The following is a 278,210-nucleotide window of genomic DNA, read 5'->3' on the forward strand; positions in this document are numbered from 1 at the left end:
GTACCTGGAGTCACATTTCCAGTTTCCAGGGTAATCCCCACATCCAGACCTTACACATTGTGTCACTTGTCCACAGTCTCCGAGGCAAACCCCTCCCAGACCCTACACCTGCAGTCACATGTCCACAGTCTCCATGGTGACCTCACATCACCTACCCTGTACCTGGGGTCATGGTGACCCTCCTTCCACACCCTTTACCTGGGCTCACATGTTCGTAGTCACTAGGATGACCCCCTTTCCAAACACTGTACCTGGGGTCACACATACACAGTCTCCAAGGTGACCCCCTCTCCAAGACCCTGTCTATTTATTTTCTATTTGCTAAACTCTCACCCCTTAACAGTCCTTAATGGTGGGGGCTTAGCCACTAAGTCATGTCCAACTCTTGTGACCCCATGGACTGTAGCCAGTGAGGTTCCTCTATCCATGGGATTCTCTAGGCAAGAATACTGGAGTGGCTTGCCATTTCCTTCTCCAGGAAATCTTCTCATCCCAGGAATCAAACACGGGCCTCCTGCATTGCAGGTAGATTCTTTACCAACCAAGCTATGGGGGAAGATTTTGAGCTATGAGGGAATGCCCAGACCCTGTGCCTGGGGTCACACTTCGACAATATTCAGGGTGTCCCTCCTGCCCATAACTTGCACCTGGTGACATATGTCCAGTCAACAGGGTGATCCCTCTCCCAAATCCTGCACTTGGGGTCACATATCCACAGTCTAGGGTGACACTCTCCCAGAAACTGTATCTGGGGTCACATGTCCATTTTCCAAGGTGACCCCCTTCCAAGACTCTGCACCTGGGGTCACGTGTCCACAGTCTCCACAGTGACCTAGTTTCCAAACAATGTACCTGGGATCCTATGTCCACAATCTCCAGGGTGACTCTGGACCAGGGTCACATGTCTACAGTCTAAAGTGTGACCCCACCTCCTATACCCTATATGTGGAGTCACACATCCACAATCTCCAAGGTGACACCCTCCCAGACCATGCACCTGGAATCACACATCCAGTCTTCAGGGTTAGCCCTCTCCCCAGACCCTACCATTTGGGTCAAACGTCCACATTACCCATGCTGACACCACTTCCCAGACGCTGTACCTGGGGTCACATGTCCACAGTCTCCAGGGTGACCCTGCCTCCAAATCCCAATACCTGGGGTCACACATCCACAGTGTTCATTTTGACCTCCTCCAAGACCCTGCACCAAGGGTAAGATATCCACAGTCTACAGAGGCCTCTCTTCCAGACCCTACACGTGGGATCAAGTGTCCACAGTCCATAGGGTGACCCCATCACTCAGACCCTGTACCTGCTGTCACATGTCCACAGTCCCCAGGTTGAAAGCACCCCCCAGAACCTACACCTGAAGTCCAAGGTGCACCATCTCCAGGATGACAAACATCCCAGACACTGAAACTAGGTCACACATGCACAGTCTCGAGGGTGACCACAGGCCACATCCAAGCACCTGGTGTACATGTTCACAGTCTCCATGCTGACACCCCTCTTCAGATACTATACCAGGTGTCACATGGCCACAGTCTCCCTGGTGAACACCTTTGCAGACCCTGTACATGGGATCACATGTCCACTTTCTGCAGGGTGAATGTCCTCCAAGACCCTGAACCTGGCGTCACATATCCACAGTTTCCAAAGTGAACCCACCTCAAGACCCTGCACCTGGGGTCGCATGTCCAGTCTTAAGGGTGACCTCACCTCCAAGACCCTTGTCCTGGGTTCACACATCCACAGGCTCCATGTTGAGTGCTTTGAAGTACCTGCACCTGGGGTCACATGTCAAAATTCTTGTTGACACCGCTCACACCCTACACTTGGGTTCATATGTCCACAGTATCCAGGGTGACTACACCTTACCAGGTTCACAAGTCCATATTCATCTGGGTGACACCCTCCCAGAGCCTGTATGTGTGGTCACACATCCACAGTCTCCTTGGTGTGACCCCTCCCCAGACCTGGGACCCTGGGTCACATGTCCACTGGCCCCAGGGTAACCCCACTTCCCAGACCCTGTACCTGGGGTTGCATGTCTAGAGTCTAAAGGGTGACCCACCTCCCAGACCCTGCACCTGGGTTCACACATAAACAGTCTCCAGGATGAGACCACCTCCAGACTACGTACCTGGTGTCACATGACCACAGTGCCCAGTGTGACATCTCCCAGAGCCTGCACCTAAGGTCCCATGTCCACAAGATCCAGGGTTACCCCCCTCCCACACCCTGGACCAGGGACACATTTCTACAATCTGAAGTGTGACTCCACCTCCCAGAAACTGCACATGGGGTCACACATAAACAGTCTCCAGGGTAACCTCCTCTTGATCCTGTACCTGCGGTCAAATTTCTGTAGTATCCAGGGTGAATCCCTCCCAGACCACATACATGGGATCACATGTCCACAGTCTCTAGTATGAGCCAACATCCAGACTCTGTACCTGAGGTCTCATGACCACAATGTCCTGTGACACCACCTCCCAGTCCCTTCACTTAGGGTAACATGTCCAGAGTCTCCAGGGTAACACCCTCCCAGACCATTCACCTGACGTAACATGTCCACAATCCCCAGAGTGACCCCACATCCCAGATCCTGCATCTGGGATCACACATCCACAGTATGCAGGGAGAGCACCCCCCAGACCCTGCATTTTGGGTCACACATTCATAGTCCTCAGGATGACCCCACCACCTAGACCCAGTAACCAGAAACACTTGCACACAATCTGCACGGTAACCCCACCCCCCAGACCCTGTCCCTGGAATTTCACGCCCATAGTCTCCACGATGAACCCCTCTCAGATCATGTACCTGGGATCACACACCCACAGTTTCCAGGGTGACCCCCTTTCTCCCCTGCATCGAGGGTTATATGACCACAGTCTCCACGTTCACACCCCACATCAGATCCTTTACCTGGTGTCACATGGCCAAAGTTTCCCTGATGAACCCCTTCATAGACCCTATTCATAGGGTCACATGTTCATAGTCTCCAGGGTGAATACTCCCAGACCCTGTACTAGGGTTCACATGTCCACAGCCTCCACAGTGACCCCACCTCCAAGACACTTCACCTGGCTTTACACGTCCACAGGTTCCAGGGTCAGCCTCTATCCCAGACACTGCATTTTGGGTCACCTGTCCACTTTCTCCAGGGAGAAATCACCTAACAGAACCTTCACCTGGGGTCAAATGTCTAGTCTCCTTGGTGACACCTCGCCCAGACCCTGTACCTGGGGTCACATTTCCAGTTTCCAGGGTAACCACCTATGCCAGACCCTACACCTGGGGTCACATATCCACATTATCCATGGTGACCCCACATCACCAGAACTTTTACCTCTGGTCACATGTACATAGTCTCCATGGTGACCACCACTCCCAGACTTTGAACCTCTGGTCACATTTCCAGTCTCCAGGATGACACCCTCCCCCTGACCCATACCTGTGGATACAGTCCACAGACTTAAGGGTGACACTATCACATTAGTCCAAGCACCTGGGATGACACAGCCACAGTTTCCATTGTGAGCTCCCTTCCCAGAACATATGCTGGTGTTACATGTCTACAGTTTCCAGGGTGACACTGTCCCAGACACTTTATCTGAGATCACATGTCTTCAGTCCCCAGGGTGACCTCTCCCAGGCACTATATTTGGGGTCACATATCTAGTCTCTCCCGTATTGCATTCTCTCAGACCCAGTACCTGGTGACACATGTCCATATTCTCCGGGGTGCTGTCATTTCCCAGATCTTTTACCTGGGTCACATGTCCACAGTCTCAAATGTGAACCCCCACCCAGACCCTGTACCTGGGGTTAAATATTTGCTATCTCCAGAGGACACCCTTCATCCGGTACCTGAGGTCACAGTTACAAAATATCCAGGATGACAGCCCCGACAAGATTCTGAACCTGGTGTAACACGTGCATAGACTACAGTGGGACCGCCCTCCCAGAACCTGTTCAGTTCAGTTTAGTCGCTCAGTCGTGTCTGACTCTCTGTGACCCATGAATCGAAGCACGCCAGGCCTCCCTGTCCATCACCAACTCCCGGAGTTCACTGAAAACTCATGTCCATCGAATAAGTGATGCCATCCAGCCATCTCATCCTCTGTTGTCCCCTTCTCCTCCTGCCCCCAATCCCTTGCAGCATCAGAGTCTTTTCCAATGAGTCAACTCTTCGCATGGGGTGGCCAAAGTACTGGAGTTTCAGCTTTAGCATCATTCCTTCCAAAGAAATCCCAGGGACAATCTCCTTCAGAATGGACTGGTTGGATCTCCTTGCAGTCCAAGGGACTCTCAAGAGTCTTCTCCAACACCACAGTTCAAAAGGATCAATTCTTTGGCAATCAGCCTTCTTCACAGTCCAACACTCACATCCATACATGACCACAGGAAAAACCATAGCCTTGATTAGATGGACCTTTGTTGGCAAAGTAATGTCTCTGCTTTTGAATATGCTATCAAGGTTGGACATAACTTTCCTTCCAACGAGTAAGCATCTTTTAATTTCATGGCTACAGTCACCATCTGTAGTGATTTTGGAGACCCAAAAAATAAAGTCTGACACTGTTTCCACTCTTTCCCCATCTATTTCCCATGAATGATGGGACCAGATGCCATGATCTTCGTTTTCTGAAGCCAACTTTTTCACTCTCCACTTTCACTGTCATCAAGAAGCTTTTTAGTTCCTCTTCACTTTCTGCCATAAGGGTGGTGTCATCTGCATATCTGAGGCTGTTGATATTTCCCCCGGCAATCTTGATTATAGCTTGTGTTTCTTCCAGCCCAGAGTTTCTCATGATGTACTCTGCATATAAGTTAAATAAGCAGGGTGACAATATACAGCCTTGACGTACTCCTTTTCCTATTTGGAACCAGTCTGTTTTTCCATGTCCAGTTCTAACTGTTGCTTCCTGACCTGCATACAAGTTTCTCAAGAGGCAGGTCAGGTGGCCTGGTATTCCCATCTGTTTCAGAATTTTCCACAGTTTATTGTGATCCACACAGTCAAAGGCTTTTGCATAGTCAATAAAGCAGAAATAGATGTTTTTCTGGAACTCTCTTGCTTTTTCCATGATCCAGCAGATGTTGGCAATTTGATCTCTCGTTCCTCTGCCTTTTATAAAACCAGCTTGAACAACTGGAAGTTCACAGTTCACGTATTTCTGAAGCCTTGCTTGGAGAATTTTGAGCATTACTTTACTAGCCTGTGAGATGAGTGCAATTGTGCGGAAGTTTGAGCATTCTTTGGCATTACATTTCTTTGGGATGGGAATTAAACCTGACCTTTTCCAGTCCTGTGGCTACTGCTGAGTTTTCCAAATTTGCTGGCATATTAGGTGCAGCACTTTCACAGCATCATCTTTCAGGATTTGAAATAGGGCAACTGGAATTCCATCACCTCCACTAGCTTTGTTCGTAGTGATACTTTCTAAGGCCCACTTGACTTCACATTCCAGGATGTCTGGCTCTAGGTTAGTGATCACACCATCGTGATTATCTGGGTTGTGAAGATCTTTTTTGTATAGTTCTTCTGTGTATTCTTGCTACCTCTTCTTAATATCTTCTGCTTCTGTTAGGTCCATACAATTTCTGTCCTTTATCGAGCCCATCTTTGCATGAAATATTCCCTTGGTATCTCTAATTTTCTTGAAGAGATCTCTAGTCTTTCCTATTCTGGTGTTTTCCTCTATTTCTTTGCATTGTTCACTGAGGAAGGCTTTCTTATCTCTTCTTTCTATTCTTTGGAACTCTGCATTCAGATGCTTATATCTTTCCTTTTCTCCTTTGCTTTTCACTTCTCTTCTTTTCACAGATGTTTGTAAGGCCTCCTGAGGCAGCCATTTTGCTTTTTTGCATTTCTTTTCTATGGGGATGGTCTTGATCCCTGTGTCCTGTACAATATCACGAGCTTCCGTCCATAGTTCATCAGCCACTCTATCTATCAGATCTGGGCCCTTAAATCTATTTATCACTTCCACTGTATAATCATAATGGATTTGATTTAGGTCATACCTGAATGGTCTAGTGGTTTTCCCTACTTTCTTCAATTTAAGTCTGAATTTGGCAATAAGGGGTTCATGTTCTGAGCCACAGTCAGTTCCTGGTCTTGTTTCTGTTGACTGTATACAGCTTCTCCATCTTTGGCTGCAAAAAATATAATCAATCAGATTTCGGTGTTGACCCTCTGGTGATGTCCACATGTAGAATCTTCTCTTGTGTTGTTGGAAATGGGTGCTTACTATGACCAGTGCACTTTCTAACAAAACTCTATTAGTCTTTCCCTTTCTTCATTCCATATTCCAAAGCCAAATTTGCCTGTTACTTCAGGTGTTTCTTGACATCCTACTCAATATGCAAGCAAATTTGAAAAACTCAGCAGTGGCCACAGGACTGGAAAAGGTCAGTTTTCATTCCAATCCCAAAGAAAGGCAATGCCAAAGAATGCTCAAACTACCACACAAGAGCTCTCATCTCACATGCTAGTAAAGTAATGCTCAAAAATCTCCAAGCCAGGCTTCAGCAATACGTGAACTGTGAACTTCCTGATGTTCAAGCTGGTTAGAAAAGGCAGAGGAACCAGAGATCAAAATGACAACATCCGCTGGATCATGGAAAAAGCAATGCAGTTTCAGAGAAATATCTATTTCTGCTCTATTGACTATGCCAAAGCCTTTGACTGTGTGGATCATAATAAACTGTGGAAAATTCTGAAACAGATGGGAATACCAGACCACCTGACCTGACTCTTGAGAAATCTGTATGCAGGTCAGGAAGCAACAGTTAGAACTGGACATGGAAAAACAGACTGGTTCCAAATAGGAAAAAGAGTATGTCAAGGCTGTATATTGTCACCCTGCTTATTTAAATTATATGCAGAGTACATCACGAGAAACTCTGGGCTGGAAGAAACACAAGCTGGAATCAAGATTGCTGGGAGAAATATCAACAACCTCAGATATGCAGATGACACCACCCTTATGGCAGAAAGTGAAGAGGAACTAAAAAGCCTGTTGATGAAAGTGAAAGTGGAGAGTGAAACACTTGGCTTAAAGCTCAACATGCAGAAAACGAAGATCATGACATCTGGTCCCATCATTCATGGGAAATAGATGGGGAAACAGTCGAAGCAGTGTCAGACTTTATTTTTTGGGTCTCCAAAATCACTACAGATGGTGACTGTAGCCATGAAATTAAAAGACACTTACTCCTTGGAAGGAAAGTTATGACCAACCTAGATAGCATATTCAAAAGCAGAGACATTACTTTGCCAACAAAGGTCCATCTAATCAAGGCTATGGTTTTTCCTGTGGTCATGTATGGATGTGAGGGTTAGACTATGAAGAAGGCTGAGTGCTGAAGAATTGATGCTTTTGAACTGTGGTGTTGGAGAAGACTCTTGAGAGTCCCTTGGACTGCAAGGAGATCCAACCAGTCCATTCTGAAGGAGATTGTCCCTGGGATTTCTTTGGAAGGAATGATGCTAAAGCTGAAACTCCAGTACTTTGGCCACCTCATGCGAAGAGTTGACTCTTTGGAAAAGACTCTGATGCTGGGAGGTATTGGGGCAGGAGGAGAAGGGGATGACAGAGGATGAGATGGCTGGATGGCATCACTGACTCGATGGATGTATGTCTGAGTGAACTCCGGGAGTTGGTGATGGACAGGGAGGCCTGGTGTGCTGTGATTCATGGGATTGCAAAGATTCTGACATGACTGAGTGACTGAACTAACTAACTAAGATGCATTTGAAGAGTTGAGAGGCTTTAAAAATAAATGATTCAAGGCTAAAATGATTCCCATATTAACTCAAATTTACATGAATAAAAATAAAATTTTATCAACAAATATAACAAAAAGCTATGACAAGCTACTGAAGCCAAAGTACGATATATAAAATACAGCCTCTGGGAAACCTGGAATTGACTATCAAGATAATCCAGGTAACTGAAGCTTCATTTTGACATATTCATTTAAGGTTTGAGCATTGCATTTATCTGCTTCTTCATAATACTGTAATGTGATAACATAAAGATTAAAAATTATTACCTTAATAAAGAGTAAATTACTAGTACCTGTCTATGTTAACAATTTAGAACTAAATCGCTTAACATTTCATAAATGACACGATGTCCCTACTCAAAGTAAAGGATTTCTTTGGTCTAATTTTTATTTGCTGGATACAAGGTATGCTTTTAGGCTGGTTTAGAGACCATAGATTCACAGCCTGTGTATTTTTTATATTCCACTAGATTCAACATTTAGCCAGAATCAAGAATCACTTTGAACTTTCTTTCAGGAAGTCTGAGAATTATTTCTCCTTCTGGATACTCACTTCTTCTGCTTTCTCATTTTTGTACCAATACACTCTCTCTTTTAAATGATTCCATTCCTTGATTAACTCCTTGTTTCTTTTCTCCAGCATCAGACCTTGTTTCTCATATTGTCCTGAAGTTTTCTCACAATCTGCTGAAACTGTTCTTGGATGCTAATGACCGTCTTCTCTTTACTGTCGGCTCCCAGTTGCTGTCGGAGCAACATGTTTTCACTCTGGAGTTGAGATAATCTCTCCTCTAAGGATTCCTGCTTTCCAAGGTGAATACCTATGTATTCACTTTGCCTTGTTCATTCTGATATATTTGTTCAATTTCCTGCTTTTGACACTCTGATTGGCTTAGATCTCTGTGGACACGTTCTAACATCAAAGTCTTTTCTCTAAGATCATCTCTCGTGTGATGCAGCTTGACTTTCAGCTTATTGAAGATACTTTCCACTGTAGATAGTTGCTGGGAAAGTGTCTCCTTGTTATCTTTTAGATTAACCACATCATACTTCATTTTGCCCCACAAGCATAACCACTAGTCTCTTGCTGTCTGGAAGGTAAGTTCCAGATCTCTTTTTGATGTTTGACCTTGATCATGATCATGTAAGGCAGCAGCCAGTCTAGAATGGTAGGATTTCACTTCCGTTTCCAATCTCTGTTTACTTTCTTTTTTGTTTTCCAGCTTAGAGTTTAGCATCGTATTCTCAGCTGTCAGAGCATTAAGCTGGCCTGTATAGTGGGATATAGTCTTTGTTAACATTTCCTCATTCAGTTTTATTGCCTTTTGAATTTTTTATCATCATTCTTTATCATTCATCATCATTCTTTACTTTGAGAATTTCAATGTCCTCAAAAGAGTTCTCTTCCTTTTCCCGGTGCTGATTTTTCAGTGCATCTATCTCGTCTTAGCATGGAAATTTCCTCCTGCAGCATGTGCTTTTTGTGCAACAGGTCTTTTGTTTCTTCACAACTATCATAAACCTAAGTGAAACAAAGGATATTTTTAGCTAGTACTCAGTAAAGTGACATTCCATGATTTCTTCGGAAATGAAAGTCTAACTTGTATGTTTATACAATGAAAAGACTGCACCAAGTGTGTCTCCAACAGGAACAAATAAGGTTCAATTCAATCCTCAGACTTTATACAAGCAGAAACTCCCAAAGGTTCAAAAATTTAATGGAAGACAATGAATTCATGAAGTAAAAAAAAAAAAAAAATCCCAAGAGATTTTCAAAAAGCTCAAAACTGGAAAGGCTTCTCTCTGAACTACAACAAACCCAAAAGGCTTAAAATAAAAGATTCATAGATCTGTCTACACTTAAAATTTGCATCTGATGTGGAATATTTATATAATGGAAAACTAGTAAGCCATAAAAAAGAATGAAATAATGCTATTTGAAGCAACAGGGACGGACCTAGACATTATCACCCTAAGTGATGTAAGTCAGACAAAGACAAGTATTATATCATACTGCTTATACGTTGAATCTAAAGTGAACTTATTCACACAACAGAAAGAGACTCATAGACACAGAAAACAAACTTACAGTGACCACAGGGGAAAGCAGGGTAGGGGAAGGGATAAATTAGGATGTTGGGATTAACATATACACACTAGTAGATATAAAATAACCAACAGAGATATACTGTACAACATAAGGAACTACACTTAATATTCTGCAATAAGAATCTGAAACAGAATATGTGTGTACATGTAAGCATGTGTGTGAGTGAGTGTGTATGTGTATTAGTCACTCAGTCATGTCCAACTCTTTGGGACCCCATAGACTATAGCCTGCCAGGCTCCTCTGTTCATGGAATTTCCCAGGCAAGAATACTGGAATGGGTAGCCATTTCCTTCTCCAGGCTGCTGCTGCTACTGCTGCTAAGTTGCCTCAGTCGTGTCCAACTCTGTGTGACCCCATAGACTGCAGCCCACCAGGCTCCCCCGTCCCTGGGATTCTCCAGGCAAGAACATTGGAGTGGGTTGCCATTTCCTTCTCCAATGCATGAAAGTGAAGTCACTCGGTCGTGTCTGACTCTTAGCGACCCCACAGACTGCAGCCTACCAGGTTCCTCTGCCCATGCGATTTTCCAGGCAAGAGTACTGGAGTGGGGTGCCATTGCCTTCTCCATCTTCTCCAGGGGATCTTCCCAACCCAAGGACTGAACCCAGGTCTCCTGCATTTCAGGCAGATTCTTTACAGTCTGAAACAGCAGGGAAGCCCCATTTATATAATATATACACACATATACATATATATCTGAGTAACTGTGCTGTATACCTGAAACTAACAGAATATTGTTAATCAACTATAATTCAATAAACAGCACCACTTACTAGGTTTATAAATGCTGCATTTGATATCTCCTATACATCTACTTCACAGTAAGAGCCTTAACTCTGTATAAATAGACTAAATTTTGTACAGAAGTTTTTCCTTGAAAATATGCTACCTTCTAACATTTTAATAGGCAATTACAAGAATTACACCTATTGACAACTGTACTAGGCACTTCTACAAACATTAATTAACTCATGAGCTGTAATGATTCTGGAAAGGAAAAAGTTAAAAATATGAGTAAGCTGCAGCCTTTTCTCCAGGTCTTTGGACTCTACTAGTCTTCTTACATCAAACCACATGTTTCTAGTACAAACATATCAATACAAAATAAGCTTCCTATTTAATTCATGGTACATACACTAATGGTAAATAAGCTAAAATTTAGAAAGCTTTTAGAAAACTATGAGATTATTTGCTGCTGCAATAACTTTCATTATCTCTCCATGTTTAAAATAGTAAGATGGGAAAATACAATGAAAAGCACTTAATAACTATCACTAAATATATATTATGCCATATCTATCACTGTTTTCAAAAGTTCCTTGTACTGAAATAGGACACTCACAGAGCAGAGGGCTCATTTTCTCACAAGTAGAAGAATCAAATCCAAAATGTGGTCTCTGAACTGCCTATAGTTTCCTCCTTACCATTAGGGGAAGTGATAAACTAATCTAATGATCAATCGAGGAAGTGAAATCATTACCAAAACCCAGAATATCTTTAATTGGTAGCAAGAGTTTCCCCTGACCCCTTGGTGCGGGGCAGGCGCTTTTGTAAGTTTATTCTAAAGAAACAAGTTTTTAAAGTGTTCAAAAGTGTTTTTACAACTGATGCCACAGTTTTTACAAAATAAAAAACAGTAAATGATGTGAAAAGGTTGTTGACAGGGTATTGGTTAAAGAAATGACAGTGGAGCCAAGAATGGACTCTGATTCAGAAACTGAAGGTGACGACGTGCATGGAGTGACCGACACATTCACTCCAAAGCAGAGGGACTTGGTCGGGTAGTGCAGTCGATGGTGGACCATATATGGTCTTCCTTGCCTAAACCACAATCAGGGTGCCGGCTCCTCTGAGATAGTCAGAAAAGATTTGAGATTGATTCCTATGGAAAATATTAAAGGCCTCTCCTTCGATGAGGCCATCGTATGTCACTACCAGATTGCTCTAGACAAATGGATTTGAATTACAAATACTACTTTCCCTAGCTCTTCCCGAGAGCTTTTTGTTGTGGGAGATCTGCTGCTAGGACCTCGGGGATGGGACGCAGTCCAAGTTTGAGAGGGACATCGGGTGTGGAAGCAAATTCCTCTGCTGTGAGATGCCACTTGAGAACTCTGCAGAAGGAAGAACAACCAACTTCAAGAGTGTCTGGTTTCTGCCAAATGCTGGAAAAAAATTCCTGCACCTCTCAAGGATGCCAGTTAACACCTGTCCTTGAGGACTCCGCTGTGAGGGAGAACCATCTGGGAACGCTGGAGCCAGCTCTGAGCTGTTCATGAGGCAGGTGGACTGGAGGGCTGACGGACACAGAGGGAGGGGGGGGTCCACGACCCTCAGCCACCTGCCAGATTGAAGGCCAGAGGCAAGTTGATGTAAAATTAGGCACGATCTTCCCTCCCAGTGCCCCTTCTCTTCTAGACCTATTCACTCATGAATGGTCCATCAAGGCTGAAGGATTGGTTGCCTGAGGTGGGCTGAGAGCTTAACCTCCAGTTTCTACACCATTCTCAACCCTGTGGTTTCTCAGGATCTATTGTGTGAGCTACTGACGTGACCTCTTCCTCCCTCTGCTCGAAAAAGTGCACCCAGCATGTCAGGATCATACAATTCTTATTTCTGGCCTTGTTACTTTGGGAACGTTGAATTTCTTTTCTTTTGTTTTTAACAATTAACCTAAAATTTCCTATAACACTAAACAAAATGACACTAATCAGGTAGAGTAATCTTTGGTGAAAATTTCAAATTTCTAACACGATTTTATCAATATTATTTATAATATCCCCCTTTTTAAAAAATACCATTATTTAATTAAATAAATGGTATTTTTTAAAAAGGGGGATATTATAAATAATATTGATAAAATCGTGTTAGAAATTTGAAATTTTCACCAAAGATTACTCTACCTGATTCAGATCATTTCTCTCAGTCTTCACTTTCACTTCTACTGCTTGGAAAGTGAGTTCTAGGTGCTGTTTCACTTCAACTTCTTTACTATATTGGTCTTCTTTTCTTCTTAAATGCTCCCTCATTTTTTCATAAAACATCTCAGCATTTCTTCTATTCTCTTCTTCTTGCTTTAAGATGAATCTGCAAAATTTAAAACTCTTCTTAGAAAATCATGATATTATTCACGGCTGCAATAACTTTTGTTCCCTCTTCACAATTTTTAAAATAGTAAACATGGGGGGAATACAATGAAAAACACTTAATAATGGTCACTGTTTTCAGACAGAGGTTTAAGAATAAAACTGCATAAATTCTGTCCTCATTTTCTCTTGAGAAAAATGGCTACTTCATAAATCTGTGGATGGGAATGTAAAGTAATATAAACTTTCCTAAGAATAGTTTAGAAATATAGATCACAGACCATTTTTAAGTTCTCATGTGGTGGATTCATTTTGATATTTGGCAAAACTAATACAGTTATGTAAAGTTTAAAAATAAAATAAAATTTAAAAAAAAGCATAACCACAAAAATAAAAGTTCTCATATTTTGACCAAATTATATGATATTATTAAAGAAAATGTATTTAAAATAATTAGAAAGGTAGAAATGAATTTATAGAAAAGGTGTTCCTTGCAGTATTAAATAGAATGCAGAAAAGTGAAAAACAACTGAAAGTCAATTTGGTAAATATTTAATGGGGTTTCCATTATGGTGGACTTCTGTATGCTCATGAAAATGATGATTGGGAAAAATATACACTAAGTTATTGGAAGCATTCACTGTTAAGAAAATGCTATATTATTTCCAAGAATTTCACACTCCACAATACTACTAAAACTTTCTCCTCTGTAAAATCCTAGAGAATGTTAGTCCTTATAACATGTCTACGTCTCTGCAGTATTAAAGGAAACAATAATTCAAATATTTCTTTAAAAGTGAGGTGTACAGTACCTCAAGCTGCTGAGCTCTCATTCCCACTCCACTTTCTGATGCTCTAACTGTGATTTCACTTCTTTGGTTTCTGACAGCTCTTTTTGTAGCCCACAAATCTTACTTTTCATTCTGTAAAATTCTCCTCTAAGTAGTTCACAGTGGCTTCTTTGAAAATCTACTAATCTTTCATTCAAAAGAAATGTATCCTGAATTTTCAACAAGCCAACAGAACCTGCATGATGAAGAAAACAAAGATAGAAACTAACAAACAAGAATTTATGTGAGTAATTTTTGAGTATAAAGGACTGTGCAATTCACGTTCACTCATCCATGCATTGAACAAGCATTAAGGGTCTATAATATGGAAAATATTCTAAAGCTCTGCAAATAAAAAAGATGCCCCTGGGTTTTGTTTAGCTTGAAGTCTAGTAGAAGACAAAGACAAATAAAATAATTATGAGCTCAGATAGATACTCTAAGAAAAGAGAGTTCTATGATCACATAACAGAACATGACATAGACTGGGTCCAGGAAAGATTTCCCTGGGGAAGAGATGTCACACTGAGAAATGAAGGATGAGCAGGAAGTAGTACTTACTTACTTAGAGTAGGAAGAACAACCCTGTGGACAGTCTCCAGCTCCCATTATGTTTTTAACCAGGACAGAGTGAACAGCTACTGATTTACCTTCCTGAGTGGAGCGAGCAAAAACAACGCCGACAAAATATATTAAACAATGATTTTCATGACAAAAGACTTCAGGGAATGAAAGACAATGATCCTGGAAACACATGAGGTTAGCCTAAGGAATGCCCCAGCTCACTGCCTTGAGAGAATTTCCAGGCCCCAACACAGGGAGAAGGAATGGAAGCTGAGTTAGCCAGACTCCCTGACAGGAGGCGATGAAGCTGACAGTCTGGTGAACCAAAGTGGGCAGAGATCACAGATTAGAACTGCAGAGAGGAGAGAGTGGAAGAGAGAGAAAAAGTACCCTGGAGATCTGAGGAGGAGCCCCTCAGGTATTCAGCAGAGGAATGAACAGAGCCCATCTGGGAGAAACCACCTGAGATCAGGGAGAAACCATCTGAAAAGACTATAGGAACTTGTGACTGGTGCTCACTCAGTCCCAGGAATTCTATCTATTCTCATGAGCTAGGCTGTAAAATTCCTAAGGCAGGAAATAATCAATCCTAGCCCCAGAGCCCCTCTGGATGCACGTATCAAATCATGAGAATCAAGAGCCACAGAAGGATCTCTGGAAAACTCTCAATATTTGGAAACTAAATCGCACAGATCTAAATAACCCTTGGATCAAAAAGGTAATGAAAAGAGAAAGTACAAAGTATTTTGAACTGAAGGAAAATGAAAACGTTAAGACTAGAAGACATTTTAGGGAACTAACAAGCTGATTCTAGAATTCATGTAGAAAGAAGGGTGAAAACTAAAACCAAATGGAACCACACAATTGTGACCTTTAATCATGCAGCAAAGAGAGGCAACAGTTGGGCTTGAAGCAAGGGGGTAGCATGATGAGACCTGAATGTTTAAAAATAGGCAATAATTACAGTTGCTGTGCAGACCAAGGTTCTGCCAGGTGGAGTGGCACAGAAAGAAGTCCTGAGATTATTTCAGTTAGTCTAGGAGGAAAATGATGCTGACCTGACCATGGGTGAAGGCATAGGAAAGAAGAAGAGTCAACAGAAGGTACAGTGAGTGAGATTATCATAGGCCTGTGGCTCAGAGTATACACTCACTTTCATGTCCTTTTAATGCAAATCAAACTTCTGAGATGCACAGCACTGTAACATATCCCTGGCTCTAGAGCAGTACTGACAAGGTGTGCATATATCACTACTCTATACACAGACAGGCTTTCCATTAACATTTATACTGCGGTCCTACCTTTACACCCCACATTGAGAGGTTTTATTTGCAATGTGGAATTCATCGAGTAAAGCAAGTCACCATCCTCAGAAAGTCTTGGACGACTGAGTTAAGTAATCCAGTTCATTCACGTAATTAATTTGTTCTTTGACTTACACAGAGGTGGCTGGTAGGCTGCAGTCCATGAGGTCGCTAAGAGTTGGACACGACTGAGCAACTTCACTTTGACTTTTCACTTTCATGCATTGGAGAAGGAAATGGCAGCACACTCTAGTGTTCTTGCCTGGAGAAACCCAGGGGAGTCTGGTGGGCTGCCGTTCATGGGGTCGCACAGAGTCAGACACGACTGAAGTGACGTAGCAGCTTAGCAGACCTGCACGTAAACAATACTGTTTCACAATGTCCTTAAAATCTGTATAAATACACCAAGTGTACAGAGGTGATAAATCTCCGTATCAAAACAAAAACAGACATTTCTTAAAAGAAGAGATTTTTATCAAAAGGATAACTTTATCAACAGTGTTTCTAAATGATGTGTTCAAAGTAAACTTCTTTACAACAAAGGAAGACTTTCTATTTTACCACTATTCCTTTGACAAAGTATTTTCGACAAGGATAATATTTTTAAGAGTTCTTCTTCTTTTTTTTTTTTTTTTTTTTTTTACTATACCTTCTTCTTTTCATACAGTGTTTTCCTTGCAGGCCTAAAAGAACAAATGATTCTTTTCAGGCTAATATTAAATATTAAAAAATACAAACAATACCTCAACTTTTCTTTTTTATATAACTCTTTGCATTGGCAAGTAATTGTCTATAAAGGATGCGGAAATAAATAAGAGCAGCATTAAAGGACACAGAAAATATGTCAGTAATATTAATAAAGTATTAAAGTTAGATCCAAGGAAAAGGAAAAACATAAAGTTACTTGCGTTGTGTGATAGGAAACAGTATACCAGTGTTTTTGGACCTGTTCTTTTCCATAAGAACTAACTTTTATGGCAATATGACCTATCTGGGAGGTATTCCTTCAGTCCTTCTAAGAAAGAAATCCATTTGAATAACCAAGATATTAGCTTTTTGAGGACGTCCTATGCATTGGCCATACATTATTAGAAGCACCTTACATGTCCTAAAAGCATTTTCATCCCCACAGTCATTCTGAGATATAGGTATAGGAAGAAATGGAGCACACAAAGGCTGAGGAACTTGCCCAAGCCCACTCAGCATGTCACCAACAGACCCAGAATTCAAAGCCAGGAAGTTTGGCTTCAACACTGCTCTTCCAAAATATGCTGATAAAGTAATATTGAAAAGTCTTTCTAAGTAATATGATAGAAAATGAATCTATAGTATTATTTCAGGTATAGCTATAGCTATAAATAATAATTTCTGAATCTTAAAACATATTTCTCAAAAATTAAAAAGACTTCAGAGGTAGGCAAGCCTGCAAATCTACTGTCAATAAAGTTTTGTTTTCTGTAAAGAAATTCATCAATAGGCATTCATTCACCCATTCTGCTGTTTCTTCATGTATCTGACATACATGTATTGAGCACACATTATGTGTTAATGACACGCTTAGTAAAGGAAGCACGGGTTTTGTCATTTAGATCTTTATCATGCAAAAGGAATAATTTGTGAAAGATTGTTAATAATGTTTTTCTATTGAATATAAACAAAATATTTCCCTTTTCCCTGGCATCTATAAACAACTATGAAGTTAATATGATGTGATGTTTCAGAGCACCTTACAAAATCATAGCTACTCATCATGCTACTGTCAACTAGAATCATCAAGGAATGACCATATCCTATTCAGTATAGCCTAAGTGTTTATAAATTCACAATTATGTAATTTTTGAAAATCTATATATGTTAGAATTAACTTAAGCAATCATCTGCATATTCCATTACATAGAAATATTACACTTCAGAACCAATGAACAAGCTTTTACCATAAAACTACACATGAACAGAAGTAGTATGTACAATTAGTTCACTGTAATAGTTTAAAGATAATGTCATACAATCAATAAGCTTTCTAGTATTGGAAATGCAAACAAGACTAAACTAAATAAACACGCCCTCTGCTGGCTCATTTCCAATAGCATGCTGCTGCTACTGCTAAGTCACTTCAGTCGTGTCCGACTCTGTGCGACCCCATAGACAGCAGCCCACCAGGCTCCCCCTTCCCTGGGATTCTCCAGGCAAGAACACTGGAGTGGGTTGCCATTTCCTTCTCCAATGCATGAAAGTGAAAAGTGAAAGTAAAGTCACTCAGTAGTGTCCGACTCCTAGTGACCCCATGGACTGCAGCCTACCAGGCTCCTCCGTCCATGGGATTTGCCAGGCAAGAGTACTGGAGTGGGTTGCCATTGCCTTCTCCCTCCAATAGCATACATACTCTAAAAGTTCCCTTCTTAGCATAAAACAAGTAACACCTGTGAACTCCACATTCCTCTTCAGTTACCATCCAGTTCTTCATTGCCTGTCCCAATAACATTGCCTACTGAATGTTTACGTGTATTCATTACAGTCCAGCTTCCAGGGGGACTATTTACTGAAATGACTTCCTGGCCAAAGGCACTGGCCCTCACCTTAACCTTTCAGCAGCGTTCGTCCACTAGAGTTGAGCAATCTCTTGTCTAGGCCTGAGCACTGTATAATGCTGCTCTATTTCCAGAAGAAGTATTCAGTGCTAATATTTCTTCCCCTACAAACAAGGAATCTGGAGAATGTACCTATCATCAACCTGATCCACTTACCTTAAAATGCTGTCATCATTCACGTGCAGCAGACCACCAGTCATGTCTTTTCAAATATTGGTGCCATCACACGTTCTTCCAGTGTCCATTTGTCATTGTTCTTTTTCTTTACTTCTTTCCTGTGCAAACCAGGATCTCTACTTTAAAAACTCCACAAAAAAGCCAATGTTTTATAATAATTCAACTGATAAGGAATAAAAAACAATCAATTATTATAAGATTCCAACTCTTACCCATCTTAAGTCATTGATTAATTCACAAGACAGTTATAGAGTACCAACCATATGCAAGAAAACAAATTCTTCCTTCAAACACAGATATGATTATGATACAATATGATATATAAAACTTGACATATGAAAGTGATAAGTGAAATAAGGAAGGATTTGCAGAAGAAGTGAAGAGAGGAGGTCATAAGAAACAGAAAAGGGAGAAAATCATTCTACTTGGAGATTCGAATGTGAGCACAAACATCAGGCACAGGGCATCTGGGTTCTTTCCGAGGAACCTGGAAGGAAGAGCACAAAATACATGGAAGAAAATAGAGAGATGCATCTGGAAAGACACTGAGAAGAACCTCAAGGGCTACACTGAAAACCTGGAGTCCACTGGCTAAGCGCCTTGACTCTTAGACATGGGAGTCATAAGTAGATTTACACTATATTTTTTTTGTTTTGCTTCTAAATATAATAATGGTGAATTTAGGGACTTCCCTGGTGGTCCAGTGCTTAGGCATCCACCTACCAATAAAGGGGGAAGGTGTTTCATTCCTGGTCAGGGAAGATCCTGCATGCCATGGTGCAACTAAACCGTGCTACACAGCTACTGAAGCCAGCACCCTAGAGCCCATGCTCAGCAATAAGAGAAGCCACCACACTGAGAAGCCCAAGCACTGCAGCAGCAAAGACCCAGAGCAGCCAAAAATAAATGAAAAAGAGAATTCACAGAAAAAAGCCACACTTAATTTAGGTGGTATTTTAAATGACATGAGGCACATATACCATGAAAGAAGAAACCAAGGAGATATTTGGTCAGGGGAGGAGAGCTCACTTTTAAACCACCCACATGATGTGGTGCCTCATCGGTTCTTCCACCACCAGCAGCAATTTGGCCTCCCTCCATGGACATACTCAAAGTGCTAGGAGAGAAAAACCTGTCAGCCAAGAGTACTCTTTCTAGAAAAGTTGTCTTTCAGAAATGAAAGAGAAATAAAAACTGTCCCAGACAAAACAAACCTGATGGAGTTCATCACCACTAGTCCCGCCTCATGAGAAATGCTGAAAGAAGTCCTCAAACTGAAATGAAAGGATGTTCATTAGTGACAAAACAAATTTAAATATACAACACACTGATTAAGGAAAATATGCAGTCAAATCCAGAATACTCTAATATGTAACATGGTGGTATGTTAACAAAGGAACTCTAGGAATAAGGCTAAAGGACAAGAGTATTAAAAACAACTATATCTCTAGTAAAACATAAAATCTGTACATCACAAACATTAGCTCAAGTTAGAAATTATTTTATAGGAACATAACAAGGGACGTGCTGTTAAATATTGATATAGGATTACTTATCAGAACCCTCATTCTGCATAGCAGGAAACTACTGGTTGCTGTTTCCTCCACTCTTTCTCTGCTGAAACAATCTACTCTCATCAGCAGCATCACATATGTTCTCTGATATTTCCACTTCACTACTTCTGTGTTTCTTTTCTTCTTCAACCTTTAATGGAAGTTGGACACTAAGAATAATTGCTATGTGTTGATATTAAAGACTTTTGTTTTCAATTTTATTATTTGACTCAGTGCTCACCCTGAATTTAAGTGATAAGAATATTTTGGTGTTTATTTTAATTTTATCACTTACAAGTCACTGAAATTTTTATAAAATCTGCTCCTTTCTGTTTGAGGAAAAGACAAAATTCCCCAAAATTTCAAAAATGGCTTTCTTAATAAGATGCAATTATTCATATTCAGTCTTCCCCATCTGGCTGGCAGAGATAGTGAAATAAAAAGACAAAGACACAAAATTTGTCCTCTTTGGTCTTTACTACCTGGATTTTCCATTAAACAGCCAGATGTAGAGGATGTGACACCTTCACACCTCAGAAAGGAAACAATTTTCTCTCTGCACTAAAGCTATTCTTTCCCCTCTGCCTTTTACAAATTTTTTTTTTCACTTGGATCTGGGAGATAGCAAAAAAAGTGACGATGTTCACTAAATTAAATGAACCAGAGTTTACCAAAACACAAGGAGCAGAATGAAACTGAGGATTTGTTAGTTAGTGTGGAATTCTGGAATATAAATAATGCTTCCCAATTCAACATTCAATAACCATCAAACCTTACAGCTAGAGGGTACAGAAATAATTACCTAGTATTGCCCCACTATTTACCAAAAAAGCAATAAAATTAAAAAAAAATGTTCAAGGTTTTGTTTAAGGCCCTAAACTGACACTCCTTAGCATTTTATGGCACCAAAAGAGATGATACAATTCTGGAACGTTGAATGTTTTATATTACCAAATGAATTCATCAGATTAATCAGATAAGTTAAAAGCATGACTTTGGCACAGTAACTCAATGCCTTAGTTGGTTGTAGGGCTCATCTCCTTTTTCTTTTTTTTAAACAAGAGAATACATAGAGTTTTGTTGTTGTTGTTGTTTCTTTTTGTTTGTTTTGTCTTTTTGTCTGTTGATCAAACTCAGTCAAAGCACCTCCTACACAAAACAGCAAACAAACAGTTTTAAAAACCTATTACTGAAGAAAGAAAAATCTCACAGCATCTCAGAACTCAGTCTTCTCCTTTGTAGATAAACACTTTTTTTTTTCTTTTTTGCTCAGGGTTTATACTACCTATGGGCTTCCCTGGTGGCTCAAATATTAAAGAATCCAACTGCAATGGGGGAGACCTGAGTTCGATCCCTGGGTTAGGAAGATCCTCTGGAGAAGGGAACAGCTAGCTGTTCTGGTATTCTTTCTGGCCTGGGGAATTCCATGGGCAGAGGAGCCTGGCAGGCTATAGTCCAAGGGTTCAAAAAGAGTTAGACATGACTGAGCAACTATCACACACACACACACACACACTATCTATGTAACAAAATCACACATGTCAAAACTTTCTACATTTTAGTAAACAACATAATGGAAAGGTCTGTCTCAAAAGAAACATCTGAGAGTGCTGATTAAAGCATATGTGGGAGCACATGTATTTGTTATTAAAAAGATCCTGAAGTGGCCATGCTGGAAATCTAAGTGCCCAGCGATTGTGGAAAGCAGAGAAGATCACACATATTCAACCACAATGAAGAGATTAGAGGGAACACATGTTCGTGTCCCATCTATCAGTCAGTGCTTTCTTCCCATTCTATGGAAATATAACTTATATTTAACCCAACAGCTTTAAAGGAAAAAAAAAAGACACAAAACCTTAGCTGATTATTCTTCTTAAGCAATCTCCTTGGTGCTTATTCTAGCTCAGAAGACCACATGGTACATAGCTAAATGAGTTTCCCAGTCCATATGAACACTGACGGAGAAGAATTAGATATGAGAATTGATTGAAGGACAAAAGCCATGAAAATAGTTTCCTGAATTCCTGTTATTGAGATAATAATCGATTTCTACACAATTACTGTTGGGAAGCATAGTACAAAATAGCCGTATTAGGAGAAAGTCCTTAGGAAAATGGCGAAGGGCCAGAAGTACCCAGCTTTGTGTACTGTGGACAGAAAAACATCTCCTGCCTTTGGTTATGCTCGGCGCCAAGATTTAATAATAAATAGAGATGTTACTTGAGAAAACGGGTTGTGGGATAAGCACATGAGTCACTTAGAGTGCACTGTCCTTGAAATGTATTTACTGATTATGTGTTAACTCCGTATGTGCTCTGCTGGTGTATACTTTAAGCTCTTTGTTCCTGCTTCTATAAAAAGGCTTGACTGCAGAAATAAATTTGTCAGTCCTTGCAAAAGACTGTCTGAGTGTCATTCTTTCAGGTTCATCGCTTCCAAGTCCCAGGGAGAAAATCCCCAACAAGTGGCGCCACGAACAGGGACTTGAAAGGAAGGCTGAACAAAGCGACAAGCCCTGGCAGAAAGAGGTAAGCAGGATGGGACACATAGCAGTAAAATTCCTTTCATTTCTATAATGCATCATTTTTTGAAACAAAACGGTGTTAATGTTTCAAGAGATCAGTTGAATGACTGCTATATTTTACTGGAATAATTCATGGTTTCCAGAAGAGGGGACACTCAATCTAGACACATAGAAAAGGGTTAAAAATAATGTTTTGTGAGCATATCAGCAAGGGTTACATGGTCACTTATACAGGCTATCATAGAACAAATTAAGGGCATAATGTTGATTTGGAGGTAAAAACTATTCAACCTTTACATGAATATGAGCTTAAAGAACAAGATATACAAGGTGCTTTGAAATATAAGAATGTTATGCTCAATCAGACACAATCCTTAGAAAACCAACTTAGAGACATGTATATACAGGATGTGTCAAAACTGAAGCCACTTAGAACGGAGATCATTTCATTCAACGGACAGCCCAAATCTGAGGTTTTTCCTTCTGCTCCGCCTGTAACAGCAATTGCGAACTTTGCTCATACTAAGCGCTTCACTCCTCCTCGGGAGATGCCTGCTTGTGCTTTTGCTTTCCCAATACAATTTGATCAACCCGTCCAAGGTCAAAATTCTTGGGACGGTATAGATTTTGGCATGTTGTCTAATTTTAAGAAAGCACGTACTCTGTATGGACCTATTTCTCCTTACTGTATAGAATTTCTCAGAGGATGGGCTGACCATTGGATGCCATATGATTTTTTTCAAGTAGCAAAGATGGCTTTAAATCCTCAACAATCACTGCAATGGCAAATATGGATTAGTGATGAGGCCCAACAGCTGATGATTGACCAGCAATCTCATGGTAACCCTGCCAATTTAACTTATGATATACTGACTAGAACAAGGACTATGGCCGATGTAATGGCGCAATTAGCTAATATTACCCTTGAGATGTTGCATTTCATTAAAGAAACTGCCTGCAGGGCATGGGCAAAGGTTGATAGTGCTAACTCTGATGGTTCATTTGTTAAGATTATTCAAGGACATGAGGAGGAATATTCTCAATTTATAGGAAAATTAAAGGATGCAATTGAAAAATCTATTAAGGATGTGACTTAACAAAATATTATTTTAAAACAACTTGCTTTTGAAAACGCTAATGAGGAATGTCAATCCATGCTTAGACCAATTCGAGAGACTAACTCTCTTATGGAATATTTGAAAGCATGTAGGGATATTGGATATATGTCCCATAGAGCAAAATTGGTGGCATTGGAAACCTTTATGTTCAAAAAGCTGCTAATGCCAAATATTTTAACTGTGGGAAGCCCAACAATATGAAAAAACAATGCCACATACCAACACAGGCCAGAAAAAATAATACTACTTCTAATAAGAAGAAACCCCCAAGAATATGTCCAAGATGTAAAAACGGGTTCCACAGGCTGAATGAATGTCATTATAAATTTTATAAGGATGGAAACACCTTGAACCCCGGTGCACAACAAAAACAACAGGGAAACTAATAAAGGGGCCATCCTCTAGCCCCACTACAAAAGGAGCACCTAATGTTATGACGCTACAAGCAGCTACATCTAAGAGTGCTTGCATTAATATACCTAGTCCTTATGATATGGAACTAATAAAATTATACAACCCCCACAAAGTTCCCACTGGATATTATGGCCCGATTCCACCCAGGACAATGGGACTGATTTTGGGACGTAGTAGCTGCACAATGAGAAGTTTAATGGTATTGACCGGTGTTATGGACGAAGATTATGAAGGGGAAATACATGGTATGGTAAATGTTAAGAAAATGGGAAATGTATACTTACAAAAAGGGGAACGTTTTGCACAATTATTATTTTTACCACATGTCAAACCAATGAAGGCATCTGATAAAGTTCGGCAGGGATGCTTTGGCAGTACCAACCTTACTGCTGCACTATGCACCTTATTAAAGGAACATCAGAAACTCATGCTTACTTTATGCATACAGGGAAAGAATTTCACAGGCATGTTAGATATCGAAGCTAACATTTCAATCATTAGAGCTGCAGAATGGCCTCTTGATTGGGGTAAGGTTATGGCTCCTTCTAGACTATTAGGAGTGGGTGAAACTGATGCCACACAAACTTTTGTCAGTGCATCCTATTTACAAGTGCATGGCCCTAATCAAATTGTCATATATTACTAATATCCCAATCAATTTATGGGGACGGGATTTTCTTGAACAAATGAAAGCCACAATTTCTTTAAATTAACCTTTTAATTGGGGGCCATTGAGTTAACACCGCTGCCTCTCGATTGAGAATCTGATACCCCAGTATGGACACCTCAATGGCCCCTAACTAAAGGAAAATTGGCAACTCTTATGTAATTAGTTAATGAACAATTACAAAAAGCTCATATAGAACCTTCATTTTCCCCGTGGAATTCCCCTGTTTTTGTAATAAAAAAAGAAATCAGGAAAATGGCGAATGTTGATAGATTTAAGAAATGTTAATAATACCATGTTACCTAGGGGGCCTTTACAACCTGGATTGCCCTCCCCTTCTATGGTACCAAAAGGATGGTCTGTAGTTATTATTGACTTACAAGACTGCCTTTTTACTATATCTCTGCACCCTAAAGATACAAAATGTTTTGCCTTTTCAGTTCCTTCTATAAATCACATGGCTCCTATTAAAAGATTTCAATGGAAGGTGCTACCTCAGGGAATGATGAACTCCCCTACCATTTGCCAATATCTCATATATGTTTTATTGCAACCCATTAGAAATAAGTATCCTACTGCGTTTATAATTCATTATATGGATGATATACTTCTCTCTATGGAATCTGAACTCTGTTTACAACAGTTATATAATGAAGTTACAACTACTCTTCAAAATCATGGCCTGCTTGTAACACCAGATAAAATTCAATGGAAAGCACCCTTTAATTATTTAGGACATGTTATGGAAGAATCTAAAATCAAACCTCAAAAAACTCAAATTTCTGTGCAATCTCTATGCACACTGAATGATTTTCAAAAATTGCTAGGAGATATTAATTGGCTGTGGCCATCTGTCGGCATCCCCATCTATGCCTTACAAAATCTATTTAAAATTTTAGAGGGATCCCCTGACCCTAATAGCCCTAGGCAGCTAATAAAAGAGGCCAAAGAAGAACTGGCCTTAATGGAAAAACACATTCAACAATCTTTTTCAACTCGGCTATATTATGATCAACCAGTTTCTTTATATGTATATTCCCCACTGAACATTCGCCCATTGCAATTATAGCTCAACATAGCCCAATAGAATGGGTATATTTACACACTAAACAGTCTAAAAAAATTGTATCATATATTGAGAAAATAGGGCACTTAATTGTGTCAGGAAGAAGCCATGTACAAATTTTGACTGGATTTCATCCATATGCAATACACGTCCCCTTGACAAAAAAAGAATTGCAAATTGCCTTACAATATAACCTGACCATGCAAATGGCATTAAATGATTTTCAAAATGTTATCTTATTTCATTTACCAAAAGGAAAATTATGGGACTTTCTACAATGTACTAAATTCATTATAACTAATATCATTGCATCCCAGCCTATTTCCAATGCACCCACCTATTTCATTGATGGCAACAAGAAAGGAATAACAGGGATTGTCGGCCCTGATATCAAAGAGAAATTACCCACTACCTATTCTTCAATACAAAAAGTTGAGTTATATGCTTTATATGCTCTTTTGTCATTTCAGTCATTATCCTTCAATGTATATACTGATTCCAAATACCTTGCTTCCCTTTTTCCTGATTTTGTTACCGCCTTTTTATACAACCTAGATGAAGAATTATATACTCTCTTTTCACAGACTCAAGCTTTAATTCGCTCATGTATGGAACCCTTCTTTATTGCACATATATGTGCTCATTCAGGTTTACCTGGCCCTCTGGTCGCAGGAAATGATGCTTTTGACAGGCTCATAGCTCCCATTTTTACATCTGCCAATGACGAACATGCTTATCTTCATACCAATGCTAACAGATTGCACTCTAAATACCATATTCCTCTCGCTGAAGCATGGCATATTATTAAAACCTGTGCTGTGTGCGCCCCTCTGCACTTATGAACTACGATTTCAGGAGTTAATCCCCAGGGGCAACAGCCTAATTCCCTTTGGCAATCTGATTTCACTCACTGCTCCTTAGGAAAGTTGTATTTACTTTTTGTCTCAGTTTATACATTTTCAGGCTTTATCTGGGCAATTCCTTTCTCTTCAGAATCCAGCAAACACGCCATTTCCGCACTCTTACTCACCTTCCCCATTATGGGGATTCCTTCTGTCTTGAAAACAGACAATGGACCTACATTCACCTCGCATTCATTTTGTTCATTTTTATCAGAATGGAACATAACACACATTACAGGAATACCCTATAATCCTCAGGGCCAAACCATTATTGAAAGAGCCTACCGCAACCTAAAAACTCATTTATTAAAACAGAAAGGGGGAATATGGAAGAGGAGATACACTTCTTATCCCATGAACCCTCAATTACTATTATCTTTAACTCTTTATTCCCTAAATTTTTTAAACTTAACAAAAAATAATTCTGATACTTGTGCAGATAGACATTTTGCAGAAGATAAAAACAGCAAATTAGAAATCAATACACCAATATGGTATAAGCAATTTAATCAATGGCTGCCAGGAATCTTACGACTCCTAGGCAAGGGTTATGGTCTTGTCATTGCAGATGGAGAGGAAATCTGGGTTCCCCTTCACCATGTCCATTACCGAGAGGGACCCCAAGACCAGACTCCCTCGGGAAATGACGAAGTTGATGCGAAGGTTCTCATCAATGACCCTGGAGGAGCCAATGAGGAAACACCATCATCTGAATCCTTACCCGACATGTGCTCAAGTGAAAAACATGACTCGTCAGGCTGAGCAGACACTGAAGAGCAAGAGGAACATCATAACTGCCCCTGGTTTAATAGATCAAGAATTGGAGGCTTTCATAAATCTAAGACAAGTTTCTAGACTGATAAGGACATATTGCTGAATTGGTATAATGGGGGCTTATCACCCCCATGACCCAGGATTATCATCCCTATTGTGGGGCCAAAGCAATGGCACATTTGGAAAATTCCAGCAGCTTTAGAGCACTTTGCTAATGTTTATGGGACTATGGGTGTGTTTCATCCTTCTAATTATACCTTCCTATATACTAGTACTGGCTATATTCAATAATGTGTTCACCTTCCGTACTTGTTTATTGTAGGGCATTTTGATATCGACTTATTGGCCAAGATTGTCAATTGTATTGCATGTGCCTTGTATACCTGCCTTAATCACACCATTTCATATCACAATGTTAGCATTGTGCTAGTTAAACAAAGATCTGAGTTATGGCTTCCTGTAAACTTAACTGAACCTTGGACTGATTCTGTATTTCTTTCTGTATTGTTGAAAACTGGGCTTAGGCGATCTAAGCGCATCATTGGGTAAATTATTGCAGGCATCTTAAGCCTTATCTCCATTGTGACTGTAGGAACTTTGTCTGGTACGGCTTTACATAATTCTATACAAAATCATGATTTTATCACTGCTTGGCACAAGGACTCTCATGATCTATGGACTCGACAAGCTCAAATAGATCAGCAATTACAAACATGAATTAATGAGTTATGAACTGTGGTTATCTACTTAGGAGATCAAATGCAGCAACTGACTTTCCAAACACGTATACATTGTCACTGGAATTTTACTTCTTTTTGTCTGACTAACATGCCCTATAATAGCACTGAATATCCTTGGGATAAAGTTAAGGCACATTTGCAGGATCTCACAGATAACTCAAGTTTAGACATCAATTTGTTGAAACAACAAGTTGCTAATTTTCAGGTTAGAGTACCTAGGGAATTGTATAGCACTCAATTCTATGATACTTTAACCAAAACCCTATTGTCTCTAGACCCTAGAGCTTGGCTTTCAGGAAGCAATATTTTTATATATTTATTAATCACCCCACTCTTTTTGTCATTGCTTATAGGATACAGAAGTCTCTACTCAAGACTCCGTGCCTCCCACAATGGAGTCCAACTAGCAGCTGCCGTGCTTAAATTAAAAACAAAAGGAGGATATGTTGGGAAGCGTAGTACAAAATAGCCGTATTCAGAGAAAGTCCTTGGGAAAATGGCAAAGGGCCAGAAGTACCCGGCTTTGTGTACTGCAGACAGAAAAACATCTCCTGTCTTTGGTTATGCTTGGCGCCAAGATTTAATAACAAATAGGGATGTTACTTGAGAAAATGGGTTGTGGGATAAGCACATGAGTCACTTAGAGTGCGCTGTCCTTGAAATGTTTTTACTGATTATGTGTTAACCCCGTATGCGCTTTTCTGGCCGTATACTTTAAGCTCTTTGTTCCTGCTTCTATAAAAAGGCTTGGCTGCAGAAATAAACTTGTCAGTCCTTGCAAGAGACTGTCCGAGTGTCATTTTTTCAGGTTTGTCGCTTCCAAGTCCCGAGGAGAAAATCCCCAACAATTACCTCTTTGGATGACACCGCTTTATTCATAAATGGAAAATCAAAATGGACCACATCATCAAGAAAGAGAAAAACCAAAGCAAGAGAAAATGAGAAACTCTTTTGGAAGTTAAATTTTCTTTTTCCAGAGCCAGCAACTCTACTTGAAACATGTCTATTTCATTCTTAAGCCTCTGCATATCCTTCTCTAATTCTTCATTTACATACATTTCAGATGCACTGTGACTATTAGGTGGAAAAGAATCCCCATTTTCGAATTCAGGTTCCATGCTTTTATTGTCACTAGCGCTACAATTATCTGCATGCAGTGGCTTCTGGAACCAGTCCTGTATTGCCTTATTTTTCAGGTCAGTATTTTAACAACAGCAAGGGGAACGTGAATTTTTATTTGATTTCTATGTTTCATCTTACCAGAGTAGACAAGCCACAGACTAGAATGACATGCCTGTCCCGTGTCTAATTTCCAATTAGTGGGATCTTGCCTCATATTTTGTGACATTTGCATATCAATCTCTTGGTCTCTCACTTCAAATATAACTACCAACTCCCCTACTTTTTTATTTTCTGTATCATTATAAAAACTCTCTTCAATTTTCATAAACACATGTTCAATGTCTAGTTGATAATTTTCAAAGTCTACTTTATTTTCAGGGAAACAAAGCTTTGAAGATGACCCACAAGTCTATCCAAGGGACCCAGAGTTTACAGACCACAGAAAAACATTTTTGAGACTGGATTCTTTTTGTTCAGGAAATGCTTGGAATACTAGAGAGACAGATACTCCAAATGAATCTTTTTCCTCACAATCAGGTATATTATTTGTGAGATTAGGAGATATTTCTTTTTGGTTTGCTCCTTATTTAGGGTTATCATGTAGTTGGTATTTTGGTATTCCTCACAAAATTTCACTGAACTTCTGCTTTAACTCATTTGTGATGGGTGTTAACTTATCTTTCCATTCTAATTTGCCTTGTTTGATACACATTTTTTCAAACAGTACTACACCAGATATTGAAATTTACAGTTTTACATACCTGTGCATGGTTATTCTCATCTTCATCAAGTTTTCCTTGTTCTTCCTCTGTTATCATTTCCAAGTCTAGTTCTCTTGACAGATCTGCATGTTTAGTTAAAATTACTTAGAATGTTTAGATAAAAGACATACTCCTCATTTAAAACAGAGATCTAAAACATTGTATGAAACAACAGATTAAATCAATCTTAATCTTCAGCTGAATATTTACTTCTTTAAGAACTACTTCCAATGACCTGAAAACTTCAACAAATCATTTGGGAAATACCAAATGTCACCAGGTTACAGGCACACAAACAGCTCAAAGATTCAGTCACAGATTGATCCAAACAGCAGTGAACAAAACAATCAGAAACCAAACAAAATACAGGACAGACATATAAAGTCACCATACATTCTCTTCTCTACTTCCTAACAGGACCTTTTAACAACATGCCAAGCATCAACTGCAACATTATTCATGGTTTACAAAATTCCTCTTCTTTTTTAGCTTTTATCAGTTCCTGTATCTGAAATGCTTCCCTATACTCTTCTGACAAATTACTTTCATCTTTTAAGACTCAACCTGCTTTGTGAAGTTGTCTTTGATTACTGCCATCTTTCCCCTGATAAAGAGGTACACCTTTCCTTGTAGCTCCCTTAGTACTTTAAAGATTTTTCTAGTGTACCTTTCTAGATTTTCCTAGTGATAGATATAGATCTGAACTGTAAATTATTTCTTTACATCCCTATCCTCTTGGCTCCTAGACTGCAGGGGACAAGCTCATAAAAGTCACCTTGGTATATATAGTGTTGTTGTTGTTTTTAATTTATTTTTTTAATTGAAAGATAACTACTTTACAGAATTTAGTTGTTTTCTGTCAAACCTCAACATGAATCAGCCATAGTACACATATATCGTCCCTTTTGAACCTCCTTCTCATCTCCCTCCCCATCCCACTCCTCTAGGTTGATACAGAGCCCCAGTGTCTCTTATTCAAAAATTATTTCTCAGGTTTCTGTTCAGTACTAGACATTGGAGTTTAACGAAAAATGTAGAAAAAGGTGTCAGGGATGGCTTTTCTAGAGATAATGACTGAGTGCAGACTTACACAGTTCAAGGGAACAGAGGGCAGGAAAGGGAGAGCATTTCAGGCTGTAGCAAGATGGGGAGAGGAGCACACACAACACAGGGTAGATATTTGTTCAAAGTGAAGGGATGGGACTGACAAAGGTCATGGCATCCAGTTCCATCACTTCGTGGCAAAGAGATGGGGAAACAATGAGAACAGAAACAGAATTTATTTTCTTGGGCTCCAAAATCAATGCAGATGGTGACTGCAGTCATGGAATTAAAGGACACCTGCTCCTTGGAAGAAAAGATATGACAAACAGTGTATTAAAAAGCAGAGATGTTACTTTGCTGACAAAGATCTGTCTAGTCAAAGCAAAGGCTTTTCCAGTAGTCATGTATGGATATGAGAGTTGGAACAAAAAGATTGAGCACCAAAGAACTGATGCTTTTCAACTGTGGTGTTTGGAAAGACTCATGACAGTCCCTTGGGCTGCAAGGAGATCCAACCAGTCAATCCTAAACAAAATCAGTTCTTAACATTCATTGGAAACACTGACGCTGGTGCTGAAGCTCCAGTACTTTGGCCACTGGATTTGAAGAGCTGACTCATTAGAAAAGACCCTGATGCTGGGAAAGGTTGAAGTCAGGAGGAGAAGGGAATGACAGAGGATTAGATGGTTCGATGGCATCACCGACTCCATGAACGTGAGTTGAGCAAGCACCAGGAGATGGTGAAGGACAGGGAAGCCTGGTGTGTTGCAGTCCACGGGGCCATGTAGAATCAGACACAACTGAGCGACTGAACAACAGCAACAGGAACAAGTGACGAGGGCGCCAGCAGCAGTTCAGAATTCTAGAGCAAAGGACTGAAAGGGCTAGAGATAGAGGGTCAGGCAGAAGTCAGATTATGAGAGCATCAACGGTGCTTTAAGAGGTCTAGACATTACTGTGACTCAGAGTGTCTCATGGTCACGTGTGCTTTTGAGATTGGTGACTCTGAAGACCACAGGAGGGAGGAATCTGAAGGGCATACAAATAACCAGAGGAAGGTGAATCTGAAGGTATTAATACTGGGAATAACAAGGTGATGCAGGCCTGAACTCAGGGAGTGTTTACAGAAATATTTAGGATATAAAACTTTCAGGGTACAGTATAGAATAAATCTTTAAGAAACCAATAAATGTACAAATCCAGGGATCCTGAAGGATAAAATAACTGCTAGCTCTTTTGTAAAATGTATTGACTGAGAAGAAAATGATCAACATGAACTGACTGAAGTGGCTTCTATATATTTTTCTATTTTGTAGTTTTCCTATCTCACATCATCCAGTGTTGAAGGGACTCATGTAGGCATTTTTTTTTGAATTTGTTTTTCCTGGACCTACCAAGTTCATGGAGAGACAAGAGCAAATGACTCAGTTGTATAGATTAAAAGAAAAAAAGACAAACACGTTGAGTTTAGAGCCTGTAGTCATGAGAGAGTCATTTCCTAGGTAGGTTGATAGGGAGTCTAGGGGTCCCCAAGGAGAGAGGGGTCTGGAATTCTCAAGGAGGAAGAAAGGACAAACTTTTTTTTTCTTTCTCCACATTCCTTAGGATTATATAACAATAATGTATCCTGCCTAAGGACAGTCTTTGGATTAAACCTTCTGTTATCTTAAAATGTAAATTATGGGAGTAGGTCTGATGAGTTCTTTACAACCTCCAGATATTCTTTGGATTCATTGGAGAGTATATAACTTCATTGTTAACACTAGCAAGCGGGTACTCTTTCTGCCCCCTTCTGATGCCTATGTCAGAAGCTTTCTCTATCTCCTTTATACTTTAATAACACTTTATTACACAAAAGCTCTGAGTGATCAAGCCTCATCTCTGGCCCCAGATTGAATTCTTCTCCTCCGGGGGCCAAGAATCCTGGTGTCTTCGTGTGATTCAACAACAACCTTTCATCTTGCGGGCTCGTCCGGGATCCTTCAGGTCAAGGTAAGAATGCTTGGAGCCTTAGTTCTTTGTTCTCTTAGCTAACACGTCTTCTGCTGTGCTTTACTAACTCTACAGGGTGCTTGTGTGAATGAATGGCATGCCCTGCGTGAAGCAAGGACCCTGCTCTGTGGTTCCACAGTGATCTCATACGGCTTATGGAAGAAACCTGTCGGGGCGTTATACCGACCTGCCAATGCCAAAAGGCACCCAATGTCTCCTTCGGGAACCGACCAGAAATGGGCAAAGCATGTGGACCGAACTCTCCTTTCTCGGTCAAACTTTTCCATCTCTTTGACCTTTTCATAACTCCTTGGGAATTAGAAGTACTAACCTAATCTATTGGATCATAGACTTTCAAGGGACTTGTGATGTACACTGTTATTGTGTACTGCGGCTTAGGTCCCAAACTTGGATTGGTAGCCAATAAAGCACCTAGTCTCACCAGGAATCGAAAGTTCAGAAGCTAGATGGAGCTCTAGCTCCCAGAACATCTCTGAGGTTAAAGGTTACTCAGATTGGGACTGTAATGGGTTTTTTTTCTTTGGTAACGCTGGCTCTTAGTGGATCAGAGGAGGCTATTATACTGGTGTGGTGATGCTTGGAAAGAACATCTCAGTTTTATGTTCGTGTCAGTCTTATTGTAGTCAGGAAATACTCAGGGTCATGCACAGGCACTCAGGTGACGAATGTTTCCCACAGCAGTCTTAGCTTGGGAGGCATTCCAGAAGGTTACTCTGATTCACCCCGGGTGACATCAGAGGAAAATAAGGTTAAAGGTGAAGAGCTGGATGTCAAGTAGGGATGCTATCAAGTCTACCCCTGGTACATCCTCACCCCATCTTGGTGGTATAACCAGGAGGGACGAGTACAGTGCCTGCATTGGTAAGAGACAGACTAATTCTTACCAGGAAGGAAAAGCTTTTGCTGTAACGTCTGTCTACACCCCCATCTAGAGCAGGGAGGGACGCCTCCAGTAGAAAAATGGCCTTGGTCACTTTTATTCTCTCTTACAGATGGGAGCTAACAATTCCAGCCTCACTCCTTTGAATTGTATCCTGAAAAACTGGGATAGATTTGATCCCCAGGGCTTAAAGAAGACACACCTGGTCTTCCTATGTGATACTGCATGGCCACAGTATCCATTGGAGGACGGAAAACAGTGGCCAGTTGGAGGGTCTCTTAAGTATAATACTGTTCTACAATTAGACCGGTTCTGTAAGGAACAAGGGAAATGCGTACAAGTAGCATATGTGTTGCCCTTTTTCTCTCTGCAAAATATGCCAGACTTATGTCCTAAGGTTATAGATTTGGGCATGAAACCTTCAGCTCCCTCCTGTCCTCTTACTTTGCCCCCATACCTGGGACTCCAAACTGGGATTCAAACTGCCCACATGGAGGTCCAAACAACTCCTGTCTCAGTACGACCTCAGACTACTCTGGTTTCAGTAGAAACTCAGACCACCAAAGTAAGAGATGAGATGGAGGACAGGAGACAAAGATAAGAGGAAAAACAGGTTTCTCCAATCTATCCCTGGGATCATATGCACAGAGCAGCCAAAGAGACTGAGGAACAGCCACACAAGCTGTTGCCTCTTTATGAAACACCCACCGGGAAAAATAATCAGTCTGTGAGAGTTAATAAGTCTTTCTCTTATCAAGAAATACAAAAAATCAAGGAGAATCTGGGAGACTATCTAGAGGACCCAGAAAAATATATTAGAGCTTTTAAAGGTGTTACTCTGCTTTATGACCTCACTTGGAAGGATGTGATATATATCTTGGGACAAACGCTGACTCTCGAATCAAAGACTCGTGTTTTGCAAAAAGCGGTTGCTTATGGAGATGAATGGCTTGGTAATGAATCAGTAGGGAAGAGGGAGAACTAGATAGCGGCCCTCCCCACTGGGAATCAGGCAGTCCCAACTATAGAACCAGACTGGGACTACAACACAGCTAAAGGAAGATGGGATCAGAGTCATTTTGTTAGATGTATTCTTGAAGGACTTAGGCATGTGTGTTCTAAGCCTTTAAACTATGGCAAATTGGCAGACATAGAACAGGAGGAGAAGGAAGCTCCTGGTAAATCCCTAGATAGACTGAGAGAAGGCCTTCGCAGATTCACTGAGATTGATCCCTAAAGTGAAGAAGGAAAAGTGATCTTAAAGGATAGATTTCTCACTCAGTCGGCTCCAGATATCCGCCGTAAGCTATTAAAATGGGCGTATGGACCAAATCAGTCTTTAGATACTCTGTTACAACTGGCTCAGACAGTCTATTATGGTAGGGAATATGAGGAAAAGAAAGAAAGGCAAAAAAGACAAACGAAAAGGTGGAAGCCTTCGCCATGGCTATGAAAAAACATTATTAAACAGCCTGAGAAAAATGCCCAGAGGGGCCCAGGTGAAAAGGGATGGGCTTGCTATTACTGTGGAAAGGAGGGGCACCTAAAGTGGGATTGCCCTCAGGCATCTAACCCGCCCCCAGCTCCATGTCTGGTCTGCAAAGGACCACACTGGAAGAGAGACTGCCCCCAGAGACGTAGGTCTCTGGGGTTGGACTCTCAAGACAATCAGGACTGAAGGTGCCCGGGGGTCCCTACACAAGCTCCCATCCTAATTACACCTGAGGAACCCCGGGTATTAATAATTGTGGGGGGTGGGGGCAATCAGTCAATTTCCTTTTAGATACTGGGGCAACTTATTCTGTGCTTACTGAAGCCCCTGGCCCACTTTCTTCTCACTCCCCTTCCGTAATGGGACTGTCTGGACGAGCCAAAAGGTATTATTTCGGTTATTCTTTATCTTGCAACTGGGATTCTGTGCTGTTTTCACAGGAGTTTCTGATTGTGCCAGAATCTCCCTCACCCCTTTTGGGGAGGGATATACTGAGCAAGGTCCATGCCTCTGTTTTCATGAATATGGAGCCCTCCCTTTCTCTCCCTTTAGTTGAACAAAATGTAAATCCTAGAGTATGGGCTGATGGAAAATCTGTGGGTTGAGCACAAAATGCTATTCCTGTAGCTAAACTCAAAGGCCCACACGTATTTCCACATAAGAAGCAGCATCCACTGAAACCTGAAGTTAAGGAAGGGTTAAAACCCATCATTGAAACTTTAAAGGAGCAGGGACTATTAATTCCCTGTAACAGTCCTTGCAACACTCCTATTTTGGGTATAAAGAAATCAAATGGTAAATGGAGACTAGTTCAAGATTTACAAATAGCTGTAGTTCCTTTACACCCCGTGGTGCCTAATCTTTATACTCTATTGTCTGAAATTCCTGAACGGGCCAAATATTTCTCAGTAATTGATTTAAAGGATGCCTTCTATTCAGTGCCTTTGGAGGAGGAAAGTCAATTTCTATTTGCCTTTGAAGACCCTATGCAGCCAGCTTCTCAGTTAACCTGGACAGTTTTGCCCCAGGGATTTTGTGACAGTCCTCACTTATTCGGACAAAGTTTGTCACGGGATCTACAAAACTTTAATAGCTCTGAAGCAGTGGTGTTACAATATGTAGATGCTATTTTGCTCTGTGCTGAGACAGAAGAAGCTTGTTCGTGAGCCTCAGAAGATTTCTTAAACTTTCTGGCAGACTGTGGTTACAAGGCATCAAGAGAAAAGGCTCAGCTTTGTCAACAATCGGTTAGCTATCTGGGCCTAATCATATCAGAAGGGACTAGGGCCATAGGTCCTGAGAGAATTAAACCTATACTAAATCACCCCCTACCTATGACTTTAAGACAATTGAGAGGATTTTGGGGAATCACAGGTTACTGTCGCATTTGGATTCCGGGTTACAGGGAACTTGCCCAGCCTTTATATAAACTTATAGCTGAAACTCAGCAGGCCCAAACCGACAAACTGGTTTGGTCTCCAGAAACTCAAAAGGCTTTTAAGGTTCTTCAGACTGCTCTCCTGCAAGCTCCAGCTCTGAGCTTGCCCACAAGGTCAGAATTTAATTTGTTTGTCACTGAAAGAAAAGGTGTGGCATTGGGAGTTATGACACAACCCCGAGGGCCTCACCAGCAACCTATTCCTTATCTAAGCAGAGAATTAGATGTAGTTTCACGTGGGTGGCCACACTGCCTAAGAGTAATTGGGGCAGTGGCTTTATTAGCACCCGAAGCTTTAAAAATAATTAATGGTGAAACCTTACTGTACTGACTTGTCATGATGTGAGTGGAATCTTAAATTCTAAGGTTAATATTTGGATGACAGACAGTAGGCTTCTTAAGTATCAGTCATTGTTGTTAGAAGGACCAGTAACTAAGCTTAAAGTTTGTGGACATTTAAATCTGCCACTTTCCTTCCTGAGAAGGAAAATGAAACACCTGATCACGATTGTTCTCAATTCCTAACTAAACTATGCAGCTCGGGAGGATCTAAAGGATACCCCATTAGAAAATCCTGACATGGAAATATTTACAGATGGCAGTTCTTTTGTTCGGGATGGAAAGCATAAAGCAGGTTACGACATGGTGACTGCTGAACAGGTTTTAGAAGCAAAATCTCTCCCCCAGGGAACGAGTACTCAGTTAGCAGAGTTTGTGGCTCTGACCCGAGCTCTAGAGTTAAGCAAAGGGCAGTGGATGGGCCTGATAATCTATGTGAGTCTAATGCTGACTCCAAAAATCCTGAGTCTGCAGTTTGATCCTCAAGACAATGTCTTCCTGTTCTGGGCTCACTTCTATGCTGCATTCCACAATCGGTCTAACTGCTAGGTCTGCAGAGCGCTCCCCTCTTCATCAGTGGAAGGCTTCCCGTGGTGAACATCCCCACTTCAAGGAAAAGACTTTCTCCAAGTCTGTGAATACCTTTGACAACAATCACATGCAATGCCTCTTCTTCATCTGATGACATTTACCAACCCTAAAATGGACTGGTGAAACACTTTGCACTTTAACTATGGACATAATGTGACTTTTAATTTTGATTCTGATTGTTTTGTTCTTGCTGTTTGCTCCCTGCATCTGTAATTGTATAACTGGATTTTTTTCTAGCCGCATGAAATCTTTTAAGTTACAAATGGTTGCTCAAACTCCTGCTACTGCTGTAGCTTCCTCCAGCTACTACTTGGGGCCCCTGGATCAGATATCCTCAATATGAGGATTAGGAGAATATTTTGCCTCACCAATTTAGGGACAACACCCCTTGTCAGCTCGGAAGTAGTTATGGAATGAGAACGACGCCCCTTTTCCCTAGGCAACATAATTATCCTAAAAGAAAAGGGGGGAATGAGAGAGTCACTTCCTAGGCAGGTTGATAGGGAGTCTAGGGGTCCCCAAGGAGATAGGGGTCTGGAATTCTCAAGGAGGAAGAAAGGACAAACTTTTTTTCTTTCTCCACATTCCTTAGGATTATATAACAATAATGCATCCTGCCTAAGGACAGTCTTTGGATTAAACCTTCTGTTATCTTAAAATGTAAATTATGGGAGTAGATCTGATGATATCCTTACAACCTCCAGATATTCTTTGGATTCATTGGAGAGTATATAACTTCATTGTTAACACTAGCAAGCGGGTACTCTTTCTGCCCCCTTCTGATGCCTATGTCAGAAGCTTTCTCTATCTCCTTTATACTTTAATAAAACTTTATTACACAAAAGCTCTGAGCGATCAAGCCTCGTCTCTGGCCCTGGATTGAATTCTTCTCCTCCGGGGGCCAAGAATCCCGGTGTCTTTGTGTGATTCAACAACAACCTTTCAGTCACTATTCTAGGAGATAACTGAGAATATTCTGTAAATGCAAGGTGAGGATAGAAAAGAATAACTTACCATAGTCCTGACCATATGACTGATTAAGGGTGCTAAATTAATTAGTATTTATGGACAACACTTTCTTAGACGTGGTTACTCAATAGACTGGGCATCCTAACAGAATCAGAATTGACTTTCTATATACTGCTTTTAAGTGATACACCACTCCTTTATACCAACCTTTCTTGTGAACTCTTAATTCATTACAAATACTAAAACAAGTTGATATACTATGTGGACACAGCTGAGAAGGAGGTACTATGTAGCAAATTTCCCATGACTCCCATTCCCACTGGGAAAGCTAATTCTAAAAAATACGAAGCCACTGAAAACACAAAAAATATTTTAGTATTTGGTATCAGAGTTGCTTTTGCAGTTATACTGAATATAATCATGACTAATTCTTATGAATTGACAGCCATATAAAAACACTGGTATGAAGTCCCATTTTGAGAAGGCAGTCTGTAGATGGCTACCTAGTCTCCCAACTAGTCCTAGAGTTCTAAACATAATCCTGCTACCCACTCTCAGGTGTATGCTAAACACCAGCCTGAACGAACTTATGTTTTCCTAACTCTCTTTTTTATTTATTGTATTACTTTGGTCAGAGGGAGAATGCAAACACCTTGCTAAGAGGTATTGATTGGCTGTAGGCTGCATAAAAGGAGTCAGCACAAGGTAGATTTTGCCACAGAATCTAATTTGGAACCATGAGAAGGATGGCAAGGCCATGCCCAGGTGGCCCACAGCTGAGTGCTCTGGGCTTCTGTATTACCTTCTTTGCTTCCTCTGTTTCCTGGCAGCTCCGACTTGCATAGCTGACAGAGAGAGTAATTCCCTACCAGGAACACTGCTACAGTCTTCATCTTCATTTTATCTATTATGGTCTTCTGTCCAAATTCTGTGGATGCTGACTGATTTTTGGTCATTGAATGGGACACAAATGCACACTGACCATCAACTTTCAAATGCCTGGCTCTTTGACAAGTCTCATTATTGAGGCTCAAAGCAGCAGAAGCCCCATTTGAAAAATGTGAAAACAAAGTCTCCACTTATTAGAATGTGAGAATACAACTCTGACTAGCTTGTACAAAGTCTTTCTTCAGAGAATCAGTTCCATGCCCTCCTCTCCCCTGAAACTCACTAGTCCTTCACAGCTTTCAGTATCTCACAGGTCATCATCATTCATGAACAGATGTAAAGTAGTGTGTCTCATTTCTTCTCCTTTTTAATTGCCTAGTATTACTGATTTTGATTCACTCAACTTCTATCACATATTCTGTATTCCATAAGAACTTTACTAATAATTATTTTTTCAACATCAGTTTAGTTCAGTTCAGTCACTCAGTCGTGTCTGACTCTTTGCGACCTCATGAACTGCAGCATGCCAGGCCTCCCTGTACATCACCAACTCCTGGAGTCTACCCAAACTCATGTCCATTTTGTCAGAGATGCCATCCAACCATCTCATCCTCTGTCGTCCCCTTCTCCTCCTGCCCTCAATATTTCCCAATATCAGGGTCTTTTCAAATGAGTCAGGTCTTTGCATGAGGTGGCCAAAATATTGGAGTTTCAGCTTCAACATCAGTCCTTCCAATGAACACCCAGGTCTGATTTCTTTTAGGATGGACTGGCTGGATCTCATTGCAGTTCAAGGGACTCTCAAGAGTCTTCTCCAACACTACAGTTCAAAAGCATTAATTCTTCTGCTTTCAGCTTTCTTTATAGTCTAACTCTCACATCCATACATGACTATTTTTCAACATACAAATATATTATTAAGAAAATGTATATCTACCTTATTTTACACTTAATTATGCCTTATAATACTGTGTGCTCTAGAGACCATGGTTTTAAAAACACTTTTAATGAATTCTACTACTTTAATTAATGTTACAAACCTAGACAACATTAAAAAGCAAAGACATCACTTTGCTGACAAAGGTCCATACAGCCAAAGCCATGGTTTCTTCAGTAGTCATGTACAGATGTGAGAGTTGGACCATAAAGAAGGCTGAGCACCGAAGAATTGATGCTTTCAAAGAGTGGTGCTAGAGAAGACATCTGAGAGTCCCTTGGACAGCAAAGAGATCAAACCAGTCAATCCTAAGAGAAATCAATGCTGAATATTCACTGGAAGGACTGATGCTGAAACTAAAGCTCCAATACTTTGGGCAACTGATGTGAAGTGCTGAATCACTGGAAAAGACCCTGATGCTGGGAAAGATTGAGGGCAAGAGGAGAAGGAAATGGCAGAGGATGAGATGGTGGGATAGCATCACTGATGCAATGGATATGAACTCAGGCAAACTCCGAGAGATGGTGAGGCACAGGGAGGCCTAGTGTGCTGCAGCCCATGGGCTCACAAAGAGTTGGACCCGACTTAGCGACTGAACACCACCACCAATGACAACTTCTTTAATTACAATGAGATGGTCTTTCCTCAGATTATCAATATCTTCAGAACTGATTTTTTAAGCCCTGGATAGATATCATAAACTTATATGAGACCTGATAGTCTTGTGGGTGACCAATTGTTTCCACGTGAAAATAGGATAAGTCTAGGACAACACTAGATCCAAAGAGCACAGAGCACCATGAGGGAAGAGTTAACACAATACAGAAATATTTGCTTAACAAAAAGGAACTCTCAGGTCTAAATTTCTTCAGAGAAATCAAAGAAACAAGCAAGAAATGTAAAAGTGAAACTTTAAACCCCATGTCAACACAAGGGTCCCTTTATCATTTCACATCCAACCATGCCAATGGCTTAAAATGGTGGTTCTGTAGTGTGCCCTGAGAATCCCTGAAGTCCAGAGACCCACTGGGCCAGGGGATTCAAGAGGTCAAAACTCTTTTCACGACAACTCTAAATGTAATTGCATGCTCAATTATGTTCTGAGTTCACACAGGAGCTCTCCAGAGACAGGATATGTGATATAAGAATTCTAGTGACGAATGGAATTAGCCATTATGATTGTGTATGCCTGTATCTTTACCTTTTTTTGTTTTATTTTCTAGGAGTCTCTGGCTGAGGCGAGGGTTGGAGGTGGCCTGATGCACGGTCAGGATAACTGAGTGCAGCAGTGCATGCATGGGACCTGTTGAAGGAGGTGCCATTATCTTCATTACCTCCACCGTAGTTTGGCCTCAGGTCAAACAGCAGGGAGGGAACACAGCCCCACCCATCAACAGCAAATTGGATTAAAGATTTACAGAGCATGGCCCTGCCCATCAGAACAGGATCCAGTTTCCCTCTCAGTCAGTCTTTCCCATCAGGAAGTTTCCACAAGCCTCTTATCCTTATCCATCAGAGGGCAAGCAGACTGAAAACTTCAATCACAGAAAACAAACCAAACTGATCACAGGGACCACAGACTTGTCTAACTCAATGAAATTATGAGCGAGTCATGCCGTGATGGGCCATCTAAGAGAGTCGGGCTATGCTGGAACATTCTGACAAAACATGGCCCACTGGAGAAGGGAATGGCAAACCACTTCAGTATTCTTGCTTGAACAGAATGAATAGGCAAAAAGATAGGACACTGAAAGATGAACTCCCCATAAGCAGGTCAGTAGGTGTCCAATATGCTACTAGAGATCGGTGGAGAAATAAATCCAGAAAGAATGAAGAGATGGAGCCAAATCAAAAACAACACCTAGCTGTGGATGTGACTGGTGACGGGAGTCAAGTCTAAGGCTGTAAAGAGCAATACTGCATAGGAACCTGGAATGTTAGGTCCATGAATCAAGGGAAATTGGTAGTGGTCAAGCAGGAGAAGGCAAGAGTGAACATCGACATTTTAGGAATCAGTGAGCTAAAATGGACTGGTTTGTGGTTTAGGCCGTAAGTTGTGTCCGATGCTTCTGACCCCATGGGCTATTCATAGCTCGCCAGACTCCTCTGGCAATAAGATTTTCCAAGCAAGAATGCTGGGGTGGGTTGCCATTTCTTTCCTCAGGAGATCTTCCTGACCCAGACATTGAACTCGGGTCTCCTGCATGACAGGTAGATTCTTTACCAACTGAGCTACCAGAGAAGCCCCTAAATGGACTGGAATTGGTGAATTTAACTCAGATGAACATTATGTCCACTACTGTGGGCAAGAATGCCTTAGAGAAAATGGTGTGGCCATCACAGTCAACAAGAGTCCGAAATGCAGTACTTGGATGCAATCTCAAAAATGACAGAATGATCTCTGTTCATTTCCAAGGCAAACCATTCAATATCACAATAATGCAAGTCTATGCTCTGACCAGTAACACTGAACAAGCTGAACAGTTCTATGATGACCTACAAGACCTTCTAGAACTAACACCAAAAAAAGATGTTCTTTTCAATATAGGGGACTGGAATGTACAAGAAGGAATTCAGGAGATACCTGGAGTAACAGTTAAATTTGGCCTTGGAGTACAAAATGGAGCAGGACAAAGGCGAACAGAGTTTTGCCAAGAGAACGTACTGGTCATAGCAAACATCCTCTTCCAACAACACAAGAGAAGACTCTACACACGGACATCACCAGACAGTCAATGATGAAATCAGACTGATTCTATTCTTTGCAGCCAAAGATGGAGACTCTCTATACAGTCAGCAAAAACAAGACCGGGAGCTGACTGTGGCTCAGATCATGAACTCCTTATTGCCAAATTCAGACTTAAATTGAAGAAAGTAGGCAAAACCATTAGACCATCCAGGCATGACCTAAATCAAATCCCTTAGGGTTATACAGTAGACATGAAAAATAGATTCAAGGGATTAGTTTTGATAGACAGAGTGCCTGAAGAACTATGGATGGAGATTTGTGACATTGTACAGGAGGCATTGATCAAGAACATCCCAGAGAAAAAGAAATGCAAAAAGGCAAAATAGTTGTCTGACGAGGCCTTACAAATAGCTGAGAAAAGAAGAGAAGCTAAAGGCATGGGAGAACAGGAAAGATATACCCATTTGAATGCAGAGTTCCAAAGAAGAGCAAGGAGAGATAAGAAAGCCTTTCTCAGTGGTTGATGCAAAGAAATAGAGGACAATAATAGAATGGGAAAGACTAGAGATCTCAAGAGAGTAAGAGATACCAAGGGACCATTTCATGCAAAAATGGGCACAATAAAGGAGAGAAATAGTATGGACCTAACAGATGCAGAAGATATTAAGAACAGGTGGTAAGAATACACACATAAAAACTATATAGAAAAGATCTTAATGATCCAGATAAGCACGATGGTGTGATACTTTACTTAGAGCCAGATATCCTGGAATGCGAAGTCAAGGTCCTTAGGAAGCATCACTACGAACAAAGCTAGTGGAGGTGAAGGAATTGCAGTTGAGCTATTTCAAATCCTAACAGATGATGCTATGAAAGGGCTGCACTCAATATGCCAGCAAATCTGGAAATCTCAGCAGTGCCTACAGGACTGGAAATGATCAGTTTTCATTCCAATCCCAACAAAAGGCAATGCCAAAGAATGCTCAAACTACAGCACAATTGCACTCATCTCACACTCTAGCAAAGTAATACTCAAAATTCTCCAGGCCAGGTCTCAACAGAACATGAAATGTGAACTTCCAAACATTCAAGCTGGATTTAGAAAAGGCAGAGGAACCAGAGATCAAACTGACAACATCCACTGGATCATGAAAAAAGCAAGAGAGTTCCAGAAAAACATCTACTTCTGCTTTATTGACCACCCCAAAGCTTTTAACTGTGTGGATCACAACAAACTGGAAAATACTTAAAGAGATGGGAATACCAGACCACCTGACCTACCTCCTGAGAAATCTGTATGCAGGTCAAGAAGCAACACTTAGAACTGTACATGGAACAACAGACTGATTCCAAATAGGGAAAGGAGTATGTCGAGGCTGTATATTGTCACCCTGCTTATTTAACTTATATGCAGAGTACATCATGCAAAATTCCGGGCTGGATGAAGCACAAGCTGAAATCAAGATAGCCAGAAGAAATATCAATAACCACAGATATGCAGATGACACCACCTTTATAGCAGAAATTGAAGAAGAACTAAAGAGCCTTTGGATGAAAGTGAAAGAGGAGAGTGGAAAGGTTGGTTTGAAACTCAACATTCGAAAAACTCAGATCATGGCATCTGGTCCCATCCCTTCATGCAAATAGATGGTGAAAGAATGGAAACAGTGACAGACTTTATTTGGGGAGGCTCCAAAATCACTGCAGATGGTGATTGCACCCATGAAATTAAAAGATGTTTGCTGCTTGGAAGAAAAGCTATTACCATTCTTGACAGCATAATAAAAGCAGAGACATTACTTAGCCAACATCAGTCTGTCTCGTCCAAGCTATGGTTTTTCCAGTAGTCATGTATGGATGTGAGAGTTGGACTGTACAGAAAGCTGCACATCAAAGAATTGATAGTTTTGAATTGTAGTGTTGGAGAAGACTCTTGAGAGTCCCTTGGACTGCAAGGGATCTCCAACCACTCCATCCGAAGGGAACTCAGCCCTGAATATTAATTGAAAGGACTGATGCTGAAGCTGAAACTCCAATACTTTGGACACCTGATGTGAAGAACTGACTTACTGGAAAAGACCCTGATGCTGGCAAAGACTGAAGGCGGGAGAAGAAGGGGAAGACAGAGGATGAAATGATTGGATGACATCACCAACTCGATGAGCTTGAGTCTGAGTAAACTCCGGGAGTTCTGATGGACAGTGAAGCCTGGTGTGCTGCAGTCCATGGGGTCGCAAAGAGTCAGACACGACTGAGCAACTGAACTCAACTGAACTCCCATATAGTAAACATCAATAGACATCAACAAAAGTTCCTTGGAATTCTCAATAATTTTTAGAAGTATCAGATCAGATCAGTCGCTCAGTCATGCCCGACTCTTTGCAACCCCATGAATTGCAGCACTATAGGCCTCCCTGTCCATCACCAACTCCTGGAGTTCACTGAGACTCACGTCCATAGAGTCAGTGATGCCATCCAGCCATCTCATCCTCTGTCGTCCCCTTCTCCTCCTGCCCCCAACCCCTCCCAGCATCAGAGTCTTTTCCAATGAGTCAACTCTTCGCATGAGGTGGCCAAAGTACTGGGGTTTCGGCTTTAGCATCATTCCTTCCAAAGAAATCCCAGGGCTGATCTCCTTCAGAATGGACTGGTTGGATCTCCTTGCAGTTCAAGGGACTCTCAAGAGTCTTCTCCAACACCACACTTCAAAAGCATCAATTCTTTGGCGCTCAGCCTTCTTCACATTCCAACTTTCACATCCATACATGACCACAGGAAAAACCATAGCCTTGACTAGACGAACCTTTGTTGGCAAAGTAATGTCTCTGCTTTTGAATACGCTATCCAGGTTGGTCATAACTTTCCTTCCAAGGAGCAAGCTTTCCTAAAGCCAACAACTTTTAGAATCATTGTTTCAAAAGATTATGTCTATCCAATAGTCATTAAATTATGATTAATTCCCCTACTTCTAATAATCAAAGACACCACAAACTCACACAAACACATGCACATACAAACACAGACACACACAACCTGCTCATCAAAACATCTGATTGGCCTACATTCATCTGTGTAATGATACTATAATGAAACAATTATAAGCTGAAGTACAACTGACATATTAGCAAGTGAAGTTTTACTCTAGGGAAAGGTTAGAGTTCAAATAAGCATTTTTGGACATTGGAAAAAACTTAGAGTCTAAAATTTAATCTCGGAGAGTTCCTGAGAAGTATAGAGATTCCAAACTGAGAACTTCAGAGTGTCAAAGCATATACAGAAACATGCTGAGTTGAAGTTTACAATTTAAAATTTTCTTGTTCTTATCCTTGTAAATATCTTTTGTTTCAAGACACAAGTATCAACAATAACATTTGCTTTGTGTATGTCCAATTCTTCAATTAAATTTGCAAAGAAAATATTAGAAGTATGAAGACTGAGCATTTCATATAGTTCAGTGTCCCTCTTTCCAGACTTAACTGTGTACTGCAAAATTTACCTGAACTGGATGTTTGTAAACCCTTCATTCTGACTGTTTTATTAGCAACAGACTCTTTCATTCTGACTGCTGGCTGAATGGGGTTTGGAAACAAGTTGATTACTAAATAATGTACATAGCAGATGATCCACAGTTCAGAATTCAAGACAAAATCATAAACCTTTTTACCTTCACATTAGGATATTTCCCAGGAGAATCTAAAAGGAAAAAAGGACACAAAGTTAATTACATGTAAATATGAAAGCCAGCTGTACATTCATGCAGAGTTAGTACTGAGCAGAATCCTCACACTCAGCCTTGGCACTGAATACATTCAGTTTTAGTGTCTTGTTTTTAGGGGGATCTTAGGATGCTGGTAAGACAGACATAGGAATCCACCAAAGATAGTGAAAAGGAAATAATACATTTAATTGCCACAGAATTATTAGAAATTAAAAATCTTGCATGTTTCAAAATCAGTGTAGTATTTATTAAAAATATTTCTAGCATTTAGGGAATGAACCCTGTTAATCTGTTTGGCTTCAAAGTTTAGTTTGGTTTGGTACATCATGCTAATGCTTCAAAGGATTTCTATGAAACAACTTTCAAAGAATCAGCTATCTTAAAAAAAAAGTCAATGCCTCCTTTTTCAAATTAATCTAATTTGAATAACAAATACCAGCACAACATATATCTTTGATGCCTAAGAATTACTCAGAGGGGTTGTGGTTTCCCCCACTTCTAGCACTCCCTCCCACCTCCAGGATTCTCTGGAGCAATAATGATCTTATCTCTTTTCAGGGCAAATACACTGAAGTCATCTAGAAGGAGTTCTATCAAGTGTCCTCATGAACTCCAAACTCACCTCCCTAAGGCCTTCCTTTCCTCCCTTTGTCCTTTCACTAGATTCTCTCCTATCCAAAGGGTAGTAATCTCTGGATCTGTGGAATTAATTCTTCCTCCTTGACATCCTTTCTATGGATTATCCCTATTCTGTGGTCTTCTTTATAGACTGGGGCCTGGTGGACTGGAGTCAATGAAAAGAAAGCAAAAGAGAGAGACCAATATTCCCTGGGTTAGGTGGTAAACCAATAAAGCCCTAGAATAGGGCTTGTACTGCTCACTAAGGCACAGGGCGTCTTCTCAAGGTCTTGGAAGCCTGGGCAGGAAAGTGAGTTCGGCAGGCCTCCATGCTCCAAAGAACTAGCCAGAGATACAAAGAAGGACACAGGAGACCCAAGTCTCTAGTGGAACAAGGGTGCATTATTCATGTTTGTGTGAGTTTATATATTGTTATACAAGGAAGCTTTAGGCAAAAAAATAAAGTCAAGAAAAGAACAAAAGCCAGATGTAAAACAGCGGTTACCAAGGGAATAACAAGGAATAACAATCGCCACAAGGCCAGAAGACAATCCATATCTTGAGTAAGAGGGTTGTGACTAAACAGTTTTACTGTAGGGTAAAAGTTACTGAAGGAAATCCAAGTATGTGTTCCATTCCGTGACCTCAGTCCTGGGAACAGCGTGCTGCTCCACTTGTTCCTGTATACCAGGAACTGATAAGGAATAGAGGGTTCATGAAAAACAGAAAACAACATACAGGAGTCCTAATGTTAAACATTACCTGACACCTACCATTTCTTTCTCCTCTTTGCTTAGCAATGGGATCTTACACCTATAACTGCTACTTCAACTCTTTGCTTCCCTCTGGCTATAAACACGCTCAGAAAGAAACACAAAATAATGCTTTTCCTTGATCCTGTTATGTCCTGCACTATCCAATGCTCTTCTTCCAGATTTCTCTATATGCAAGGCTACACCCTTGCTACTCAGAGAGCTTATTAGAAACACAGAATCTCAGACCTCCTGCCAGCATGTGCACTTCACACATGGTCCCCAAGTGACTAATTAAAATTTGAGAAGCTCTGGTCTACATGAAGTCTGCTTCTACATGACTTCAACTTAATTCATTCTCCAGAAATCTCAAGCTCTGTTTCCTCACGTGAACACGTCCCCTCAAACTTAAATGGCATTAGAAGTTGGAAACCCTCCCGTGGACTCTCTATGAGGCTGTGGGTTCCTTGGTCTCCCCCATCACACCCTCTGTTCTCCCCTTCTTTCCAGCTCTCTTGTTTTGTCCCATGTGACACCATGCTGGAAAGCAGCACATTTTGTATGAAACCAATTTGCACACATTACAGCTGAGCATCTATGCCCACGCTCCCCCAGAGGATGACACACCACTCTGCACGCCCAGGGACCACAGTTCTGAATGTCTTCCTAATAACAAGTAAACAGGAAGAGGTGAGAACTTTGCTGTTCTTCTCTGACAAGTTTTGGTGCAAGAAGCTCACTTCCAATTCACTGTCCATGTCAAATACTCTCCCTTTATCTAAAGACCTTCATTACTTATTGCCCCCTTCCCCCACAGACATGTGCTTCCTTTTCTTCATTTCCTCCATGTACCCTCTGCCTCTCTCATCCTTAATTCCCTCTTGCCTCTTATTTCTTGACTTTATTTAGGTCATAGAGTATCTTGAAACAGAACTAATAATTTGTTTTTGGTCATGTGTCACATGGAATCTTAATTCCCTGAGCAGGGATCGAAACTTAACCACCTGCATTGGAGAGTCTTAACCGGACAAAGTCTTAAACATTGGACTGCAAAGTAAGTCTAGAACTAATAATTTAGCTCCTTAAACCAGATTCTCAATGTAATCTGTGGTAGACACCTGATAAGATACATAATTGCCCTCCTTTTCTCATCTTTTTTTCTCACTACCCATCTGATAGGTGATTTTCTTTGCCTATTAGAATGTATCAGCATTCCCATTTTCAATCAACGTTCTGTCAAATGATTTTTCTGTAAAATACAGTTCTTACTTTCTACTTGTCCAATTAATGTCTTTTTTCCTCTTTGACCCGCAGTTCCAGGTAAATGATCCACATACTTCTGTGGAAGGCTCTCAGAGATACTCTGCTAGAATGGATGATAACAATGAGTTGCATGAAGTTTTCCTAATCACTTTTGAAGAAATACCCTACTTTTAACCTGGTTAAGACAGGTTTTGCCAAGATCCCACAGTTGATATATGACAGAACCAGGATGGTGAATTCAAACACGGTGCTGCATCACCAAGCAGTGGCTGCCACATCTAAGAGATCAGGCCCTTCTTATCTCCTTCCATAACTGCCACCTTCAAACAGGGCATCGTTACTTTATGTTACTTCAAGTACAGCTGTCATAAAGGTACTCTGCACGTGCTAATTAAGATATGCAAAATGGTTTGCACTTACTAAAACATCACTAAAGCTAACTGCTGTTATTGTAGCCCCTCATATTTATTACTATTTCCCATGCTTTTTCTTCTCTTGAAATGTTCCTTGCAAATCAACTTGACAATCCAAATGTAGCAATACTTTCAAGCCTCAAGCACTATCTTGTCAACGTTGATTTGGTAAAAAACCACAGTAGAAATAAAAATCAAAACTACACTGAGATACCACCTCACACCAGGCAGAATGGCCATCATCCAAAAGTCTGTTACCTCTGCTGCTGCTTAGTCGCTTCAGTCATGTCTGACTCTGTGCCACCTTAGGACTGAAGCCTTCCAGGCTCCCTTGTCCATTGGATCCTCCAGGCAAGAATACTGGAGTGGGTTGTCATGCCCTCCTTTCCGACTCAGGGGTCAAACCCAGGTCTCCCACTGAAGACAGATTCTTTACTGCTCAGCCACAATGAGATACCACTTCACACCAGTCAGAATGGCCATCATAAAAAATGCTACAAACAATGAATGCCAGAGAGGGTGTGGGGGGAAAGGGAACATTCTTGCACTGCTGATGGCAAGATAAATTGATACAACCACTATGGAAGACGGTATGCAGGTTCCTTAAGAAACTAGGAATAAAACCACCATATGTCCCAGCAATCCCACTCCTAGGAGTATACCCTGAAGAAACCAAAATGGAAAGAGACACATGCACCCCAATGTTCATTGCAGTGCTGTTTATGATAGCTGGAACGTGGAAGTAACTTAAATGGCCATTGACAGATGAATGGATAAAGATGTGGTGGTACATATTTACAAACTAACATTACTCAGCTGTAAAGAGGAATGCATTTGAGTCAGTTCTATTGAGGTGGATGAACCTAGATCTTATTATACATAGTGAAGTAAGCCAGAAAGAGAAATATAAATATCTGATACTAACACATATGTATGGAGTCTAGAAAGATGGTACTGACAAATTTATTTGCAGGGCAGCAATGGAGAAACAGACAGAGAGAATAGACTTAGAGACACGGGTGAAGGGAAAGAGGGGAGAGGGTGAGATGGATGGAAAGAGTAACATGGAAACTAACAATTCCATATATAAAATAGATAGCCAATGGGAATTTGCCCCATCACTCAGGGAACTCAAAGAGTGGCTCTTCAACAATTCAGAAGGGTGGGATGGAGAGGGAGATTGGAGGGGGGTTTGGGAGGGAGAGAACATGGGTGTACCTAAGACTTATTCTTGTTGATGTCTGACAGCAAACAACAAAATTCTGGAAAGCAATTTCCTTCATTTAAGAATAAATGAATTTTTTACAACCCTATTTGAATATTCAGATGGTTTACTGCCTCTTTCCCTGTAAACAGCACACTAACGACTGTAACTTCTTATCTATGTCTTCTGGAATGGCAGGTAAAGATTAAAGGAATGACCTAGATATAAAAAAAGGAGTAAGACTATGATTATCCAAGTTGAAGGTTTAAAAGTTTTCAAATACATTTATGATGATCAACAAGGACTCAATATTCACATTGGGAAAGAAAAAACCAACTAAAAAAATCAGGTAACCACAATGACTAATTTTTCTATATGGAAGAATTTACACGTTAGTTTCACATAACACAGAATTGACATGGTAATTTCACATCTATGAACACTGAAATCAATAAAGTTTCTTAAAAATAATATGGGGGGGGGCGGTCCTAAGATGGCAGAGGAATAGGATAAGCAGACCACTTTCTCCCTCACAAGTTCATTGAAAGAACATTTGAACATTGAGCAAATTCTACAAAACAACTTCTGAATGCTGGCAGAGGACATCAGGCACCCAGAAAGGCAGCCCATTGTCTTCAAAAAGAGGTAGGACAAAATATAAAAGATAAAAAGAGAGACAAAAGAGGTAGGGACAGAGATCCATCCCAGAGACGGAGTCTTAAAAGGGGAGAAGTTTCCAAACATCAGGAAACACTCTCACCAGCGGGTCTGTGGGGAGTTTTGGAATCTCAGAGGGCAACATAACCAGGAGGAAAATTAAATACATAAATAAATAAAACCCACAAATCATGTGCCTAACTGGAACTCCCTGTGCTTGGATCCACCACCAGCAAGTGGGGGCTGAACAGGGAGGGACGGACTGCACTGCTTAGGGTAAGGACTGGGCCTGAATGCCCTGAGGGGGCAATCTGAAGGAACTAACATGAGATAGCAACCCAAACTGCGGGATAGCCAGAGAGAGACAGAGAGGGGGAAAAAAAAGAGAGAGAGAGAGAGAGAGAGAGAGAGAGAGAGAGAGAACTATCCTGCAAAGAGCCCTAACCTAAAGCACTGCCAGGCCCACTCAAAAAACAAAGGAATGAGCAAATACCAGAGGAGAGCTAGATGGCTGCGGATTGGCCCATCCCCCACTGGAGACAGGGAAGCAGGAGCATGGCAGCCAGAGCTGGAAAGAGGCAAACTCGGCCCCAGAGAGGCAGTCTCTAGCAAGCAGGCACCCAGTCGCTAACCAAAACCCCTTGGGATTCTGGATGGTTGACTTCTGCCAGGGGGGTCGCAGCCAGAGATCAGCTCCCCAGAAGAGACATAGGGCACACTGGAGAAGGGCACACCTACTGCCACCCAGGACACCGAGTGCCTGGGACCAGGGAGGTGATAAGACAAAGTCCCCACCTGGGAGACAGAGCTCGCCAAGCACCTGGTCGCCTGAGCTGCTCGGACCTGGGAAGGGCAAAAAACACCGGCCAAACAGAGTCTGCCCCTTTGTGGACTACCCAAGAAACTGAACCTGAGTGGCTTAGACCTCGGAAGTGCACACAACCCAGGGCCCGCCTCAGATAGTTCCCTGGCAGAGCAACCTAGAGCCTGAGAAGTGTAGATTGGGAAAGCACATGAGCCATGAGCAGAGGCAAACCCAGTGTGGCCGAGACACTGTAAGCACTCCCCACACATGCCAGTGATATTTGTTTGCAGTGTCCCTCTGTCCCCACAGCAGTACTGAACAAGTGAGCCTAAATAAGTGACCACCTTCGCCCCCTTGTGTCAGGACAGAAATTAGACACTGAAGAGAACAGCAAATGGAAGAAGCTAAAATAAACAGAGGGAACTGCTTTGGAAGTGACAGGTGCAACAGATTAAAACCCTGTAGTTAGCAGCGACTACATTGGAAGGGGCCTATAGATCTTGAGAAGTATAAGCTGGATCAAGGAACTATCTGAAACTGAACTGACCCCACACTGCCCACAACAGCTCCAGAGAAATTCCTAGATATATTTTTACTATTATCATTATTTAAATATAAATATATATATATAAATATATATATACACACACACACACACACACACACATTATTTTTAAGTTCTCTATTACTCTGTCACGGTCTTTGTAGACCAGGACCTGGGGACTGGAGTCAATGAGAAGAGGTACACAGGCGACCCAAGTCTCGAGTGAAACAAGGGTGCTTTGTTCGCAGAAAAGCATGTTTATATATCTTCATACAAGGCAGCTTTAGGCAGTAAAAAAAAAAAAAAAACTGAGCAAAAACAAAGCCAAGCAAATAACCATCTTCGAAGGGCCAGAAAGCATTGCATGTCTGCATAACTGAGAAGATCACATGTCAGTGAAGTCACTGGAGGGAGTCACTGAAGGGACCAAGCAGGTCACCCTTTCTCAGGATCTCAGTCCCAGGAAATGCATGCAGCTCTGCTCATTCCTGCAGCAACTGATGAGGAATAGAGAATCTTTGAGAAATGGCACACAAAAGAGAAGAATAACATATTGGATTCCTTAAAGCTGAACGTCCCCTGAAATTACTCCTTTAATTTTCATTTTTATAACCTACTATTACCTTGCAAAAAAAAAGACCCTATTTTAAAGCAAATTTCATGTATATATTTCATAATTTTTGTGACTTTGTTTTGTTTTTCTAATATCATATTTTTCAGAGTCTAACCACTACTCTAGATTTTTAATCTTTGCTTTTTGGTATTTGTTATTAATTTTGTACCTTTAAGAACCCAATCTTCAGTACCCATTTTTACTTGGGAGTGTGACTACTGGCTTGATTTTTCTCCCTCCTTTTTGACTCTGCTATGTCTCCACCAGGTCACCTCTATCTCCTCCCTCCCCCATATTTTCTCTACCCAACTCTGTGAATCTCTTTGTGTGTTCCAGACTGTGGAGAATACTTAGGGACCTGATTAGTGCCTGGATTTGTCTCTCTCCTTTTCATTCACCCTTTTTTCCTCCTGGTCACCTCTGTCTCTTTCCTCCCTCTTCTCTTCTCTTTGTAACTCCGTGAACCTCTCCAAGGGGTCCAGACTGTGGAGAGCACATAGGGAATTGATTATTGGCTAGCTTGCTCTCTCCCCCTTTTGATTCCCCCTCTCCTACTCCTGGTCACCAGATCTATCTCCCTTCTCCGTCTTCTCTTCTTCATGTAACTTTGTGAACCTCTCCAAGTGTTCCTCACAGTGGGGGAGCTTTTCATCATTAACCTAGATGTTTTATCATTTGTGCTGTATAGATGGAGAAGACTTGAGGCTACTGTAAGAATAAGACTGAAAACCAGAGGCAGGAGGCTTAAGTCCAAAACCTGAGAATACCAGAGAACTCCTGACTCCTGGGAACATTAATCAATAAGAGCTCATCCAAAGGCCTCCATACCTACACTAAAACCAAGCACCACCCAAGAGCCAACAAGTTCCAGAGCAAGACAAGCCACACAAATTCTCCAGCAATGCAGGAACATAGCCCTGAACTTCAATATACAGGCTGCCCAAAGTCACACCAAACCCATAGACATCCCAAAACTCACTGCTGGACTCTTCATTGCACTCCAGACAGAAGAAATCCAGCTCCACACACCAGAACACTAACACAAGATTCCCTAACCAGGAAATCTTGACAAGCCAACCATCCAACCCCACCCACAGCGAGAAACCTCCACAATATAGAGGAACCACAAACTGTCAGAATACTGAAGGGCCACCCCAAACACAGCAATCTAAACAAGATGAAAAAGCAGAGAAATACTCAGCAGGTAAAGGAACATGATAAATGTCCATGAAACCAAACAAAAGAGGAGGAGATAGGGAGTCTACCTGAAAAAGAATTCAGAATAATAATAGTAAAAATGATCCAAAATCTTGAAAACAAAATGGAGTTACAGATAAATAGCCTGGAGCCAAGGATTGAGAAAATGCAAGACATGTTTAACAAGGACCTAGAAGAAATAAAAAAGAGTCAATCAATAATGAATAATGCAATAAATGAGATCAAAAACATTCTGGAGGGAACCAACAGTTGAATAGTGGAGGAAGAAGATAGGATAAGTGAGGTAGAAGGTAGAATGGTAGAAATAAATGAAGCAGAGAGGAAAAAAGAAAAAAATAATTAAAAGAAATGAGGACAACCTTAGAGACCTCTGGGACAATGCTAAACACCCCAACATTCAAGTCAGAGGAACCCCAGAAGAAGAGGACAAAAAGAAAGGCCATGAGAAAATACTGAAGGTGACAATAGTTGAAAACTTCCCTAAAATGGGGAAGGAAATAGTCATCTAAGTCCAAGAAACCCACAGAGTCCCATACAGGATAAACCCAAGGTGAAACACCCCAAGACGCATATTAATCAAATTAATAAAGATCAAACACAAAGAACAAATATTAAAAGCAGCAAGGGAAAAACAACAAATAACACACAAGAGGATTCCCATAAGGATAACAGCTGATCTTTTGATAGAAACTCTTCAGGCCAGAAGGGAATGGCATGACATACTTAAAGTGATGAAAGAGAAAAACCTACAACCCAGATTAAGCTTTACAGATAAGCAAAAGCTGAGAGAATTCAGCACCACCAAACCAGCTCTTCAACAAATGCTAAAGGATCTTCTCTAGACAGGAAACACAGAAAGAGTGTATAAACTCGAACCCAAAACAACAAAGTAAATGGCAACGGGATCATACTTATCAATAATTAACTTAAATGTAAGGGGGTTGAGTGCCCCAACCAAAAGACAAAGACTGGCTGAATGGATACAAAAACTAGACCCCTATATATGTTGTCTACAAAAGACCACTTCAAAACAGGGGACACATACAGACTGAAAGTGAAGGGCTGGAAAAAGTTATTTGACACAAATGGAGACCAAAAGATAGCAGGAGTAGCAATACTCGTATCTGATCAAATAGAGTTTAAAATAAAGCCTGTGAAAAGAGACAAAGAAGGAAACTACATAATGACCAATGGATCAATCAAAGAAGAAGAAATAACAATTATAAATATATATGCACCAACATAGGAGCACCACAATATGTAAGGCAAATGCTAACAAGTATGAAAGCTGAAATTAACAATAACACAATAATAGTGGGAGACTTTAATACCCCACTTACACCTATGGATAGATCATCTAAACAGAAAATTAACAAGGAAACACAAACTTTAAATGATACAATGGACCAATTAGACCTAAATGATATCTATAGGACATTTCACCCCAAAACAATGAATTTCACCTTTTTCTTCTCAAGTGCACATGGAACCTTCTCCAGGATAGATCACATCCTGGGTCATAAATCTAGCCTTGGTAAATTCAAACAAATTGAAATAATTCCAAACCTCTTTTCTAACCACAATGCAGTAAGATTAGACGTCAATTACAGGAGAAAAACTATTAAAAATGCCAACATATTGAGGCTGAAGAACACGGTTCTGAATAACCAAAAAATCACAGAAGAAATCAAAAAAGAAATCAAAATATGCATAGAAACGAAGGAAAATGAAAACCAAACAACCCAAAATCTATGGGACACTGTAAAAGCAGTGTTAAGGGGAAGGCTCATAGCAATACAGGCTTACCTCAAGAAACAAGAAAAAAGTCAAATAAATAACCTAACTCTACACCTAAAGCAACTAGAAAAGGAAGAAATGAAGAACCCTGGGGTTAGTAGAAGGAAATAAATCTTAAAAGTTAGGGCAGAAAGAAATGCAAAAGAAACAAAAGAGACCATAATAAACAAAGCTAAAAGCTGGTTTTTTGAGAAGTAAAATTGGCAAACCACTAGCCAGACTCATCAAGAAACAAAGGGAGAAAAACCAGATCAACAAACTTAGAAATGAAAATGGAGAAATCACAACAGATAACACAGAAATACAAATGATTATAAGAGACTACTATCAGCAACTATATGCCAATAAAATGGACAACTTGGAAAAAATGGACAAATTCTTAGAAAAGTATAACTTTCCAAAACTGAACCAGGAAGGAATAGAAAATCTTAACAGACCCATCACAAGCATGGAAATTGAAACTGTAATCAGAAATCTTCCAGCAAACAAAAGCCCAGGTCCAGACGGCTTCACAGATGAATTCTACCAAAAATTTAGAGAAGAGCTAACACCTATCCTACTGAAACTCTTCCAGAAAATTGCAGAGGGAAGTAAACTTCCAAACTCATTCTAGGAGGCCACCATCACCCTAATACCAAAATCAGACAAAGATGCCACACACACACACACACACACACAAAAGAAAACTACAGGCCAATATCACTGATGAACATAGATGCAAGGATCCTTACCAAAATTCTAGCAAACATAATCCAACAACATATTAAAAAGATCATACATCATGACCAAGTGGGCTTTATCCCAGGGATGCAAGGATTTTTCAATATCCACAAATCAACCAATATAATACACCACATTAACAAATTGAAAGATAAAAACCATATGATTATCTCAACAGATGCAGAGAAAGCCTTTGACAAAATGCAACATCCATTTATGATAAAAACTCTCCAGAAAGCAGGAACAGAAGGAACATACCTCAACATAATAAAAACTATATATGACAAACTTACACCAAACATTATCCTCAGTGGTGAAAAATTGAAAGCATTTCCCCTCAAGTCAGGAACAAGAAAAGTGTGCCCACTCTCACCACTACTAATCAACATAGTTTTAGAAGTTTTGGCCACAGCAATCAGAGCAGAAAAAGAAATAAAAGGAATCCAAATTGGAAGAGAAGAAGAAAACTTTCACTGTTTGCAGATGACATAGAAAACCCTAGAGATTCCACCAGAAAATTACTAGAGCTAATCAATGAATATAGTAAAGTTGCAGGATATCAAATTAACACACAGAAATCCCTTGCATTCCTGTACACAAACAACGAGAAAACATAAAGAGAAATTAAGAAAACAATTCCATTCACCATTGCAACGAAAAGAATAAAATACTTAGAATATACCTACCTAAAGAAACAAAAGACATATAGATAGATAGATAGAAAATTATAAAACACTGGTGAAAGAAATCAAAGAGGACACAAATAGATGGAGAAATATACCATGTTCATGGATTGGAAGAATCAATAAAGTGAAAATGAGTATACGACCCAAAGCAATCTCTAGATTCAATGCAATCGCTATCAAGCTACTGACGGTATTTTTCACAGAACTAGAACAAATAATATTACAATTTGTATGGAAATACAAAAAATCTTCGAATAGCCAAAGCAATATTGTGAAAGAAGAATGGAACTGGAGGAATCAACCTGCCTGACTTCAGGCTATACTACAAAGCTACAGTCATCAAGGCAGTATGGTATGGGCACAAAGACAGAAATATAAATCAATTGAACAAAATAGAAATCCCAGAGATAAATCCATGAACCTATGGACACCTTATCAATGATAAAGGAGGCAAGAATATACAATGGACAAAAGACAGTCTCTTTAACAAGTGGTGCTGGGAAAACCAGTCAACCACTTGTAAAAGTATGAAACAAGAACACTTTCTAACACCATACACAAAAATAAACTCAAAATGGATTAAAGATCTAAATATAAGACCAGAAACTATAAAACTCCTAGAGGAAAACATATCTCTCCGACATAAATCACAGCAGGGTCCTCTATGACCCACCTCCCAGAGTAATGGAAATAAAAGCAAGAATAAACAAATGGGACCTAATTAAACTTAAAGGCTTTTTCACAACGAAGGAAACTATAAGGATGGTGAAGCGATAGCCTTGAGAATGGGAGAAAATAATATCAAATGAAGCAACTGACAAAGAATTAATCTCAAAAATATACAAGCAGCTCCTGCACCTCATTCCAGAAAAATAAACGACCCAATCAAAAAGTGGGCCAAAGAACTAAACAGACATTTCTCCAAAGAAAACATACAGATGGCTAACAAACACATGAAAAGATGCTCAACATCACTCATTATCAGGAAAATGCAAATCAAAACCACCATGAGGTACCATCTCACGTCGGTCAGAATGGATGTTATCCAAAAGTCTACAAACAATAAATGCTGGAGAGAGTGTGGAGAAAAGGGAACCCTCTTCCACTGTTGGTGGGAATGCAAACTAGTACAGCCACTATGGAGAACAGTGTGGAGATTCCTTAAAAAACTGGAAATAGAACTGACATACGACCCAGCAATCCCACTGCTGGGCATACACACTGAGAAAACCAGAAGTGAAAGAGACACGTGTACCCCAATGTTCATCGCAGCACTGTTTATAATAGCCAGGACATGGAAGCAACCTAGATGTCCATCAGCAGATGAATGGATAAGAAAGCCTGGTACATACCCCAAGACACATAGTAATCAAATTAACAAAGATCAAACACAAAGAACAAATATTAAAAGCAGCAAGGGAAAAACAACAAATAACACACAAGGGAATTCCCATAAGGATAACAGCTGATCTTTCAATAGAAACTCTTCAAGCCAGGAGGGAATGGCAAGACATACTTAAAATGATGAAAGAAAATAACCTACAGCCCAGATTATTGTACCCAGCAAGGATCTCACTCAAGTATGAAGGAGAAATCAAAAGCTTTTCAGACAAGCAAAAGCTGAGAGAATTCTGCACCACCAAACCAGCTCTCCAACAAATACTAAAGGATATTCTCTAGACAGGAAACACAAAAATTGTGTATAAATTTGAACCCAAAACAATAAAGTAAATGGCAACGGGGTCATACTTATCAGTAATTACCTTAAACGTAAATGGGTTGAATGCCCCAACCAAAAGACAAAGACTGGCTGAATGGATACAAAAACAAGACCCCTGCATATGTTGTCTACAAGAGACCCACCTCAAAACAGGGGACACATACAGACTGAAAGTGAAGGGCTGGAAAAAGATTTTCCATGCGAATAGGGACCAAAAGAAAGCAGGAGTAGCAATACTCATATCAGATAAAATAGACTTTAAAACAAAGACTGTGAAAAGAGACAAAGATGGTCACTACATAATGATCAAAGGATCAATCCAAGAAGAAGATATAACAATTATAAATATATATGCACCCAACACGGGAGCACCGCAGTATGTAAGACAAATGCTAACAAGTATGAAAGAAGAAATTAACAATAACACAATAATAGTGGGAGACTTTAATACCCCACTCACACCTATGGATAGATCAACTAAACAGAAAATTAACAAGGAAACACAAACTTTAAATGATACAATAGACCAGTTAGACCTAATTGATATCTATAGGACATTTCATCCCAAAACAATGAATTTCACCTTCTTCTCAAGTGCACATGGAACCTTCTCCAGGATAGATCACATCCTGGGCCATAAAGCTAGCCTTGGTAAATTCAAAAAAATAGAAATCATTCCAAGCATCTTTTCTGACCACAATGCAGTAAGATTAGATCTCAATTACAGGAGAAAAACTATTAAAAAATCCAACATATGGAGGCTGAACACGCTGCTGAATAACCAACAAATCACAGAAGAAATCAAAAAAGAAATCAAAATTTGCATAGAAACGAATGAAAATGAAAACACAACAACCCAAAACCTGTGGGACACGGTAAAAGCAGTCCTAAGGGGAAAGTTCATAGCAATACAGGCACACCTCAAGAAACAAGAAAAAAGTCAAATAAATAACCTAACTCTACACCTAAAGCAACTAGAAAAGGAAGAAATGAAGAACCCCAGGGTTAGTAGAAGGAAAGAAATCTTAAAAATTAGAGCAGAAATAAATGCAAAAGAAACAAAAGAGACCATAGCAAAAATCAACAAAACCAAAAGCTGGTTCTTTGAAAGGATAAATAAAATTGACAAACCATTAGCCAGACTCATCAAGAAACAAAGGGAGAAAAATCAAATCAATAAAATTAGAAATGAAAATGGAGAGATCACAACAGACAACACAGAAATACAAAGGATCATAAGAGACTACTATCAACAATTATATGCCAATAAAATGGACAACGTGGAAGAAATGGACAAATTCTTAGTAAAGTACAACTTTCCAAAACTCGATCAGGAAGAAATAGAAAATCTTAACAGACCCATCACAAGCACGGAAATTGAAACTGTAATAAAAAATCTTCCAGCAAACAAAAGCCCAGGTCCAGACGGCTTCACAGCTGAATTCTACCAAAAATTTAGAGAAGAGCTAACACCTATCCTGCTCAAACTCTTCCAGAAAATTGCAGAGGATGGTAAACTTCCAAACTCATTCTATGAGGCCACCATCACCCTAATACCAAAACCTGACAAAGATCCCACAAAAAAAGAAAACTACACGCCAATATCACTGATGAACATAGATGCAAAAATCCTTAACAAAATTCTAGCAATCAGAATCCAACAACACATTAAAAAGATCATACACCATGACCAAGTGGGCTTTATCCCAGGGATGCAAGGATTCTTCAATATCCGCAAATCAATCAATGTAATACACCACATTAACAAATTGAAAAATAAAAACCATATGATTATCTCAATAGATGCAGAGAAAGCCTTTGACAAAATTCAATATCCATTTATGATAAAAACTCTCCAGAAAGCAGGAATAGAAGGAACATACCTCAACATAATCAAAGCTATATATGACAAACCCACAGCAAACATTATCCTCAATGGTGAAAAATTGAAAGCATTTCCTCTAAAGTCAGGAACAAGACAAGGGTGCCCACTTTCACCATTACTATTCAACATAGTTTTGGAAGTTTTGGCCACAGCAATCAGAACAGAAAAAGAAATAAAAGGAATCCAAATTGGAAAAGAAGAAGTAAAGCTCTCACTGTTTGCAGATGACATGATCCTCTACATAGAAAACCCTAAAGACTCCACCAGAAAATTACTAGAACTAATCAATGACTATAGTAAAGTTGCAGGATATAAAATCAACACACAGAAATCCCTTGCATTCCTATACACTAATAATGAGAAAACAGAAAGAGAAATTAAGGAAACAATTCCATTCACCATTGCAATGGAAAGAATAAAATACTTAGGAATATATCTACCTAAAGAATCTAAAGACCTATATATAGAAAACTATAAAACACTGGTGAAAGAAATCAAAGAGGACACTAACAGATGGAGAAATATACCATGTTCATGGATTGGAAGAATCAATGTAGTGAAAATGAGTATACTACCCAAAGCAATCTATAGATTCAATGCAATCCCTATCAAGCTACCAACAGCATTCTTCACAGAGCTAGAACAAATAATTTCACAATTTGTATGGAAAAACAAAAAACCTCGAATAGCCAAAGCAATCTTGAGAAAGAAGAATGGAACTGGAGGAATCAACCTACCTGACTTCAGGCTCTACTACAAAGCCACAGTCATCAAGACAGTATGGTACTGGCACAAAGACAGAAATATAGATCAATGGAACAAAATAGAAAGCCCAGAGATAAATCCACGCACATATGGACACCTTATCTTCGACAAAGGAGGCAAGAATATACAATGGATTAAAGACAATCTCTTTAACAAGTGGTGCTGGGAACTCTGGTCAACCACTTGTAAAAGAATGAAACTAGAACACTTTCTAACACCATACACAAAAATAAACTCAAAATGGATTAAAGATCTAAACGTAAGACCAGAAACTATAAAACTCCTAGAGGAGAACATAGGCAAAACACTCTCTGACATACATCACAGCAGGATCCTCTATGACCCACCTCCCAGAATATTGGAAATAAAAGCAAAAATAAACAAATGGGACCTAATTAACCTTAAAAGCTTCTGCACATCAAAGGAAACTATTAGCAAGGTGAAAAGACAGCCTTCAGAATGGGAGAAGATAATAGCAAATGAAGCAACTGACAAACAACTAATCTCGAGAATATACAAGCAACTCCTACAGCTCAACTCCAGAAAAATAAATGACCCAATCAAAAAATGGGCCAAAGAACTAAATAGACATTTCTCCAAAGAAGACATACAGATGGCTAACAAACACATGAAAAGATGCTCAACATCACTCATTATCAGAGAAATGCAAATCAAAACCACTATGAGGTACCATTTCACACCAGTCAGAATGGCTGCAATCCAAAAGTCTACAAGTAATAAATGCTGGAGAGGGTGTGGAGAAAAGGGAACCCTCTTACACTGTTGGTGGGAATGCAAACTAGTACAGCCACTATGGAGAACAGTGTGGAGATTCCTTAAAAAACTGGAAATAGACATGCCTTATGATCCAGCAATCCCACTGCTGGGCATACACACTGAGAAAACCAGAAGGGAAAGAGACACGAGTACCCCAATGTTCATCGCAGCAGTTTATAATAGCCAGGACATGGAAGCAACCTAGATGTCCATCAGCAGATGAATGGATAAGAAAGCTGTGGTACATATACACAATGGAGTATTATTCAGCCATTCAAAAGAATACATTTGAATCAGTTCTAATGAGGTGGATGAAACTGGAGCCTATTATACAGAGTGAAGTAAGCCAGAAAGAAAAACACCAATACAGTATACTAACGCATATATATGGAATTTAGAAAGATGGTAACAATAACCCTGTGTACGAGACAGCAAAAGAGACACTGATGTATAGAACAGTCTTATGGACTCTGTGGGAGAGGGAGAGGGTGGGAAGATTTGGGAGAATGGCATTGAAACATGTAAAATATCATGTATGAAATGAGTTGCCAGTCCAGGTTCGATGCACGATACTGGATGCTTGGGGCTGGTGCACTGGGACGACCCAGAGGGATGGAATGGGGAGGGGGGAGGGAGGAGGGTTCGGGATGGGGAACACATGTATACCTGTGGTGGATTCATTTTGATATTTGGCAAATCTAATACAGTTATGTAAAGTTTAAAAATAAAATAAAATTTAAAAAAATAAAAAAATAAAAAATAAAAAAAAAAAAGAAAGCCTGGTACATACACACAATGGAATATTACACAGCCATTAAAAAGAATACATTTAAATCAGTGCCAATGAGGTGAATGAAACTGGAGCCTATTATACAGAGTGAAGTAAGCCGGAAAGAAAACCACCAATACAGTATACTAACGCATATATATGGAATTTAGAAAGATGGTAACAATAACCCTATATATGAGACAGCAAAAGAGACACAGATATAAAGAACAGTCTTTTGGACTCGATGAGAGAAGGCAAGGGTGGGATGACTTGAGAGAATAGCACTGAAACATGTATATTATCATATGTGAGACAGATCACCAGTCCAGGTTCGATGCATGAGACAGGGTGCTCAGGGCTGGTGCACTGGGATGACCCAGAGGGATGGGATGGGGAGGGAAGTGGGAGGGGAGTTCAGGATGGGGAACACATGTACATCCATGGCTGATTCATGTCAGTGTATGGGAAAACCACTACAATATTGTAAAGTAACTAGCCTCCAATAAAAATAATGTGGAATGTACATGTTGTTAGAGATATTTTTAAAAGAAAAATTATCTTCCACAGATAATTTTATAAACTCTGCTGGTAATTTTTCTTTCTTTATGATTTAATAATAACAAGTAGTCTATATAAGAAAAAAAGCATAAATCGTGATTTCATTCATTTAATGTATGTAATTACCCATTATTTGCTGACATTCAGAAAAAAGAAATCAGAATCTCTCCAGAGGAAAAAATATACTTCTACATTTCTTCTTTCAGACTATTGCAGCTGAAATTTTCTCATTTAATGAAGAGAGATTTAGAATCTCATTTATAAAATTATAAATTATAATTTTAGTAAAAAGAATAGATAAAATGCTTATGTATTTCCTCTTTATTTTCAGAAAGATCTAAAACATCCACCAAGGTTATAGCAAACAGTAAGATAAATTAAATAAGTGCATTAAGTATTTAGCATTGGACACGACTGGGCAACTGAACTGAAGTTAGAAACCATAAGAAACAGAAGGACCAGAAATTCTTAATTCACAATACATATCCAAAGGCCTAAAACACGGCTCATCTTGAATTGTCTCTAAACAAAAGTTTTGCTAGGATAAATAGAAGACATCGCTTCATTAATTTCAAAGTGAGAATTTTTTTTTTAAAGAGAAATCACTTCAAATGTAAATAAACTTCCAGAGGGAACTATATTAATATATATATATATATATATATATACACACACACACACACATACATACATACATACACATACACACACACACACAAATACACAAGTATAAACAAATCACATTGCTGTACACCTGAAACTTACACAGTATTTTAAACTGACTACACTTCAATTCAATGAAAAAACAAGAACCACCACCAACCTCGAAAACCACCACCAAAAAAAAAGTGAACACATTTTTTTAAGTTCTTCATAAAAATCAGCTATATGTCTTTCAAAAGAGTATGAGCATTGTTTTTTTACAACCTCACTTTATCTTCTTAAGTTGAATTTGAAATAATTTCTTGCATATTTATAATATAGAGTTCCTGGTCTGACTGACCCCACTATTTCTGTTGTGTTTGTATAATATCTGTCTCATCTTCATCCTCATTCCATCTTATATTCATCTTGTCCTTCTTAAAGGAATTCTTCCCCTTCATCCTCCTCCCCAACTTCATATTCATCTAGTTGTTTTTCCTCAGTGCTTTGTAATTCTTTTCTTTCATAATGGCATACTTCTTATGCCAATATTTATAAATCTGAATCATGCACATGTATGACTTTTATTATCACGCCATTTCATATTGTGACTTTGAGGGCTTCTATTTCTGCGGTGGGATCTTTTTTTTCACCATAAGGATCAGGGGACTGGTATGTGAACAAATACAGGGAAAGAAGAGTTACAAACAGAACAACTTACCTTTGTACGACCAAGGCCTGCTACAGACTTGAGAAGTTTTGAAACAGGCTCAGGCGATGGGAAGGCAGGATGATAGATGCCCTCAAACCAGGGTGATGGTTTGGGAAATGTTTCAACCACATCTTCAACATTACTATCAGAATTACTGTCCTGAGAGAAAGTTGTACTCTCTGGTCTCAAAATGCCACATTTTGCTTCTAGTACAGTGAAAACAGGAGAGAGTACATGAGAACATGTGTCATTTCAAATCAAGGAATAACACCAGGAGGACAGTCTTCAAATAACTTACTGTTTCTCTTGGATTGCTGAGAAGCCTTCATTAGCCTCATTAACTTTGATTTCAAGATATGCTGGAGAAGAAAATAAGAGCTTGAAGAATACAACAAGTATTAACCTGAATAAAAGAATTATAACATCCCCCATTCCTCTATGATCTAACATAAAGAGCACAGGCTCTGGAGTCATTCAGATGTGGATTCAAATCCCAGTTCTGTCACTGACCTGCTCATGGGGAAAGGATTATGACAGATAACATGAGAAGCCCCAGATGTTCCTCTCCTTACCCCTAATTGACTGCTATACAAATACTAGGACACCCACTAGATTACTTTCTCTACCAAAATGTTCTAGAGTAATAATTTATCCCCGGTAGCTTCAGTCATGTCCAACTCTGTGTGACCCCATAGACGGCAGCCCACCAGGCCCCGACATTCCTGGGATTCTCCAGGCAAGAACACTGGAGTGGGTTGCCATTTCCTTCTCCAATGCATGAAAGTGAATAGTGAAAGTGAAATTGCTCAGTCGTGTGCAACTCTTAGCGACTCCATGGACTGCAGCTTACCAGGCTCCTCCGTCCATGGAATTTTCCAGGCAAGAGTACTGGAGTGGGTTGCCATGCCTTCTCCGCCGGTAGTTTAGAGCACTATTGAAAAACTAAGACATTTAAATTAATTGCTATATTTTGAAATTTGCTTCCATGATTAATATATACATGGATTATCACTTGTGAAGGGAAATACGAAAGTTTAGGTTTTAACAGAACCTTATTTAGATGGGCTAGAACTGCAAACACGATAAGCCACTTCTGTTTGTCAAACAGCTAGAGACCAATGAAACAGGGAAAGAAATTCAGCTGCTTCCATGAAACAGGGAAAAAACAAGGTTAAACCCATAGGGCAATGATCATGAATGAAAGCCACACTCTAAATAGACAGCCATAAGCAAACATGTTCACAATAGAGACAGAGAGAGATGGACTGAAATAACAGACACTGAAGAAATGTGTTCTGCAAGGAAAAATTAGGTTAACAGTAAATATTAAAAAAAAATTTTTTTAAGGTAGAAGAGGAAGAAGAAAGGAAAAAGTGAGACATTCCTAGTCAAGAACAAACTTTACGGGAAAAAAAAAAGTATAATAAGGTATGTGGAGAAACACATATATTTAGAATTTATATACGATAGATCAGTAACATATCAGTATTCTTAAGGATATACTATGAGCAAAGCCTCCGTTTCATATGATTTTATTAATATATTTTTATGCATCTACACTGTTCTTCAAATTTTATGAAAATATCAACATCAGTTCAGCTCAGTTCAGTTGCTCAGTTGTGTGCAACTCTCTGTGATCCCATGGACTGCAAGCACACCAGGCTTCCCTGTTCATCACCAACTCCCAGAGGTTTTACAAACTCTTGTCCATTGAGTTGGGGATGCCATCCAACCATCTCATCCTCTGTCATCCCCTTCTCCTCCAGCCTTCAAACTTTCCCAGAACCGGTATTTTCCAATGAGTCAGTTCTTCGCATCAGATGACCAAACTATTGGAGTTTCAGCTTCAGCATCAGTCCTTTCAATGAATATTAAGGACTGATTTCCTTTAGAATGGACTAATTGGATCTCCTTGCAGTCCAAGGGACTCTGAAGAGTCTTCTCCAATACCACAGTTCAAAAGCAGCAATTATTTGGTGCTCAGCCTGCTTTATAGTCCAACTCTCACAACCATACATGACTACTATAAAAACCATAGCTTAGACTAGACAGAACTATGTTTGCAAAGTAATGCCCCTGCTTTTCAATCTGCTGTCTAGGTTGGGCATAGCTTTTCTTCCAAGGAGCAAGCGTCTTTTAATTTCATGGCTGCAGTCACCATCTGCAGTGATTTTGGAGCCCCCCAAAAAAGATGTCTGTCACTGTTTCCATTGTTTCCCTATCTATTTGCCATGAAGTGATGGGACCAGATGCCATGATCTTAGTTTTCTGAATGTTTTGTTGTAAGTCAACTTTTTCACTCTCCTCTTTCACTTTCATCAAGAGGTTCTTTAGTTCTTCTTCAATTTCTGCCATCATAGTGGTGTCATCTGCGTATCTGAGGTTATTGATATTTCTTCTAGCTATCTTGATTCCATCTTGTGCTTCATCCAGCCTGGCATTTTGCATGATGTACTCTGCATATAAGTTAAATAAGCAGGGTGACAATGTATATCCTTGATGCACTCCTTTCCTGATTTGGAACCAGTTTATTGTTCCATATCCAGTTCTAACTGTTGCCTCTTGTCCTGTATACAGATTTCTCCAGAGGCAGGTCAGATGGTCTGGTATTCCCATCTCTGGTTCCTCTGCCTTTTCTAAATCCAGCTTGAACATCTGAAGTTCATGGTTCACGTACTCTTGAAGCCTGGCTTAGAAAATTTTGAACATTACTTTGCTAGCATGTGATATGTGTGCCATTATGTGGTAGTTTGAACATTTTTGGCATTGCCTTTCTTTGGGATTGGGAGGAAAACTGACCTTTTCCAGTCCTGTGGCCACTGATGAGTTTTCCACATTTGCTAACATATTGAGTGCAGCACTTTCACAGCATCATCTTTGAGGATTTGAAATAGCTCAACTGCAATTCCGTCACCTCCACTAGCTTTGGTCATAGTGATGTTTCTTAAGGCCTACTTGACTTCGCATTCCAGGATGTTTGGCTCTAGGTGAGTGATCACACCATCCTGGTTATCTGGCTCATAAAGATCTTTTTTGTAAAGTTCTGTGTATTCTTGCCACCTCATCTTAATATCTTCTGCTTCTCTTAGGCCCATACCATTCCATCCTTTATGGTGTCCATCTTTGCATGAAATGTTCCCATGGTATCTCTAATTTTCTTCAAGAGATCTCTAGTCTTTCCCCTTCTATTGTTTCCTCTATTTCTTTGCAGTCATCACTGAGAAAGGCTTTCTTATCTCTCTTTGCTATTCTTTGGAACTCTGCATTCAAATGGGTATATCTTTCCATTTCTCCTTTGCCTTTTGCTTCTCTTCTTTCGTCAGGTATTTGGAAGGCCTCCTCACAACCATTTTGCCTTTTTGCTTTTCTTTTTCTTGGGCATGGTCTTGATAACTGCCTCTTGTACAATGTCACGAATCTCCATCCATAGTTCTTCAGGCACTCTGTTTATCAGAGTTTATCTAATCCCTTGAATCTATTTGTCACTTCCATGTCTAATCATAAGAGTAAATACTACATGAAACTAATTTCAGAGCAGGAAAACTAATTTCACAACAGAACACTTTACCTTGGTTTTAAAATCTAAGACTTCATCGTTTGAGTAGGTCCTAAATCAATGCCAGGTTTGTTGGGAAACCTTTAAAGCAAAAACATACAATAAAAATGAGTGACCTCATGTCCTTGAACAAAAGAAGAAAAAAAGAAAAAAAAAACAAGTGAAAGTTCGTCAATATATTAAATGAACTTTCTTGACATTAATAAAACTAATATAATTCTTTAAAGTTTAAAAATAAAATAAAATTTAAAAAAATGTGGCCTGTTTTAAAACAGCTTTTTTTTTTAATTTTTTTTTAAAGATTTCTTGATGTGGACCTGGAGAAGGAAATGGCAACCCACTCCACTATTCTTGCCTGGAAACTTCCATGGACTGAGGAGCTTGGTAGGCTACAGTCCATGGGGCCGCAAAGTCGGACACAACTGAGTGACTTCTCTCTCTATCTCTGATGTGGACCACTTTTAAAGTCTTTACTGAGTTAGTTCCAATGATGCTTCTATTTTATCTTTTGGCTGTCTGACCCTGGGTCATGTGAGATCTTAGCTTCTCTGACCGAGTATCGAACCCACACTGCCTACATTGGAAGATGTCTTACTAACCATCTTAACCACTGCACCCCCAGGTGCAGTTTTTCATTACCTATTTCTGAATCCATCTCTACCAACTTATGAAATATCTAGTTAACACTCATTCTTAGTTTCCATAACAGAGAGTGACAGCCAGTGTATCGGCAGAGCCTAAAAATAATTTTTCACTTAAAGTTCTAATTGCTGAACTGAAAATTCAATTGATGGATTGAAATAATTCTTGTTTGCCCAAACTGGAATAAACCTGATGACTTAAAACAAAGTGGAAGAATAGGCTTTTCCTTCTCCATTGTCTGTTCAAGGTTCAGAGACGAATCTGAGTCCATCCAAAATGGGAGTCTTGGTCCGTCAGCAGGGATACCACTTACTGAGATGGCACCATTTCTCTCCTTTACTCTAAGGGATTACAGGGAGTTTCCCCACAATGTTGAAAACTAAAATGTACACATGTCAAAGAACTAATTTATATCTTTAACTTATATGCTACATAGGTACTTCTCAGTCTCTGCTGAGGGCCATGGGAGTGGACGTGGGAGCCAGGAAGGCCAATTGTCAAATCACAGGTCAGCTCATTTTAACCAGGGTCAATTCATTAACCTCCTGAAACCACAGTTGCCTAATTAAAAGTAGAACACAGCTACTTTGCAAAGCTGCTGTGATGACTCTATGAGGTCACAAATGTTAAGCACGTCTAACCCAGAGTAGAACACTCAATAACCATTAGTTTCTCTTCTCCATGTTCCCTTAGTTAAACATATAATTTAAAACATCCATAAAATCCTACTTCCTTTGAAGAGTCCTCTTCAGAACTCTCATCCACTATTAAAGAAAAAAACAAGATACATTTTAAATCAACAGAAGAAAAATACAGAGTATTAAAACCTCAAGACTGAGGCTTTGTTTAAAAGTTTTCATTTCAAACCACACCTGGAGGCCACACTAGAGGAAGAGAACAGTGGTTGTACTATACTTGTAGGTTACTAATGCCTAAGAACCACTCCTTCCCTTTATAGTCATCAAATGCCAAACAAAACAACAAAGAAAAGAACTGCTGTTTACAATGACCATAGTCCTAACCAAACTCCAGGAAACTGACAGAAAATGATACTATACCATTAATACAATAAGTACTATAAGCTGACAATAGCACGCTTAAACAGCATAGTATTTCTGGATTTCTATTGCCTGGAGCACTGAATAGAGACTATAGATGTCTTGCTGGGACATGATTACTTCTCTGGCTCTTCAGTTCACAATGAAAACGCCCTATCACAGGGAAGCTTGGTCAAAGGCACTGAACCTCACAGCAAGGTAAAACATCAGAAATAAAATTCTTCTCTTCCTTGCCCTCTTTCCAAAGGCAAGAGAAGTATGAAAGATGTAGTGATTCCAGGTTTAGAAAGGATAATCTCTTGAAAGGCAGGTGGGGGAGGGCAAACGAGTAAAGGGGCTCAATTCAGTGGTGAGAATGGGGACTAGACTTGTAGCGGTGAGCGAGAGGTAGGGTACACAGATGCTAAACTTTTTTAAAAAGCTCCATATATGTATATATATGAAACTTTTTAAAAAACTTTAAAATATTTTTTAAAAAGTTCAGCTTATGTGTGTGTGTGTATATATATATATATATATATATATATATATATATATATATATATATATATATACTAACATGTTTAAAAAGAATCTGTTGAGACTATCTCCTTCCATTGCTCAGGAGTATCTGGACCACACAGATCAGGATGGCCCAAAGAGTGTTGTGTACTAGTGAGGGATATCATTATATCAGTCCTTCCCATTATATGGCAAATGTTTATAGAAATCATGCTTTTTCAGCTTGGAAGGCATACATCATCACATCCTAAGCTGATGAACAAGGGGAGTTAGGGAAGGATGGAGGGAACCACGGACTCTGGTGCTATTGGACAACATTTTCCAGGGTCGTCATGATCTGATGCTGGAGGGATGACTCACATGCAGTGACTCTACGGGGAGAGAAGCACTGCAAGCTTGAGCAAGGAGGGCAGGGGCAGTGATTTTTAAACGTTTTCACCCTGTGACATCAGAACAATGCTTAGTACATAAAAGACACTTGAAATGTATCTGTTTAGTGAACAAATGAACAAATAAATAAGCATGTTTTCTTTGAAAATTTTCTTTAGAAAAATACAGAAATTAACCAGAGAAAAACTCTATTCTGAGCATATTGAAGACCAAGACACTGTCATCTCTGTATCTCCTCTGACTAGTGTAATAAACCAAACTACAGCTCTTTGATAGATGTTTTTGTGGTTCAGTCACCAAATCGTGTCTGACTCTTGTGATCCCATGGACTACAGCTCACCAGGCCCTTCTGTCCATGGGATTTCCCAGGCAAGAATATGGGAGTGGGTTGCCATTTTCTTCTCCAGGGGATCTTCCCGACACAGGGATCAAGCCATATCTCCTGCATTGGCAGGTGGATTCTTTACTACTGAGTCACCTGGGAAGCCCCCTTTGATTAGATAGAGGCCTACTCAGTTAAAGGTATCCTTGGATACCCTGTACAATGTGCTGGATGCCACATCCAGTGGACCTAATGCTGTTTTTGTTAATGCAAAGTATTTTTGTGCTTTTATTAGAACCTGCAGAGTCCCAAGTTGTTCTATTTGAATATCTATTATGATAATCTTTTAACTGATGGCAAGAGAACATCTTGTTCTTATAAAACTATACTCTCATGACAATTGTCCAACACACAAAAGAAAATATCTGATCCTAATGAAGTCAACCTATCTCACTCTCTCTGGATCTGTAAGGAATGAAGTTGGTAATCTAGACCTGCTTGGTACAATAGGCAAAATAACTGTTTCTCAACCAGGTATTGCTTTTCTGCCTTCTGTACAATCGGTAGGTATCTTTCAGAAATAATCTCTCACTACAATGCTGCACACTGCCTCAGCTTTGCAGTTATTGTTTATCATTTCTTATCCTACCAGGAAGGGATTATTCAAGTTCCCAGTTTTAATGATGGTAACTATTTTAATGAGACTAATCACTACACAGTAAAAGTGAAAGTGAAAGTGAAGTTGCTCAGTCCTGTCTGACTCTTTGCTACCCCATGGACTGTAGCCTACCAGGCTCCTCTGTCCATGGGATTTTCCAGGCAATAGTACTGGAGTGGATTGCCATTTCCTTCTCCAGGGGATCTTCCCGACCCAGGGATCGAACCCGGGTCTCCTGCATTGTAGACAGATGCTTTACCATCTGAGCCATCACTCACTAAATGCAAACCATTTTTAAAAATGAAAGTTCACTTTCATAAGATATCCAATCTGCTGTACTATGACTATAGATGAAATATACATCATACTCACTTAATTTTTTTTTTCTGATTTACACAAAGATCTAATATAGGACTTTAGGGGCCATATTAAAGAGATAGATTTCTTTTCAGACAATACTGTCTTTGATGTTAAATCACATACAATTAACTTCTTAAAGAATTCTGAATACTAGAGTATAAAGAAATTAATTAAAAAATAAAATACACATGTAATTTACACTACTTTTTTCATAGTTCTTTCATTATTGAAACTTCCTCATTCCTACTTTATCTATGGTAGAATCACCGAGAGTAATTCGGTATCAGATGATGTACCTGGGTTGCTATTTTCAGGAGAAGTTTTAGATCTCTTTTCTTTATATTCAGAAATCAGTTGGCAAAAGCTATGTATTAAAAATGCGATAAATAATATTTTAACACTGATACAAAAAAACAACTGCCAAATTCTTAGATCAATTTAGACAACGTCAGAGATAATATCAAAACTTCAATTGTCATATACATTTCAAGTTTCTAAGTTCTACAACTTTTATTTAGCATGTAGTAAAGGAGAAAGTAAAGGTATAAATTCACCCTGCTTATTTAACTTGTATGCAGAGTACATTATGAGAAATACTGGGGTGGATGAAGCGCAAACTGGAATCAAGATTGCCGGGAGAAATATCAATAACCTTAGATATGCAGATGACACGACCCTTATGGCAGAAAGTGAAGAAGAACTAAAAAGCCTCTTGATGAAAGTGAAAGAAGAGAGTGAACAAGTTGGCTTAAAGCTCAACATTCAGAAAACTAAGATCATGGCATCCAGTCCCATCACTTCATGGCAAATAGATGGGGAAACAGTGACTGACTTTGTGTTTTTGGGCTCCAAAATCACTGCAGATGGTGATTGCAGCCAAGAAATTAAAAGACGCTTATTCCTTGGAAAGGAAGTTAGACCAACTTAGCATATTAAAAAGCAGAGACATTACTTTCTCAACATAGGTCCGTCTAGTCAAGGTTATGGTTTCTCCAGTAGTCATGTATGGATATGAGAGTTGGACTATACAGAAAGCTGAGCACAGAAGAATTGATGCTTCTGAACTGCAGTCTTGGAAAAGACTCTTGCGAGTCCCTTGGACTGCAAGGAGATTCAACCAGTCCATCCTAAAGGAAATCAGTTCTGGGTGTTCAATGGAAGAACTGATGTTGAAGGTGAAACTCCAATATTTTGGCCACCTGATGCAAAGAGAAGACTAATTTGAAAAGACCCTGATGCTGGGAAAGATTGAAGGCAGGAGGAGAAGGGGACAACAGAGGATGAGATGGTTGGATGGCATCACCGACACAGTGGACATGATTTTGGGTAAACCCTGGGAGTTGGTGGTGGACAGGGAGGCTTGGCGTGCTATGGTTCATGGGGTCCCAAAGAGTCGAACACGACTGAGCAACTGAACTGAACTGAAAGGAAAAAGAAAAGGAAGATGATATAGTCATGAACTCAGGGCAGTACAGCTCCAATAATTAACTAGATTTAACTTGGCATACAAAAAATCTCTCGAGCTTGTAAATCCTACCTCTATAACCAACTGCTCTTTGTTCCTGGAGGAGTTGTTTCTCTTCAGTTCAAAGTCTTCCTCTACACAACTGGGATATTACTACCTTATTTCAAAAGAGGATTAATAGGATGTAATGAGATAATATATGCCCAAAATGCTTGCAGAAACAGTCAAAGAGTGGAATAATTTCATCTCCAACTTTATTGCTGTAACTACTTTGGAATCCCAAGTAAATCCCAATGTGTGCTTTTTCATACGTTTATCATTCAAGTGTTGCATGAAACTTATTAATTCTGGTGATTAGCTGTTCTTTGTGGTTTGTAATTTAGGGAATCTCAGCTTTTAGATAATGTATACCTAAATTTATTTATAACACATGAATTCACTACATTAGAGAACATAATGATCCCCCATTATTGCAGCTAATTACACCAAGAGCAGAAAACTAATCACAATCAAGACCTGGCCTGGACCACTACTCTTCCTTATCTACCTACTCAAACTCTGAAGCAGCAGATCTTTCTGACAATGATGTTTAATCTCCATGTTCCTCTCCAATTCACTTGGAAGACATATCCCTACCCTTACAGTGGGTACTGGCGAGTTCTAGACAGGGCTTACCTCTCTGAATTCCAACATCTTACTTGAGATTTAGGGATTTCTGCTGAATGGGTTCCTTATGGGGCAGATTCTGAAAACATTTAAGGTGGAGGCAGACAGAAATCCATTGGAAGATTTTCATTATTACAGGAAAGAGATCCCATGAGGGGCCAAGCATAATTAGGGAATCTCAGGCAAGCTGGCACCCACTACTTTGGGAAGGATGACAGGGAACGTGTGACCTAAGAAAAGGTGCCCCTACAGGACAGAAAGCCGCCTTGAGGTTCAAGTCTAGATACAAAGGAGAAAGGGAAGTCTGCTCAATCCCTGCATGAGCACTTGACCCTATCTGACAGCCTAAAATGGTCCCCCCTGACATCTGATAGAAGAAAAGATAAATAAGAGCCTCAAGGGCACCTCATTGTGAAGATCTAGGCTTCCATGTGGGCTCCACATAAGGTGTCTGAGTGAGGGGGGAAGCTAGGTGGCCCAGCTGCCCGAACTGGGTGCTGCAGCTTTGTTTGCAGCAGTGACTGAGCGACAAGCATACATATGAGAACAAAGGAGCTCTCACTCTGAAGTTGACGTGTGCATCACCTTAAAGGCTGGGGAACCTGGGCCCAGAGGGGCAGCCTGGGAGCAAAGGTCAATCATGAGCCCACTGCAGGATGAGTTTTTTTTTTTTTTAATGATTTTATTAAAGGTCTTTATAGAGCCACATCCAGACTCCAGATCCAGCTGCCAAGCAGACCCTGTCAAGACCAGCTGTAGCAGCAGTGCTGCAGCAGTAGAATCAATGCAAGGGACAGAATGATGACAAGGAACTATTTTCTCTCCTCCAAATGACTTGTGGAAGAGGACTGTTTCGTTGATCTTAGGGAATCCTCCGGGTTCTTGGAAAATTCAAGTGGAAGTGTATAGAGAGGCAAGCCCTCAAGGGAAAACAGGATTTGCTGCTGAAATAAATATTGCAAGACCCAAAGAACTAGTTAGAAATATCACAACTGTGACACTGTTCATAAGCCATACCAAGAGGTCACACTTGGAATGAAATAGCTAATGTCAAGCTTTCTAAGGATCAAGGTCTACATGTCCTGAGATAAAGCACCCCGAGCCCACAGCCAAGAGTATCTAATTGGCCTTTGCTTGGCTTTCGGCTCTTGAGGGGGAACATCTCACTACCATTCTCCAAACTGCCTGCACCAAACTGGAACTCTCACTGGTCACGTAGCAAGTAACAGTTAAAATTATTTTTGGCTGCAGTTTAGTGAGAACTGGCATTTTAATGTGAACACTTACATATTAAAACCACTAATAACAGCATATTCTTCTGCAGTCCACCTAAAAACATCTTGAGAAAAGATGTCAGCACCTTGCTGAAGAAGAAGTCTGACGACATTTGTTGATTCATACTTGACAGCAAGCATGAGGGCTGTTCTAAAACAACAGAGAGATGACTTCAGCCTCAGGAAGTTGAGTTGACTTACTTAAACAGTTAATTTGATATGCTTTACCAAGTGAACACCTTGCCCTTTCATGAAGAACTGATCATTTACAGGCTCAAGTGTGCATCTTTGCAAATTACCTCCAAGGCTAAAATGAAGGGTCAGAAAAGAAGCCTCCTGTCCCACTGGGATGCCAGGTAGCAGCACTTACTATTTCAAAAGTCCCTGTTGGGGACTTCCCTGGTGGGCCAGTGGATAAGACTCCAGGCTCGCAATGCAGGGGGCCTAGGTTCCATCCCTGGTCAGCGAACTTGATCCTATATGCTGCAGCTAAGAGTTCCCACAACTAGGACCTTATGTAGCCAAATAAATAAATGTTTTTTAAAAATAATAATAAAATCTTGATGGACAAGAAATGATGCTGAGGTCACTTATCTGAGGCAGATGACTACTAAAGGGATAAATTCCCTATTTCCTCCTTAGTCTGATATATTTGGCTTCAAAGTCAGCTAGAGGTTGGGCTAAGGAAAGGCTACTTGCAAGTTTAAATCAAAAATATTGATAATAATGGGAATAAAAATAGTCATGGTGGCAGTTAATGATGTAGACAAGCATGTACTAGGCACTAAAAATGAAATACTATATATAAAATCTTTCTTACACACAGGCACCTTTGAAAGATGCATTACTATTTGCCTTTTGTATCAGGAAACTTATTTGCTGATGATAACCCTAATCGGTAGGAAACCTAGGAATTGAAACTAGCCTGAATCTAAAGCCCACCATTTTCATCTGTATCATTCACCTCTGACTTGTCTTGGTTAAAGGAACTGTTTATCCAATAAAAGCTATCTATCTTGCTTCTACCTGCATTAAAAATGCAAATATAAAAATGTACTAAAATGAGAAAGGATAAAAACTGATGAGCCCACAGGATCAGGTGACCGTGAGTAATAATCACCTTTTTGTGGCTGTTGTTATTTAGTCGCTATGTTGTATCTGACTCTTTTGTAACCTAGTAACATCAGCATTCTTCAATCAAAGTAATTTAAAACAAAGAGTTATCCAAAAGACAAAATCAAGTCTTTTAGGTTTACTATGCATCTTATAAAAATATATACATACAAAGTAGAGGTCAAAGAATTCTTTTAAAAGAATTAAGAAACTTGATAATGTCATGAGGTAAACTAAAAAGCAGAATCCATATTTCACAAAGCTAATAAAACTAATTTGAAATGCCTCAGCTATTACAAGATCAACCAACCAAACAAAAAGAGGTTGCACAGGACATCGGTCAATACTTTAAAGGAATATGATTCCTGCTGCTATATATTGTTCATGATTCTCAGTCAGAATAATTGATATTCTACCTAAGTAGATCACAAATGAATCCTCTTATTCATTTAATCTTGATATTATCATCCTAGAATAGCACTAAGGGTTTTAAAAAGAAAAAGAACAATGGTACCTTTTCATCTTATCAACCGCATGTATATTTGCTTCTTTCTTTACTAAAAACTCCACCATTTACCCTCTCCTTTCATGTATAGCAAGTAACAGTGGTGTCAGGTCATCCTGTAAAACAGGGAAAACCATTTCTAATGTACAGTTAACCTATTTCTAAACTGAAATTAAAATCGTGCAACCGATTTTCTGAACTTAAAAATAAAAGTCAGAAAGTAAATGAAAGAGAGCCCCCTCTTCATTGCCCTGTGCATCTTCTTTCTCTTTAATATGCTCCTCATCTGGGCCTTACCTGGTTGTCCAGTGGCTAAGTGTCAAGCTCCCAATGCAGGGGGTGGGGGTATCATTTAGCTACTGTATCAAATGCATATTTTAGGGACAATGCTGAGGCAGAAATATATAATACTATCTGTAGCATGCATAACCTATCCAAGGATGACCATGAGTAAACTCAAAAAGTTTACAGACAGTCCAGTGGGAATATTATTCTCTACATGAACATGCAAAGAGAGAAACTTTTGTTTTTCTTTTTCAAAAAGTCAACTGTGGAAACCCTGTTTTACTGCTTTCTCAGAAATGTCTCCTGGAATTTAATCTTACTCATTCTCTCTTCCTTGCTTGCTCTTTCCACTGCCCTTCCTTAAGTTAGACGTTCTGGCAGAGAGGTCAGCATTAGCTAGATGTTAACTGTATGCAGAATGAGCACCCTCCCCACCTTATCTTCAAAGACCCTTCTTGATGACTCTTATGTGATTAACTCCAGACCACCAGGAGGAAGCTTCCAAAATCCTAGAGTTCTGGTGTCTGTCTTGCTTTACTGCTCTTAGTTAAAGATTGCAACATAAAATTACCAATACATACATGCTCAACATTTTCTCGGAGAGTTGCTCTTCCACCAGCTCTCCTGCACTGTATCTTATAATCTTGTGTGTTTGTGAAAGTTATTCAGCGCGAAACTGCCACAACCACCTTAAAAATTCTAATTTGAAAAATTTAATTCCATTCTTAAGAGATTTTTTAAAACATGAAATCAATTATAGATTAATTATACTGTCTTTAAAAACCTTCAAATATTTATTAAAATAAACTATCAAAAATTGGAAACTCAAATGCTTATGGATGGAAAGCTGATGACCTAAGTAAGTGAAAAAGCAAGGTGAGACTGGTAACCCCGAAAACACCCGTCCCACACAGAAGGGGTGGCCTCTGCACTCAGACCAAACAGTAGGATGGGCTCAAGGGGGTCCAGATTTGGCCCTTGGAGAAGCCTGAACTTCCACATGAGCCTCCTAAATTTGAAATGTTGACTCAGTGTATGGAGGTAAACTAAACATATCCAAGGGCCATGTTTGGTTTATGGCCCACTTTTGGTTTTATGTTTGCTGTTTCCAAACAGGTGAGTATAAAGCAAATATTTGTATGTGAAACCTTTCCTTTCTTTAGTATCATATGTTTCACAAAAAAGTGGGTCCCAATATGTAATAAATATGGCTATTAAGACTCATCATTCAATTAAACATAAATTCTTTTAAAAAGACTCAAAATTCACAGTCAAGAATGTTTCCACTGCCTGTTGAAACTACAATCTATCTCTAGAATTCTTCTAGATTGTTAATAAAATGGATCATGAATTTCTAAACCTGCTGAAAATAAATGCTTACAATTCCCCTCTGTACTGTTACTAACTTCATGGGTTTTAAAGCTCTCATCTGCTTATGACAGGGATCAGCAATTTTAACAGACACCCTCCAAGTGTCTGTCCTGAAGCTGACACCAAAAAAGGCTCATGATTTACTATTACTGCAGTCAGGAAAACCCTGATGGTAACAAACATCTGTTGACCTAATGACCTGGATGATAAGTGAAGGTGCAAAATCCTTAAAGGGTCAGACTCTACAGACAAAGTGACTTCTTCATGAGCAAATTGCTAAAGACTCTTGGAGTGTCACTGAATGATGAGTGGTTGGAAGGAAAAGGAGTTATCGTTCAAGCCCATAGATATTGCCAAAGATACTCCATTTAGTATCTCAAGCACAGGGGCAGAGAAAAAGTCAGACTAATATTGTTGGAAAGGAGGGAGCTGATGGAAGTAGCTAGCATTTATCAAACTCCAATGCTTCAGGAGACTACTTTCTTTTGTGAAGGGTGCATTTAGAAATTAAATGTATTCACTCCATAGTTATTCATCAAGGATTGGTTCAGAATCTCAAGGGAATAGTTCTAAATACACACGTCCAAGAGTTCCTCAATTTACTCAGTCAAAATCTACAGCGAACAGACTAGGCTTATACATTTTTAAAATAAGTTTTCCCAAATAATTGTGGTTCACCAGCAGAATATAGCTGAGAATTAGTGCAGCAACCACTTCAGTCTCATCTCTTACTCACACGGCCAATTCCTTCTCTTACATGACGGTTTGAATAAAAAAGAAAAGTGTAAGAGGCATCAAAACTGCAATTTTTAAAATTTTCCTGGGTAAACAGTGGTGGAACAGGGAATAGTGAACCCAAAAGGCAACCTGATCTCATTATTTATAAACCCCTTACTTCCTTCCCATCAAGACATTCTAGATGGGAGAGCAGTCTAGAGTCTTATCTAAGTGGATGGTTCTGCCAGAATAGGATAATATCAGGTAGTTATTTGTTCTTCTCTCTTAATTCTCACTTAATCACCACCTGTTCACTGTCAGTCTGTTTTGATCAGAGTCTTCTTAAAACTGGCACCTAGGCAAGTTTACAATTCACTCACTCTTTTTCAAAATAACAACTATTATCCCTGAAAACTGAAAAGCATATAAGAAATATATAAACTGAAGGAAATAAAAAGCACAAACCAAAATCTCGGGACTTCCATGCTGGTCCCGTGGCTGGATCTCAGTGGTCCCAGGAAAGAGGGCCTGGGTTCAACCCCTGGTCAGGAAACTAGATCCTACATGCTGAAACGAAGCCCAGCTCAGCCAAATAAATATTAAAATAAATAAATCCTCTTCTTGGCATTTCCCAACTGCCAAAATTCCAGCTTGACTTGCACTTTTCACTAGCTTGCTCCTTTTCATTTCCTTTTACCCTCTTAAGACTTGCGCAATGAAAGAGAAACTGTGTTTATATAAACCATTTTTCATAAAATGGGAATTTGTGAACAGCACCAAGATTTCTAATATGTCATAAAATGCTTTTGTTATGTTTGAATTTTAAGACAAAGTCTACTGAGGCCAATTTTGCTTCACTCTGCTATTTTAGACTGATTCAAAAAAAAAAAAAAAAAAAAAAAAAAAACCTTAAGTGGGGGAAAATATTTGAAAAATGTTTTACCTTTAACAAGCGCAGTGTTATCATGAATACCAGCCATAAACGCATAAAGGAATGCTTTACTCTCTAATGCTTGGGAAATATCATAATTTAAATTGAAATCTTAGACAATTTAGTTCCTTCAAAATACTTTCACTCAGGGAAGGCTGGAACTTCCAAAGAAGGAAAATTGAGCCTACCTGTTAGAGTGGAGGGAGTTCCTGGTGGGGCTGCAGCTGCAGGACGTCATGTGTGTCCTGGAGAAAGCAGGAGGGGAACACATGTATACCTGTGGTGGATTCATTTTGATATTTGGCAAAACTAATACAGTTATGTAAAGTTTAAAAATAAAATAAAATTAAAAAAAATGTAAAGCAAAAAAAATAAAAAAAAGCAGGAGGGGCAGCTTCACCATCACCAGCTCCACACACACACAGCTGCAACCCCACTGAGCAGCTCCCTGGGGTTGACTGCGGGAGACCCCGAAGTGTACATTGCAAACCAAGCAGTCACCAGCACAAGTGAACGCCCTTGCTGGGAGTCAAACATGACCTGACCCTCTTGGCCAGATCTCAGAACCGGGGTCCTGGAGGGCTCAGGGCTCCAGGCCTGCTGCCTGCCAGGCCCACTTGTACTCACCCAGCTCCCCCTCATGGGCACTGGGTCTCCTTCCTCCTCCCACACACCCCCAGGGGCACCCATTCTTTGAACCCCTGGAAGCAGCCACCCTTCACATCACTTCACTTCCCCCAGGTCTTTATCATATGTGGGCTCTCAGTCTACCACCCACTCCAGGGCATGTTCTGATGGGAAATCTTCCTTCTGGGGTAGACGGCTGGCTGGGAGACAGAGCTTTGCCCTCTCTGTGGGCTCCAACATGTTTCCGCTGCAGTGGCTTTGGAGTTGTTTCCATGGTAACAGGGCTTGATGGACACTATTCAGTTTACCTACTTACATAGAAATAAAACACTTCTACTCTTTCCTGGAAAATCCCATGGACGGAGGAGACTGGTAGGCTGAAATCCATGGGGTTGCAGAGTCGGACACGACTGAGCGACTTCACTTTCACTTTCCACGTTCATGCATTGGAGAAGGAAATGGCAACCCACTCCAATGTTCTTGCCTGGAGAATCCCAGGGACAGGGGAGCCTGGTGGGCAGCCGTCTATGGGGTCACACAGAGTCGGATATGACTGAAGCGACTTAGCAGCAGCAGCAGCAGCAGTTTAAAAAAAAAATGCTTTGCATATTTTGTACATAAAGTTAGTTGAGATATACCTTGTTCCTGGCTTCTATATTGGCATCACAGGAAAGCAGCTTTGTTGCGAGTGATATATTGTGGCAAAAGACAGCGTAGTGGAAAGCGGTGTTCCCACAGACATCCATGACATTTGGGTTGGCACCATGCTCCAGCAGAAGAGTTGCACATTCCTCTTCTTGGCATTCTATGGCCTGTCAGTGTTGTGCCAAGAAACAGAGTGTAAATTCTAGGAATTCAAAGTAAACAGTCCACAAGTTTCACCGGTTTGCTATATCTAAATGAGGTGAATTCACTTTTAGTCTCAGTAGTTAAATCACATCCACCTTGTGTGGACACGATTTGCTGCCCCATACCTTCATCAGTGCTGTCCTGTTTTCATTGTCATAGAGGCTAAGCAGGCATTTTCTCTCCAGGTGCAGAGTTACCACTGCTGAATGGCCATTGACACAGGCCAAGTGGAGGGCAGTCCTATGAAAGCAAGAGGAGTTTTCAGGAAACTGTAGTGTTATTGTTTCAAAACAAATAATTTTCCTGTGATTGAAAACATTCAATAGCATGCTATTCCTACCACTCTAAAACAAATATTTCATTTCCTTCTGGATAAAGAACATTATATATTAGCATTAGCTCTAAACACTAATGAAAGAACAATTTACTTGAATAGAATGATCATGACCTTGAGATTCAGCTCAACTTGGGTTTGAATTTGACTTTCACTCTGTCACTTAGCTGTTGCTCAGCCTCTCTGTGCCTCAATTTCCTCATCAACAAAATGGAGAGAGAGAAGTAGTTCTCTCACAGGACAGCACTGCAATGCTTAAATGAGATTCATGCAAAGAGTTTAGAACTGTTCCTGGCACAGATAACAGCTCAGTAACTGTTAGGTAATATAATCATACATATTACTATTACTACTGTTTTACAAGGACAACATCTCAATGAAGTCAAAGGATATCATACCTCCTTTGCAGATACATTTTGAGGATTAGAGACAACACTGTGCTTCAATGATTCTAATATGTTCATTTTCTGACATTTTAACGTCTGACATTGGAATGAAATTTGTAATTCACAATGTCTGTACAACTATAATTGGTAGCATTTTTGTTTGCTCATTTCTCATTTTTCCTGTTGATCTAATTACCATAAAGTCTTTTTGTCTAAGGTTGCTTCTTTTTAATTAAAATACCAGATCAGATCAGATCAGTCACTTAGTCGTGTCTGACTCTTTGCGACCCCATGAATTGCAGCACACCAGGCCTCCCTGTCCATCACCAACTCCCGGAGTTCACTCAGACTCACATCCAAAGAATCAGTGATGCCATCCAGCCATCTCATCCTCTTTCATCCCCTTCTCCTCCTGCCCCCAATCCCTCCCAGCATCAGAGTCTTTTCCAATGAGTCAACTCTTCGCATGAGGTGGCCAAAGTACTGCAGTTTCAGCTTTAGCATCATTCCTTCCAAAGAAATCCCAGGGCTGATCTCCTTCAGAATGGACTGGTTGGATCTCCTTGCAGTCCAAGGGACTCTCAAGAGTCTTCTCCAACATCACACTTCAAAAGCATCAATTATTCGGCACTCAACCTTCTTCACAGTCCAACTCTCACATCCATACATGACCACTGGAAAAACCATAGCCTTGACTAGACGAACCTTTGTTGGCAAAGTAATGTCTCTGCTTTTGAATATGCTATCTAGGTTGGTCGTAACTTTCCTTCCAAGGAGTAAGCGTCTTTTAATTTCATGGCTGCAGTCACCATCTGTAGTGATTTTGGAGCCCAGAAAAATAAAGTCTGACACTGTTTCCACTGTTTCCCCATCTATTTCCCATGAAGTGATGGGACCGGATGCCATGATCTTCATTTTCTGAATGTTGAGCTTTAAGCCAGCTTTTTCACTCTCCACTTTTACTTTCATCAAGAGGCTTTTTAGTTCTTCTTTACTTTCTGCCATAAGGGTGATATCATCTGCATATCTGAGGTTATTGATATTTCTCCCAGCAATCTTGATTCCAGCTAAAATATAGATGATGCATATTACATATTATTATATATTACAGGTACACAACATAGTGATTCACAATTTTTATAGGGCATACTCCATTTAAAGTTATTATATGATATTTTCAATATTCCCCATGTTGTACAATACATCCCAGTAGCTGTCAGGATTTTAGTTCCGCCACCAGGTATCGAACCTTGGGCCCACAACAGTGAGTCTTAACCACTGGATGACTAAAGAACTCCCTAGATTCCCTTGACTTCTGAAAAGGCTGAAAGTTGTCTTAAAATATCAATCCTCAAAAAATAAAAAATAAAAAAATTGAAATTGTGCCAAAAAGACAAGCCCTGTCTGCTAAGCCGACTTGCCTATAGACAGCTTGATCTACAGAGAATTTTAAATTTTTTGTGTTGTTTAAATGTTAAATCAACATCCAGATTTATTTTCTTTGTGTGTGTGTGTGTGTGTGTGTGTGTGTGTGGAAATCCAGGAAGCTCCAGAATTCTTACTTTTGAAATCATTCTTAGAAAGGTCTTTGGGGTGGGAGGAAGGCTCACAAGGAAGGGGATATATGTATACTTACAACTCATTTATGATGTTATACAGCAGAAAAGAACACAACATTGTAAACAATTATTCTCCAATTAAAAAAAAATAGGTTAAGAAACAGTAGAAATAGAAAAAAAAGAAGGTCTCTGTTAGCAGATAAAAAAAGTATAAATAGGAATCTGAGTTTTATTCTGGTACTTTTCTCACTCTGCATATTTGAAATGTTTGATCCATACTCTATCTGAAACTTTTTGGTGAGATAAAAATTGAGTTATTTTTCTCTTTTACCAGGTTATTTCTCCACCATCTACACACAGTTTATCATTTCTAACAGAAAAGGTCATCATTTTCAAGTTCTAAAGTTTTACATACATTTGGGTGTTTGGGTATTCTGTTCCATTCATTTATCTATCTTTTCAGTTGTTAGTAAATGAACACTTTGTGGGCACTTATAGCACATTTTGATATCTAGAAGGGCAAATCTTCCTCTACTATACAAAACTTTTAATTTCATCACAACAATTAAAGACAGAATATGTAACCCAAAATCTTTAAAACCATGAAATGTTGATTTGCTTTAAATATAGAAAGACCATACATCCTAAGAAAATGTCTTCCTATTCAAGGACACAGCCAGCTTCCTACTTCAAAGCTGTCTTCTAAGGTCCTTCAGCAAAGAACACATATACCTAAGTGTACACTGATATAAAATGGACATTTAAATGTATCTGAAGAATTTTTAATCCAGAAGTTTATTTGGCATGGGAATTATTTTGCTCACTATGCAGTTTTCTGTAATATATAACCTTACGGTATAAAAAATGTATACATTAAAAATAAGATATTGACAACACCAGAAATCTGTCCACTGCCATGATCCACAATAGGCAATCCATGAAGAAGTGCTTTCATAAATCGCATGAGAAAAAATGTGAGAGCCAGAAGGTTGAGAAGATTTCTTGAAGGCTATATAACTTGAGAGCTTTTACTCATGAGTACATCATGCTAACCCATGCGAATAAAAAGTAGGAGGAAGAAAGGAAAAACAGATGCTATTCATATTTCATTTCACTTCTGTGATTACCGACATTCAGTTAAATGACTTTAAAACTATCAGTAAAGCTCTATAAGGGGAATTATAAATGGGTCCAAAACGAGCTAAGGCTTTTTGCTGCCTATAAAGTCTGTGGGGTGCTGGATTCCAGGAAGGTATCCAGGAGCCTTGGAGGGGAAACTCACAGGAGGGATCTCTGCCAGGCCCTTCCACTCTGCTTACCTGTTCATCTTGTCCATGTCGTTCAGGCCATTTTTTCCAAACAACAGAACATGCTGCACTTTGGCTACGTTGCCCACAATGGCAGCTTTGTGGATCTTTCTGAGGTCTTTGTCTCGGATGCGGTACCCGGGCTGGAAGTTGATTCCATGACCACTGTCTCTCACTGGGTTGATGGAGGAGCCAAAGGGCTACACACCCTTCTTACTCCCGAAGCCAAAAATCTTCTTCATTGCAGAGCCTACAGACACACACACCTTACCTCTCCCTTGGCTCTTCAGAGTCCCCTAAACCCAACATGAGCACTACAGTTAAGCCAGAGCCGTCCTGCCACAACCTCCCAGCTGGGAAGCTCAACGGTTTGGAATCTCTCATCCCAGAATGATCGTTGCTAAGCAACACCTCTAAACACATTGCCCATGCACACAGAGGCCTGGCATGCCAGCCCAGTGCTCATATGCAAGAACTGTAAGTTGATTTCCTGAAAGAAACAAACACTATCAATAAACCTTTACCTAAACTAAGAAGGAGAGAAACTGAAATATAGAAAAGGAAACTGAAATATAGAAATGAAAGTGACATTATAACTTTATGACTGTCAAAATAACTATAGTATCCAAAGCAATCTACAGATTCAGTGCAATTTCTATCAAATTACCAATGGCATTTTTCACACAACTAGAACAAAAAATTTTACAGTGTGTATGAAAACAAAAGACCCCAAATAGACAAAGCAATCTTGAGGAAGAAAAGCAAGAGCTGACAGAATCAGGTACCCTGACTGCAGACTACTCTGCAAGCTTCAGTTATCAAAACACAGTACTAGCACAAAAACAGAAATATATTGAATGATCAATGGAACAAGACAGAAAGTCCAGAAAGAAACCTACGTACCTGTGGTCAATTAATCTAGGATAAAGGAGGCAAGACTATACAAAGGAGAAAAGACAGCCCCTTCAATAAGTGGTGCTGAGAAAACTCAACAGCTACACATATAAGAAGGAAATCAGATCACTCCCTAACATCATACACAAAAATAAACTCAAAATGGATTAGGCACCTAAATATAAGACAGGTCCTGTAAAACTCAGAGGAGAATATAGGCAGAACACACTCTGACATAAATTACAGCAGGATCATTTTTCATCCACCTCCTACAGTAATGAAAATAAAGAGAGAAATAAGCAAATGGGATATAATTAAACGTAAAAGTTTTACACAGTGCAGGAAATCATAAACAAGAAAGACGACAACCCACAGAATGGGAGACAATATTTGCAAATGATGCAATTGACAAGGGATTAATCTCCAACATATTCAAACATCTCAAAGAGCTCAATATCAAAAAACAAACAACCTGATCAAAAAATGAGTATAAGATCTAAATATACATTTCTGTAAGGAACACCTACAGACAACCAAAAAGCACATGAGGGATGCTCAGAAAGGATGCTCTGCATCATTAATTATTATAGAAATGCAGAAATACTATAATAAAGTATCATTTCAAACCAATCAGAATAGCCACCATCAAAAAATATACAAACAATAAATGCTGGAGAGAGTGTAGAGAAAAGGAATCCTTCTACACTGCTTATGGAATGCAACTAGGTACACTCACTGTAGAAAACTCTATAAAGTTTGCTGTAAAAACTAAATATAGAGTTGCCATATGATTCAGCAATCTCAGTGCTTGGCATATATCTGGAGAAAACCATAATTCAAAAAGGTACATGCACCCCAATGTTCACTGCAGAACTATTTAAAATAGCCAAGACATTGAAGCAACCTATGTGTCCATCAACAGAAGAATGGATAAAGAAGATGCAGTATACACACACACACACACACAGCGAAAATGGAATATTACTCAGCCATAAAAAGAAATAATAATGGCATTTGCAACAACACAGATGGATCTCAAATTACAATACTAAATGAGGTAACTCAGACAGAGAAAAACAAGTATCACATCACTTACATGTGGAATTTAATAAAAATAAACTTATTTACATAACAGAAACCAACTCAAAAGATCTGAAAATCAAATTATGGTTATGAAAGGGAAAACATGAGGGGAAGGACAAATTAGAAGATTGGAGTTAACATATATACACTATTTTCTAGTAGTCATGTATGGATATGAGAGTTGTACAATAAAGAAGGCTGACTGCCAAAGAATTAATGCTTTTGAACTGTGGTGTTGGGAATAGACTCTCAAGAGTCCTTGGACTGCAAGGAGATTAAACGAGTCAATCCTAAAGGAAGTCAATACTGAATATTCATCGGAAGGACTGATGTTGAGGCTGAAGCTCCAATATTTCAGCCAATTGATGTGAAGAGCTGACTCATCAGAAAAGATCCTTTGGCTGGGAAAGATGGAAGGCAGGAGGGGAAAGGGGACAACAGAGGACGAGAGGGTTGGATAGCATCACCAACTCAATGGGCATGAATTTGAGCTAACCCCACAAGATAGTGGAGGACAGAGGAGGCTGGCGGGCTGCAGTCCATTAGTCGCAGAGTTGGACACGACTGAGTGACTAACACTTTCACTTTGAATATGGAAAACTTAACAGTGCTGGTTTTTAAATCATTTAAGTTAGCTGCAGAGAAAATACTTAGTATCAAAAGTACTTAGATACTACTGTTTAAAAGTAGTATTCAGTTCAGTTCAGTCGCTCAGTCGTGTCTGACTCTTTGCGACCTCATGAATTGCAGCACGCCAGGCCTCCTTGTTCATCACCAACTCCTGGAGTTCACTCAAACTCACATCCAAAGAATCAGTGATGCCATCCAGCCATCTCATCCTCTTTCGTCCCCCTCTCCTCCTGCCCCTAATCCCTCCCAGCATCAGAGTCTTTTCCAATGAGTCAACTCTTCGCATGAGGTGTCCAAAGTACTGGAGTTTCAGCTTTAGCATCATTCCTTCCAAAGAAATCCCAGGGTTGATCTCCTTCAGAATGGACTGGTTGGATCTCCTTGCAGTCCAAGGGACTCTCAAGAGTCTTCTCCAACACCACAGTTCAAAAGCATCAATTTTTCAGTGCTCAGCTTTCTTCACAGTCCAACTCTCACATCCATATATGACCACTGGAAAAACCATAGGCTTGACTAGACAAACTTTTGTTGGCAAAGTAATGTCTCTGCTTTTCAATATGCTATGCAAGGAGTAAGCGTCTTTTAATTTCATGGCTGCATTCACCATCTGCAGTGATTTTGGAGCCCCCCCCCCACAAAAAAAAATAAAGTCTCACAGTGTTTCCACTGTTTCCCCATCTATTTCCCGTGAAGTGATGGGACCAGATGCCATGATCTTTGTTTTCTGAATGTTGACGTTTTAGCCAACTTTTTCACTCTCCTCTTTCACCTTCATCAAGAGGCTTTTTAATTCCTCTTCACTTTGTGCCATAAGGGTGGTGTCATCTGCATATCTGAGGTTATTGATATTTCTCCTGGCAATCTTGATTCCAGCCTGTGCTTCTTCCAGCCCAGAATTTCTCATGATGTACTCTGCATATAAGTTAAATAAGCAGGGTGACAATATACAGCCTTGACGTACTCCTTTTCCTATTTGGAACCAGTCTGTTGTTCCATGTCCAGTTCTAACTATTGCTTCCTGACATGCATACAGACTTCTCAAGAGGCAGGTCAAGTGGTCTGATATTCCCATCACTTTCAGAATTTTCCACAGTCTATTGTGATCCACACAGTCAAAGGCTTTGGCATAGTCAATAAAGCAGAAATAGATGTTTTTCTGGAACTGTCTTGCTTTTTCAATGATCCAGCGGATGTTGGCAATTTGGTCTCTGTTTCCTCTGCCTTTTATAAAACCAGCTTGAACAACTGGAAGTTCATGGTTCACGTATTGCTGAAGCCTGGTTTGGAGAATTTTGAGCATTACTTTACTAGCCTGTGAGATGAGTGCAATTGTGCGGTAGTTTGAGCATTCTTTGGCATTGCCTTTCTTTGGGAATGGAATAAAAACTAATCTTTTCCAGTCCTCTAGCCACTGCTGAGTTTTCCAAATTTGCTGGAAAATTGAGTGCAGCACTTTCACAGCATCATCTTTCAGGGTTTGAAATAACTCAACTAGAATTCCATCACCTCCACTAGCTTTGTTCGTAGTGATGCTTTCTAAGGCCACTTGACTTCACATTCCAGGATGTCTGGCTCTAGATGAGTGATCACACCATCGTGATTATCTGGGTCATGAAGATCTTTTTTGTACAGTTCTTCTGTGTATTCTTGCCACCTCTTCTTAATATCTTCTGCTTCTGTTACGTCCATACCATTTCCGTCCTTTATCGAGCCCATCTTTGCATGAAATGTTCCCTTGGTATCTCTAATTTTCTTGAAGAGGTCTCTAGTCTTTCCCATTCTGTTGTTTTCCTCTATTTCTTTGCATTGATCACTGAGGAAGGCTTTCTTATCTTTTATTGCTATTCTTTGGAACTCTGCATTCAGATGCTTATATCTTTCCTTTTCTCCTTTGCTTTTCACTTCTCTTCTTTTCACAGCTATTTGTAAGGCCTCCCCAGACAGCCATTTTGCTTTTTTGCATTTCTTTTCCACGGGGATGGTCTTGGTCCCTGTCTCTTGTACAATGTCACAAACCTCCACCCATAGTTCATCAGGCACTCTATCTATCAGATCTAGCCCTTTAAATCTATTTCTCACTTCCACTGTATAATCATAAGGGATTTGATTTAGGTCATACCTCAGTGGTCTAGTGGTTTTCCCTACTTTCTTCAATTTCAGTCTGAACTTGGCAATAAGGAGTTCATAATCTGAGCTACAGTCAGCCCCTGGTCTTGTTTTTGTTGACTGTATAGAGCTTCTCCATCTTTGGCTGCAAAGAATATAATCAATCTGATTTCAGTGTTGACCATCTGTTGATGTCCATGTGTAGAGTCTTCTCTTGTGTTTTGGAAGAGGGTGTTTGCTATGACAAGTGCATTAATACTACTTAAATGTAGTATTTTTAAAATACCATATAAATTTTCATCATACACACAAAAATATTTCCCTTTAATAAGGATTTTCTTATCATGTTTAATGAGAAACAACTAAAATGTCATGAAAACAGTCCAGAAGGGAATTTTTACTATTTATCTTTCAGATCATATATTTTTTCTTCAAAATCTGTACATATCCTTGTGATGTTTACAAAAGCAGGTCCTGAGACAGATTTGACCCATCTGTAGCTCCTAGAGGAGACAATCCATAGGACTCAGATTCAAATTTAGCAGCAGCTGGAAAGAAAAAGGATTACATTCTTTATCTAAAATACTTGAGTTAACTCAGTATTAGAAAAAAACTGACATATTTCTAAGTGCTCTGAAAACTGAAACATATCTATAAATGACAGAAAACAAAATACAAGATTACAATTACATACTCACCCCATGGTCCCACATGTGGCTGAGTATCAGAGCTTCTGGCTTTCTCATTCTTCATTCATTTACTCAATAACCATCTGCTAAGGTGCTGTGACAAACACTGGAATTACAAGATGAAGGTGACCTAGTCACCCTGAGAAATGATAATGCCATAAACTGTAAAAATAGATGAACAGACAATTTCCATACGGTGTCATAAATACTAAGACAGATATACAAGATGGCACAAGGAACACTAAGAAGGGACAGCCGGCTTTGTGTCAATACTGCCAGCTTTTTGGTGGAGGTGCTATGGAAGTAGCTACCTGAAGGACAGGAAAAAGTACAAGAGTCAGAGGGGAGAAGAATGTACAAAGACCAGAGGTAAGGAAACGAATCTGTGGGATCCTACACAGTCTGGCTGGTTAGATGCACAGTTAAGGGGCAGAATAAGGTGGTAAAGAGATAAGGCCAACTACTTTGGAAGGACCCACATTGATGCAGGTGTTTGGAGCTTTTCCTGAGGGCAAGAGATAAACTACTGACAAAGTCAATGACACAGAAATTATAAAGTCACCCACCAAGTGACAGCTAAACAAACATAACGGTTTGAGTCTGGGTGTTCTAGCCTTAACCACTACTAGACATACATTTTGGCAACATACCTTCTCTTAGTTCTCTAGTTTTACTCCTTTCCAACTCCTGCTGCATCTGAAATAAGTCAAATATTATTTATCTTTAAGTTAAGCAAGAGATATTATCATAGGAATGTTATACAGCTTACTAAATCTGACATTTAAATAATACTTTTAGAGACTAGACCTAACTCGAAGATTACTTAAGTAGAAAAATAATCACATAAATAAAATGCATTCCTACTTATTCCACTTATAAATAACAGAGAACATATATATAGAACGTTAACTGATTAAAAGTACAATTAATATCAGTCTATCGAGTACACATAATTTCAAAGAATTAGAGAATGACCCATGATCCTAGGAATGACCCACATGATTACTATCTTCTCCCCCTAACAGCTCCTGCCCTAAATACATACTTCTGAGACCTTTATTTTGATTTCTAGGTGAGGATCCTGTTCAAATGGAGGAAGTAGTTTGAGTTGAATGTTATTAAGGAGACCACACCTGCAATTTTCTTTAAACTTTTCCATTTAACAAAAACACAGAAAGGTGAGAAAATTATACACAAGAAAACGATGTACCAGCAAGTTTTTATTCTAAAGGTGTTTAGTGAGAAGGATTAACACATAACTATTCGTTTCCAAACTATGTCCCATAGAAGGGGAAGGTCCCAAAGGGGTCACTGCAGGGTTGAGGAACTGAGAAGTCACAAGTGCAGGACCTCTGGCCACTCCTTTGGCTAAAAGGGTTTACACTTATCTCTGTTTTATATAATATGGCTCCACACAAATTTTTTTTTAAAGAAAGTTTGTTTTCTTTGAAAAAAACAAAACAAAACCTTTTTTTAAGGTATGAGAGTCATCATTTAGGCAAAGTTCTTACTTCTACAAAAGAAGTAAGAAAGCCAATGACTTTCTTACTGAGTCCAGAGTCCTATGCCAGCTACTTCCTCAGATTAAGAAAAAACACATAGATTTTTTAACTATAATGCAGAGAAAATGAATATGTAAAACCTTCTTAAATAGTTCAATAATGCTTGTGACATGACATGACATAGTAGCTTTTTAAGTAAATCATGTTTTAAAGGTAAGAGGGATGGTATGGGGAGGGAGGTGGGAGGGAGCTTCAGGATGGGGAACATGTGTACACCCGTGGTGGATGCATGTTGACGTATGGCAAAATCAATACAATATTGTAAAGTAAAAATAAATAAATAAAATAAATAAATAAATAAATATCTAAAAAAAGTATAAATTATTGTCAAACTCCTATATGTAGTAGTCATTTGATATAATTAATTTATAAACATATATTTAAGGAAAAAAACACACACGACAGGGAACTTGAAGGAGAAAAGTTTCAAGATGAGGACTTATAATCCTACCCTCCTTATGAGAGGTGAGGAGATTTACCTAATGTGAGTTTGGGAGAAGGAACTTCTCCCAAAGTGCTTGCTCGGTTCCAAATCACTACTTTTATTTTTTTATTATTTTTTTAAATTTTATTTTATTTTTAAACTTTACAATATTGTATTAGTTTTGCCAAACATCGAAATGAATCCGCCACAGGTATACCCGTGCTCCCCATCCTGAACCCTCCTCCCTCCTCCCTCCCCATACCCTCCCTCTGGGTCGTCCCAGTGCACCAGCCCCAAGCATCCAGTATCGTGCATCGAACCTGGACTGGCGACTCGTTTCATACATGATATTATACATGTTTCAAATCACTACTTTTAAAAGATGTATGTGCCCACAGCACCGTGAACTTGGCTGTGCAGTAAGCAGCCTATGTCTGAGACGGGGGTCAGGCATTTTCTTCCTCCTCTTAGGCCTGCATGGGGAAGTGTCTGACTTGGGATGAAGTGTTCTGAGGCCCGCTGTGACCACACAGCTAAAGCACATCCTCCAGTTTCACAGCTCTCAAGTACTAAGACCCATTGTAGATACAGTGTTGTCAAAGAAACCTTAATTGCTCTCCAACAATGGCAAAAAGCCAAATGAGAAAACAGTTTGAGGCTGTATTTAACAAGGGCTACTTTTCTGTGCATCACAAACATCAGGAAAACACCATCAACCATAAACCTGTATGCATTGACTGAAATGGATATTTTAATCATAATGATTAACAGTGAAAACTGGTTGCAATTTAAAACTCCCATCATTGCTATCTTAGATACCATTCATCCAGGTGATGTCAAGATAGAGATAAAGTGAGCTTCATTTATAATGTTTAAATGTTTGAATTAACTACAAATCTAGAAATATTCTACAAATGCTCAGCAAGATTGTCTTTTTTTAATTTTAAATAAAAATGCTATAGGTAAAATAGCAATTAAAGAAAATGACAAAAATGTCATTTTTGTAAGAAATGACAAAATTTATGTAAGAAAATGACAAAAAATGTTAAGCCAAAACTAGAAACTAATGTTTTAGTTTAGTATTTTAAGTTTATTTAATTCATAAAAAGGATTTACATAGGATTCCTTTAAACAAAAAGCATCCATATGTGGTTAGTGTTTAGATGCCAGTGATTCACTTATGCTTAGAGGCAGAAAAACTTCGTTGGGTACAGCAGAGCTTGGAAATGATTATGAAGCATTGCCAACTGAAATCAATTAGAAAGGAAGTGAAACATCTGAAAGAATACTTTTGGATACTAGGCAATAAGATTTCATTTCTAAAGTAGAATTTAAATGCAGCTTTTCAAGAAATTTAATAATTTAATAAGTATCTCTTAAAATCAAGAACTCTGGGACAAAAAATCATAAAATTTCTGTCTCCTTTATTAGTATAGCTAATTATGGCTTGCACTTAGTGCGCATTAAGTCAAATAAACAACTCAGAAGTTCACCAAATTAAAAACAAGGATCATTCATATCAAAAATCTGAAACCCAGCACAAAAAAGATAATAGAACTAACCTTGGTCAAGTAAGCCTCCATGCTGTTATTCGAAGGGCATGGAATTGAGGTAGAAAAGCCTACGTTTGCTCTTGGAGTAAGATTTCCCTTGAGCACTAAAGGATTATTGAAATTTCCAACACAAGGGGGCTCGAGCTAAGAATGCCCGAATGAGTAAATATTTGTTCTGCTATTTCTCCACCTCAAGTTTGGTGCTGATCACTGCCAGTCTCCCATGAGTCCTGGGGAAGATGGAATACACCAACTTAATGATTTGCATTTTTAAAGTTGCCATATAGTAAATGGAATTCCCAATAAACTGTTTGAACACTGAAAACACAGAGCAGACCTCCTGTAAACAATAATAGCTGTAACCTTGTTCTAAAGAAGTACACATGTGTCTAGGGCTCCTCAAGTAACAAGTCACAGTTGGGAGAGGAGAGAAAGGGCATCAGGGAGAAAGGGAGGTGGCCTCACAGTGACACCTGCTGCCCTCTGGGACACACCTTCCTCTAGGAAACAGTTCAGGGATGAAGAAACACCCGATCCCACAAAGCCACTTTCAAGTATTTGCTTTCACCACCCTTGTATACACGTTTCACTCATGACCTCGGAGAAATTAAGTTTTGGCTCTGAGGAATCATCCAGAGTCACAATCTAGAGGGGAGGACAAGAAAGTCAATGGGTTATTGAAAAGAGCTAAAACAGCCCCAGGAACAATTACAAGTGTCCCCTACTTTTCCAAAGTTCACTTTATGTCACTTCACTTCTAGGAATGGCCTAAGTCAGCATCTGTTTTTGATAATAAAAAAAAAAAATTTTGAAGAGACTTTTTGATTTCATATAAAAAGTTTCAGCATACGTTTTACAGTGAAAGGCATCACGCTCCCCAAGCAGGGAGACTGACCCCACTGAGCTCCTTCCCTGGAAGCCACACCCCACATCTCAGTGTCAAGTTACCACAACCCTGAACCCTATATGGGAGCACCTGTGCTTCACTTGTGCATATTCATTTTAGGCTTCAACTAGCAGAACGTGCCCTTGGGTACCTACTTCTTTGCTGTATGCTGCTTTGGCTTATGAAAGGCTTCCTAGGAATGCTCTGCTTTCAGACAGTGGGGAAAGCTGGACGAGGCACTGGAGGTGCCATCTGCCCTTTCCATCCTCCACACATCCTCCCTCAGTCAGATAACCATACTATTTCTAGCCACCCTGTGAATTATCCTGTCTTTCACTCCTGTGTTAATTGCCCCCAATTTCACAAGCATACCTTTATGCAGTGTGCTGCTGCTGCTAAGTCACCTCAGTCGTTTCCGACTCTGTGTGGTAAAACTTAAAAGGACACTGTATTAATAGTTTGTCTTAGGCCTCCCTCTAGCAGTGACCATCTAGTTAGCTTTCACTTCCTACTAATCTCATGAACTGCGCTCTATAAAAATTAGGCTTTAGAGACAAATTAACGAACTAAATTTACTTTCTGTGATTCTGTGTTTTGACTTGCTTGTCTAGTTTACCTTCCAGTGACTTTCTAACTTCTAGTTCTACTAGGTAGAGTTGCTTATATTTTTCCAACTCTGCTTTATGAGAATCTTTTTGCAAAGTTTTCACCTTGGAGAGTTCAGATTCCAAGTCTTTAATTATGAGTTCCATCTGACTTCTTATGGAAGCATTATTCTTCTCTTGTAACTGCTCTTAATTCTCCTGAGATGCTGCTTGCATCTAAGGCAAATTTTAAAAGATAACATTTTAAAAATAATCATTAGCCTAGAAAATAGTATTTGCTCCCTTTACTTTTGAGTCAATGATTCAGAAAGCAATTTTAAAGGTTAAGCACTGGGACAACCCAGAGGGATGGTATGGGGAGGGAGGAGGGAGGAGGGTTCAGGATGGGGAACACATGTATACCTGTGGTGGATTCATTTTGATATATGGCAAAACCAATACAATATTGTAAAGTTAAAAAATTAAATTAAAACAACAACAACAAAAGCAGAAGTTTAAAACAATTATTGTCAATGTGAAGTGAATTAAATGTGAATTATAAAATTAAAGTGGAATTATTGTAATAGTGGTACTTATATAATCTGATAATTCAAAGAACAAGAGGATCAACTTAAAATTTTATTGAACAAGACAACTTAAACACAATTCAAGAGGATGGGACCAGTTCTAAACCACAATATTTTCTTTTCCTTCTAGTAGTCTTGTTTTATACCAATTGGTCTTATAAATGAAAGGATTCTCTAGTGAGAATCATTCTGATAGGTCAATTTGGTGATAACTGTGATGGAAACAGAAATATTTAAAGGGAGAAACAAGTGCCCCCTTCCTTCCAGAAAACTACCAAACCAACTGCTCTAAAGGAAGTAGAGGAAACACAGAAGCTGTATAGATCCAAAACATAATTTACAATGAGGTGAATTCAAGAACATGACAGATGAACAAATTAACCTGCAAAAATAGGTTGACTTCCTTTAATTTCTCTATGAGATCCTGTCTCGCCCTTTCATCAATCTCCCGTTTATACTGCTCTACTTCACTGTGTTCTATCATATTCATTTCTATATGACTTCTGAGGTTCACTACTTCTTGCTCCAACTTCTTTTTATTCTTCTATAGTTTTTCACATTTCTTTTGCATTCCTTTCATAGATAATAACTCCTCTAGAAGAACTTGATTTTTTGCATCCAGGTGCAGACATTTTGAAGATGCAGTTTCCAGCTCTGCTGTAAGATCGTCAATCTGCAAGAATAAAACAATACTGTTTGGTAATGAGGCAAGTGGACTGAGCACAGCCTAACTCAAACCCAGGATCAAATAGATACGATGGTATCTGTATTGCAGAATGTAGGACCAGGGATTACTCAGAGAATCAAGAAAGAAGTTCAAACCACCAAGAGTCACAAAATATATTCTTCACTGTCATCATCTTTGTCACACAACATTTGCACTTGATTTTACACTCTTTTCTATTTTTTCTCCATAAAATCACTACAAGTCACCTCTTAGTAGAATGTCTCTTACTCCTTCCCCCCATCTTAATGTCCCATGTTTTAAAGAAGTTTGAGGGATACTGTATTGAGTTATCTAGGGCTGAGTTAATAAACGCTTCCCAAAAGAAGATTGTGAAAATAAGACTCTCATTAATAAGTCTTATAAATATGGATTCTAATCCCATGCATTTTTCTGAACTATGAATAGTTTTTGCTAATTTGAACTGCATTCCAAAGAAAAATAATTCAAAAGGTTAAAGAAATCCCATCTCCTAATAGCTTAGTGAGATGATCCATACATTTTTCTGAACAACAACAACAACAACAAAAATGCCTCATTTTTGTAACCATTTGTTACTTTTCACAGAACGGAACATACCAAACAAAACAACAAACAAAATTTGTGGGAATTTCAGTGACACTGAGTTGCAAAGAACTTTCCTTTAGACAGAATGATTACTCAGTAAGTCGAGGTGAGTGGATGTGGTGGTATTGAAACTGTCTACAAATTCTTTGACACATTTCTCTGAAATTCCCTCCCCTTAAATATGTGCTGCCCTCAGTAACTGATTTCTACTGGACGGAGTCTGGGGAAACTGACTTTTGCTCTGTGGGAAAGCCCACCCTTAGCATAAGTTACTATGCTGCGAAGACGCTCAGACCACATGCTGAACACCTTGACAGTACCCCCACTGACAGCCCCCAACTAATGCCCCATCCAAAAGCTATCTCCAACTGCCAGACATGTGCATGAACTAATCTTCAGATGACTCTGGTCCCCACCTTCACGATATCCCAGCTGATGCCGACTGGAAAAGAAACGTGCTGGCCTCACTCACTGAGCCTTGCCCCAACACAAATGTTTGAACAAAGTAAATGCTGTTTTGAGCCACTAGGCTTTGACATGGTTTATTATACAATTTGCTGGCAATAAATACCTGGCACAGATACTGATATTAAAAATGCATTAAAAAAGAACTAAAAGATGTGAGAATGCCTTTCAACCTGGAGGTAGGTGAGATCTGAATGGATGCAGGGAAAGAAATGAAAACCCAAAGGGCTTCATGACATTGTAAACTGAATCCTGATGGCCCTTAAAGAGGCTGCTGGTGACAGCTTCTAGGCAAGAGAAGAAAACAACACTGAAACACAGGGGAAAGGAGACTCTTGCTACGAACCAGCTGAAAGTAACATCAATGAGAGGGATAAGCTATCAAAAAAAGGGGGGGGCTATTAAATATAAAGGAACCAGGCTCAATTATATTTGGGTTCAATATCTGTTATCTCCTTTACAGCATCTCCACATGTCCAGTGGTCACACGATGCTAAAAGAAAGAAACAGCTTCTGGGCTAAGATCAAATCTGGGTGCTGTCAGGAAAACATGGTCTAAAGGTGAAGCCTGTAGACTGTAAAACCCTTCATTAAGACCATGGAAAGACTTAAGGTGGTGCCTCAAATTCCTTTAAATATCTTAAGGGCATAAGAATTTTAAAGGCATCATCCTACAAAGCTTCACAAGAAGCCCAAGGTGCAGAGCTTCTCTCAAAAAAAAGATTTGTGAGGGTAGCCTCTCCAATGATGTGAGCCCCAATCCAATTTTCAGGACAGTAGAAGCTTTAAAGAGAACCTTGGCAGTAAAAAAACAGTGCTTGGCCTAACAGAGACCAAGACATACAAATGAGAATAGCCCTTTGGGATTTTCTTAGAAGTTCAATAAAGAGGAAGCTGGCTTAAGAAACATGACTCAGCTACAGACAGAGGTCATTTCTTATGAAAAGGACAGCACACAGAGCTCTGAGGGTAGAACAAAGGAGAAGCACTCCTATGGGCAGGACCAAGTCCTCATCAAAGAGCTGGCAGCACCAAACTGGACCTCAGAGCTGCTATGGACTATGGTGCCTCCTGTTTCCCATTTCTGAACAGGAGAGTCTAGTCATTCAGCAGAATGGTGGGGGTGTGGGTGGCAGATAACTTGTCCCTTTAGTTCTCAAGTCTTAGTACTGAGAAGGTTGTGCTCACAGGGTCACACTCTAGAAACCACACCCAGAAGCCTCATCTGCATGTGCCACCTGTACCTGATGAAGATGGTAAGACCTGTACTTGAGCCTGGGCCTGACACTGTTAACAACTGAGACTTGTGAGGGAATGGGTAGGGAAAAGGGTATTTTTCATTGGAAGGAATATAAAAAAATTGTGGCCAGTGAGTAACTGTGCTAGTTTTTAAATGTACCCATTATTTTTAAAAACTTTATTCTGTAAAAAATGGTAGAATATAGGCCAAGAATAAGTGACTTGCTCCTGTTGAACAGAAGATGATGAAAATGATGCTGTGTGAACTGCAAAGTGAGGTTAGACAAGGCAGCAGAGCTTCTGACTGGCTCTCAACCTGGCAACCAGGCTCCATGTTGCAAGTAAGCCCAGGCTGCAAAGAGAGCCTAGGTGTTCAGGGTAGGTGTTTCACTTGTCTGCCTTCACCAAAGTCCAGCCAACCATAGATACCAACTATCAGACATGGGAATGAACACACCTTCACCCGATTCCAGCCCCCAGCCCTCGAGCTGCCCCACCTGAAGCTGAGGGGACAAGAAGCCAGCCATCCTGGCCACCTTTTCCTAAGTGTAGATTTTGAACGAAACCAATGTTGTGTATTGAAGCCACTCAACTTAAAGCTGATTAGGAAAAAACAGAAAAATTGATTTTTGAAAAAGAGAAAATAAAGAAACATAATTTGAATGCAGGTAGAAACTGGTCTCCTATAAACTGGAATATAATAAAAGGTGAGATTGTTAATGACAATGTTGATGAGAAGCATATAACTAGAAGGAAGACTTAAGAACTATTCAGGAAGAAGTTTTTTCAGGGTTCCCTTCAATTATAATTTCTTACAAATAGGCAGGTGTGACTCCTTAGAATTTCTGCTCAAGATTGAAAGCAATGAAGACTAGTAAGCAATGAGACATATGATTTGAACTTTAAGAAATAACTAGAAATAGTTTAATTACCAAAATCAGACTTCTGACCTCATCTCAATTTATTAAAATTCTAAAACAGATGGGTAGCTTTGAGTAGTTACTAATCTAGAACTCAATCTTCATTGTCCTCTCCTCACAGAGAGAAATAAAACACCACAAGATGCCACTTCATACTTGCTAGGATGGCTATACTCACAGAGACAGGTAATGACTAGTGTTGACAGGAATGTATAGAAATGGGAACGTTTTACATACTTCAGATAAAAATATAAAATGATGCAGCCATGCTGGAAAAGAGTACGGCAGGTCCTCAAAAGGTTAAACAGAGTTGCTGTGTAATACAGCAATTCTATTCATAACTGCTTTCCCAAAAGAAATGAAAACATATATTCACACCAAAACTTAGACATCAATGTTCACAGCAACATTACTGACATTAGCCACAAAGTAGAAACAACCCCAAAGGTCCATCAGATGATGAATGAATAAATCAAATATGGTACATCCATACAATAGAATATTAATGAGCAATAAAATCAAGGAAATACTGATACATGTTAGATGTACCTTGAAAATATTATGCTAAATGAAAGAAGGCAGTCACAAAGGATCCCATATTGTGTGATTCCACTGAAACAAAATGTCCAGAAAAGGGACATCTACACAGTCAGGGAGTGGAGTCATGGTTTCCTCAGGCTGGGAAGATCAGGAAAAGAAAACTGGCACAGGGTGATTTCTTTGGAGGGTGATGAAAATGTTCTAACGTGGTAATGCCTGTATAACTCTTTAAACACAATAAAGTTACTGAACGGTATGGTTTAAATGAATGAACTGCATGGTATGTTCATTAGATTTCAACAAACCTGTCACCCAAAACAACGGACGCTTTGGGGTCATTAATGCTGTGCTGCTTAGCTTCAGATCACCAGCCAGGGTTCAAGACAGAGAGAGAGTCAAGAGTGTGCCCTTTTTATCTCAAAATGATATAGGGAAAAGCTGTCTTTTTTACTGGTGTCCAACCTAAAAAATTAATAGACAAATCTGTGTTTCACTGCTGAAAGCATGGAATGATTTATATTTCCCCAAATTAAGTGATTTGGGGGTTCTAAAACTGATTTAAAATTACCTTATGTTTTAGCATATTAATTTGAATATCCATTTCAGTTTGACTGGTTTTTAAATCTCCATGGAAACTAAGCTCTCCGTTTTCATATTCATTTAACGTCCTTCTTGTCATTTTTAAGAGTTTCTTAAATCTGTAGAAATGTATAGAATGAGTAAATTCTTTAAGAGCAGATATCTAATAATTAAACAGATATATGTTCTATCAGATAAAACAAATTATAAATTATAATCCTTTCTCATTGTTCAAATTTAATATTCCTTAAAAGTATAATAACTAAATTCTAATCTTAGATAAATATTATGAAGAAAAATTTTATCACCTTTAAATACACTGTGTGATATATGTAATATATGAGTTCTTATAAATAAGTTAACGTCCATTTTTAGCATGCTAGTGTGAAATATTAATTTATTATTAAATGTTAGTTATAAACCAGAGATCAGTATTCAAGCTAAAGATGAAGAGATATTATATATGAATGTTTTTTGAAAAGACACAAGACACGTTTTTTTCCTGTTGACCACAGCCTCTACAAAAAGAAAAGGAAGTAGATACAAAAAGCCAACAAGATTCTTACTCAAAATTAAGAAAAAAAAAAAGAAAAGAAAAATCTTTGGAGCCTGAGTTAAGTGGCAAATAACCCAGGCTGAGAGTTTTAGAAGAAAGGAAATCAGAAGAGAGAGCGAGGGTACCAGTCTCTTCAAGACTGTTTTAAGAGGTGTAGAAATCTTGCCCAGCACATTGTTAACAAAATGCAAAGCAATGTAGAGAAAATTAAAAGAGAAAAATATTAATGAGAATCAGAGAAGAACCCTTTTTATAATCATCCCTTGGCATCCACAGAGGACTGGCTCAAAAATCCCACAACACTCTGTATATACAAAATCCACGGATGCTCAAGTTTCCCAAAGCACATTTTCCCTATACTTTCAGTCATCCCTAAATCACTTACATTATCTAATACAATGTAAACGCTTTGTAAATAGTTATAAATACAGTGTAAACACTATGGAAATAGTTGCCAACTTGAGACCAATCCAAGTTTTGCTTTTTGGGACTTTTTCAATTTTTTTTCCCTGAATACTTTTGATCTTGGGTTGGCTGAATCTGTAGATGATGAGGGTTAACTGCACTCAGCAAAAAAAACAACAACACAGAAGCAGTTTTTTATCTTACTGATCAAAACATGGTCACCAATTTTATTATTCTTTAAGTTACACATAGATTTTTGTATGTACATTTTATAACTAAAATTTTGGGGCAAAAAGAAAATATAAGACAAATCAAGATACTTTTTAATGTTGTCCAACAAAAACACAGCTAGGTTTTTAGATAATAAATTACTTGAATGATGAAGGGAAGGAACACAATTAAAAGAAGGCAGGATTACCAAAAAGAACAAAGATAGTTTGCAGAAGTAAAAATTCAGCATAGATAATGAGGAAGAGAGTGACATTACTATATGCAGAGGCATGGTTTTTACTGTTTTAGAAATCATTACAGATAAGTGTAACACTGCTGCACTCAAAAACATTTCAGATTGTGCTGACTTTCCACAGTAAACCTTGAAATAGGATAATGTGTTTAATTATGAAAATACACATAAAAAATGAATTTGTGTCTAAGGTTTTAAATAAAATAAAATTACACTTTAATTAATAGTTGAGATTATCAGAAATATTAAAATCTTACCCAGTAATCTCTTTCTCTAACTCACTGTTTTTCTTCTTTTCTTGGTCCAAGCTATTTTCTAGAGATTGTTTTAATTCAATGTATTTCTTTAATTGTTCCTTTTCATCCTCAGACTTAGAAAAAAACAAATTTAGAAAATTATTTCTAAACACCTAGAGAGACTTATTCTTTTTTAAAAATATTATTTCTCATGAGTTCACAAGTTAATATGAATTTATAGTAAACACAGTTTTTAAACCTGATTGATGCCAATAACAGATTTCAAAATTGATGACTTCTCCTGAAACAACTTAAATGATTTCATCATTTTTCTGGAATTTAAATTGCCAACATTTATTTGTTAAAAATAGAGACTTTTACACATAAAATACTAAATGTTAATGAAAGTTTTTATAAACACTGCCTATATTTACATTTTACTTCCTAGAGATGCTATAAAATAATTTTCATCAATAGTTCAAGATATTCCAGGTTTTGTTAAGTCACACCTTACTAAAATAATCTTTGAAAAATTCCCATGCAACCCCCATCTCTAAAAAAAAATATCCAACAAATGAAAAATACAGTCATTCAGAAAAATGGTTCTATGCAGACATAGTGTTCATTCTTAATGAAGAGAAAAAACTAAAATATTTAAAATGATTCATTCCCAAAAATCTCACAGAAAGATCTGGATTAAAAAAGGAACTCAAAATTCTCAATCAAATCATTACTCAAATTTCCGGACTCAAATAGATATTTGTGTAACAATGTTCAAAGCAGCAATATTAACAATAGTCAGAAGATGGAATTTCATTGACAGATGAATGAATAAACAAAATGTGGTCTATGTAAAATATTGCTTTTGGATTATCACAAATTTTTAAATTAAAATCTTACTATAAAAATCATGAATTTAAAAATACAATAATTTAATCAATGAGACTTTTCATATTGTCCAAAATATTCCTATATATTACTAGTAAAAAAAAATAAAATCCTTTCTCAGTATGACAGAAATTAAGAGACAAAGACACCAATGTCCCCATCTACTCAAGATAAGGCCTGATGCCCTGTACCGACTCCAAAGTAACACTGAGAATAAAGTCACAACACGAAGGGCCACTGACAACGCAGTTTCATTCTCCAGAAAAAGACACAGGTTCCAAATCTAACTAGACAAGAGGCCTGACACCTAATTCACAACTCAAGGAGCAAGCCGAGTTCAGTGCCTCAACACAAGACGAGGCCTGCCTCCCTTGTTCAAACTCTACAGAAACCTCGAGATGGATGTCAGAAATGGAGAACAACCCTGAAGTTCCCGCCTCAACTCGAGATGAGGCCCTCTTCATTCATGCAGTGATGCGAGACAAATTCCGAGGTGCCCCTCGCAACTCGAAAGCAGATCTGACTTCCCTGAGGAAACATGAGCAGGTCCCGCAAGTCCCCACACAACTAGAGAGGAACCCTAAGCTTCCCACCACAATTCCACAAAAACCACGAAATTCTCCCATCCACACGAGATGAGGCCTTTTTATGCTGCAGTGTTTCCCAAGAAATCTCACGTTCCCTCTTGGAACTGGAAAGGGAACTTGACACCCTTTCTGAAACCCCAGAAGCTTCCCAAGATATCTGTGCCCACTTGAGAGGAATGCTGAGTTTCCCACCACAACTCAAGAAGAGCCCTGTTTTCCCCTCCTCAACTCGAGATGACTGTCGATTATGCTGCTTCATCAGTAAAGGAATGTCAATGTTGCTGTCACCCCTCAAGAGGAGGCCAGTCTCACCTTGAAACTCGAGTGCATTCCCGGGAGTTGTGCCTTAATTCAAAAACGCCCAGATTTCCCCATCCACTACAGATAAGACTAATTCCCCTGCACTGACTCGACTGCAACCCCGAGTATTGACTCAAAACATGAACGGAGGTGTGACAGCACCGGGGTACCTCGAGAAAAAGCCCAAGATTCTTATGCGAACTCGACAGGAAGCCTGACAGCCCTTTTACACCTCGAGAGGGAAGAGGAGTTCCATGTCTCCACATGAAATGAGGCCTGACTCCCCTGTTGAAACTCCATAGGAACCCAGAGATCCATGTCAGAACTGGAGAGGAACACTTAGGTTCCAGCCTCAACTCGAGATGAGGCCCTGTGCCCTGCACCAACTGGAGAGGAATCCCGAGAGCCCCCTTGCAACTCAAATGGAGACTTGACTTTCCTGAGGCAACACGAGTGGGTCCCTGAGGTCCCTGTAGCAACTGAAGAGGAACACCACGTTTCCTGCCTCAACTCGAGAAAACCCAGGAGATTTTCCTCTCAACGCGAGATCAGGTCCCTTTCCACTGTAGCATCTCGAGGGAAATCCCACCTTCCCTCTTAAGACTCGAAACAGTACTTGAAACTCCTTAGGCAACTTGAAAAGTCTCCACTCAAGAGGAACACCAAGTTTCCCGCCACAACTCAAGAAGAGCCCCATTTTCCCCTCCTCATCTTGAGATGAAGGTCCATTCCCCTGCTTCATCTGCAAAGGAATCCCGAAATTCCGTCACACCACAGGAGGCCGGTCTCACCTTGAAACTCGAGAGGAACTCCAGGGTCCGGGACACCGTTCGAAAAGACCCTGATGTAACCATCCACTCAAGACAAGGCCTCATTCCCCTGCAACGACTCGAATGTCACCCCGAGTATCAACTCACAACATGAAAGGAGGACTGAGAGCCCCATGGCACCGCTGGAAATAGCACCAGATCCCTACCTCAACTCGACAGGAGGCCTGACACCCCTTTTCCACTTCGAGAGGGAAGCAGAGTTCCATGTCTCCACACGAGATGAGGCCTGACTCCCCTGTTGAAACTCCATAGGAACCCAAAGACCATGTTAGAACTGGAGAGGAACCTTGATGTTCCATCCTCAGCTTGAGATGAGGCCCTATGCTCCTGCACTGACTGGAGAGGAATCCTGAGAGGCACCTTGTAACAGGAATGGAGACTTGAATTTCCTGAGGCAACATGAGTGGGTCCCTGAGGTCCCCGTCGCAACTCAAGAGGAACTCCAATCTTCCTGATGCAACTTGAGAAAACCTAGGAGATTCTCCCATCAAGGCGAGATTAGGCCCCTTTCTGCTGCAGCGACTAGAGAGAAATTCCACCTTCCCTCTTGAGCCTTGAAAGGGCACTTGACACCGTTTAGGCAACTCAAGAAGTTCCAGACACACCTGTCTCCATTCGAGAGGAACAGCAAGTTTCCCGCCAAAACTCAAGAAGAGCCCCATTTTCCCCTCCTCATCTCGAGATGAGGGTCCATTCCCCTGCTTCGTCTGCAAAGGAATCCCGCATTCCCATCACACTTCAGGAGGAGGCTGGTCTCACCTTGAAACTCGATAGGAACTCTAGTGTCCAGGACACCATTTGAAAAGACACCGATGTCCCCATCCACTCGAAATAAGGCCTCATTCCCCTGCAACGACTCGAATGTCACCCGAGTATCAACTCACAACACGAAAGGAGGACTGAGAGCCCCGTAACACCTCTAGAAATAGTCCATGATCCCTACCTCAACTCAACAGGAGGCCTGACACCCCTTTTCCACCTCGAGAGGGAAGCGGAGTTCCATGCCCCAACACGAGATGACTTCTGACTTCCCAGGGGAATGTCCAGTGGAACCCCGAGATCCCTGTCAGAGTTGAAGAGGAAACCTGTGTTTCCCGCCTCAACTCGAGATGAGGCCCTAGTCCCCTGCACCAACTCGAGAGGAATTCTGACCTGCCCCTCGCAACTCGAAAAGAGACCTGAATTCTCTGAGGCAACAGTAGCGGGTCCCTAAGGTCCCAGTCACAACCCAAGAGGAACCCCAAGCTTCCCGCCCGAACTCGAGAAAAACCACGAGATTCTCCCCTCAACGCGAGATGAGGCCCTTTTCCAAAGCAGTGTCTCGAGAGAAATACCACGTTCCCTCTTGAAAGGCGAAAGGGTACTTGACGCCCTTGATGCAACTTAGGAAGTTCCCCAACATACCCGTCCACACTCGAGAGGAATACCGAGTTTCACGGCACACCTTAATCTGAGCCCCTTTTCCACTTCTCATCTCGAGATGAGGGTCGATTCCTCTGCTTTCTTGGGAAAGGAATCCCAATGTTCCCATCACACCTCAAGAGGAGGCTGGTCACACATTGAAACTCGAGAGAAACCCTGGTGGGTCATGCCAAAATCCCAAAGTCACCGATTTCCCCATCCACTCGAGATAAGGCCTGATGCCCCTGCACTGATTCGAATGTACCCCCAAGTATCAAGTCACAATACGAAGGGCCACTGACATCCCGGTTGCATCCTCCAGAAAAAAAATGCAGGTTCCAAAACCAACTCGACAAGAGGCCTGACACCTCATTCATAATTCAAGAGGCAAGCCAAGTTCAATGCCTCAACACAAGACAAGGTCTGCCTCCCCTGTTCAAACTCCACAGAAACCGTGAGATCTGTGTCAGAAATGGAGAGGAACCCTGAGGTTCCCACCTTAACTCGAGATGAGGCCCTATTCATCCCTACAGTGATGTGAGAGGAGTCCCGAAGTGCCCCTCGCAACTTGAAAGCAGACCTGACTTCCCTGATAAAACACGAGCAGGTCCCCCAGGTCCCCACGCAACTCAAGAGGAACTTTAAGCTTCCCACCACAACTCCAAAAAACCATGAAATTCTCCCCTCCACGTGAGATAAGGCCCTTTTACACTGCAGTGTTTCCCAAGAAATCCCACGTTGCCTCTTGGAACTTGAAAAGGAACTTGACACCATTTATGAAACCCCAGAAGCTTCCCAAGATACCCATCCCCACTTGAGAGGAACGCTGAGTTTCCAGCCACAACTCAAGAAGAGCCCCGTTTTCCACTCCTCAAATTGAGAGGAGTGTCAATTCCTCTGCTTTGGCAGTCAAGGAATCCCGATGTTGCCTTCAGCCCTCAAGAGGAGGCCAGTCTCACCTTGAAACTGAAGCACATCCCCAGCAGTCGTGCCTCAATTGGAAAAGGCCCTGATTTCCCCATCCACTCAAGCCTGACTCCCCTGCACTGACTCAATTGGAACAGAGAGTATCGACTCAAAACACGAAGAGAGGTGTGACAGCCCCGTGGCACCTTGAGAAAAAGCCCAAGATCCCTATGCCAATGGACAGGAAGCCTGACACCCCTTTTACACATCAAGAGGGAAGCAGAGTTCCATGTCTCCACATGAGACGAGGCCTAACTGCCCTATTGAAACTCCATAGGAACCCAGAGATCCATGTCAGAACTGGAGAGGAACCCTGAGGTTCCAGCCTCAAACTGAGATGAGGCCCTATGCTCCTGCACCGACTGGAGAGGAATCCTGAGAGGCCCCTCGCAACCCGAATGGAGACTTGACTTTCCTGAGGCAAGATGAGAGGGTCCCTGAGGTCCCCGTCACAACTAGAGAGGAACCCCAATCTTCCTGATGCAACTCGAGAAAACCACGAGAGTCTCCCCTCAATGCGAGATCAGGCCCTTTTCCAGAGCAGTGTCTCGAGAGAAATCCCACGTTCTCTCTTGAAATGAGAAAGGCTACTTGACACCCTTGAGGAAATTCAAGAAGTTCACCGACATAGCCATCCCCGGTTGAGAGGAACACGGAGTTTCCCGGCACACCTCAACCTGAGCCCCTTTTCCCCTCCTCATTTCGAGATGAGGGTAGATTCCCCTGCTTTCTCTAGAAAGGAATTGCAAAGTTCCCGTCACACCTCAGAGGAGGCTGGTCTCACATTAAAACTTGAGACAAACCCTCGTGGTTGTGACACAATTTCAAAGACACTGATTTCCCCATCCACTCAAGCTAAGGGCTGATGACCCTGTCCTGATTTGAATGTAACCTCGAGTATCAAGTCACAACACGAAGGACCACTGACACCCTGGTTGCATCCTCCATCAAAAGCCGCAGGTTCCAAATCCAACTCAACAAGAGGCCTGACACCTCATTCACAACTCAAGAGGCAAGCCAAGTTCAATGTCTGAAGATAAGAAGAGTCCTGCCTCCCCTGTTCAAACTCCACAGAAACCTCAAGATGGATGTCAGAAATGGAGAGGATCTCTGAGGTGCCCTCCTCAACTCGAGATGAGGCTCTATTCATCCCTACAGTGACGTGAGATGAATCCTGAGGTGCCCTTCGCAACTCGAAAGCAGATCTGACTTTCCTGAGGAAACATGAGCGGGTCCCCCAGGTCCCCATACAACTCGAGAGGAACCCTAAGCTTCCCAGCACAACTCCAAAAAAACCATGAAATTCTCCCCTCCACACAAGATGAGGCCCTTTTACACTGCAGCGTTTCCCAAGAAACCCCACGTTCCCTCTTGGAACTTGAAAGGGAACTTGAAACCTTTTATGAAACCCCAGAAGCTTCCTGAGATACCGTACCCACTTGAGAGGAAAGCTGAGTTTCCTGCCACAACTCAAGAAGAGCCCCGTTTTCCCCACATCAATTCGAGATGAGTGTCGATTCCTCTGCTTCGTTGGTAAAGGAATCCTGATGTGGCCATTGCAACTCAAGAGGGGGCCAGTCTAACCTTGAAACTCGAGCGCATCCCCGGGAGTTGTACCTCATTTCGAAAAGACCCTGATTTCCCCATCCACACCAGATAAGCCTGATTCCCCTGCACTGACTCGATGGGAACTGCGAGTATCGATTCAAAACACGAAGGGAGGTGTGAAAGCCCGTGGCACCTCGGGATTAAGCCCCAGATCCCTATGCCAACGTGACAGGAAGCCTGACACCCCTTTTGCACCTCGAGAGGGAGGCAGAGTTCCACGTCTCCACATTAGATAAGGCCTAACTCCCCTGTTGAAACTCCATAGGAACCCAGAGATCCATGTCAGAACTGGAGAGGAACCCTGAGGTTCCATCCTTAACTCGAGATGAGGCACTATGCCCCTGCACAGACTGGAGAGGAATCCCAAGAGGCCACTCGCAACTGGAATTGAGACTTCACTTTCCTGAGGCAACACGAGCGGGTCCCTGAGGTCCCCATTGTAACTTGAGAGGAACCCCAAGTTTCCCACTGCAACTCAAGAAAAACCAGGAGATTCACCCATCAAGGCGAGATGAGGTCCCTTTCCGCTGAAGCGTCTCAAGAGAAATCCCACCTTCCCTCTTGAGCCTTGAAAGGGCACTTGACGCCGTTTAGGCAACTCGAGAAGTTCCAGACATACACGTCTCCACTCGAGAGGAACACCAAGATTCCTGCCCGAGACCCTGATGTATAGAACAATCTTATGGACTCTGTGGGAGAGGGAGAGGGTGGGAAGATTTGGGAGAATGGCATTGAAACATGTATAATATCATGTATGAAACGAGTTGCCAGTCCAGGTTCGATGCATGATACTGGATGCTTGGGGCTAGTGCACTGGGATGACCCAGAGGGAGGATATGGGGAGGCAGGAGGGAGGAGGGTTCAGGATGGGGAACACATGTATACCTGTGGTGGATTCATTTTGATATTCGGCAAAACTAATACAATTTTGTAAAGTTTAAAAATAAAATAAAATTTAAAAAAAAAAAAACTCAAGAAGAGCCCCATTTTCCCCTCCTCATCTCTGGATGAGGGTTCATTCCCATGCTTCGTCTGCAAAGGAATCCCAACGTTCCCGTCCCAAATCAGGAGGAGGCCAGTCTCACCTTGAAACTCGAGAGGAATTCCAGGGGTCGGGCCACCATTTGAAAAGACCCCAATGTCCCCATCCACTCGAGATAAGGCCTCATTCCCCTGCAACGACTCGAATGTCACCCCAAGTATCAACTCACAACACGAAAGGAGGACTGAGAGCCCCGTGGCACCTCTAGAAATAGTCCATGATCCCTACCTCAACTCGACAGGAGTCATGACATCCCTTTTCCACATCGAGAGGGAAGCGGAGTTCCATGCCCCAACACGAGACGACTTCTGGCTCCCCAGTGGAATGTCCAGTGGAACCCTGAGATCTCTGTCAGAGCTGGAGAGGAACCCTGAGTTTCCCGCCTCAACTTGAGATGAGGCTCTAGTCCCCTGCACCAACTCGATAAGAATCCCAACCTGCCCCTCACAACTCGAAAAGAGACCTGAATTTTCTGAGGCAAAACCAGTGGGTCCCTGAAGTCCCCATCACAACTCGAGAGGAACCCCAAGCCTACCGCCCGAACTCGAGAAAAACCACGAGATTCTCCCCTCAATGCGAGATGAGGCCCTTTTCCAAAGCAGTGTCTCAAGAGAAATACCACGTTCCCTCCTGAAACATGAAAGGGTACTTGACACCCTTGATGCAACTTAGGAATTTCCCCAACATACCTAAACCCACTAGAGAGGAACACCGAGTTTCGCTGTACACCTCAATCTGAGCCCCTTTTCCACTTCTCATCTCGAGATGAGGGTTCATTCCTCTGCTTTCTCTGGAAAGGAATCCCAACATTCCCGTCACAACTCAAGAGGAGGCTGGTATCACATTGAAACTCGAGAGAAACCCTCATGGATCTTGCCACAATCCCAAAGACACCAATTTCCCCATCCACTCGAGATAAGGCCTGATGCCCTGCCACAAATCGAATGTACCCCCGAGTATCAAGTCACAACAAGGGCCACCGACACCCCGGTTGCATCCTCCAGAAAAAAAAATGCAGGTTCCAAATTCAACTCGACAAGAGGCCTGACACCTCATTGACAACTCAAGAGGAAAGCCGAGTTCAATGCCTCAACACAAGATGAGGCCTGCCTCCCCTGTTCAAACTCCACAGAAACCATGAGATCTGTGTCAGAAATGGAGAGGAAACCTGAGGTGCCTGCCTCAACTCGAGATGAGGCCCTATTCATCCCTACAGCAATGTGAGAGGAATCCCGAGGGTCCCTCGCAACAAGAAAGCAGATCTGACTTCCCCGATGAAACATGAGCAGGTCCCCAAGGTTCCCGCGCAACTCAAGAGGAACCTTAAGCTTCCACTATAACTCCACAACAACAATGAAATTCTCCCTTCCACGGGAGATAAGGCCCTTTTGCACTGCAGTGTTTCCCAAGAAATCCCATGTTGCCTCTTCGAACTCGAAAAGGAACTTGACACCCTTCATGAAACCCCAGAAGCTTCCCGAGATATCCGTCCCCACTCAAGAGGCATGCTGAGTTTCCGGCCACAACTCAAGAAGAGCCCCGTTTTCTACTCCTCAACTCGAGGTGAGTGTCGATTCCTCTGCTTTGGCAGTCAAGGAATCCCGATGTTGCCTTCAGCCCTCAAGAGGAGGCCAGTCTCACCTTGAAACTCAAGCGCATCCCCGGGAGTCGTGCCTCAATTCGAAAAGGCCCCGATTTCCCCATCCACTCCAGATAAGCCTGACTCCCGTTCACTGACTCAATTGGAACTGAGAGTATTGACTCAAAACATGAAGGGAGGTGTGACAGCCCCATGGCACCTCAAGAAAAAGCCCAACATCCCTATGCCAATGGACAGGAAGCCTGACACCCCTTTTACACCTCGAGAGGGAAGCAGAGTTCCATGTCTCCACACGAGACGAGGCCTGACTCCCCTGTTGAAACTCCATAGGAACCCAGAGATCCATGTCAGAACTGGAGAGGAACCCTGAGGTTCCAGCCCCAAATCAAGATAAGGCCCTATGCTCCTGCACCGACTGGAGAGGAATCCTGAGAGGCCCCTCGCAACTCTAACAGAGACTTGACTTTCCTGAGGCAAGACGAGCGGGTCCCTGAGGTCCCCGTCACAACTCGAGAGGAACCCCAATCTTCCTGACGCAATTCGAGAAAAACCACGAGATTCTCCCCTCAATGCGTGATGAGGCCCTTTTACAGAGCAGTGTCTCGAGAGAAATACTATGTTCCCTCTTGAAATGTGAAAGGGTACTTGACACCCTTGATGAAACTCAAGATGTTCACCAACATAGCCGTCCCCAGTCGAGAGGAACACGGAGTTTCCCGGCACACCTCAGTCTGAGCCCCTTTTCCCCTCCTCATTTCGAGATGAGGGTCGATTCCCTGCTTTCTCTGGAAAGGAATTGCAAAGTTCCCGTCGCACCCCAAGAGGAGGCTGGTCTCACATTGAAACGCTGAGGAAACCTCGTTGGTCATGCCACAATCCCAAAGACACTGATTTCCCCATCCACTTGAGCTAAGGCCTGATGACACTGCCCCAATTTGAATGTAACCCCGAGTACCAAGTCACAACATGAAGGACCACTGACACCCCGGTTGCATCCTCCATCAAAAGCCGCAGGTTCCAAATCCAACTCAACAAGAGGCCTGACACCTCATTCACAACTCAAGAGGCAAGCCGTGTTCAATGTCTGAAGACAAGAAGAGTCTTGCCTCCCCTGTTCAAACTCTACAGAAACCTCGAGAGGGATGTCAGAAATGGAGAGGATCCCTGAGATGCCCTCCTCAACTCGAGATGAGGCCCTATTCATCCCTGCAGTGACGCGAGATGAATCCCGAGGTGCTCCTCGCAACTTGAAAGCAGATCTGACTTCCCTGAGGAAACACGAGCGGGTAGACCAGGTCCCCACACAATTCAAGAGGAATCCTAAGCTTCCCAGCACAACTCCACAAGAGCCATGAAATCCTCCCCTCCACACGAGATGAGGCCCTTTTACACTGCAGCATTTCCCAACAAATCCCACGTTCCCTCTTGGAACTTGAAAGGAAATTTGACATCCTTCATGAAAGCCCAGAAGCTTCCCAAGATACCCATACCCACTCGAGAGGAATGCTGAGTTTCCCACCACAACTCAAGAAGAGCCCTGTTTTCCCTGCCTCAATTCGAGATGAGTGTCAATTCCTCTGCTTCATCGGTAAAGGAATCCCGATGTGCCCGTCGCCACTCAAGAGGGGGCCAGTCTCACCTTGAAACCCAAGCGCATCCCCGGGAGTCGTACCTCATTTTGAAAAGACCCCAATTTCCCCATCCACTACAGACAAGCCTCATTACCCTGCACTGACTCAACTGGAACCACGAGTATTGACTCCAAACACGAAGGGACGTGTGAAAGCCCTGTGGTACCTCAAGAAAAAGCCCCATATCCCTATGCCAACACGACAGGAAGCCTGACACCCCTTTTACACATCGAGAGAGAAGCGGAGTTCCATGTCTCCACACGAGACAAAGCCTGACTCCCCTGTTGAAACTCCATAGGAACCGAGAGATCCATGTCAGAACTGAAGAGGAACCCTGAGGTTCCATCCTCAACACGAGATGAGGCCCTATGCCCTTGCACCAACTGGAGAGGAATCCCGAGAGGCCTCTCGCAACTGGAATTGAGACTTCACTTTCCTGAGGCAACACGAGCGGGTCTGTCAGGTCCCTGTCACAACTTAAGAGAAACCCCAAGCTTCCTACCCGAACTCGAGAAAACCCAGGAGATTCTCCCATCAAGGCGAGATGAGGCCCCCTTTCCGCTGCAGCATCTTGAGAGAAATTCCACCTTCCCTCTTGAGGCTCAAAAGGGCACTTGACACCATTTAGGCAACTCAAGAAGTTCCCGACATACTCGTCTCCACTCGAGAGGAACACCGAGTCTCCCTCCACAACTCAAGAAGAGACCCTTTTTTACCCTCGTCATCTCAAGATGAGGGTCCATTCCCCTGCTTCGTCTGCAAAGGAATCCCGACATTTCCATCGCACATCAGGAGGAGGCTGGTCTCACATTGAAACTCGAGAGTAACCCTCGTGGATCTTGCTACAATCCCAAAGACACCGATTTCCACATCCACTCGAGATAAGGCCTGATTCGAATGGAAGCCCGAGTACTGAGTTCCAACACCAAGGGGCACTGACACCCCGGTTGCATCCTCCAGAAAAAGCCGCAGGTTACAAATCCAACTCAACAAAGGCTTGACACCTCATTCCTATCTCGAGAGTCAAGCCGAGTTCCATGTCTTAACACAAGATGAGGCCTGCCTCCCCTGTTCAAACTACACAGAAACACCGAGATCAATGTCATAATTGGAGAGGAACCCTGAGGTTCTCACCTCAACTCGAGATGAGGCCCTATTCATCCCTGCAGCAACACGAGAGGAATACCGAAGTGCCCCTTGCAACTCGAAAGCAGATCTGACTTCATTGAGGAAACACCAGCGGGTCCCCCAGGTCCCCACGCAACTCGAGAGGAACACTAAGCTTCCTGCCACAACTCCACAAAAACCACGAAATTCTCCCCTCCACACGAGATGAGGTCCTTTTATGCTGCAGCGTATCCCAGGAAAAGCCCCGTTCTCTCTTGGAACTTGAAAGGGAACTTGACACCCTTTATGAAATCCCAGAAGCTTCCCGAGATACCCGTGCCCACTAGACAGGAACACTGAATTTCTCACCAAAACCCAACAAGAGCCCCGTTTTCCCCTCCTCAACTTGAGATGAGGGTAGATTCCCCTGCTTCATCTGGAAAGGAATGCCAAAGTCCCCGTCGCACCTCAGGAGGAGGACGGTGTGAACTTGAAACTGGAGAGGAACCCAGGGGTCTTGCCACAAATCGAAAAACTCAGAGTTCCCCATCCACCCGATATAAGGCCTGATTCCCTTGCACCGATTCGCATGGAACCCTGAGAATCAACTCACAACATGAAGGGAGGACTGATACCCCAGGTGAAAATTCGAGAAAAGCCCCAGGTCCCCAATTCAACTCGACTGGAGGCCTGAAAACTCTTTTACAGCTCGAGAGGAAAGCAGAGTTCCATTCCTTAACACAAGTCAAGACCTGACTCCCTGTTTGAAACTGCAGACACACCACAAGATCCATGTCAGAATGGGAGAGGAACCCTGAGGATCCCGCCTCAACTGGAGATGAGGCCCTCTTCCATTGCACCAACCCCAGGGGAATCCCGAGAGGCATCTGACAAATAGACAGGATTCCTGACTGTTGGGAAGCATAGTGCAAAATAGCCGTAAAAGGAGAAAGTCCTTGGGAAAATGGCAAAGGGCCAGAAGTACATGGCTTTGCACTATGGACAGAAAGACATCTCCTGCCTTTGGTTATGCTCGGCGCCAAGAGTTAATAATAAATAGGGATGTTACTTGTGAGAGCGGGTTATGGGAGAAGCCCATGAGTCGTTTAGAGTGCGCTATCCTTGAAATGTTTCTACTGATTATGGGTTAACTCTGTATGCGCTCTGCTGGCCTCATACGTTAAGCTCTTTGTTCCTGCTTCTATAAAAAAGCTTGAATGCAGAAATAAACTTGTCAGTCCTTGCAAGAGACGGTCCAAGTGTCCTTCTTTCAGGTTCGTCGTTTCCAAGTCCCGGGGAGAAAAACCCCAACACTGACTTCCAATAGGCACCATGAGAAGTACCCTGAGGTCCACGTGGCAACTTTGGGGAACCCCCACTTCCGGCCGCAACTCAAAAAACACCTTGAGATTCCCCCTTCCATAAGAATTGAGGCTTGATTCCCCTGCTGTGACTCCAGCACACTCCCATGCTTGCCCTCACAACTTGAATGGAGACTTGACTTTCCTGAAGCCACACGAGCTGGTTTGAGGCCCCGGTCACAACTCGAGAGGAACCCAAAGTTTCCTGCCCCAACTCGAGAAACCCCAGGAGATTTTGCCCCTCAATGCAAGATGAGGCCCCTTTCTTCTACAACGTTTCGAGAGAAATCCTACCTTCCCTCTTGAGCCTCGAAAGTGTACTTGACACCTTTTAGGCAACTCAAGAAGTTCCCCGACATACCCGTCTCCACTCGAGAGGAACACCGAGTTTCCCATCACAACTCAAGAAGAGCCCTGGTTTCCCCTCCTCATCTCGAGATGAGGGTCCATTCTAATGCTTTGTCTGCAAAGGAATCCCGACGTTCCCGTCGCACCTCAAGAGGAGGCCAGTCTCACCTTGAAACTCGAGAGCAACTCCAGTGGTCGTGCTACCATTCAAAAAGACCCTGATGTCCCTGTCCACTCAAGATAAGACCACATTCCCCTGCAACTACTCGAATGTCACCCCGAGTATCAACTCACGACACGAAGGGAAGACTGAGAGACCCGTGGCACCTCTAGAAATAGACCCTGAACCCTACCTCAACACGACAGGAGGACTGACACCACTTTTCCACCTCGAGAGGGAAGCAGAGTTCCATGCCCCAACACGAGACAACGTCTGAAACCCGAGTGGAATCTCCATAGGGACCCCCAAATCCCTGTCAGAGCTGGAGAGGAATCCTAAGGTTCCCGCCTCAACTCGAGATGAGGCCCTATTCATCCCTGCAGTGATTGGACAGGAATCCCGAAGTGCCCCTCACAACTCGAAAGCAGATCTGACTTCACTGAGGAAACACGAGCGAGTGCTCCAGATCCCCACACAACGCGAGAGGAACCCTAAGCTTACCACCACAACTCCACAGAAACCATGAAATTCTCCCTTCAACGTGATATGAGGCCCTTTCCCACTGCAGCGTCTCAAGAGAAATCACACGTTCCCTCTTGAAACTCGAAATAGTACTCAACACCCTTTATGAAACTCAAGAAGTTCCATGACATTCCTGTCCCCACTTGAGAGGAACACCGAGTTTCCCGACAAACCTCAATATGAGCCCCTTTGCCCCTCCTCATCTCGAGATGAGGGATGATTCCCCGGCTATGTCTGGAAAGGAATCCCGACATTCCCGTCGCACCTCAAGAGGAGGCTGGTCTCACATTGAAACTCGACAGGAAACCTTGTAGGTCGTACCACAGTCCCAAAGACACCGATTTCCCCATCCACTAGAGATAAGGCCTTATTTGAATGGAACCCCAAGTACTGAGTCGCAACACCAAGGGGCACTGACACCCTGGGTGCATCCTCCAGAAAAAGCCCCAAGTCCCCAATTCAACTCGACTGGAGGCCTTAAACCTCTTTTACAGCTCTAGAGAAAAGCAGAGTTCCATGCCTCAACATAAGTCGAGACCTGACTCCATGTCTGAAACTGCAGACACACCGAGATCCACATGAAAACAGGAGAGGAATACTGAGGGTCCCACCTCAACCGGAGATGAGGCCCTCTTCCATTGCACTGACCCCAGAGGAATCCTAAGAGGCCCCTCACAACTTGAAAGGATTCCTGAATTCCCATAGGCACCAGGAGAAGTTCCCTGAGGTCACTGTCAAAACTTGAGGGACCCCAAACTTTACTGCCGCAACTCAAGAAAGATCTTGAGATTCACCCTTCTACACGAATTGAGGCCAGATTCCCCTGCCGTGACTCGAAAGCAATCCACGCTCCCCATCGCAACTGGAATGGACACTGGACTTCTCTGGGGCAACACGGGAGACTCCCTGAGTTCCCCATTGTAACTCGAGAGAAACCCCAAACTTCCCCCTGCAACTCGAGAAAAACCACGAGATTCCCCCATCATCGCGAGTTGAGGCCCTTCTTTTCCTGCAGGGCCTAGAGAGCAATCCCGAGTTCCCTCTCAAAACTTCATAGGAGGCTTGACTCCCTTTAGGACACTCAAGGGCTCCAGGAGATGCCCGTTGCAACTCGAGAGGACAGCAGAGTTCCTTCCTTCAACTCAAGACGATGCCTGACTCCCCAGGCAAACCTTGAACGCAACCCGGAGATCCCTGTCCCCACTGGAGAGGAACATGGAGTTTCTGGATACAATTCTATCTGAGGCCTACTTCCCATACAGTGAATTGCGAGGAATCCAGAAGTGCCCGTCACAACGCGAAATGAGACCTGACTTCACTGAGGCAATACGAGCAGGACCGTGGGGTCCACGTTGCAACCTGTGAGGAACCCCAAACTTCCTGTGAAACCTCGAGGAAAACCACGGGATTCCCCCTCAAAGTGAGATGAGGCCCTTTCCCACTGCAGCGTTTCGAGAGAAATCAAAAGTATCCTCTTGAAATTCGAATGGATACTTGACACCTTTATGCAAATCAAGAACTTTTCTGACATACGCACCACCACTTGAGTGGAATACCGAGTTCAGGGCACACTTCATTCTGAGCTCTTTTAACTCTCTTCATCTCGAGATGAGGGTTGATTCTCCTGTTTTGTGTGGAAAGCAATCCCGACGTTCATGTCGCAACTCAAGAGGAGGCCAGTCTCACATTGAAACTCGACAGGAAACCTCGTGGGTTGTGCCACAATCCCAAAGACACCAATTTCCCCATCCACTCGAGAGAAGGCCTGATTTGAATGGAACCCCGACTATTGAGTTGCAACACCAAGGGGCACGGACACCCGGTTGCATTCTCCAGAAAAAGCCACAAGTTCCAAATGCAACTCGACAAGAGGACTGACACCCCATTCACAACTCGAGAGGGAACCCGAGTTCCATGCCTCAACGACAAGACGAGGCCTGCCTCCCCTGTTCAAACTCCACAGAAACCCTGAGATCGATGTCAGAAATGGAGAGGAACCCTGAGGTTCACACCTCAACTCGAGATGAGGCCCTATTCATCTGTGCAGTGATGCAAGAGGAATCCCGAGATGCCCCTCGCAAATCGAAAGTAGATCTGACTTCCCTGAGGAAACATGAATGGGCACCCCAGGTCCCCACACAACTTGAGAGCAACTGTGAGCTTCCCACTAGAACTCCACAAAAACCACGGAATTCTCCCCTCCATGCGAGGTGAGGCCCTTTTATGCTGCAATGTTTCCTAAGAAATCCCACGTTCCCTCTTGGAAGTAGAAAGGGAACTTGACACCCTTTATGAAACCCCAGAAGCCTCCAGAGATACCCGTCCCCACTCCAGAGGAATGCTGAGTCTCCCGACAAAACCCAAGAAATGCCACTTTTTGCCCTCCTCAACTCGAAATGAGGGTCAAATCCCCTGCTTCATCTGGAAGGAAATGCTGACATCCCCGTCGCACCTGAAGAGGAGGTCGGTCTCAAATTGAAACTGGAGAGGAACCTGGGGGTCTTGCCACAATTTGAGAGACATGGAGTTCCCCATCCACTCGAGATAAGGCCTAATTCCCTTGCACCAATTTGAATGGAACCCCGAGAATCAACTCACAACATGAAGGGAGGACTGATACCCCAATTCTAAATTTGAGAAAAGTCCCAGATCCCCATTTCAACTCAACTGGAGGCCTGAAACCTCTTTTACACCTGAAGAGTAAAGCAGAGTTCCATGCCTCAACAAAGTTGAGACCTGACTTCCCATTTGAAACCAGACACACCCCGAGATCCATGTCAGAACAGGAGAGGAACCCTGATTTCCCAGCTGAACAGGAGATGAGGCCCTCTTCCATTGTACCAACACCAAAGGAATCCCTAAATGCCCCTCACAACATGAAAGGATTCCTGAATTCCAATAGGCACCAAGAGAAGTTCCCTGAGGTCACCTTGGCAACTCGAGGGACCCCAAAGTTTCCTGCCGCAACTCAAGAAAGACCTTGAGATTCCCCCTTCATCGCTAATTGAGGCCCTATTGCCCTGCCGTGACTCGAGAGCAATCCCGTGCTCCCCATCTCAAATCTAATGGAGACTGGACTTCCCTGGGGCTACACGGGATGCTCCCTGAGTTCTCCATTGTAACTCGAGAGAAACCCCAAACTTCCCACCGCAACTCGAGAAAAACAACGAGATTCCCCCATCATCGTGAGATGAAGCCCTTCTTTCTTGGAGGGCCTAGAGAGAAATCCCAAGTTCCCTCTGAAAACTCCATAGGAGTCTTGACTCCCTTAAGGCCACTTAAAGGGCTCCAGGAGATACCCATTGCAACTCGATAGGAGAGTAGAGTTCTTTGCTTCAACTCAAGACGAGGCCTGACTCCCCAGGGGAACCTTGAATGCAACCCAGAGATCCCTGTCCCCACTGGAGAGGAACATGGAGTTTCTGGACACAAGTCTATCTGAGGAATATTTACCCTGCAGTGACTTGGGAGGAATCCCGAGGTTCCCGTCACAACTCGAAATGAGACCTGACTTCCATGATGTAATATGAGCAGGATCCCGAGGTCCACGTCACAACCTTGGAGGAACCCCAAACTTCCCACCAAGCCTCAAGGAAAACCAAGGGATTCTCCCCTCAACGCGAGATGAGGCCACTGCAGTGTCTCAAGAGAAATCCCACATTCCCTCTTGAAACTCGAAACGGTACTCGACACCCTTTATGAAACTCAAGAAGTTCCCTGACGTTCCCATCGCCACTTCAAAGGAACACCGAATTTCCCGACACACCTCAGTCTGAGCCCCTTTGCCCCTCCTCATCTCGAGATGAGGGGCGATTCCCCTGCTATGTCTGGAAAGGAATCCCAATGTTCCCATTGCACCTCAAGAGGAGGCCGGTCTCACATTGAAACTTGACAGGAAACCACGTAGGTCATGCCACAATGCCAAAGACACCGATTTCCCCATCCACTCGAGATAAGGCCTTATTCGAATGGAACCCTGAGTACTGAGTCACAACACCAAGGGGCACTGACATCCTGATTGCATCCTCCATAAAAAGCCGCAGGTTACAAATCCAACTCGGCAAGAGGCTTGACACCCCATTCCCAACTCAAGAGGCAATCCGAATTCCATGCCTCAACACAAGACGAGGCCTGCCTCCCCTGTTCAAACTCCACAGAAACCCCGAGATCGATGTCAGAAATGGAGAGGAACCCTGAGGTTCCCGCCTCAACTCGAGATGAGGCCCTATTTATCCCTGCAGCAACAGGAGAGGAATCCCAAGGTGCCCCTCGCAACTCGAAAGCAGATCTGACTTCCCTGAGGAAACAAGAGCGGGTACCCCAGATCCCCATGCAACTTGAGAGGAAACCTAAGCTTCCCGCCATAGCTCCACAAAAAACATGAAATTATCCCCTCAACGTGATATGAGGTCCTTTTACATTGCAGTGTTTCCAAAGTAATCCCACGTTACCTCTTGGCACTCGAAAGGGAAATTGACATCCTTTATAAAACCGCAGAAGCTTCCCATAATACCTGTCCCCACTCCAGAGGAATGCTGAGTTTCCTGCCACAACCCAGGAAGAGCCCCGTTTTCTCCTCCTCAACTCCAGGTGAGGGTTGATTCCCCTGCTTCGTTTGAAAAGGAATGCCAATGTCCACGTTGCACCTCAAGTGGAGGTTGGTCTGAATGTGAAACTGGAGAGGACCTGGGAGTTTGCCATAATTCGACAGACACGGAGTTCCCCATACACTCGAGATACGACCTGATTCCTTTGCACCAATTTGAACGGAACCCCGAGAATCAACTCACAACACAAAGGGAGGACTTATACCCCGTTTCTAATTAGAGAAAAGCCCCAGGTCCCCAATTCAACTCGACTGGAGGCCTGAAAACTCTTTTACATCTCTAGAGGAAAGCAGAGTTCCATGCCTCAACATAAGTTGAGACCTAACTCCCTGTTTGAAACTGCAGACACACACTGAGATCCATGTCAGAACAGGAGAGGATCCCTGAGGTTCCCGCCTCAACTCGAGACGAGGCCCTCTTCCATTACACTGACCCCAGAGGAATCCTAAGAGTCCCCTCACAACTCGAAAGGATTCTTGACTTCCCATAGGCACCATGAGAAGTTCCCTGAAGTCACTCTCGCAACTCGAGGGACCCCAAAGTTTTCTGCCGCAACTCGAGAAAGACTTTGAGATTCACCCTTCTACACGAATTGAGGCCAGATTCCCCTGCTGTGACTCGAGAGCAATTCCGCGCTCCCCATCGCAACTCAAATGGAGACTGGACTTCTCTGGGGCAACACGGGAGGCTCCCTGAATTCCCCACTGTAACTCGAGAGAAACCCCAAACTTCCTGCCAAAACTCGCGAAAAACCACGAGATTCCTCAATCGTCGCAAGATGAGGCCCTTCTTTTCCTGCAGGGCCTAGAGAGCAATCCCGAGTTCCCTCTCAAAACTCCATAGGAGGCTCGACTCCCTTTAGGTCACTCAAGGGCTCCAGGAGATGCTCGTTGCAACTCGAGAGGAGAGCAGAGCTCCTTCCTTCAACTCGAGACGAGGCCTGACTCCCCAGGTGAACCTTGAATGCAACCCAGAGATCAGTTTGTGGACACAAGTCTATCTAAGGCCTATTTCCCCTGCAGTGACTTGAGAGGAATCCAGAGGTGCCCGTTACAACTCGAAATAAGACCTGACTTCCCAGAGGCTATACGAGCGGGACGCTGAGGTCCCTGTCACAACTCGAGAGGAACCCCAAACTTCCTGCCAAACCTCGAGGAAAACCACTGGATTCTCCCCTCAAAGTGAGATGAGGCCCTTTCCCACTGCAGCATCTCAAAAGATATCCCACGTACCCTCTTGAAATTTGAATCAGTACTCGACACCTTTATGCAATTCAAGAAGTTCCCCCAACATATGCATCCCCACTTGAGAGGAATACCGAGTTCCAGGGCACACTTCATTCTGAGCTCTTTTACCCTCCTCATCTCGAGATAAGGGTCGAGTCTCCTGCTTTGTCTGGAAAGCAATGCTGACATTCCCATCGCAACTCAAGAGGTGTCCGGTCTCACATTGAAACTCGACAGGAAACCTCGTGGGTCATGCCACAATCCCAAAGACACCGATTTCCCCATCCACTCGAGATAAGGCCGGATTCGAATGGAACCTCGAGTACTGAGTTGCAACACCAAGGGGCACTGACACCCTGGTTGCATCCTCCAGAAAAAGCCACAGGTTCCAAATGCAACTCGACAAGAGGCCTGACATCCCATTCACAACTCGAGAGGGAACCCGAATTCCATGCCTCAACACAAGACAAGGCCTGCCTCCCCTGTTTAAATTCCACAGAAACCCTGAGATCGATGTCAGAAATGGAGAGGAACCCTGAGGTTCGCGCCTCAACTCGAGATGAGGCCCTATTCATCTGTGCAGCGATGCAAGAGGAATCCTGAGGTGCCCCTCGCAAATTGAAAGTATATCTGTCTTCCCTGAGGAAGCACGAGCGGGTCCCCCATGTCCCCATACAACTTGAGAGCAACTGTGAGCTTCCCACTACAACTCCACAAAAACCATGGAATTCTCCCCTCCATGCGAGGTGAGGCCCTTTTATGCTGCAGTGTTTCCTAAGAAATCCCACGTTCCCTCTTGGAAGTAGAAAGGGAACTTGACACCCTTTATGAAACCCCAGAAGCCTCCAGAGATACCCATCCCCACTCCAGAGGAATGCTGAGTCTCCCGACAAAACCCAAGAAATGCCACTTTTTGCCCTCCTCAACTCGAAATGAGGGTCAAATCCCCTGCTTCATCTGGAAGGAAATGCCGACGTCCCCATCGCACCTGAAGAGGAGGTCGGTCTCAAATTGAAACTGGAGAGGAACCTGGGGGTCTTGCCACAATTTGAGAGACACGGAGTTCCCCATCCACTCGAGATAAGGCCTGATTCCCTTGCACCAATTTGAACAGAACCCTGAGAATCAACTCATAACACAAAGGGAGGACTGATACCCCAATTCTAAATTCGAGAAAAGCCCCAGATCCCCAATTCAACTCAACTGGAGGCCTGAAACCTCTTTTACACCTGGAGAGAAAAAACTGTTGAGACAGTTCTATGCCTCAACACAGTTGAGACCTGACTTCCCATTTGAAACTGCAGACACAACCTGAGATCCACGTCAGAACAGAAGAGGAAACATGAGGTTCTCGCCTGAACAGGAGATGAGGCCCTCTTCCATTTTACCGACACCAGAGGTATCAAGAGAGGCCCCTCCCAACACAAAAGGATTCCTGACTTCCCATAGGCACCATCAGAAGTTCACTGAGGTCACCGTCACAACTCGAGGGACCCCAAAATTTCCTGCCGCAACTCGATAAAGACCTCGAGATTCCCCCTTCATCATGAATTGAGGCCCGATTCCCCTGCAGTGACTTGAGAGCAATCCCGCGCCTCCCATTTCAAATCTAAAGGAGACTGGAATTCCCTGGGGCAACATGGGACGCTCCCTGAGTTCTCGGTTGTAACTCGAGCGAAACCCCAAACTTCCCACCGCAACTCAAGAAAAACAATGAGATTCCCTCATCATTGCGAGATGAAGCCCTTCTTTCTTGGAGGGCCTAAAGAGGAATCCCGAGTTCCCTCTGAAAACTCCATAGTAGTCTTGACTCCCTTAAGGCCACTTAAAGGGCTCCAGGAGATACCCATTGCAATTCGAGAGTAAAGTTCTTTGCTTTAACTCGAGACGAGGCCTGACTCCCCAGGGGAACCTTGAAGGCAACCTGGAGATCCCTTTCCCCACTGGAGAGGAACATGGAGTTTCTGGACACAAGTCTATCTGAGGAATATTTACCCTGCAGTGACTTGGGAGGAATCCCGAGGTTCCCGTCACAACTCAAAATGAGACCTGACTTCCATGAAGTAATATGAGCAGAATCTTGAGGCCCACGTCACAACTCGAGAGGGACCCCAAACTTCCCACCAAGCCTCGATGAAAACCACGGGATTCTCCCCTCAACGTGAGATGAGGCTCTTTCCCACTGCAGCATCTTGCGAGAAATCACACATTCCCTCTTGAAACTCTATACGGTACTCGACACCCTTTATGAAACTCAGAAGTTCCCCAACAATCCTGTCTCCACTTGAGAGTTACACTGAGTTTCCCAACACACCTCAATCTGAGCCCCTTTGCCCCTCCTCATCTCGAGATGAGGGGGGATTCCCCTTCTTTGTCTGGAAAGGAATCCCGACGTTCCCGTCGCACCTCAAGAGGAGACTGGTCTCACATTGAAACTCGACAGGAAACCTTGTGGGTCGTGCCACAATCCCAAAGACACTGATTTCCCCATCCACTCGAGATAAGGCCGGATACTAATGGAACACCGAGTACTGAGTCGCAACACCAAGGGGCACTGACACCTCGGTTGAATCCTCCATAAAAAGACGCAGGTTACAAATCCAACTCGACAAGAGGCTTGACATCCTATTCGCAACTCTAGAGGCAAGCTGAATTCCATGTCTCAATGCCGGGGTCCAGCCCCGGCTGATCCAGCGTATTCGAAGCGGGGACGGCGTCAGCGAGGGTCAGGATACAGTAGCTTCAATTAGATATTAACTAGAGATGTAAAGAGTAATAGAATGAGGATAGCTCAGTGAGGAAATTCAGTGGAGAAAAGAGCCTGAATAAACTTCCAAAGCAGGGAATTTACATCACCTACGAAGGCTGCAGGCGTCCTCCCGTTCTCCCAAAGGAGAGGAGACACTAAGGCCTCCCCGGTCAGATCTTAGAAGCCCAGGCAAAATTAGTAGGCTTGACGAGCTTCCCCGCCTCAGGGGAAAAATTCAGCTAGAAGGTGAAAGAAAGAACGACATCTCAACAAAAGACGAGGCCTACCTCCCCTGTTCAAACTCCACAGAAACCTGAAATCGATGCCAGAAATGGAGAGGAACCCTAAGGTTCCCGCCTCAACTCAAGATGAGGCCCTATTCATCCCTGCGGCGACGGGATGGGAATCCTGAAGTGCCCCTCGGGTTCGAAAGCAGATCTGACTTCCCTGAGGAAACACGAGCGGGTCCCCCAGATCCCCATGCAACTCGAGAGGAACCCTAAGCTTCCCGCCACAACTCCACAAAAACCACTAAATTCTCCCCTCAACACAATATGAGGCCCTTTTACAATGCAGCGTTTCCCAAGAAATCCCATGTTCCCTTTTGTAACTCGAAAGGAAACTTGACACCCTTTATGAAACCCCAGAAGCTTCCCAAGATAGCCGTCTCCACTCCAGAGGAATGCTGAGTTTCCTGCCAAAACCCAGAAAGAGCCCCGTTTTCCCCTCCTCAACTCGAGATGTGGGTCGATTCCCATGCTTAATCTGGAAAGGAATGCCTAAGTCCCCATAGCCCCTCAAAAGGAGGCCAGTCTCTACGTGAAACTGGAGAGGACCTGTGGGTTTGCCACAAATTGAGAGACATGGATTTGCCCATCCACTCCAGATGAGGCTGATTCCCTTGTACCGATTCGAATGGAACCCCGAGAATCAACTCACAAAACGAAGGTAGGACTTATACCCTGTTTCCTAATTTCAGAAAAGCCTCAGGTCCCCAATTGAATTCGACTGGAGGCCTGAAACCTCTTTTACAGATTGAGAGGAAAGCAGAGTTCCATGCTTCAACATAACTCGAGACCTGACTCCCTGTTTGAAACTGCAGACACACACCGAGATCCACGTCAGAAAAGGAGAGGAACCCTGAGGGTCCCACCTCAACTCGAGATGTGGCCCTCTTCAATTGCACTAACCCCAGAGGAATCCTAAGAGTCCCCTCACAACTCGAAAGGATTCCTGACTTCCCATAGGCACCATGAGAAGTTCCCTGAAGTCACTCTCGCAACTCGAGGGACCCCTAAGTTTCCTGCTGCAACACGAGAAAGACCTTGAGATTCCTGCTTTTCTGCAAATTGACGCCCGATTCCCCTGCCGTGACTCAAGAGCAATCCCCCGTTCCTCAACACAACTCGAATGGAGACTGGACTTCTCTTGGGCAACACAGGAGGGTCCCTGAGTTCCCCGTCATAACTCGTGAGAAACCCCAAATTCCCGCCGCAACTTGAGAAAAACCACGAGATTCCTCCGTCATCGCGAGATGAGGCCCTTCTTTCCTGCAGGGCCTAGAGAGCAATCCCGAGTTCCCTCTCAAAACTCCACAGGAGGCTTGACTCCATTTAGGCCACTCAAGGGCTCCAGGAGATGCCCATTGCAACTCGAGAGGAGAGCAGAGTTTGTTCCTTCAACTCAAGACGAGGCCTGATTCCCCAGGTGAACCTTGAATGCAACCCAGAAATCCCTGTCGCCACTGGAGAGGAACATGGAGTTTGTGGACACAAGTCTATCTGAGGTCTATTTCCCCTGCAGTGACTTGAGAGGAATCCAGAAGTGCTTGTCACAACTCAAAATGTGACCTGACTTCCCTGAGGCAATACGAGCGGACCCTGACATCCATGTCGCAACACAAGAGGAACCCCAAACTTCCTGCGAAACCTCGAGGAAAACCACTGGATTCTCCCCTCAAAGCGAGAGGAGGCCCTTTCCCACTGCAGCATCTCAAAAGATATCCCACGTACCCTCTTGAAATTCGAATCAGTACTCGACACCTTTATGCAATTCAAGAAGTTCCCCGACATACGCATCCCCACTTGAGAGGAATACCAAGTTCCTAGGCACACTTCATTCTGAGCTCTTTTGCCCCTCCTCATCTCAGGATGAGGGTCGATTCTCCTGCTTTGTCTGGAAAGGAATCCTGACATTCCGGTCACAAATTAAGAGGAGGCTTGTCTCACATTGAAATTCGACAGGAAACCCCGTGGGTCATGCCACAATCCCAAAGACACTGATTTCCCCATTCACTCGAGACAAGGCCTGATTCGAAAGGAACCCCAAGTACTGAGTCGCAACACCAAGGGGCACTAACACCCCAGTTGCATCCTCCAGAAAAAGCCACAGGTTCCAAATGCAACTTGACAAGAGGCCTGAAACCCCATTCACAACTCGAGAGGGAAGTCGAGCTCTATGCCTCAAGACAAGATGAGGCCTGCCTCCCCTGTTCAAACTACACAGAAACAGAGATCGATGTCAGAAATGAAGAGGAACCCTGAGGTTCACGCCTCAACTCGAGATGAGGCCCTATTCATCCCTTCAGCAACACAAGAGGAATCCCGAGGTGCCCCTCACAACTCGAAGGCAGATCTGACTTCCCTGAGGAAACACGAGTGGCTCCCCCAGGTCCCCATGCAACTTGAAAGCGACCCTAAGCTTCCCTCTACCTCTCCACAAAAACCATGGAATTCTCCCCTCCATGTGAGATGAAGCCCTTTTTCACTGCAGTGTTTCCCAAGAAATCCCAAGTTCCCTCTTGGAAGTAGAAAGGGAAGTTCACAACCTTTATGAAATCCCAGAAGCTTCCCGAGATACCCGTCCCCACTCCAGAAGAACGCTGAGTTTCACGCCACAACCCAAGAAGAGCCACTTTATACCCTCCTCAACTTCAAATGAGGGTCAATTCACCTGCTTCGTCTGGAAGGGAATGCCAACGTTCCCGTTGCACCTCAAGAGGAGGCCAGTCTCAAGTTGAAACTGGAGAGGAACCCGTGGGTCTTGCCCCAATTTGAGAGACACGGAGTTCCCCATCCACTCGAGATAAGGCCTGATTCCCTTGCACCGATTCGAATGGGACCCCAAGAATCAACTTACAACACAAAGGGAGGACTTATACCCCGGTTCAAAATTCGAGAAAAGCCCCAGGTCCCAATTCAACTCCACCGGAGGCCTGAAACCTCTTTTACAGCTGGAAAGAAAAGCAGAGTTTCATGCCTCAACACAGTTGAGACCTGACTTCCCATTTGAAACTGCAGACACACCCCGAGATCCACATCAGAACAGGAGAGGAACCCTGAGGTTCCCGCCTGAACAGGAGATGAGGCCCTCTTCCATTGTACTGACACCAGAGGAATCCTGAGAGGCCCCTCCCAACACGAAAGGATTCCTGACTTCCCATAGGCACCATGAGAAGTTCCCTGAGGTCACCGTGGCTACTCGAGGAACCCCACAGTTTCCTGCCACAACTCAAGAAAGACCTCGAGATTCTCCCTTCAACATGAATTGAGGCCCGATTCACCTGCCATGACTCGAGAGAAATCCCACGCTTCCCATCTCAAATCTAATGGAGACTGGACTTCCCTGGGGCAACACGGGAGGCTCAGTTGTTCCTGGTCGTATCTCTAGAGAAACCCCAAACTTCCCACTGCAACTCAAGAAAAACCATGAGATTCCCCCATCATCGCTAGATGAAGCTGTTCTTTCTTGGAGCACCTAGAAAGGAATCCCGAGTTCCCTCTGAAAACTCCATAGCAGTCTTGACTCCCTTAAGGCCACTTAAAGGAGTCCGGGAGATACCCGCTGCAACTCGAGAGTAAAGTTCTTTGCTTCAACTCGAGACAAGGCCTGACTCCCCAGGGGAACCTTGAACACAACCCGAAGATCCCTGTCCCCACTGGAGAGGTACACAGAGTTTCTGGACACAAGTCTATCTAAGGAATATTTACCCTGCAGTGACTTGGGAGGAATCCCAAGGTTCCTGTCTCAACTCGAAATGAGACCTGACTTCCCTGAGGCAATACGAGCAGGATGCTGAGGTCAAAGTCGCAACTCGAGAGGAACACCAAACTTCACGCCGAGCCTCTAGAAAAACCAAGGGATTCTCCCCTCAACGCGAGATAAGGCTCTTTCCCATTGCAGGGTCGCAAGAGAACTCCCACATTCCCTCTTGAAACTTGAAACGGTACTCGACACCCTTTATGAAACTCAAGAAGTTCCCCGACATACCCATCCCCACTTGAGAGGAACACCAAGTTTCCTGACACACCTCAATCTGAGCCCCCTTGCCCCTCCTCATCTCAAGATGAGGTTCAGTTCCCCTGCTTTGTCTGGAAAGGAATGCCGACCTTCCCATCGCACCTCAAGAGGAGGCTGGTCTCACATTGACACTTGAAAGGAAACCTCGTGGGTCGTGCCACAATCCCAAAGACACCGATTTCCCCATCCACTCGAGATAAGGCCTGATTAGAATGGAACCCTGAGTACTGAGTCGCAACACCAAGGGGCACTGACACCCCAGTTGCATCCTCCATAAAAAGCCACAGGTTACAAAATCAACACAAGAGGCTTGACACCCCATTCCTAACTCAAGAGGCAAGCCGAATTCCATGCCTCAACACAAGACGAGGCCTGCCTCTCCAGTTCAAACTCCACTGAAACCCCGAGATCGATGTCATAATTGGAGAGGAACCCTGAGGTTCTGGCCTCAACTCAAGATGAGGCACTATGCTCCTGCACCGACTGGAGAGGAATCCAGAGAGGCAACTCGAATGGAGACTTGACTTTCCTAAGGCAACACAAGGGGTTTGAGGTCACCTTCACAACTCGAGAGAAACCACAAGTTTTCTGCAAGGAATCGAGAAACCCCAGGAGATTCTCCCCTCAACGCAAGATGAGGCCCCTTTCCACTGCAGCATCTCAAGAGAAATCCCACCTTCCCTCTTGAGCCTCCAAAGGGTACTTGACACACTTTAGGCAACGCAAGAAGTTCCCCCAACAAACACGTCTCCACTCGAGAAGAACACTGAACTTCCCGCCACAACTCAAGAAGAGCCCCAGTTTCCCCTCCTCATCACGAGATGAGGGTCCATTCCCTTGCTTCGTCCACAAAGGAATCCCGACGTTCCCATCACACCTCAGGAGGAGGCCAGTCTCACCTTGAAACTCCAGAGGAACTCCAGGGGTCGTGCCACCATTTGAAAAGACCCTGATGTCTCCGTCCACTCGAGATAAGGCCTCATTCCCCTGCAACGATGTGAATTTCACACCGAGGATCAACTCACGACACAAAGGGAGGACTGAGAGCCCCGTGGCACCTTTAGAAATAGACCCTGATCCCTACCTCAACTCGACAGGTGGCCTGACACCCCTTTTCCAATTCGAGCAGGAAGAGGAGTTCCATGTCCCAACAAGAAAAGACATCTGACTCCCCAGTGGAATCTCCATAGGGACCTCGAGATCCCTGTCAGAGCTGGAGAGGAACCCTGATTTTACCGCCTCAACTCGAGATGAAGTGTAGTCGCCTGCACCAACTCCAGAGGAATCCCGAGAGGCCCCTCACAACTCAAAAGGATTCCTGACTTCCCAGAGACAACATGAGAGGCTCTCTCAGGTCCCCGTGGAAACTCGAGGGAACCCACACTTCCTGCCGCAGCTCGAGAAACAGCTTGGGAGTCCCTCTTCCATGTGAATTGAGGCCTGATTCCCCTGCCGTGACTCCAGAGCACACCCGTGCTCACCCTCGCAACTCGAAAGGAGACTTGACTTCCCTGAGGCAACACGAGAGGCTGCCCGAGTTCCCCGTGGTACCTGGAGAGGAATCCTAAGCCTCCCGCCGCAACTTGAGACAAACCACGAGATTCCCCCATCAACGCGAGATGAGGCCCTTTTCTCCTGCAGCACCTTGAGAGCAATCCCGAGTTCCCTCTCAAAACTCGAGAGGAGGCTTGACTCCCTTCATGCAACTCAAGGGGGCCCAGAGATTCCCATCAAAACTTGAGATGAAAACCGAGTTTCCAGCCACAACTCGAGAAGACCCCCGTGTGTCCCACCTGATCTGGAGATGAGGGCCCATTCCCTGCTTCAACTCAAGAGGAATCCCAACTTCCCCTCAAACCACAAGAGGAGGCCTGTGTCACCAATTGAATCTAGAGTGGAACCCCGTGGATCCTGCCACAAGGAAAAAGGATGCCGAGTTCCCACTCAGCTCCAGATAAGTCCTGATTCCCCTGCACTGGCTCCAATGAAACACCGAGTATCCTCTCATGACAGGATGGGAGGCCTTTCGGCCCTGCCTATCCTCTTGAAAAAGCCCAAATTCCCCGCCTGAACTCCATCAGAGGCCTGACACGCCTTGGACAACTCGAGAGGAATGCAGATTTCCATGCCTTGACACCAGACGAAGCCTGACTCCCTAGTTGCATCTTGATAAGAAGCCCGAGATCCCTGTCGTCACAGGAGAGGAACACTGAGTTTCCCGACTGAACTCTAGACACGGCCCTATTCACAGGCAGTGACTCGAGAGGAATCCTGACGTGCCCCTTGCAACTCGAAAAGAGACCTGACTTCACTGAGGCAACACAAGCAGGTCCCTGAGGTCCCCATCGCAACTCGAGAGGAACCCAAGTTTTTGGCCGCTACTCGAGAAAAATGAGATTATCCCCTCAAGGCGAGATGAGGCCCTTTTCCAGAGCAGTGTCTCGAGAAAAATCCCACTATCCCTCTTGAAACACGAAAGGGAACTTGACACCCTTGATGCAACTCAGGAAGGTCCCCAAGATACCCATCCCCACTCGAGAGGAACACCGAGTTTCACACCACAACTCAAGAAGAGCCCCGTTTTCCCCTTCCTCAACTCGAGATGAGGGTCGATTCCCCTGCTTCGTCCGGAAAGGAATCCCGATGTTGCCGTTGCCCCTCAAGAGGAGGCCAGTCTCACCTTGAAACTCGGGTGCATCCCCGGGAGTCATGCCTCAATTTGAAAAGACCCCGATTTCCCCAGCCACGCCAGGTAAGCCTGATTCCCCTGCACTGGCTCGACTGGAACCCCAAGGATTGACTCAAAACACGAAGGGAGGTGTGACACCCCATGGCACCTAGAGAAAAAGCCCCAGACCCCTAGGTCCACTCGACAGGTAGCCTGACATCTCTTAGAAACCTCGAGAGGGAAGCAGAGTTCCATGTCTCCACAGGAGACAAGGCCTGACTACCCTGTTGAGACTCTATAAGAACCCCGAGATCCATGTCAGAACTGGAGAGGAACCCTAAGGTTCCAGCATCAACTCAAGATGAAGCCGTACGCCTCTGCACCAACTAGAGAGGAATCCCGAGAGGCCCCTCACTAATCGAATGAAGACTTGACTTTGCTGAGGCAACATGAGAGGGTTTGAGGTCCCCGTTGCAACTTGAGAGGAACCCCAAATTTCCAGCTGCGACTGGAGAAACCCCAGAGGATTCTACAGTCAACGCGAGATTTTGCCCCTTTCCACTGCATCATCTCGAGAGAAATCCCACCTTCCTTCTTGAGCCTCGAAAGTGTACTTGACACCCTTTAGGCAACACAAGAAGTTCCCCGACATATCCGTCTCGACTCAAGAGGAACACCGAGCTTCCCACCACAATTCAAGAAGAGCCCCGGGTTCATATCCTCATCTCGAGATGAGGGTCCATTCCCCTGCTTCGTCTGCAAAGGAATCCCGAGGTTCCCGTCGCACCTCAGGAGGAGGCTGGACTGACACTGAAACTCGAGAGGAACTCCAGGGGTCGTGCCACCGTATGAAAAGACCCCGATGTCCCCGTCCACTCGCGATAAGGCCTCATTCCCTTACAACGATGCGAATGTCACCCCGAAGATCAACTCACGACACTAAGGGAGGACCAAGGGCCCTATGGCGCCTCTAGAAACAGCCCCTGATCCCTACCTCAACATGACAGGAGACCTGACACCCCTTTTCCACCTCGAGCGGGAAGCGAAGTTCCATGCCCCAGCACTAGACGATGTCTGCCTTCCCAGTGGAATCTCCATAGGGACCCAGAATTCCCTGTCAGAACTGGAGAGGAACCCTGAGTTTCCCGCCTCAACTCGAGATGAGGCCCTAGTCGCCTGCACCAATGTGAGAGGAATCTCCAGAGGCCAATCACAACTCGATAGGATTCCTGACTTCCCAGAGACAACATGAGAGGCTCCCTCAGGTCCCCATGGCAACTTGAGGAAACCCACACTTCCTGATGCAATTCGAGAAACACCTTGAGATTCCCCCTTCCATGCGAATTGAGGCCTGATTTCCCTGCCGTGACTCCAGATCACTCCCGAGCTTGCCCTTGCAACTTGAATGGAGACTTGACTTCCCTGAGGCAACACGAGAGGCTGCCTTAGTTCCCAGTGGTACCTGGAGAGGTTACCCAAGTCTCCCACCATAATTCGAGACAAAGCACGAGATTCCCCCATCAAAGGGAGATGAGGCCTTTTTTTCCTGCAGCGCCTCGAAAGCAATCCTAAGTTCCCTCTTAAAACTCGAGAGGAGGCTTGACTCCCTTCATGGAACTCAAGGGGGCCCAGGGATCCCCGTCACAACTCGAAATGAAAGCCAATTTTCCACCACAACTCGAGAAGAGCCCCGTGTGTCCCACCTCATCTGGAGATGAGGGCCCATTCCCTGCTTCAACTCAAGAGGAATCCCAGCTTCCCTTCGCACCACAAGAGGAGGCCTGTGTCATCAATTGAATCTCGAGTGTATCTGGTGAATCCTGTTGCAAGGAAAAAGGACACCGAGCTCCCACTCAGTTCCAGATAAGTTTTAATTCCCCTGCATCGGCTCCAGTGGAACACTGAGTATCCTCTCACGACAGAATGGGAGGCCTGTCGGCCCTGCCTATCCTCTTGAAAAAGCCCAAATTCCCCGCCTGAACTCGACCGGAGGCCTGACACCCCTTTGACAACTCGAGAGGAATGCAGAGTTCCATGCCTCAAAACCAGACTAGGCCTGACTCCCTAGTTGAACCTTGATAGGAAGCCCTAGATCCCTGTCGCCATGGGAGAAAAACACTGAGTTTCCCTACTGAACTCTACACACAGCCCTATTCGCGGGCAGCAACTCAAGAGGAATCCTGACATGCCACTCGCAACTATAAGAGAGACCTGACTTCGCTGAGGCAACACGAGCGGGTCCCTGAGGTTCCCGTTGCAACTCGAGAGAAACCCAAGTTTCGTGCAGCATCTCAAGGAAAACCACGAGATTCTCCTCTCAATGCAAGATAAGGCCCTTTTCAAGAGCAGTGTCTCAAGAGAAACCCCACGTTCCCTCCTGAAACGTGAAATGGTACTTGAAAACCCTTGATGTAACTCAGGAAGGTCCCAGAGATACTAGTCCCCACTTGAGAGGAACACCGAGTTTCACGTCACAACTCAAGAAAAGCCCCATTTCCCGCCTCCTCAACTCGAGATGCAGGTCGATGCCCCTGCTTCATCGGAAAAGGAATCCCGACATTGCCATTGCCTCACAAGAGGAGGCCGGTCTCATCTTGAAACTCGAGCGCATCCCTGGGAGTCGTTCCTCAATTCAAAAAGACCCCGATTTCCCCAGCCACTCCAGGTAAGCCTGATTCCCCTGCACTGACTCAACTGGAACCCCATGGACCAACTCAAAACACAAAGAGAGGTGTGACAGCCCCATGGCACCTTGAGAAAAAGCCCTAGACCCCTAGGTCCACTCGACAGGAAGCCTGACACCTTTCAAACCTTGAGAGGGAAGCAGAGTTCCATGTCTCCACATGAGACAAGGCCTGACTCCCCTGTTGAGACTCCTTAGGAACCCAGAGATTCATGTCAGAACTGGAGAGGAACCCTAAGGTTCTGGCATCAACTCGAGATGAGGCCGTATGCCCCTGCACAGACTAGAGAGGAATCCTGAGAGGCCCCTCGCAACTCAAATGGAGACTTGACTTTGCTGAGGCAACATGAGCGGGTTTGAGGTCCCGGTCGCAACTCGAGAGGAACCCCAAATTTTCTGCCGCGACTGGAGAAACCCCAGGAGATTCTCCGCTCAACCTGAGATGAGGCCCCTTTCCACTGCACCATCTCAAGAGAAATCCCACCTTCCCTCGTGAGCCTTGAAAGGGTACTTGGCACCCTTTAGTCAACTCAAGAAGTTCCCCGACAAACCCGTCTCCACTGGAGAGAAACACCGAGCTTCCTGCCACAACTCAAGAAGAGCCCCGGTTTCCCCTCCTCATCTCGAGATGAGGGTCCATTTCCCTGCTTCGTCTGCAAAGGAATCCTGACGTTGCCGTCGCACCTTAGGAGGACGCCGGTCTCACCTTGAAACTCGAGAGGAACTCCAGGGGTCGTGCCACCGATTGAAAATTCCCCGATGTCCTCGTCCACTCGAGATATGGCCTTATTCACCTGGAAAGATGCGAATGTCACCCCAAGTATCAACTCACGACATGAAGGGAGGACTGAGAGCCCCGTGGCACTTCTAGGATTAGCCCATAATCCCTACCTCAACTTGACAGGAGGCCTCATACCCCTTTTCCACTTCGAGCAGGAAGCAGAGTTCCATGCACCAACACGAGACAACATATGACACCTCAGTGGAATCTCCATAGGGACCCTGAGATCCTTGTCAGAACTGAAGAGGAACCCTGAGTTTCCCGCCTCATCTCGAGATGAGGCCCTAGTTGCCTGCACCAACTCGAGAGGAATCCCGAGAGGCCCCTCACAACTCGAAAGGATTCCTGACTTCCCAGAGACAACATGAGAGGCTCTCTCAGGTCCCCGTGGAAACTCGAGGGAACCCACACTTCCTGCCGAAACTCAGAAACACCTTTAGATTCCCACTTCCATGCAAATTGAGGCCTGATTCCCCTGCCGTGACTCCAGAGCACCCCCATGCTCGCCCTCGCAACTCGAATGGAGACTTGACTTCCCAGAGGCAACACTAGAGGCTGCCTGAGTTCCCCGTGGTACCTGGAGAGGAATCCCAAGCCTCCCGCCGCAACTCAAGACAAACCACGAGATTCCGCAGTTAATGCGAGATGAGGCCCTTTTCTCCTGCAGCACCTTGAGAGCAATCCCGAGTTCCCTCTCAAAACTCGAGAGGAGGCTTGACTCCCTTCATGCAACTCAAGGGGGCCCAGAGATCCTCGTCACAACTCGAGATGAAAGCCAAGCTTCCTGCCACAACTCGAGAAGAGCCCCGTGTGACCCACCTCATCTGGAGATGAGGGCCCATTCCCTACTTCAACTCAAGAGGAATCCCAGCTTCCTCTCGCACCACAAGAGGAGGTCTGCGTCACCAACTGAGTCTCGAGTGGAACCCCGCGGATCCTGCCACAAGGAAAAAGTGAAAGGACTCCCGATGTTGCCGTTGCCCCTCAAGAGGAGGCTGGTCTAACCTTGAAACTCGAGTGCATCCCCAGGAGACATACCTCAATTGGAAAAGACCCCGATTTCCCCAGCCACTCCAGATAAGCCTGATTCCCCTGCACTGTCTCGACTTGAACCCTGAGGACTGACTCAAAACACAAAGGGAGGTGTGACAGTCCCATGGCACCTCAAGAAAAAGCCCCAGATGCCTAGGCCACTCGACAGGAAGCCTGACACCTCTTTCAAATCTCTAGAGGGAAGCAGAGTTCCAAGTCTCCACACGAGATGAGGCCTGATCCCCTGTTGAAACTCCATTGGAACCCTGAGATCCATGTCAGAACTGGAGAGGAACCCTGAGGTTCCAGCCTCAACTCGAGATGAGGCCATATGCCCCTGCACCGACTGCAGAGGAATCCCGAGAGGCCCCTCGCAACTTGAATGGTGAGTTGACTTTCCTGAGGCAAAACGAGTGGGTTTGAGGTCCCTGTCGCAACTCGAGAGCAACCCAAAGTTTTCTGCCACGACTCAAGAAACCCCAGGAGATTCTCCGCTCAATGCGAGATGAGGCCCCTTTCTACTGCAGCGTCTAGAGGGAAATTCAACCTTCCCTTTTGAGCCTCGAAAGGGTACTTGACAACCTTTCGGCAACTCAAGAAGTTCCCCAACATGCCCGACTCCACTTGAGAGGAACACCAAGTTTCCCGCCACAACTCAAAGAGTCCCGGTTTCCCCTCCTCATTTCAAAATAAGGGTCCATTCCCCTGCTTCATTTGCAAAGGAATCCCGATATTGCCATCACACTTCAGGAGGAGGCTGGTCTCACCTTGAAACTGGAGAGGAACTCCAGGGGTCATGCCACCATTCGAAAAGACCCCAATGTCACCATCCACTCAAGATATGGCCTCATTCCCCTTCTACGACGCGAATGTCACCCCAAGTATCACCTCATGACACGAAGGGAGGACTGAGAGATCCGTGGTGCCTCTAGAAATAGCCCCTGATCCCTACCTCAACAAGACAGGAGGCCTGACACCCCTTTTCCTCCTCAAGCGGGAAGCGGAGTTCCATGCCCCAACATGAGACGACGTCTGCTTCCCCAGTGGAATCTCCATAGGACCCCGAGATCCCTGTAAGAGCTGAGGAGGAGCCCTTAGTATCACACCTCAACTCAAGATGAGGCCCTAGTCACCTGCACCAACTGGAGAGGAATCCCCAGAGGCCCCTTACGACGTGAAAGGATTCCTGACTTCCCAGAGACAACATGAGAGGCTCTCTCAGGTCCCCGTTGGACTTCGAGGGAACCCACACTTCCTGCCGCAACTCAAGAAACCCTTGAGATTCCCTCTTCCATGTGAATTGAAGCCTGATACCCTGCCTTGACTCCAGATCACTCCCGCGCTCACCCTCGCAACTCGAATGCCAACTTGACACCCTGAGAAAACACGAGAGGATGCCTGAGTTCCCCATGGTACCTGGAGAGGAATCTCAAGCCTCCTGCCGCAACTCGAGAGAAACAATGAGATTCCCCCGTCATCGCCAGATGAGGACCTTTTCCTGCAGGGCCTAAAGAGCAATCCTTAGTTCCCTCTCAAAGCTCCATAGGAGGCTTGACTCCCTTTAGGCCACTCAAAGGGCTCCAGGAGATACCGGTCGCAACTGGAGAGGAGAGCAGAGTGCTTTGCTTCAACTTGAGATGAGGCCTGACTCCCCAGGTGAACCTTGAACGCAACCCTGAGATCGCTGTCGCCACTGGAAAGGAACACGGAGTTTCTGGACACAAGTCTAGATGAGGCCTATTTCCCATGCAGTGACTTGCATGGAATCCCGTGGTGCCCATCACAACTTGAAATCAGAACTGACTTCCCTGAGGTAATATGAGCGGGTCCCTGAGGTCCACGTTGCAACTTGATAGGAGCCCCAAACTTCCTGCTAAGCCTCGAGGAAAACTATGGGATTCTCCCCTCAACACGAGATGAGGCCCTTTCCCACTGCAGCATCTCGAGAGAAATCCCATGTTCCCTCTTGAGCCTCGAAATGGTACTTAACACCCTTTATGCAACTCAAGAAGTTCCCCGACATATCCCACTCAAGAGGAACACTGATTATCTGGGCCCAACTCAATCTGAGCCCCTTTGCCCCTCCTCATCTCGAGATGAGGGTCGATTCCCCTGCTTCGTCTGGAAAGGAAGGCCAACGTCCCTGTCGCCCCTCAAGAGGAGGATGGTCTCAACTTGAAACTAGAGAGGAACATGGCAGTCTTGCCACAATTCAAAAGACACGGATTTCCCCATCCACTTGAGATAAGACCTGATTCCCTTGCACCGATTCGAATGGAACCCCGAGCATCAACTCACAACATGAAGGGAGGACTGATACCCTGGTTGCAAATTTGAGAAAAGCCCCAGGTCCCCAATTCAACTCGACTGGAGGCCTGAAACCTCTTTTACAGCTCGAGAGGAAAGCAGAGTTCTATGCCTCAACACAAGTCGAGACCTGACTCCCTGTTTGAAACTGCAGACACACCCCGAGATTCATGTCAAAACAGGAGAGGAACCCTGAGGTTTCCACCTCAACTCGAGATGAGGCCCTCTTCTATTGCACTCACCCCAGAGGAATCCCGAGAGGCCCCTCATAACGTGAAAGGATTCCTGACTTCCCATAGGCACCATGAGAAGCTCCCTGAGGTCACCGTCGCAACTCGAGGGATCCCAAAGTTTCCTCCCGCAAATTGGGAAAGACCTCAAGATTCCCCCTTCAATGCAAATTGAGGCCCGATTCCCCTGCCGTGACTCGAGAAGAATCCTGTGCTTCCCCTCGCAACTCGAAGGCAGACTGGACTTCCCTGGGGCAACACGAGAGGCTCCCTGATTTCCCCGTCATAACTCGATAGAAACCCCAAACTTCTTGCTGCAACTCAAGAAAAACCACGAGATTCCCCAGTCCTCACCAGATGAGGCCCTTCTTTTCCTGCAGGACCTAAAGAGCAATCCCGAGTTCCCTCTCAAAGCTCCATAGGAGGCTTGACTCCCTTTATGCCACTCAAAGGGCTCCAGGAGTACTGGTCGCAACTGGAGAGGAGAGCAGAGTGCTTAGCTTCAACTCAAGACAAGGCTTGACTCCCCAGGTGAACCTTGAATGCAACGCAGAGATCCCTGTCACCACTGGAGAGGAACACGGAGTTTCTGGACACAAGTCTAGATGAGGCCTATTTCCCCTGCAGTGACTTGCATGGAATCCCGTGGTGCCCATCACAACTCGAAATGAGACCTGACTTCCCTGAGGTAATACGAGCGGGACAACTTGATAGGAACCCCAAACTTCCCGCCAAGCCTTGAGGAAAACCAAGGGATTCTCCCCTAAACGCGAGATGAGGCCCTTTCCCACTGCAGCATCTCGAGAGAAGTCCCACATTCCCTCTTGAAACTCGAAATGGTACTCGACACCCTTTATGAAACTCAAGAAGTTCCCCAACATACCCATCCCCACTCAAAAGGAACACCGATTTTCCTGGCACACCTCAATCTGAGCCCCTTTGCCCCTCCTCATCTCGAGATGAGGGGTGATTTCTCTGCTTTGTCTAGAAAGGAATCCCGAAGTTCCCGTCGCACCTCAAGAGGAGGCCAGTCTCACATTGAAACTCGACAGGAACCCTCGTGGGTCGTGCCACAATGCCAAAGACACCGATTTCCCCATCCACTTGAGATAAGGCTTATGCCCCTGCACTGATTCCAGTGGAACCCCAAGTATCATGAATAAATATGAATAAACATTAAAACCATTTTCAGTGAAAAATATCCATATAGAAAAGGCCACACAGATCCCATATTCACCATGTCTGCTTTAAATCCATCAAGTTTGCCCAAATCACTGAAAATCTCAGTAATACTCTTAAAAAGAAAAAAAAAATGGATAGGAAGAAAAGATATATTCATACAATTGAACAATTGCTGAAATGTAAGTGGGGCTGTGGATTACATTATACTGTACAAACCATATGATTTCCTGATTTTGGAGATTATGTGCAGGTTTTGCTGGAGCATGCACCCATTTTGGATAAAACACATAGAGTATTTCAGATGATGTGGCAAATGCAAGCACTTTGTCCCATTGCTAGGTGTTTTCTGTACATTTTAAATTCCTAGAAAGTAAATTATGTCTTAAAACAAACAAGTCAATACCGTAAAAGAAAATCAGATTAGACAGGCATGAAACTTTCCTATAGAGGTCAAGACTTACCCAGACGAAGTTCAAGGGAAGCTGTGATTGATGCTCACTGCCCTTGAAGGAGTCCACATGGAATGAAGAAGTACTGTGGGAAGTCTATTAGTCACCACCATGCCTTGGGTCCTCTGGATGACCTGTTGCAGGAGACACAGATTTTACAAAGAAAAGTTTCCCCATAACTTCACAAACAGTTGTTAGACTACATTCAGTAAAGTTGAATAATTTCCAATCAATTTACAATCATATAAAATACTACAACATACAATCCCAGTCAATATACAAAAATCATTTGTGTTTCTATACACTAATAACAATCAGAAACAAAAATTAAGAAAATCCCACTTATTATTGCATCCAAAAGAATAAAACATCCAGCAACAAACTTAATCAAGGACATAAAAGACCAGTAGTCAGAAAGCTAGAAAGCACTAATAAAGAAACCAAAGAAAACACAAATAAACAGAAAACTATTCCACGCTCATGCACTGGAACAATGAGGAATGAAAATGTCCATTCCAACCAAAGCCATCAAGAAATACACTGACTGCAATCACAAAATAATATTCAATGGCCTTTTTCACAGAAATAGAAATATTCCTAATATTAGGCTGCTAATATTGAACAGGACTTTAAACGGCCAAGAAGACTCTGATAAAGAAGAACACAACTGGAGGTATCTTCCTCTCTAATTTCAAACTACATCACGGTCCTGTAGTAACTACCACAGTGAGGAACTGGCAGGAACACAGACACATGGAATCCAGGAAAGAATAGAGAGCCCAGGAATGAACCCACATGTACCTGGTCAGTTCATGAAAATCAAACCAGGAACAAGTGAAGAGGAAAGGACAGTCTTCTTAAGAAACACTGACAGGAAAACTGGCCACCTACTCGGAAGGACATCAGTGAAGGTCATCCTCTAGATCATCTAACAGAAATTAAACAGAAAACCCGCCATTTTGCATATGGAGCTCTTTCCCTCCCTGAGTCCTGAGACGGACCTCTGGTCAGTGCTCAGCTGGACATATGAAACGTTTACTTCATCGTCATTTTTCCCTCTTGCAGCGCCGCCCTGCTGGCGGGCACTGAGGCAACCCTGCTCCTCTCAGCTGGGACGCAGCCCTGTTACCCTGGAGCCCGAGCCCTGAGAGCCCTGAGGAGACAAAACTGCCGCCAGCTGGTCACCGACCCCAGTCTGAAGGCAAAGCGTCCTGCGCCCATGGGTCAGAGGGGGTTTTGGCGCCCCCTGCGGGCCACCAGAGAAGAGCGGGCAGCCCCACGCTCACAGACCTCAGAGGGCTCACCCAGAAGCAGCTCTGCTGTGAGCACTCAGACTGGAAACCCAAACTGAAACGGAGCAAAATAGCTCCATGACCCCCCTCAAAACATGGCTAAGGAACAATCAGAGCCTGTATCAAATGCAGCCATAAAAAGGAACACATTTGAGTCAGTTCTAATGAAGAGGATGAACCTAGAGCATATTAAACAAGCAAGTCAGTCAGAAAGAGAAAAACATGGAATCGAGAAGGATGGGTCTGATTAATCTGTTCACATAGCAGCAACGGATATGCAGACATAGAGAACAGACTTATGGACAAGGGTGGGGAACAAGAGGGAGAGGGTGAGATGAATGGAGAGAGCAGCGTGGATGCATGTACACCAAAATTTGTAAATAGACAACCAGTGGGGATTTGCTGTATGACTCAGGGAACTCAAACTGGGGCTCTACAATAACCTAGCTAGAGAGGTGGGGATGGATGGGATGTGGGAGGGAGATTCAAGAGTGAGGGGACACACGTACACCTATGGTTAATTCATGTGGATGTATGACAAATCAAGCCAATATTGTAAAGCAATGATCAATCAACTAAAAATAAATAACTGTCAAAAAAAAAAAGTGAAATGAACAGAAACACAAACTTTGCAACTAACACCGTAATTCAATTTAAAAAACTATACAATTTTAGAGAACAACAGAAGATCTACATGACCTTTGGTCTGGTGATGAGTTATAACACACAACAAAAAATCCAACTTACCAAATTAGGAATATAAATTATTTAAAACATTGACTTTTACAATTTTATACACTTACTCTGAGAAGGACCTTATTCAAGAGAACTAAAAGACAAACTGTTGAACCACTGACCACCCACCCTTGCCAGGCAACAGAGAAGAGAAAACACTTGCAGGAGTCATCTTACAACAGGAGGTCCTAGTAAGGAAAAAGGAACTAACAAGCTACCACCAACCAGGATTCTGGAGAGGTCAAAAAGAGATGGGAGACTGCAGCCCAGAGGTCCTACCAACTTCCCAGGACCCTCCTCGCTGGAATCCATCTCGGCTGAGTGATGTGTGTGCCCCCAGGAAGGACCCTGATTCAGAATGACTGGCAAGAGACAAACCAGAAACTAACCCAATGACCATAAACCCTGAGACGGTGAGCCACGTGGCAGAGCAGTTCTCTCCGTTTCCCTCACCCTCCTGCCTTCCGCCCCGACAGCCCTTCCCAATGAAGTCTCTCGCTTGGACGGCACTCCTCTCCTCAAACAATTTGTTTCCAAATGTCAGACAAGAATCCACTCTCGAGCCCTGGAAGGGATCCTCCTTACTTCATCACAACCACAATCCAGGAGAAAATATCATCCAAATGCTACCTTGTAGAGAAGGCAGTGGCACCCCCTCCAGTATTCTGGCCTCAGAAATCCCAGGGACAGAGACGCTTGGTGGGCTACAGTCCAACAGCAGGGCACTTCTAAGGGGAGGAAACAGTCCCAGGGAAGCTGAGGCTCTTGCCAAAGGCCTCAGAGCTTTGGATGGCACAGCCAGAACTGTGGCTGAGGACTCCCAGTGGCCAGGCCTCTTGATCCTGGCCTCTCTCACCAGGTACATGTGTGGAAAACTAGAATCAAAAATATGCCTGAGGGCTTCCCTGGTGACTCCGTGGTAAAGAATCCGTTTGCCAGTGCTGGAGATGCAGGTGTGATCCTTGCTATGGGAAGATCCCACATGCTATGGAGCCTGTGTGCCACAACTGCTGAGCCTGTGCTCTAGATCCTGGAAGACACAATGCCAAGCTCACATACTGCAACCACTGAAGCCTGTGAGCCTGTGCCCCACAACAAGAGGAGCCACTGCAGTGAGAAGCCTGCACACCACTAGTTATGGCCCACGCTCACCCGAACTAGGGAAAAGCCCACACACAAAGACCCAACACAGCCAAAAATAAATACAAGTGTTTCCCTTAAAAATGCATATCTGACAAAGAATCTCTACTCAAATTGTCCAAGAACACTAGAGCAAACAAGCCCATTCATAATTGGTAAAGATTGAAATAGACACCTGGCCACGGAGGGTATACTGATAGTAAACTATCCTATAGAAACATACTCAAGATACTGGTGGGATGCATGCACAGCCCCCTTTGTAAGACAGTATGACAGTTTTTTTCAGTAACCACATGGGACAAGCACTGAATTCTATACATGACAAGTGGTGGAAGCCAGGTATCTTACCATTGGAATGGGAAGTTATGGAGAAACAAAAGGAAAGGTTCCAAGATCCATGGAGACATAATCACAAATTACCTTTAACTGAATATGTTCAAAGGTAAGCTGGAATACATGTATATATTTCTGAATATTGTCAGCTGAGCATATTAACTCCTACATGTATGTTTTGCATATCATTCTCTAATGAAAGGAAACAGGAAATGTCGCTGGTGGTCTGGTGGTAAAGGATCTGCCTACCAATGCTGGGAACACGGGTTCAATCCCTGGTGCTAGAAGATTCCACATGCCCAGGGGCAACTAAGCCCCCATACAACTACTGAAGTACTTACATGCTCCAGAGCTCAAAGTTCTGCAACCAGAGAAACTGGTGCAAGGAGAATCCATGGCACGGCCACTAGAGGGCAGCGTCTGCTCACTACAACTAGACGTCTAGCAACGAAGACCCAGCATAGTCAAAAATAATTCAATGTTAAAAAAAAATAAAAGGACAGAAGTTCTTTGAATTAATGACTGAGATTAGGGGTGAGGCAGTACATATATGAGACAGGATAATCTTAAAGTATGAGAAAGTAAAGAAAGTAAAGACAACTATCAAGCTGTCCAAACTGATAAAAATGAATGATTACACAGTTTTATCTGTATACATTAGCAAATAATAATCTGAAAAGGAATTAAAAAAAAATTCCCTTTTAATAATGTCAACATTAATAAAATACTTTGCCATGGATGTAATGAGGATGACAAGACTGGCACACTGGAAATTATACACAATTGCTGAAAAAATATCCTGAATACATATACAGATATCCCATAGCAATGGAAAGACTTAAGATGGCAATACCATGGAATGCATCCTCAATCTGAAATGAAGATCCAATATGACTTGATCACTCAGAGCTTTTGTGTCATAAGGTTTTCTTAAAGTATAAAAGAGACAGAGAAAGCTGCTGATATAGACTTCAGATGGGCGCAGTAAGAATACCCCCTGCTGGTCTTTAGCCGATATTATATAGCCACTGCTAAGTCACTTGAGTCGTGTCCGACTCTGTGCGACCCCATAGACGGCAGCCCACTAGGCTTCCGGTCCCTGGGATTCTCCAGGCAAGAACACTGGACTGGGTTACCCTTTCCTTCTCCAATGCATGAAAGTGAAAAATGAAAGTGAAGTCGCTCAGTCATGTCTGACACTAGCGACCCCATGGACCAGCCTACCAGGCTCCTCTGTCCTTGGGATTTTCTAGGCAAAAGTACTGGAGTGGGGTGCCATTGCCTTCTCCAATACAGCCACTAGCAGTCTGCTAAGGAAAGAAAGGCAATGTCTCAGAGAATGGCACCACGCCCCTCACCCACAACATGCATTGAGATAACACTGGTAGCAGGTGAGTCATCCTGGGCCATAAAATGATTGACATGAATATTGAAGAAAGACAGATTTCCAGGCAAATATATCGTTTCATTAACATAGATTAGGAGAACAAGGTATGAGTAAGACATACTGGTTTGTCAAGTCAGTTCTGAGCCTTTAGGGGGAACCGACCTGAAGACAGAGTCTAGCAGAAATACGTAGTATATTAACATAGCTTAAGACAAGCATTTCCTTACGAAAAAATGCATTGCTTAGCTCAAGTTTTGAGAAAAGTTAAGTTCAGGTGGAGCCATGAATCGTCACGGCAACACAGAATTTTCAGAGAAACATCCTTTTAAATTTGTATGGAGAAGGGGAAAAAATGTAACACTAGTTTGTTTCCTCCCGCTGCTTAAGAGACATAGAAAAAAACATCTGACACTTGCAGCCTATTCCCTCTGTCTGGAGACCCCCAGCCTTCCTGCCTATTACCCTCTCAGGGCCTTTAGGAAGCAATACACAAGCTGAAAATAGCATACACGTGGAATGACAAGGGACTCCAAAGAGCCAGAACCATCATGTGAGTCTGCAGTTTTAAGGTCCTCTGGTATGCTGTGCTAAGTCTCTTTAGTCACATCTAACTGTCAGAGCCTGCCAGGCTCCTCTGTCCATGGGAATTTTCCAGGCAAGAATACTGGAGTGGGTTTCCCTGCCCTCCTTCAGGGAATCTTCCCAACCCAGGGATCGGATTCCTGCATTGGCAGGGAGGTTCTTTACCACTAGCACCACCTGGGGCAAAAGTGCCTAAACGGAGATCAGGGAAACCCAGTTAGGAGAAGGGACTCAGAGGAAAGGAAGTGAGGGAAGGAGACTCTTAGTCACACTCAGAGAAACCCGGTAGGTAGTTCTGCAGGTTGAAGAGGGGAGGAAGCAGGCTGGAGCTGTGTAAAAGATGAAAGAGGGAATTAAAGCAGGGGCCCCCAACCTCGAGGATCTAATGCCTGATGATCTGAGGTGGGTTTGATGAAATCATACTAGAAATAAGTGTTTGGTCACTCAGCGGTGTCCAACCCTTTGTAGCCCACCAGGCTCCTCAGTCCATTGAATTCTTCAGGCAAGAATACTGGAGTGGGATGTCATTTCCTTCAGGAGATCTTCCCGACCCAGGGACTGAACCCACGTCTCCTGCACTGCGGGCAGACTCTTTACCAACGGAGCCAACAGGGGGAAAAAAATAGAAAAAGAGTGCACAATAAATGGACTGCACTTGAAACATCCCAAAACCTTCCCCCACCCCTGTCTGTCAAAAAATTGTCTTCCAAAAAACCTCCCGAGGTCAAGGAAGGAACTTCAAGTGTACTTGACTGTCCCAGGTTGCTGGCTTAGGGAGATGCTGAAGCAGGGATGCCCCAAGAGGTAGAACCTCCCTTGCATGGGATCCTCAACAGACCTCCGATAGCCTTGGTAATGAAGGGAAAGATTTGTTTCATTTTTTTTTTAATATCCTTGTGGGATAAACTTAAAACTTAGAAATTCTCTTACAGTCTTCCTAATAAAATGTTTTATTTCTTTACTGATATGTGAAGTACCAACTGTGACAATCACTGTTCTAATATACCTCATAGTGTTGCTGACACTATTGGTATAATTATGTGAAACTGAACTTATTCAATAAAAATGATGAAGCATCTGCCCTGTGCCCAGCACTTTCCAAGGATTGGAGAGTACAATGAAAATACTCCATAAGATGCACAGCTGGTAGGCACATTCTTTAAAAAATACTTTTACATTTCCACCAATAATTTATTCTCAATGTCAACACTTGCCAATTAATGACCATACTGGGTGGGAAGCTCATTAAAAACTCAGGAGCCAGGGTTCCTGGAAGGATATCCCATTCTCTCTTGGACAGTCCTCCACCCTCTCTGGCTCTCAGTTTCCTCATCTGCAAAATCATGGACAACTGACTATAATTCATCCCTGGAACCCAAGTCTATTGAGGGGGAGGGGGAAATATTACTCCAAGGCCTGTATGAGAGACCAGATTGAAAGAAAATATGTCATTGCTGGGTTTTAGTCAGACAGATACAATGAAGGAAGGAGCCCCTGGCCCTGCAGGATTTGCCTAGGGGTCTAGTCTGGGAAATTCTTACACATCAGGAGATGGATCCAAGCTGGATTTCCACCAACAAGAACATCCATACAAAGGACAAGCCTGCATAGCTCTGTGCCCATCAGCCACAGGAAGAGACTGCCTCCAGACAGTCAGCAGTATTTATAAGTGACCTCCTAAGGCCTTCACCAAACTACAGGGGCACTTCTTGGTTTTCTGTTTCCCTCACTTTTCTGACTCTCTTCTTAAAAAAACACACATTTCTTCAAAGAATGCCACAGTGGAAGGAAAATAGGCCTTCAATTTTTAGACCTCAATTTGCAAAGAATTTGGAGCTTGTTTTTTTTTTTTTTTTTTTTAATTAAAGCACCACATAATTTAAAAATTTTACACATTCTAATTATTCAGTTCCCAAACCCCAAACTTATTGCGCAGGGTCCCCATGGAAAGGCCCCCTCTCAGAAGGACAGCCACAGATTCCACCATGAAAGGGCAGCAAGGTGCCCTCCTCCCTTCTTTTTCTGCCTGGGTGGCCACCAGATGTTTAAATCCATCCACCCTACTAAATATCTAGGGTGAAACTGGTGGACCCTTCCCTTTCCCATTCCAGCAGGTGGTCAAGGGCCCACTGGGCTGCAAAGTGGCAGAAGCAGGGCTGGGCCAGCCAGCCAGAGTAAGGGTTATGAAGTCCCCACAGGTGAAATCACCAGGAAGGATAAATCCCTTGGACTTCCAGCAGGCACTAGGCTGCTTTGGAAAACCCACACGGGTCTGAGCTTTATGCGAAGGGGTAAAGCAGTAAAGGCCTTGACCCCAAAGGCGAGGCCTTTCCGCGACCGCCAGGTTAGGGGGCTCCGAGACTGTGCCAATAGAGAGGGTGGAATAGGTAGTTCCCTGCTCCATGGAATCCCAGTTCCCTTACCTGTGGTCCGCACCCCTCCGCTCCGCTCACTGGATGCTGATCCCTGGGGACCCAGGAGTGCACAAAATGGGCCTTCCCAGCCACAATGGTGACCCCTGAAAGCACAACTGTGACCCCCTGCCCCAGACGGCTCCCAGTGCCCCCCCCACCCCACCCCAACACGTGCTCCCGGTGCACCCCGCCCCCACGCCCACTTCCAGGAGAGGCATGTGGGCCTCGCTACTGCCCCAGGTGAAACACAAGGACAAGCAAATCCACCCCACACAGACAATCCAAGATTTTTATCAGCTGATCTGTCTATGATTCAGGGATAAAACTATGACTACAGAAAGGAAAGATGACCTGACCTAGGACCGCCATGATATTCTATAGAACCAGACAAAATTGGTTACAAGGAAACCTTTTTTTCTTGGAAACCGTAAAGTTGGTTCTTTTGCATATTCAATTAAAAACAATTAGCTTGTTACAAAGGCCTGCCTAGGGCAACGCTTGAAGTTAATCCTTGCCACAGAATTCAACAACTTCCCTGCTGGCTCAGAAGGTAAAGTCTCTGCCTATAATGCGGGAGACCTGGGTCCAACCCCTGGGTCAGGAAGATCTCCTGGAGATGGGAATGGCAACCCACTCTAGTATTCTTGCCACCACCCGCCTCCCCCCACCCTCGCCCCCCACCCCAAAAAAGCGGCTCAAAGAAATTTTTTAAATCTCAGGTGGAAAACTAGAAGATCCCTTGTCTGTCTGTCTGGATTTATGTATGTCTCAGTGTGAGTCTTCCGTTTTTTGATAATATTGCTCAAGTTCTGAGTTCTTATTTAAATGGTCTCAAGAAAAGGAAGCTCTTACAAATCAAACAGTTGGAAATATAAGAAAACATTGACCTATATGAATTTCAGATTCACATAACTGGGAATAGTCAATATTAAATATCTAGTATTTTTTTTGCTACTCTACTATAGACATATCTAAGAGTCATTAACATTAAGCACAAAATTTTCATAGTGCCTAGGTTTAGTGTAAGTTAAAAATTGCTATATTGTTGTATCTGTCACAAGCTTGTCAACAAGAAAATACCTCTAAACAACAACAAAAAAACTAAAAAATGTAAATATGATATGAGCTTTTAGATAAAATATTAACAATAATTATACTCTAAAATTTATATTTTTATAAATATATTATTATTATATTCTAAATTTTTTTCTCAACATTGAAACTTTGGTATCTAACACAGCAGCTGCCTCATGGCAGTCACTCAAGAGTCACTTGCTAAAGACTGGACTCAACAATTCCACAAAATGAAGTGTGTACTGATATAATGTCATACATGTCCACACTCCATGTAATATCCATGGACTGGAAACAGTGTAACTACCTAACAACAGGGAACTTGATTAAATACACAGTAAGGCATTAATACAATGGAATACGACACAGCTGTTTAAACCATCGTACATGTCCAGATATAGAAACTTACATGTCTACTTACATGTACCCACTTGTGAACAAAGAAGGGCACAACCACGTGTGCACATTGCAGTGCCACTGGTACCAAAATTGTGTGTTAGTCACACAGTCGTGTCAACTCTTTGTGACCCCATGGACTGAAGCCCATCAGGCTCCTCTGTCCATGGGATTCTCCAGGCAGGAATATAGGAGTGGGCTGCCATGCCCTTAAAGAAGACAGTGAATCTTGACTGAACTGTTTGTTGGACGAGAATACTCATTGGAAGCTTACAAGAAACTATTAACAGTGGTTATTTGGAGGGTAGGTGGGAACTGGGTGGATGGGTGTCAGAGGTGAGAGAAAAAAAACTCTACTGACTACCATTTTACACTTTCAGATTTGGGAATCCACATGAACATGGTTTATAACTCAGTACATGAATTTTTAAGTGCTCTGTGGCCAGAACACAGTAAATTCTGTTGAATGAATTACAACACACATAAGAGCTTCCCCATCATTTGTTCCCCTCTCCACCACCTACCCTGTCACCATTGCTCCCACTGCCACTGCCCTGGGAAGATACAGGAAGCTTTTTAAAAGTTTCATCATCTTTAAGTTTTAAAACCATACTTTCTAACTATCCATTTATAGTCATAAACCCCTCCATCACTCTTTACAACTGACAAAGTGCTTTCAAACCTATGATCTAACTGGGTCCTTAGGACAACCTGAGACAGTTTATATGTTTTGAAAGTGAAAGTCACTCAGTGGTGTCCGACTCTTTGTGACACCATGGACTATAGAGTTCATGGAATTCTCCAGGCCAGGATACTGGAGAGGATAGCCTTTCCCTTCTCCAGGGGATTTGCCAACCCAAGGATCGAACCCAGGTCTCTTGCACTGCAGGGGGATTCTTTACTAGTTGAGCCACAAGGGAAGCCCAAGAATACTGGAGTGGGTAGCCTATCCCTTCTCCAGCAGATCTTCCTGACCCAGGAATCAAACTGGGGTCTCCTGCATTGCAGGCAGATTTTTTACCAACTGAGCTATCAGGGAAGGAGAAAACTGAAGTTTTGGGAAATTAAGGGTTCTGCCTGAGGTCATGCCTCTGAAAATGGCACAGCCAATCCTGATTGCCTGATGAGGATGGCACCTCCCTCGCCATCCTTCCCAACTCTAAAAAGGGGAAAAAGAAAGATGACAGGAGGTCTTCCACAGATTTTATGTCAGTCCCATGACACTTTAGGTCGGATTGATGTATGTGTGGGTCAGTCTGGGTCATGGTCCCGGGGGACAGGACTTGCTGAGAGAGGAAAACAGCCAACTTTTGTTTTGATTGTTACACTCACCCAGCAGGGAAGGAAAAAAGGAAAAGAAAATGTTCTTGGCTGGCGTGGAGAGAACCCTGCCAGAAAATGGGATGGATGCTCTAACTTGCCAAAGACATCCCCAGAGGCCGCATTAACAACATGATACTGAACCAGAGAGATGCTGAACAGTTAGGAGTGCTGCTGATTCCCTGGCAACTTTTGAAAGCAAGCATATGTTTCCACTGACTGAAGCAAGGGGCGGGTGGGTGGGGGGAGGGGGGAGTGGTGGGATGTCTAAGGATGGAATTAGAGAATGGGAGGATTTGACTGCTGAGGACGGAGTTGCAGGTTGTCCTGGGTATGTATCACAAAAAGTTTCCCTACATCAGCTTTTCCTCTGGTTCAATTTCTTAACCTCCAGATTGATCCTAGAGTCCTGGATTCATGTGATGCTGCAAGAGAATGAGAAGGAGGAGATGCACCCTTCACGACCATGATCTAAACACACTGTTCGAGATGACTGGGGACTTAGAGAAGAGCAGCAGCAACAGTGGAAATGATGAGAATTCATCAGTGTGCCCCCTAAATTCATCATCATCTAAGACACAGCATGTGATATAGGGAAATTGTGTTATGTGCACCGTCCAGAGCCATTCATAATGGTCTCAGAACAAATGAAGGATTCACATGTTCCCATTAACAAGAGTCTAACTGGAATAAAAAGGTGACCCAAACAAGCTCCTCTGACCCCATCTAAGATGGAAGACCCATCACCTTAGGAAAAACAGACTGTTTGTGTTGTAACATGATTTATTTACCCTGCATAGGAGAGAAAGCAGGATACTCATCTTCACACATAAAAGGCAGAGAGGACTTCCCTGGTGGCACAGTGGATAGGAATCCATCTGCCAGAGCAGGGACATTGTTTCAATCCCTCGTCCAGGAAGATTCCACAAGCTGCAGATCAACTAGGCCCGTGTGCCAAAACTAGTGAGCCCACAACCCACAACTACTGAAGCCCATGTGCTCAGAGCCTGTGCTCTGCGACGAGGGAAGCTACTGCAATAAGAAGCCTGTGCACTGCAACAAAGAGTAGCCCTTGCTTGCCATAACTAGAGAAAAGCCCTCATGGCATCAAAGATCCAGCACAACTGAACATAAGTTTTGTTTGTTTGTTTGTTTGCTTGCTTTTAAGGCAGATAATTTTAGTTTTAGTTTTTTTTTTTTTCAAGAAAGGAACAAGTAACTGTCCATAACTCTTCATCTAATTCTGACACCTTCAATTCACAACAATTTTAATCACTGCAGAGAAAGTAAAAATTTCTCAAGGAATATCATAAAATATAAATGCTAGCACCTTAGTTTTATTTTAAACCTAAATTCTCAAATGAACTAGCTAATTTAACTCAGCTCTGATGTGGTACCTTTCAAAGTGGGCAGAAGGAGCCAACATGTGATACATACAAAGTTTCTAAAGAGTTTGGGGCTCAGTTGTGAGGAATTTTTGGATCAATATCTGATCTCTTGACATCAATGTACTATTACCAAGGATTTAGGGCATGAAGCAAAAATCCAACAAAATGGAGAACCACAGGACCAAGACTAAAAAGATTTAATTTGAACATGCTATGGTCTGACCTAGGCTGGGGATCTCAGGCTTATACTTGGTGGGTCCAGTTCAATGTGGAATGGGCGCTGGCACAGATTAAGAGTCGGGTAGGAAAGAAAAAAAAAAAAAGAGTGTGGTAGAGGGAAAGAAAGGTGCTTAGATCCATGTGGGGAGTGAAATATATGACAAGCACTCAGAAAATTTTGGCAAATCTTGAAGAGGGGTCAGGGAGTTGAGAACTGTAAGTAGGGCAGGCCTAAGGAAGGAACCCTGGGTAATGTATGGAAAGGAAGAATCAACACTTTTCCTCAGTCAGATGTACTTGCCCACGATGAGAACAGTTTCTATGCAAAGAACATGAAGAAAGCCTCCAGGTGCCATGGAGGCCTGGGCAGGAGGTTTGGAAGAACAAGGCCACTCCCCTAGGCCCACCCACCAGACAAGAGAAAGACAGCACCCCCACCCAGGGCACCACAGATGGGGGAAAGAAGGAAACCACCTAATACATGCACATTGCTTCATTAACCCACATCAGAACTGTCTCCTGTGGTCTGTCACATGGTCCTATAAACACCTTGGTGGGAGACTGGGAGCGATGGGCCATGGCCTCCCTGCTCCCCTGGCTCAGTTGCAACAATGCCACTGCACAGAGAAAGCGATAGTCCTTGAAATATCCCCACAACTCAGGCATCTGCCTCAGACTGAAAGATGCCTTTTCTATCTTCATGCCCAGAGTGATTTGGATCCTTCTGTTCCATGGGAACTAGATCCTGCCACTAAGGGTTTGCATGCTGCAACTGAAGATCCTGCATGCTGCAAGGAAGACTGAAGATCCCACATGCCACAACCAAGACCCAGCAGGGCCAAGTGAAAACATACATAAGTATTTAAAATCAACAACAGAAGTAGTCATAACAGTTCAGTGTATTGAGTGCTTACTCTCAAACACCTCACTAAAGGCTTTTCCTATTGACATTCCCTACATAGTTAAATCATGTCACATCCACCCTAAGATACAGATGTTACAATGGCTTCCAATTTACAGAAGAGGAAACTGAGGCACAGCATGCCAACCTTCAGATCATCTTGTCCCCTCACTCTGGGGACAAGAAGGTTCCTCACTCTGAGGAACCTCATGCCACACAGTACAGCTTGAGGACTCCAGAGTTTATGAGCAGCACTTGTCAACTTCTGGGAGAGCTGTGGAGAGGGTGAAAAATACTTCTTGATCTGGACTTTGGAAGAGGACTCTTGACTCCCTTGCTCACAACATTCATATGAGTCATAGCTCTCTTGTTATTTTGCTGTAGCACAAGGTATAGCCATTTCTTACCCTAGTGTCTTCTTGGACCTCCCAGTCACTGGAGAAAGTTGCCAGCTGCTGTCCTTGTGAACAGTTTGAAAACTGGAAAAGGCTAGGAAACATCCTTCTGTTCTCTTGAGTGTCTGGAAAGATGGCATCTTGGAAATTGACTCCATGAGGCAAGAGGTTATAGTTCTCATCCATCCTAATGGAAAAAAAGGAGGCAAGAGCTGTAGACTGGACAGCCATGGGGTGTACCATCTTGAATCGAGAGTCAACAGAAGACTGTGACAATGTTGCCAGTTATACAACGTCTTTTTTATTTTTTAAGTAGAGTTTAATTACAATATTGTGCTAATTTCTGCTGTAAAGTGACTCAGTTATATATATACATACATTTTTTAAATATTTTTTCCATTATGGTTTATCCCAGGAGATTGGATATGGTTCCCTGTGCTAAGGTAGGACCTTGTTGTTTATTCCAAATGTAACATCTGCCATTTGCATCTGCCAATCCCAAACACCCAGTCCATCCATCTTCCTCCCTCCATTGCCCTTGGCAACCACAAGTTAATTCTCTGAATCCATGAGTCAGTTTCTGTTTTGTAAATAGGTTAATTCATGTCATATTTTACATTCCACATATAAGTGATATAATATGGTATTTATTATTCTCTTTGTGACTTACTCCGCTTAGTATAACTATCTCTATTTCTGTCCATGTTGCTGCAAATGGCATTCTTTCTTTCTTGTTATGGCTGAGTAATATTCATATATATGTACCACATTTTCTTTAATCATTCAACTATCAAGGGACATTTAGGCTGTTTCCATATCTTGGCTGTTGGGAATAGTGCTGCTATGAACATGGGGGTGCATGTATGTTCCTGAATTAGAGTTTTGTCCGGGGATATGCCCACGAGGGGGACTGCTGGGTCATATGGTGGACCTATGAATTTTCTGAGGATCCCCCATACTGTTTTCCATAGTGGCTACCCCAACTTACATTCCCACCAACAGTGTAGGAGGGTTCCCCTTTCATCACACTCTCTCCAACATTTGCTATTTGTTCTGTTTTTGATAATAGCCATTCTGCCTGATAGGAGATGGTACCTGGCTGCAGCTTTTATTTGCATTTGTCTAAGAATTAATGACACTGAGTATATTTTTATGTGTCTACTGGCCATCTGCATGTTTTCTTTGGAGAAATGTCTATTAAGGTTTTCTGCACATTTTTTGATTGTTTTTGTTGTTGTTGTTGTTGTTGTTGTTGAATTGTATGGTCTGTATATTTGAAATTAAGCCCTGGTCTATTGCATCATTTGCAAATATTTTCTCCCATTCTTTAGGTTGTATTTTTTTTTTCTTTTTATGGTTTTCTTTGCTGTGCAGAAACTTGTAAGTTTGATCCAGTCCCCTTTGTTCATATTTGGTTTTATTTCTATGACCTTGGGAGACTGACCTAAGGAAAAAAAAAGGTCCAATTTATATCAGAGAACATTTTGGTCATGTTCTCTTCTAGGAGTTTTATGGCATCATGTCTTATGTTTAAGTCTTTAAACCATTGTGAGATATTTTTGTGCAGTGTGACAGCATATTCTATCTTCACTGATTTACATGGAGCTTCCAATTACACATCTACATGGCTCACATTAGAGGAGTCACTCTCTCTGACTGTTTCTCTACCTCACACTGCATGTATCTATCCTTAAGTTTTTCAAAACATGTGAATTGGGGGATGGGTGCGGGTGAACATTTGTGTATCTCCCAAGCCGCCTTCCTTCTCCTAGTGGAGTGCTCCTTGTTTCCCAGGCAAAGGAAAGCCAATTGGAATGACCCAAGATTCAAGTCCTATCACTGCTACTTATCTCTTGTTTGACACACAACAGATTTCTTAAATTCTCTAAGCTTAAATGTACAATCTATAAAACAAGGATGAAAACAGCATCCTTCTTTGTTTAATGGTGGTGTAAAGAGTGCATTTTTTTAATTTGGAAAATAAAGTTTTCTTGTTGAATAGTTTTAGAGCTGGTTTCCCTAAATAAAGACATGTAAAAATCTAAGTTTCTCCATATCAAGAAGGTACTACCTCATTCCTTGCCAGTTTTATTTAGAAACTGTACTTCTCCAGTGTTTTTTTTTTTAATTCAACTTAATCTGGCTAAACCACCCAAGCAAACAAAAAGCACGCCATGTATTCTAAACTTAGATATTCTGGCATTAATATGGAAAACAGGTGTTACCACGAGCTTATGGACGCCCCTCTGTGGAACCTGTCTTCTTTCTTAGTGATGTGAAATCTCAAGAGCTCAAAGTTAGTCTGCAGACCAAGGTCATGGCCATTCCAAATACCCTTAATGCTATGCCACATACTGGGAAGATGGGACTTATTGTCCAATCACTATCTGTTAGATTCCATTTTGAGGTTCCTTCCAGTTCCTCTGTATCAGCCTCCTCCTCAAACTGGAGAGAACCAATGCATTAGGGTTCCACCTGCTGTTTTGTATTGCAAACTTCACTTGAGCCCATAACCTGAACCCTTATCTACATGCATTTCGTCGTGACCACATGACAAACTTTCATGGAACTTCACAAGATTCCAGGAGTCTCCCAACAGACAAGGCCTGGTCTAATTCACCTCTCTGTTCTTCACAGCCCTGTGAGCACCTTCCCAATCCCTTAATGCCCCCGCCCCCAGGCCCTTCCTCTATAAATTTTTGCTATTTGGAAGAGCCTGGCATTGAGGTCTGCTGGCAGCTGATATGAGCGAATCTGAGTGAAACAAGAGGACAGCTGGGCTGCATTCCACACCAGTCCCCTCTTGGCATTTAAGCAGGTGTGCAGGATTGAGTAACTACACATTTCTCATCTAACCTGCACAAGGTGTTCTGCATCAGTTACTAGGATTTAATCTCAACCAACCTTGTTTGGCACATTATGAAGGTGAGGCTCTTGAGGTTCTCGACAAGGTCAGTAACTTGCTCAAAATGACAGGAGAATGGAGCCAGAATTCCAACAACCATCTGATTCCAAAGATTGGTTTTGACCACTGTCCATCCAAACAACACCCACGGCATCCACTTTAAAATATAGCTTTCCTTCTCTATAAGGATTCCACCTCAATTAGGGTTCCACTTTCTTATTTCAAATTCCAGGAGATGCCATCGCCTGAACACTTATCCACAGGGATCTCATCTGCACCACAGACCAACTTGCATGGAACGCAACCAGAGAGGGCTCCTGTCCGATTGCCCTTCATACTCCTGAGAGCACTGTGACCAGGGCCTTCTTCCCCTATTACCCCCCACATAAACCTCTGCTATTGAAAATGGGCTCTTTGTTGCTGGAAACCACCTTGAGCTTTGGCCTGAAACAGTCTTCCCTGGTTAAGCACGGGAGCCATCCCTGTTTTTCCAACAGTGTTGGCCAGAGGCACCCAAGATCTCTGTAGACTCAACGTGAGGAACACCAAAGAGCAGAAAATGGGAAGGAGACCAGGGCATCACTTAACATCGCCCAGACAGGATTCTGGAGGAGTTCCTGAGCCTGCTGGGGATAAAGGTACCTCTGCTGGCCATGCCAAGTGGCCGAAGGGATGGTATGGGCAAGAGTTGGCAGGCTCACCTGAGGAAGAAGAAATAGGAGTAATCCTGGACCACAGTGTGGGAGTAACAGGAGAAGTAGCCCAGGCCGGTGAGGTTGAGTCTGGAGCCCCCAGGCACCTCGAGCATGCTGCCCCATGCCTGGTCGCACAGCATCTCGATCTCAGCAGAGTAGAAGAGCCCTGTGTCGCTGACCTCATACTACCAGGGCAGGTAGTTGTACAGGCCGTGTACTTCCTCGTGCAGCGCCAGCACCTTGGTGTGCACGATGATCTCGGCCAGCTCCGCTAGTCAGCCCTCGCTCAGGGGTCTCCACTAGGAGGGCAGCTGGCAGCCACCGGCGGTCTCCAGCCCGCCGGCCAGGCAGAGCGCGGGAAGCCGCAGCGAGCGCAGCATGCCGGCGGCGAGGGCGGGCGGCGGGAGCCGCAGGGTTGGCTCTGCGCCCCAGGCGCGCTACCCGCGGCGCATGGCCAGGGGAGGGGGGGAGCCCCGCGGCAGGAGCGAGAGCGTTGGGGAACCCGAAGTGCCAGGCCCCACCAGCGGGAGGCGAAGCCCTGGGACCTGGCTCCACGCACCTCGGCGGAAGCTCAGCGTGCTGTTCCCTCCTCCGCCTGGATCCTCCTGTGGGGCCTCGCTTGGGAGGCTTTTAAAAGGGCACAGAGAGAGCCGGCCACCGCCGCCTCCTGCCCCTCGTGGCTGGGGCGTGGGCGGCAGCGGGAGGGGCGGAGGCGGGAAGCCGTCCAGTGGCGCGGGGTGCTGGGGAGACAGCGCAGTCGGCGCTGGACCGGGAGCCCCCCGGCCGAACTCGGTGTTTGCGCCAGCGCAGAGGTCCGCGGCCGAAAAGTCAGTGTGGGGAGACGCGGCCCAGCCCTCTTCCGGAGCCCTGCGCACCGACCAGGTGGAAGCTTTGCAGGCACAAAGCGCGCTCCAGACATGGCCTTCTTAGAATGATTGCCGTCAATTGTCATGAGTACTCAGCGTACGTTTTTGTATTTTCTGAGTAGTTCATTTACACTCAAATGGCACAGAAATCTAACTTTACCGTCTCAGAGTTTACCTTGGAAATTCTGTGTGATCTAATAAACTTTTCCGAATCTCTCTCTCCCTTTCCATCTCTTACGTTTTAATGATGCTCTTAGGAAAGCCTTCAACATCTGAAAAGCCAAAGCCACATTGCTTGGATTTTCCTACAGCTACATGGTCTCATGATTAACCTCATTCCTACTTTCAGATTCTGAACACCCTACACCTGAGAAATAGATTCAGAAGTTCGAAAGAGCTTTTCACAAGTCAATGAGTGACTCTGAAGAGACCTAAACTCTACAGTTAAATCTTTATTTCTAAATTAGGCAGTTCCTTTTATCTCCCAATTGCCTTTATTATTCTTCATGTAGTAAGAAAAAAAGAGATTATTTATAAGTATAAATATTTTGTATAGTCAAAACATCATATATATGAAATAGCATGGATATAATATACATATCATCACACATATGTCACACATACTATATTTACAATAAGCTGATAAGCAAAACTGCTGTAAATTGGAAGGCTCTTTGTTCTGCAAGCATCTTATTAACCAGGCTTTCTGCAAGTTTAAGTCTTAGAACTCAGCCAAAGTCTTCTCTGACTGAAAGAAAAAGTTCTTAGGAAATTCGGAAAGTAAAGGTAAGGAGAAAATTGGGGTGGGGGGAGAGAGAAAATTCCAAGGCCTCACATCCCGTGACAACCAAATCTTCCTGAGATCCCCAAGTCTTCAGTTAGGACAATTAAATTCATGCATGCTTCTTGTGGCAGGGTAGAAATCCAGATGGCGTGAGGCAGGGACTCAGGAGGAAGAAGCCATAAGCAGCATGGTCTCAGGGAACCAGAAGACCCTGGGAAGGCTTTGGGCATGCCTTGAAGTGAAATGGCCAGGACTTCAGCCAGTGTGGCCCAGCTTCTGAGGGAATGAAGGCTAAAGATCTATGGGGTCACACCAATCCAGAATCCAACCAGTGACTCAATGGACAGATGTGTGCTTAATCGCTCAGTCATGTCCTACTCTTTGTGACCCCAGGGACTGTGGCCTCCCAGGTACCTCTGTTCATGGGATTCTCCAGGCAAGAGTACTGGAGTGGGTTGCCATGCCCTCCTCCAGGGGATCTTCCCAACCCAGAGATCAAACCCAGATCTCCCACATTGCAGGCAGATTCTTTACCATATGAGCCACCAGGGAAGCTGTGACTCAATGGGCCAGATTCTTAGTCCTACAAAATCATCTGTGTTGGAAGAGGAAAGAAGTAAGAGTAAGAGCTCCTCACGGACAATAACTATCCTCTACATAGCTGAAAGTCATCCTGAAGCCTTGATTAATTCTGTAAAAAACAGTTATATTGAGGGAAGCAAGTGGACAGTAGTCCTGATGGTATATGACTCCTCCTGACAACCCCACCACCACCACGGGAGATGGTAGAGTTAAATTTTTCCTACAAGGAGAAATGGCATTTGAGGATGGCATCAGACATGCTATGTTAGGACTGCCCATTTGTCTCTCCTTCAATATATGAGTTAAAATGTTTCATAACGTCTTAGTCTGTTCAGGGTGCCATGGCAAAATACCACAGCCTGATGGGGCTTAAATAACAGACATTTATTTCCCACAGTGGTGGAGGCTGTAAGTCCAAGATCAGGGTGTCAATGATTCCAGGCTAGTAAACGGCCACCTTTCCTCTGTGTCCCCACATGGCCTGTCTTTTTTGTACATGTAGAGAGACAGAAATGTCTGGCCCTTCTAAGGACACCAGGCCTCTCAGATTAGACCACACTCTTGTGACCTCATTTAACCTTAATCACTTCCCTAAAGGTGCCATCTCCAAATACAGTCTCATTGGGGGTTAAAACTTGGACATAAAAATTCAGGGCAGAGAGGAGGGGATGTGAACAAGGGACAGAATTCAATCCATAACAGTCATTTAGCAGGTGTTCTGCAGGTTTGTAGAGAAAGGGGATATAAAATGGTTTATATTTCTGGCATGCTAACTTAGAGCAAGCATTGCCAAATTATAATATTAACAATAACAACTGCTAACATTTATTCACTGCTTATTCAAAAGCAGAGACATTACTTTGCCAACAAATGTTTGTCTAGTCAAGGCTATGGTTTTTCCTGTGGTCATGTATGGATGTGAGAGTTGGACTGTGAAGAAGGCTGAGCACTGAAGAATTGATGCTTTGGAACTGTGGTGTTGGAGAAGACTCTTGAGAGTCCCTTGGACTGCAAGGAGATCCAACCAGTCCATTCTGAAGGAGATCAGCCCTGGGATTTCTTTGGAAGGAATGATGCTGAGGCTGAAACTCCAGTACTTTGGCCACCTCATGCGAAGAGTTGACTCATTGGAAAAGACTCTGATGCTGGGAGGGATTGGGGGCAGGAGGAGAAGGGGACGACAGAGGATGAGATGGCTGGATGGCATCACTGACTCGATGGACGTGAGTCTAAGTGAACTCCGGGAGTTGGTGATGGACAGGGAGGCCTGGCGTGCTGCGATTCATAGGGTCGCAAAGAGTCAGACACGACTGAGTGACTGATCTGATCTGATCTGATTCACTGCTTACTATGTGCCAAGCACTATTGTAACATATTGCCTATGTTATTGTAATGAATGCTCCAAACACTCAAAATGGACACTGTTACCATCCTCAGGTTAGAGACAGGGGACTTAGGTATGGAAAGGTTAATTGACTTACCCAGGATCACATAGCCAGAAAGGAACTGAGCCAGGATTCAAACACAAGCATCAGATTTCAGAGTTCATGTTCTTAACTACAGCATTAAAATATGGACAAAACAAGCAATGTTTTAAAGGCACAGGTGGGCCCTTTATCAAGAAACAAGTAGAGGGGACTTCCCTGGTGGTCTGTGGCTAAGACTCCATGCTCCAAATTCAGGGAACCCAGGTTCAATCCCTGATCCAGGAACTATATCCCACATGTGACAACTAAAACCCAGTGCAGCCAAATAAATAAATGAATATTTAAAAAGAAGCTGAGTTTATAAATAGTAATAACCTTTGAAGAATCACCAGTGATGGCTAAATGAGGGAGTAACCAGACTAACTAATTTTGTTTTCACCAGCAGCCCTGCTCTATTTTAAGTTAAGTTTATTTTAAATTAGTGCTGTAACTTATGCAGACAAGAGAATAAGGAAGTGTTTTTTTGTTGGTTTTTTTGTTGTTGTTTTTTAATTGTATCTAGTGCTTCAGAGGGCTGGAAAAAGTTTTTCTGTTTCTGCAGACCTGAAGAACCTGATTATTCTTTCCATTTAGATGAACAAATAAATAAAAATCAGTATACACAACTGATGTCTCTCTTGTTGTATAAACTGGACAGAATCAAAACTCTTCCAGTACTACCTAGAATGCATTTTCCGGATGCAGGGGCCTATGAGGGTTGTCCTTCTCCTGGATTCTTCACAGACACATCAGTCATGTTTTTGCTTCTTTAGAAGGTCTGCCAAAGTGCCTTCCTGATTGGGGTTGTTCACCTGGAGCCCTGGACATATGTGAGTATCCCCTGGTGAGCAGCTCCCCTTTGGGGACCAAGATCTTCAAGGAAACAGAGCTCAAGGAAGCCAGGATGGGAAGCAAAAATTCTACAACTGGGTTGTGGGTTCATTGGTGAAATAAGCTGCTTCCACCCCTTAATAACAAGACACATATGTTCTGGCTGTGGGAGGTAAGATAGCACCATTATGCTTCAAATATACACTATATCCTTCACAGCATGTACAACACCCTTTAAGATTGCACCCCACCCTTTCAGGATGTTGACTCCCATCTGACACACTTGAGTCTTCATTAGCTGTCACACTGTCTCAGTAAGCTTTCAAAATTTGCCCAGTTGTTTCTAGGTGATGCTGTCCTCGGTAAAACCAGTTAATTCCACAGCCAAGGGCACATTGCTGTATTCCCTTTGCCATCAAAGAAGAAATGCTATGAAAATCACTGATCAGAAGCAATGCTACAGGAAGTACCATGATGCTCGAAAATGGGTTCTGTGGACAGAGTTCCTGGAAGAAGCACTGTGGGGCAGGAAAGGCAGATCGACACCTAGAGTGTATCTACTCCAGTGAGGACAAGTCTCCGCTCCCTGCAAGATGGAAGAGGTTCAGTGTAGTCACTTTAGTCATTTCAGTCGCTTGGTTGTGACTGACTCTTTGCAACCTCATGGACTGCAGCACGCCAGGCTTCCCTGTTCATCACCAACTCCCAGAGCTTGCTCAAACTCATGTCCATTGAGTCAGTGATGACATCCAAACATCTCATCCTCTGTCATCCCCCTTTCCTCCTGCCTTCAATCCTTCCCAGCATCAGGGTCTTTGCAAATGAGTAAGTTCTTCACATCAGGTGGCCAAAGTATTGGAGCTTCAGGATCATTTCTTCCAATGAATATTCAGGACTGATTTCCTTTAGGATTTACTGGTTTGATCTCTTTGCAATCCAAGGGACTCTCAAGGGTCTTCTGCAACACCACAGTTCAAAAGCATCAATTCTTTGGTTCTTAGCCTTCTTTATGGTCCAACTCTCACACCCATGCATGAATACTGCAAAAACCAAAGCTGTGACTAGATGGGCCTTTGTCAGCCAAGTAATGTATCTGCTTTTTAATATGCTGTCAAGGTTGGTCATAGCTTTTCTTCCAAGGAGAAAGCATCTTTTAATTTCATGGCTGCAGTCACCATCTGCAGTGATTTTGGAGCCCCCAAAAATAAAATCTCTCACTGTTTCTATTGTTTCCCCATCTATTTGCCATGAAGTGATGGGACTGAATGCCACAATCTTCATTTTTTGAATGTTGAGTTTTAAGCCTTTTCAGCTTTTTTCACTCTCCTCTTTCACTTTCATCAAGAGGCTTTTTAGTTCCTCTTCACCTTCTACCATAAGGGTGGTCTTATCTGCATATCTGAGGTTATTGATATTTCCCCTGGCAATCTTGATTCCAGCTTGTGCTTCATCCAGCCCATCATTTTGCATGGTGTGCTCTGCATATAAGTTCAATAAGCAGGGTGACAGTATATAGCCTTGACATACTCCTTTCCCAATTGGGAACCAGTCCATTGTTCCATGTCCGATTCCAACTATTGCATCTTGTCTGCATACAGATTTCTCAGGAGACAGGTTAGGTGGTCTGCTATTCCCATCTCTTTAAAAATTTTCCACAGTATGTTGTGATCCACAAAGTCAAAGGCTTTAGTGGAATCAATGAAGCAGAAGTAGATTTTTTTTCTGGAATTTTCTTTCTCTTTCTATGATCCAACAGATGTTGGCAATTTGATCTCTGGTTCCTCTGCCTTTTCTAAATCCAGCTTGAACATCTGGACGTTCATGGTTCATGTACTGTTGAAGTGTGGCTTGGAGAATTTTGAGCATTACTTTGTTAACAAGTGAAATGAGTGCAATTGTGTGGTAGTTTGAGCATTCTTTGGCATTGCCTTTATTTGTGATTGGAATGAAAACAGACTTTTTCCAGTCCTGTGGCCACTGCTGAGTTTTCCAAATTTGCTGGTATATTGAATGCAGCACTTTCATAGCATCATCTTTTAGGATTTGAAGTAGCTCAACAGGAATTCCATCACCTCCACTAGCTTCATAGTGGATGCTTCCTAAGGCCCACTTGACTTCACATTCCAGGATGTCTGGCTCTAGTTGAGTGATTACACCATCGTGGTTATCTGGATCATGAAGATCTTTTTTGTATAGTTCTTCTGTGTAGTCTTGCCCCCTCTTAATATCTTCTGCTTCTGTTAGATTCATGCCATTTCTGCCCTTTGTTATGCCCATCTTTGCATGAAGTATTCTCTTGATATCTCTAATTTTCTTGAAGAGATCTCTAGGCTTTCCTTTTCTATTGTTTTCCTCTATTTCTTTGCATTGATCACTTAGGAAAGCTTTCTTATTTCTACTTGCTATTCTTTGGAACTCTGCATTCAGATGGATACATCTTTCCTTTTTCTCTTTTTCTGTTTGCTTCTCTTCTTTTCTTGGCTATTCGTAAGGCCTCCTCAGACAACTATTTTTCCTTTTTGTGTTTCTTTTTCTAAGGGATGGTTTTGATTGCTGCCTCCTGTACAGTCTTATGAACCTCCATTCATAGTTCTTCAGGCACTCTGTCTATCAGATCTAATCCTTTGGATCTGTTTGTCACTTCCACTGTATAATCATAAGGAATTTGAATTAGGTAATACCTGAATGGTCTAGTGGTTTCCCTACTTTCTTCAATTTAAGTTTGAAGTTTGCAATAAAGAGTTCATGATCTGAGCCACAGGCAGCTCCTGGGACCATAATAAGGCATTGGTATAGGTCCCAACTACTGACAGAGTAAGCCCTCAGCTTTGGGGTTAGTGAGGCTGACCTTAGTAAGATAAATTCAGAAACACAAAGTGAGCAAATACTAGTGGGAAAATGGTACCAACCGACTTGTTCAACACCAGGCAAACACCAAGTTTAACCACAAAACTTCAGTTTGTAAATAACATATCTGTAAAGTGCAATGAAGTGAAGCAAAATGAAAAAATACATGCCTATATCCTAGGTATATATAAATATAGGTATGTCCTTATATATATTATATATATATATATACATATATACATATCATATTGGTGATTATATATATATGTATGTATGTGTGTATATATATATATATATATATATATATATATATATATCTGTTTTTCTGACAATGCCTGACTATCACATTATCCAATCAAACCCCTTCACCTGTCATTTTAATACTGTACATGTGGAACAAGGCTGACCAGAGACATATGGAAAGGCTGAGCAGAGACCAACAACTTAAAAGACATTCTTCCCATTATATCATATTTCCCAGTTGTATGCTGCCTTTTTGGAGGTTCTCAATGCGCTATGTAAATATTAAATCATTCTTCCTTCTGTCCCCTTGGGAGGCAGGAAGCCAGCATTATTTCACAGACAAAGAAGCTAAGTCCCAAGGGTTAAATGCCTTGCCCTGGTCACATAACTACAGACAGTTAGGGGTGCTGGGAATAGGGCTTGGGGTTAGGAATCCCTGCCTGGGGTCCCTTGGCTCCCAAACAGCGCCTTCCTTAAAGATAATTCTGTGTTCAAACTCTGTGGGAATCTTGCTCTGTAACAGAGAAGTTATGGGACTGCTGACATGCCACATACATTGTCCTTCCCTTGCCTGTTCATACAGAGTACATTTTCAGAAGGCTGGTTTAGGACATGTAGGCACTGTCTATAATAGCTTCAATCCATCCAATCTGGGGACCAATATTTAGCCTAAACAAACATTCTGGTGCTGAATCCATGATAATTCTATCAGGAGAAGACAGAAACAAGAGGGATGGACTCTTGATAGACATCTCACTCTATAGTTTTCCATATCTGCATTTCAGAAAAAGAAGGAGCTAAGAGTGGAGTTGACAAGCACCTCGCTGGAATGCATCGCTCTGTTAGGTGTTAAACACTGTGCTCACATTTTTTCCTCACTCTGTCACAGTGAAGACTTGGCCAGACCCCTTTTCACAGTTGGCAAAACAGAAACAGGGGGACTAGTTGATTTTTCCAGAAGCTGAGCTGAGGGTCTAAGAATTCCTGTTGCAATTTTAAGTGTATCAAACTAAATCCCCACCATCCTCTTGTGTAAGTTTCTAGATGCCAAATGGAAGTGGTTATGTATAGATTGAGCATCTTGACACTGTTGTCAATCACATGTACATTTCAACAAATAACTTGCAACATTTCCCCTTCAACTGCCATGTGTCAGGCACTATTCTAGGCTCTGGGCATACAGAAGTGAATAAAACAGAGCACCCTCCTTTGGGGGATAATATCCACCAAAAGTCAAATTGGTGCCATCAACAGGTTGGGGAGAGAAAGGCTTGCCTTGGAAGACACAGCCTTTACCTGCAGAAGACTGGCTTGAGAACCTTGTTCAATGTCCTCTGAAACACCTTCTCTTAAATAGAGTCCATGGAACTGACCACGGTTAAGATTTAGCATGGTGGAGCTCAGATGAGTCTCTAAGGAACCAAGTTCCCCTTTATATTTCAGAGCATAACCAACCCTCAGACTGAGAACAAGGTGGGTTTCATTGATGTCAGTATCATACTGTTCCCTTTCACATCAGTGTCCTCGGAGGCAAATGGAAATAGGCCATAGTTGAGAAGTGGAGAGAGGGTATCTGTGTGATTATTCTAATGCTGCTCTGACTTTCCCTGAGATATTATCAATGAGTGGTTCTTTCCCACAGGAAGTGAAGTCTCCTGGGGAGGTAGTAGAAGCCATGGCAGGCTGAATGGGACACAGTTCTTAAAAGGGAACAGCCGTCATGCTAAAGAGAAGACCCACAGCTGGGTCCACTCTCTAGACTGAACTCACACACTGTGTATCCTGGACAAATTCTCACCTCTGAGCACTTGCCTGAGTCCTCAGCTCTTCAGCACCTGTCCTGAGAATGTATGAAGCTGACTGAATAGCACACATGGGAAATTTCATTAAGACCCAAGCATACATACCACTGTGTGTTTTCAATTTGCTGGTTCAGTGTTTTGGCCAGCTACATAGAAGAGTTAAAATCCTGTTGGAAAGCTTGCTGTGAAAAAGGCTCTTATTCCAGAGGAAGGATCTCACAGGATTTTTGGCTTGATGGGACACTGTGATGACTGTTGAGAAATGAAGAGAAAATTGGGAGCAGTTCAGGGATTCTTATGTTTACTGTGAAAGCATTGGAATAACAGGGTTAATAAATATAACTGAAACATAAATAATGCTAGATTGCAGCCCCTTTTCTGGCATCAGGAAAAAAGTCCAACAGGTTCATTTATAGCAAAATCCCAAAGGCATCACAGTTGGAATGTTTTTTTTTCCCCTGATTTTTTTTTAGTTGCCTTTGGCACGTATTAACCTTTCTTTCTGTGCTCTCATTGCAATGGCATAATGTGGTCAGTATTTCAGCAACTTCTACTTCTAAGATAAAGTACATTGCAGAAGAATATCTTTTTTTTCCCAAATTTTCCATTACTGACTTTTTTCCATTTAAAAATTCTATGACTTACTGCCAGTGCAACTTCTTTACACATTACAGCCTTTAAAAATAAGCTTTCTAAATTTTCATTAATAATATGAACACTACATGTAATGACAAGCAGTGAGCAGGCACTGAATAACTGTTAAATGAATGGACAAATATATATGTTCTGTATCTATAAATGTACAACCTCAGCTGAAAGTTTATCCAACACTGAAACAATTTACTCAGTTTAAATGTCATCTTTTCATGTAATAAATTTGTGTGTTCAAACTAAGAAAAAAAAATGTGGGCTTTGGGATTAGATTATAACTATAATATAATATAGCTATACATGTTCTACTCTTTATTTACAAAAAGGAGTGCTTTGTGGAAATACCTAAGCTTAACACTCAGCAATAGAAGCAGGTAACTCTTCTGGAATAACTCTTTTAAAGAATTCCACTTGATGTACAATACGTTCCTTTGGATCTCTCTCCTCTTCTCAATCTCAGCTTAATCTGACACGAATCTCTAGATCTTCACTCCAGAGCTTCTCATTCCACTTCAATCCTTTCCTGGAGTCAATTCCCTCCGATTTCTAGTAAAAAACTTTGGGAAAAATAGGCTTTTAAAAACTCTTATGGCTTTTTTTAGCAATAACTTCTGAACTTCAATTTGGAGGAGAGCTCATTCCTGTAACCAACTTCTATCACAGTTGCTAAATCAATGCCACCCAGAAGTGTGGCTTCCTTTGCTCAGTTCTCTTATCTCCTCTCCAAAGGGGAAATGTAAGAGGGAAATATAGAGGGATCTGCCCTCTGAATACAATACCTACCTCCTTTTACTACTTTCTGACCAACCAGCCTCCCATCACCTAATGGATGGATTCTCTCCAGTATGACAGACACTGTAGAGACAGGAGATTCTTTACTCCTTTTCTCCTGCTTTACTACTTCTTTACCCACTCCTTCCTCTATCTTCCCACAAGAGATGAAGATGTACTGATTTTATTGCCCAGCACCCTGGGCATGCCTCAGGACACATTTGGCAGGAGCAGGCTCATGGTGCCTTGGAGGATTACATGGATGGGGACAGCTTTCTTGTCAGCATCCTTCTGCACACTGTGCAGAATCTCTCTTCACAGAGCATTCATTTCTTTTCTCCACCTCTTCCACACTTTACAGTGGCATGCTAAGTGGGCCAGACTTCTCTCTAGTTCTCTCGCACTCCAAAGTTACATCTGAGTGGATTGCACCAATATTTAGGTTCAGGGTGAAAAACATAAGCTCCTCTTAGACGGTGAGCCTGAATCAAATACTTCAACTCAGCTTCGACCAGAACATTAAGTCCTGTCTGGTTCTAGGGCCTGTTCAGTTATAAATTGGGTGGTACCGGAGTGCCTCTCATTATATGAGAATTCAATGTCTGGGTTATTTAAAAGAAGCAAAACTTCTTAAAGAAAAAAATATTCATTAATAAACTGACTACTTATAAAATTAATGTCTTACTGAAGACCCATTCTTTCAAGACATTAGTATCCATCCTACCAACATTATAGCAGATAATAAATTCAAGGACAGTAAAAGTGAAAAGAAATTGTAAATATTGCAAAAGGTGCAGGATTTCATGAAGTTGATGAAAGCAATATCACAGAACTGCTTAAAATATATCAAGCCAATAATAAATGAGAATACACACAGTTTGTGAAGGTTGTGGTTTAATCACTAAGTCATGTCCGACTCTTGCAACCCCATGGACTGTAGTCTGCCAGGCTCCTCTGTCCATGAGATTCTCCAAGCAAGAATACTGGAGTGGGTTGCCATTTCCTTCTCCAGGATATCTTCCCAACCCAGGGATCGAACCCGGATCTCCTGCATTGTAGGCAGATTCTTTACCAACTGAGCTTACGAGAGAGGCCTTTATATACAACTTGACCAGTTAACAATTTAAGAAGAGAAAATAAAGATGTTGACAAAAATACAGAGCACATGGGTAAAAATTAACATTTTGAATATTTTTGCAGAAGTAGCCCTTTTCTGACTATATGGCAAAAGTTAAATGTGAAGTCAAAAATATTTTATCCTACTATTATACAAGTGCATCTAAAAACCATTAGTGACCTGTTTGGCTGATCTATTGCTGCATAAGAAACCACCCATATATTTAAAGACTTAATAACAATGTAACATTTCTCCCCATTCCTCTGGATGATCTGGTAGTTCTGCTTTACATGGTACCTTTAAGACTCTTAGAAGTTTTCTTGTTTAGCTGAGAGGATCACTGAGATACTCTAAATCTTGCTCATGTTTTAACAGAGACATTGACCCTGAGATCATGTTTTACTAACAGCATTCTGGATTTCATCTTCAAACCAAGGCCATTTTTCACTTTGAGAAATTTTACTTGGAGAGATGAAAGCAATTTTATTATCAAACCCACAAGGTCTAGTGCCTTTTCAGTTCTTCTAAATTTGCTTGAAATCTAAACATTCCCTTCTTTAGCTCAAGTAGCTCCTCCTGGACTTTACCACAGGTGTCTAAAAGGAGGCAGATGGCACGTTCAACATCCTGTCCAGGAAAATCCTTGGCCAGACCCCAAGTTCATGAGGCACCTCTTCTAGTTCCCATATTTCCACCAGCATAGTTCTAGTAACTGTTCTGTGGCTATAGAACTCAAGTTCTCTTTCCTGCAGCTTCCAGTAAGATAGCCTCCACTGTGTTTCAGCCTACACCAGTCTCTTTGTCATTCCTCCAAACTTCTCCACTCTTCCACCAGACACAAAATCAATGCCACCTGTGGTGGCAGGAGTCCACATGGCTCTGTTTTAGCTATTGACTGCTACATAACACATCACCCCAAATCTAATGGCTTCTCACAATTTCTTAGTCCTTCTTACAGCTCTGGGGGTTGACCACAAGGTTACTAGGCTTCAAGAATGTTGCTGGCTTTGAGTTGGATGTCTAGAAGATATAAAATAGACTCATACAGATGGATGAAAATCAGTACTGGCTGCAGGCTGGGAGCCCAGTTGGGAGTTGGCTTAAGGCCTCCATTCTTCTCCAAGTGAGCTTCTCCACATGGCTGCTTATGCTTCTTTACAGCATGGCAGATGGATTCCAAGAAAACAGAGCCCAGTGTGCAAGGACTTACCAGGCTTTCACTTGCATCACTCTTGCTAATGCTCCACTGATCAACGCTCATCACATGGCCAAGTCCAGAATCAGCGTGTGAGGGGATGCCTGGGGTACAAATTTAAAGCAAGCCAGAATACTGAAGGGGGTAGCCTTTCCCTCCTCCAGGGGATCTTCCCAACCCAGGGATTGAACCCAGGTCTCCCACATTGCAGGCAGATTATTTACCAGCTAAGCCACAAGGGAAGCCCACAGTGTATATGAACCCTCTACCATGGACTTTATCATTTAACCATTGCAGCACTGCAAGGTAAATGTTATTAGCCTCATTTATTGATAATGAACTAAAGCAATAGTTTAGAGAGGTTATACTAACTTGCTTAAGTTCTCAGTGTCATACTGCTAGTAAATGCTGGAGCCAACATTTAAACTTTCTATTTTATCTTCTCAATGAGTGATGGAAACCAAGGTTAATATTCCTCTTAGAGAGATACCATGATTCTGCAGTGGAATGCTGACCACATTTTTGACCAGGACCCCCCTGTTTCACAAGGGGACTTCCCTGGTGGCTCAGATGGTAAAACGTCTGTCTACAGTGTGGGAGACCTGGGTTCAATCCCTGGGTTGGGAAGATCCCCTGGAGAAGGAAATGGCAATCAACTCCAGTACTATTGCCTGGAAAATCCCATGGACAGAGGACCCCGGTCGGCTACAGTCCATGGGGTCACAAAGAGTCGGACACGACTGAGTGACTTCACTTTCACTTTCCCCTGCTTTACAAAGGCCAGGTCGACATAAGACATGGTGTCTCAGCATCAATAGTCAATGGAATAGCTCAGAACAGAATTGGGAACACATGTGACCCAGACATCCGAACAACCTCACTGGGATTTCTAATTTATTTGTCAACTTTTCTCTAATTCACAATTTCTAAAGCACTCGCAGATGACAGAGCAGTACCAAAACTTGAGGGATTTAGTGGATTATGCTACTTCAACCACCAAAAAAAAGGTGGGGGGGGGGTATTGGAGCCAACTTGTGGACTTCTGTTGGTTTCTTAGACTACTATATAACTGGTCTGAGCTGGAGTCCTAGGAGGACAAATTGATGCAAAAACACAAATACAGAAAATACAAGGACAGTAAAGTGTAAAGGGTACTATCTCTTTTTCTGACAATCAAATCTACCAAAACCAGGTTTCCGCCTCTTTATAAATGAGGTTACTTCAGACGTTCCTCGACTATAAATGCCACAATGACAGGAAGCATGGTGTCTCAGTCCCTGCGACATCGCTGCACCCTGAAAAGTGGTGGCCACACTGTCAGCTCTCAACAGACAGTGAATGGGTCATTGTGTGATCTAACCATGCATGGAACTTCCTGATAATTTAGAGTAACCTGTTCTAAACAAGGTTTGTAGTGTGTGAGCAAGGATGAGAGTGGAGGCTTGTAAGCCTCTCCCCTGAGCTCCTGCTGTGGGCTTTGACACCACTGCCCCCACTGGGGATCTACTTTTAAGTCTCAAACTTCTGGAAATTTTTGTGACATGAGGAAAGCTGCTTTGATACTGCCGGAGGAACTAGTTTCATTCTGTACATTTGAGTTACAAACAGAAAAGACAGAAGGAAATCTCTGTAACATGCAGCTCTGGGGTTCTTTCAGGATGCCCAAGTAGAGCGCACCATGGCTCTCTCTATTTCTGGGTGGCAATCTTACATGTAGGGACTTTACTAGGTGGAAGTGGCCTCTGCAAGCTTCAGTGCTTTTTGCTCCAGTTTTGTTTCAGCATGTCTTACATTAATTCTCTACTAGCTTCCTGAAAGTCAGATAAAGAAACTTGCACCTTTTGGCATAACACTATGATGGGATTTATAGCACAGCAGCTAGACAAGAGATATTAGGCACCAAAAAAAAAAAAAAGAGAGAGAGAGAAAGAAAGAAAACGAATACCACCAAAACTTAACGGATGGAGCAAAAGAAGTTCTCAGAGGAAAGTTTATAACAATAAATGTGTACATGAAGAAAAAAGAATGCTCTCAGATAAGCAACCTAATAAGGAACCAGAAAAATAAGAACATACCAAGCCCAAAATTAATATAAGGAAAAGAACAGAAAGAAAATAAATTAAATAGAAAATTTAAAAAAATAACATAAAATTAGTGAAACTAATAAGCTCTGTTGTTTTTAAAAATATATAAACAAATCTTTAGCTAGACTCATCTAGAAAAAGAAAGGACTAAAATAAAATTCTAAATGAAGGAGAAGACATTACAAATGATAAGATACAAGAACAAAGGATTGTTAGAGACTTTGATAAACATTTATATACCAAAAAGTCAGATAACCTAGCAGATACAGATAAATTCCTCTTTGTTCTCATATATCCTAAAGTTCCTCAAATACCTAAAACACTCTTTCTTATTGTAGGCTTCTTTGAGACACTATGTAAGGTTATTATTATGTGACTTAGGTATCTTTTACATTTCTTTCACATTAGAACATTTCCCCCTCCTTTCCCATGTCATTGAGTAGCTTGAAAAAACTGGGCTCAGAATTCTGAAGGACTTGCCACACTCTGAATAAGTTATGAAGCCACTTCTTAAGCTGTGAACCACCCCCTGGCCAGCTAGGATTTCCAGAGGTATATCATTTGATATTGTGGACAATCTGCATTGTCTCAGTTAATTAAACTGGTGCATGTATCATCTGTGCCCACACCACCCTACTCCTCCCCTGAATCCACTTAGAACCCCAAGCAATAGCTTTCTTCTCTAGGAGGTCCATAACAGTTTTCCAAGGAGAGCTGAAAAGGAGAGTAGTGTTTCCACAATCCAGAGAAACAGAAGCCTAGGGCTGTGTAGGTGCTCTGCTGGGAAAGAACACAAGTTGATTGTCTCAGGAAAACAAACAGCCAACAGTATCTGTGTTCTGGAAGAGGAAGCTCCTATCACAAACACATGTAGAGGACTTGTTGAGGCTCAGCAGCAGAGCTGCCACATCTCTTCTTGAAAGGCAGCAAGCAGCAGGCTGGGGTGCTCAGGTGGATTTCATATGAACCCAGGTTGCTCCTTTCCTTGTACTTACACGCAGCCTGCATCAGCAGGTTAGAAACAATAATATGGATGAAGCGTCCACAGCTCCAGCTCGGAGCACCTGGGAGCCAGCACCTTGCACTGGATGCTAAGGCTCCTGGACAGGGGGATTGATGAGTTGGCCAGGGGGCTCTTCTACACACCAGCCCAGCAGCACTGGCAGCTCGTCCTGGCCATATCTTGCATGGCTGCTTCAAGGTTCTGAACTTCAAGGCAAGAACTCATGCCTTCTGAGTTCCCACTCACCTGGGCTACTTTCAGGGTCCAGTTTCCTCCCAATAATCCAGGGGAGCCTGATAGGAACCCCTGGAGGAATCAGAAATGAAAAACTCTAAAATACTCCTTTTGATGAGCTAAGAGAGCAGCTCAAATGCAAACATGCACGTGCTTCAGTCTGGATGAACACACGCTGGCTGGCTGTCAGCTTTGAGCCAGGCTTGGTGCTCGGCACTTGGTCATAAGGAGAATATTCCAGACTACTCCAGACTGCAATATCCCATTCCTCCCAAATCTGTCAGTCTGGGCACGGTAGTGTTCTATCCATCCCTGATTTTTTTTTTCAAGTATTTTCAGAATGGATTCCAACTTAAATGTTTCTTCTATAGCTTATACTCCTCTTGATACTGCCTTACACTATAAATAGATATCAATCATACTAATTAATACCATTAGCATCTTTGAAGCCTTTTCAGGTGGCAGAGTGGTAAAGAGTCTGCCTGCCAATGCAGGAGATGCAGGAGAGCTTGGGATGATGCCCTAGAGGAGGTAATGGCAACCCACTATTCCAGTATTCTTGCCTGGAAATTCACATGGGCAGAGGAACCTGGTGGTCTACAGTCCATGGGGTTGCAGGGAGTTGGACAAAGCTTAGCAACAAGTATCTTTTGCACAGGACATTACAACACTTCACAAACACTGGCCATGAGTAGTAAATTCATCTGTAAATTGATTCCAAATTCACAGATGGATAGTAGTAGGTGGGTGTATAGATTCGAGAAACATCAGAAAAAATTCTGACTTACCATTAATAACTTGCATTAAGATCTCAGGCAAACCCCTCCACCTCCCTGAAGCCCTGTGTCCTTTCTGTATGCAGCACTGGCGGCTGAAAATAAAATGATCCTCGGTATTTGAAACTCTGGGCGAGGTGACTTTTATTCATCATAATAGTAGCAGAAGCATTATTGATATGTAGACACCAGGGGTCTGGATGCTGTTTCTCCTGTATAGCAAAGTTTCACAGAAATAGATTTTCCTGCCTCAAATGCCAGGGGAGGTCATTTACACTGGTCTCTTTCACCCTTCCCTGCTGTACAATCTATGCAAGTTGATCACTGACAGTGAGCCTGACTACTCAGCAAGTTGAGCTATGCTCCGAAGGAAACCGGATAAGGCAATGGCACCCCACCCCAGTACTCTTGCCTGGAAAATCCCATGGATAGAGGAGCCTGGTAGGCTGCAGTCCGTGGGGTCGCTAGGAGTCGGACACGACTGAACGACTTGACTTCCATTTTTCACGTTCATGTATTGGAGAGGGAAATGGCAAACCACTCCAGTATTCTTGCCTGGAGAATCGCAGGGATGGGGGAGCCTGGTGGGCTGCCATCCATGGGGTCGCAGAGTCAGACACGACTGAAGTGACTTAGCAGCAGCAGCAGAAGGAAACAGCTGGAGCCAATCCACAAGGACAGATAGAATAAGTCCAGGTTGCTGAACTCCTGCCCGTGTGCTCACTTGAAATTCCAGGTAGTCTTGGAGAGTAACCTTCGGCTGTTTATAATGCCACAGTCCTTTATTTAGTAATTTATGTCCTGTATGTGCTAAGTGAACTAAAATTATTCACTGTGTATCTGACTTACAAATCGACTCCTTTAAGTCCTAAGGAATCAATCACTCTGTTCAATTGTTGTTTAGTCCCTAAGTTGTGTCTGAATTTTTGTGACCCTAAATTCCAAATAACCTTACAAGGTTCTTAAGGGCTGTCTTAAATGAAATACCTCACATTGAAGAATAAAATATAAAGCTCCATAGTTGGAGTAATTTTTTTTTTAAACTGTATGTTTGAATGCACTTAAAAAAACAACAACAACAAAGGTATCCTCAAAAGTTTTCCCAAAAATGACAGAAAAGCATAGGTGAAGTCAACTTATCCAGAACTAACTATAAATCTGGGCACTTTGGTGTAAGTTGAAACAGGTTTAGTATTTCTCTTGTTTTCTAAAAGTCAGTGTCTTTAATTAAAAATAAAACTAAAGTTAGATGACTGGTGTTTTGACATCCAACCAAGTTTTATTTCCGATACAACTATCCAGACTAAAACACCACTCGTGGCAAAACTTGCCCATTTTTATGTGAATGTTTGTTTATACTCAGCTCTCTAAGCTCCACACCATCATGTCCTGTTCTAAGTTAAGTAATCTTGTCCAACGGTAAGTGGAAGTACACTTACATGTTCATTTCACCTTATTGTAAATCCTTTCAAAATGTCTGGCAGAGAACCTGGATGAAGTGTGAAGGCCCCAGACAGTACCCATCAGACAAGGAACACGTGCTAACACCCACCACACTATCCAGGGTTATATGATCAGTAAGGTTTCTGAATGGGCCATCCAAGACTCAAAAGATTCCAATTGGTTTTCTTTGACCTTAGACTTTCCCGTGATGTCATGCATAAGGCGAAGAGTCTGAAGACAGGTGACCTGCTTCCAAATACTAACCCCACCATTTCTTGCTGTGTCAACACAGGCAAACCATTTAAAACCTCTGAGCCCCAGTTTCTTCCTTCTACCTACCCACCTACCTATCCATCCATCCATCCATCCATCTTCTACCTTCATCTATCACAGCAGGTTGTGGTAAAGAGGAAAAGAGGAAGTATAAAGAAGGAGGCACTTTGAAAACTGCAAATGCACAAATTAACAGCAATCATTCAGATGATGATAGATGGACAAGGGCTTAGGGCCTAGGCCTAAACTTGGGCTTTCTATTGTCTGAGGGTTTCTGGGATTTGAGGCAAGAGTGAGTCAGGGAGCGTGGGCCAGAGGATGATGACTCCCTGGATAGTTCCATGAGGTGATCCTAGGGCCAAGTCAACATGATTGTCATTAAGTGTGAAAGAAATGAGTGTCGCATGTCAGAGGAGGAGAGTAGTGGTAATGTGGAATAATAAGTTGGGAGCTGAGGACCTGTTAGACCTGGATCCTGCACTAGAAGGAGGGCAGTAGGAGGAAGTGTGGAAAGAGCCTTAACCAGACTAAATGGAGCCATTTCTGGACCCCTGTTTTTTCATTCTCCTTATGTACTGTTGGATATAGAAACCTTTAATTTCCTGCTTGGTTACCCCTTAAAGTAATACTTTAAACTGTATGTCTTTTCAAATTATTCATTTGTGCATCTTTAAAAATGCATAATAACACTATCATTTGACAAAAAACAAAAACCACTATATGTCTCTTCACATTTGTTTAAGTTAACATCTCAACCATTTCTTCATCAATTTAAATCGTTGCAAAGCATATAATCTCTGGTGAATCAGAAATAGGAAATTTTAAAAATAAAACCCTAATATGACTTCTTCACTGTTTCCAGGACAATCTAATACCGCAGCAACTTGATATCTACCATAATTAATTTTAATATACACCTACAAGCTCATCTTTAGTATGCAAAAATTACTTCATTTACTCCTTAAAGTTGTATTTCCACTCTACTTTCTTCACATAATTTTATGTTAATGTGATACATTTTATGCCTAAAATCCTTTCATTTATCATCCATAATTACTTGCAGCAAAAATATGTATGTAACTTGAATTCAATTTTGTACATTTTAATTTGAAGGTAATGTTTAAATCCTGAGGCCAAATAGCTCTAGATATTAAAGAAATAATTCTAAACTGAATTATCACTATAGATACTATTAATATGTGATTTATAACACAGGATTTTATTAATATTAAACATAAAAAGTAAAATTTTATTGGAAAAAAAGTTTTCATCAGGCTTACTAAATTAATTGCATCTATTTCCTAAAATAGATGGTAATGCTCACCAACATTAATCACATTTTTCAATTATTGTTGTCACAGTTTTTGTACACACTATGAAACATTTTTCATGAAAACGAAAGGAACTTTATCATAGTAATGTCCGTTACCAAGCTCCCTCTGATAGGGTGATCTATCATCAAAATGATTTTTAATGATTTAACTTTTGACAGAGCTCAACTCGGTCTTCCCTCAAATTTCATGAAAGCAAAGTATTATAAATCATCTGAGTTGGAAAAAAATTTAATACTAAATCAACAGACTTTCACTTTCTCAAAAACACTATTTTGTCTGGCACTCAAAAGATTTGTGGGCCCTGGAGAAACTCATCATAGAAAGCAGAGGGAGAGAGGGCAGTTCTCACCTTTATGGAGAGGTCTTTGTAGAAAGCAAGACCCTCTGCCCACCTGGGACTGCTCACTGCTGCTCAGCTCCCTGCAGAGCAACCTTTGGAAAGGGTGCACAGGCAGGCTGTGGATCTTCAATATTTTTTTAATCCACGTATTGATGTAACCTTAGCCAGCATTCACATACCACCAAGCATGTGGGGGTCCAATTGTGAAGGCGACCCCTTTGGACTGTCTGGGAGCTGACTCCCACTGACCTGGGAGCTGAGTCTCAGCAGAGCTGGCAACCCTGGACAGTGGGAGATTCCCTGACCTCTCCAGCTGGCATTCTCCAAACAGGGTTGGGGCGAGGGCACAGGGGGGCATCTGTGCTGGTTGAAAATGTGAGTGATTCCCAGTGAAGACAGAATCCCAGTTGAAAAACATTTGGGAAAAGCTCCCTTTTATTTCCCCCTCTTAGAGATTTGCAATCAAACAAGAATACTAAAGGCTAAAGAAAGCTGTTTAACTTTCTTTAGCATAGATTTTTGGAAATCAGTTTGCTCCCCCACCCCAATCTTTTCTCCCAAAGGACACACAGTTATATAGAAAGTGAAAGTGAAGCCGCTCAGTCGTGTCTGATTCTTTGCTACCCCGTGGACTGTAGCATACTAGGCTCCTCTGAACATGGGATTCTCCAAGCAAGAATACTGGAGTGGGTTGCCATTTCCTTCTTCAGGGGAAATTCCTAACCCAGGGATCGAACCCAGGGATCAATCCCTGGTCTCCCACATTGGAGGCAGACACTTTAACCTCTGAGCCACCAGGGAAGCCTGGTCAGTTATATAGAAAGAGACTTTAAATCATCTGCTCTGATCCCCAGAGTGCCAGACTGAGTCTCCTTTGAGATTTATGTGGTCTGACCTGTTCATGACAGCTACAGGCCTCTCTAGTTTCCAGGGGACCTGAGATTGGTTGGTTTTCAAGGGCTATTAACCTGCCAGGGCAGTGTTACCCTCTGCCCCAGTCTTCCTACTGATGTTACCCATTTTTAGATGGACGTTCTAGTACAACAGGAAGGTTTCTGTGCTACTGATGTAGGGGCAGCACCCACTGCAGCCATGAACTTGAAGCCTTATGATCAGATCTCACATAACCACCAGTGGAGGGTCAGTTTGGTGCCTTCCTAGCTGTCTTTCTGCACCCCATGGTCCATGATGGTGTGTGCCAAGTCAAGAGTGGAGTATAATTAGATGCAAAATACAATTAAACTCAAACATATATGAGTGGAATGTGTATGTGAGAAAGAGACTGTGTCTCATCAAATGACTGTCTTTTTAACATCCAGAGCCATGTGGATTATAATCATCTGGTTTGAATTGTCCATCTTTTCATTGCCAAGCATGAAAAGTTCACTACATTACCATGATGAAGATGAGAATACACAGTTCAAGTACCCACTGGGGAGAAACGTCCCTGACGCTGTTCACTGCATGGGAAAAAGGGCTGGGTCACCTGACTTGGGTCACATTTTGGAACTTCACAGGCATTTGATCTAAGACACCACCACTGACAATACACAAGAGCAAGTCCCTGCTATCCTTTCCTCCAGGAAGACCCCAGGACTTCAAGTTAGAAATCGGTCAATATGCGATGCACCAGTGCTGAACATTTTGGTTAGCATGGAGATCCAATCAGACTTTCCACTCTGACAGCAACTCAGAACTCAAACAAATCCGTCATACCTGCTGGGAACAAGGTTGAAGAGTGGAGCATCTCTGTTCTTGGAACACAGGAACTGTGAAGCTTTCTGCTTGTATCTTCACTCTGCACACAATCTTAACTCTACACAGAACAAGACAGCTGATGAGAACCAGAAGCCAACCACATGGACGACTGGTCCAGTCTCAAATGGAACTGGATTGGCCCTTGGGAAGCCTCTGCTCTCACCTGTGAAGCTGCAAAATAACCAATGCATTTCTTTAAGCCTCTGCAAACCAAGAACAGAACTCAAAACAGCTGGAAGAAACGAGATAAGGCATCACAACTAGCTTTTGATCTTAAAACCACTGGAGATATCCTGGGAAATCATGCTCCCAAACTCCCTTTTATGGGAAGACAAGGGTCAAACGGTTTGCCTACAGATGAAGGGGAAGAGCTTTCAGCATTTCAGGTCATGGGTTCTAGATATTAAGGTTCAGAGAAACCTGCAGGGAAGTGCCAGGGAATAAACACCACACAGCAAGTCTGTGAGCAGGATACTCTACATGCTCAGTGAAACCTCCTGGACAAATTTGGCTTAAATATTTTCTTTTTAATGCTTTGTAGGAGGGCTGATAAGAAGAGCTGAGTGAGGAAAACAAAGTACCGAGATTAAAATTTCTTCTGTGTAATGAGATAGGCAAAATACAACCTCAAATAATAATATGTCTAAGTGTAAGTCTTAAGGAATACAGCTTTATTTATTAAACAAGATGTATGGGGTCGCACAGAGTTGGACACGACTGAAGTGACTTAGCAGCAGCAGCAGCAACATTTAATTACACTAATATTCCTCCTATGGCTTCAAATCGCCCTGATCCTCTTCTTAATATGCTCATTGTCTATGCCCTTCATGTGTCTTATGATCATAATTTTAACTCTTTAAAGCAGCTGGATGACATAAATATGGATCTGTGAAAAGCATACAATAAATATGTCATGTCAAGCTTTCCTACCATTTACCAACTTATTAATTTTTTTTAAAATATGGTACAATTGATGCAAGAACACTGAAAAACCAAGGAGATGGTGTTGCTAAATTAGGAACTTCTGGCTTCTCATCCTTTATAACTGAAGGTTGTTAACAAAATTATTCTTTTAATCCCTTTGCCACTCTGCCATCTTTACTCTAGGTTTATAACATGTTCATAACATCCTTGTTTAACAGCGGTTCTGGGAAGCGAATTCTGTTCATTCATCTCAAATACCCTGTTCATTGCCATCAATCAGGGCCCAGGCCATGTCCCAGCCCTCCTGACCTAGTCTTCTCTCCCGACCACATTAGCTCACTTCCATGCAACTTCCTCCTAAATTCCTGCCACACTCTCTTTGATATCACTGAAAATTCAAAACTTACCACCTGACATTGTCATTCATATATAAATATATTATATACATTATTTAAAATATGTAAAATATAATATGTAAGATATATGTAAAATATAATATAGAGAAATTATAAAGAGTCCTTGAAATAAAGAATTCCACTGAATTGGTTCCAGATGACTTGGTGTGTTTTTTCTTATCCTCTATTTGTATGACAGTCATTTGAAATTCAACTATTATTAGAACTGCAAGAAAGAGAGGACTAGGATCTTGCCTCCTGGAGCTCCCTTGTCAGTACTTTTATCCACTTTCCCTGGTCTCATGCCGCCTTGAGCTTTCCTTTCTCTCTTTCTCTCTCTTTCATGACCCACTTTTTTATTCTTTTTATAGGTTTTTCTACAATATTTTCTTTTTACCTTTTGTTTTTTGGAGTATGTTTCATCACTTCCATTCTTTACTGTTTAATCTTTTTCAGAAGCACAAGTGTACACACACACACACACACACACACACAAGTTCCCATACAAGCTCTGTGTTTAGGTGCTTCTTGACTGGGCTGTCTCTGTGTTTGACTCACATTTTCATATTCCACAATATTACCACATGCCAGGAGAGGCAACCATTTTCCTGTCTGCTTCTCCTTTTGACTTACATGACACTAAAATGAAGCAAAAGGAAGGGTCGCAGACAGACCACTGAATGCTTTAAGATGCTGGCCTTTTAGAATTACATCTCATGTTTTCCAAAGCATCAGAGCCCTGACCAGTCATTTGGCACCTTCTGCAGGACACAAAGAGCCACATGCTGGGAAAATCAGATCTGATTTAATGAATCTGATTGAATCTGATTTAATTCAAGGTGGCCACCACATACCTAGAACCACTCTGAATAAACCATTTCCTGCTGTCAAAATAACTGTACTAGCCAAAGCAATCTACAGATTTGATACAATTTGTATCAAATTACAAATGCTGTTTCTCATAGAACTAGAACAAAACATTTTACAGTGTGTATGGAAAAGCCAAAACAATCTTGAGAAAGAAGAGCAGGAGCTGACAGGATCAGGCTCCCTGGCTTCAGACTACACTACAAGCTACAGTAATCAAAACACTGGTACTGGCACAAAAAATGAAATATATTGCATAGATCAATGGGACAAGATAGGAAGTCCAGAGAGAAACCCACACACCTGTGGTCAATTAATCTAGGACAAAGGAGGCAAGATTGTACAATGGAGAAAAACAGCCTCCTCAATAAGCAGTGCTAAGAAAACTGGACCGCTACATGTATAAGAATGAAATCAGAACACTCCTTAACACCATCCACAAAAATAAACTCAAAATGGATTAAAGACCTAAACATAAGGACAGACAATATAAAACTCTTGGAGGAGAACACAGGCACAACACTCTGCCACAAATCACAGCAATGAATCCTTTTTGACCCACCCCTTAGAGTAATGAAACTAAAATCAAAAGTAAGCAAGTGGGACCTAATTAAACTTAAAAGCCTTTGCACAGCACAAGATATCATAAACAAGACAGAAGAAAGCCCACAGAATGGGGGACAATATTTGCAAATGAGGCAACTAACAGATTAATCTCCAAAACATTCAACCAACTCAAAGAGGTCAATATCAAAAAACAAACAACCCATTCAAAAAATGAGTACAAGATCTGAATAGACATTTCTCTAAAGAACACTTACAGATGGCCAAAAAGCACATGGAACGATGCTCAGAAAGGATGCTCAACATCCCTAATTATTAGAGAAGAGCAGAAATACTACAATGGGGTATCATTTCACACCAGTCAGAATAGCCAGCATAAAAAATCTACAAACAATAAATGCTGGAGAGGATGTGGAGAAAAGCGAGCCCTCCTACAGTGTTCATGGGAATGTAACTAGGTACACCCACTGTGGAGAACAGTATGGAGGTTTCTTGAAAAACTAAATATAGAGCTGTCATATGAGTCAGCAATCCCACTCCTGGTCAATTATCCAGAGGAAACCATAATTTAAAAAGATACATGCACCCCAATGTTCATGGGTGCAGCAATATTTACAATAGCCAATATATGGAAGCAACCTAAATATCCATCAACAGATGAATGGATAAAGATGTGGTACACATACACATACACACAATGGAGTATTCAGTTCAGTTCAGTTCAGTCTCTCAGTCGACTCCGACTCTTTGCGACCCCATGAATCACAGCACGCCAGGCTTCCCTGTCCATCCAACTCCCGAATTTCACTCAAACTCACGTCCATAGAGTCCGTGATGCCATCCAGCCATCTCATCCTCTGTCATCCCTTTTCCTCCTGCCCCCAATCCCTCCCAGCATCAGAGTCCTTTCCAATGAGTCAACTCTTCACATGAGGTGGCCAAAGTACTGGAGTTTCAGCTTTAGCATCCTTCCTTCCAAAGAAATCCCAGGGCTGATCTCCTTCAGAATGGACTGGTTGGATCTCCTTGCAGTCCAAGGGACTCTCAAGAGTCTTCTCCAACACCACAGTTCAAAAGCATCAATTCTTCAGCCCTCAGCCTTCTTCACAGTCCAACTCTCACATCCATACATGACCACTGGAAAAACCATGGCCTTGGCTAGACGAACCTCTGTTGGCAAAGTAATGTCTCTGCTTTTCAATATGCTATCTAGGTTGGTCATAACTTTCCTTCCAAGGAGTAAGTGTCTTTTCATTTCATGGCTGCAGTCACCATCTGCAGTGATTTTGGAGCCCAGAAAAATAAAGTCTGACACTGTTTCCCCATCTATTTCCCATGAAGTGATGGGACCAGATGCCATGATCTTCATTTTCTGAATGTTGAGCTTTAAGCCAACTTTTTCACTCTCCACTTTCACTTTCATCAAGGGGATTTTTAGTTCCTCTTAACTTTCTGCCATAAGGGTGGTGTCATCTGCATATCTGAGGTTATTGATATTTCTCCCAGCAATATTGATTCTGGCTTGTGCTTCTTCCAGCCCAGCGTTTCTCATGATGTACTCTGCATAGAAGTTAAATAAGCAGGGTGACAATATACAGTCTTGACGTACTCCTTTTGCTATTTGGAACCAGTCTGTTATTCCATGTCCAGTTCTAACTGTTGCTTCCTGACCTGCATACAGATTTCTCAAGAGGCAGATCAGGTGTTCTGGTATTCCCATCTCTTTCAGAATTTTCCACAGTTTATTGTGATCCACACAGTCAAAGGCTTTGTCATAGTCAATAAAGCAGAAATATATGTTTTTCTGGAACTCTCTTGCTTTCGATGATACAGTAGATGTTGGAAACTTGATCTCTGGTTACTCTGTCTTTTCTAAAACCAGCTTGAACAAATGGAGTATTACTCAGTGATAAAAAGAATGAAATGATGCCTTTTGCAGCAACATGGATGGACCTAGAAATTTTCATACTAAATGAAGTAACTCAAAGAGTGAAAAACAAATACCATATGATATCACTTAACAGTGGAATCTAATAAAAATAAGTTTATTTTCAAAACAGGAACCAATTCCCAGATCTCAAAATCAAACTTATAGTTACCAAAGGGGAAACTTGGGGGGAGGGATAAATTAGGAGATTGGAATTAATATATATACACTACTATGCATAAAATAGAAATAGATAACTAATAAGGACCACCAATATATTACAGGAAATTAACTCAATAACCCATATGGGAAAATAATCTGAAAAGAAGGGGTATATATGTGTGAATCACACACACACACACACACACACACATATATATATATATAAGTTATATATATATATATATATATCTGATTCACTTTGCTGTACACCTGAAACTAGCACAACACTGTAAATCATATATACTCCAATAAAATTTTTTTAACAATTATTTCCTGCTGGGACAAGGCTTTATACCCCTTTAGAACAAATCTCTACAACTCCCAATAAATATCTCAGAAGCTAAGGGGTCTTTCCTATGACTTCCTTCCATTTTCTTTTCAGTTTCATAAAGTATCTTTATTCAGTCCAAAGAGTCATGAGCATTGAGGGGCCCAGTGGCAACCAGGAACAACCAATGTGAGAGAAGAAGCCACGTTTTGTTTGTTCTTTCCATCTCTAGCATCCAGCACAGAGACTGGACTCTGGAATTGGCTGGTTTAGGGTGTGCGGCTTTTGAAGCACATGATGTGTATTTAATATATGAGGTGGAGGACTATGACACACAGATTATTTTAAGAAGAGAGATTTTTCTAGATGTTCCAGCCTAGGTAGGTTATGAGTGAAAAACTCCTAACTTGGAACCCTCTCTCCACCTCTTAAATCTATTAAAAATAAAGGAGGACACACTAAAAAGAAAAACCAATGGAAACGGAGTAGGACCCTGTGAGGACTTGCCCACAAACCCTGACTTTTGTTTGTAGAAAAGCTTTAGCCTCTGAGGCTTTGACCAAAGAGCAAATGTAATCAGAGAAGTGAGAAAATGCTGAAACAAAAACAGTTGAGCAAGACAAAATAACGGATAGGTAAAACTTCAAACAAAGTCAAGGACATTTAATTTCTCCTCAAGGGCTGTAGATAACATTCTGAGCCATATCTTTGAATTCTTCTGCAGATACTGAAATGCCCACCAGCTGGAAGAAGTTAACTGCATGTTAACTAAACCTATGTACACCCCAGACCAGTTGAAACCTGATGGTTGATGATACTGACTCCTAAAGTCACCCAGTAACCTCACCACCAACCAGTCCAGAAGGATGTACACCAGCCATCAGGCACCTCACACTCTCACCCCTAACTCTGCCATCAAAAACCCTTCCCTGAATTTGGGGGAGAATGGATACATGTATGTGTGTGGCGAAGTCACTCACTGTGCTCCTGAAACTATCACCACATTGTTCATTGGCTATACTCCAATATAAAATAAGTATTTTTTAAAAATTGTTTTCATCTTTAGGAAACATAAGCCACATATTTTTCTTTATTCTAGTTTACCAAAAGGTGCATTCATTTTTATCCCAAGTATTCTAACTATTGGGAAATGTTTAAAATTTTGTTAATTCTCTCATTAACTAGGCTGTCCTCCTTGCTTAATACAAATATATGTCCTCCAGTTTAATACAAAACTTGGGGACATATATTTCTATACCACTATCTCTATATCTACTCCTGTGTGTATGTTTATGTGTGTCTATATCTAGCTATTTCTCCATACTGGAAATATGTTGTGTAGTATTTTGAAGCTTGCCTTACTTAACAATAAATCACTGACATTAAAACAAACAAACAAACAAACAAAAAAACACCACTGACAATGAAACCCTTCCCTGGAAGCCATCAGAGACTTTGGGTCTTTTGAGAAAGAACCCTCTGTTCTCCTTGCCTGGCCCCACACTGGGCACCTTGCAGGAAACACCAGTTTCCTTCATCACAACCTGGTGTCAGAAGATTGGTTTGACTGTGTATTGGGCAAGTGGACCCAAGTCTGGTTGGGTAACAAAATCAATAACCAACTCCTGCAGGAGGACAGGAAGGAATAAATAGATTGTGGTATAGGTTCTCCATAAAACCTAGCCTAGAACTGGAGAAATACTAGGCGATTTCAATATTCTCCTTAAAATTGATAGTTTAATTATCTGCCCAGTGTGATGGTTAATTAATCTGTCGACTTGGCTAGAATATGATCCCAGCTGTTTGGTTAAACACCAGTTTAGATGTTTCTGTGAAGGTATATTTTAGATGTGATTAATATTTAAATCAGTAACTTTGAATACAACTGATTACACTTCATAATGTCCAGGGGCATCATCAGTTAACAGCTGTCAGAGCAAAGACTGAGGTTCCTCAAAGTGGAAGGATGCTTTCAAATTGTGATGCTAGAGAAGACTCTAGAGAGTCTTTTGGAGGTGGGGGTGGGGAGGTGAGATACAGGATGGACAGACACATGAAAACCCATGGCTGATTCATGTCAATGTATGGCAAAAGCCACCACAATGCTGTAAAGTAATTAGCTTCCAATTAAAATAAATAAATATTTTAAAAAACAAAAATTAAAAAAAAAAACTAGCACAACATAGACCTTTTGAGTTTTTTTAAAGCTATGGAACATGATGAGTAAATGAGGAAGAAGGATACTTTTTACTATGACTGCTCATGCATTCACATTTTTCATTAGCTATGTATAAGAAAAATCACTTAACATAGCATCTGTTATCCACACAATGGCAAATGATGCCATTTACTGTTTTCAGTGTATTTCAGAAATCAATGTCTAAATTTAATTCATAAGTTTTGGCAACATACCTTTTGTTAGTTCCCTAGTTATACTCCTGGCCAATTCCAGCTGCATCTGAAATAAGTCAAATATTATTTATATTTAAGTTAAGCAAGAGATATTGTCATAGGAATGACACAGAACTAACTAAATGTGACATTTAAATAATACTTTTAGAGATTAGACCTAACTTGAAGATTACTTAAGTAGAAAAATAATCACATAAATAAAAGAAAATGAATTCCCACTTATTCTGCTTTTAGATAACAGAGAACATATATATGGAATGCTATTTAATCTGATAAAATGTACAATAAATACCAGTCTATTGAGAACACACAATTTCAGAGAATTAGGGAATCATGCATAGTCCTAGAAATGACTCACAAGATTACTATTTTTCCCCTAAAAGCTCCTGCCCTAAATATATACTTCTGAGGCCTTTCTTTTGATTTCTACGTGAGGATTGAGTTCAAATGGAATAAATAGTTTGAAATCAAACTGTTAATAAGGAGAACACATCTGTGATTTTCTTTAAACTTTTCCATTTAACGAAAACACAGAATGGTGAGAAAATTATACACAAGAAAACAAGGTACCAGCAAGTTTTAATTCTAAAGATGTTTAGTGAGAAGGATTCTCTTATGACTGTTAGTTTCCAAACTATGTCCCATAAAAATAGAAGGTCCCACAGGGGTCACTGCAGAGTTGACGAACAGACAAATCACAGCTGCAGGGTCTCTGGTCATTCCTTTAGCTAACAGGCTCTATACTTGTCTCTATTTTATATAATATGGTTCCACGTAAAAGTTTGTTGTTGTTGTTGTTTGTTTGTTTGTTTTTCAAATAAAGGTTGTTTTCTTTGGGGGAAAAAAAAACTTTTTGTAAGGTATGAGACTCATTGATTTAGTCAAATTTTCGAATTCTACAAAAGAAGTAACAAAGGCAATGGCCTTCTTACTGAGTCCTATTCCAGTTACTTCCTCAGATTAAGAAAAACACATAGATTTTTAACTATAACATAGAGAAAATGAATATGTAAAACCTTGTTTAAAGTTCAATAACGCTTGTGGCATGATGTGATGTAGTAACTTTCTAACTAAATCATATGCTTTAAAGGCATGAATTAGAATAAATTATTTTTTTCAGATTTCTTTCAGTGGTTTATTAATACATGAAAGTATTATAATTTAATATATAGAAATAGAAGCCTGCAGCAATGTGTATGTGTTAGCCTTTTACAAAGAAAATGTAACAGCAATGATTTTATTTCCTATATTTTTTCTCCAACTTTAAAATTTGACATTTGTGGTGAATCATAAGATTTCAAGCATATGGGGAAATAAAACAGAAATATATGCGATATTTACAGAATCATCTCTGGTGCTTTCATTCACCATTTAAAAACAGTTTAAAAATTCATTAAGCTGGATTCTGCCCTTAGATACACACAACAAAACCCCCATTGAAGTCAGTGGAAATTGTATGTGTATATCCAGGAGCAGAATTTGGCCCGCTGTGTTTAATTCACTCTGATCATTCCTATTAATTCAATATTAATATTTCCGTTCACTTATTCAATTAGTTCTGTGGTATTCAAAATTCATTGTACGTAATACATTGTGATCAGTCAATCATTTCTCAAACTCCTTTGGAGAAGTGGATATATTTAATTTATAAAGCATGATTTTTTTTTTTTTAAACACAGGAAAGGGAACTTGAAGGAGAAAATCTTTATTTGAATCAAGTAGGCCAAAGCTGAAGAGATTCATCCTTAAAAGGATGTTTGCTCCCACCAGATAAAACCTGGTTTATTAAAATAAGTCAACAAATGAATTATCCACATTTTGGGTTATTTAGGATAAAATTTAAAACATGCAACAGATCTCTCTTTACTGTCTAGCATACTTCTATCCAAAGCTCTCATCATTAGTTGATACATACAAAAAGCATGAGTGTAATCTCAATTAATAATCTAAATCTGGTCAGAAATTACAGTTGAACTTCATTTCTTCAGCCTGAAGTTTCAAGGGGAGGACTTATACTCCTACCCTCCATATGAGAAGAGAGGAGATTTATCTAATGGGTGAGTTTGGGACAAGGAACTAAGAAGTGCTTGCTTGGTTCCAAATCTCTTCTTTGAAAAGATGTAGGTGCCCACAGCACCGTGAACTTGGGTGTGCAGTAGGCAGCCTGCCCCTGGGACAGGGGTCAAGTATTTGCTTCCTCCCCTTAGGCCTGCGTGGGGAAGTGTCTGACTTGGGATGAAGTGTTCAGAGGCCCGCTGTGACTGCACAGCTAAAGCACGTCCTCCAGTTTCATGACTCTCACATACTAAGACCCAACATAGCTGTAGTGCTATTGAAGAAACCTTAGACTGCTCTTCTAAGATGGCAAAAAGTCAAATGAGAAAACAGATTGAGACTGCATTTAACAAAGGCTACTTTTATCTGAACCATGCTGCTGCTGCTGCTAAGTCACTTCAGTCGTGTCTGACTCTGTGTGACCCCATGGACTGCAGCCCACCAGGCTTCTCCGTCCCTGGGATTCTCCAGGAAAGGACACTGGAGTGGGTTGCCATTTCCTTCTCCAATGCATGAAAGTGGAAAGTGAAAGTGAAGTCGCTCAGTCGTGTCCGACTCTTAGCAACCCCATGGACTGCAACCTACCAGGCTCCTCCATCCATGGGATTTTCCAGGCAACAGTACTGGAGTGGGGTGCCATTACCTTCTCCTAGTTGAACCATAAACATCATGAAAACACTATCAAAACAATAAACCCATGTGCACTGACAGAAATGGATATTTTAATCACAATGACTACACAATGAAAACTAGTTGCAATTTAAAGACTCTCCATCATTGCTATCTCAGTCATCATTCATCCAGGTGATGTCAAGACAGAGACAAAAGTGAGCTTCATTTACAATTTTTAAATATTTGATTTATCTACAAATTTAGAAACATTATACAACTGCTCATCAAGATATTGCTTAGAAATTTAAATTTAAAAAAGAGAGAGAGAGAGAAATAAGACTAATACCACCAAAACTTAAGGGATGGAGCAAAATAAGTTCTCAGAGGAAAGTTTATATCAATAAATGTGTACATTAAGAAAAAAGAATTCTCTCAGATAAGCAACCTACTAAGGAACCAAAGAAATAAGAACATACCCAGCCCAAAGTTAATATTAGGAAGGCAAAGAACAGAATGGAAATAAATGAAATAGAAACTAAAAGAATAACATCAAATCAATGAAACTAATAAGCTCTGTTTTTTTTTTTTAAATATAAACACATCTTTAGCTAGACTCATCAAGAAAAAGAAAGGACAAATAAAATTCTAAATGAAGGAGAAGACATTACAAATGCTATGATACAAGAACAGGATCATTAGTGATTTCGATGAACAATTATATATCAAAATATCTGAAAACCTAGCAGATACAGACAAATTCCAATTTGTTCTCAAATATCCAAAAGTTCCTTAAATACCTAAAAAACTTTTTCTTACCATAGGCTTCTTTGAGACACTATGTAGAGTTACTATTATGTGACTTAGGTCTCTTTTACATTTCTTTCACATTAGAACATTTCCCCCTCCTTTCCCATGTCATTGAGTAGCTAGAAAATACTGGGCTCAGAATCCTGTAGGACTTGCCACACTTTGAACATGTTTCAAAGCCATTTCTTAAACTGAATCCCATGGCCAGCTATGATTTCCAGAGGCGTAACATTTTATATTGTGGACACTCTTCACTGTCTCATTTGGGGAAGCTGGTGCATGTATCATCTGTTCCCACACCACCCTACTCCTCTCCTGGATCCACTTATAACACCAAGCAATAGGTTTCCTCTCTAGGAGGTCCCTAATGGATTTCCAAGGAGAGCTGAAAAGGAGAGTAGTGTTTCCACAATCCAGAGAAACAGAAGCCTAGGGCTGTGTAGGTGCTCTGCTGGGAAAGAACACAAGTTGATTGTCTCAGGAAAACAAACAGCCAACAGTATCTGTGTTCTGGAAGAGGAAGCTCCTATCACAAACACATGTAGAGGACTTGTTGAGGCTCAGCAGCAGAGCTGCCACATCTCTTCTTGGAAGGCAGCAGCAGGCTGGGGTGCTCAGGTGGATTTCTATGTGAACCCAAGTTGCTCCTTTCTTGTACTTACACACAGCCTGCATCAGCAGGTTAGAAACTATAATATGGATGAAGCTCCCACAGCTCGGAGCACCTGGGAGCCAGCACCTTGCACTGGATGCTAAGGCTCCTGGACAGGGGGATTGATGAGTTGGCCAGGGGGCTCTTCTACACACCAGCCCAGCAGCACTGGCAGCTCGTCCTGGCCATATCTTGCATGGCTGCTTCAAGGTTCTGAACTTCAAGGCAAGAACTCATGCCTTCTGAGTTCCCACTCACCTGGGCTACTTTCAGGGTCCAGTTTCCTCCCAATAATCCAGGGGAGCCTGATAGGAACCCCTGGAGGAACCAGAAATGAAAAACTCTAAGATACTCCTTTTGATGAGCTAAAAGAGGAGCTCAAATGCAAACATGCACATGCTTCAGTCTGGATGAACACACACTGGCTGGCTGTCAGCTTTGAGCCAGGCTTGGTGCTCGGCACTGGGGTACATGGAGAATATTCCAGACTACTCCAGACTGGAATATCCCACTCCTCCCAAATCTGTCAGTCTGGGCACAGTTGTGTTCTATCCATCCCTGATCTTTTTTTTTTTCTTTTTCTTTTTTTTCAAGTATTTTCAGAATGGATTCCAACTTAAATTTTTTCTTCTATAGCTTATATTCTGTTGCTACTGCCTTACACTATAAATAGATATAAAATCATACTAAGAAAATACCATTAGCATCTTTGAAGGCTTTCCAGGTGGTAGAATGGTAAAGAATCTGCCTGCCAATGCAGGAGATTTAGGAGAGCTCAGGAAGATGCCCTGGAGGAGGGAATGGGCACTGACTCCAGTATTTTTGCCTGGTAAATCTCATGGACAGAGGAACCTGCCAGGCCACAGTCCATGGGGTCACAGAGAGTTGGACAAAACTTAGCGACTGAGCATGCACACAAGTATCTTTGGCACAGGACATTACAACACTTCACAAACACTGGCCATGAATAGTAAATTAATCCGTGAATTGATCCCAAGTTCACAGGTGGATAGTAGTAGGTGGGTGTTTAGAGTCATGAGATATCAGAAAATATTCTGACTTCCCACTAATAATTTGCATTATGATCTCAGGCAAGCCCCTCCACCTCCCTGGAACCCTGTGTCCTCTCTATGTGCAGCACTGGCAGCTAAAAATAAAATGATCCTCAGTATTTGAAATGCTGGGAGAGGTGACTTTTATTCATCCTAATAGAAACAGAAGCATTATTGATATGTAGACACCAAGGGTCTGGATGCTGTTTCTCCTGTACAGCAAAGTTTCACAGAAATAGATTTTCCTGCCCCAAATGCCAGGGGAGGTCATTTGCACTGGTCTCTTTCACCCTTTCCTGTTGGACAATATATGAACATTGGTCACTGACAGTGAGCCTGACTATTCAGCAAGTTGAGTTGTGCTCAGAAGGAAATAGCTGGAGCCAATCCATGAGGACAGGTAGAATAAGTCCAGGTTGCTGAACTGCTGGCCATCTGCACACTTGAACTTCCATGCGGTCTTGGAGAGCAACCTTCAGCTGTTTATAAAGCCATAGTCCTTTCTTTAGCAAATTATGTCCTGTGTGTGCTAAGTGAACTAGAATTATTCACTGTGTATCTGACTTACAGATTGACTCCTTTAACTTGTAGGGAATCAATTACTCTGTCGTTCAGTTGTTCTTTAGTTGCTAAAGTTCTGTCTGAAGGTTTTGTGACCCTGGATCCCAACTAACTTTAAAACGTTTTAAGGGCTCAGCCTCAAATGAAATATGTCACAATGAAGAATAAAAATATCAAGCTCCATAGTAGGAGTAATTATTTTTTAAACTGTATGTCTGAATGCACTTAAAAAAAAAAAAGTATCCTCAAAAGTTTTCCAAAAAATGACACAAAAGCATAGGTGAAGTCAACTTATCCAGAAATAACTATTAATTTGGGAAATTTGAGGTAAGTTGAAACAGGTTTAGTGTTCTCTTGGTTTCTAAAGTCAGCATCTTTAATTAAAAATAAAGCTAAAGTTAGATGACTGATGTTTTGACATCTACCCAAGTTTTATTTCTGGTACAGCTATCCAGACTAAAACACCACTTGTGGCAAAACTTGCCCATTTTTATATGAATGTTTGTTTATACTCAGCTCTCTTAGCTCCACACCATCATGTCCTGTTCTAAGTAATCTTGTCCCACGGTACATGGAAGTACACATATGTGTTCATTTCCCTGGCTGTAAGTTCTTTCCAAATGTCTGGCAGAGAACCTAGATGAAGTGTGAAGGCCCCAGACAGTGGCCATTGGACAAGGACCACAGGCTAACACCCACCATTGTCTCCAGGGTTACATGATCAGTAAGGTTTGAGTGGGCCACCCCAGGCTCGAAAGATGCCAATTGGTTTTCTTTGACCTTGGACTTGGGTTCAGTGATGTCGTGCATAAGGCGAAGAGTCTGAAGACAGGTGACCTGCTTCCAAATACTAACTCCACCATTTCTTGCTGTGTCTTCACAGGCAAACCATTTAAATCCTCTGAGCCCCAATTTCTTCTTTATACATACTTACCTATCCATCCATCCATCCGTCCCCTTCTACCCTCATCTATCACAGCAGGTTGTGCTAAAGAAGAAAAGAGGAAGTATAAAGAGGGAAGCATAAAGAGGGTTTCTGGGATTTGAGGCAAGAGTGAGGGAGGGAGCATGAGCCAGGAGACGATGACTGCCTGGATATTCCATGAGGTGGTCCCAGGGCCAAGTCAACATGATTGTTGTTAAGTGTGAAAGAAATAAGTGCCACGCATGGGAGGAGGAGAGTAGTGGTAACGTGGGAAATTAAGTTGGAGCTGAGGACCTGTTAGACCTGGATCCTGCACTAGAAGGAGGGCCATGGGAGGAAGTGTGGAAAGAGCCTGAACCAGACCAAATGGAGCCATTTCTGGACCCCTGTTTTTTCATTCTCCTTATGTGCTGTTGGATATAGAGACCTTCAATTTCCTGCTTGGTTACCCCTTAAAATAATTCTTTAAACTGTATGTCTTTTCAAATTATTCATTTGTGCATATTTCAAAATGCATATTAACACTATCTTAACAACAACAACAAAAAAACACTATATGACATTTCACACGTGTTTAAGTTAACATCTAAAACATTTCTTCCTCAATCTAAGTAGTTGCCAAGGATATAATCTCTGGTGAAACAGAAGTAGGAAACATTTAAAAGTAAAATCCTAATATGACTTCTTCAATGTTTCCAGGACAATCTAATGCCACAGCAATTTGAGATCCACCTTAATTCGTTTTAATATACACTTACAAGTTCATCTTTAGTAGGAAAAAGTTATTCCATTTACTCCTTAATGTTGTATTTCCACTGTACTTTTTCACATAATTTTATGTTAATGTGATACATTTCATGCCTAAAATCCTTGCATTGATCACTCACATTTATCTGCAGCAAAAGTATGTATATAAATTGAATTTAATTTTGTACATTTTAATTTGAAGGTAATGTTTAAATCCTGTAGCCAAGTAGCTCTAGATATTAAAGAAATAATTCCAGACTGAACTATCATTATAGGTACTATTAATATGTGATTTATCACAACAGGATTACATAAATAATTATTACATATAAAAAGTACAATGTTATTGGAAAAACCAGTTTTCATCAGACTTGCTAAATTAAGATGCATCTATTTCCTAAAATAGATGGCAATCCTCACCAACAGTTTACAATTATTGTTGTTGCAGTTATTATACAATCATGAAACATTTTTCATGAAAATGAAAGGAACTTTATCATAGTAATGTCTGTTACTGAGCTCCCTCTAATAGGGTGATCTATCATCAAAATGATTTTTAATGATCTAACTTTTGACAGAGCTCAATTTGGTCTTCCATCAAATTTAATAAAAGCAAAGTATTAGAAATCATCTGAGTTGGAAAAAGATTTAATACTAAATCAACAGACTTTCACTTTCTCAAAAAACACGATTTTGTCTGGCACTCAAAAGATTTGTGGGCCCTGGAGAAACTCATCATAGTAAGCAGAGGGAGAGAGGGAAGGTCTCTTCTTTATGGAGAGGTCTTTGTAGAAAGCAAGACCCTCCGCCACCTGGGACTGCTCACTGCTGCTCAGCTCTCAGCAGAGCAACCTTTGGAAAGGGTGCACAGGCAGGCTGTGGATCTTCAATTTATTTTTAATCCATGTATTGATGTAACCTTAGTAAGTATTCACATACCACCAAGCATGTGGGGGTCCAATTGTGAAGGCTACCCCTTTGGACTGTCTGGGAGCTGACTCTCACTGACCTGGGAGCTGAGTCTCAGCAGAGCTGGCAACTCTGGACAGTGGGAGATTCCCTGACTTCTCCAGCTGGCATTCTCCAAACAGGGTTGGGGTGGGGGCATAGGACGGCATTGGTGCATGTTGAAATGTGAGTGATTCCCAGTGAAGAGAGAATCCCAGTTGAAAAACATTTGGGAAAAGCTCCCTTTTATTTCCCCCTCTTAGAGATTTGCAAACAAACCAGAATACTAAAAGGCTAAAGAAAGCTGTTTAACTTTCTTTAGCATAGATTTTTGGAAATCAGTTTGCTCCCCCACCCCCAATCTTTTCTCCCAAAGAACACACAGTTATATAGAAAGAGACTTTAAATCATCTGCTCTGATCCCCAGAGTGCCAGACTGAGTCTTCTATGAGATTTATGTGGTCTGACCTATTTGTGACAACTACAGGCCTCTCTAGTTTGCAGGGGACTTGAGATTGGTTGGTTTTCAAGGACTGTTAACTTGCTGGGGCAGTGTTGCCCTCTTCCCCAGTCTTCCTACTGATGTTACCCATTTTTAGATGGACGTTCTGGTACAGCAGGAAGGTTTCTGTGCTACTGATGTAGGGGCAGCACCCACTGCAGCCATGAGCTTGAAGCCTTATGATCAGCTTTCAAATACCCACCAGTGGAGGGTCAGTTTGGTGCCTCCCTAGCTGTCTTTCTGTGCCCCATGGTCCATGATGGTGTGGCCCAAGTCAAGAGTGGAGTATAATTAGATGCAGAATACAATTAAACTCAAACATATATGAGTGGTATGTGTGTGTGAGAAAGAGACTGTGTCTCATCATATGACTGTCTTTATTACATCCAGAGCCACATGGATTATAATCATCTGGTTTGAATTGTCCATCTTTTCATTGCCAAGCATGAAGAGTTCGCTACATTACCATGATGAAGATGAGAATACACAGTTCAAGTACCCACTGGGGAGAGACGTCCCTGACGCTGTTCACTACATGGGAAAGAGGGCTGGGTCACCTGACTTGGGTCGCATTTGGAACTTCAAAGGCATTTTATCTAAGACATCACCACTGACAATACACAAGAACAAGTCCCTGTTATCCATTCCTCCGGGAAGACCCCAGGACTTCAAGTTAGAAACCAGTCAATATGCGGTGCACCAGTGCTGAACATTTTGGTTAGCATGGAGATCCAATCAGACTCTCCACTCTGACAGCAACTCAGAACTCAAACAAATCCATCATACCTGCTGGGAACAAGGTTGAAGAGTGAGCTGGTGGAGCATCTCTATTCTTGGAACACAGGAACTGTGAAGCGTTCTGCTTGTACCTTCACTCTGCACACAATCTTCACTCTACACAGAACAAGACAGCTGATGAGAACCAGAGGCCAACCACATGGATGACTGGTCCAGCCTCAAATGGAACTGGATTGGCCCTTGGGAAGCTTCTGCTCTCACCTGTGAAGCTTCAAAATAACCAATGCTTTTTTTAAAAAACTTCTGCTAACCGAGGAGAACAGAACTCAAAACAGCTGTAAAGAATGAGATAAGGCATCAAAATCAGTCTTTGATCTTAAAACCACTGGAGATTTCCTAGGAAATTATTCTTCAAAACTCCCTTTTATGGGAAGACAAGGTGAGCAGAAATCAAATGGTTTGCCTACAGGGAAAGGAGTACGTTAAGGCTGTATATTGTCACCCTGCTTATTTAATTTATATGCAGAATACATCATGAGAAATGCTGGATTGGATGAAGCACAAGTGGGAATCAAGATTGCTGGGAGAAGTATCAATAACCTCATTTATGCAGATGACACCACCCTTATGGCAGAAAGCGAAGAAGAACTAAAGAGCCTCTTGAGGAAACTGAAAAGAGGAGAGTGAAAAGTTGGCTTAAACTCAACATTCAGAAAATGAAGACCATGGCATCTGGTCCCATCACTTCATGGCAAATAGATGGGGAGACAGTGGAAACAGTGGCTGACTTTATTTTGGAGGGCTCCAAAATCACTGCAGTTGGTGACTGCAGCCATGATATCAAAAGATGCTTGCTCCTTGGAAGAAAAGTTATGACCAACCTGGAAAGTCTATTAAAAAGCAGAGACATTACTTTCCCAACAAAGGTCTGTCTAGTCAAAGCTATGGCATTTCCAGTGGTCATGTATGGATCTGAGAGTTGGACTATCAAGAAAGCTGAGCACCAAGAATTGATGCTTTCCAACTGTGGTGTTGGAGAAGACTCTCGAGAGTCCCTTGGACTGCAAGGAGATCAAACCAGTCCGTCCTAAAGGAAATCAGTCCTGAATATTCATTGGAAGGACTGATACTGAAACTGAAACTCCAATACTTTGGCCACCTGATGTGAAGAAGTGACTCACTGGAAAAGACCCTGATGCTGAGAAAAATTGAAGGCGGGAGGAGAAGGGGACAACAGAGGATGAAATGGTTGGATGGCACGACTCAATGGACATGAGTTTGAATAAACTCCGGGAGTTGATGATGGACAGGGAGGCCTGGTGTGCTGCAGACCATGGGGTCGCAAACAGCTGGACACAGCTGAGCAACTGAACCAAAGGGGGAGATCTCTCAGTACTTCAGGTCATGTGTTCTAGACATTAAGGTTCAGAGAAACCTTCCAGCAAAGTACCAGGGAATAAACACCACACAGGGAGGCCACAAGCAGGATAGTCTACATGCACAGTGAAAATTCCTGGACAAAATCAGCTCAAATATTTTGTTTTTAATGCTTTGAAAGAGGGCTGGGGAAGAAGAGCTGGGTAAAGAAAACAAAGTAACTAGATTAAAATTTCTTTCATGTAATGAGATAGGCAAAATATAGCTAAAAATAATAATATGTCTAAGCATAAGTTTTGAGGAATATATCTCTCTTTATTAAACAAGAAGTAACTTTTAATTAGACTGATCTTCCTCCTTTGGTTTCAAATAGTCTTGACACTGGTCTTAAGATGCTAATTGTCTACACCCTTCATGTATCTTACGATCATAATTTTAACTTTTTAAAGCATCAAGCAGGATATATACACAATACAATATATATATTGTATATATATAACAAATGTCATGTCAAATTTCCTATCATTTATCAACTTATTAAACTTTAAAAAAATGGTACTATTGCACAAGAACACTGAAAAAACACTGAGATGATGTTGCTGAATCTGGAACTTCTGGCTTCTTATCCATTATAACTCCTCTGAAGGTAGTTAGCAAGATTATTCTTTTAATCTCTGGCCATGTTTTGCCACTCTATATTTAGTGTAAATTTATGGATGTTCATAACTTCCTTGCCAAACAACTGTCATAGGAAGAGAATTCTGTTCATTCATCTCAAATATCCTGTTGACTTCCCATCAGTCAGGCCCAGGCCATGTCCCAGTCCCTTGCAGAGCTGCTGTCCTTCTCTCCCGACCATAGTAGTGCATATCCACGCAACTTCCTCCTAAATTCCTGCAACACTCTCTTTGGTATCACTGAAAATTTGAAACTTACCACCTTTATATACACATTTATATACACCATTTATATACACATAAATGACACTGTCATTTATGTGTGTATATATATATATAATTATATATATATATATATATATATATACATACATACATAAATACATATATATATGGAGAAGGCCATGGCACCCCATTCCAGTACTCTTGCCTGGAAAATCCCATGAATGGAAGAGCCCGGTAGGGTGCGGTCCATGGGGTTGCAAAGAGTTGGACATGACTGAGCAACTTCCCTTTCACTTTTCACTTCCATGCATTGGAGAAGCAAATGGCAACCCACTCCAGTGTTCTTGCCTGGAGAATCCCAGGGACGGGGGAGCCTGGTAGGCTGCCATCTATGGGGTCGCACTGAGTCAGACACGACTGAAGCGACTTAGCAGCAGCAGCAGACATAGTACAATGCAGTCTGTAAGATAAATGTAAAATATCATATATAAAAATTATATAGAGTCCCTTGAAATAAAGAATTCCATTGGTTTCACATGACCTGGTGTATTTTTTCTTGTCCTCTACTTATACGATATTCATCTGAAATTCAATTATTATTATTATAACTGCAAGAAATAGAGGAATAGGATCTTACCTCCTGGAGTTCCCATGTCAGTACTTTTATCCACCTTCCCTGGTCTCTTGCTCCCTTGAGCTCTCCTCTCTCTTTCATCTCCAAATTTTTATTATTATCATAGTTTTTTTTCTAAAATATTTTCTCTTTACCTTTTTTTTTTTGAAGTATGTTTCATAACTTCCATTCTTTACTGTATAGTCTTTTTCAGGAGACCAAGTACACACTCATATCCTGTGTGTTTAGGTGCTTCTTGATTGGGCTGTCTCTGTGTTTGACTCACATTTTCATATTCCACAATATTACCACATGCCAGGAGAGGCAACCATTTTCCTGTCTGCTTCTCCTTTTGACTTACATGACACTAAAATGAAGAAAAAGGAAGGGTCGCAGACAGACCACTGAATGCTTTAAGATGCTGGCCTTTTAGAATTACATCTCATGTTTTCCAAAGCATCAGAGCCCTGGCCAGTCATTTGGCGCCTTCTGCAGAACACAAAGAGCCACATGCTGGGAAAATCAGATCTGATTTAATGAATCTGATTGAATCTGATTTAATTCAAGGTGGCCACCACATACCTAGAACCTCTGAATAAACCGTTTCCTGTACTAACTGTACTAACCAAAGCAATCTACAGATTTGATACAATTTGTATCAAATTACAAATGCTGTTTCTCATAGAACTAGAACAAAAAGTTTACAGTGTGTATGGAAATACAAAACACCCTGAAAAGCCAAAACAATCTTGAGAAAGAAGAGCAGGAGCTAACAGGATCAGGCTCCCTGACTTCAGATTATAACACAAGCTATAGTAATCAAAACACTGGTACTGCCACAAAAATCAAAACTGGGTCTTTCCCAGTTAGTCAGTTCTTCAATCAGATGGTGAAAGTATTGGAGTTTCAGCTTTAGCATCAGTCCTTCCAATGAATATTCAGGACTGATTTCCTTTAGGATTGATTTGTTGGATCTCTTTGCAGTCCAAGGAACTCTCAAGAGTACTCACGAACACCACAGTTCAAAATCATCAATACTTTGGTGCTCAGCTTTCTTTTTAGTCCAACTCTCACATACATACATGACCACTGAAAAAACCATAGCTTTGACCAGACAGACCTTTGTCGGCTAAGTAATGTCTCTGCTTTCTAATATGCTGTTGAGGTTGGTCATGTATTTTTCTTCCAAGGAGGAAGCATCTTTTAATTTCAAGGCTGCAGTCACCATCTGCAGAGATTTTGGAGCCCAGAAAAATAAAATCTCCATTGTTTTTAATGTTTCCATTGTTTCTCTATCTACTTGCAGTGAAGTGGTGGGACCTGATGCCATGATGTTAGTTTTCTGAATGTTGAGTTTTAAGCCAACTTTTTCACTCTCATTTTTCACTTTCATTAACAGGCTCTTTAGTTTTTCTTTGCTTTCTGCCATAAGGGCGGTGTCATATACATATCTGAGATTATTGATATTTTCTCAGCAATCTTGATTCCAGCTTGTGCTTCATCCAGCTCAGCATTTTGCATGATGTACTCTACATATAAGTTAAATAAGCAGAGTGACAATATATAGCCTTGACATACTCCTTTCCCGATTTGGAACCAGTATGTTGTTCCATGTCCAGTTATTGCTTCTTGACCAGCCCAGCACTTTGCATAATGTGCTCTGCATGTAAGTTAAATAAGCAGGGTGACAATATAAGGCCTTGACGTACCCCTTTCCCTATTTGGAACCAGTCTGTTGTTCCATGTCCAGTTATTGCTTCTTGACCTGTATACAGATTTCTTAGATGCAGGTCAGGTGATCTAGTATTCCCATCTCTTTAAGAATTTTCCAGAGTTTTTTGTGATCTACACAGTCAAATGCTTTGGTGTAGTCAATAAAGCAGAAGTAGATGTTTTTCTGGAACTCTCTTGCTTTTTCGATGATCCACCGAATGTTGGCAATTTGATCTCTAGTTCCTCTTTTTCTAAATCCAGCTTGAACATTTGGAAGTTCAAGGTTCACATTCTATTGAAACCTGGCTTAGAGAATTTTGAGCATTACTTTGCTAGCATGTGAGATGAGTTCAATTGTGCGGTAGTTTGAACATGTTTTGGCATTGCCTTTCTTTGGGATTGGAATGAAAATGGACCTTTTCCAGTCCTGTGGCCACTGCTGTTTTCCAAATTTGCTGACGTGTTGAGTGCAATATTGTAATAGCATAATCTTTTAGGATTCGAAATAGCTCAACCAGAATTTCATCACCTCCACTAGTTTTGTTTGTAGTGATGCTTCCTAAGGCCATGACTTCACATTCCAGGATGTCTGGCTCTAGAGGAGTGGTCACACTTTTGTGGTTATCTGGGTCATGAAGATCTTTTTTGTACAGTTCTTCTGTGTATTCTTGCCCCCTGTTCTTAATATCTTCTGCTTCTGTTAGGTCCATACCATTTCTGTCCTTTATTGAACATATCTTTGCATGAAATGTTCCCTTGGTATCTCTAATTTTCTTGAAGAGATCTCTAGTCTTTCCTATTCTATTGTTTTCCTCTATTTCTTTGTATTGATCACTGAAGAAGACTTTCTTATCTCTCCTTGCTATTCTTTGGAACTCGGTATTGAGGAGGGTATATATTTCTTTTTTTCCTTTGCTTTTAGCTTCTCTTCTTTTCTCAGATATTTGTAAGCCCTCCTCAGACAATCATTTTGCCTTTTTGCATTTCTTTTTCTTGGGGATGGTCTTGATCACTGCCTCCTCTACAATATCATGAACCTCCGTCCATAGTTCTTCAGGCACTCTATTGGATCTAATCACTTAAATCTATTTGTCACTTCTACTGTATAATCATAAGGGATTTGATTTAGGTCATACCTGAATGGCTGCAAAGAATATAATCAATCTGATTTCAGTATTGACCATCTGGTGATGTCCATGTGTAGAGTCTTGTCTTGTGTAGGTGGAAGAGGGTGTTTGTTATGACCAGTGTGTTCCCTTGGCAAAACTCTGTTAGCCTTTGCTTGCTTCGTTTTGGACTCCACGGCCAAATTTTCCTGTTACTCCAGGTATCTCGTGGCTTCCTACTTTTTCATTCCTGTCCCCTACAATGAAAAAGGACATCTTTTTGGGGGTGTTAGTTCCAGAAGGTCTTGTAGGTCTTCATAGAACGTTCAACAGCATTAATGGAATTACTGGGTGTTGATATACTACTTAATAAATGATAGGGAGTAGGAGAAAAATGCATCTTCTGAATAACATGTGACTTGGGCGAGGTACTTATGGGAGAACAAATAACATTTAGGAAGGATAAATGGTACCTTAGGAGGATATATGGGAGTTAGGGGAGTTTTGTGATAATGTCTGTTTGTCTGGTGCTTTCTCAAAAAAAAAAAAAAAAAAAGTCTTCCAAGACTTTTTCCAAAAAGCAAAGCAAAAATAGATAGATAAGAAAGAAAGCTATGGTACATATACACAATGGAGTATTATTCAGCCATTAAAAAGAATACATTTGAATCAGTTCTAATGAGGTGGATGAAACTGGAACCTATTATACAGAGTGAAGTAAGCCAGAAAGAAAAACACCAATGCAGTATACTAACACATATATATGGAATTTAGAAATATGGTAACAATAACCCTGTGTACGAGACAGCAAAAGAGACACTGATGTATAGATCAGTCTTATGGACTCTGTGGGAGGAGGGGAGGGTGGGGAGATTTGGGAGAATGGCATTGAAACATGTATAATATCATGTATGAAACGAGTCGCCAGTCCAGGTTTGATGCACGATACTGGATGCTTGGGGCTGGTGCACTGGGACGACCCAGAGGGATGGTATGGGGAGGGAAGATGGAGGAGGGTTCAGGATGTGGAACACAGGTATACTTGTGGTGGATTCATTTCGATATTTGGCAAAACTAATACAATATTGTAAAGTTTAAAAATAAAATTAAAAAAAAAATAGATAGATTGGTAGATAGGTAAAGATAAGGTGAAAAGTCATAAGCAAATCTTATTTATCCAGAGGAACTTTCTCTAATTTTAACACTGCCTCCAAAAGTAAATCAAAAGTCAATTAAAACTGACTCAAATGCATTCCTTTCTATACTTGAATAATACACAGCTTCTTATTCCATTCATCTGTTGATGGACATCCAGGTTACTTCCATGTCCTAGCTACTGTAAGTAGTGCTGCAATGAACACTGGGGTACATGTGTCTTTTTGGAATTTGCTGTATGATGCAGTGAACCTAAAGTTGGTGCTTTGTGACAACTTAGAGGGGTGGAATAGGGAGGGAGGTTCAAGAGGGAGGGGCCATACGCATACCTATGGCCAATTCAAGTCAATGTTTGGCAGAAACCATCACAATATTGTAAAGTAATTATCCTCTAATTAAGAATAAAAATTATAAAAAATTAATTCATTTAAAAGGCAAAAACTCGGGCAAATCTTATTTCTCCATGAGGAAAGGCCTATGAATCTGTGTTTAAAGTTACATATAGTAAGTTTTATGCCACTATTAACAATTGTAACACATCAAAACATTGACAGAAGCCATAACAGCAGTATCTAAATCTTTAGGTAGTAATAAAAACTGGACAATACAAAAATGCTATCAATCAACACCACTAAATATTAATGACAAGTCTGCTTGTTTGGATGCTGTTTAAATAGCTGATATTAGAGCTCAGTCTGAGCTCTAATTATTAATTAAATATTAAATTAATTATTAAATATTAAATTAATTAAATATTAATGGCAAGTCTGCTTGCTTGGGTGCTGTTTAAATAGCGGTATTAGAGCTCAGTCTGAGTTTGTAAAGGGCATCCCTGGTGGCTAAAATGGTAAAGAATCACCATGAAGGTGACCTCAGTTTGATCCCAGGATCTGGAAGATCCCCTGGAGAAGGGAATGGCTCCCCATTCCAGTATTCTTGCCTGGAGAATTCCATGGACAGAGGAACCTGGTGGGCTACAGTCCATGGGGTCACACAGAGTCAGAAACAATTGAGTGACTAACACTATCACTTAGAATATGGAAAATTCAACAGTGCTGATGTTTAAATCTGCTAAAAAGTAACTTAGATGCAGAGAAACATCACTTAAAATGCTATATAAATTTTCATCATACACACATAATACAAAAACATTTTCCTTTAATAAAGGTTTTCTCATCATGTTTAATGGGAAACAACGAAATATCATGGAAACGTTCCAGTAGAGAAACTTTTCCTATTTATCTTTCTAAATAATGTATTTTTCCTTCCAAATCTGTATATCTTGTTCTTCTGTTTACAAAAGTAGGTCATCACACACATTTGACCTATCTGTAGATCCTCAAGAAGACACACTAAAGGCATCAGATGCAAACTGAGCATCAACTGAAAGAAAAGAAAAGAATTATGTTTTTTACCTAAAATACTTGGGTTAACTAAGATTAGTAAAACAAAACAAAACAAACAAACAAACAAAACCTGAGACCTTTCCTAGTATTCTGAAAGATGAAATATATCTATAGATGACACAAGATAAAATACTAATCAAGATTACAATTTTATAATCTGCTTATGGTCTCATGTGGGGCTGAGTATCAGAGCTCCTGGTTTTCTCATTCTTCATTCATGTACTCTGCAATTGAGTGAATTGATGAATACTCGTGCATTCATGCAAAGGTTCTGTGACAAGCACTGGAATTACAAGATGAAGGTGACCCAGTCCACCCTGAAAAATGATATGCTCTAAACTAGAAAAACAAACAAACAGGCAATTTCCATACAGAGTCACAAATACTAAGATATAAAAGACGGCACAAGGAACACTCAGGAGGGGAAGCCAGCTTTGTGTCAATACTGCCAGCTTTTTGGTGGAGGGGATATGTATGTAGCTACCTGAAGGACAGGAAAAAGTAAAAGAGATAGAGGGGAGAAGCATGTACAAAGACCAGAGGTGAGCAAGCAAATCTGTGGGATCCTACATAGTCTGGCTGGTTAGATGCAGAGCTAAGCGGCAGAGTAAGATGGTAAAGAGATAAGGCAAACTACTTTGGCAGGACCCAAATTGATGTGGGTGTTTGGAGCATTTCCTGAGGGTAAAATATAAACTGGTGACGTATCTAGTGACAGAGAAATTTTAAAGTCACCTACCAAGTGACAGCTACACAAACGTGACTGCCTGAGTCTGGCTTTCCTAACCTTAACCTCTACCAGACACTTGAGAAGTTGATGAACGCCACGTTTTCTGAGAATAGTGTCAGGGTGTAGGAAGATAGCTCCACAAGGATGGAGGAAGTAGAAGAAGGATACAGCTAGAAATAAAAAGAAATGCACAGACCTTCAGAGACTGTTTTTCAAGCTATGGTACATGATGGATAAATGAAGAAGGATATTTTTCACTATGACTGCTCATGTTTTCACATTTTTCATTAGCTATGTATAAAAAATATTTAACATAGCATCTGTTATCCAAACAATAGAAAGAGATGCCATTTATTGTTTACAGTGTATTTCAGAAATCAATGTCTAAATTTAATTTATACATTTTGGCAACATACATTCTCTTAGTTCTCTAGCTATACTCCTGTCCAACTCCTGCTGAGTCTGAAATGAGTCAAATATTTATCTTTAAGATAAACAAGTTATATAACTTATTAAATGTGACTTTTAAATAATACTTTTAGAGACTAGATCTAACCTTAAGATTACCTCAGTAGAAAAAACAAGCACATAAAAAAATGAATTCCTACTTATTCTGCTTATAGATAACAGAGAACAAACATATGGAATGCTATTTAGATTAATCTGATAAAAAGTACAATAAATATCAGTCTATCAAGTACACATAATTTCAGAGAATTAGGGAATGACCCATAATCTTCAGAATGATCCATAAGATTACTATCTTCTCCCCCAAAATCTCCTGGCCTATATATGTACTTCTGAGACTTTATTTGATTTCTAGGTGAGGATCTTGTTCAAATGGCGGAAGTAGTTTGAGTCGAATGTTAATAAGGAAAACACATCTGTGATTTTCTTTAAACTTTTCCATTTAATGGAAACACAGAAAGGTGAGAAAATTATATACAAGAAAATGTATATAATGTATATACATATGTGTGTGTATGTGTGTGTGTATATACATATATATATATGTTGTATACTATACAACAATGTGCCGGCATGATTTAATTCTGAAGATGTTTAGCGAGAAGAATTCTCTCATAAGTTTTAGTTTCCGAACTACGTTCCATAGAAGGGGAAGGTCCCACAGGGGGTCACTGCAGGGTTGAGGAACAGAGAAGTCACAGCTGCAGGGGCTCTGGCCACTCTTTAGCTAAACTGTTCTATACTTCTCTCCATTTTATATAACATGGCTCCACGCAGAATTTTTTTTTTAGAAGAAAGGTTGTTTTCTATGAAGAAAAAAACTTTTGTAAGGTATGAGACGCATTGATTTACTCAAAGTTTCTAATTCTGCAAAAGAAGTAACAAAGCCAATGGCACTCTTACTGAGTCCTGTGCCAGCTACTTCCACAGGTTAATAAAAAACATAGATTTTTAACTATAACATGGACAAAATGAATATATAAATCCTTCTTATATAACTAAACAATGCTTGTGGCATGACATGACTTTCTAACTAAATTATGTGCTTTAAATGCATAAATAAGAATAAATCAATAGCAAACTCCTATTTGTAACAGTTGATATAGTTAATTTAGAAGGGATACAGTATACTAACGCATATATATGGAATTTAGAAAGATGGTAACAATAACCCTGTGTACGAGACAGCAAAAGAGACACTGATGTATAGAACAGTCTTATGGACTCTGTGAGAGAGGGAGAGGGTGGGGAGATTTGGGAGAATGGCATTGAAACATGTATAATATCATGTATGAAACGAGTCGCCAGTCCAGGTTCGATGCACAATACTGGATGCTTGGGGCTGGTGCACTGGGACGACCCAGAGGGATGGAATGGGGAGGGAGGAGGGAGGGGGGTTCGGGATGGGGAACACATGTATACCTGTGGCGGATTCATTTTGATATTTGGCAAAACTAATACAGTTATGTAAAGTCTAAAAATAAAATAAAATTAAAAAAAAAATAAAAATAAAAACAAGACAGGGAACTTGAAGGAGAAAATCCTTATTTGAATCAAGCAGGCCAAAACTGAAGAGATTCGTCCTTAAAAGGATGTTCATTTCCTCCAGATAAAACCTGATTAACTAAAATCAGTCAACATTGAATTATCCACATTTTGGGTTATTTAGAGCAAAATTTAAAACATGCAACAGATCTCTGTTTACTGTCTAGCATACTGCTATCCAAGCTCTCATCATTAGTTAGTTTATACAAAAAGTATGAGTGTAATCTCAATTGTAATCTAAATCTGCCCAGAAATTACAGTTGAACTTCATTTCCTCAGCCTGAAGTTTCAAGGGGAGGACTTGTATTCCTACCTGCTGTATGAGAAGAGAGGTTTATCTAACGGGTGAGTTTGGGACAAGGAACTAAGAAGTGCTTGCTTGGTTCCAAATCTCTTCTTTGAAAGATGTTATGTGCCTACAGCACCATGAACTTGGGTCTGCAGTAGGCATCCTGTGTCTGGGATGCGGGTCAAGCATTTGCTTCCTCCCCTTAGGCCTGCATGTGGAAGTGTCTGACTTGGGATGAAGTTTTCAGAGGCCCGCTTTGACTGCACACCTAAAGCACGTCCTCCAGTTTCACAGCTCTCAAGTACTAAGACCCAACATAGCCGCAGTGCTGTCGAAGAAACTTTAGGTTGCTCTTCTATGACGGCAGCATGTCAAGTGAGAAAACAGGTTGAGACTGCATTTAACAAGGGCTACTTGTCTCTGCATCACCAACATCACACAAACACTATCAAAATGATAAACACGTGTGCACAGATTGAAATGGCTATTTTAACCACAATGATTACACAATGAAAACTGGTTGCAATTTCAAGACTCCCATACCATTCATCCAGATGATGTCAAGATAGAGATAAAGTGAGCTTCATTTATAATTTTTAAATGTTTGCATTAACTACAAATTTACAAACATTCTACAACTGCTCATTAAGATAGTTTTTAGAAATTTAAATCAAAATTCTGTAAGTAAAATAGCAATTAAAGATATACTCTTGTACAAGAAAATAACAAAAAATGTTAACCTAAAACCAGAAATTAATCTTCTGATTTAGTATTACAAGCTTGTTTAATGCATAAAAAGGATTTATCTAGGATTCTTTCAAATAAAATCACATCCATATGTGGTTAGTGTTTAGATGCCAGTGATTCACTTATGCTTGCTTCTGCTAAGTTGCTTCAGTCGTGTCCGACTCTGTGCAACCCCATAGACGGCAGCCCACCAGGGTCCCCCATCCCTGGGATTATCCAGGCAAGAACACTGGAGTGGGTTGCCATTTTCTTCTCCAATGCATGAAAGTGAAAAGTGAAAGTGAAGTCACTCAGTCATGTCCGACTCTTCGCGACCCCATGGACTGCAGCCTACCAGGCCCCTCTGTCCATGGGATTTTCCTGGCAAGAGTATTGGATTGGGTTGCCATTGTCACTTATGCTTAAGGGTAGATAAACTGTGGTGGGTGTAGCAATGCTTGGAAATGATTATGAACCACTGCCAAAGTGAAATCCATTAGAAAGTAAGTCAAACATCTTAAAGTATACTTTCAGTTACTAGGCATTAAGATTTCATTTCTAAAGTAGAATTTCAATGCAGCTTTTCAAGAAATTTCAAAGTATTTCTTTTTTTTTAATTTTATTTTATTTTTAAACTTTACATAATTGTATTAGTTTTGCCAAATATCAAAATGAATCCGCCACAGGTATACATGTGTTCCCCATCCTGAACCCTCCTCCCTCCTCCCTCCCCATTCCATCACTCTGGGTCGTCCCAGTGCACCAGCCCCAAGCTGGGAAGATTTGGGAGAATGGCATTGAAACATGTAAAAAGTATTTCTTAAAACAGGAGATCTAGGACCAAAAAAAAAAAAAAAATCATTAAATGTCTCCTTGATTAGCACAGATAATGACAACTTTTACTTAGTGTGTATAAGTCAAATAAACAACTTAGACGTTCACCAAATTAAAAACAAGGATCATTCATATCAGAAATCTGAAACCCAATGAACAAAAGATAGCATACCTAACCTCGGTCAAGTAAGTCTCCATGCTGTTATTTAAAGGGCGTGGAATTGAGGTAGAAAACCCTACATTTGCTCTTGGAGTAAGATTTCTGTTGAGCACTAAAGGATTATTGAAATTTCCAAAACAAGGGGGCTCCAGTACTGGCCTTGTGCTAAGAAGGCTGAGTAAAGATCTGTTCTTCTCTTTCTTCACCTCAAGTTTGTTGCGGATCACTGCCAGCCTCTCATGTGTCCTGGGGAAGATGGAAAACACTAACTTTACTCACGTTTCCCTGAATTATCAGCATTTTTAAAGTTGCCACATAGTAAATGGAATTCCCAATAAACTGTAACTGAAAACACTTGAAAACGCAGAGCAGACCTCCTGTAAACAATGATAGTTGTAACCTTGTTCTAAAGAAGTACACATGTGTCTAGGGCTCCTCAAGTAACAAGTCACAGTTGGGAGAGGAGAGAAAGGGCATCAGAGAGAAAGGGAGGTGGCCTCACACTGACACCTGATGCCCTCTGGGACACACCTGCCTCCAGGAAGCAGTTCAGGGATGAAGAAACACCCCACCCCACAAAGCCACTTTCAAGCATTTGCTTTCACCACCCTTGTATACACGTTTCACTCATGACCTCGGAGAAATTAAACTTTTGGCTCTGAGGTATCACTTAGAGCCACAATCTCAAGAGAGGATGAGAAAGTCAAAGGGTGAGGCTGAAAAGAGCTAAAACAGCCCCAGGATCAATTACAAGTATCCCCTGCTTTTCCAAAGTTCACTTTATGTTACTTGACTTCTACAAAGGGCCTATGTCAGTACCTGTTTTTGATGATAGAGGAAAAAAAATCTGAAGACAATTTCTGGTCTCATTTAAAAATCCAAAACTCTAAACAGTGTTCAGTGTATGGTTTTACATTGAGAGGCATCGCACTCCCCAAGCAGGGAGACTGGCCCCACTGAGCTCCTTCCCCAGAAGCCACACCCCGCATCTCAGCATCAAGTCGCCACAGCCCAAAACCCTGTCTGGGAGCACCTGTGCTTCACATGTACATATTTATTTTATGTATTGACTAGCAGAATGTGTCCTCGGTATCTGCTTCTTTGCTTTATGCTGCTTTGGCTTATGAAAGGCTTCCTAGGAGTGCTCTGCTTTCAGATAGTGGGGAAACCTGTACTAGGCACTGCAGGTGGGATCTGCCCTTTCCATTCTCCAGACCCCTCAGTCAGGTCACTATATTACTTTTAGCCAATTTGTGATTTATCCTACCTTTAAACCATGTGTTAATTTCCCCCTATTTCATAAGTATGCCTTTACATAGTGTGGAAAAACTTGATACAGTACTAATAGTTTGTCTTAAGCACCCCCTTAGCAGTGACCATCTAGTTAGCTTTCACTTCCTACTAATCTCATGTACCCCACTCTATAAAAATTAGGCTTTAGAGACAAATTAATGAACTAAATTTAGTTTCTGTGATTCTGTGTTTTGACTTGTCTAGTTTATCTTCCAATGACTTTCTAACTTCATATTCTACTAGGTTGAGTTGCTTATATTTTTCCAACTTTGCTTTATTAGAATCTTGTTGCAAACTTTTCATTTTGGAGAGATCAGATTCCAAGTCTTTAATTCTGAGTTCCATCTGTTGAAATTCAGCTTGTGTCTAAGGCAAATTGAAAAAGGTAACATTTTTAAAATAATCATTAACCTGGAAAATTATAATTGTTCCCTTTACTTTTGAGTCCATGATTCAGAGAGCGATTTCAAAGGTGAAAAAAAAAAAAAAAGAGTGGAAGTTTAAAACAATTATCATTAATGTGAAATGAATTAAATCTGAATTATAAAATTAAAGTGGAATCACTGTTATAGTAGTACTTATATAATCTTATAATTCAAAGAATAAGAGGATCAACTTAAAATTTTAAAAACTGAACAAGACAACAAGAATAATTCAAGAGGATGGTACCAGTTTTAAATCACAATATTTTATTTTCTTCCTAATGATCTTGTTTTTTACAAATTGGTCTTATAAGTAAAAGGATTCTCTAGTGAGAATCATTCTGAAAGATCAATTTAGTGATAACTGCGAAGGAAACTGAAATATTTAAAGGGAAAACAAGTGCCTCCCTTTCTTCCAGAAATCTACAAAACTAACTGCTCTAAGGGAGGTAGAGGAAACACGTAACTTGTATAGATCCAAAATGTAATGTACAGTGAAAGTGAATTCAAGCATATGACAGATCAACAAATTAACCTGCAAAAATAGGTTGACTTCTTTTCATTTCTCTACGAGATCCTGTCTTGCTCTTTCTTCAATCTCCTGTTGATATTGCTCTACTTAATTGTGTTCTATCATATTCATTTCTATATTACTTCTGAGGTACACTACTTCTTGCTCCAACTTCTTTTTCTTCTTCTCTAGTTTTTTTACATTTCTTTTGCATTAGTTTCATAGATAATAACACCTGTCAAAAAACTTGATTTTATGCATCCAGGTGCAGACATTTTGAAGATGCAGTTTCCAGGTCTGCTGGAAAATCATCAGTCTTCAAGAATAAAAATATACTGTTTGCTAGTGAAGAAAGTGGACTGAGCACAGCCTAACTCAAACCCAGGATCAAATAAATATGATGGTATTTGTATTGTAGACTGTAGGGCCAGAGATTACTCAGAGAATCAAGAAAGAAGTACAAACCACCAAGAGTCACAAAGTATATTCTTCACTGTCATCTTTGTCACACAACAATTGCACTTGATTTTACACTCTTTTATTGTTCTACAATAATGTTTTTCTATCTTTCTTCATAAAATGACTACAAGTCACCTCTTAATAGAATATCTCTTACTCCTCCTCCCATCTTAATGTCCCAGGATTTTAAAGAAGTTTGAGGGATACTGTATTGAGTTATCTATGGCTAAGTTAATAAGTCCCTCCCAAAAGAAGACTGTGAGAATAAGACTCTAATTAATAAATCTTGCAAATATGGATTCTGATCCCATAAGCCTTTTTCTGAAGTACAAAGACTTTTTGCTAATTTGAATTGCATTCCAAAGAGAATTATTTGCAAAGTTAAAGAAATCCCATTTCCTAACAGTTTACAGAGATGATCCACACATTTTTCTGAACAGCAACAACAAAAAATGCCTCATTCTTGTAATCCTTTGTTACTGTCCATTTATGCAAGACAAGTGCTGTGCATATCAATAAATACTCCCTGTTACAACAATGTATACTTAGCCAAGATTCCCCCTCATGGAAGAAATGTCAACAGTGTAAAATTAGGGGCTAAACTTATCCTCAGAGACTAGGTAACAAGAGCTGATGTGAGAAGGCTCAAAGCGCTGGACAGTCACGAAAGCTCCATTAAGGAGAGACTGGGCGCCAGGTCTGAAATAATGAAGGACTACCCAAGAGGAAAAGAAACTGTAAAGACAGAAAGGACAATCTGAGCAAGGGCCAAGAAAAGGTGAAATCAGCCAGCTAACTTTGAGGATAAGATCCAACCACAGGGAAATAAAAACATGTGCACACAGAATCATGGAAATCAGTGTTCACAACAGCATTATTAATAGTCCCAAAGTGGAAACAACCCAAAGCTCCATCAAGTGATGATGGATACATGGCTTAGCTTACTGTTGACAGCCAACAGAAACGGAAGAACTGATACTTGGTATCACATGGATGAACCGTGAAAACATGACATCAAATGAGCAAAGCTAATCCCAAAGGAGCATACTGCATGATTCCATTTACATAAAATACCGAGGACAGGCATGTCTACAGAGACAGATATTAGACTGGAGGTTGCCTGGGGCTGAGGGAGGTGGGAGGCCATGGGTGGTGGCTAAGGGATGCAGGGTTTCTTTTAGGGGGTGATGGAAATGCTCTAAAATTGACTGTAGTCACCAGTTACACCTCTCTAGACTAAGAGGTACTGAACTACACATGTTGAGTGGGTGAATTCTATGATATGTGAATTATATCTCAATAGCTTTTAAAAAAAATCCAATGGCAGGATCCAGATAATCTTCTTAATTCTCTAGTTTGGATGTATGTATTCTATGCCATCTGAGTACCTCCATGCTTTTACAATATCCTTAAAATGAAAAGGAAAGAAAGCAATGCCTAAACTTCAACTGGTTTGTATAATACTCTTTCTGCACAAGTTATTCTGAAATCCATGAAATAAATATCTACAGAACTCTACAGCCATTCACAAAAGGAAAGATGAGAAATGATAATTTTCTGAACGTTCCATTAAACTAATATTATCCTCTGGTTTTAATCTAGCTTGGCTCATCATGGTAATACAGCTATCACTTAAAAAAGTATTGTTTCCAAGAAAAAAAAAGGCTCTCAACTTGTGTGAATAATGAGGCACAATTCTCAACTTTCCTAGGGGTAAATAATATAAGAAAAAAGTAATATAATGCAAATGGTAGGATGAAAGTCAGAGTTTAAGGAACGAGTGCATTATAAAGATAAGAAAATTGTAGTAAGTTACTTGGAACAAAAATACAGAAGAAAGCTGACCATGAAAATGAGTGTCCATGAAAATGAGTGTCCTAAAACACTTTATCAGAGAAGGTGATGGCACCCCACTCCAGTACTCTTGCCTGGAAAATCCCATGGATGGAGGAGCCTGATAGGCTGCAGTCCATGGGGTCTCTACAGTCAGACACGACTGAGTGACTTCACTTTCACTTTTCACTTTTATGCATTGGAGAAGGAAATGGCAACCCACTCCAATGTTCTTGCCTGGAGAATCCCAGGGATGCGGGGTGTGGAGGGCAGTGGGGGGGCTCATGGGATGCCGTCCATGGGGTCACACAGAGTCGGACACGACTGAAGCGACTTAGCAGCAGCAGCAGCAGCAAAACACTTTATCCTACATATTAACTGTTAACACGTTCAATTTCATACATACCTGACTTGTGAGTTGACATAGTTGTAGTAGTTTACAATTGTTCTTCAAATCCTGTGCCTCTGCTTCTAACTTAGCACAATAACATGACATGACTTTCAGTGACGGCTCCGACATAGACTGCTTTTTTACAGCGTCATCCAGTTCCTGTTGAAGTTGTCTCACAACTGCCTAATAAGATGCTCTGTCACTAGTTAATCAAATCACTTTACTATTATGTTATGTTAATAATAGATAACTCCAACATATGGACTTTGAAAACTATCACCACAGACAGCAACTCACCTTCTTTTTTCCTCCTCATTGACTCTGGTTATAGACACAGAAGGGGCCAGCCTACAGCCTTCCTGATATTAAGTTACTCAGACAAAGGATATGGTCCCACTGTCCATGACCTGTCCCTCCCAATAAATCTGCAGAGCTTCGCCACCTCACGTCCAGAAAGAAATGAGTGTGTAGGTGGGAAAAGTGATGGAAAATTCCACACGGTGGAAACAGTGTGGAAACATTTTCCTTTCCTTTTTTATTATAAGCTTTGATTAACTCAGAGATCTTCACATATTCCAACCAGTGCTCAGATCTTTCCAATAGATTCCTACCTCAGGAGAAAAATGAGGCCATTTCCTTGTGGCTTATCTATTTTATATATAGTAGTGTGTCTATATTAATCCCAAACTCCTAATTTATCCCTCCTCCCCACCTTTGCCCTTGGATAACCGCTCTATTCAATATTCTGTAGTCACCTACCTGGAAAAAGGAACTGAAAAATAATGGATATAGTGTACGAATAACTGAATCAACTTGCTGTACATCTGAAACTGACACAAAATTGTAAATCAACCATATTCCAATATAAAAGAAAAATGAAATTTAAAAAATGAGCTTGCTCCCATGCCCTTCAAGGAGCCTCGATAACCTGGCCTCTACCTGCCTCCACACTGCAGCTCCTACAACCCTCTCCCTGACTCACTCCATTCCTGCTGCTCACGAATCCTGCCATCCTTCATTTTTAGAGGACAAGCTTGTATTCAAATGATAGTAATTGATACTTAAAATGATAATTATGAGCAAATTGTTTGTAAAAATGTTAAAGTAAATCATAAATAGTAGTGGGAAGATTAAATCAAGAATAGTTTTGCTAAAGCTCACCACCTGAGTCCCAAATTATGATTTAATGATAAGTAGATGCATTTGAAGAGTTGAGAGTCTTTAAGAATAAATGATTCAAGGCTAAAATGTTTCCCATATTAACTCAAATTCACATGAATAAAAATAAAATTGTACCAACAAATATAATAAAAAGCTATGACAAGCTACTGAAGCCAAAGTACGATATATAAAATACAGCCTCTGGGAAACCTGGAATTGACTATCAAGATAATCCAGGTAACTGAAGCTTCATTTCAAAATATTTATTTCAGGTTTGAGCATTTCATTTATCTGCTTCGTCATGATACTGAAATGTGGTAACATAAAAATTAAAATTATTACCTTAATAAAGAGTAAGTAACTAGTACCTGTCTATGTTAACAATTTAGAACTAAATTTCTTAACATTTCATAAATGACACAATGTCCCTACACAAAGTAAAGGATTTCTTTGGTCTAATTTTTATTTGCTGGATACAAGGTATGCTTTTAGGCTGGTTTAGAGACCATAGATTCACAGCCTGTGTATTTTTTATATTCAACTAGATTCAACATTTAGCCAGAATCAAGAATCACTTTGAACTTTCTTTCAGGAAGTCTGAGAATTATTTCTCCTTCTGGATGCTCACTTTTCCTTCTGCTTTCTCATTTTCGTACCAATACATTCTCTCTTTTAAATGATTCCATTCCTTGATTAACTCCTTGTTTCTTTTCTCCAGCATCAGACCTTGTTTCTCATATTTGGCCTGAAGTTTTCTCACGATCTGCTGAAACTGGTCTTGGATGCTAATGACCGTCTTCTCTTTACTGTAGGCATTACCCGGTTGCTGTCGGAGCAACATGTTTTCACTCTGGAGTTGAAATAATCTCTCCTCTAAGGATTCCTGCTTTCCAAGGTATGTATTCACTTTGCCTTGTTAAGCCTGATACATTGTGTTCAGTTTCCTGCTTTTGACACTCTAATTGCCTTAGATCTCTCTGGACACGTTCTAACATCAAAGTTTTTTCTCTAAGATCATCTCTCGTGTAATGCAGCTTGATTTTCAGCTTATTTATACTAATGCATATATATGGAATTTAGAAATATGGTAACAATAACCCTGTGAACGAGACAGCAAAAGAGACACTGATGTATAGATCAGTCTTATGGACTCTGTGGGAGAGGGAGAGGGTGGAGAGATTTGGGAGAATGGCATTGAAACATGTATAATATCATGTATGAAACGAGTCACCAGTCCAGGTTCGATGCACGATACTGGATGCTTGGGGCTGGTGCACTGGGGCAACCCAGAGGGAGGGTATGGGGAGGGAGGAGGGAAGAGGGTTCAGGATGGGGAACACAGGTATACCTGTGGTGGATTCATTTCGATATTTGGCAAAACTAATACAATATTGTAAAGTTTAAAATAAAATTAAAAAAAAAAAGAATCATATGATCACAAAAAAAAAAAAAGAAAGAAAATACTTTCCACTGTAGATAGTTGCTGGGAAAGCATCTCGTTGTTATCTTTTAGGTTAGCCACATCATACTTCATTTTGTCCCACAAGGATAACCACTCGTCTCTTGCTCTCTGGAAGGCAAGTTCCAGATCTCTTTTTGATGTCTGACCTTGATCATGATCATGTAAGGCAGCAGCCAGTCTAGAATGGTAGGATTTCACTTCTGTTTCCAGTCTTTGTTTACTTTCTTTTTTGTTCTCCAGCTTAGAGTTTAGCATTGTTTTCTCAGATGTCAGACCATTAAGCTGGCCTGTATAGTGGGATATAGTTTTTGTTAACCTTTCCTCATTCAGTTTTATTGCCTTTTAAAGATTATCATTCTTTACTTTGAGAATTTCAATGTCCTCAAAATAGTTCTCTTCCTTTTCCCGGTGCTGATTTTTCAGTGCATCTATCTCCAGTCTTAGCATGGCAATTTCCTCCTGCAGCATGTGCTTTTTGTGCAACAGGTCTTCTGTTTCTTCACAACTATCATAAACCTAAGTGAAACAAAGGAGATCTTTAGCTAGTATTCACTAAAGTGACATTCCATGATTTCTTCTGAAATGAAAGACTAACTTGTATGTTTATACAATGAAAATACTGCACCAAGTGCATCTCCAACAGGAAAAAATAAGGTTCAATTCAATCCTCAGACTTTATACAAGCAGAAATTCCCAAAGTTTCAAAAATTTAATGGAAGACAATGAATCCACGAAAGTCAAAAAGAAATCCCAAGAGACTTTTCAAGAAGCTCAGTACTGGAAAGGCTTCTCTCTGAACTACAACAAACCCAGAAGGCTTAAAATAAAAGATTTACAGATCTGACTACACTTAAAAATTGCATCTGATGTGGAATATTTATATAATGGAAAACTAGTAAGCCATAAAAAAGAATGGAATAATGCTATTTGCAGCAACAGGGATGGACCTAGACATTATCACCCTAAGTGATATAAATCAGAGACAAGTATTATATCATACTGCTTATATGTAGAATCTAAAATGAATTTATTCACACAACAGAAAGAGACTCATAGACACAGAAAACAAACTTATGGTGACCACAGGGGAAAGCAGGGTAGGGGAAGGGATAAATTAGGATGTTGAGATTAACATATACACACTAGTAGATATAAAATAACCAACAGAGATCTACTGTACAACATAAGGAACTACACAATATTCTGCAATAAGAATCTGAAACGGAATATGTGTGTACATGTGAGCATATGTGTGAGTGAGTGTGTATGTGTATTAGTCACTCAGTCATGTCCAACTCTTTGGGACCCCATAGACTATAGCCTGCCAGGATCCTGTGTCCATGGAATTTCCCAGGCAAGAATACTGGAATGGGTAGCCATTTCCTTCTCCAGGCTGCTGCTGCTATTGCTGCTAAGTCACTTCAGTCGTGTCTGACTCTGTGCGACCCCATAGACTGCAGCCCACCAGCCTCCCCCATCCCTGGGATTTTCCAGGAAAGGACACTGGAGTGGGTTGCCATTTCCTTCTCCAATCATGAAAGTGAAACATGAACGTGAAGTCGCTCAGTCGTGTCTGACTCTTAGCGACCCCACAGACTGCAGCCTACCAGGCTCCTCTGCCCATGCAATTTTCCAGGCAAGAGTACTGGAGTGGGGTGCCATTGCCTTCTCCACCTTCTCCAGGGGATATTCCCAACCCAAGGACTGAACCCAGGTCTCCTGCATTGCAGGCAGATTCTTTACAGTCTGAACCAGCAGGGAAGCCCCATTTATATAATATATACACACATATACATATATATCTGAATCACTGAGCTGTACACCTGAAACTAACAGAATATTGTTAATCAACTATAATTCAATAAACCACACCACTTGCTAGGTTTATAAACACAGCATTTGATACCTCCTATATATCTACTTCACAGTAAGAGCCTTAACTCTGTATAAATACACTAAATTTTGTACAAAAGGTTTTTCCTTGAGAATATGCTACCTTATAACATTTTAATAGGCAATTACAAGAATTACACCTATTGACAACTGTACTAGGCACTTCTACAAACATTAATTAACTCATGAGCTGTAATGATTTTGGAAAGGAAAAAGTTAAAAATATGAGTAAGCTGCATGCCTTTTTACCAGGTCTTTGGACTCTACTAGTCTTACGGAGAAGGCAATGGCACCCCATTCTGGTACTTTTGTCTGGAAAATCCCATGGACGGAGGAGCCTGGAAGGCTCCAGTCCATGGGGTTGCTGAGGGTTGGACACGACTGAGCGACTTCACTTTCACTTTTCACTGTCATGCATTGGAGAAGGAAATGGCAACCCACTCCTGTATTCTTGCCTGGAGAATCCCAGGGATGGGGGAGCCTGGTGGGCTGCCGTCTATGGGGTCTCACAGAGTCAGACACGACTGAAGCGACTTAGCAGCAGTAGCAGCAGTATTCTTACATCAAACCACATGTCTCTACTACAAACATATCAATAAAAAATAAGCTTCCTATTTCATTCATGGTACATACACTAATGGTAAATAAGCTAAAATTTAGAAAGCTCTTAGAAAACTATGAGATTATTTGCTGCTGCAATAACTTTCATTATCTCTCCATGTTTAAAATAGTAAGATGGGGAAAATACAATGAAAAACACTTAATAACTATCACTAAATATATATTATGCCATATCTATCACTGTTTTCAAAAGTTCCTTGTACTGAAATAGGACACTCACAGAGCAGAGTGCTCATTTTCTCACAAGTAGAAGAATCCCATCCAAAATGTGGTCTCTGAACTGCCTATAGTTTCCTCCTTACCATTAGGGGAAGTGATAAATAACCTAATGATCAATTGAGGAAGTGAAATTATTACCATAACCCAGAATATCTTTAATTGGTAGCAAGAGTCCCCACCCCCCGCCCCCAGCTTGGTGCGGGGGAGGCACTTTTATAAATTTATTCTAAAGAAACACGTTTTTAAAGTGTTCAAAAGTGTTTTTAGAACTGCTGTCACAGTTTTTACAAAATGAAAAACAGTAAATGATGTGAAAAGGTCGTTGACAGGGTATTGGTTAAAGAAACGACAGTGGAACCAAGAATGGACTCTGATTCAGACACTGAAGGTGACGACGTGCATGGAGTGACCGACACGTTCACTCCAAAGCAGAGGAACTTGGTCGGGTAGCACAGTCGATGGTGGAACACACATGGTCTTCCTTGACTAAACCATTATCAGGGTGCCGGCTCCTCTGAGATAGTCACAAAAGATTTGAGATCGATTCCTATGGAAAATATTAAAGGCCTCTCCTCGGATGAGGCCATCATATGTTACTACCTGACTGCTTTAGACAAATGGATTTGAATTACAAATACTACTTTCCCGAGCTCTTACTGAGAGCTTTTTATTGTGGGAGATCTGCTGCTAGGACCTCAGGGATGGGACGCAGTCCATGTTTGAGAGGGACATCGGGTGTGGAAGCAAATTTCTCTTCTGTGAGATGCCACTCGAGAACTCTGCAGAAGGAAGGACAACCAACTTCAAGAGTGTCTAATTTCTACCAACTACTGGAAAAAAATCCCTGCACCTCTCAAGGACGCCAGTTATCACCTGTCCTTGAGGACTTTGCTGTGAGGGAGAATGCAGCTGGGAAAGCTGGAGCCAGCTCTGAGTTGTTCATGGGGCAGGTGGACTGGAGGGCTGACGGGCACAGAGGGAGGGGGATCCACGACCCTCAGTCGCCTGCCAGAGGCAAGTTGATGTAAAATTAGGCACGATGGGTCCCTCCCAGCGCCCCTTCTCTTCTAGACCTATTCATTCACGAATGGTCCGTCAAGGCTGAAGAACTGGTTGTCTGAGGTGAGCTGAGAGCTTAACTTCCAGTTTCTACACCATTCTCAACCCTGTGGTTTCTCAGTATCTATTGTGTGAGCTACTGACATGACCTCTTCCTCATTCTACTCGAAAAAGTGCACCCAGCATGTCAGGATCATACATTTCTTATTTCCAGCCTTGTTACTTTGGGAACTCTGAATATTCTTTTCTTTTGTTTTTAACAATTAACCTAAAATTTCCTATAACACTAAACAAAATGACACTAAATAAATGGCATTTTTAAAAAGGGAATATTATAAATAATATTGATAAAATCATGTTAGAAATTTGAAATTTTCACCAAAGATTACTCTACCTGATTCAGATTATTTCTCTCTGTCTTCACTATCACTTCTACTGCTTGGAAAGTGAGTTCTAGGTGCTGTTTCACTTCAACTTCTTTACTATATTGGTCTTCTTTTCTTCTTAAATGCTCCCTCATTTTTTCATATAACATCTTGGCATTTCTTCTATTCTCTTCTTCTTGCTTTAAGGTGAATCTGCAAAATTTAAAGCTCTTCTTAGAAAATCATGAGATTATTCAGTGCTGCAATAACTTTCGTTCCCTCTTCACAATGTTTAAAATAGTAAACGTGGGGGGAATACAATGAAAAACACTTATAATGGTCACTGTTTTCAGACAGAGGGTTAAGAATAAAACTGCATAAAATTTTGTTTTCATTTTCTCTTGAGAAAAATGGCTACTTCATAAATCTGCGGGTGGGAATGTAAAGTAATATAAACTTTCCTAAGAATAGTTTAGAAATATAGATCACAGACCATTTTTAAGTTCTCATACTTTGACCAAATTATATGATATTATTAAAGAAAATGTATTTAAAATAATTAGAAAGGTAGAAATGAATTTATAGAAAATGTGCTCCTTGCAGTATTAAATAGAATACAGAAAAGTGAAAAACAACTGAAAGTGAATTTGGTAAATCTTTGATGGGCTTTCCATTATGGTGAACTTCTGTATGGTCATGAAAATGATGATTTTGAAAAATATACATTAAGTTATTAGAAGCGTTCACTGTTAGGAATCTACTATATTATTTCCAAGAATTTCACACTCCACAATACTAGTAACACTTTCTCCTCTGTAAAATCCTGGAGGATAAATTAGTCCTTATAACATGTCTACATTTCTGCAGTATTAAAGGAAACAATAGTTCAAATGTTTCTTTAAAAGCAAGGTGTACAGTACCTCAAGCTGCTGAGCTCTTGTTCCCATTCCACTTTCTGATGCTCTAACTGTGATTTCACTTCTTTGGTTTTGACAGCTCTTTTTTAGCCCACGAACCTTACTTTTCATTCTGTAAAATTATCCTCTAAGTAGTTCACAGTGGCTTCTTTGGCTTCTTTGAAAATCTACTAATCTTTCATGCAAAAGAATCATATCTTGAATTTTCAACAAGCTAACAGAGTCTGTATGATGAAGAAAACAAAGATAGAAACAAAAAAAAATTATGTGAGTAATTTTTGAGTATAAAGGATTGTGCCTTTCAGGTTCACTTATCTACGCACTGAATAAGTATTAAGGGTCTATAATGTGGAAGACATTATTCTAAGCTCTGCAAATAAAACAGGTGACCCTGGCTCTTGTTTAGCTTTAAGTCTAGTAGAAGACAAAGACAAATAAAATAATTATGAACTCAAATATATACTCTAAGAAAAGAGAGTTCTATGATCACATAACAGAACTTGACATAGACATAGGTCCAGGAAAGATTTCCCTGGGGAAGAGATGTCACACTGAGAAATGAAGGATGAGCAGGAAGTAGTAAGTACAGTAGGAAGAACAACCCTGTGGACAGTCTCCAGCTGCCATTATGTTTTTAACCAAGACAGAGTAAACAACTACTGATTTACCTTCCTGAGTGGAGCGAGCAAAAATAATGCCAACAAAATACATTAAACAATGATTTTCATGACAAAGGACTTCAGAGAATGGAAGATAATGATCCTGGAAACACACGTGGTTAGCCTAAGGGATGCTCCAGCTCACTGCCTTGAGAGAATTTCCAGGCACCAACACAAGGAGAAGGAATGGAAGCTGAGTTAGCCAGACTCCCTGACAGAGGTGATGAAGCTGACAGTCTGGTGAAACCAAAGTGGGCAGAGATCACAGATCAGAACCACAGAGAGGAGACAGTGGAAGAGAGAAAAAAAGGACCCTGGAGATCTGAGGAGGAACCCCTCGGGTATTCAGCAGAGGAACGAACAGAGCCCATCTGGGAGAAACCACCTGAGACCAGGGAGAAACCATCTGAAAAGACTATAGGAACCTGTGATTGGTGCTCACTCAGTCCCAGGAATTCTATCTATTCTCATGAACCAGGCAGAAAAGTTCCTAGGTACCAGCAGAATGAACAGGGTAGTCAGCAAGGTCTTGCCTCCAAGGCAGGAAATAACCAGCCCTGACCCCAGGGTCCCTCTGGATGCACCTAATGAATCATGAGAAGCAAGAGCACAGAAGGATCTCTGGAAAACTCTCAATATTTGGAAACTAAATCACACTGATCTAAATAATCCTTGGATCAAAGAGGTAATGAAAAGAGAAAGTACAAAGTATTTTGAACTGAAGGAAAATGAAAACGTTAAGACCAGCAGACATTTTAGGGAACTGACAAGCTGATTATAGAATTCATGTAGAAAGAAGTGTGAAAACTAAAACCATATGGAACCACACAATTGTGACCTTTAACCACACAGCAAAGAGAGGCAACATTTGGGCTTGAAGCAAGGGAGTAGCATGATGAGACCTGAATGTTTAAAAATAGGCAATAATTACAGTTGCTGTGCAGACTGAGGTTGTGCCAGGTGGAGTGGCAGGGAAAGAAGTCCTGAGATTATTTCAGTTACTCTAGGAGGAAAATGATGCTGACCTGACCATGGGTGAAGGCATAGGAAAGAAGAAGAGTCAACAGAAGGTACAGTGAGTGAGAGTATCATAGGCCTGTGGCTCAAAGTATACACTCACTTTCATGTCCTTTTAATGCAAATCAAACTTCTGAGATCCACAGCACTGTAGCATATCCCTGGCTCTAGAGCAGTACTGACAAGGTGTGCATATATCACTACTCTATACACAGACATGCTTTCCATTAACATTTACACTGCAGTCCTACCTTTACACCCCACATTGAGAGGTTCTACTTGCAACGTGGAATTCATAGAGTAAAGCACATCACCATCCTGAGAAACAGTCTCAGACGACTGAGTTAAGTCATCCAGTTCGTTCATGTAATTAATTTGTTCTTTGACCTACACATAAACAATACTGTTTCACAATGTCCTTAAATTATGTATAAATACACCAAGTGTACAGAGGTAATAAATCTAGGTATCAAAACAAAATCAGACATTTCTTAAAAGAAGAGATTTTTAACAAAAGGATAACTTTATCAACAGTGTTTCTAAATGATGTGTTCAAAGTAAACTTCTCTACAACAAAGGAAGATTTTCTATTTTACCACTATTCCTTTGACAAATTATTTCCACAAGGATATTTTTGAAAGTTCATTTTCTTTTTTTTTTTTTTACTATACCTTCTTCTTTTCATACGGTGTTTTCCTTGCAGGCCTAAAAGAACAAATGATTCTTTTCAGGCTAATATTAAATATTCAAAAATACAAACAATACCTAAACTTTTCTTTTGTATATAAGCCCTTTGCATTGGCAAGTAATTGTCTATAAAGGATGCAGAAATAAATAAGAGCAGCATTAAAGGACACAGAAAATATATCAGTAATGTTAACAAAGTATTAAAGTTAGATCCAAGGAAAAGGAAAAACGTAAAGTTACTTGCGTTGTGTGATAGGAAACAGTATACCAGTGTTTTTTGCACCTGTCCTTTTCCATAGGAACTAACTTTTATGGCAATATGACCTTTCTGGGAGGTATTCCTTCAGTCCTTCTAAGAAAGAAATCCATTTGAATAACCAAGTATTAGCTTTTTGAGGATGTCCTATGCGTCGGCCATGCATCATTAGAAGCAATTGACATGTCGTAAAGGCATTTTAATCCTCACAGTCATTCTGGGAGATAGGTATAGGAAGAAATGGAGCACACAAAGGCTGAGGAACTTGCCCAAGCCCACTCAGCATGTCACCAACAGACCCGGGAAGTCTGGCTTCAACACTGCTCTTCCAAAATATGCTGAGAAAGTAATACTGAAAAGTTTTTTTAAGTAATATGATAGCAAATGTATCTATAGTATTATTTCAGGCCTACCTATAGCTATAAATAATGATTTTTGAATCTTAAAACATATTTCTAAAAAATTAAAAAGACTTCAGAAGTAGGCAAATCTGCAAATCTACTGTCAACAACGTTTTGTTTTCTGTAAAGAAATTCATCAATAGGCATTCATTCACCCATTCTGCTGTTTCTTCATGCATCTGACATACATGTATTGAGCACACAGTATGTGTTAATGACAAGCTTAGTAAAGGAAGCACGGGTTTTGTCATTTAGATCTTTATCATGTAAAAGGAATAATTTGTGAAAGACTGCTAATAATGTTTTTCTATTGAATATAAACAAAATCTTCCCCTTTTCCCTAGAATCTATAAACAACTATGAAGTTAATATGATGTGATGTTTCAGAGCACCTTAGAAAATCATAGCTACTCACCAATTTACTATCAACTAGAATCATAAAGAAATGACCATATCCTATTCAGTATAGCCTAAGTGTTTGTAAATTCACAATTATGTAATTTTTGAAAGTCTATATATGATAGAATTAACTTAAGCAATCATCTGCATATTCCATTACATAGAAATATTACACTTCAGAACCAATGAACAAGCCCTTACCGTAAAACTATACATGAACAGAAGTATTATGTACAGTTCAGTTCAGTTCAGTCGCTCAGTCGTGTCCGACTCTTTGTGACCCCATGAATCACAGCACGCCAGGCCTCCCTGTCCATCACCAACTCCCGGAGTTCACTCAGACTCACGTCCATCGAGTCAGTGATGCCATCCAGCCATCTCATCCTCTGTCGTCCCCATCTCCTCCTGCCCGCAATCTCTCCCAGCATCAGAATCTTTTCCAATGATTCAACTCTTCACATGAGGTGGCCAAAGTACTGGAGTTTCAGCTTTAGCATCATTCCTTCCAAAGAAATCCCAGGGCTGATCTCCTTCAGAATGGATTGGTTGGATCTCCTTACAGTCCAAGGGACTCTCAAGAGTCTTCTCCAACACCACAGTTCAAAAGCATCAATTCTTCAGCGCTCAGCCTTCTTCACAGTCCAACTCTCACATCTATACATGACTACAGGAAAAATCATAGCCTTGACTAGATGGACCTTTGTTGGCAAAGTAATGTCTCTGCTTTTTAATATGCTATCTAGGTTGGTCATAACTTTCCTTCCAAGGAGTAAGCGTCTTTTAATTTCATGGCTGCAGTCACCATCTGCAGTAATTTTGGAGCCCCCCAAAATAAAGTCTGACACTGTTTTCAGTGTTTCCCCATCTATTTCCCATGAAGTGATGGGACCGGATGCCATGATCTTCGTTTTCTGAATTTTGAATTTTAATCCAACTTTTTCACTCCCCACTTTCACTTTCATCAAGAGGATTTTTAGTTCCTCTTCACTTTCTGCCATAAAGGTGGTGTTATCTGCATATCTGAGGTTATTTATATTTTTCCTGGCAATCTTGATTCCAGCTTGTGTTTCTTCCAGGCCAGCATTTCTCATGATGTACTCTGCATAGAAGTTAAATAAGCAGGGTGACAATATACAGCCTTGACGTATTCCTTTTCCTATTTGGAACCAGTCTGTTGTTCCATGTCTGGTTCTAACTGTTGCTTCCTGACCTGCATACAGATTTCTCAAGAGGCAGTTCAGGTGGTCTGGTATTCCCATCTCTTTCAGAATTTTCCACAGTTTATTGTGATCCACACAGTCAAAGTCTTTGGCATAGTCAATAAAGCAGAAATAGATGTTTTTCTGGAACTCTCTTGCTTTTTCCATGATCCAGCGGATGTTGGCAATTTGATCCCTGGTTCCTCTGCATTTTCTAAAACCAGCTTGAACATCATTTATTTTACTGTAATAGTTTAAAGATAATGTCACACAATCAATAAGCTTTCTAGTATTGGAAATGCAAACAAGACTAAACTAAATAAACACGCCCTCTGCTGGCTCATTTCCAATAGCATGTTGCTGCTACTGCTAAGTCACTTCAGCCGTGTCCGACTCTGTGCGACCGCATAGATGGCAGCCCACCAGGCTCCCCCGTCCCTGGGATTCTCCAGGCAAGAACACTGGAGTGGGTTGCCATTTCCTTCTCCAATGCATGAAAGTGAACAGTGAAAGTGAAGTCGCTCAGGCGTGTCTGATGCCTAGCGACCCCATGGACTGTAGCCTACCAGGCTCCTCTGTCCATGGGATTTGCCAGGCAAGAGTACTGGAGTGGGTTGCCATTGCCTTCTCCCTCCAATAGCATACATACTCTAAAAGCTCCCTTCTTAACATAAAACAAGTAACACCTGTGAACTCCACATTCCTCTTCAGTTACCATCCAGTTCTTCATTGCCTGCCCTAATAACATTCACTACTGAATGTTTATGTGTATTCATTACAGTCCAGCTTCCAAGGGGACTATTTACTGAAATGACTTCCAGCCAAAGGCACTGGTCCTTACCTTAACCTTTCAGCAGTGTTCGTCCTCTAGAGTTGAGCAATCTCTTGTCTTGGCCTGAGCACTGTATAATGCTGCTCTATTTCCAGAAGAAGTAGTCAGTGCTAATATTTCTTCCCCTACAAACAAGAAATCTGGAGAATGTACCTGTCATCACCCTGATCCGCTTCCCTTAAAATGCTGTCATCATTCAAGTGCAGCAGACCACCAGTCAGTGAATCGGTCTTTTCAAATATTGGTGCAATCACACGTTCTTCTGGTGTCCATTTGTCATCGTTCTTTTTCTTTACTTCCTTCCTGTGCACACCAGGATCGCTACTTTAAAAAGTCCACAAAAGAGCCAATGTTTTCTAATAATTCAACTGATAAAGAATTAAAAAAAAAACAATTCTTATAAAATTCCAACTCTTACCCATCTTAAAGCATTGATTAATTCACAAAACAGTTATAGAGTACCAACCATATGCAAGAAAACAAATTCTTCCTTCAAACACAGATATGATTATGATACAATATGATATATAAAAGTTGACATATGAAAGTGATAAATGAAATAAGGAAGGATTTACAGAAGAAGTGAAGAAAGGAGGTCATAAGAAACAGAAAAGGGAGAAAATCATTCTACTTGGAGAGTCGAATGTGAGCACAAACATTAGGCACAGGGCATCTGGGTTGTTTCCGAGGAACCTGGAAGGAAGAGCACAAAATACATGGAAGAAAGTAGAGAGATGCATCTGGAAGACACTGAGAAGAACCTCAAGGGCTACACTGAAAACCTGGAGTCCACTGGCTAAGCACCTTGACTTTTAGACGTGGGAGTCCTAAGTAGATTTACACTATATTGTTTTGCTTCTAAATATAATAATGGTGAATTTAGGGACTTCCTGGTGGTCCAGTGCTTAGAAGTCCACCTACCAATAAAGGGGGCAGGCATTCCATTCCTGGTCAGGGAAGATCCCGCGTGCCATGGTGCAACTAAACCGTGCTCCACAGCTACTAAAGCCAGCACCCTAGCGCCCATGCTCAGCATCAGGAGAAGCCACCACACTGAGAAGCCCAAGCACTGCAGCAGCAAAGACCCAGAGCAGCCAAAAATAAATGAAAAAGAGAATTCACAGAAAAAAAAAAGCCACACTTAATTTAGGTGGTATTTTAAATGACATGAGGCACATATACCATGAAAGAAGAAATCAAGGAAATATTTGGCCGGGGAGGAGGGCTCACTTTTAAACCACCCACATGATGCAGCAACAGCAGCATCATGTCTGAAAGACAGATGCCTCCCTTGTTCTCCTGCCACCAACAGCAATTTGGCCTCCATCCATGGACATACTCAAAGTGCTAGGATAGAAAAACCTGCCATCCAAGAGTACTCTTTCCAGAAAAGTTGTCTTTCAGAAATGAAAGAGAAATAAAAACTGTCCCAGACAAAGCAAACCTGATGGAGCTCATCACCACTAGTCCCGCCTCATGAGAAATGCTGAAAGAAGTCCTCAAACTGAAATGAAAGGATGTTCATCAGTGACAAAACAAATGTAAATATATAACACACTGATTAAGGCAAATATGCAGTCAAATCCAGAATACTCTAATATGTAACAGGGTGGTATGTTAACAAAGGAACTCTAGGAATAAGGCTAAAGGACAAGAATATTAAAAATAACTATTTCTCTTATAAAATATAAAATCTGTATATCATAAACATTAGCTCAAGTTAGAAATTATTTTATAGGAAAATAACAAGGGACATGCTGTTAAATATTGATATAGGATTACCTATCAGAACCCTCATTCTGCATAGCAGGAAACTCCTGGTTGCTGTTTCCTCCACTCTTTCTCTGCTGAAACAATCCATTCTCATCAGCAGCATCACATATGTTCTCTGATACTTGCACTTCACTACTTTTGTGCTTCTTTTCTTCTTCAATGTTTAATGGAAGGTTGACACTAAGAATTGCTATGTATTGATTATAAAGATCTTTGTTTTCAATTTTCTTATTTGACTCAGTGCTCGCCCTGAATTTAAGTGATAAAAATATTTGTGTTTATTTTAATTTTATCACTTACAAGTCACTTAAATTTTTGTAAAATCTGCTCCTTTCTGTTTGAGGAAAAGAAACAAAATTTCCAACATTTCAAAAATGGCTTCTTAATAAAATGCAATTATTCATATTCAGTCTTCCCCATCTGACTGGCAGAGACAGAGAAATAAAAAGACAAAGACACAAAATTTGTCCTCTTTGTCTTTACCACCTGGATTTTCCATTAAACAGCTGGATGTAGAGGATGTGACACCTTCGTGCCTCAGAGAGGAAACATTCTTCTCTCTGCACTAAAGCTATTCTTTCCCCTCTGCCTTTTACAATTCTTTTTTCACTTGGATCCAGGAGATAGCAAAAAAGTGACGGTGTTCACTAAATTAAATGAACCAGGGTTTACCAAAACACAAGGAGCAGAATGAAACTGAGGAGTTGTTAATTAGTGTGGAATTCTGGAATATAAGTAATGCTTCCCAATTCCACATTCAATAACCATCAAACCTTACAGATAGAGGGTATAGAAATAACTACCTAGAATTGCCTCACTATTTACCAAAAACAGCAATAAAATTTAAAAAAAAAATGTTCAAGGTTTTGTTTAAGGCTCCTAAACTGGCACTCCCTAGCATTTTATGGCACCAAAAAAGATGATACAATTCTGGAACATTGAATGTTATATGTTACCAAATGAATTCATCAGATTAATCAGATAAGTTAAAAGTGTGACTTTGGCACAGTAACTCAATGCCTTAGTTGGGGGTAGGGCTCATCTCCTTTTTTTTTTTTTTTTTAAACAGGAGAATACATAGAGTTTTTTTGTTTCTTTTTTTTTTTTTTGTCTTTTTGCCTGCTGTTCAAACTCAGTCAAAGCACCTCTTACACAGAAGAGCAAACAATTTTAAAAACCTATTACTGAAGAAAGAAAAATCTCACAGCATCTCAGAACTCAGTCTTCTCCTTTGTAGATAAACATTTTTTTTTCTTTTTTGCTCAGGGTTTATACTACCTATGGGCTTCCCTGGTGGCTCAAATATTAAAGAATCCACCTTATATGCCGGAGACCTGGGTTCGATCCCTGGGTTAGAAAGATCCTCTGGAGAAGGGAACAGTTAGCTGCTCTGGTATTCTTTCTGGCCTGGGGAATTCCATGGGCAGAGGAGCCTGGAAGGCTACAGTCCAAGGGTTTGCAAAGAGTTGGACACACACACACTATCTGTGTAACAAAATCACACATGTCAAAACTTTCTACATTTTAGTAAACAACATAATGGAAAGGTCTGTCTCAAAAGAAACATCTGAGAGTGCTGATTAAAGCATATGTGGGAGCACACATATTTGTTATTGAAAAGATCCTGAAGTGGCCATGCTGGAAATCTAAGTGTCCAGCAATTGCAGAAAGCAAAGAAGATCATACATATTCAACCACAATGAAGAGATTAGAGGGAATACATGTTCATGTCCCATCTCTCAGTCAGTGCTTTCTTCCCATTCTATGGAAATATAACTTATATTTAACCCAGCAGAGTTAAAGAGGGGGGGGGAGAAAGACACAAAACCCTAGCTGATTATTCTTCTTAAGCAATTTCCTTGGTGCTTATTCTGGCTCAGAAGACCACATGGTACATAGCTAAATGGGTTTTCCAGTCCATATGAAGACTAATGGAGAAGAATTAGATATTAGAATTGATTGAGGGACAAAAGCCATGAAAATAGTTTCTTGAATTCCTGTTATTGAGATAGTACTCGATTTCTACACAATTACCTCTTTGGATGACCTCATTTTATTCATAAATGGAAAATCAAAATTGACCACGTCATCAAGAAAGAGAAAAACCAAAGCAAGAGAAAATTAGAAACTCTTTTGGAAGTTAAATTTTCTCTTTTTCCAGAGCCAGAAACTCTATTTGAAACATGTCTATTTCATTCTTAAACCTCTGCATATCCTTCTCTAATTCTTCACTTACATACATTTCAGATGCACTGTGACTATTAGGTGGAAAAGAATCCCCATTTTCTAATTCGGGTTCCATGCTTTTATTGTCACTAGCGCTGCAATTATCTGCATGCAGTGGCTTCTGGAATCAGTCCTGTATTGCTTTATTTTTCAGATCAGTATTTTAACAACAGCAAGGGGAACGTGAATTTTTATTTGAATTCTATGTTTCATCTTACCAGGGTAGACAAACCACAGACTAGAATGGCATGCCTGTCCCATGTCTAATTTCCTATTAGTGGGATCTTGCCTCATATTTTGTGACATTTGCATATCAATCTCTTGGTCTTTAACTTTGAATATAGCTACCAGCTCCCCTACTTTTTTTATTTTCTGTATCATTATAAAAACTCTCTTCAATTTTCATAAACACATGTTCAATGTCTAGTTGATAATTTTCAAAGTCTACTTTATTTTTAGGGGGGGGGGGAAACTTTGAAGATGACCCACAAGTCTATCCAAGGAACCCAGAGTTTACAGACCACAGACGAACATTTTTGAGACAGGGTTCTTTTTGTTCAGGAAATGCTTGGAATATTAGAGAGACAGATACTCCAAATGCATCTTTTTCCTCAAATCAGGTATATTAATTGTGAGATTAGGAGATATTTCCTTTTGGTTTGCTCCTTCCTTAGGGTTATCACGTAGTGGATCTTCCTCAGGACAAATGGTAATTTGGTATTCCTCACAAAATTTTACTGAACTTCTGCTTTAACTCATTTGTCATGGGTTTTAACTTATCTTTCCATTCTAATTTGCCTTGTTTCATATACATTTTCTCATACAGTACTACACCAGATATTGAAATTTACAGTTTTGCATACCTGTGCATAGTTTTTCTCATCTTCATCAAGTTTTCCTTGTTCTTCCTCTGTTATCATTTCCAAGTCTAGTTCTCTTGACAGATCTGCATGTTTAGTTAAAATTACTTAGAATGTTTAGATAAAAGACATACTCCTCATTTAAAACAGAGATCTAAAACATTGTATGAAGTGACAGATTAAATCAATCTTAATCTTCAGCTGAATATTTACTTATTTAAGAACTACTTCCAATGACCTAAAAACGTCAACAAACCATTTGGGAAATACCAGATGTCACCAAGTTACAGGCACACAAACAGCTCAAAGATTCAGTCACAGATTGATCCAAACAGCAGTGAACAAAACAATCAGAAACCAAACAAAATACAGGACAGACACATAAAGTCACCATATATTCTCTTCTCTACTTCATAACAGGACCTTTTTAACAACATGCCAAGCATCAACTGCAACATTATTCATGGTTTACAAAATTCCTCTTCCTTTTTAGCTTTTATCAGTTCCTTCATCTGAAATGCTTCCCTCTACTTTTCCGACAAATTACTTTTCATTTTTAAGGCTCAACCTGCTTTGTGAAGTTGTCTTTGATTACTGCCATCTTTGCCCTAATAAAGAGGTACGCCTTTCCTTGTAGCTCCCTTAGTACTTTAAAGATTTTTCTAGTGTATCTTTCTAGATTTTCCTAGTGATATAGATCTGAACTGTAAATTATTTCTTTACATGTCCATCCTTTTGGCTCCTAGACTGCAGAGGACAAGCTCTTAAAAGTCACCTCGGTATATATAGCATTTTTTGTTTTGTTTTGTTTTGTTAATTTATTTTTTTATTGAAGGATAACTGTTTTACAGAATTTTGTTGTTTTATGTCAAAGCTCAACATGAATCAGCCATCAGTTCAGTTCAGTTGCTCAGTCATGTCCAACTCTTTGCGACCCCATGAATCACAGCACGCCAGGCCTCCCTGTCCATCACCAACTCCCAGAGTTCACTCAGACTCACGTCCATCGAGTCAGTGATGCCATCCAGCCATCTCATCCTCTGTCATCCCCGTCTCCTCCTGCCCCCAATCCCTCCCAGCATCAGAGTCTTTTCCAGTGAGTCAACTCTTCACATGAGGTGGCCAAAGTACTGGAGTTTCAGCTTTTGCATCATTCCTTCCAAAGAAATCCCAGGGCTGATCTCCTTCAGAATGGACTGGTTGGATCTCCTTGCAATCCAAGGGACTCTCAAGAGTCTTCTCTAACACCATAGTTCAAAAGCATCAATTCTTCGCCCTCAGCCTTCTTCACAGTCCAACTCTCACATCCACACATGACCACAGGAAAAATCATAGCCTTGACTAGATGGACCTTTGTTGGCAAAGTAATGTCTCTGCTTTTGAATATACTATCTAGGTTGGTCATAACTTTCCTTACAAGGAGTAAGCGTCTTTTAATTTCATGGCTGCATTCACCATCTGCAGTGATTTTGGAGCCCCCAAAAATAAAGTCTGACACTGTTTTCACTGTTTCCCTATCTACTTCTCATGAAATGATGGGACCAGATGCCATGATCTTAGGTACACATATATCACCCCTTTTGAACCTCCTTCTCTTCTTCCTCCCCATCCCACCCCTCTAGGTTGATACAGAGCCCAGTGTCTCTTATTCCATAATTATTTCTCTGGCTTCCACTCAGTACTAGGCACTGGAGTTTAATGAAAAATGTAGGGAAAGGTGTCAGGGATGGCTTTTCTAGAGATAATGCCTGAGTGCAGACTTACAAAGTTCAACAGAACAGAGGGCAGGAGAGGGAGAGCATTTCAGACTGTAGCAAGATGGGGAGAGAAACACACACACCACAGGGTAGATATTTGTCCAAAGTGAAGGGATGGGACTGACGAAGGTCATGGCATCCAGTCCCATCACTTCATGGCAAACATATGGGGAAACAATGAGAACAGAAACAGACTATTTTCTTGGGCTCCAAAATCAATGCAGATGGTGACTGCAGTCATGGAATTAAAGGACGCCTGCTCTTTGGAAGAAAAGATATGACAAACTTAGCATTTTAAAAGGCAGAGATGTTTCTGCCAACAAAGGTCCGTCTGTCTAGTCAAAGCAAAGGTTTTCCAGTAGTCATGTATGGATATGAGAATTGGACAAAAAAGAAGATTGAGCACAGAAGAACTGATGCTTTTCAACTGTGGTGTTCGGAAAGACTCATGACAGTCCCTTGGACTGCAAGGGGATCCAAGCAGTCAATCCTAAACAAAATCAGTTCTGAACGTCCATTGGAAAGACTGAAGCTGATGCTGAAGCTCCAGTACTTTGGCCACTGGATTCGAAGAGCTGACTCATTAGAAAAGACCCTGATGCTGGGAAAGGTTGAAGTCGTGAGGAGAAGGGAATGACAGATGATGAGATGGTTGGATAGCATCACCGACTCCATGAACGTGAGTTGAGCAAGCGCTGGGAGATGGTGAAGGACAGGGAAGCCTGGTGTGCTGTGGTCCCTGGGGCCGCATAGAATCAGACATGACTGAGTGACTGATCAACAACAACAGGGACAAGTGATGAGGGCACCAGCAGCAGTTCAGAATTCTAGTGCAAAGGACTGAAAGGACTAGAGATAGAGGGTCAGGCAGAAGTCAGATTATGAGAGCATCAATGGCACTTTAAGAAGTCTAGACATTAATGTGACTCAGAGTGCCTCATGGTCACGTGTGCTTTTGAGATTGGTGACTCTAAACACCATGGGAGGGAGGAATCTGAAGGGCATACAAATAACTGGAGGAAGGCGAATCTCAAGGCATTAATACTGGGAATAACAAGGTGATGCAGGCCTGAAGTGAGGGAGTGTTTACAGAAATATTTAGGATATAAAACTTTCAGGGTACAGTATAGAATAAATCTTTAAGAAACCAAAACATGTACAAATTCAGGGACCCTGAAGAATAAAATAACTGCTCGTTATTTTATAAAATGTATTGACTGAGAAGAAAATGATCAACATGAACTGACTGAAGTGGATTCTATCTATTTTTTAGTTTTCCTATCTCACATCGTCCAGTGTTGAAGGGACTCGTGTAGGCATTTTATTTGAACTTGTTTTTCCTGGACCTACCAAGCTCATGGAGAGACAAGAACAAATGACTCAGTTGTATAGATTAAAAGAAAAAAAGACAAAACACATTGAGTTTAGAGCCTGTAGTCACTATTCTAGGAGATAACTGAGAATATTCTGTAAATGCAAGAGGAGGATAGAAAAGAAAAAAGTACAGGAGTGAAAAAAGAAACAGTGGGTGATTTCTTGCCATAGTCCTGACCGTATGACTGATTACGGGTGCTAAATTAATTGGTATTTACAGACAACACATTATTAGACATGGTTACTCAATAGACTGGGCATCCTAGTAGAATCAGAATGACTTTCTATATACTGCTTTTAAGTGATACATCACTCTTTTATAGCAACCTCCCATGTGAACTCTTACTTCATTACAAATACTAAAACAAGGTGATATACTATGTGGACACAGCTGAGAAGGAGGTACTATGTAGCAAATGTCCCATGACTCCCATTCCCTCTGGGAAAGCCAATTCTAAACAATACGAAGTCACAGAAAACACAAGAAATATTTTAGTATTTGGTATCAGAGTTGCTTTTGCAGTTATACTGAATATAATCATAACTAATACTTATGAATTGACAGCCATATAAAAACATTGCTATGAAGTCCCGTTTTGAGAAGGCAGTCTCTAGATGGCTACCTAGTCTCCCAACTAGTGCCAGAGTTCTAAACATAATCCTGCTATCCATTCTCAGGTGTATGCTAAATTCTAGCTTAAACGAACTTACTTTTTCTTAACTCTCTTTGTTATTTATTGTATTACTATGCCTCTTGAGAAATCTGTATGCAGGTCAGGAAGCAACAGTTAGAACTGGACATGGAACAACAGACTGGTTCCAAATAGGAAAAGCAGTACGTCAAGGCTGTATATTGTCACCCTGTTTATTTAATTTACATGCAGAGTACATCATGAGAAACGCTGGACTGGAAGGAACACAAGCTGGAATCAAGATTGTTGGGAGAAATATCAATCACCTCAGATATGCAGATGACAGCACCCTTATGGCAGAAAGCGAAGAGGAACTCAAAAGCTTCTTGATGAAAGTGAAAGTGGAGAGTGAAAAAGTTGGCTTAAAGCTCAACATTCAGAAAATGAAGATCATGGCATCCGGTCCCATCACTACATGGGAAATAGATGGAAAACAAGTGGAAACAGAGGAAACAGTGTCAGACTTTATTTTTAGGGGCTCCAAAATCACTGCAGATGGTGACTGCAGCCATGAAATTAAAAGACGCTTACTCCTTGGAAGGAAAGTTATGACCAACCTAGATAGCATATTGAAAAGCAGAGACATTACTTTGCCGACAAAGGTCCGTCTAGTCAAGGCTATGGTTTTTCCTGTGGTCATGTATGGATGTGAGAGTTGGACTGTGAAGAAGGCTGAGTGCCGAAGAATTGATGCTTTTGAACTTTGGTGTTGGAGAAGACTCTTGAGCGTCCCTTGGATGCAAGGAGATCCAACCAATCCATTCTGAAGGAGATCAGCCCTGGGATTTCTTTGGAAGGAATGATGCTAAAGCTGAAATTCCAGTATTTTGGCCACCTCATGTGAAGAGTTGACTCACTGGAAAAGACTCTGATGCTGGGAGGGATTGGGGGCAGGAGGAGAAGGGGACGACAGAGGATGAGATGGCTGGATGGCATCACTGACTTGATGGACGTGAGTCTGAGTGAACTCCGGGAGTTGGTGATGGACAGGGAGGCCTGGCGTGTTGCGATTCTTGGGGTGGCAAAGAGTCAGACACGACTGAGCAACTAAACTGAACTGAACTGCTGGTCAGAAGGAGAATGCAAACACCTTGCTAAGAGGTATTGATTGGCTGTAGATTGCATAAAAAGAGTCAGCACAAGGTAGACTTTGCCACCAAATCTAATTTGGAACCATCAGAAGGAAGGTAAGACCATGACCAGGTGGCCCACAGCTGAGTGCTCTAGGCTTCTGCATTACCTTCTTTGCTTCCTCTGTTTCCTGGCAGCTCCGACTTGCATAGCTGACGGAGAGACTAATATCCTATTGGGAACACCGCTGCAGTCTTCATCTTTGTTTTATCTATTACAGTCTTCTGTCCAAATTCTGTGGATGCTGACTGAATTTTGGTCATTGAATGGGACACCAACGCACACTGACCATCAACTTTCAAATGCCTGGCTCTTTGACAAGTCTCATTATTGAGGCTCAAAGCAGCAGAAGCCCAATTTGAAAAATGAGAAAACAAAGTCTCCATTTATTAGAATGCGAGTAAGAATACAACTCTGACTAGCTTGTACAAAGTCTTTCTTCAGAGAATCAGTTCCATGTCCTCCTCTCCCCTCAAACTCACTAGTCCTTCACAGCTTACAGTATCTCACATGTCACCGCCATTCATGAAGAGATGTAAACCTGTGTGTCTCATTTCTTCTCCTTTTTAATTGCCTAGTATTACTGATTTTGATTCACTCAACTTCTATCACATATTCTGTATTCCATAAGAACTTTACCAATAATTATTTTTTCAATACCAGTTCAGTTCAGTCGCTTAGTCGTGTCTGACTCTTTGAAACCTCATGAACTGCAGCACACCAGGCCTCCCTGTACATCGCCAACTCCTGGACTCTACCCAAAATCATGTCCATTGTGTCAGTGATGCCATGCAACCATCTCATCCTTTGTCGTCCCCTTCTCCTCCTGCCCTCAATCTTTCCCAAAATCAGGGTCTTTTCAAATGAGTCAGCTCTTGGTATCAGGTGGCCAAAATATTGGCATTTCAGCTTCAACATCATTCCTTCCAATGAACACCCAGGACTGATTTCTTTTAGGATGGACTGGTTGGATCACCTTGCAGTCCAAGGGACTCGCAAGAGTCTTCTCCAACACTACAATTCAAAAGCATCTATTCTTCTGTGTTCAGCTTTCTTTATAGTCCAACTCTCACAACCATACATGACTATTTTTCAACATACAAATATATTATTAAGAAAATGTACATATACCTTATTTTACACTTAATTATACCAGAGATCAAATTGCCAACATCCGCTGGACCACAGAAAAAGCAAGAGAGTTCCAGAAAAACATCTATTTTTGCTTTATTGACTATGCCAAAGCCTTTGACTGTGTGGGTCACAATAAACTGTGGAAAATTCTGAAAGAGATGGGAATACCAGACCACCTGACCTGCCTCTTGAGAAATTTGTATGCAGATCAGGAAGCAACAGTTAGAACTGGACATGGAACAACAGACTGGTTCCAAATAGGAAAAAGAGTTCATCAAGGCTGTATATTGTCACCCTGTTTATTTAACTTATATGCAGAGTACATCATGAGAAACGCTGGACTGGAAGAAACACAAGCTGGAATCAAGATTGTTGGGAGAAATATCAATCACCTCAGATATGCAGATGACAGCACCCTTATGGCAGAAAGCGAAGAGGAACTCAAAAGCTTCTTGATGAAAGTGAAAGTGGAGAGTGAAAAAGTTGGCTTAAAGCTCAACATTCAGAAAACTAAGATCATGGCATCCGGTCCCACCACTTCATGGGAAATAGATGGGGAAACAGTGTCAGACTTTATTTTTCTGGGCTCCGAAATCACTACAGATGGTGACTGCAGCCATGAAATTAAAAGACGCTTACTCCTTGGAAGGAAAGTTATGACCAACCTAGATAGCATATTGAAAAGCAGAGACATTACTTTGCCGACAAAGGTCCGTCTAGTCAAGGCTATGGTTTTTCCTGTGGTCATGTATGGATGTGAGAGTTGGACTGTGAAGAAGGCTGAGTGCCGAAGAATTGATGCTTTTGAACTTTGGTGTTGGACAAGACTCTTGAGAGTCCCTTGGACTGCAAGGAGATCCAACCAGTCCATTCTGAAGGAGATCAGCCCTGGGATTTCTTTGGAAGGAATGATGCTAAAGCTGAAATTCCAGTACTTTGGCCACCTCATGTGAAGAGTTGACTCACTGGAAAAGACTTTGATGCTGGGAGGGATTGGGGGCAGGAGGAGAAGGGGACGACAGAGGATGAGATGGCTGGATGGCATCAATGACTCGATGGACATGAGTCTGAGTGAACTCCGGGAGTTGGTGATGGACCAGGAGGCCTGGCATGCTGCGATTCATGGGGTCACAAAGAGTCGGACATGACTGAGTGACTGGTCTGATCTGATCTGATCTGAATGCATATGTGTGGAGTCCAGAAAGATGGTACTGATGGATTTATTTACAGGGCAGCAATGGAGAAACAGACAGAGAGAACAGACTTAGAGACACGGGTGAAGGGGAAGAGGGGAGAGGGTGAGATGGATGGAAAGAGTAACATGGAAAATAACAATTCCATATGTAAAATAGATAGCCAATGGAAATTTGCCCTATCACTCAGGGAACTCAAAGAGGGGCTCTTCAACAGTTTAGAAGGGTGGGATGGAGAAGGAGATTGGAGAGGGGTTTGCGGGGGAGGGGACATGGGTGTACCTAAGACTGATTCTTGTTGATGTCTGACAGAAAACAACAAAATTCTGGAAAGCAATTATCATTCAAGAATAAATGAATTTTTTACAACCCTATTTGAACATTCACATGGCTTACTGTCTCTTTCCCTGTAAACAGCACACTAATGACTCTAACTTCTTATCTATGTCTTCTGGAATGGCAGGTAAAGATTAAAGGAAAGAACTAGATATAAAAAAGGAGTAAAACTATGATTAACCAAGTTGAAGGTTTAAAAGTTTTCAAATACATTTATGATGATCAACAAGGACTCAATATTCACATCGGGGGGGAAAAAAAACAACTAAAAAAATTAAGTAACCACAATGACTAACTTTTCTATATGGAAGAATTTACATGTTAGTTTCACATGTATAACAAAGAATTGACATGGTAATTTAACATCTATAAACACTGAAATTAATAAGGTTTCTTAAAACTAATATGGGGGTGGGGGGCGTGGTCCTAAGACGGTAGTGGAATAGGATAGGCAGAATAGACAGGAGTCTTAAAAGGGGAGAAGTTTCCAAACATCAGGAAACACTCTCACCGCTGGGTCTGTGGGGAGTTTTGGAATCTCAGAGGACAGCATAACCGGGAGGAAAAATAAATACAAAAGTAAATAAAACCCACAGATCATGTGCCTAAGTGGAACTCCCTGCACTTGCATCCACTATCAGCAAGTGGGACAGGGAGGTGCAGGCTGCACTGCTTAGGGTAAGGACTGGGCCTGAATGCCCTGAGGGAGCAATCTTAGGGAACTAACATGAGATAGCAACCCAAACTGTGGGATAGCCGGGGCGGGGGGGTGGGGAGAGAGAGTAGTATCCTGCGAAAAGCCCTAACCGAAGGCACTGCCAGGCCCACTCAAAAAACAAAGGACTGAGTGAATACCAGAGGAGAGCTAGATGGCTGCGGGTTGGCCCATCCCCCACTGGAGACAGGGAGGCAGGAGTGGGGCAGCCAGAGCTGGAAAGATGCAAACTCGGCCCCAGAGAGGCATCCTCTACCAAGCTGCAAGCAGGCACCCAGTCGCTAATCAAACCCCCTTGGGATTCTGGATGGTTGACTTCTACCAGGAGGGTCACAGCCAGAGATCAGCTCCCCAGAAGAGAAATATGGCACACTGGAGATGGGCGCACCCTCTGCCACCCAGGAAACCGAGGGGCTGGGACCAGGGAGGTGATAGGACACATTCCCCACCTGGGGAGACAGCACTCACCAAGCACCTGGTTGTCTGAGATGCTCGGACCTGGGAAGGGCACAAAACGCAGGTCCAACAGAGTCTGCCCCTTTGTGGACTACCTGAGAACCTGAACCTGAGCAGCTTAGACCTTGGAAGTGCACCCAACCCAGGGCCCACCTCAGATAGTTCCCTGGCAGAGCATTCTAGAGCCTGAGAAGTGTAGAGTGGGAAAGTGCATGCACCATGTGGCCAAGACACTGCAAGCACTCCCCACACATGCCAGTGATATTTGTTTGCAGTCTCCCTCTGTCCCCACAGCATTACTGAACAAGTGAGCCTAAATAAGTGACCACCTTTGCCCCCTTGTGTTAGGACAGAAATTAGACACTGAAGAGAACAGCAAACGGAAGAAGCTAAAATATACAGAGGGAACTGCTATGGAAGTGACAGGCCCAACAGATTAAAACCCTGTAGTTAGCAGCGACTACATTGGAAGGGGCCTATAAATCTTGAGAAGTATAAGCTAGATCAAGGAACTACCTGAAACTGAACTGACCCCACACTGCCCATAACAGCTCCAGAGAAATTCCTAGATATATTTTTACCATTATCATTATTTAAATATTTAATTTTTTTAAGTTATCTATTACTCTGTCATGGTATTTGTATGCTGAGACCTGGAGACTGGAGTCAATGAGAAGAGGGATGCAGGGGACCCAAGTCTCGAGTAAAACAATGGTGCTTTTTTTGCAGAAAAGCATGTTTATATATCTTCATACAAGGCAGCTTTAGGCAGTAAAAAATGGAGCAAAAACAAAGCCAAGCGAATAACAATATTCGAAGGGCCAGAAAGCATTGCATGTCCTGAGTGAGAGGGTAATAACTGAGCAGATCACTTTTGAGTGAGGTCAATGGAGGGAGTCAATGAAGGGACCAAGCAGGTGCCCTTTCTCAGGATCTCAGTCCCAGGAACTGTGTGAAGCTCTGCTTGTTCCTGCAGCAACTGATGAAGAATAGAGAATCCTTGAGAAATGGCACACAAAAGAAAAGAATAATATATTGGATTCCTTAAAGCTGAATGTCCCCTGACATTACTCCTTTAATTTTCATTTTTATAACCTATTACCTTGCAAAAAAAAAAAAGACCCTATTTTTAAAGCAAACTTCATATATATATTTCATAATTTTTGTGACTTTGTTTTGTTTTTCTAATATTGTATTTTTCAGAGTCTAACCTCTACTCTAGATTTTTAATCTTTGCTTTTCGGTATTTGTTATCAATTTTGTGCCTTTAAGAACCCAAACTTCAGTACGCATTTTTACTTGGGAGTGTGACTACTGGCTTGAATGCTCTCTTCCCTTTCTGACTCTGCTTTGTCTCCACCAGGTCGCCTCTATCTCCTCCCTCTCCCTTCTTTTCTCTACCCAACTCCGTGAATCTCTTTGTGTGTTCCGGACTGTGGAGAATACTTAGGGACCTGATTAGCGCCTGGATCTGTCTCTCTCCTTTTCATTCACCCTTTTCTCCTCCTGGTCACCTCTGTCTCCTTCCTCCCTCTTCTCTTCTCTTTGTAACTCCGTGAACCTCTCCAAGGGGTCCAGACTGTGGAGAGCACATAGGGAATTGATTACTGGCTAGCTTGCTCTCTCCCCTTTTGATTCCCCTCTCCTACTCCTGGTCACCAGATCTACCTCCCTTCTCCGTCTTCTCTTCTCCATGTAATTCTGTGAACTTCTCCAGGTGTTCCTCACTGTGGAGGAGCTTTTCATCATTAACCTAGATGTTTTATCATTGGTTCTGTATAGATGGAGAAGTCTTGAGGCTTCTGTAAGAATAAGACTGAAAACCAGAGGCAGGAGCCTTAAGTCCAAAACCTGAGAACACCAGAGAACTCCTGACTCCTGGGAACATTCATTGATAAGAGCTCATCCAAAAGCCTCCATACCTACACTGAAACCAAGCATCACCCAAGAGCCAACAAGTTCCAGAGCAAGACAAGCCACACAAATTCTCCAGCAATGCAGGAACATAGCCCTGAATTTCAATATACAGGCTGCCCAAAGTCACACCAAACCCATAGACATCCCAAAACTCACTGCTGGACACTTCATTGCACTCCAGACAGAAGAAATCCAGCTCCACCCACCAGAACACAAGATACCCTAACAGACACAATATTCCCTAACCAGGAAACCTTGACAAGCCAACCATCCAACCCATCCACAGCGAGGAACCTCCACAATAAAGAGGAACCACAAACTTCCAGAATAGTGAAAGGCCACCCCAAACACAGAAATCTAAACAAGATGAAAAAGCAGAGAAATACTCAGCAGGTAAAGGAAGATGATAAATGCCCACCAAACCAAACAAAAGAGGAGGAGATAGGGAGTCTACCTGAAAAAGAATTTAGACTAATGATAGTAAAAATGATCCAAAATCTTGAAAACAAAATGGAGTTATAGATAAATAGCCTGGAGACAAGGATTGAGAAAATGCAAGACATGCTTAACAAGGACCTAGAAGAAATAAAAAAAGAGTCAATCAATAATGAATAATGCAATAAATGAGATCAAAAACACTCTGGAGGGAACCAATAGATGAATAGTGGAGGCAGAAGATAGGATAAGTGAGGTAGACGATAGAATGGTAGAAATAAATGAAGCAGAGAGGAAAAAAGAATGAAAAGAAATGAGGACAACCTCAGAGACCTCTGGGGCAATGCTAAACGACCCAACATTCTAATCAGAGGAGTCCCAGAAGAAGAAGACAAAAGGAAAGGCCATGAGAAAATACTTGAGGTGATAATAGTTGAAAACTTCCCTAAAATGAGGAAGGAAATAGTCATTGAAGTCCTAGAAACCCAGAGAGTCCCAAACAGGATAAACCCAAGGTGAAACACCCCAAGACACATATTAATCAAATTAACAAAGGACAAACACAAAGAACAAATATTAAAGGCACCAAGGGAAAAACAACAAATAACACAAAAGAGGATTCCCATAAGGATAACAGCTGATCTTTTGATAGAAACTCTTCAGGCCAGAAAGGAACAGCAGGACATACTTAAAGTGATGAAAGAGAAAAACCTACAACCCAGATTACTGTACCCAGCAAGGAGCTCATTCAACTGTGAAGGAGAAATCAAAAGCTTTACAGACAAGCAAAAGCTGAGAGAATTCAGCACCACCAAACCAGCTCTTCAACAAATGCTAAATGATCTTCTCTAGACAGGAAACACAGAAAGGGTGTATAAACTCGAACCCAAAACAACAAAGTAAATGGCAACGGGATCATACTCATCAATAATTAACTTAAATTTAAGTGGGTTGAATGCCCTAACCAAAAGACAAAGACTGGCTGAATGGATACAAAAACTAGAACCCTATATATGTTGTCTACAAAAGATCCACTTCAAAACAGGGGACATGCCGGGGCCCAGCCCCAGTGGATCCAGGGAACTCGAAGGTGGGACAGCATTGGAATTGATCAGGAAACAATAGCTTAATTAAATATTAACTAGAAATATAAAGAGTGGCTAAGTAAGAATAGCTCAATGAGAAAATTCAGTGGAGAAAAGAGGCTGAAAAACTTGGTTTACATGGAAAGCCAATAAAATTCCAAGACAAGGAATTTGCATCACCTACATAGGCCACAGGCGTCCTCCTGTTCTCCCGAAGGAGAGGAGACACTATGGCCTCCCCAGTCAGATCTTAGAAGCCCAGGTAAAATTAGTAGGCTTGGTGAGCCTCCACGCTCCAGATGGGAATTCAGCCAGAAGGTGAGAGAAAGAACGACATGAGGAGATCAGTCTTTCTGGGAACTGATCCATTTCTTTATTTTTCAGGTCTGCTTTTATACACAGAGATGAAACACGAGGGTCACGCGGGGTCAGCAGTCCTGACTTTATCAAAATCAGTTGCTTCATACAAATGTATACAAAGGTCTTAGGGGTGTTACATCATATTCTGGCCAGGGGGCCTGTTAACAATTCATGACCCTCTCCTTGTGATAACAGTCAGTCAACCAGAACACTTATTTCTCCAGGGGTGATTTATTCCTAAAACAGATGCCACCTTCCGAAAGCACCAGATAAAGTTACATTCCTATAGGGTGAGGGTGTAGTGGGTTTTAATTAAGGAAAGAATTTGCTTAGCCTAAGGTCTAATGTGATTAATATCAAAGGTTAATACTTATTTCTTCTATATATTCATTACTGTGTATAAGGGCAGGGGATGTGGAGACTTAGCAGCAAACATTGGCCCAACAAGTGAAAAACCCTTCACCAATACAATTTTTAATCAGCCCACTATACTACACTAATAATTTCCTAACTTCTCAAAAGAATCTGTTTTTAGAAGGTTTAAAGCATCTCGTGCCTTTCACGGTTGGAAGGCTGTGAACAATCACATGTGGCCGGACAAACTTGTCAGGCAGGCTAGAGAATCTTCAGAGGAGTTTGTAGGTTGAAACACTCCTGTCACGCCCAGGAATTATTATTAACTGGAGCTGCGAGTTAACTCCTTCTCCGAAAGAGGTGGTGGGGAATAGCCCCACATAAAGTCAGAGGTGTAGGTGAGAGCACAAGGCAGTAAAGTAGGCAGACTCTGGTTTTGGGTATAGATGCTCAAGAATTTCCAGGGGGACTTCTGAGGCTTGATCCCACCTTTGCGTATGCCAGGCCTCCGTCCTCATGACCTTTGCCATGGGCGGAGTTCCTCACGCTGGATCCTGGAAAGGACACACACAGACTGAAAGCGAAGGGCTGGAAAAAGTTACCTGATGCAAATAGAGACCAAAAGAAAGCAGGAGTAGCAATACTCATATCAGATAAAATAGACTTTAAAATAAAGGCTGTGAAAAGAGACAAAGAAGGAAACTACATAATGACCAATGGATCAATCCAAGAAGAAGAAATAACAATTATAAATATGTATGCACCAACATAGGAGCACCACAATATGTAAGGCAAATGCTAACAAGTATGAAAGTGGAAATTAACAATAGCACAATAATAGTCGGAGACTTTAACACCCCACTCACACCTATGGATAGATTAACTAAACAGAAAATTAACAAGGAACACAAACTTTAAATGATACAATGGACCAGTTAGACCTAAATGATATCTATAGGACATTTCACCAAAAAACAATGAATTTCACCATTTTCTCAAGTGCACATGGAACCTTCTCCAGGATAGATCACATCCTGGGTCATAAATCTAGCCTTGGTAAATTCAAAAAGAAATTGAAATCATTCCAAACATATTTTCTGACCTCAATACAGTAAGATTAGATGTCAATTACAGGAGAAAAACTATTAAAAATGCCAACATATGAAGGCTGAACAACACGGTTCTGAATAACCAAAAAAATCACAGAAGAAATAAAAAAAAGAAATCAAAATATGCATAGAAACGAAGGAAAATGAAAACAAAACAACCCAAAACCTATGGGACACTGTAAAAGCAGTGCTAAATGAAGGCTTATAGCAATACAGGCTTACCTCAAGAAACAAGAAAAAAGTCAAATAAATAACCTAACTCTACATCTAAAGCAACTAGAAAAGGAAGAAATGAAGAACCCCAGGGTTAGTAGAAGGAAAGAAATCTTAAAAATTAGGGCAGAAAGAAATGCAAAAGAAACAAAAGAGACCATAATAAACAAAGCTAAAAGCTGTTTCTTTGAGAAAATAAATAAAATTGACAAACCATTAGCCAGACTCATCAAGAAACAAAGGGAGAAAAACCAAGTCAACAAAATTAGAAATGAAAATGGAAAAATCACAACAGACAACACAGAAATACAAAGGATCATAAGAGACTACTATCAGCAACTATATGACAATAAAATGGACAACTTGGAAGAAATTGACAAATTCTTAGAAAAGTATAACTTTCCAAAACTGAACCAGGAAGAAATAGAAAATCTAAACAGACCCATCACAAGCATGGAAATCGAAACTGTAATCAGAAATCTTCCAGCAAACAAAAGCCCAGGACCAGACGGCTTCACAGCTGAATTCTACCAAAAATTAAGAGAAGAGCCAACACCGATCCTACTGAAACCCTTCCAGAAAATTGCAGCGGAAAGTAAACTTCCAAACTAATTCTAGGAGGCCACCATCACCCTAGTACTAAAACGAGACAAAGATGCCACATAAAAGAAAACTACTGGCCAATATCACTGATGATCATAGATACAAATATCCTTAACAAAATTCTAGCAAACAGAATCCAACAACATATTAAAAAGATCATACATCATGACCAAGTGGGCTTTATCCCAGGGATGCAAGGATTTATCAATATCCACAAATTAATCAATGTAATACACCACATTAACAAATTGAAAGATAAAAACCATATGATTATCTCAATAGATGCAGAGAAAGCCTTTGACAAAATGCAACATCCATTTATGATAAAAAAAAAAACTTTCCAGAAAGCAGGAACAGAAGGAACATACCTCAACATAATAAAAGCTATATACAACAAACTCACAGCAAACATTATCCTCAGTGCTGAAAAATTGAAAGCATTTCCCCTAAATTCAGGAACAAGACAAGGGTGCCCACTCTCACCACTACTATTCAACATAGTTTTGGAAGTCTTGGCCACAGCAATCAGAACAGAAAAAGAAATAAAAGGAATCCAGATTAGAAAAGAAGTAAAACTTTCACTGTTTGCAAATGACATGATCTTCTAAATAGAAAACCGTAAAGACGCCACCAGAAAATTATTAGAGCTAATCAATGAATATAGTAAAGTTTCAGGATATAACATTAACACACAGAAATCCCTTGCATTCCTATACATGAACAATGAGAAAACAGAAAAAGAAATTAAGGAAACAATTCCATTCACCATTGCAATGAAAATAATAAAATACTTAGAATATACGTACCTAAAGAAACAAAAGACGTATATATAGAACATAATAAAACACTGTTGAAAGAAATCAAAGAGGACACAAATAGATGGAGAAATATACCATGTTCATGGATTGGAGGAATCAATATAGTGAAAATGAGTATACTACCCAAAGCAATCTATAGATTCAATGCAATCGCTATCAAGCTACCGATGGTAGTTTTCATAGAACTAGAACAAATAATATCACAATTTGTATGGAAATACAAAAACTTCGAATAGCCAAAGCTATCTTGTAAAAGAAGAATGGAACTGGAGGAATCAACCTGCCTGACTTCAGGCTATACTACAAAGCTACAGTCATCAAGACAGTATGGTACTGGCACAAAGACAGAAATATAGATCAATGGAACAAAATAGAAAGCCCAGAGATAAATCCATGCACCTATGGACACCTTATCGATGACAAAGGAGGCAATAATATACAATGGACAAACGACAACCTCTTTAAAAATGGTGCTGGGAAAACCGGTCAACCATTTGAAAAAGATGAAACTAGAACACTTTCTAACATCATACACAAAAATAAACTAAAAATGGATTAAAGGTCTAAACATAAGACCAGAAACTATAAAACTCCTAGAGGAGAACATAGGCAAAACACTCTCCGACATAAATCACAGCAGGGTCCTCAATGACCCACCTCCCAGAGTAATGTAAATAAAAGCAAAAATAAACAAATGGAACCTAATTAAACTCAAAGACTTTTGCACAACGAAGGAAACTATAAGGATGGTGAAGAGCCTTCAGAATGGGAGAAAATAATAGCAAATGAAGCAACTGACAAACAACTAATCTCAAAAATATACAAGCAGATCCTGCACCTCATTCCAGAAAAATAAACGGCCCAATCAAAAAATGGACCAAAGAACTAAACAGACATTTCTACAAAGAAGACATACAGATGGCTAACAAACACATGAAAAGATGCTCAACATCACTCATTATCAGGAAAATGCAAATCAAAACCACCATGAAGTACCATCTCATACTGGTCAGAATGGCTGCTATCCAACAGTCTACAAACAACAAATGCTGGAGAGAGTGTGGAGAAAAGGGAACCCTCTTACATTGTTGGTGGGAATGCAAACTAGTACAGCTACTATGGACAACAGTGTGGAGATTCCTTAAAAAAATGGAAATAGAACTGCCATATGACCCAGCAAACCCACTGCTGGGCATACACACTGAGGAAACCAGAATTGAAAGAGACACATGTACACCAATGTTCATCGCAGCACTGTTTATAATAGCCAGGACATGGAAGCAACCAAAATGTCCATCAGCAGACGAATGGATAAGAAAGCTGTGGTACATATACACAATGGAATATTACACAGCCATTAAAAAGAATACTTTTAAATCAGTTCTAATGAGGTGGATGAAACAGAGCCTATTATAGAGCATGAAGTAAGCCAGAAAGAAAACCACCAATACAGTATGCTAACGCATATATATGGAATTTAGAAAGATGGTAATGATAACCCTATATGCGAGACAGCAAAAGAGAAACATGTAAAGAACAGTCTTTTGGACTCTATGGGAGAAGGCAAGGGTGGGATTACTTGAGAGAATAGCATTGAAACATGTATATTATCATATGTGAAACAGATCGCCAGTCCAGGTTCGATGCATGAGACAGGGTGCTCAGGGCTGGTGCACTGGGATGACCCAGAGGGATGGGATGGGGAGGGAGGTGGGAGGGGAGTTCAGGATGGGGAACACAGATACATCCATGGCTGATTCATGTCAGTGTATGATAAAACCACTAAAATATTGTAAAGAAACTAGCCTCCAGTTAAAATAAAAAAATAAATAAATAAAAATAACGTGGAATGTACATGTTGCTAGAGATATTTTTAAAAGAAAAAGTATCTTCCACAGATAATTTTATAAACACTGGTGGTAATTTTTCTTTACTTATGATTTAATAATAACAAGTAGTCTATATAAGGAAAAAGCATAAATAGTGATTTCATTCATTTAATGTATGTAATTACCCATTATTTGCTGACATTCAGAAAAAAGAAATCAGACTCTTTCCAGAGGAAAAAATATATTTCTACATTTCTTCTTTCAGACAGTTACAGCTGCAATTTTTCTCATTTAATGAAGAGAGATTAGGAATCTCATTTATAAAATTATCAATTAAAATTTTAGTAAAAAGAATAGATAAAATGCTTATGTATTTCCTCTTTATTTTCAGAAAGATCTAAAACACCCACCAAGGTTATAGCAAACAGTAAAAAAATTAAATAAGTACATTAAGTATTTAGCATCAAACAGGACTGAGAGACTGAACTGAAGTTAGAAACCACAAGAAACAGAAGGGCCAGAAGTTCTTAATTCATAATACATCTCTGAAGGCCTAAAACAGGGCTCATCTTGAATTATCTCTAAATGAAAGTTTTGCTAGCTTAAATAGAAGACATCACTTCATTAATTTCAAAGTGAGAATTTTTTTTTAAAAAGAGAAATCACTTCAAATTAAAATGAACTTCCAGAGGGAACTATATAATATATATATACACATATATGTATACACACACACACACACATATATATATAGATAGATAGATACATAGATAGATACACACATACATATACAAGAAATAACAAATCACATGCTATACACCTGAAACTTACAAGGTAATTTAACAGACTATACTTTAATTCAACGAAAAAACAAGAACCACCAAAACACTCAAATAGAAACTGGAAAAAAATAAGGAAAATATTTTTTTAGTTCTTCATAAAAACCTTCTATATGACATTCAAAAGAGTATGAGCATTGTTTTTTTTACAAACTCACTCTCTCGTCTTGAGTTGAATTGCATGCACTGACTCGACTGTAACCCCGAGGATCTACTCTAAACACGAAGAGAGGTGTGACAGCCCTGCGGCACCTCAAGCAAAAGCCCTAGATCCCTATGTCAACTCGACAGGAAGCCTGACACCCGTTTTACACCTTGAGAGGAAAGCGGAGTTCCATGTCTCCACATGAGACGAGGGATGACTCCCCTGTTGAAACTCCATAGGAACCCCGAGAGCCATGTCAGACCTGGAGAGGAGCACTGAGGTTCCAGCCTCAACTCAAGGAGGCCCTAGGCCCCTGCACCGACTGGAGAGGAATCCCAAGAAGCCCCTCACAACTCAAATGGAGGCTTGACTTTTCACAGGCAAGACAAGTGGGTCCCTGAGGTCCCTGATGGAACTCGAGAGAAACTTCAAGCATCCTGCTGCAACTCGAGAAAAACCAGGAGATTCTCCCCTCAATGCCAGATGAGGCCCTTTTCCGCTGCAGCATCTCAGAGAAATCACCTTCCCTCTTGAGCCTCGAAAAGGTACTTGACACCTTTTATGAACTCAAGAAGTTCCCTGATATACCCGTCTGCACTCCAGAGGAACACCGAGTATCCCAACAAAACTCAAGAACAGACCCGTTTTTCCCTCCTCATCTCGAGATGAGGGTCCTTTCCCTGCTTCGTCTGCAAAGGAATCCCGACGTTCCCGTTGCACCTCAAGAGGAGGTTGGTCTCACCCTGAAACGCCAGAGGAACTCCAGGGATCGTTCCACAATTCAAAAAGACCCTGATGTCCATGTCCACTCAAGATAAGGCCTTATTCCCCTGCAACGACTCAAATGCGATCCCAAGTATCAACTCACAACACGAAGGAAGGACTGAGAGCACCGTGGCATCTCTAGAAATAGGACCAGATCCAGACCTCAGCTCAACAGGAGACCTGACACCCCTTTTACACCTCGAGAGGGAGGTGCAGTTCAATGCCTCTATACGAAATGACATCTGACTCCCCAGTGGAATCTCCATAGGAACCCCGAGATCCATGTCAGAACTGGAGAGGAACAACGAGTTTCCCGCCAAAATTCGACATGAGGCCCTAGGCCCTGCAGCAACTTTAGAGGAATCCCGAGAGGACCCTCACAACTCCAAAGGTGTCCTGACTTCCCAGAAACAAGATGACAGGCTCCCTCAGGTCCCCGTGGCAACTCGAGAGGACCCTAACTACAGGCTGCAACTCAAGAAACACCTTGAGATTCCCGCTTCCGTGCGAATTGAGACCTCATTCCCCTGTCCTCCAGAGCAATCCCATGCTCCCCCTCGCAACTCGAATAGAGACTTGACTTCCCTGAGGCAACACGAGAGGCTCCCTGAGTTCCCTGTGCTACCTGGAGAGGAATCTTAAGCCTCCCACCGCAACTCAAAAAAACACAGGAGATTCCCCCGTCAACGCAAGATGAGGCGCTTTTCTCCTACAGCGCCCAGAGAGCAATCCCGAGTTCCCTCTCCAGACTCGAGAGGAGGTGTGACTTCCTTCATGCAACTCAGGAGGCCTAGAGACCCAGTCACAACTCGAGATGAAATCCTAGTTTCACGCCGCAAATCGAGAAGAGCCCCGTGTTTCCCACCTCCTCTGGAGATGAGAGCTCATTCACTGCTTCAGCTCAAGAGGAATCCCAACTTCCCCTCGCACCACAAGAGGAGGTCTGTCTCACCTATTGAATCTCGAGTGGAACCCCACGGATTCTCCTGCAAGGAAAAAGGACACCGAGTTGCCCCTCAGCTCCAGATAAGTCCTGATTCCCCTGCACCGATTCCAATGGAACACCGAGGATCCACTCACAACATGATGGAAGGCCTGACTCTGCTGCTGATCCTCTTAAAGTATCTCAAATTCCCCACCTGAACTTGACAGGAGGCCTGACACCCCTTTGACAACTCGAGAGGAAAGCAGAGTTGCATGCCTCGACCCCAGACGAGGCTTGACTCCCTAGTTTCAGCTTGGTAGGAAGCCTGAGATCCCTGTCAACCCTGGTGAGGAACACTGAGTCCACCAACTGAACTCTAGACAGGGCCCTATTCGCAGGCAGTGACTCAAGAGGAATCCCGACCTGCCCCTTGCAACTTGAAGAGACTTGACTTCTCTGAGGCAACAAGAGCGGTCCCTGAGGGCCCCGTCTCAACACAAGAGGAACCCCAATCTTCCCGCCTCAACTCAAGGAAAACCACGAGATTTTCCCCTCAACCGGAGATGAGGCCCTATTCCAGAGCAGTGTCTCGAGAGGAATCCCACGTTGCATCTTGAAACGCGAAAGAGTACAGGACACCCTTTATGTAACGCAGGAAGATCCCTGAGATACACGTCCCCACTGGAGAGGAACACCGTGTTTCATGACAACTCAAGAAGACCCCCGTTGTCCCCCTCCTCCACTCGAGATGGTCGATTCCCCTGCTTTGTTGGTAAAGGGATCCCAACTTTCCCGTCGCATGTCAAGAGGAGGACGGTCTCACTTTGAAACTCGAGCACCTCCCCGGGAGTCATGCCTCCATTCAGAAAGACCCCACTACCCCCATCAACTCCAGATAACCCTGATTGCCTCACTGAGTCGACTGTAACCCCGAGGATCGACTCTAAACATGAAGGGAGGTGTGACAGCCCTGTGGCACCTCAAACAAATGACCAGATCGCTATGTCAACTCGACAGGAAGACTGACACCCATTTTACACATTGAGAGGAAAGCGGAGTTCCATGTCTCCACATGAGACGAGGCCTGACTCCCCGGTTGAAACTCCATAGGAACCCCGAGAGCCATGTCAGACCTGGAGAGGAGCCCTGAGGTTCCAGCCTCAACTCAAGGAGTCCCTATGCCCCTGCACCGATGGGAGAGGAATCCCGAGACGCCCCTGGCAACTCTAATGAAGTCTTGAATTTTCGCAGGCAAGATGAGAGGGTCCCTGAGATCCCCGTTGGAACTCGAGAGGAACCCCAAGTTTCCTGCCGCAACTCAAGAAAAACCAGGAGATTCTCCCCTCAACGCCAGATGAGGCCCTTTTCCACTACAGCGTCTGGAGAGAAATCCCGCCTTCCCTCATGAGCTTCAAAAGAGTACATGACACCCTTTATGCAATTCAAGAAGTTTCCCGACACACCATCTGCACTCGAGAGGAACAACGAGTTTCCCACCACAATTAAAGAAGAGCCCCATTTTCCCCTCATCATCTCAAGATGAGGGTCCATTTCCCTGCTTTGACTGCAAAGGAATCCCGACATTCCCATCGCAACTCAAGAGGAGGCCGGTCTCACCCTTAAACTCCAGAGGAACTCCAGAGGTCGTTACACAATTCAAAAAGACCCCAATGTCCCTATCCACTCAAGATAAGGCCTGATTTCCCTGCAACGACTCGAATGCAACCCTGAGTATCAACTCATGTCAGAAGGGAGGACTGAGAGCCCCGTGGCACCTCTAGAAATAGGACCAGATCTGAACCTCAGCTCAATAGGAGGCCTGACAACTCTTTTACACCTTGAGAGGGAAGCGCACTCCCATGCCTCATTATGAGATGATGTCTGACTCCCCAGTGGAATCTCCATAGGAACCCCGAGATCCATGTCAGAAATGGAGAGGAACCCTGAGTTTCCCACCTCACCTCAACATGAGGCCTTAGCCCTTGCACGAACTCGAGAGGAATCCCAAGAGGCCCCTCACAACATCAAGAGTTCTGACTTCTAAGAAATAAGATGAGAGGCTCCTTCAGGTCCCCAAGGCAACTCGAGAGAACCCAAACTTCCTGCCACACATCAGGAAAAATGTTGAGATTCGCCCTTCCATGCGAATTGAGACCTTATTCCCCTGTCGTGACTCCAGAGCAATCCTGCACTCCACCTCGCAACTCGAATAGAGACTTGACTTCCCTGAGGCAACACGAGAGGCTCCCTGAGTTCCCCATGCTACCTGGAGAGAAATCCCAAGCCTCCCGACGCAACTCGAGAAAACCCAGGAGATTCCCCCGTCAACGCGAGTTGAGGTCGTTTTCTCTGATAGCGCCCAGATAGCAATCCCAAGTTCCCTCTCTAGACTCGAGAGGAGGCGTGACTCCCTTCATGCAACTCAAGGGGGCCCAGAGATCCTGTCACAACTCGAGATGAAACCCGAGTTTCCCGCCACAAGTCAAGAAGAACCCCGTGTTTCCCACCTCCTCTTCAGATGAGGGCCCATTCCCTGCTTCAGCTCAAGAGGAATCCCAACTTCCCCTCACACCACAAGAGGAAGCCTAACACACCTATTGAATCTCAAGTGGAACCCCACGGATTCTGCTGCAAGGAAAAAGGACACCAAGTTCCCCCTCAGCTCCATATAAGTCCTGATTCCCCTGCACCTGCTGCAATGGAAAACTGAGGATCCCCTCACAACATGATGGGAGGCCTGACTCCCATGCTAGTCCTCTTGAGGAAGCCCAAATTCCCCGCCTGAACTCGACAGGAGGCCTGACACCCCTTTGACAACTCGAGAGGAAAGCAGAGTTCCATGCCTCGACCCCAGAAGAGGCCTGACTCGCTAGTTGCAGCTTAATAGGAAGCCCAAGATCCCTGTCGATGCCGATCCGGAACACTGAGTCCACTGACTGAACTCTAGACAGGGCCCTATTCGCAGACAGTGACTCAAGAGGAATCTCGATGTGCCCTTCACAGCTCGAATAGAGACCTGACTTCTCTGAGGCAACAAGAGCAGTCACTAAGGGCCCCGTCTCAACTCTAGAGGAACCCCAAGCTTCCCGCTGCAACTCAGGAAAGCCACGAGATTCCCCCTCAATGCAAGATGAGGCCCTATTCCAGAGAAGTATCTCAAGAGGAATCCCACGTTGCCTCTTAGAACGCAAAAAGGTATTGGACATCCTTTATGCAACTCAGGAAGATCTCCGAAATACACATCCCCACTGGAGAGGAACACCGTGTTTCACGACACAACTCAAGAAGAGCCCCATTGTCCCCCTCCTCCACTTGAGATGGTCGATTCCACTGCTTAATCGGTAAAGGAATCCCAACGTTCCCATCGCACAAGAGGAGTCCAGGCTCAACTTGAAACTCGAGCACCTCTGCAGGAGTCGTGCCTCCATTCGGAAAGACCCCAATGCCCCCATCCACTCCAGATAAGCCTGATTGCCTCACTGACTCGACTGTAACCCCGAGGATCTACTCTAAACATGAAGGGAGGTGTGACAGCCGTGTGGCACCTCAAGCAAAAGCCCCAGATCCCTATGTCAACTCGACAGGAAGCCTGACACCCATTTTACACATTGAGAGGAAAGCGGAGTTCCATGTCTCCACATGAGACAAGGCCTGACTCCCCTGTTGAAACTCCATAGGAACCCCGAGAGCCATGTCAGACCTGGACAGGAGCCCTGAGGTTCCAGCCTTAAGTCAAGGAGGCCCTATGCCTCTGCACCGACTGAAGAGGAATCCCAAGAAGCCCCTGGTAACCCGAATGGAGGCTTGACTTTTCACAGGCAAGACAAGCGGGTCCCTGAGGTCTCCGTTGGAACTTGAGAGGAACCCCAAGTTTCCTGCCACAACTCGAGAAAAACCAGGAGATTCTCCCCTCGACGCCAGATGAGGCCCTTTTCTGCTACAGCATCTCGAGAGAAATCCCACCTTCCCTCTTGAGCTCAAAAGGGTACCTTACATCCTTTATGCAACACAAGAATTTCCCTGACATACCCATCTGCACTCGAGAGGAACAACAAGTTTCCCACCACAATTAAAGAAGAGCCCCGTTTTTCCCTCGTCATCTCAAGATGAGTGTCCATTTTCCTGCTTCGTCTGCAAAGGAATCCCGACATTACCGTCTCACCTCAAGTGGAGGTTGGTCTCACCCTGAAACTCCAGAGGAACTCAAGAGGTCATGCCACAAGTCGAAAATACCCTGATGTCCCCATCTGCTCAAGATAAGGCCTGATTCCCCTGCAACGACTCGAATGCAACCACGAGTATCAACTGACATCACAAAGGAAGGACTGACAGCCCCTTGGCACGTATAGAAATAGGACCAGATCCGGACCTCAGCTCAACAGGAAGACTGATACCCCTTTTACACCTCGAGGGAAGCACAATTCCATGCCTCACTATGAGCGACGTCTGACTCCCCAGTGGAATCTCCATAGTAACCCCGAGATCCATGTCAAAACTGGAGAGGAACCCTGAGTTTCCCGCCTCAACTCGACATGAGGCCCTAGCCCCTGCACCAACTCAAGAGGAATCCCGACTGCCCCTTGCAACTCGAAAAGAGACCTGGCTTCTCTGAGGCAACAAGAGCAGTCCCTGAGGGCCCCGTCTCAACTCGAGAGGAACCCCAAGTTTCCCGCCGCAACTCAAAAAATATCATGTGATTCTCCCCTCAATGCGAGATGAGGCCCTTTTGAGAGCAGTGTCTCGAAAGGAATCCCACGTTGCCTCTTGAAACTCGAAAGGGTACTGGACACCCTTTATGCAACTCAGGAAGATCCCCGAAATACCCGTCCCCACTGGAGAGGAAGCTCTCCAGTTGTGTGTTTCACAACACAACTCAAGAAGAGCCCTGTTTCCTCCCCGCCTCCACTTGAGATGGTCAATTCCCCTGCTTCATCGGTAAAGGAATCCCAACGTTCCCATCACACGTCAAGAGGAGGCCGGGCTCACCTTGAAACTCGAGCATCACCATGGGAGTCGTGCCTCCATTAGGAAAGACCCCAATGCCCCCATCCACTCCAGATAAGTCTGATTGCCTCACTGACTCGACTGCAACCCCGAGGACTGACTATAAACACAAAGGGAAGTGTGACAGCCCTGTGGCACCTCAAGCAAAAGCCCTAGATCCCTATGTCAACTCGACAGGAAACTTACTCCCATTTTATACCTTGAGAGGAAAGCGGAGTTCCATGTCTCCACACAAGATGAGGCCTGACTCCCCCGTTGAAACTCCATAGGAACCCCGAGAGCCATGTCAGACCTGGAGAGGAGCCCTGAGGTTCCAGCCTCAACTCAAGAAGGCCCTATGCCCCTGCAGCAACTGGAGACAAATCCCGAGAAGCCCCTCACAACTCGAATGGAGGCTTGACTTTTCACAGGCAAGACGAGCGGGTCCCTGAGGTCCCCATAGGAACTCTAGAGGAACCCAAGTTTCCTGCCGCAACTCGAGAAAAACAAGGAGATTCTCCCCTCAATGCCAGATGAGGCCCTTTTCTGCTGCAGCATCTCGAGAGAAATCCCACCTTCCTTCTTGAGCCTCAAAGGGTACTTGACTCCCTTTATGCAACTCAAGAAGTTCCCCGACATACCTGTCTGCACTCAAGAGGAAAATGAGTTTCCCACCACAACTCAAGAAGAGCCCCGTTTTTACCTCCTCATCTCAAGATGAGTGTCCATTTCCCTGCTTCATCTGCAAAGGAATCCCGACATTCCCTTCACACCTCAAGAGGAGGCCGGTCTCACCCTGAAACTCCAGAGGAACTTCAGACGTCGTGTCACAAGTCGAAAAGACCCCGATGTCCCCATCCACTCAAGATAAGGCCTGATTCCCCTGCAACGACTCGAATGCAAACCCTAGTATCAATTCCCAACATGAAGGGAGGACTGAGAGCCCTGTGGTACCTCTAGAAATAGGACCAGATCCCAACCTCAGCTCAACAGGAGGCCTGACGCCCATTTTACACCTCGAGAAGGAAGGGCAGTTCCATGCCTCAATATGAGACGACGTCTGACTCCCCAGACGAATCTCCATAGGGACCCTGAGATCCATGTCAGAACAGGAGAGGAACCCTGAATCTCTGGCCTCACCTCAACATGAGGCTCTAGTCCCCTGCACCAACTCGAGTGGAATCCCGAGACACCCCTCACAACTCCAAAGGAGTCCTGACTTCCCAGAAACAAGATTAGAGGCTCCCTCAGGTCCCAATGGCAACTTGAGGGAACCCAAACTTCCTGCCGCACCTCAAGAAACACTTTGAGATTCCCCCTTCCATGTGAATTGAGACCTCATTCCCAGCCATGACTCCAGAGCAATCCCACGCTCCCCCTCGAAACTCGAATAGAGACTTGACTTCACTGAGGCAACACGAGAGGCTCTCTGAGTTCCCTGTGGTACCTGGAGAGGAATCCCAAGCCTCCCACCGCAACTTGAGTAAACCCAGGAGATTCCCCCGTCAAAGTGAGATGAGGCCGTTTTTTCCTACAGCGCCCAGAGAGCAATCCCGAGTTCCATCTCCAGACTCGAGAGGAGGCGTGACTCCCTTCATGCAATTAAAGGGGGCCCAGAGATCCCGTCACAACTCGAGATTAAACCCGAATTTCCCACCACAAGTCGAGAAGAGCCCTGTGTTTCCCACCTCCTTTGGAGATGAGGGCCTATTCCCTGCTGTAGCTCAAGAAGAATCCCAACTTCCACTCGCACCACAAGAGGAGGCCTGTCTCACCTATTGAATCTCGAGTGGAACCCCACGGATTCTGCTGCAAGGAAAAAGGACACCGAGTTCTCCCTCAGCTCCAGATAAGTCCTGATTCCCCTGCACCAGCTCCAATGGAACACTGAGGATCCCCTCACAACATGATGGGAAGCCTGACTCCCCTGCTGATCCTCTTGAAGAAGCCCAAATTTCCCGCCTGAACTCATCAGAAGGCCTGAAACCCCTTTGACAACTCGAGAGGAAAGCAGAGTTCCGTGCCTCGTCCCCAGATGAGGCCTGACTCGCTAGTTGCAGCTTAATAGGAAGCCCGAGATCCCTGTCGACTCTGGTGAGGAACACTGAGTCCCCCGATTGAACTCTGGACAGGGCCCTATTCACAGGCAGCGACTCGAGAGGAATCCCGACATGCCCCTTGCAACACAAAAAGAGACCTGACTTCTTTGAGGCAACAAGAGCCCCCCTGAGGGCCCCGTCTCAACTCAAGAGGAACCTGAAGCCTCCCGCCACAATTCGAGAAAAACCACGATATTCTCCCTTCAATGCGAGGTGAGGCAGTTTTCCATAGCAGTGTCTCAAGAGGAATCCCACGTTGCGTCTTGAAACACGAAAGGGTACTGGACACCCTTTATGCAACTCAGGAAGATCCCCGAGATACCCGTCCCCACTGGAGAGGAATACCGTGTTTCATGACACAACTCAAGGAGAGCCCCGTTTTCCCCTCCTCCACTCGAGATAGTGATTCCCCTGCTTCGTCAGTAAAGGAATCCCAACCTTCCCGTCACACAAGAGGAGGCCGGGCTCACCTTGAAACTCGAGTGCCTCCGGGGGAGTCGTGCCTCCATTCGGAAAGACCCCAATGCCCCCATCCACTCCAGATAAGCCTGATTGCCTCACTGACTCGACTGTAACCCCGAGGATTGACTCTAAACATGAAGGGATGTGTGACAGCCCTGTAGGTCCTCAAGCAAAAGCCCCAGATCCCTATGTCAACTCGACAGGAAGCCTGACACCCATTTTACACCTCGAGAGGAAAGTGGAGTTCCATGTCTCTACACGAGACAAGGCCTGACTCCCCTGTTGAAACTCCATAAGAACCCCAAGAGCCATGTCAGTCCTGGACAGGAGCCCTGAGGTTCTGGCCTCAACTCAAGGAGGCCCTATGCCCTTTCACTGACTGAAGAGGAAACCCGAGAAGCCCCTCACAACTGGAATGAGGCTTGACTTTTCAGAGACAAAATGAGTGGGTCCCTGAGGTCCCCATCAGAACCCTAGAGGAACTCCAAGTTTCCTGCTGCAACTCAAGAAAAACCAGGAGATTCTCCCCTCAATGCCAGATGAGGCCCTTTTCTGCTGCAGCGTCTTGAGAGAAATCCCACCTTCCCTCTTGAGCCTCAAAAGGGTACTTGACACCCTTATTGAATTCAATAAATTCCCCAACATAACCGTCTGCACTCGAGAGGAAAACCGAGTTTCCAGCCACAACTCAAGAAGAGCTCCGTTTTCCCCTCCTCATCTCGATATGAGGGTCCATTCTCCTGCATCATCTGCAAAGGAATCCCAACATTCCCGTCGCACCTCAAGAGGAGGCCAGTCTCACCCTGAAACTCCAGAGGAACTCCAGAGGTCATTCCACAATTCAAAAAGACCCCGATGTCCCCATCCACTCAAGATAAGGCCTGATTCCTCTGCAACGACTCGAATGCAAACCCTAGTATCAATTCCCAACATGAAGGGAGGACTGAGAGCCCTGTGGTACCTCTAGAAATAGGACCAGATCCCAACCTCAGCTCAACAGGAGGCCTGACGCCCATTTTACACCTCGAGAAGGAAGGGCAGTTCCATGCCTCAATATGAGACGACGTCTGACTCCCCAGACGAATCTCCATAGGGACCCTGAGATCCATGTCAGAACAGGAGAGGAACCCTGAATCTCTGGCCTCACCTCGACATGAGGCTCTAGTCCCCTGCACCAACTCAAGTGGAATCCCGAGAGGCCCCTCAAAAGTCCAAAGGAGTCCTGACTTCCCAGAAACAAGATTAGAGGCTCCCTCAGGTCCCCATGGCAACTCGAGGGAACCCAAATTTCCTGCCACACCTCGAGAAACACCTTGAGATTCCCCCTTCCATGTGAACTGAGACCTCATTCTCCTGCCGTGACTCCAGAGCAATCCTGTGCTTCCCCTCGCAACTTGAATAGAGACTTGACCCCCCTGAGGCAACACAAGGCAACACAAGAGGCTTCCCCATGGTACCTGGAGAGGAATCCCAAGCCTCCTGCTGCAATTCAAGAAAACCCAGGAGATTTCCCCGTCAATGTTAGATGAGGCCCTTTTCTCCTACAGTGCCCAGAGAACAATCCCGAGTTCCCTCTCCAGACTCGAGAGGAGGCGTGACTCCCTTCATGCAACTCAAGGGGGCCCAGAGACCCAGTCACAACTCGAGATGAAACCTGAGTTTCACACCACAAGTCGAGAAGAACCCCGTGTTTCCCACCTCCTCTGGAGATGAGGGCCCATTCCCTGCTTCAGCTCAAGAGGAATCCCAACTTCCCCTCACACCACAAGAGGAGGCCTGTCTCACCTATTGAATCTTATGGAATCTGGAACCCCACGGATTCTGCTGCAAGGAAAAAGGACACCGAGTTCCCCCTCAGCTCCAGATAAGTCCTGATTCCCCTGCACCTGCTCCAATGGAACACCGAGGATCCCCTCACAACATGATGGGTGGCCTGACTCCCATGCTGATCCTCTTGAGGAAGCCCAAATTTCCCGCCTGAACTCATCAGGAGGCCTGATACCCCTTTGACAACTCGAGAGGAAAACAGAGTTCCATGCCTCGACCCCAGATGAGGCCTGACTCCCTAGGTGAAGCTTGATAGGAATCCTGAGATCCCTGAGACACTGATGAGGAACACTGAGTCCACTGACTGAACTCTGCACAGGGCCCTATTCAAAGACAGTGAATCAAGAGGAAGCTCAGCATGCCCTTCGCAACTCGAAAAGAGACCTGACTTCTCTGATGCAACACGAACGGGTCCCTGAGGGCCCCATCACAACTTGAAAGGAACCCCAAGCTTCCCTCCACAACTCGAGAAAATCCACAAGATTCTCCCCTCAACATGAGATGAGGCCCTTTTCCAGAGCAGTTTCTCGAGAGGAATCCCACGTTGTCTCTTGAAACGTGAAAGGGTACTGGACACCCTTTATGCAACTCCGGAAGATCCCTGAGATACCCATCCCCACTTGAGAGGAACACCAATGTTTATGCCACAACTCAAGAAGAGCCCCATTTTCCCCCTCCTCCACTTGACATGAGGGTCAATTCCCCTGCTTCGTTGGTAAAAGAATCCCAATGTTCCCATTGCACCTCAAGAGGAGGCCATTCTCATATTTAAACTCCAGAGGAAACCTCGTGGCTCGTGCCACAATACCAAAGACTGATTTCCGCATCCACTCAAGATAAGGCCTGATGCCCCTGCACCGATTCGAATGGAACCCCAAGGATCAAGTCACAACACGAAGGGGCACTGACACTCTGGTTGCATCCTCCAGAAGAAGCCGCAGGTTCCAAATACAACTTGACAAGAGGCCTCACACCCCATTCACAACTAGAGAGGCAAGCCGAGTTCCATGCCTCAACACAAGACAAGGCCTGCCTCCCCTGTTCAGACTGCACAGAAACCCCGAGATTGATGTCAGAAATGGATAGGAACCCTGAGGTTCCTCCAGAACTCAAGATGAGGCCCTATTCATCCCTGCAGTGATGCGAGAGGAATCCCGAGGTGCCCCTCAAAACTCTAAAGATCTGACTTCCCTGAGGAAACACGCAACTCAACAGGAACCCTAAGCTTCCTGACACAACTCAACAAAAACCACAAAATTCTCTGCTCCACGCGAGATGAGGCCCTTTTATGCTGCAGCGTTTCCCAAGAAATCTCACGTTCCCTCTTGGAACTTGAAAGGGTACTTGACAGCCTTTATGAAACCCCAGAAGATTCCTAGGATACATGTCCCCACTCGAGAGGAACACTGACTTTCCTGCCAAACTCAAGAAAAGCCTCGTTTTCCCCTCCTCAACTTGAGATGAGGGTCAATTCCCCTGCTTCATCTGGAAAGGAATGCTGGTATCCCCGTCTCACTTCAAGAGGAGGCCGGTCTCAACTTGAAACTGGAGAGGAACCTGGGGGTCTTGCCAAAATTTGAAAGACACAGATTTCCCCCATCCACTCGAGACAAGGCCTGATTCCCTGGCACCAATTCGAACAGAACCCCAAGAGTCAACTCACAACACGAAGGGAGGACTGATACCCCGGTTGCAAATTTGAGAAAAGCCCCAGGTCCCCAATTCAACTTGACTGGAGGCCTGAAACCTCTTTTACAACTTGAGAGGAAAGCAGAGTTCCATGCCTCTACACAAATTGAGATCTGACTCCCTGTCTGAAACTGCATACACTCCCTGAGATCCACGTCAGAACAGGAGAAGAACCCTGAGGTTCCAGCTTCATCTCGAGATAAGGCCCTCTTCCATTGCACCGACTTCAGAGGAATCCCGAGAGGCCCCTCACAACTCAAAGGGATTCCTGACTTCCCATAGGACAGATAAGGAGCTCCCTGAGGTCACCGTCGCAAATCGCGGGAACACAAAGTTTCCTGCCGCAACTCGAGAAAGACCTCGAGATTCCCTCTTCAACGCGAATTGAGGCCCAATTCCCCTGCCGTAGATCGAGATCAATTCCCCGCTCCCCCTTGCAACTCAAATGGAGACTGGACTTTCCTGGGGCAAAACGAGAGGCTCCCTGAGTTCCCTGTCATAACTCAAGAGAAACCCCAAACTTCCCGCCACATCTCGAGAAAAACCACGAGAATCCCCCGTTATTGCGACTTGAGGCCATTCTTTTCCTGGAGGGCCTAGAGAGCAATCCCGAGTTCCCTCTCAAAACTCCACAGGAGGCTTGACTCCCTTTAGGCCACTCAAAGGGCTCCAAGAGATACCTGTCGCAACTCAAGAGGTGAGCAGAGTTCTTTGCTCCAACTCGAGACAAGGCCTGACTTTGTCTGCAAAGGAATCCCAACATTCCCGTCACACCTCACGAGGAGGCCATTCTCACCCTGAAACTCCAGAAGAACTCCAGGGGTCGTTCCACAATTTGAAAAGACGCTGATGTCCCCATCCACTCAACATAAGGCCTTATTCCTCTGCAATGACTTGAATGTAACCCTGAGTATCAACTCATAACATGAAGGGAGGACTGAGAGCCCTGTGGTGCCTCTAGAAATAGCCCCAGATTCCTACCTCAACTCAACAGGAGGCCTGACACCCCTTTTATACCTCAAGAGGGAAGCAGAGTTCCATGCCTCAACATGAAACGACATTGGATTCCCCAGTGGAATCTCCATAGAAACCCAGATATCCATGTCAGAACTGGAGAGGAACCCTGAGTTTCCTGCCTCTACTCAAGATGAGGCCCTAGTCCCCTGCACCAACTTGAGAGGAATCCTGAGAGGCCCCTCACAATTTGAAAGGATTCCTGACTTCCCAGAGACAACATGAGAGGTCCCTTTCGCAACTCGAGGAAACCCACACTTCCTGCCACAACTTGAGAAACACTTTGAGATCCCTCCTTCCATGCGAATTGAGGCCTAATTCCCCTGCCGTGACTCCAGAGCAATCCCACACTCCCCCCCACAACTCGAAAGGAGACTTGACTTCCCTAAGGCAACACGAGAGGCTCCCTGAGTACCCTGTGGTAACTGGAGAGGAATCCCAAGCCTCCTGCCGCAACTCAAGCAAAAGCACCAGATTCCCCCATCAATGTGAGATGAGGACCTTTTTTCCTGCAGCACCTAGAGAGCAATCCCGAGTTCCCTCTCAGAACTTGAGAGGAGGCTTGACTCCCTTCATGCAACTCAAGGGGGCCCAGAGGTCCCCATCACAACTCGAGATGAAACCCGAGTTTCCCGCCACAACTCAAGAAAAGCCCCGGGTTTCCCACCTCATGTGGACATGAGGGCCCATTTCCTGCTTCAACTCTAGAGGAATCCCAACTTCCCCTGGCACCACAAGAGGAGGCATGTCTGACCTCTTGAATCTCGAGTGGAAGCCCAAGGATCCTGCTGCAAGGAAAAAGGACACCGAGTTCCCCCTCAGCTCAAAATAATTCCTGATTCCCCTGCACTGGCTCCAATGGAACACCAAGTATCCCCTCATGACATGATGGTGTCCCCTGACACCCCTGCTGATCATCTTGAAAAAGCCCAAATTCCCCACCTGAACTTGACAGGAGGCCTGACACCCCTTTTACAGCTCCAGAGGAAAGCAGCATTCCATGCCTCAACACCAGACAAGGCCTGACTCCCTAGTTGAACCTTGACAGGAAGCCCAAGATCCCTGTCGCCACTGGAGAGGAATATTGAGTTTACTGACTGACCTCTAAACATGGCCCTATTTGCCAGCAGCCACTCGAGAGGAATCCTGACAAGCCCCTCGCAACTCGAAAAGAGACCTGATTTCTCAGAGGCAACAAGCGGGTCCCTGAGGTCCCCGTCACAACTCAAGAGGAACCCCAAGCTTCCTGCCACAACTCGAGAAAAACCACGCAATTCTCCCCTCAATGCAAGATGAGGTCCTTTTCCAGAGCAGTGTCTCAAGAGAAATCCCACGTTCCTTCTTGAAACACCAAAGGGTACTCGACACCCGTTATGCAACTCAGGATGGTCCCAGAGATAATGGCCCCACTCGAGAGGAACACCAAGTTTCATGCCCCAACTCAAGAAAAGCCCCATTTTCCCCTTCCTGAACTCGAGATGACTGTCAATTCCCCTGTGTCGTCAGGTAAGGAATCCCAACCTTCACATCATACCTCAAGAGTAGGCTGGTCTCACCTTGAAACTTGAGCATATCCCTTGGAGTCGTGCCTCAATTCAAAAAGACCCCAATTTCCCCATCCACTCCAGATAAGCCTGATTCCCCTGCACTGACTCCACTGGAACCCTGAGGATCGCCTCAAAACACGAAGAGAGGTGTGACAGCCCTGTGGCACTGGGAGAAAAAGTCCCAGATCCCTATGACAACTAGACAGGAAGCCTGATACCACTTTTACACCTCGAGAGGAAAGCGGACTTCCATGTCTCAACACAAGACGAGGCCTGACTCCCCTGTTGAAACTCCATAGGAACCCCGAGAGCCATGTTCAAACTAGAGAGCGACCCTGAGGTTCCAGCCTCAACTCAAGGTGAGGCCCTATACCCCTGTACCAACTTAAAAGGAATCCTGAGAGGCCCTTCACAACTCGAATGGAGACTTGACTTTCCTGAAGCAACACGAGTGGGCCCCTGAGGTCCCCGTCACAACCTGAGGGGAACCCCGAGTTTCCTTCCGCACCTTGAGAAAAGCCAGGAGATTCTCCCCTCAACGTGAGATGAGGTCCTTACCCACTACAGCATCTCGAGAGAAATCCTACCTTGCCTCTTGAGCCTCAAAAGGGTACTTGACACCCTGTACACAACTCAAGAAGTTCTGCGACATAGCTGTCTGCATTCCAGAGGAATGCTGATTTTCCCACCACAACTCAAGAAGAGCCCCGTTTTCCCCTCCTCTTCTTGAGATGAGGGTCCATTCCCCTACTTCATCTGCAAAGGAATCCCAACGTTCCCGTTGCACCTCAAGAGGAGGCCGGTTTCACCTTGAAACTTGAGAGGAACTCCAGGAATCATGCCACAATTTGAAAAGACCCTGATGTCCCCATCCACTCGACATAAGGCCTGATTCCCCTGCAATGACTTGAATGTAACCCTGAGTATCAACTCACATGAAGGGAGGACTGAGAGCCCTGTGGCGCCTCTAGAAATAGCCCCAGATCCCTACCTCAACTCAACAGGAGGCCTGACACCCCTTTTCCACCTCAAGGGAAAAATGGAGTTCCATGTCTCAACATGAGACGAGGCCTGACTCCCCTGTTGAAACTCCATGGGAACTCTAAGATCCATGTCTGAAATGGGGAGGAATCCTAAGGTTCCTGCCTCAACTCGAGATGAGGGCCTATGCCCCTGCACCAACTGGAGAGGAATCCGAAAAGCCCCCTCGCAACTCAAATGGAGTCTTGACTTTCCTGAGGCAACATGAGTGGGTCCCTAAGGTCCCCTTCAGAACTTGAAAGGAACCCTGAGTTTCCTGCTGCAACTCGAGAAAAACCAGGAGATTCTCCCCTCAACACGCCCTTGAGGGCTTAATGAGGCCCTTGTCCACTACAGCATCTCGAGAGAAATCCCACCTTCCCTCTTGAGCCTCGAAAGGGTACTTGACACCCTTTATGCAACTCGAGAAGTTCCCTGACATACCCGTCTGCACTGGAGAGGAACACTGAGTTTCCTGCCACAACTCAAGAAGAGCCCCGCTTTCCCCTCCTCATCTCGAGATGAGTGTCCATTCCCCTGCTTCATCGGCAAAGGAATCCCGACATTCTCATCACACCTCAAGAGGAAGCCAGTCTCACCTTGAAACTGGAGTGGAACTCCATGGGTCATGTCTCCCTCTCTCTGTCTATGCCTCTGTGTGTGTGTGTGTGTGTGTGTGTGTGTGTGTGTGCGCACGAGTGTCTGTCTCCCTCTCACCATCTTCAAGTCTGTCTCTAAACCTTCGTGTCTTTCAGGCTCTGTGTCTCTTGAAACCGGGCCTCCCTTCCCTTCCTCTGGCCCTGGACTCTCTGGTGCTGATTCTGACTCTGGCTGATGAACTTGGCTGACTGGCTGTCTCACTTGGCATGGGTGTGTGCGAGTGACTGTCCATGTGCCTGCATGTTGCTCATCTGCTCTCTCAGGAAGGCCATGCACTTGGAAGGCAGCGTGGGGCAATGTGGGCCTCAGTAGGGCAATGGGGCGGGCCTGACGCTCACCAGTCAACCACGCTGGTGGCTCCCCGTGTGTTGGGCACCGGGCAGATGCTGGGGAGGATGGATGCTCTGGACACTGGCTGGGCTGCACCTCTGCCCACAGGAGGTTCAGAGGACCACTGGCCACATGCAGCTATGGGCAGCCAAGAGAGACACCTCCAGAGCCACAGTGGCCCTGAGCAGAGAATGCATGGGTGAAGGGTGGAGCCGCCTAGCAGGGGCGGGCCTGGAGAAGCCCAGGCTGGGAGAGCGCGGAGAACTCCGGGCCCCTCACCCAAACCCCGAGCTCCCGCACGCATGCCTGGCCGCCTGCCCTGGGTCTCAGAAGCCTTCTGGGCCCCAGTGCTGGACAGGGTTGGTGGTATGAGGGGGCAGGGCGGCTTTGGCTGGCTGCTGGGCACCTGGGCCTGGTGCCGGAGTCTGGTGGTGGGTCCTGTGGCGCATGTAGAGCGCACAGTCAGGGGAGAAGTGCACCCGGCTCTCCTGACCAGCAGGCAGGTCAGAGTGAAATGGAGACGCACCACAGGAATTTTAGGGCACCTGGCAGCAGCCGCCTCCCCCTACAACCATACCACCCTGAACAGGCCCAATCTCATCTGATCTCAGAAACTAAGCAGGGTCGGGCCTGGTTAACACTTGGACGTGAGACTGCTTGGGAATACCAGGTGCTGTTGTCTTTTTGCTTCCCCTTTCCTTTTGCCCCTGGCCCCAGGCACATTTGGCACAGCAAATCCCACCTGCCCCTGAACCCTAGCACCCCACCATGCTCAAAGCTATAGCCTGCCTTTAGATTGGCCAGCCGGCCAGCCAGCCAGCCATCGAGCCTGGAAGGCACCGGCGTCCCTACTTTTGGGTCCCTGAAGCCTCCCTGGGTAGGTGGCAGGGGCTCTGACGCCCACAGCACACCTGGGTTGCCCCTGCGCAGCCTGCGAGCCCTTCCGCACTCATCTCCCAGGAACCCAGATGATCATCTGGTCTCTGTCTGAGGCTCCCTTGGCAAGCCTCAGGCAATCCTAGAGGCTGCCCCATCACCAGCCACACCCTCAACCCCAGCCCCATCCTCACACAAGACCACGCATGCTTGTGGGTGTGCGCACAGGCACACACCCGCAGAGACACACTGACACAAATACACACAAACACACCCCGCCTCCAAGATGGGTCAAGAGCCAGAAACCCCAGGTATCAGACGGAGAAAGAGAGAGAGAGAGGCATCAAGAGTATCACACAGGCTTCCCATCCCCCGACCTCCACACCCCCCCCATTCTGGGTATCCACCCGGCCCCCTGTCGACCTGACCACACCCACGCCCACTGACACACTCACACACACACTCTCACCCACTCACCCTCTGGCCTGGGGACGGGGTCTGGGTCTTACCTAAGGTAGCCAAGCCGAAGGGGACCTTTGAGACCTTGGCTGTGAAGAAGTCTTGGAGACTCTATGGGTGACTGTCAGGCCCAGGGCAGTGCATCCAGCCGGGGCTCGGACCAAGGCTGACACTTCCTCCCTTGAGGAAGCTGCTACTTCCGCATGGCCTCTCTCTGAGGTGTGTCATGGTGGTCAGTGTATCTGTCTCGGATCAGATGCCATCCTCTCTCCCGTGTCAGTCTCACGTTTTCCGTCTGTCAATGGCTCTGTGTCTCCCTCTGTCTATGCCTCCCTGTGTGTATGTGGGTCTGTGTGTGTGTGTGTGTGCACGTGTGTCTGTCTCCCACTCACCATCTTTGAGTCTGTCTCTGAACCTTCGTCTCTTTCTGGCCCTGTGTCTCCTGACACAGGGCCTCCCATCCCTTCCTCTGGCCCTGGCCTCTCACAGGTGCTATGACTCTAGCTCTTGCTGATGAACTTGTGCTGGCCAGCTGTCTCACTCGGCCTGGGTGTGTGAGAATGTCTGTGGGTCTGTCCATGTGCTTGCCTGTCGCTCATCTGCTCTCTCAGGAAGGTCCTGTGCTTGGCAGGTGGCGTGGGGCAAGGGGGGCTATGGTAGGGCAAAGAAGTGGGGCTGAGGCTCTCCGGTCGACCACACTGATGGCTCACCATGTGTTTTCGCACTGGGCAGGTGCCGGGCAGGATGGGCTCTCCAGGCCCGGCTGGGCTGTGTCTAGGCTGGCAGGAGGCTAGGAGGACCATGGGCCGCAGGCAGCTGCGGGCCGCCAGGACAGACACCTCTGGGGCCTTGTAGCCCTGAGCAGCTAATGGGATTGGGGTGGCAGAGCCACCTTTTGGAGGTAGGCCTGGAGAGGCCCAGTGTGTGAGAGGGCCGACACCTCCGTGCCCCTCACCCTATGCCCCAGCCCCTGCAGGCAAGCACATCCAGCCACCCACTTGGGGTCCTGGAAGCCCTCCAGGTCCACGGGCTGGGCCAGACGGCTGCTGTCCGAGGGTGGTGGTGTTGTGGGGTGGGGCAGCATCAGCTGGCTGCCAGGCTGCAGACCCTGGCTGGCCAGATTCCAGTCACGGGTTGTGTGGCTCAAGTACAGCACATGACCACACCAGAGATGCAGCCAGCTGGCCCAGTCGGCAGGCAAGTTGGAGCAAAAGGAAGGCACAGTGCAGGGCTCTTAGAGCAGCAGCCGCCTCCGTCTTTGGCCATACCACCCTTAATGCGCCTGATCTCACCTGATCTCGGAAATGAATCAGGGTCGGTACTGGTTAGTACTTGGATGGGAGACTACCTGGGAATACTGGGTGCTGTAGGCTTTTTGCCTCCCCTCTCCTTTAGCCCCCGGACCCCCGGTGCAGCTGGCGCTGAAAGCCCCACCTGCCCCTGACCCTTTGCACCCCACTGTGCTCAGAGCCTTCGCCTGCCTTCCAGCAGGCAGCCCTCGCAGGCACCAGCATCCCAACTCTTGGGTCCCCGCAGCTCCAGCCCCTCCCCAGGTGGGTGGCTGAGGCCCCGACTCCTCCCACCATGTGGCCCGCAAGCCACTCTGCATTTGGCTTACAGGAAACCAGATGACCTTCATGTTTCCCTCTGGGGCTCCCTTGGCACACCTGAGGCAATCCAGGGGGCTATCCTACCCCCAGCACCCCCCCAGCCCCACCCCCAACCCAAGCCCAATCCTCGCACAGGACTGCATACTCTGGCGTGCACATACTCCCACCCAGAGAAACACATACACATACACACCACCCGCTGCCAAGATAGGTCAAGAGCTGGAAACCTCAGGCAAGGGAGAAGGAGAAAGAGGGAGAGAGAGACAGCAAGAGGACCACACAAGCTTCCCAACTCCCAGCCTCCACACCCTTCCTCCTCCATTCTGCATATCCACCAGGTCCCCAGTCAGCCTGACCACACCCTCGCCCTCAGACACACTCACACACAGACTCTCACACACTCACCCTCTGGCCTGGGAGCATGGGCTGGGTCTTGCCTTAGGTAGCCAAGCCGAAGGGGAACTTTGAGACCTCAGCTTCCAAGAGGTCTTGGGGACCCCACAGTTGACTGACAGCCAGAGGGCACCCCATTCATCCAGGGCCCAGCCCAAAGCTGATGCCCCCTCCCTTGGGGAAGTTGCTTCATCCGCATGGCTTCTCTCTGAGGTATGTCACATTCTGTACCAGCGTGTCTGTCTCGGATCGGATGCCATCCTCTCTCCTGTGTCTGTCTCCCATTTTCCTTCAGTCAGTGGCTCTGTCTCCCTCTCTTTGTCTATGCCTCCCTGTGTGTGTGTGTGTGTATGTGTGTGTCTGTGTATGTGTTTGTGTGTGCGCACGAGTATCTGTCTCCCTCTTGCCATCTTCGAGTCTGTCTCTGAACCTTCGTCTCTTTCTGTCTCTGTGTCTCCTGAAACCGGGCCTCCTGTCCCTTCCTCTGGCCCTGGCCTCTCACAGGTGCTATGATTCTGGCTCTGGCTGATGAACTTGCACCGGCTGGCTGTCTCACTTGGCGTGGGTGTGTGCGAGTGACTGTCCGTGTGCCTGCATGTCATTTGTCTGCTCTCTCAGGAAGGCCCTGTGCTTGGAGGGGGCTCGGGGTAAGGGGGACCTCGGTAGGGTGAAGGGGAAGGGATGACACTCTCCGGTCGACCATGCTGGTGGCTCCCGGAGCATTTGGGCACTGGGCAGGTGCCGGGCAGGATGGGCACTCTGGGCCCAGCTGGGCTGCATCTCCGCCCGCAGGAGGCTCATAGGACCGCAGGCCACAGGGAGCTGCAGGCTGCCAAGCAAGACACCTCTGGGGCCACGTGGCCCTGAGCAGCGAATGGGATGGGGCTGTTGGAGCCACCTAGTGGGGATGGGCCTGGAGAGGCCCAGGCTGTGAGAGTGCAGAGACCTCCGGGCCCCTCATCCAACCCCCCAGCCCCTGCACGCATGCCCGGCCACCTGCTGTGGGCCCCAGAAGCCTTCCAGGCCCAGGTGCCTGCCAGGGGTGGCAGTGTGCAGGGGCAGGGTGGCTTCAGCCAGCCGCCAGGCTGCCGGCCCTGGCTGGCTGGAGTCCGGTGGCGGGTCCTGTGGTGCATGTACAGATCGCGATCAGGGGAGAAGTGCACCTGGCTCTCCTGACTAGCAGGCAGGTCAGAGCAAAATGGAGACGCAGCACAGGGCTTTCAGGGTGCCTGGTGGCAGCCGCCTCTATCTACAACCATACAACCCTGAACAGTCCCAATGTCACCTGATCTCAGAAGCTAAGCAGATTCGGGCCTGGTTAGTACTTGGATATGAGACTGCTTGGGAATACCGGGTGCTGTCGTCTTTTTGCCTCCCCTTGGGCGTGGGGTGGCTCCTCTCAGCCATGCCTATGTGTGGAATCAAGGTGGAATCAAGATTGCCAGGAGAAATATCCATAACTTCAGATACACATGTGACACCACCCTTACAGCAGAAAGTGAAGAACTAAAGAGCCTATTGATGAAAGTGAAAGAGGAAAGTGAAAAAGTTGGCTTAAAGCTCCACATTCAGCATACTAAGATCAGGGCATCTGGTCCTATCACTTCATGGCAAATAGATGGGGAAACAGTGGCTGATTTTATTTTTCTGGGCTCCAGAATCATTGCAGATGGTGACTGCAGCCATGAAATTAAAAGACGCTTACTCCTTGGAAGTAAAATTATGACCCACCTAGACAGCATATTTGGAGAAGGAAATGGCAACCCACTCCAGTGTTCTTGCCTGGAGAATCCCAGGGACGAGGAAGCCTGGTGGGCTACCGTCTATGGGGTTGCACAGAGTCGGACATGACTGAAGTGACTTAGAAGAAGTTAGAAGACAGCATATTAAAAAGCAGAGACATTATTTTGTCAACAAAAGTCTGTCTAGTCAAGGCAATGGTTTTTCCAGTGGTCATGTATGGATGTGAGAGTTGGACTATAAAGAAAGCTGAGTGCATAAGCATTGATGCTTTTGAACTGTGGTGTTGGAGAAGACTCTTGAGAGTCCCTGGGACTGCAAGGAAATCCAACCAGCCTATCCTAAAGGAGATCAGTCCTGGGAGTTCACTGGAATGACTGATGTTGAAGCTGAAACTCCAGTACTTTGGCCACCTGATGCAAAGAGCTGACTCACTGGAAAAGACCCTGATGCTGGAAAAGATTGAGGGCAGGGGGAGAAGGGGACGACAGGGGATGAGATGGCTGGATGGCGTCACTGACTCAATGGATGTGAGTCTGAGTGAACTCCAGGAGCTGGTGATGAACAGGCAGGCCTGGCATGCTGCGATTCATGGGTCGCAAAGAGTCGGACACGACTGAGTGATTGATCTGATCTGATCTGATATTTCATCCCACAGAAGCTCCTTTATTTAGAAGCCATAGAAACACTTCTTTTGGCTACTAGAGGACAGAAGAGTTGTCCTTCTGAGACTATTGCTTTTCATCTCACAGCCACGGGGCATGATCCAGCTGTGTTCCCACTTCCCTTTCTATCTTAAACCTGAGGGATAAATGTCAACCACCTTTAAAAACTGCAAGTTCTTCTGAAATTCATTTCAGCATGCTGGTTCACCTCAGTGCTATACTCAATTCCTTTGAATTTAATCTATTTCCCTCTTTTATCTTTTTATATACCTCACATATTCATAAGCTGCTTATATATTTTTTTGGAACGAAGGTGGATTACCATTCTTTCAGCCAGCGAGTAAACACAGGTCTTAGGATTCCTATACAAAAAGTTTTTCATGTTTCCACCAGCTATCCTTCTATATTTTCCTCCAGGATTCTCTGTGCCCAAATTGCTTTTCTAAAATCAGTCCTCTGTTCAATATCTTGACCATTCACATTTTTAAAGAAAGATAATGGACTTGGACTTCCCTGGTGGTTCAGTGGTTAAGACTCCACTTGCTAATGCTGGGGACAGGAGTTTGATCCCTGGTTCAGAAAGATCCCACATTCCAAGGGAC

General features: G+C 42.5%; 1 protein-coding gene and 3 pseudogenes across 13 annotated transcripts; 1 reads left to right on the forward strand and 3 right to left on the reverse strand.

The window, feature by feature from the left end:
• Nucleotides 1-8,301: 8,301 nt before the first annotated feature.
• Nucleotides 8,302-87,342, reverse strand: LOC129650893 (ankyrin repeat domain-containing protein 26-like; annotated as a pseudogene).
• A 4,882-nt stretch (nt 87,343-92,224) lies between these two features.
• Nucleotides 92,225-97,709, reverse strand: LOC129650894 (ankyrin repeat domain-containing protein 26-like; annotated as a pseudogene).
• A 948-nt stretch (nt 97,710-98,657) lies between these two features.
• On the reverse strand, nt 98,658-236,136 carry LOC129649783 (putative coiled-coil domain-containing protein 144C). 13 transcript variants are annotated; one of them, XR_008713262.1, is made up of 13 exons: nt 213,954-214,213; nt 213,147-213,380; nt 200,159-200,266; nt 190,512-190,557; nt 182,891-182,990; nt 173,703-173,791; nt 170,950-171,161; nt 170,059-170,205; nt 156,945-157,119; nt 143,369-143,490; nt 104,814-104,926; nt 103,122-103,251; nt 98,658-98,771 (listed from the first exon to the last, which is right to left on the reverse strand). XR_008713262.1 is itself a non-coding variant. In XM_055577600.1 (8 exons), the coding sequence occupies exons 1-8, from the start codon at nt 236,076-236,078 to the stop codon at nt 156,796-156,798; spliced, it is 831 nt and encodes a 276-aa protein (XP_055433575.1). In that variant the 5' UTR covers nt 236,079-236,136; the 3' UTR covers nt 155,114-156,795. The 13 variants fall into 13 exon arrangements, 2 of the variants coding, with proteins under 2 accessions (XP_055433575.1, XP_055433576.1); XR_008713261.1 differs by lacking the exon at nt 213,954-214,213 and adding an exon at nt 194,896-194,955 and having other exon boundaries at nt 213,147-213,486; XR_008713260.1 differs by lacking the exon at nt 213,954-214,213 and having other exon boundaries at nt 213,147-213,484.
• Nucleotides 236,137-274,454: 38,318 nt separating this feature from the next.
• Nucleotides 274,455-274,573, forward strand: LOC129651990 (uncharacterized; annotated as a pseudogene).
• Nucleotides 274,574-278,210: the final 3,637 nt, after the last annotated feature.

Source organism: Bubalus kerabau, chromosome 4 (genome assembly GCF_029407905.1).
Source record: "Bubalus kerabau isolate K-KA32 ecotype Philippines breed swamp buffalo chromosome 4, PCC_UOA_SB_1v2, whole genome shotgun sequence".
Lineage (NCBI taxonomy): Eukaryota > Metazoa > Chordata > Mammalia > Artiodactyla > Bovidae > Bubalus > Bubalus kerabau.

Coding starts and splice junctions, on each gene's coding strand:
- LOC129649783 (XM_055577600.1), bottom strand. CDS start 236,078: ATGAAGATGAGAAAAACTATGCACAG. Junction 231,515..236,052: donor ATGAGAAAAACTATGCACAG/GTATGCAAAACT, acceptor GACTTTTTAAAG/TAGCGATCCTGGTGTGCACA. Junction 157,120..190,511: donor AACTAGGGAACTAACAAAAG/GTATGTTGCCAA, acceptor TTTTTCCATTAG/GATGGATGAGAACTATAACC.